Source organism: Anomalospiza imberbis, chromosome 1, assembly GCF_031753505.1.
Source record: "Anomalospiza imberbis isolate Cuckoo-Finch-1a 21T00152 chromosome 1, ASM3175350v1, whole genome shotgun sequence".
In the NCBI taxonomy this organism is placed as follows: Eukaryota; Metazoa; Chordata; class Aves; order Passeriformes; family Viduidae; genus Anomalospiza; species Anomalospiza imberbis.
Window position 1 is genome coordinate 93,553,227 of NC_089681.1, and position 288,358 is coordinate 93,841,584.

Sequence of the window (288,358 nt, forward strand, 5' to 3'; positions counted from 1 at the left end):
AAACACACACGGTCACGGGGAAGCGCACAGGCACAGAGACACTTTTTCTTGAAACGACGTGGCCCTCTCGCCAGAACCCAACCGGTCACAGCTGATTTCTAAGAAGTGCCCATAAACCCCAGGCAGCGCGGCGTCCCCCGCCTACTCCCCCGGCACTGCACCGCCCTCACAGCCCTGCGTGACCGAACCCTGGATCCGCCGAAGGCCGGCTCTTCCTGCGGCGCCGCGCGTTATTCATGGCGCGGGGCGGGCCGGCGACCGCGGCACTATATAGGGCGTAAGGACGGCATAGGGGACAGCTGGGTGCGGAGTAGGGCAGCATGGGGAATAAAACGAAGGGAACTTCGCTTTTTCTTTCGCCCCATCTCTATTTTTCCCTACTCGGTACTATCTCTTTTTCTGAAATGTTTTTGGACTAAGTTTTCTTCTGACCGTCGGGGCTTGGCTTTTTTTTTTTTTTTTTTTTTTTTTTTAATTTAAGTTTTGCAAAGTTTTTTTTTTTTTCTTTTTTCTTTTTTTTTTTTTTTTTCTGAGTGTTGTGTGTGGCAAAAAAAGAGAAAAGTTACTGTCGAGCCAAGTAATTCAGGCGCTCTGCAGGGAGGAGGGGGGAAAAGAAAAGGAAAAAGTTGCTTTTGTTGCTAGCGAGCTTTTGCTGCCTTGATGTGACTACGGGCAAGCGACTGCAGAGAGGGCCGGCGTGCGAGTGCCAGCAGCACGGCTTCCCGCCTCCTCACGCCGGCAGGCTTGCGAGCGGCCGGCGGCGCCTAGCCCCGCGGCTCGGGCTTCGCCGCTCTGCTCCCTCCGCCCGCAGCAGCGTGTGAGCGTCCGCGGGACGCTGCCCGTCCTGGGCCCGCCCGGGCTGCGCGGGGGCGGCTCCCGGCGGCCCCCTCCGCCGGTTGCCATGGTGCCACGGCCCGGCGTGCTGTGGGCAGTGGCGGCGGCGGCGCTGGTGCTGCTGGTCCGGCGGGCGGCGGCGGCGCTGGCTGGGCCGGTGGTTCGCTGCGAGCCTTGCGACGCGCGGGCGCTGCAGCAGTGCAAGTCCCTACAGCCCGACTGCGCCGAACGGGTGCGGGAGCCGGGCTGCGGCTGCTGCCTCACCTGCGCCCTGCGCTCGGGGCAGCCCTGCGGCATCTACACGGAACGCTGCAGCGCGGGGCTCAGCTGCCAGCCGCGACAGGAAGAGGCGCGGCCGCTGCAGGCGCTGCTCGAGGGCCGCGGGCTCTGCACCAACGCTACGGCGGGCAGCAAGCTGCGGGCCTTCCTGCTGCCGGGATCGCATGCTGCAGGTAAGGGGCTGCGGCTGGGGTGGGAAGAGAAGGGGTGGCTTTCCTGCGCGCCGCTCTCCCTCTTAGCTACTTTCTTGTTGGGCTGTTTTTTTCTTTTGTTTGTGCGCTTTTGTTTTGTTTTGGTGTTGTTTTTTGTTTTGTGTGTGTCGCTTTCTTTTGTTTTAAGTTACAAAGGGAGCAGCACGAGCGGGGAGGCGTAGGCGAGCTCGCGGCAGAGCTCTGTCTCCGGAAACGGCCCTCGCTCGCTGCCTGCCTGATGCTGGCCCGTGGGCGGGGGGCTCTGCCGGTAGCCACGTAGCCAAGCTTGGATCGTTTTGAAGGAGGCGTGCTTTGGCCGAAGGAAAGGACAATTTGCCTCTTCAACCTTATTTATGTATATACTGGTTTTCTTTAACACCAATGCTGATAAGTAGGTCCTCGCAAAAGAGGCAGAGCTACTACTTTTTTTTTTTTTTTTTTTTTTTTTTTTAAGAGAAAAAAAAGAGGGGAGGAGGGTTTGTATGTGGCTTCTGCGGGTGCATGGGACTGGTAGGCTACAGAGCCTGGATGGAGAGAGAGAGGTTGTAATCTTCGCCGTTTGTCCCCGGTGTACCTGGAAACAGAGTGAGCCAAAAACTCGAGAGATTGGGGTCTAACTGCTGCAGTGCAGCGTGGGTAAGTCAGGAAAGTCTTAAGCACAGAGAGGAAAAGACAAAAAAGCAAAAGAAAAATTTAAATATCCCTTTGTCCTGGAAAAGTGGTTATTCAGAACAAAGCGTTTGCACAACAGTGTTTAAGAGCACGTTGTTTCTTTGTCTGTACTGCAAATAAATCCTTGGTCAAACGAAGATTTCCTGTACCTTTTCCATGTCTTGTAAGTGCGGTGTTCACAGAATGGGTTTTGTTTGAAAAGGAAGGGATGGTTGGAAAAAGTTCTGTTAGCATGCACATTTTGTAACGGGGAAACTTGGGATTCAGATCGAGAGAGCACAGTCCCTCTATGCACGCATTTAATTAAACTCTTTGCTAACCAACAGCAAGTATGTTAACATTTATTTAATAGAAAAGTGTGTCAAAAGGCTTTCCACTGTTTGCATTTTTAAAAAGCCAGAAGATTTTCTGCCAGGTTGTAGGGACTCTTTGGCTAGCCATTCCTTAGCTGAGAAAATGGCACCAATGCTCCAGTTAAACTGCCTGTTAAAATAATAGATGCCTTATTATAATTTATGTGCTGCTTCCAAGCTGTGATAATTTGAGTGAGAGTTTGGATGTATTAACTGAAATTTTTAATCTCCTTGGAACATCTAGTTCATCATATGAGCTTGGCTTATTCTGTTCATCATTGGAGTAACACTGGAAACAAGAAGCGTCTCCTTGGTACTTAGGAGTTGGTGGCATTTAATCTAGGGATAGTGCTTTCAACAGTGACTGTTAGAGAAGGAGAAAGGGAAAGACAGAGTTGTACTTAGCTGAAAATCTTTCCATTTTCAGCTGAATTCTTACTTCTGTGTTCTTGGCTGAGGGAGAACTGTGATTTTGAAATCAGTAGAAACTTTTGATTCCTTAAAAAGTGCATAGTAGGACCCTTACAGTTCACATTCAAGGAGTGAAGCTTGCATACCTGGTGTGCAAGCAGGAAGAAGTACCCAGAACCTATATGACACATAGTACCTACTTCCTCATGAGGATCACTCAAGTCCCAGCTCTCAAGCCAACACTCCCTGGTATACACCTCTCTGAGCAGGATCACATAATTTCCTTTACATGCAGCTAGGTCCTGCATCACATGCTATTCTGCTGGTCCATCCTAGTTCACAGAAATTGCTAGAAGTTGGTATGAGATAGAGTATATTACAGTAACACTATAACAAAAACTGTAGTAGGCCACTGACTCTCTAGTTGTTTTTTTTTTGGACACAAAAGTGTTAAATAGTAGTGTGCATTTGCAACCCTTTTAATATCTTAAAAATAAAAAGAGAATGAGTAACTTTCATGGCAGTTCTGTTTCTCTTATGAGGATGTAAAGCTAGCATGGCACCAAGTTTTGTGAAACTGAGTTAATAAAATATGCTTTACAATTTGAAATGTCAAATTGTAATGTGTCAATTATGACCATTTTAATCTGAAGTGTAAGAAGTACTGTTGAACTATGGTGGCCTCTCTGAACTGATCATACATGGTCATGGATGATCAATATGACCATTTTAATCTGAAGTGTCAATATGACCATTTTAATCTGAAGTGTAAGAAGTACTGTTGAACTATGGTGGCCTCTCTGAACTGATCATACATGGTCATGGATACTCAATGCATGTTAAATATTTTCTACTTATTTTTGGTAGAAGAGAAAAACTAATGAACTGATTAGGACTGACTGCAGAAAACCTAGATTCAGGTTTATAATATTTTAGTGGCTCATTTCTTGCAAATTTCATTGAGAATGTGGGGGGGAAATGCTACTGTTTCAGAACAGGACACTAAACCACCAAAAATATGTTCAAATACCACTGAGAGTCTGAGTTAAACCCACGAAAGCCAGCAAATTTGGACTTAGGACTTAAATTTCCTTAATCCATTTGCACTATGATTTGGATTTTCCTGGTCAATTATGTCCATTGCCAACTGTGGCTGCACTAAAACCACCAGTACCAAAATATTAACTCAGAACTCTCTTCCTATGTTCCTTCTCCCATTCCTGTGTATTGGCAGTGCCACTGTGCTCCCTGTGTAGAAATATTTAGCATCAACAAACTATGTGAACATGGACTTTTAGCACTGAATTTTTCAGGTTTATTTTTTTTTAGTGAGTCATCAAGTATAATTTTAGTATAATTTATAATTTTATTGGATGTTATCATTGTGCACTCCCAATAGGATTTCCTTAAAAAAAAAAAAAAAGGTGGTCAGCAGCTAAGACAGCAACTAGTGGGGTACAGCTATTACTTAGCTGTTAGGAATAACTTAACTGGAAAAATTCTCTGGAGGAAATGCAAATAGTTACAGTTGCCCTACAGGAGTCTCCTAACAGACAGAAATGCAACATAAAAAAATACCTTAGAAGGTACAGGAACGCTGAACTTATGGAGTATGTTAGAAAAATGTGTTTCTCCTGACTTTTTGTGGATGGTAGCTTAAAGAGAAAATATTTTTGAAGCTGAAGATAAAAACAGTGCTTGTCCTTGGAACCACTACAGAATAAATGGCGGTTTTTGTCCATTACCTTTAAAATGTGTTTTGTACACCAAGATTTTTTTAAATTTTAATAGCAGAGAAATGAAAGTGTGCTGTTCTTTTTCTTCCCTGTTCTGTGTGTTGAATAAAGTAAGGAAAAAAAAAGGCTAATTAGAACCAAGAAACTCGGCGGGCTAGAGTTGAGAGTATTAACGTTTAAAAAAAAACCAAAAAAACCAACCAACCAAACAAAAAAATTACGGCTCTGGGACAGGCAGAGCCACAATGCAGCCCATAAGTGCCCGAAGCCGGCCGCGTTTATCTGGAGTTGATGAAGTCAACAGCAGCGGAGGCGAGGGATCCCCGCCCCGGCGCCGCTGGGGTTGCGGCGGGCTTCGCTCCTGCGGTGCTGGCTTGCCCCCTTGCCGCCGGAGAGCGGCAGTGCAGCGGCAGTCAGGGTCCAGTGGCGGCCAGTGGCCGTGGCTGGTTTCCCGGTCTTGGGTACAGCCTGCACAGGCGGTGCAGCTGGGTACTTTGCAAGACCGCGCTGAGCACGGGAATGCTTCAGTTAGAAAACTCATTGCATGTCAACAAAGGTGCTGACACATGCGGAATGCTACATAGTTCATCTTTTCTGTATATTGCTATTTTGTAAAAAGGAAAATTAAACACATAGCCTAATCTAGTGGCTTGTTGATTGACGAGAGACCTCATTGTGCTCTACAGCTTCCTTACAAGAGGAAGCAGAAAGGGCAAGCACTAATCTCTTCTTGCTTGTGACCAGTGATAGGATCTGAGGAAATGGCATGATGCTGTGTCAGGAGAGGTAAAGGTTAGATATTAAGAACAGGTTCTTCACTCAGAGGGTGGGTGGGCTCTGCAGGGAAGTGGTCTCACCAGCAAGACTGACAGCATTCAAGAAACATTTGGACAATACTGTCAGGCACATGGTTTGATTCATGGTGCTGTCCTTTGCAGGGCCAGGAATTGGACTTGAGGAGCCTTGTGGGTCTCTTCCAACTCAGGATATTCTGTGATTCTATGTTTCTATGCCCTTGCAGACACAGCTGGCAGCCAAGTAACATTGTTTCTTCTGCATTTGTTCTTTTTGAAGGACATTTCAGTGATTCAGAAGAAGACAGGAGTGCCAGCAGCGTTGAAAATCAGGCCATTCTAAACTCTCACAGTGTGTCAGATTCCAAGTCACATCCACCACACATCAAAATAGATATCATCAAGAAAGTGCAAGCCAAAGATATACAACGCTATAAAGTCAAATATGATTCACAGAGTACAGATACATTGAATTTCTCTTCTGAATCCAAACAAGAGACTGAATATGTAAGTATTTTTTATAAATTGGAGGGCATTTGCCAGCCTGTGAATGTGTGTGTGTGTGTATACATATGCATATTGTGCATATGAAAAGATAAATAATTACACTAATTAGCTAAAGAGTGGTAATTGTTGCAGCCTTGTAGGACATTCTGGCATTTTAACTGGTAAATCTATTGACTCTGCAAATGCATACACAATCAGCAGGCCAAGAAGATTGTTCTCAGGAAACACGTAGGACTAATGTAATGATCAATACAAGCATGACTTCCACTAAAGTTTCTTAGAGGCCAGAAGTTCTTGTTCCTTCCTGTAATTTTCACATATTTGTGTGAGTGGACTTGGAGTGCCATCATTAAACTTGGTTGCAAACAGTATAATTGAATTGCAATAATGGAAAAAAGACGTTTCACGTTGAGTGTAGTGGCACTGTGTTCATACATTGCCTGGTGCAAATCAAGGGAGATAAATTTAGGCTGAGCTGAGGATTAGGGTCTTCACTAGTCAGTCACTGTATGTCATGCTGAGCATCACCTCCACTTGCAGTTGCTGTAGGTGCTACTGTCTAAATGCAAAGTCTCGTGGTCACATGAGCTGCCATTGCTTCCTACTGACTGTGCCCAGTGAATTTGCAGGGCAGTCGGAGTGTGGTTAATCTGAGGACAAGAATAATTCTCTTCCTGGACATCCAACCGATAACCTGTGCCTTAGGCCAGATAGCTTGAAAAATGCATCTGAGTATACTTTGGCATTTTAACAAAACATGCATGGTAAAAGCAGATGTGGCTTCTCATCTTCAAAAGAAGGTTTTGAAACTTGTATGAGGTGAAAAGCTCTGCCTGAAGAGAGTGTGGCTTCCAAGAATAGCTTCATTTTAAGTTTGTCGCTGATATCCAGCCATCTAGTTATATTACTTCAGTATCTGCCTTCCAGTGTGTCCTCCTCCCAAAAATGTGAAGTAAAAGTACCATCACTAAAAGAATGAAAGTTGGTTGCCTGAGGAAATAGATTCATAACTAGGATGAGTAGTGATAGTTGGGTCCATGAGCAAAGATATACCAGTTTACCAAGGCTGCTGGTGTCTTTAAGAACTTGAAATCAGTCCATCAGGGACAGTTGCCTTTGTCAGGAAATGCTCTTCTAGCTGTGTTTGCATGTTAGCTTTTGATACTGGTCTGGCTGACTTTGGAAGCTTGCTTCAAAATAAAAATTTTTTAAATCTGTTGATTTTTTTTGTAGGCCTAATTTGGGATCAAATCTCTGAATGTCTGTCACTTGCAGTCAGTGCATTTGAGCAGTAAGAGAAGCCATTTAAAGCCCATGCTTAGAACTTGTGAGACCAGTTCAGAAAGAAAATGTGGAGGCAACAAGGAAGGTTTTTACTGACGAAAAAACTCCATTTTAATCTCCAACAGTACTATGGAAATTGTATGCTTTCAGACACTCACATTAAAAGGTCTTTTACATGAAGAAGCTATTAATACTACCACTTGAAAGTATGAATGTCATTACTTCGCTAATTAAAAACAGCACCAAATGAGTTTTTGTGTCTATGTAGCAACTTAAATATTTTTAAACCATGAAACCATGCACAGAAATTTTTTCATGTCTGTGTTGAAGAAGTGGGCTGGTGGTGCAAGTCAGTGATAAACCCAGATAGGAGTGTAGCTAAGCACAGAGTTTGTAGGCTGTGACTCTTGAATCCTGATCCCACTGCTGACATGCTGACACTGACTGCCTTCTTGGCCTCTGGCAAAATGTGAAGCCCTCTGCTCTTGATTTTCTGACTTCAAAGTGGGGCTCATCATGCTTTACTCCCTACCCTGGAGGGCTGCCATGAGATAAAACTAGTTGGTGTTTGAGACATTCTTTTAGAAGTGCTTCTGGAAGCTCTTTTTGGCTCATTGTCCTAGAGCTAATCCTCACTACCTTGTCAGCCTTTTGCAGATGAAGAAAGAGAGGAAAAAAAGTTACATACTTAATTTAATGAGACTTCTGTGTGCAACTGGTCCTCTGAGTGACTGCATCTATTTGATTCAGTTTAAATTGGGAATTGTTGTCCAAGTTGGGGTATTTTATATATACATTTTGCCAAACCACTTATTTTCAATTTAATCAGTTTAATTTAAGATTTCAAATCCAGCAGAATCACATAAAATCAAATATCACTGGGGAAGGCCTATCCCGTAATGTATTTCCAGTGGCCTACTTTCTTCTTTTCCCATGTGGTGCAAGGCAAGCTTTTCCAAACTTAAGCTGTGTTTTATGTGACTGATTTACATACTGGTTAAGCCTTCCCAAAGGCTATTTGTGACTGCGATTTCAACTGGAAATGCCAATATGTGCCTCAACATAGCATAAGGCCTTCAATCTTTAAAAATCAATTTATCTTGAATAGAGCAGAAAGTCAGAAGTTTTGTTGGTGAATGATCTGCTTTTGATATATTCAGCCATATCTTTGTTTTAGTGGATTTGTGCTTTCTTTGTGCTTTCTTTGTGCTTTCTTTGTGCTTTCTTTGCGCTTTCTTTGCGCTTTCTTTGCGCTTTCTTTTGTCCTTTAAAGATTTATTAACTCTTGAGTGAAAGATGGAATTTGGGCGTGAAGTTTCATCTGTGTTTTCTAAAACATGCTTGTTAACAGGGTCCATGTCGTAGAGAAATGGAAGACACTTTAAACCACCTAAAGATAATGAATGTCTTGAGTCCCAGGGGCTTTCATATTCCAAATTGTGACAAGAAGGGATTTTACAAGAAAAAGCAAGTAAGTACAGAGTTTTTATCATTTTAATGAATGCATATCACCTTTTCTGCATCTTTGTTGAAGGATTTTGCCAGAAAGATGCATTATGTATAATTTTGCAGAGGAACTAGTTAATTTTCAGTTTTAGGACCTGATCCGATAGTGCTGAACCTTGTCAAGTGGGGATAATATTTTTATTTTTTGTTGATCATGACAACAGATTAATTTGAGAAATTGCATACCTAATCACACATGGGTTGACTGGTGTCCTAGATACTAATGCCCTTTGGTTTAAAAAAAGCAGTGCCTCTACAATAACCCACAGAGCTAATGTTGCAGTCACCATATGACTCCAATAGATCAATGCTTTGAATTGTAAATAGCTGCTTGAGAGTTCCTAGAAGACCTACACTGGATCATATTACATAAAGCAACTTGAGAAAGGTATGTATCTGTCCTTTATGTGCTGCACAGATTGCTTCCAAAATCCAAGTCATGCTATCGTGAAAATGATACTTCTAGTAGTTACTCTGCAGCAAGGATGGCTTGTCAGCCCTTTCTGGTTCTGGGGTTGTGACCTTTCTTGACAAATGCCAACCAAAACTGTGGGTATTTATGCTTTAGTTGTGTTGGACTGAGCTATGGCAGCATACTCCATTCAGTGCTGCTGCCATTGAAGCTCATTCAGAACTTGGGGAGATGCAAGATGTGTCAGGTTCTTTGTTTAGTGTGCACATCCCATCTAATTTCAGTGTTTAGTTAGTGGCCTGCCTCCAAATATATATTTCTTGGTATAATTCCAGAATTTCCTGAATTCAAAGGTTTCTTTAAGACTTTTCTCAAGGACAGATTTTGTTTGTGGACCATCATGTCTTTCCCTTCAGGTTTACACAAATCAGCCTCTCTATCTCTGGTAACCAAAGGAATGATTGACTCTGATGCTAACTAATGCAGTTCATTGGTTGGAAGTGAGAGGTCAACTTCTGACTAGGCAACCTTATTTTAGGAATGTTATTTCTCCATTTTTTGGCTTTCAGCTTTCTTAGAAACAGTCTTTCCCTTTCTAGTATTACGTGGAGCTCTGCAATGAGCTGTCAGTCTCAGGTGGGGCATTTATAACAGGGGTGAGATTTCCAGCCTTCCTTTTTGCCATCAGTCCAGCATTGACAGTGCTGTTTGACCTTTGGTACATGCTGCTGAGCTTTTCTATGCTTCCCAGCTTTTCCTGAGCAGGTGGTGGCAACTCCCAAGCAGGGGAAGTTTCTTTTTGTTGCCTGGAGCTTTGAGAAGTCTGCATCAACTGTGTTGTGTAAACTAGCAGAGGGCAATGCTCACATCTCAAGCTGCTTGTTTTCAGAAAATACATTGGGCTTCTATGCAGAGTGAAACTAGGACTGTGTTTTGTGCCTGTGTCATAAAAGTATTTTCTTAGCTGCTTTAGAACAGCAAATCATTTGACTGTATTCAAGGCACTCAAGTGTGCCGTAGCCCTTTTCCTTCTCTATGTATTATAGAAGACTGCAGAAGACTGTATTTACTTTTTTCAGTAGATCTTCCTTTCATCTTTCTTCAGACTCTAAGGTTTTTGCTGTGTCTGCAAAAATGTGGTGGTTTGCAAAAATGTGGTGGTTTGCAAGTAATCTCTGGCATTGTGTGTAGTAAATCAGATCCACAGTAAGCACGTATTAAAGTAGCTTACTTGAAAGGAGGACTGTACTTTAAAGTACAGTCATAGTTCTATCACCAAGGCAAAAAAAAGCAATACAAAAAAAAATAGGAAAGACAGATAAAAATCTTAGCTAGGATTTGTTCCTAGAAGCTGATTTATGGGAATAATGTGTTCGTACAAAGCAAATAGACACTTCTGTCCTCTGTGTATTGTCTGTGCTGCCTGGAAACTTAAAATTTCTTTAGGAAATATTCCTGCACTATATGCCATAGCCCATCCAGTCAGCATACATAGAGAATGAAGGGACACTTTCATGCCTAGCCAGCCTTGTCAAGCACTGTGCCAATTTACACAGGTCCAGTAGTTTCAGTGGTACTTTGAGATGACTCAGGGTCTTACAGGAGATGCCCACAAAGTGAGTTCATGTGACTAACATTCTACATGAAATTCACTTGCGTTGCTGATTCTGTAAATGAACCTTGATCAATCCTGGGAGCAAGCCCTCAGAGATGGGACTTACAGAGGCAGCCTGCTTCTCTCACCAACAAAATACAAACCAAAACTAATAGTTGCCCTCATGAAATTAACTCCTAGGAAAAAAAAAATCAGTTTGCAAAGTGTGTGAGTCCTGTCCAGATCAAATTAACTGGTCCGCAAGGAATTGTGACAATTGTGTTTGGGGTTTTTTTTTTGAAGCATCACCGTGTAGGTCTGATATTTTAGATACTGTGAGCAGGTGTCTAATCTTATTAACAGAATGCTATGCTGTTTTATTAATTCCCTTCATGCAATTATTAGCTATGTTCAATCTGTAATTGAATTATATTCTATTGTCACAAAATTCAGAATAGTAGGGTAAGGAGTAGACAGTAAATCCATTAAAAAATAACTGTAAGCTAGGCATTTTGAATTCTAGAAACAGTCGCCAAAACCACTGTCTAGGATGAGAATTTAGTAGGTTTGGGATTGCAGGAATCTGATAAATTATGATCATGCTGGCACCATTAAAACTCATTCAGGAGGCACTCATATTCTGCCTTCCAGGTCATCTGGTCTTCCAGCCAAGTTGAAAGGACTTATTTTTCATGACATTTGTAGAAATTGACTTTTCAGGAACAACCATGAAGAATAATTTGCATCTGTGAAACACTTTTAATAACATAAATTTGTGTCAGGGTATAATATGAAAAATATTTCATACCTTTTTTTTTTATATATAAATTTTAAAATCAGACCTGTTAAAATTTATAATTCTTTTTCTTAATCACACGTGTAAGGTTGTAGTATTCAATTGTGCTGTATAGGTATATTTATGCATAATGAGTTGATACAGGCACATTCCTACCCCAAGCAGGTGAAAAAAGGTTTTGATTAAATTAGAATTATTATATGTGGCAATTACTAGAATTGCCCCATGTTTGTTTACTGGAGCCAGATACTCACCTAAATGTGAGCTGGCATTATTTCACTGAAAACAGGGCTGTGCTTGCCAGGAGCCAAAACAGCCTGAGGTATATGTCAATGTTGTCTGCAGTCTGTTCCTGAAGACCATGGTTGTAGCTGCATGAAGCCCTCTGGACTGACCAGGAATTCAGTGGGATACCATATGCTTTACTGTGCCCCATAAATGCCTCTGTGGTATTTCTTTGTGGAAAAGAAAGGCGCAGGTGGCATGGAAGATGGCAGCTGGTGTTTCTATCAGAAGTAATTAGTCTCTACTGCTTGGGCAGTTTTCCAACTTTTTAAACTTATGAAGTCATACAGAATAGCTAGGCAGAGCCTAGAAATGTATGTGGATTACAAAATCCGTAAGAGCAAATATTTAGATATGTATGTTTTTTCATATGACCTGTTTACCATTTCTGTACAGTGTTGGCTGTTTCAGGATAAAAGCATCACTTTTTAATCAGAAGTGCTTTACTATTGGCAGCATAGCTGAGTGGGTAGGAAAAAAACACTTGGGAGAGGTAAGTTGTTTTCTCATAGAGGGTTATTTCAGCTGTATAATAATCTAAGGATTTTGCTTTTCAAATGCATTGTCTAGAGGAAGTAAAAAAAATATTAGCAGGGAAGGTGTTTCTGCAGATTAACTTCATGTAGTAATTACTTCCGAAATTGATTGTGCAACTGTTAAAAGCAATCAAAGCATCCAACAACATGAGAACTTTATTTGATCATTTGTTTTGAGAGTGATGCAATCCTACGAATCAGTGAGAGTTGTGTAATATACTTCATATAGTACTTCTAAAAGGGGAGGCTATGTTACTGTTATTAGCAGAAATGTAGTTTCATTGCCAGAGTACCAGCCTGGCAGCCAGAAGCCCTATGCTCTTTGGGCTTCATCTGTGCCTACTTTGTTGGGAAAACAACTCTAGATATGCTGGCTCTGTTTCCTTTTTGTAAAATTAAATTATGCAAATGCTGTTATTAATTCCTCTGTTTTGAGCATGAAGAATTTAAGTCATTAAATGTTAATAATACTTAAGTTACAATCCAGTCTATTCACCACCAAAATTGAAGAAAAATTTCCATTGACATCAGTGGACATTGAGCAGTCATCCATGGAAATCCTGGAGAATACATGTAAATTCTAGTCAGGCTTTTGAGACAATAAATATAAATTTTAGGACTTATGTTTAAAGATGTAGTATTAGATAAGAACTGAAGTGCAGGTAACCATTTAGTTCAGTGAATTATTAATGTAGCTGTTCTCTCAGTAGGTTTGAACTTCTTTACCCTCTTCTAAAACTAAGCTGATATATATGTTAAGCTGGACCTTGTCATCCTGCTGCTGTCCATTTTCGAAAGGGCTAATGCAGAAAGACTGCAGATTTGTAGAAAATAAGACATTGCATTATTTCTGCATTGGGCTTTTTACTCAATAATATATCAGAAGGGTGGATTATTTTGCAGTAATGCTGAATAACATTACTTAATTTACAGTAAAATAAAATAAACAAGATAGTGACTTGTTTGAAAAATTTGTACCTAATGTGTGAGATGCTTCCATCTCTCTTTTGCAAGGTTTTAGTGAAGACTGTCTACCCTACTCCATGCTGCCACAAATTAGTTGGCTCATGGGCCAGTGTGCTGGTGCAGGCTGTCCCAAAGTGTTGTGTATTCCAGAACTCTCCAATTCTGTCCAAGATAGCACTCTCACCTGAGATACTAAACTAGACATGGAAAGGGTCAGTCACTATGAGCAGCATGTGAAACCCAACACTTGCTTCGTGTTTTCTTGTGTACCTGCACATGGAAAAGGCACTTATGTGAGCCACTGCCATAGCCTTCTAAGATATTGGGCCATGCCTATGAGCCTCTGGAGAGCAAGAAGTAGAGGGATAGTGGTGAAGTTTACCAGATTGTACCAGCCTGAACTTCTGAAAACTTTAATTACTCTGAATGTGATCTCTGTTTGAAAAATAGACTTGACAGTGTTGAGGGACATAAGTAGCACCAGTCCAGCCAATCTTCCTTCATATTGGCAATGCAACAGACAAAACCACAGGAAATTGGGTGTGTTTGTGTCACTGCCTCTTTTGTGAGTACGTTCTGAGTAAACAGCCACCTTTGTTTGCATTTGAAGCAAATTCTGTATCGCCAGATCTCAAAACATGAGCTGACAGGGAGGCTGTGTCTTGACAGTAAGGCTGACCATTGCAAACCTAGTGAGATTCTCGATATATCTTATGAATGGGTAAAACCCTTGCAAGGACTTAGAGGTTCATGGTAATGTAACTGTGTCCAGGGTCACATACTGAATGCAGCCTGCAGCATGTTCTCTCCTTTAGTCTAGTTTTTTGCCATTCTTAGTTCCTTGGGAGGATCATTACTTACTTAGTGTGTAGTAGACTTTATAATGCATATTTACTGCATTGCTGCTTCTAAAGAGGTTCAGTGTTATTGCCTGTGATAGTTTCAGGTTGGTCAGCATGGCTGGCAAATTCCAATAGTTAACTTAAAGCTAACATGTTATAGACTAGTAGATACACAATTTTTTTTAATAGGAAAATACACATGTAAAGTTCTAGTCCACCTAGCAGGTTTTGCAATATCTACACTATTAGAAGGATTATGTATCTGTTAATGTGTCAGCTACACTTTTGAATTTCTTTCAGTAAACAGATGCAAACCAAGTGTGCTTCTTGCTGCAATGGTTGTCTTTGCCAGACCTGTGCTTTAGTGTAGAACATGTCTGCTAATTTTTTTTTCTAAAGATGGGTCCCAGTCACTAGCCCATACTGTTGCATGGTATTCAGAGGAGGCAGCTGTGCTGCCAGATATGATAGGGAGTAATTTTCTGGTAGTTCTTTATTTTCTGGTAGTTCTCAGTATTCTCAGTTCTTTATTATAAAGTAGTTAGACCCAGAGGGATTGATGGGAAGAGAAGGTAGGTTTTTATTGAAATACTTTGTAGTGGTTACAAATATTCTGTTTGATTCTGTCATATATGGTCAGGATATTGAAGTGCAGGTATCAAAGGAGCAGAAATCCCTGTTGTCTAATACTACAAGTGGAGAAAACAAAATTCATGCTAACTGGGTCTTTCATTATGTTTCAGTGTCGCCCATCTAAAGGCCAAAAAAGAGGTTATTGCTGGTGTGTGGATAAATATGGACAGCCACTTCCTGGGTATGATGGGAAGGGAAAAGGAGATGTCCACTGCTATAACTTGGAAAGCAAATGAAGGCTGGGCGCCAGCTCTTCTGGCATCTGTGCATGGCCACTGGACCTCACAGAGACCTTGGAGGAGCTGGGCAAACACTGTGGGACTGCATTGTGTGTGGAGTAACAAGCTCTGCCTCCTGCAGCAGATGGGGAGTTGCAGCCGCTGTGGATGCTGCTGCAGTTGCACCCTGCCACCGACACCCATCGAGCTTCCTATGGGATGTATAGGGAGCTCTGAATTCCCATGTAAACCTGCACTATTGATACCCAGAGAGAGAAAAACAAAAGACACTTCAGAATGGAATCAGGGAGTCTCCACTGACTTTTTAAAGAATGGCCTGTGACCAATTTGATCCCAAAAGATACTGGGTTTTTTATTTTAAAGAATTTATAGATGTTAAGCTTGTAAAAGTGTTAAAAAGACAAACAAAACCAAAAAACACACAAGGATTTAAAGGTAAAGCTTTTTTACAGGTCTGATGGGAAACTTGTCTTCACAGGTAAAAAGTTTAATAAAAATCTCAAAGAACTTTTTAAAGAAATGTATTCCTAAGATAAATACATGGCTATTTTTTCTGTAAAATATATTATTAATATTCTGTTAGTCTGTATTTAATATAATTGTTTTTTAATAAACTTTATTTAAATGTGACATGTGAATCCCAAATATTACACAGTAATTCTAGTGTATACATGTGTATGCAAAGAGAAAGTAAGGCTATGGAATGATTTACAAATATGTTTAAGTCTATGCATACACACTGACCTGTTCCAGGTAAGAGAAAAGAATTTTTGGAGCAAAGGAAGTGTTTCCAGAAGGGATTGAGTTTTATTATTTGATATAACTACAAATGCCAAGATAATATTTTCTTTAAATTATTTTATTGATAATTCTAATGTGCCCATCACTGAATTATGCCACTGGAAAGGATAACAATCGCACTGAAGCTCTTGGTAAAGCTTTAATCTGTCTGTATGTTGCTTGCTTCAGTTTGTGCAACAGGGCTTACATTTCCTCCATTTACTGCTCACACTAATATGGAATATTCATGGACAAAAAATTGCCATTACAGTACTACTCTTTGTATTTGCTTATTTATTTTGAAAAGGTGTATCTATTCTGTGTTGTCTTGGTACATTCTACCAAAGCACTTACTCTGTATGAGGAACTCCTGTTGAAAACAATGTCAACAAGATGGGGGGATTGTGGACCCTGGGTGTTGAGACCCATGTGTTTCATTTATGCGACACACAATTGTTGCTTGCTTTGACTATGGTAGAAATCACTTGCCTGAATCTAAGCAGAGAAAAAGAACCATTGGGTTTAAATAGTTAAATTCACTGTCTACCATGGGGTTATATGTCTTTTTAATTGGAAGAGAAGTGATTTGGTTTTGTTGTGGTATGTGATACTTTCACATAAGGAAGGCTTTGGCAACATTTTTTGAGGCTGATTGTTTAATATACTTTGTGAAAAATTCTGTATGACAATGAAATCTGGATAAGGAAAGGTGGCCTGTGAAATGTATCATCTCTGAAAAATAATGCCATACTTTGTGTATGTATTTATTTATATGTTTTATATAAATATTTTATATATTTATATAAATATATATTCTTATATGTCTCATTATAAATGTTTGATGTCACTGTAGAAAAAAGAAGCCATCAACACTGTAATTTCTTGTTGGGTTGGGAACTCCATGAAGACTATGTACATTGGGTTTTCACCTGCTGGTGCTAGGCATTGTGTTGATGGAGGAGAGGCTGTGGTGCTGAGGAGCCCATTCCTCTCCCACTGCATGAATTACAACCATCCTTGTTCCTGCCAGCAAAGGCAAATGTCTAAAAACTTTGACGTGGAAGGATTTGGACATGCAGCTTGCCAGGATTTCAGCAGCGCATCACCATAACTCAGATGTTTAAAGCCTTACCCTGAAATGTATTAGCTGAACAGCACTATGAGTGTTCTCCACATCTTTCCAATTTGTGTCTAATGAAATAAGTTCATATCATCATTAAAACTGAAATTTTATAATCTCATGGTAAGGAAAAAATTGTGCAGGAAATGATGTTTACTCCAGGCTAATACAAGTTTCCTGACATATTTTTACAGAAAGCTTTGTGAGGTGAAGATTTATTGCAATATTTTTATTGCTAAAGCAGATCTAATGCCTGCAAAGATTTGTTGGCAAAATAATAAATGCTAGGCTTTTATTTTTTTTAAGAGTTTTAAACCAGTTCTTTTCAAATAATGTCACAGAGAGAGAAGAAAGTTGTATATACACCCATATTTGGACATATAATCATAGATAAGAAAATAAGAGTTTGATTCATTGAAGTAAGTTATTATTTTGCCTCTATTTTTAAAAATAACTATATGGTGAGCCTTCTGAAAACAGAAATCAGTTTCTTGTCAAAAGTGATAGATGTTTTGCAAGGCACATTTTGCAAGTATGTAAGGTGTTTTAACAGCCTGCGAGAGGCTTGATGATTCGGGTATTTTGTCAAGTATTTTAGTTTTTTATGTTTTATCCTACAATTAAAAACACATAAATAGAGAAGAAGCTGGCTAGTAGAGGTCATTAAGTCATATATTATGAAAAAACCCCAAACAAGCTACATCTCAAGGAGCTAAACCTGATTTAAGCATGCAATTTGTGACATGAATATACAAAAAAATGGCATTCAGCTCCTTTATTAGTACTAACAGTCTTTAGTTATGTAACAAAAGAAATATACAGCCATAAGGGGAAAGAAAAAAGATGTGTGTAAATCAGTTTTATTTTGCTTCCAACAGATGTCTTTAAAAGAAATTTTTTTTTTAAATAGCCCCAAAATAAAGTCTCACCTGTCACTTAAAGCTGCATCCTTTTCAGAAGTTGCCTTTTAAATATTTTTTAAAAGCTCAGTTGTTGCACTAGTACTGGATACTTGCCATTGTCAATCTGATGTCCCTGTCAGCTGACACTGGTATGAAATGCAAAATAATATTATTATATTTCTCCAAATGATAACTTTTTTAAAATGAAAGAATCAGTGGTGGCTTTTTACTTTTTTCTTTTTTTTTTTTTTTAGCATACCTATTTCTGTGAAGACAAAGGTCCAATTCAATAGACAAGAGTACTTGTCATTCAAAGATTTTTCTCATGGCTAAGGGCTGCAATTCAAACAAATATATGTATTTGTGCTCCACACCCAAGCAGCAGAATGTGGGCAGCACAAAGTAAATGTATGGGTCAGTATCAGTTCAGAGGAAGATAAGTTACCTCCAGGTACAGGTTAGAAATTATTCCTGCTAAGCCCTGCAGTGAGTGGAGAACTTTGGATTTGGTGACAGAAATTAAACCAATGCATCAGAAAAATCCCTTATGTCTTGGTGCCTTCACTGTCTTCAGCTTCAGTATTTTATTAAGTGAACATCAGTTTTCTTCCAGTTTTTAACAAGGTCTTTCAAGAAACTAAGGTGGTCTGAGATAATATTAAGTCTCAGAAAAAAAATTTATAACATTAGTTGCACCTCAAATATTTGCATGGCAAGGCATTATAAAATATAAAAATATGTATTGCAAAACTTGCTGATTTCTTCTTGAGCATGTTTTGTCTCTAGATAGTACATGGGTACCATATGTAGCCCAGATTAATGTTGTAAGTATTTATTTTAGCAAATGTGATAAATAGTTGCATAAATCCCTATAATTGACCAGAATACAAAGCTGCCTGCAGAGGGCTCTATTATCTCACAAACTCTCAGAAAGTTCCCTTTTTTAATAGATCTACTGTGCTATAGTTTTTGTAGCCCAGAATATTCTTTTCCACCTCTTTGATATGCCTGCCTTTCAGGGCATAACATTAGCTATTTGTGCATGAGGGAAGGAGGCTTCAATGAATACCAAAACCACGGAACTGATTAATTTTTCGTACAATTAATTTTTGACTAAATTCCATAGAAATACTACACAGCATAATTCCTTATTGAACTGAGCCCTAAATTTAAGTAGTGGTTTTTCAAATTATTTGGGACATCATCTTTGTATATCTATCGTCACTCTAAAACTGTGTAAGCAAGGATGGCTCCATAGAGATTTCACATATTAGCAATAGGAATTTTATTTAAAGCATGAAAAGTACTGAGCAATTTTCTTTGATATGAAAGCATGTTAGTATACAAAATGAAATGTTTATATATATAGCTGTTTTGTCTATGGTCCTGCTGTGCCTTTAGAAATCCTTCAATTCTATTAATTTCTACCAGAAGAATATGCTTGCTTCCTCATTACAAAGGATTCCTTTTTTTTCCCCAACTCCCAGTATTTTGGTTTTTTTTCTGAGAGATCCAAAAATAAGATCCAAAAAGTATTACCAGAATATTTCAAGGACAAGATTTCTGTGATCAGTATCAGTAATGGCTTAATCTGCAAGCATGAAAAATAGGTTCAAGCCTTTAAAAGAGAAGTCTTTTGGTATGTCCAGTGGACCTGGGTATCTTGGAGTCTCCATCCTTGGAGATACTCAAAAGCCATCTGGACACAGTCCCAGGCAACCATTCCTTGGTGGTCCTGCTTTAGCAGGGAGTGGTTCACCAGGTCACTTCCAAAGATACCTTCCAACCTCAACCATCCTTTGAGCCTATGGGCCTAAGAGCCTATCAGTAGCAGTTTGGTGTCCCAAGTTCCAGCACGATTGTTGACATTATGCAATGTATTGATTGAGAACATGTTACAACATTTTTTGCCCAAAAGAAAATTTTCTGGTAAAATGACAAGTAGTACAAATTTGTTGTTCATCAGAACCAGCTTTAGTTTTAAAACTCTTCATTTTATTTACTTCTTCCAGTTCAGATTTTGCAGAAGTAGAAGCATATATACCAGCCTTAGAGAAAATCCCATTGAAAAAAACTTTCTTTTTGCTTTTACCCTGTACATATGTTAAAAAATGCAAATGACTTCAAGGCAGAATGTTGCTGCTGAAAAAAAATGGAAACCAGATATTAGCAAAAGCAGAGAGTAATGCTGCAAATCTCAGTTTATCCTTGCAGAATTCATGTCCAGCTGCTGTATGCGTCCTGGCTTTCCACTTCTGCTGACCTATCCAAATTCTTTAAGAGCCTTTCTCTGTCAAGGCTAATTTTACGCCACTGCTCTCTCCATGAGTGGGGATGGAAAGAAAGGTAACAAAATTATCTCTGCAGAACAAAGCTGAGGTTTCATGCAGAAAAATTGCTTAATCTGAAAAGCTCCTAAGAAAATGTCACTGAGAAGGACTGCTTCCCATAGCCATTTGTGGTAATACCTTCCAAAAGTGGAAGGACTTGCTTACAAGAGCCAGGTTGAGAGTGCATTTCCCTCACTTCTTACAACTGGAGAGCAGAGGCTATTTTTGCCTGCTTATGCCATATCGAGAATATTCAAGGTGAAACTTGTTTCCTATGTCTGCTATGTATTATGTAATTTGCATTAAATAAAAAAGACCTAACTGAGCTTGTAAAGTTCATTATTGTTTTATCACAGGGGTGCTGCACACAACCTTCAGCCTTCAGATCCTGCCATACATTTCTACAGCTGCTATTACCAAACTACCAGTAGTATGTTGCTGATCCTCTTTTTCTGTTCCTTTGCTGGGGCTAAATGGTAATACCTTAGCTGCCAAAGCAGCAATAAGCAGAAACTGCAGGCAAAGAAAAATTATGAAAGATGATGACTCTTTTAGCCACCATTTGCTCTAGGCCTCCACAGACATCCAGCGCTAAGATGCTGTTCCAAAGAACCTCAGCATCTCCACATCAGCCTGGTGAACTACAAAGCACTGTCAGTGAGAGAGAAAAAAATCACCTGTCACCATTTGCATAATTATGCAATTAACAGCTTCAGTATAGGCACAAATAGGCTGCCTTTTGTTAGCTTATGTCTAGGTTGGAGGAGACTGAGAGCAAGAGGAAGACTGCCTATGCTGTACTCAGTATAGCAGAACTGTAGCATAAAGCCTCTGCTAGAAGAGCTGTGTCTGTTGGTCAGGCACTCCCCCTGATGCAAAATGTGGCTAGTAAGGAAGCAGCAAGGAGTCAAGCATGTGCACAGCCTGTGCCTTCTTTTGCGTACCCTTGTCTCTGCTGGGCTGCCCATGCTGCCTCTTAGATTTGATAATCCAAGAGGGAGTCTGAAAAGATGAACAGAAACTCTTTCAAAATAAAACAGCTGTGATCTGGAATGGACCCAATTTAAATTTATTAATTTAACCTTACTGCAACATCCAAGACCACCCTTGCTCCCACATCTTTCTCGTGGAATGCTACCCCTCTCCCTGCACTCTCACAGTAGCTTCCTTGCATGAACTTTGCTCTATGGGGGTGGTCATAAGCCAAGGGAGGAGAAAAGGAGGGAAAATAAAGCCTTTGTCTGTTGGCAGAGCTATCATCAGAGCTATTTTCATTACTCAGAGTGCAAGTGCTGGTATATTTGGGCTCCTGCTCCACTGCTGGTTTTTTGGTACTTACTGGTAATACAGAACAAAGTGGTTGTATTCCCAACAGATCCTCTCCTTCATTGTTCCCTCCCACCTTTAACTTAAAAATGGCTAGGTAATACAGGGTTGTATGTCAATAGAAGAAACCTTCCACTCACACCAACTCTGCTACTGTTTCTCAATATATACCATCTACCTGAATCTCAGAGTCAAATAAACACAATTAGGTGTTTGTTAAGATGCTCATACTCCACTTTCCTGTGCAGTCTGGCTACCTGCCCAATTCTCAATGCAATGTACTGCAACAATTGGGCCATAAATGTGAAATGTGTTGGCAAACAAAAAACATGAGACCTGTCTTCAGTGCAGCCTGGGGAGACGGTTTAGGCTAGTGGTTTATCAGTGGAGTGATAGCTGAGGAAAAGTAGACCAACTTCAAAAGTGTTGTCTAAAGATACATATAGAACTTGACCACTCAATTTGCAGCATGATCAGAGAGTTTAGCTTGGAGTGGAGGTTTGGATATTTTTTTTTCAAAGGCATTTTTCTTTATTATTTTATTTTTAGTGTATTATTAATAATAATTATTATGGGTTGAGAAGGGGTTAGACATCGTTGCTGTTCTGCAATAGCAAAGAAATGATGTGTGTAGAAACCTAATTCTGAAAAGTCAGTGCTGCTAAACTGCTGGTAAAGAACAAGCATCTTTACTTCTGACTTTGCAGAAAAAAACCTGCTCTGTTTTAGCTTTTTTTTAGTGGTCCCTTGTAGTAGCTAGTGCTATGGGAGCTGAGTGCTTTCCAGAAAGGCAATAAATCCTGCGACAAGTCTCTGCCATGTGCCATTCCTTTTCATCCCACTTTTCTTCTCCCTGAGGAAAGAAAGCTATATATGACACATTTTTAGTTTACCTTTTAATTTTTTTCTGTGTTTAAGACTCACATTAGCAAGTGCAAGATCAAAGGAATATGTTTGTAAAGTAAAAGGCTACATTTTCATGTGCTTAATATCTTAATATGCATTTTGGACTGGGTCTGCAGGAAGTTGTTCCCTAAGTGTTTCTTTTCCAAAACATGTGTTCTTATGGTAGAGAAGTGACAGAGATGCTGATGAGCTTTCAGTGTTACGGTTGGCTACCCTTCACCACCATTTCTCTACTCCTTTTTCTCCCCTCTCTTCCTGCCAGCTCTAGCTGATACAAATGTGTCTCTGCTGTACACCAAAGCAATGAGCATAACTGACTCAGTATAAGCAGAGCCAAATGCCAGGTGATTTTTTGTTGTCTTTGGACAGCTTTAGGGGAAATGATGAAGTAGAAATAAAGTGCAGAGGGCAGTGACCTCATTTCTGTGCTATGAGCATTTTGCAGCTGGCAGTAGGCCATGGGTAGGAGGAGGCATGGCTGGAAAAAGCCCTGCCACAGCAAACCTGAAGGTTTTGGCAGGAAAAAGTACAAACTTGGTAGGTAGAGTTCTCAGATGACATGAACCAAACATCACAGATGCTCATCTAAGACCCTCCCACCAGCTAATTTCTTTTTAGGTAGAGTAGGATGAATGTAAGTGAATATGAAGGGAGGGAGCTGAAATAACAAGGATCAGTACATCTCCTTTACACATCCAGTTACACACCAGGCGACCCAAGCTGATGAGTATCCTGTAGCACCTCCCTTGTTTACCCACTCATTCCCACCAGGCTTGGCTTGCCAGCACAGGAGGAACCATTGCAGCAGGCACACACTGAAGCCAGCACTGCCAGCTGACACATGGAAAAGTGAGAAGAGAAGAGAAGAGAAGAGAAGAGAAGAGAAGAGAAGAGAAGAGAAGAGAAGAGAAGAGAAGAGAAGAAGTCAAAGAAAACAGCAAGAATAAAACAATACCAAAACCAAACAAGCAACCACAAAAACAACAAAACCAAAGTGCTCCACAAACAGAAATAATAAAACAAAGAAAAACTGAAGACCTTTGATTTTTTACCCTGATATTTGAGGCTGATCATAAAAATTAAGACAAAGTAAGATGTGTGTCATCTATCGTGTAAATGTAGTCTAAGCTCCCGGCAACATTTTTATAGGGAAGATAAAATTTACCTGCTTTCTCTCCTTGCATTAGTCCTAATCCCAGTATATGGAAGAGTCTGATCCTAGTCTGACAGCTCATCCCAGAGCAGCTGAGCAGATGTCTGTTCTGGTGAGTCCTGGCAAGATGTCATAGGAGGCCAGATTGCAGATTAGGAGGCACTCTTCCCCTGCCACTTTCAGTAAGAAGTAAGGGGCTAAACACTTCTAAGAAACTGGCCTATCATTCCTGAATGTTGTGCAAAGTAACTTCAGCTTTTGGTACTTAACAATTAAAGGAAAGAGTATGTCCTAAACCCGTCCCCACTGAAAACTCCAATTTCTTATAGCTAGGATGGGAACTTTCCACCCTGAAAAACATTGGAAGTAGCTGTCCACTGGATTGCTATTCTGCAAATAGACTATTACTACATAATGTTTCCCCTATATAAATATATAATTATCCCAACAAAAAGAATCAATTTCTGCTCTTTAGAGATAAACCTTTACACAAGGTCTGTGGGGAGAGAGCAGTCAGAGTTCTCTTAAGAGTGTGCTGTAGCTGTGAGACTATGATTTCCCCTCCTTTCTTCACTATTTTCCCTTGGCAATACCATGACGATTGTTCAGTGCTGAGTAGACTACCTGAAAAGGACTCCAAAACTTGCTGCTTCTTCATTATTTTGATACAGAGACTGCCAAGCATTTGGACATAGTGAATGTGGTGTTGTAACACAGTTTTAGCCAGGTCGCATAGTAGCTCATTACAGGGATGTTAGACATTAGTTACTTACAATACCAATACAATTGACTGCTTTTTTGTAGTGCTTTCCTTGGGAATATCTCAAAAGACTTCACAAAGGAGGTCAGTAGTAAATACATACTTTTAAATCTAGAGCAGTTAATAGACACCCATTGGATTGGCAGACACTGGCATGCAGATACAACACAGTCAGCAAACACAATGTATGAAGCCACAGAAATGTGACAGGGAGAGCAGAGGTCTTCATGCTTTCGCTTTGCTGTTTCAACAAGCAGCTTCCCTCTCCCATTTAAAACACAGAGTTTGTGCCAGTAAATGGCAGGAGAATTTTTGGCTTTCAATTCTGCCAGACTCTTAGAAAATATTATCACTGTCCTCCCCGGCTGTTTTCATAGGAAGGGTTGGTGCAGACTGCTTTCACCTGTGGGACTTGCTTACTCCCACACCCGTTCCTCCGTGGACAAAATCAACTTGAAGCCAGAATTGCAGTCACTTGCATTCTCATTTTCTCTGCAATCACCAAGGCAAAAGAACATGTAGGGGAGGCAAATGGACTATATCCCAAGCCAGGAGTACCCTCTTCTCTGCTTTCAGAAAAAAAAGTGAAAGGCTGTTTTTTTCCCAGCCTCCTTTTTATAACCTCTGTCTTTCTGTGCAGGAAATGGCCCTTTCTAGTCTTGATGTTATCTTGTAAATGTACTAATACTGCTGCCTTGGGATCTTGAGTGGAGAAAGGCATCCAGATTTCCTATCCAGAAAATCTTTTAATAACTTCCCTTGGAGGCTGCTGTTTTGCTCAACGCAGAGGCTTGCATGGCACAGCTGGGACTGGAGAGGACAGGACTAGGGGAATGGGGCAGGGAGAAAAAAAGAAGGAAACTCATTGAAGCTAAAAGGAGCATGGCATTCAGGAGGCAGATTTGCAAGACTTGTGGCTGTTTTCCTGCTGAGGTCAGACTGTTGAAGGGAAATAAGCAGAAAACAAGAGACAAGGGCAGAGTAGAAGACTTTTAATAGCTGATTTTAAATAAAATTATCAACATTGTGAACGACTTACACTTGTCAAAGGTGGTGCAGAATATCATTTTGTTTTGCCATTTATCCAGGGCATATGTTTAAAAAATATACAAATACTGTCCCATCAGGAGCTTCAGTATATAGTATTTCTTTTTTAAGAAACAGACTGGCATTGAAACAGAGGTGCAAAAGTAACACAAAACATTCACAAAACATGTTTTAAATAAATTTCTAATCTTGCTTTCTACTGAAATCTATTTTTAAAAAATCAGTTTTACATCTGTAAATATGTAGTACAAAAATGCAAGTTTACAAGCCATTTTTTCCAATAGCTATGCCATTTGAGGGCTTAAGTTGCAGCATTCCTCCAACATGATGTCTATATTTAAGTGGAATAATATTAAGTATTTAAATATAAAGTTATGAAGTTTGAGAATATAAATTAGTAACAACAAATAGAGACAAAAATACATGCATTGTGAAATAAATAATTCATCAGCTTTATATATGAGGGTATGTATAATATTATACAAACAATATATACAAGATTATAGGATTTGATCTTACAGTAGCAATCTCAGTGCAGTAAAAATCCTACTTTGTGGGGTTACTCATACACTCAAAATCAGGTGCACAAGACTACCTTAGTGAAATGGCTGCTGATTGGAATGGTTCCTGACTATAACAGGCCTCACAGAAAACTTGGTGTGAAAAACCTTGGGGTTTAGTTTTATTCTTGTGAGCTGAGATACTGCTGGCATTCTGGGTCTCCTTTAATTTCTGGAGATCCAGGAATTCTTCTGCCATTATTTGGAAAGACACACCAGCATTCAGCAGATTCTCCACCCAGCAAAGTTTCATACTAGAATATTATAAGCAAAAAAAAAAAAAAAAAAAAAAAAAAAAAAAAAAAAAAAAAATCAAAATAAGTAACTATAAGATTACCTGTGAGGTACTGCCAATAGAGGTGTTGGACACAATTAGGATCAGAAGGTGGGGACCTGCTATGCACAGGCTTATTTTGAATGTAGTGGTCTGCAGAGCCTCTAAACAACACACTTGGTTAGGGAATCAAGACCTAAGCTCAGCCATCACAACAGCAACTTCAGATTTAAAACTGTCCAGTCCTTGGTAAACAGCAGTAGAAAACAGCAATATCTTCCAATGCCAGTGTGAGAAATGGAAGGATGGCAGAATATAAATCTCATAGGGTGAGAGCAGTGATTGAATTTTCTGTCTCTTCACACAAGGAGACAAATAAGGTAGTATGTTTGGGGTTTTTTTCTTGGGGAGGGGCTTAAACAAGTTTCTGTTTGTGCTTGATTAGATCTCAGGTCACAGTGTTCGTGAGTTGCATTGTGATGCCGTGCCCAAAACCAAGGAGTTTTGGTGTCACAGAATTAGGCAGACCTATTAATTTGTGTGCATGACCTGTGGTTATAGAGTGTGGCTTGAGGTTTAGAGCTTTAGCTAGCTTGGCAGATTACTCTCACTGTAACTTTAACTTCCAATAGATTTTTTTGAGGGCATAATGGAAATGAGCAAATAACCTAATCCACAGGCAGCACAAATTAGTATTTTTGTTAGGCTTTCAGAAGGTTAATTTTGCTCTAAAGAGTTTTTTTTCACTGCCTATGAGCTGAGAGCCATCTTTTTACATAGTGATTATTACATATTCAATGGGTTTTGGCAGGTAGTATGGCGGATATTATGAATTAATGTCAACTGAATGAATGCTTACAAATCAAGCACATGGGAGCAGATAGGGTTAAAATATTTTGGAAAAGGCTTTGAATGCACCTGTTTTGTGAAGGGAAAAGACTTCTGCCTCTATTGCTGACAGCCACCAGCATGCAGCTCACCTTGAAGAGAAGGACAAGCCATCTGCTCTAAGTATTCCTGTTTTCACAACCTGCTGCAATCTTGTGAGTTTGGGAGCAGAGGGCTGTGAAAGGGTTGGCTGTATCAGGCTAGTTGCAGCACTGCTGTGAGTAGAGAGGGGGGGAAAGGCACGCACCTGTTTGCTGTGGTAAAATCCATTCTTGTTGCAGTTGGCCAAGTAAAATTTTAAATCTCCCCTCTGCTTCTCTGCTGAGCCTTCACCAATTTATACAGGGCTCTGTAGAGCTCCTTCTGACAAGGACCCTGCAAGAATACCAGGGTAATGAATACCAAAATCACAAGTAAATCAGCTACACAAAAAGTGATCAGAATATAGACAGTAACGAGCTGAAAATACTTATTAAGCATAAAGTCTACAAAAGACTGTTTTGCGTGTAGTTTTTCTTCTTTCAGTTTGAGCACAGACAGAAAACTCTGGTATTGCATTCAGACCTTTGTTTTTATTCTTTGAAGTTTCTTCTGTTCTCATAAACATGAGGATTTTAGTCCTTAAATTGCCACTCAAGAAAATTTAACCCATACTAAGTAAACACATTACTGCTTAGAGGATAAAATCTCTCCTCTTATGGGGAGGTGGAAGTTAGAAAACTGGTACATGAGATTGGTCACGTTTTCCAGGTTGCCAAGGCCTTGTGCTCTGTTGATATATGGAGGATAGTTGCAAGACATATATAGATGGTGCAAGAAAAAACATCTGAATGTTTGTTATCTTTTGGAGAGGACAAAACCATTGCCAAAGCAACACGGAGCCATTATGTAGCTCTGGGATCAAACCCCAAAGTTCTTGGAACTGGGAATGAAGAACTGTTTCCAATAGTCACTGTTTTCACAATTTGCTGGCTCTCTTTTTCAGAGTCACAATTTCTGTACATCATTAGTATCTAACACATTTGAATCAGTACAAGAAAGGAAAAGTAACTGAACAAATATTTCTACTTTTGAGTGAAAACATAACCTCTGTTTTTGCAAAACCTCCCCATGTTAGCCCCTCATATAAGCTGTCATATTCCAGTCTGTGGTTTTATCTGTGGCTCTGAGTGAGAAAAGCAAAAGCCCTAAAAATCAGAACTGCAGCTAACAGCACATGTACATAACAGTTCAAACTAAATCAGTGATTAAGTCCTGCTCTGGATATGGAATGAGGCTTCCTAAGGTAGGGTGGTGATTAGTATATTTTTTCTTTTTCTTTTCCATTTTGTCAGTGACCATTAAGAACCTATGCTTCTATTCTGCCCGACTAACCCAGGACCATAATGCAGGGGTGCTGCTGCCGCCTGGGACCGGTCTAACAGTGGTTCTCTGGTGCCCTCAAGTGGAATATAAACCTGCTGGCAAAGGCCGTACATTCTCATTACCCACTAAGATTTTGCAGTGTCGAGCCCCACTTTATTGTTGAAGTTTTTTTCTTCCTACATGAATATACTTAATAGTGTTTTCTTGTGATTAGAGAGAATTACATTTTGTTTTGCATTGGTGTTTCATCAGTAACTACATGGAAGGACTCAGTTTTATTTTGCTGTGTGTTGGACCAGTGAAAAATGCCTTTTCTTAACTAAAACTAAAAAGGAGTCTAAGAATTTAATATAGATTCCTGTAAATTAAGGGGGCAGGTTATAATCCGGTCATAAATATGGTGAAATATTCAGCCTCTGCATGAAGTCTGTTTAGGACATACCTGATGCACGCCTGTTATTATGGCTCCAGGCATTTTGTCTGTTCCTCAAGCATCTGATGAGCTGGTTTGCCAGCTACCCAAAATATTGATATTTCAATGTTGCTGCTAGAATTTTTTTGCAAGGCTCTACTGAAATGGTCTCTGAAAGTTTAACAAAGAAAACCCACCTGCTCTTTCCATTTCTTGAGTTCAGATATTCTCTTCACTTTCATGTTTTCACACACAGTGATGGAATTCCAGGGAATGGATTTATCCTGGCCTGTGGGAAGTATCAACTGATAGTTCAGCAGCTGATCCTGTGTTATTTCAGTGCTTTCCAGAGGCATATCATCAGGTTCTATAGAATCTGGAAGTGAATGATATTAAGATAAACATCTTCAGTGAAATTTGGCATTTATTTCTTAAAGTTTAAAAAGGTGAAGAGAAAGATCAACCAAAAGAAAAGAAAAAGTAGTATCTAAGACATCCATTATAGTAGATCCTGTAGGAATAAATTACATGTGCAGCATGGCAAATTATACTTTGATAGTAAATTCATAGAAGGGCTCAGCAGCTATTCTCTAACAAATTGCTTATTTTATGATCTTTCAAAATTACTTGAGTCCCAAAGATGAAGTTGCAGCTGGTCTGCTAGAAGTGAAAAAAACCTTCTTGACTACAGTGGGTTGTAGAAATATGGCTAAATGAGAAAAGACTGAAGTTAAACTTGTAATGAATTTAGATTTTTGTCAGCATGATATATTTCTGGTTTTAATTATGAGAGGAAATGGTCAAGACCTCATCCCATGGTATCCTGTACTTTGCTCTTGCCTCATAAATAAGAAAGGGTAGCAATTCACAGGAGCCCGAAGTAGCTCCTGCTGACCTGCAGTAGACCAAATAACAAAGAACTGGCAGAAAATATTTGTTTCTGCCTGATCATGGCCTTCATACCAGTGCCTAAATTAGCATGTGTGAACTCTTCCACTGAAAGCAAGAGAAGCTCTTTCCAATTGCAGGTGATTCATCATAGAATAAAATTTTTTTTGTGTCTAAATTACTTGCTGGATCAAGGCTGTACAGTGTTCAAGAAAAAATGAAGATGAGAAATTGAGGATCAACAGGAAGGAAGGAAGGAAGGAAGGAAGGAAGGAAGGAAGGAAGGAAGCTAGCTCTGGAAAAATCAAACAAAATTTAATGCAGGTAGCTTAAATACTACAGTTTTGTCACTTTGGTCAATGATATCTGCCTTCCCCACCCCCTCAACTACAAGAGAAACTCCACTTACTTCTGCTAATGGCTATTGTTATTTTGAGTTAATGATGTTTATTTTTGTAATGCTACCAAGTTACCTTAATCACTACTTCACAGACATAGCAGTAGTGATGATGAAAATAGTAATAATAATCATCATAATCATAATCATAATAAATTGAAAAAGAACAAAATAACACTGAAGAAGTTCCTGCCCATCATACAGTCTAAGATACTTGAGATGCCTTTTTGCCTCAAGATAATTTGGCTAGCACTCCACTGCTCCACGTACATTTTATTCCCAGGCACAAAGCCTTTTCATTCTCCATCATGACTTTTAGAGATGGACATAACCAAAGCCTATAAAACATCTGTCCTACTCCAGCTACTGTGTGCTACTAAAAAAAAAACTTTCTGCAGCCTCCCAGATACTTTATTGTAGATATTCTGCATTGTCCCATCACTATGCTTTAGGGTTTTCATGCTTTCAGACTGTAGCATACTAGCTTGTTGTGAACATCTTAGGCCCGGCACCAGGATGCACCTCACCTCGAACAGGTCAGAGTACGTTTCTTTGGAAAGTGCATTTCAGCCTCCGTATATTTCAGACACCTGCCTAACTTCGCTCATTGTTCCCAGCTTCTGGCTCCCACAGCTTGCGTCGCGCCTGCCAATCCCTCCGGCTGCTCTTGGCGACGGCTGTGCCGCAGCGCCCGGCGCGCAGCTCCCGACCTGGCCCGTGAGGCGGCATGGAGCGGGGACGCAATGGCGCGGTACCTGCCAGCTCTTCTGTGCGCAACCCTCCGACCTCGCTGGCGTGTTGTAGATGTCAGCGAACCCAATGGGAAGAATGATGATGTCTGACTTATTTCAGAAGGCTGAATGAATTCTTTATTATAATTATGCTATGATACATTAATATACTATATAAAAGAGGATACTAAAAACTACATGATACCCTCTCTAACTATCCTATCTAACTCACCTCACAACTCATGACCCTGTTCTCCAGAGTCCAGACACAGGTGGATCTCATTGGCCATCAGGCCTGTTATAAATGACAAATGATCCAGCCAAATTAAAAAAATAAAAAGAATTTATTTTAGCAATAGAGATCTAACTTAGCCAGCCACGAGGAAAAGGACAGTGCCGAGCCCGGGATCGGTGCTGGGTGCAAGACACAGAGATCAGCCTCAGCAGAGGTTTCACTCTATGCTCCCACACCACCATCCTGGTACAAGCGATTTTTATAGGGAAAATTTTGCCTGAAGCCAGGATTTCGGCATTCAGTCCTTTGTTTCATTCAAAGTCCCATAAGTTGATGAGATTTCCTTCTAGGTGGCAAGGCAGAACAATTCGAAGTCCGGTGTCGTTGAAACTCTTGATGAAATTTACGGGAACAGAGTATTCACATGTAGCGGCCCGGGGGGATGTTCCTGATGTCCATCTCAGGGCGTTCACGCGATGATCAGCGCCTGGGTGTCTCCATATCGGCCTCAGATAAGGCCCATCTCCTGGCGAGCCACATCCCCTTGCTTGTAAATCAGGTTTCAACACACACCTGGTTTTGCCTGAGAAGGGGGGCTTCTAATGCCAAACGGTACATTCTAACAACTATTTAATATTATATATATATCATGCAAAAAAAGGTGCAAATTATACCTGTTACATATAACAATACCCCACCTTTTATATTAACCCATTAATTCGCGCCCTACTTATTATTTCTACTAGTTTCTATAGTTTTTTATTTTATCTTACGGTTACAGAGCCTACAACGAATTTGATATATATATTCTTTCCTTACTTCCCCATGTTCAAGTCCTCTCCCGGAATTTCATGGTAGTATTTGTGTATCTATTCTCCTCTCTTTATTTGTTTTTCGAATCTGGCTAGGGCTTCAGCTGCCCTGCTATGTGGTGTCTCCTCTTGTAGTGTCATCAGTTTTGATACCTGGTTCGTTTTTCCTAGAGCGGATTCTGGATCTGTGGGTAATGCTGTCATCTGCATCCCCTGTACTACTGAGTGTATGAGCCTTATGAAACACGGGATGAGACAGGGTAGGAATATGACCCCTGCCACCGAGCATGAAATGAAGAAAATTACCTTTTTCCACCAGGCCCTGTCGAACAAATGGTCCCACCACAATGACTGGAGCAGGGAGTTCCACTTTTGTACCGGGACGTGGGCTACTCGTTTAATCTCTGTGGCCAGGTCTCTAATAGTCTCCCTGTAATTGCCTATCTCCACACAACACTGAGATTTGTTAAATTTCCCACAGACACCCCCTTCCTTGGCTAGTAAGTAATCGAGGGCTATCCTATTTTGGTATACAAAGGCCCTCATCTGAGTGTGTTGCTTGGATAATAATTCGAGGGCATCTGAGGTATGATTAGATACAATCTCTACCACAGCCTGCAGTTTTATTAAGCGGTTCGGCAAATAGATGGGGGTCTTATATCCCCATGACCCATCCTGTGCTCACGTTGCTGGATCATAGTATTCAATAATTTTTTCAGCGGGCCATTCGACTTCCCCCCAGGTTTTTCCCCCACCAATGAGAGGGAATTTTTCCTTTAAGCTTCTCCTCTCCCGATTTAGAGATTCATACAAGGGGGCCCCCAGTGAGTTGCTTTCTGACCTGTGTAAAGTGAAGAAAACAGATCAGATTAGTCTACTGTGCAGGATCCCTTCCAGCGTTGAGGTAACTCGCTGTAGGCCTTTTTCCCACAGATCCAGTACAACCCATTTGGTGCTTTCCATCTATTCCTTATGTTCTCCGGTTCATCCCAGTACTTACTTAACTCATTGATTGACCGGTATGGGTTGGCTCTGGGGCTTTTGTTCCAGCAAAGCCCGATTTTATCACTCCATTCGCACTTATCCTTTTTCTCCTGGCTCCAATACCGAGTAGGGTTTTCGGGCTGCCAGGCCTTAATTTTGCTGGTAGAGTTAATGGTTAAAGTGGATATGCACAGAGTGTAGCCTACAACTTCTGAGTATTCTCTACCTTCTCTGCTGAGACAGAAAGTTCCAATTACCTGTTTATCCAACACCCACCCCTCTGGTCTTTGAATTATTTTGGGGGTCCAGTCGGTCTTCCACTTCAGTAGTTGTTCAGGAGTCAAACCCTCACCCTTCCAAGGCTATTTCTCAGCAGATTTTAGCCCCCCACAGATCTAGCAATTCAACAACCCTGGTTCAGTGGCAATTTCCTGCATCAGATCCACAAATAGATTCTGATCTGAAGCAGGTAATCCCCATTTTGTGTATTGTTTTTCCAATTGGTCATAACGCTCACTTAGAGTTTTCAATGTTTCCTGTTCCACCCTCTTTTTTCTCATTTCAGCCTCCTGTCTTTTTACCTCTTGCATTACCTGTTTCATCCTGTCTTCTGGGTCCATTCCCTCTTTGTCCTTTGTGAAGCAGAATATCTTGTCATACTGTAAACAAACCCTGTTGTCCTGGTCCTCTAAAAGGTCCAGGATAATTGGCTCAGTTTTTAGAGGTATCCTATTTTCATACTTCAGGTTATTTCTCACCCAGTAGGTTTCTCCCCCCATCACACACATACCTAGTTCATTGGGGTTATAACACAGTGAATTACCTTGAAAGTAAGCAACAAAAACTGACTCTTGCTTCCCATCAATCCATACAGTACGATTACATTTGCTACAGGCTGGGATGGAAATTTCCCCTGGGCTCTTTCGGTGCAATTTATGTGCTGACTGTCCACTTTCGAGGTATTTTAATTTTTCCTTGAATTTATATGCCCCCTGTTGGGTGTTAATTTTAGAACAAGGTTTATTAGGCTTACCCTTACTGCAGTTCCATGGGGTCAGGGGCACTGGGCCTCCTGGGTACCTGCCACCGGATTCCCCTGTTTCAGGGTTAGGAAGGTTACTGAGGCATGTGGCTAGACTCAGGCTCATCAGGATTACTCCCTCTGCTAGGATTCCTCTGCCGTTCCCTGCGCCCACGGGGGTGCCTCCAGCGGCGGGGTAGACTATCTTCTTGGCAGCAGGAATCTTCGTCAGTGGTTTCGTACCAAGACTGAGCTGCATACCTTCGCTTAAAGGTGCCCCACCAGCATAATTCAACAGGATCTGCACTGCAGGGTACCTTGTTTAACCTTGGGCACTCAACAGTAATGATTTTAGCTTTTGTTTGTAATTTCCCCCTCAATCCGTTCTGATATAGACGAAACCAAATTATTGAATCCAATTGAATCAGTCTCAGCCTGGTGGCCAATACCAGAAAATGGCTAGTCAGGTTTTGTTCTTGTTTAAAGCACTTTGCACACAGCCCACTAGGTCTTATTCCTCTCTGACAGTGAACAACCCACTTCTTATAACAGTATTTGCAAATGAAATATGCAAAGGGGTAACAGTTACAATCTGGTACAGTGTTGGGGAAGATGAAATAGGAAAACCTTATAAATGTGATTGCCTGGCAAAAGATTTGGAAAATACAGACATTGAGATGAGAACTAGATTTGAAATAACAAACCTTGACTACTGAATAACTAGAAAACAATAGTATAGCCAGGCTGAAAGCAATCCCCCTTTCTGATTAAACAATGCCCTTTACCTGCAGATAGGTCCAAAGGTCAAATGGAATGCTCTGTCTCACCCCCAATGTATGGTTCATCCCACACCTGTAACCCTCCCCTGAAGTATCAGGTATCTGTGACCCCATTGGCCCAAGTCCTGTTCCAGCCCACCTTGAAGCCCCCTGATAAGGTGTGCCCGAGGGACCGGACACTCTCTTGGACCTTCCCCTGGGACCCTCACCTGGAACCCTTGCTCCCTCTCTCTCTTTCTCCCTCTCTCCCTGGGCCTGCCACGAGTTGTGCCTGGCAACTCCAAGCAGGGCCTTTCCCCCTTTTAATAAACCACATTTTCTAAGACCTGACTTCAGAGATCTCTCATCTATCCAAATCATCCTGGAGACCTGCGCTCGTTACAGTACAGAACATCTGACCAAGTTACTCTCGGTCATTTACTAGGCCGGCGCAAAGTTATTTTCAAATCTCCAGGGGAGGAGGTGACTTTCCACTCCAGGGCTCGGTCCTGAAGGTCAATTTTCTTCACCCTTGACACGTGTGTCCACCCCTTCTCTGCAGTGCGTATAGCAGTGTCTGTAGTTAGAAGAACAATATAGGGTCCCTCCCAATGAGGATAGTGGAACTTCCTTCCATGTTTTTATGAGAACCCTGTCCCCAGGCTGTATCTTATGTATTGAGAAGCCAAGGGGGCTGTGCTGCATGATTACACCCTGCTTTCGCAGTTCCTCGAGATTCTTATTTAATGTTATCAGGTATGGTTGTATTTGCCCATCCTCTAATTTTGGATACTCTACAGGCATACTATGAGTATAAGGCATCCCATTTAACATTTCAAAAGGTGAAAGCCCCGTTTCAGAATGAGGCATAGTTCTTATGTTTAATAAGGCCAATGGGAGACATTTTATCCATGACATTTTTGTGTCTAACATTAGTTTGGCTAGTTGGGTCTTTAATGTTTGATTCATCCTTTCCACTTGCCCAGAACTCTGAGGGTGCCACGGGGTGTGATAATCCCATCTGATACTTAAGGTATCTGCCAATTGTTTAATAATTTTTGAAGTAAAATGTGTTCCTTGGTCCGAATCAATGTAGCTTGCTAACCCGTATCGAGGTATAATTTCCTCCAATAAGAACCTTGATACTGTCTGGGCTGTAGCCCTGGAGCTTGGAAAAGCCTCCACCCAGTGGGTTAGTTTGTCTACTATGACTAGTAAAAATTTGTATCTCCCGACCTTAGGTAGATCAGTGAAATCTACCTGGATGCTTTCAAAAGGTCGGTAAGCTGCTGGGCGACTCCCCAGTGTTAGTTTCCGGGAGTTTGCCCTATTTATTTTTTTGCAGATTATGCACCCCTGTACCTCTTGCTTAGCCAGTTCATATGTTCCTTTACAGCCAAAGAATCTCAGGAACTGCTCGGCTAGTGCTTGGGCCCCCTAGTGTGTTTGTTGGTGCAATCTCCTTAGAATCTTCCTAGTGTATTCTTTTGATAATAATTCCCTCCCATCTGGCAATAACCACTTACTTCCTTCCAGATGCCCCCCAATCTTCTGATAATCTTCTGTCTCCTTTTTGGAGGGTTGGTGGGGCGGTTCCTGGGTTTCCTCCCTTTCAACCTCTGGGATACTTACCTTTAACAAAGCTGCACTTTTTGCCTCTTTGTCGGCTAAGTTGTTCCCCTGAGTTTGGAAGTGCATCCCGGCTTGGTGTCCTTTTACATGGACTACAGCAACTGCCTTTGGCCCTCTGATAGCTTTTAATATTTGTTTAATTATTTCTTCATGAATTAGCCCCTTTGCCCGGGTATTTAGCAGTCCCCTTTCTTCCCAAACTTTCCCAAAGGTACTACCCCAAATGTGTATTTGGAATCAGTGAAAATCGTCCCAAATACTACCCCAAATTTTCCCAAAGGTACTACCCCAAATTTTCCCAAAGGTACTACCCCAAATGAGTATTTGGAATCAGTGAAAATCATCCCCTTTTTCCCTTCAAGTACCAGCAATGACCTGTATACGGCATATAGCTCACAGGCTTGAGCCGACCATCCTGCATTCAGGGGTCCGGACTCTATCACTTTTCCCGTTTGCCCATCAATGACCGCATATCCTGACTTTCTTTTGCCTTCTATTAACCTTGCAGAACTGTCCACAAACCATTTTTCCCCTTCCTCGAGCTCTTTTTCTTCTAAATCTGGTCTTATTTTGGTTTGTAGCTCCACCATCTCAACACAATCATGAGACAGGTCTCCTGGAACGTCCCCAAATAGGAATTGGGCCGGGTTTTGTGCTGGGGTGGTTTTTAGCTCCAAGTCGTGGGAATGAATTAAAATGGCTTCAGAAGCCTAGTGTCTGTCAGCCACTTGTCAGCTTTTTGCTTTAAAATGCTCCTTACATTGTGGGGGGAGTAGATGGTCAATGAAGGCCCGAACATTACCTTTTTGGCTTCTTCTACCAATATTGCCATGGCCACAATTGCTTGTAAGCAAGTGGGCCACCCCCTGCTGACAGGATCCAGGAGCTTGGATAGATATCCGACTGGTTTCTTGGCCCCTGCCCAGTCCTGAGTTAGAACTCCATGGGCATTATGATTGCTAACATCTACAAAAAGCTGAAAGGGCCTTTTTATATCAGAGAGACTCAATACAGGGGCTGCCATAAGGGTCTCTTTTAATTCCCTGAAGCCTTTTTCATCTTGTTCGGTCCATTTGAGCCTATCCGTGGTAAGTTTGTCATAGAGAAACCTTACCTTTTCACTGTATCCTTCAATCCATTGCCTACAGTAACCCAAAAGTCCCAGCAACTGCCTAACCTCCCTTTTTGTTTTCGAGGGAGGCAGTGCAATTATTTTGGCCATCCGGTCTGGATCTAATTTCTTTTTCCCTTTTGTTAACCAGTGCCCAAAGTATTTCACTTCGGGCTCTGTGAATTGTAATTTGGACTTTGATACCTTCAACCCCCATTTTCCCAGGAAATTCAATAAAGCTATAGTTCCCATTCGTACCTCCTCTTCATTAGAACCAGCTACCAATAAATCATCTACATATTGTAACAGTTTGGTCCCAGGAATTGGCACAAATTCACTAAGCAGTCTTTCAAGGGCTTGACCAAAAAGATTAGGTGAATCCACAAACCCTTGAGGGAGGGAAGTCCACCTCAATTGCTGTTTTCTTTGTGTGTCTGGGTCCTCCCACTGGAAGGCAAAGAAGTCCCGGCTCCCCTCGGCTAGGGGGCAAGTCCAGAAGGCGTCTTTCAAGTCAATCACATTATACCATATATCTTCCGGGGAGATATTATTCAATAAAGTATATGGATTAGAGACCATGGGAAATAGGGTTTTTGTTCTTAGATTTACTGCTCTTAAATCTTGTACCAATCGGTAACTACCATCCGGTTTCTGAACTGCCAGGATAGGTGTATTATGTCTTGACATGCAAGGTTCTAATGTGCCTCTCTTTATTAAATCCTCAATTATTGGTTTCAATCCCTTTCTTCCCTCTAAAGGGATGCGATATTGTTTGATCCTTATGGGATCTTCTGGTGTCTCAATTTTGATGTGGATTGGTCCCATGTTTAATTTTCCAGCTTCCCCCGGAGTGTGCCAAACCCTGGGATCAATCTCTTCCTCATCCCCGGTGGTCAGCTTATATAAACTTACCATGAGTCTTGAGTCCTTCGTAATTATGCTTATTCCTAGCTTTACAATCAGGTCTCTTCCCAGTAAATTGTAATCTGTTTCTTCTACTAATAAAATGTCCCCCACACAGATTTTATTCTCAGATTCTATTTCTACATCCCTCAAGACAGGGACTTGAAAGGGTTCCCCTTTTGCCCCAGTTACGGTCATAGAATCCTTACTTTTTGTGCACCCGGGAGGCAGTTGCTGGACTGTGGTTCTTTCTGCTCCTGCTTTTGGGGTCCAACCTTTAATTTTATCAAGGGCTCTCCAGATGTTCGTGACCCCAAATTATAGAGCCCCTGACACCTCTAATCCTCCTGAAAAATCATTTCCTTTGGAGACTGCTCCCCGGATACTATGTTTCTTGGTCTGATCATTTTGGCCCAATCCTCCTCCGCCTGAGCGTTCTATGATGGTCTTTGTTCTGGCCACTTCTCTGCCCCGCTCCCTCCCTGGGGGTTTCTGAATTCCCAATCCTTGATGGCAGCCTGCCTTATCATATCTCGTTCCTCTGCATTAAACAAGGATCTTAATATGGCTGAGATATCATCATATGAGTATACACTATTTCCCAAGAATTCATCCAACCTCTCTGCCACCCCCAACGGGTCATCCATTAGTTTCCCCATCTCCTTTTTAAAAGCCCTTACATCCCCCGTATTGATGGGAACGTTTACAAATCCGATGACTCCGGGGGCGGTTGGGACTTCCCTTAAAGTGTATAGATTAGGTCTGTCCCTTTCATCATCACTATCCTCCGTATTCTCTCCTTGCTTTATGCCGAGTTCTACTGGCAGGAGGAGATGAGTTTTCCCCAGTGTGAAGCGGCTCTGTGTGTGTGTCCCCGTGTTGTGTGGGGAGAGGGTGTTGAGAAGGTCCCGGTGCGTCTGCAGCCAGTATTTGGGCATTAGGTGGCGATGCAGACTGAGGTGGAGGTGCTGTTGGTGGGGTGGCCAGGACCCGCGTCTGTGATGGAGGAACCCGGCATGGGGGTGGCAGGTCTTCCAGAGGCTCCCAAGTTCCACCCAAACCCACCTTGCTGCCGGAGGTGTCAATAGGGAACAGCCGCGCGCCAGCACACTCCCACAGCCTGGCACACCCCCGCTCCCCATCATCCCACTCCCCCTTTGTACAAGTGCTCAGAGAGTGCTTGGCAAAACCCACCCTCAAAGGTACCAAAAATGGGCCAGTATAGGAATCCTCTAACTTCCCTGTTTCCCCATACCTCCACACAGTAGTGCATCATCTCCTCTCTGGACCTCCCCCGCCCCAAGGAGCAGCCCTCCCAGTGCTCCAACATCCAGCCCAGGGGACCCTCCCTTGGAACCTCGGGCAACCCGTCCTTTTTCCCTCCTCCTGATTTATTTTTCCCTGATTTTAAATTCTTACCTTTTCTGGATTTAGAACTCTTCTCTTGAGTTCTCCCCTGGATTTTAATGTTCCTTTGTCCCATATTTGAAGCTTTTTTTTACCATGTTTCAGAGTCGGTGTCCGCAAGCCGTTCCAAGAAGTCAGTTACTCGCGTGCTAAATGTATACTCCAGTCCTGTCCCGGACCGAGTCTTAACTCTAGTCCTGTCCCAGACCGAGTCTTACCAAATGTTTAAACTGGTCTGTCCCCGACCAAGCCTTGCCAACTTAGTAGCCGCACAGTGAACCGTTCTGTGGGTTTTCAGTTGGAAAAAGGGTGAGCTCTCTTTTACCTGTTTCCCTGGACTCCCCGAGTCCAGAAGTCAGTGAGGTTTACCAATTTCTCGAACCCACGAGAATATACCTTCCCTCCCCCGACCTGTCCGTGAGTGGATCCCCGTAACTCCCCCGAGTTTCAGGTCATATGCGTGTTGTGAGTGTACCCGAGTTCTTTCACTTCCCCCGTAGCCGACCACTTCCCTCGCGGGATAGTGAAACTGCGGTTTATTGGGGTCTGCTCTCGCCCCGTGATGAGGTCACACACACACCCACTCACGCCTCACTCAACCACGCGATACTTACGGCTCCTTTTCCCGCGTGGATTCTTCGTGCACATTGATTTTATGAGTGAAAAAATTTCTGCTGCAGCCTCGGAGACTTAGGCTCCAAATTCCGAGAGCTCTGTGCCCACCTTTTTTTCTCCTTACCGTGGCTTTTGCGGCTTTTCGTAATCCGGTTGGTTCCGTGGGATTCCTCCTCCCCGTCAGGCCGCTGAACTCAGCAAGGCGCCACCCGGATCGAGGATAGGGAACCCCCTGGATGCCCCAAACTGGATCACGTCGGGGTCACCAAGATTGTTATAAATGAAAAATGATCCAGCCAAATTAAAAAAATAAAAAGAATTTATTTTAGCAATAGAGATCTAACTTAGCCAGCCACGAGGAAAAGGACAGTGCCGAGCCCGGGATCGGTGCTGGGTGCAAGACACAGAGATCAGCCTCAGCAGAGGTTTCACTCTATGCTCCCACACCACCATCCTGGTACAAGCGATTTTTATAGGGAAAATTTTGCCTGAAGCCAGGATTTCGGCATTCAGTCCTTTGTTTCATTCAAAGTCCCATAAGTTGATGAGATTTCCTTCTAGGTGGCAAGGCAGAACAATTCGAAGTCCGGTGTCGTTGAAACTCTTGATGAAATTTACGGGAACAGAGTATTCACATGTAGCAGCCCGGGGGGATGTTCCTGATGTCCATCTCGGGTCGTTCACGCGATGATCAGCGCCTGGGTGTCTCCATATCGGCCTCAGATAAGGCCCATCTCCTGGCGAGCCACATCCCCTTGCTTGTAAATCAGGTTTCAACACACACCTGGTTTTGCCTGAGAAGGGGGGCTTCTAATGCCAAACGGTACATTCTAACAACTATTTAATATTATATATATATATCATGCAAAAAAATGGCGCAAATTATACCTGTTGCATATAACAAGGCCCAAACAATCCACCGTGATCCAACCAGGCATTCGCTCTAGGTAAACAATTCTCCAAACACTTCCCACAAGAGAAAAACAAGGAGCAGAAATAGAAATTGTTTTCTCTTTCACTTCTCTCTGTGCACCTTTATAAAAATTCTGAGACAGAGAGAAACGTGCTTGCTACACTGGCGGGCAAGCACGTCCCGTGACCCTGGATGAGGGCGGAGAGGGGCTGGGACTCCCCGGTGGAGATGTGGCAGCGGAGCCCCAGGCGGCAGCGGGCGGTGAGACCCCACAGGGCTGCCCCTGCCCGAGGGCGCAGATCTGACAGCAGCCGCAGCCTGGCTGCCAGGCAGCCTTCGGGCAGTTAGGCGGGACGGGCGGGCACAGAGCGAGCCTCTCCGGGGTGCAGGGGGCGCAGAGCACTGGCTGCGCGCCGTGGGCGATGGGGGTGGCCGGCAGCGCCGGCAGCGGCAGTAGCGCCGGGAGCAGCAGCGCCGGGAGCAAGCCGCGGCACAGCGCGCACCGCGGGCCACTCATGCCGCTAAGCAGGGGCCGGGGGAGGGCAGCTTGGCGGCCTGGGGAGGAGGAGACACCTCACACACATTCGGCTTGTCCGGGCCATTTATACAGTGCTTTGCCTGAGTATTAATCTTTAACCCCAAGTTAACTATTTTCTGAACAGGAAGGCTGGAGAAGTGTCGTTTCACTGGCAGTTCAAGTCCCTGGCCCATGTTCCCCTCCCCTTTCACTTTCCTCCTTTATCTATTTTCTTTCCTCCAGACATGCAGGAATGCTTTTATTCCCACACTCCCACCTCTTTGCCCCAACACAGTTAACGAGGAAAAATGTGGTGGGGGCTGGAGAAAAAATTGGCAGAAGGGAATGGATGAGTGGAGGCTGTCCCCTCCCTTTTTGCTTGTCACAAATGTCTCCTGTTCTTGACTTTTCATAAAAATGTAAAAGTTAAAAAAACAAGGGAGGAGGAGGGAAATCCCATTGAAACTGAAGCAACTGAATTCATATTCCATAGCAACAAATGCAACAAACCCTTGTTTAATTTTCATCATGTGGCTGCAGGTTAGGAGTACACTGCCATACCGAAGAGGAGGCCTCAAGGGTAATAAAGCCATCAGGATCTTGTAACTACCGCACACATGCACATAGGAGTCCTTGCATTAACCTCCAGGGGTGGCTGCGCAGCTGAAGCAGGATCTCATGTGCCTCTGCTCAGTTTTGCTCCTGGGGTGAGAGAAGGATCAGTCCTCAAAACATGGACTTCAGGGAAACCAGTATTTTGTCAGATAGTTCAAAAATAAACGAGATATCTGCTTTTCTGTCTGTCCTTTTAACACTCTCCATCTCCTCATGTATCATCTAGAGGAGGTGTAAGTGGGAAATCTCCTTTTCTGCTTTGCCTGCAACAGTTGTCATTCTAGCATGAGAAAATGTACTCAAACTTCACTGTGCTGAACAGATTATTTTATCCTGGTATTCACAGTATGCACCAAGCTTGAAATAGCACATTCCACTGCAAAGTCATGTAATGCATCATGATTTTTCATTTAGTTAGTTGGGTTTTTTTTGTTTTTTTTTTTTTACATTTATATTCTTTTGTAATTACATTATTTATATGAAAGAAAGTGAAGCAGAACTGCTTCACTCTGTTCTCTGATATTGATGCCAAAGGTTTTATTTATAATGTAGTGATTTCTTACCCCTCTATATTCATAAGTTAGTTCTCAAAAGCATTCTTATTGATTACAGACTTGAAATATTTACACATAGATACTTTTTTTTTTTTTAATTCAGATACTTTCGGGCATCTCTATCTAGATACACCAAAGTTGAAACTCATTAACAATTTAAAGTACTTTAAAGAAACCTAAATTTACAGATTTTAAAATAATTCTGTGGACTTCGCATGTCTGACTGGGAGTAAATTTTGGCTGAAAATGTAGGGCACAACAATTGCAATTAGACTTTTCAAACTCTTTTCCCACTTTCATTTCTACTTTTTCTTGTGCATCTATCTTGGAAAACTACAACTCTCCTACCATTCAAAATTAAGTGAAAAATATACAGGAATGTGTCTATTTCCTCTCCCAAAGAGAAAAAGGAAACAATGCAAAACAAAATCTCTTTCATGAAGAAACATGAAAGAAAAAAAAAAAAAGAAAGTAGGCCAAGTTGTAAAATGACAAAGACCCAAAGAACACATATGCATTAGTATATGTGTATGTGTATATTCATTCACTTATCTATGGATTTTGCTGTTTAGACAGCTTTTTATGAACTGAATTGAGAATCATTGACTGACTGCTTAACATAAGCTACTGGCATCTGAAATTATTGTACTACAGCCTGCCACTGTCCTGCCTGCACTTTTTCTGTCTAAAAAAAAAACTGAGGTGGACTGAGAGTGAACAGATTTTAATTATAAAAGTGAAATTATTTTTAAAAAGGATTTTTTAACTCATCACCATAATTTTTAAATAACGAGATAAAGACACAATGCAAGAAGAGCATGCTTGTCTCTTGTCTAATGTACAGGTCTACATAAAAAACTACCATTTGTTTCAAAAAAATCTCATTCTTCCCATGCACCATCATGTTTTCAGGTCTTTGGCAAGTTTTTCCTTGCTGTCAGGCAGCTAGCAGTACCTGAACTGCTCAGGCAATTCCTAAGAACTTGCAGCCTTTTACAAGTCAGATTTTTTTCAGTGTACCCAGTAGGAGAAACAAAAGATAAATAACACTCCTCCCCACAAAGTGAAAAGTTTTTTTGGTCTGTTTCCTTTATGGTTCCAGGTGCACTTGAAATCATGGCCCAGCCCTTTTTTCACTTGCTATTTTTTGTGAAATCAAATTGAGGAAACCTAAAAGACTGCTAAAGCAGGTTTTGTGAGATGTTCTTCTGTACAAAAGGTAGAGCCATAAAAATCAGTCCCTTCATATTTCATTTATGTAAATGTAATGAACATATGTTAGGTTATGATAACTTAGGGCAGTATCAATCAACCAGACAATGCTTTCATATAGGCCATGGGACACCAATGAAGTGAAAGTAGTGTATGTGTTTATGTAGACTCTGTTTGATGTAATACAACAACTCCTCTACCAATCTACCAGTCTCTGACCCTGACATTTCTTTAAAGAACACAAACAGATAAGAGCCTGGAGGTTAAAAACATAAATGATGTAAAGTTGTGTTTACTGAAGACTTGATGGTAATTTTTAGGTTTTCCAACTTTTGACTCTTAACTTGAACCACTTGTCGAAAGACACCACATGAATCTCAGGCAAGGATTACTTTTTCTGCAAGATTTTCCCTTTGGTTTCTCAATAATTCTTAGTCAATGACCTCACTTTGAATGATAAATAAAATTTGGGATTTTAAAATTCTTTTTCTTTAAAGTCATATGGAGTGACTCACAGAATGTAAAGTTCTACATACATTTGGGTACAAGTCATTTTTACCCACTAATTACCAAAAATTCAAGTAACTTGCCAAATAATTTCCTGCTTTTATGGATATGATTTAAAAAACTCCAAATAAACAGTGGAATATCCTCATTATCTTTATTTAGGTAAGAAACGAATTCTAAATTTTAAGCTTAATATCTGTAGTGGTTTTGTTTCACTAATTTGAGATTTCTTGGCTAATGTACTAATTAGTGTGGGTTCAGTCCTGGCACTCACTAGTCCTAGTGTACTCACTAGAATGTACTTACTTATTTCTTGCTGTGAGATAGGATTAGGAGAAAGGCAAAGCAGGCTCAAAACTTTAAAAGGGTATAAAGCAAAATTTATTAATAGTAACTAAAAGAAAGAGTAATAAGAATCAGAACACAACCTTCAGAACACTTCTCCTCCCCCTACAACCTTTTCTTTCCCATTGATAATGTAAAGAAACAAAACCTAAAATTTCCAGTGAGTTTACCACCTCTAGAATAGTCTTTCTTTAGTTCACTTAGGGAGAGAAGTCCCTCTTGTTAATGTCATGGAGACTTCTCCACAAGAAAATAGCTCTTCCATGGCTTTTAATTTCCACAAATAAGAGCAACCTGGGGAAATCTGCAATCGTGAAATCCCTCCTGTTTTCACAGCGTCTCCTACAGCTGTGTTTATGGGCCATGTCAGCTTATGGGGTACTGTTTTAAAGACGAATTGTTCAAAAGCAAAGGTTCTCATTATCAATCTCTGAAATCATCTTCACCTCTAGGAACAGAGATCTTCTCTTCCTCAGGGCACAGGATCTTCATCACTCTTCTCTCCTTCTCTGTTTGAACTTCTCATAAGATCACAGCTACTTTAACATCTGCTTACTTTAGCGTGGAGGCCTTTGCTCACTATCTACAATTTAAACACTTTCATCTCCCCATACCTTCATGCGTTACAGGGAAAAAAAAGTCCTACTCCATAGCTTTACAAGAGGATTTCAGCCTAAAACTAAAGGCTTATCCCTCCTATCTGGGACTTGACTTCTTCTTCACTGACCTCGGTGTTTTCATGTTGTTTCTTTATGTGTCTGCACTTCTGAAATGTTCTCTCACTCAAGGGAGGATTGAAGCACTGAAAGAGTTAATATCTTGCCTGGGGCCTGTAGATGGTCATGTGACCCCAGCTGGACTCAGTAGCTGGTGGCAGGAACTGTGGCGGGGGGTGTAGGAGCTAGGATCTCAGCAGACAGCACAGCGGGGCTGATGACTTCTCCTCCCCCCTGCTCAGCAGCCAATTGAAGGGTCCGGCAGGCATCCTGCGGCAGTGGCTGCCTGGCCCTGCCTGGCCGAGACAGGGCCAGGGCTGGCTGTGTTACCTCTTTGCAAGCTGGAAGGGAAAAGAAAAGAGTTTCTGGGTTTCTTTCGTGTTTAACACGTATTTTTCATAGAAGCGTGTATAGCTTTTCAATGGTTTAACAGATTATCGATTCTCAAAACCAACTACTGATTGGTTTCCTATCAGACACGGAAGAAACTTCTAACAGTCTCTCCCAAAACATCACTTCTGTGATGCAAAACTAACACAATGTCCAAAACCACTATAATGCACACACACATATACCACACACAAATGGCATCAAGCATATGAAGAGAAACAGCAATGATACAAATGTAAACCCCCTAGTTTCTTCTCTGAATTTATTCCATATAAAAGATTGCTTTATTTTAGCTGTGTGGGTTATCAGGAATTCCAGTCAATTGATTGTGCTTAGCTTCTTGATGAATAATTTGATTCACACATTTGTTGATTGTTGGTCATTTTGTAACAATGACAGATAAGCCATTTGGTCTTATTTATCTATTCTGATCTGGTAAATATGACTTTCAGCATTAAATTCTGGATGCAGAGAAGGACATGTTCCAAGTTTGTGTTGCACTTTTAGAAGCAGACTGACTTTTGCTATTTTGCCCCAGCAATTAATTTGGCCAAAATGTGGGAAATAACTTATAAATACTTAAAACTAAATCTGCAGAAACTCTATTGAGAAGCTGTCTCATGGTGAGTCTAGCTAGAAAAGGCTTCTATGGACTTTCTGCATTAAATCATGGGTCATGAAAAAAAGAGAAAAATGTAGTTTATCTCCTTGATGGCACCCAAAGTGTCTGGGCATTTAGTAAAACACCTTGTTTGCAATGTTGTGCATACATAGACCAGCCAGAAAACTATTTTCTACAAACTGTTGCACTCTTCTGGCAAGAGAGGTTAAAGTCCTTTAGTCATCCTACCATGGACCAACTGCTTTCTCAGTTTGCCTAGCTGGAAAAATAGTACAGAAACATTTTGACTTACTGTGGTATGACAAAGCTGAAAGCATGTTACAGAGTATGAGTTCCTGTGTGGACAGTTAATATAAAAAAACCCCTTCTGCTTCACTGCTTCTGCTATAGTCAGCATTACTAAACCCAGGTTGGGGTATTTCTATCACCAGCCACAGAAATAAAGGCTTTTCAGTGCCTACTACAGTGAGCTATAGCTTAGAAGGGACTTTCAAAAATGTGAATTACCCCCTTAGCGCTGGCTCCAGGGATCTAAACCAGGATAAGCTGTTTAAATATCTTTGTATTTTTCAGTCGCTGTGTCTTTCCAGGCCCAGAAACAGAAAAGAACACCACTAACCATGCATGATATGCCCTTTACTGCAGACCCTGAAGGCTGTAGGTGCTGATAGAGAGAGACTCCAGCCCTCACCACCATTAGGTTTACCTGCTGAAGTTGTTGATACCTTATGCCAATGAAAAAAAGGCAAATTACCAAGAGATTTACTTGTAAAACAATTTAAACATGATAGCACTTTCAAATACATATTCAAGCATCTCATGTGAAGTTTGAGACAGTAACAAAAGACTACCACTTACTTTAATGTTTGGGTCTGTCACACAGGTTAAATGCCAGGATTCACATGAAACTCCCCTGTGTCCCTGAACTAATACATGGCTTTCCAGGCACAAGCATTTCTACAGGTAGTAGGGAGAAAAGTAGACAGTACTGATGGAGAAAAAGGGAGATCCGGACCCAGACCAGGGACATCATAGTCACAGCCAGTTGCACAACTTAGAGGAAAAGTGCCTGGAGGACAACAGCCAGCAATAATTAATGTGTATTGTTTTCTGCCTTATCAAGTGATACAATGGATATTCTCTTTGACAGTAGATAGACTGGATATTGAAAGAAACTGCTAATCCAAAGCTGGAGGAGCCCCTGATGTTTCAAATTCCTGATCTTTTCTTCTGAGGTTTTATTGAGACTTGTGGGAATTCAGGACATCCCTCTGGCTGCCCTGGCTGTCTCGAGACCCTGGCAGAGGGCTTGGAGACCTTGGCATGAAGTCAAAAACACATCTGGCTTCAATTTTAGCCCATGGAAAAAACTGCCAACTTTGTGTTAGGAATTACAAGCCACAAGTGTTTGAGTAGTGTGGTAGTTGAATTAACACAGGGTGAAAAAGTAGAATTTTAGGGTTTTCAAAGAAGGGATTCAAGGGGACAAGATGAAGAGATTTGGGCATGTCCTTACCTTCTTCTCCTTCTTGCCCTCCATGTCTTGCTGTGTTGGTGACACTTTTCTATTGGTTTAAGGTAGAGACACACTGTCCAACATAAATGATAGATATTGGCATGTTATTGTAAACATAGTACACGTAGTTTTTAGTATAAAATGGTAACACTACCCCAAGGGGGTGGGAGTCTGTTGCAGACTGACCTGCTAGACAGACTGCAGCCCCTTGAGAAAGCATGTTATAAAGAAGAGAAAATAAACAACCTTGAGAAGCCAACCCTATGCATTCCGACTTTTCTTTGGCTGTGCAGGCTGGGAAGCAAGGCCTTTTGCATTCTCGGGGTCACCTCAGCCTCCAGACCCCCGAGATTTTGGCATCCCTGGGTGGGCACTGGCTCACCAACTGGGCTGAACATCTGGCATCGAATCCCAGCCAAAGAAAAAGAACCCTTCCTGAGAAGGACAGCCTAACACCCCTGCAGAGAACAAGCCGCTTCAAACTTGACACAGAATGGAGAGGATCTGTGGGCCCTGGATGTTCTCCACCTGAGAGCTGCTGGCCAGCGACCAGGGAAACTTCCGGACTGATTTTGCAGACAGCACAGCTATTGGTAAGACCAGTCAAAAATAAGAACATGGGAGGGGCTTACTCTCAGGAGCAACTTAACATCATGTCCACTCTCCAAAGCGTGACAGCCACTTATCCAGTGATCATACCAGAGAAGGAGCTCAAAGATCTTTTGCTATGGGTCCGTTGTAATTACCCACACACTGAATCCCATGTGCTACTTGAGCCAGGATTTTGGCAGGAAATTAATAGGCATCTTTATCATTTAGCAACAAAAAAAGATAAAATGGCCATAAAGCTTTTGGCTCCAGACAGAGGGATGTCCTGGGTTCCCACAGAGACTTTTAACCTCTGTGAATATATTTGGCTTTTAGTACTTCAGTCTTAAGTGCCATTCTTTCATCTTCCATTCTTTAAAAAATGCTAATAAAAATAGTAAGAGTCATAGGACCCAGACCAGAGTAAGTCAAGAGGTCCCTTTTCTCTGGTCAACTGTCCCTTAAAGTGGGAGGCCAAAACTGGGGGCAAACACGCCAGAACTGTTCTTGCTAAAGGAACAGGGCCTGGGCTGTAGGCAGAGCAGAAGACAGCAGCCTAGAATTCTTAGCAAGAGAGCAAGAGGGCTGTTACTGACAGCAAAGTGATAAATGCTGTTAAAACAGGAGGACACATTTCTCTCTATCAATTAAAATGTTTTTCATATTTAGGCTATTCACTTCTGGTTCTCACAAAAATAAAACCGTTTGCCCAGCTGCTTTTTTCAGGAAATCTGTCCTTGCCTTTTGTCCTGGGGCATTTCTGATTGTAATACCAAAAGTACTTTTTTCAGGTTTCAGAGCCTCTACTATTTCCTTAGATGTCAAGAGACAGGACTCTGAGACTTCAGTCAGTTCTAGAGAGCCTAAGTCTTGCACAGAGAACTGAAAACAGGTAAGCCGCTGCTGGGAATCAGGTTTGCCTAAGCTTTAGTATCTGATAGTGTCGGGTTTCACACTGGCCAAATGCCAGGCACCTGCTAAAGTCACTCACTCACCCTCCCATGCCACAGCTGGGCAGAGGAGAGCAAAAATTAAAGAAGGGCTCATGAGTTGAGATAAGGACCAAGAGAAAATACTCCAAGGGCAAAACAGGCTCAACTTAAAGGTATAAAGTGAATTTATTACTAACAAAATCAGAGAAGGATAATAAGAAGTAAAATAAGTCCTTAACAACACCATTTCTTCCCCCGCCCCTCCCTCCTTCCCACTGACTACACAGGAAGACAGATGGTGGGGTTTTTGTAGGTTTGTCCCCTGAGATCGTCTTCCACTGCTCAGGGAGAGGGGCCCTTTCCCTGTGACACTGTGGGGTCCGTCTCACAGGAGACTGCTCTTCATGAACTTCAATGTGGGTCCACTCTCAGGAGAAGCAGCCTACTGCACATGCTGCAACGTGAGTCCCTCCCACAGGCAAACAGTCCTCCCAAAACTCCTGCGGTGTGGGTCAGTCTTCCACGGGGTGCAGTCCTCCAAGGACAGGCTATTCCAGCCTGGAAGCAGGGACCTCCTCTCTCCACCAGGTCTCCCACTGGATCACAGCCTCCTCCAGGCATCCACCTGCTCCAGGGTGGGCATCTCCCCCACGGGCCATGAATGAATCTCTGCATCCCCTGTGGATCCCCATGGACTACAGGGGCACAGCTGCTTCACCATGGTCATCAATCACCATGGCCTGCAGAGGATTCTTGGCTCCAGTGCTTGGAGTACCTCCTCCCCCTCCTTCTCCACTAACCTTGGGGTTGCCATGTTGTTTCCCTCACATGTTCTCACCTCCTCCTCTTCTCTGACTAGAAGAAAAACCTGTGACTTTGTTTTGATGTTATTCTTAAATACGTTATCAGAGAGGCATTAGCAACCTCTTTGATTGGCCCAGTTTTGGCCAGCAGCATGTCCATCTTCAGAGCCATCAGAGATTGGCTCTGCCAGACATGGTGGAAGCTTTCAGCAGCTTCCCACAAGAGCCACTTCTGTGGCTCCTGTGCAACAGAAAACCAGGCCGTGCAAAACCAATACAAGGGATTAATACAAATTGTTATTATATCAAAATCACACTGGAGATTAGACTGAATGTCACATGACATTTTGCCTACCCACTCTATAAATAATTTCTGCCATCAAACACAAAGATCATGCAGAGTTACTGGATTAAAAAAATCAATTTAATTAATGTATAAAGAAACAAAGCAAAAAGCTGAGATTAGATTGTTTAAGCATTTTGTTACAAATGAAAGCAGAGTGCCTCTCTTTAGAAATAAGATTTGACTACCTTTGGTAAATTATTTTGATTTTGCCTTCTATAACAAAATCACATGGAAAAGAATCAAACTCCTAGTGACCTATACTTTGGTGATGATGGGGCAGTTGTAAAAACTAAGACACAGAGTAGAATTATTAGATGTGGCAAAAGATTTTTCTCTTGAGGAATCTGATTAATCAACTTGTTGTAGAAATGCTTATATGGATAACTATAAAAGTAGGACTTAAATTTTATTTTTGTTGCTGCTGTAATTACAATCAGAGACTGCTTGACCATGAAACGGTCAACACAACAAAAATAAACAACCACCTCAGCACCTTCTTCCTTTTAATGTAATTTTCTACATTGTCATGTATAATACATTTCCCTATGAGCTGATACTTTTCTCAGAGATAACTATCTTGTGAAAAAAACTTTTACAGACTAATTTAGTATATGCAAAAAAGGATATAACCTGATATTTTAAAATATCAAGTTCAAGACTTATTTTCCTTTAACTCACTGATTTTGCAGTGACTCACTGATTCTGAGAAACTATACTAGCCAACAGACCTTTGTGGTGTCATGAGTCTGCTATAGTGTTTTTGCTTCTCTTTATTCATCTCTTCTTCAAATGTGATTATCTTTCCCTTTTGCTGGTCTTACACAAGGAATTTGCTCCGTGATTTGTTTTCTTTTATCAATTTTTATCATCTCCCAGCTGTGGCTAAAAAAATCTTCCACCGAATATACTACTAAAGGTCAGGATGCACTGTTGATTTGCATGCTTGCATCATAACCTTTGTGGTATAATTGCCAATCCTACAGTCTTAGTGAACTTTTTCTCAGCTACCCAGAGGTATTCAGGATGCCATACAGCACTTCTTTCTCCACTATTCCAGTTCCACCCTTCTTTCTTCTTTCTAGCACAGTTACAATTATAACACATATCAACAGTTTATTTACAACATATTTTTTGGAAATTAAGTTTTTGTTTGCAATTGCAAGCCTTCTTTCCTATTGCAATGTCTTCCCTCTCATGGTGGCAAAGCTTCTTGCTGTTGCTGAGCTATGGTTTGCGCAGGTTATGTGCGTTTGTGTGATTTTTTTTCTTCTAGAGGAGTAACAAATGTTAAAGCATCCATGACCTTTGTATGAATACTCTTCGCACAACACCAGTTTGATTTAAGTGCATGTCATAAGATGTAATGAATTGCTTTTGCTCTCTTGGCTGGCTACTTTGAAACCCATTTTACCCGGACATCTTGTAAGTGCTTTTTTTTGGATCCAGTTCCTCTCCAAGTTTGTCAGCAATCCTGCGCATACTTTCTTTCCTATATTTGAATTTGCATCAGCTTTCCATACTATAAAATTGAATTATTCCATTTCTAGGAAGAGAATCTTCCTTTTCCTATCTTAGAGGGGTGAGATATTTATTTCCCCCCTATCATTGCTGGCACCTCCTCTTTAGGAGAAGATGTAAGCTTTAGGAGGATTAGAGTATCTGCTTGTAGAAGAATGTCACTACAAAGGACAAACCTGCAACGACATGAAGAGCTGAAAGCAGAAGACAGTTACAGTAGGACATGTGGAGCTAGGAGAGGCCAAAAGTATGAAGTGAAGGACAACAAAAGGGATCAAAATGGCAGCAACAGTAAGAAGCAGAAAAAATATGAAGGTTATTTTTCCCCTTTCTTCTTTCCATTTCTGCTATAAAAATGAGGAAAAACAGGAAAAAAAAAAAACCTCACAAAGAAATCCACAAAGAAATAAAAAAACACACATGTGGGACAGTGAGTGACAGAACAATGATGCAAGTTCAATCTTATTTTAAATAAACACTTAGGCAAAGTAGAACTACTTTTACAGGTAACACATAAAAGCACTTACTTCACAGTAAGGCTAGAAAAAATGGTTACTGCCTTGTGAGCCAGTACATTTGGTTTTAAGCTCCTATCTCACATGAGAAGGGGATTTGAAATGCAATCTGTACTTCCAGAGTTTTGTACTGTGGGCTGCTGGAATTGAAATCAGATAGATAGAACTCCTATCTCACTGCTGTCTGCTATGCATCTCCATGCACATGTACCATTTCATGATGGAGGGGTGGGGCTGCTGTAAGTGCTGCAAAGCCACGCATATGAGTATACCCAGGAGACTGGCAACTGTCACGCTCTACAGGTTTCACATGCCTATTGGGACGGGCTGCACTGCTAAGCACCATTTAATTGCATAGAAGCATTAGGTAGCTACATAGTAATAGAAAGCCTGAGGAAGGTTTGGTCAGGGTGAGGGTGAGCAGCTGAGGTCCTCATCCTAAAGGAAGTGGTAAGATCTGTGCCGAGTTCTAGTTTTAGCAATATTTGAATATGTTACACAATTGCTTCTACTGGTCTAACTTTTCTAAGTGCTGGTAGGCTCAGTGTTTGTTAATTTGTTTCTAGTAAGATGGAAATATTGAGGAGGGAGCTGTTTTAGTAGGCATGGTGGGGTGCTTCAACAAATGGGGCTAAGGGAGACCTGTGTGTTTGTATGTCTTACAGAACAAAACACAACCAAGTACAAGTCAGTGACACTGTTGTGTGATTTATTACTCAGGCTTTTGTCCATAGCAGGAATCTAACTATATTGTAACTTAGAGGGAAAAAAAAAATCTGTTTTTATTTAAAAGTTTTCCACTTTTCCTAGTTGTTTTAAAATTGTTCAGCTGTGATGAGCAAAGGAAGGACTTAGTTTCCTTTTGTCTGTTACATAAATCTAAAATATGTTAAATACATATGCTAAACATTTTTCTCTTCAAATTGGCCTCCTACAGAAGCACCACAGCTGGGCAGAGCACTCCCAGCTCTGTCAATAGGAATATTACCATTCCTTCAGTGGGAACAAGGCCAAGTTTATAAATCCAGGGTGAAGACATTTCTGTCTCTTCCCTCTGTTCTTGGTAATGTTTTTGTTCTTCTGCCTCTAACATCAAGCTTAGCCACCATCAGCAGGTAGGTTGTGTAATACCTATTCAGGGACAAGTGTACCGAAAACAGCTCCATAGGTCAAGGTCATAGCTTCACTCTAAAAGGAAAAGTACTGCCCTAAAAGAACGCTCTCAATGAGAAGGCTGTTCCGAACTTACAGCTGTGTCCATGTTACATTTGAAAGTCAGGACAACACCAAAGTTCAAGAGCATGTTGCAACTCTGATTCACATTCATTCGTGCAGGAAAAGGGCTTTTTATTTTACAGAACAGGATGTCTTGGGGATTCTCTTCTCATAAGGATCTGGTGTCTGTAGCTGCTAGCCTGTTTCAGCCTCAGCACCAGAAATCCATACTTCAGGTCTGTAATAATTAGGAAGACTTCTTTTTTAGAGGTGTTGCATTTTACAGCTCCCTTTAAGAGTTTTTTTTGCACTGTGATGATATTGTAATATAAATATTCATAAAGGAACTTCATGCATGAAGAGAAGCACTAACCAAAGAGTAATTTGCCATTGTTGCCACTAGAGGATGGACATTAAAAAAACTGCATACTAGTAGTGCTCCTTCCAAAGTCTATTACATTCAAAGTATACATACATAGTATGACAGAGAACTAGCCATGCCATTTAGACTTAAAAATTTAATTCCAGTAGGTTTGTGAGTCTACTGGAGAAATGAAAGGAAGTTCAGGCTCTGTAAACAAATAAAGAAAAAGAAGAATAAAGAAATTCTAGTTGTTTGTTTTTTTTTTTTTTTTAATTTATTTTTGCCCTATGGATATTCTTACATGTGAAGTATACTTATAGCAGTATAGTTTTGTAAGTGCGATTTGATACATTTAGTTTCACATTTTCCAGCATCCTGATTTTATAAATTAGACACAAAACTTTCTCTGAGAGCACCATTCACTAAGGTCTGTACTATATAGGGCTGGTTGAGGTTGCTTGGGATTGTTACATGCAATTAAGCATTGATACTGTGGTTGCAGAACGTCAGACATGTGTTGGAAAATCCCTGAATGACCAGTTGATTGTATTAATATTCTCATTAAATACTATAAGCAGTTTTATAACTTTTGCAAACTCATTAACACCTAAATTATTCCAAAACAAATATTATATAGTATTTTCTATTTATTTTTAAACATTCTACAGAGGAAATAGAAGTAGTTTCCAAAGTTATGAGACCCCTTGGTTTTTTGCATCTGTCTGCCTGATAGAGCTTGAAAACTTGGAAGGACCCAAAGTCAGTTCTGTGTTATGATTCGGTACAATTTGTTTTCCTCCAATGAGTAAATCTTTGGGATTTTATTGGCACCAACTAGTTCCATGAACCTGACAGGGTGGCAGCCTTGCTCCTTGAAAAACACATCATTACTGTGTTCTGAATTTCAGAAGTTTTGCATTGCCCTTGGAATGAAGCCAAAGATATCTTAGACATTAAGTAGCCATATTCCCTGGATTCATTTTGCATTTAATGTAGCATTTAATGTAGAAGGAATTTTGGAGCAACTACACCCCAGCCTCCTAAGGTTTGGAACTTGTCCCACATGACCTTTCCACTTGGCCTAACATCATGGAGGGCATCAACCTAAGTAGACAAAGGCACTTTGGGGTGTGACAACAGAGTCTGAGTCTTGGCAGAAGACCAGTATCAGATATCAGAGGGTATCAGATGGGCAAGGAATCCAGCAGTGAAGAGCAGGCACTAAAGACAAAAGATATCTGTGTCTTATAAGGAATGAAAGAGCTAGAGACCAGATTGGAGAAGACATTAATTGAAGACATTTGAAGACCAAGAAACTGGATGGGCAGGAGCCAAGGGTGACTTTGAGGGCCAACAGTGTGAAAGAAAAGCAGAAGCAGTATCAAGACTTCCTGAGACGAGGATGAGAAACCTGAAGAAGGAACAACTGGAACTGACTATCTGGGAAGGTACAAATAAACAAGAGGCAGAACTGGGTCATTTGGATTAAGCATTGGGTCATGTAGCCAGACTAATCTGTGCTTTTCCCAGGGGTAGAGGAGGGTTTTACGCTAATCTTGCACTTGCCTGATCTCAGTTCAGTCCCTGGCACAAATCACAGATACTGATGAAATGCCTGCAGGCTCAGGGGGAATAGCAGTACATCTGCAACCATGCCTATTTTATCTCAAAAACAGCTTGGGATCTACACCAGCCAGGAGCTCTCCGGTTGCCAGAGGAACCTGTGGAGGCCAGACAAGCGGCCAGGGTAACACACACAAACAAATTCCAGAACATTAACTAAACTTGAAACCAAGTGAGCGTGGCTTGGCTCATGAACTGAAGGACAGCATCACCCCACTGCCTGACTACACAGAAAGTCTGGTCTGAGGATAAGGTTGTTCTCCTGAGAAACTCTGAAGAATTTCATTTCAAGAATCATTAACAAAACCACCATAATTCCTTTTAAATCCTGAGAGAGATTGTAAAACCAGAAATCCACTCTAACATTTTGGAGTGTAACACAGATGCTATCGATTGGCCTGTCTCATAATGTTGGCAATGGACATACTTCTCCTTCTCTGCCATAGAGAATTGGATGTGAGATATTACAAGTTACAGTTTGTGGAAAGGAAATGCAAAAGCGCCCCTTGTGTACATTCTTAATTGGCGGCTTCTTTTAAATGGGACCTCTTCCCTTTAGGGTAATTAGTGCCTGGAATGGCTGCAAAACCAGTGTAAACCAGGAAAGTGCACATGCTAGAGCCACACAATTGCAGAAATATGTGTATATAGGTGGTAAATCTGTTCTGGATTCCTGCTGTTGCCACCCGATAGATAACTTAGAAACTATAAACTCTGCCTGTATAATCTAAAGATTAAATAACAGACAGCAGTAGAAATGAACATGAATGTTGTGCTTTTTGCATCAATTCTTGACTGATGCTTCAGAAAGTTCCTTTGAGTTAAATTACTATTTTGACAATACAGCTATCAGGTAAGACACCCTTCTTTACCTCCATGCAGCAGCTCCAGAGGAAAAAAAAAAAAAAACAAAAACCAGAAACCCCATTCTCCCTCAAAACACACAACCAAGGATTAAGTATCTCCAATACAACAGTGAGTTGCATTTACAATCTAAGGCTGGGACAAACTGATTTTGAACCAAAACTTAAAAATAAGCTGTCATTAATTAGTAATCTCTAAAGAATGGCCTTCATCCTTGGTGCCTCAGTATTTCCTCATCTCACCAGGTAGCAGCAAAAACATTCCAGATTGCATCAGCTTTGAAAGAGATTCTCCTTTGGCTAACCAGGATTACACTCTATGTGGCTACTAGGACTTTGTCTAGTGACTTCTTGTTAAGAAAGATCAACAACCCTATAAGATTTAATTGCTACACGAAAGATTAAGGCCAGGGAGGGCTGTGGCAGGATGAAGAATGATTCTTAAACATTAAGTTCTTCCTCCCTTCTTTGTTCTAGGGCTTTCAGCCATTATAAATTAACATTAACTCTCCTTAGAAAAGAGAGTCTCTTCTTCATCATAATTTATGCTTGGCTACTCCTGGATTTAAGAAGAAAGAATGACAAAACAAATAAGCAACAGCAAAAGATCATTTTGGAAGGAAAGAGGAAGTCTAACAGGCACTATAATGAAGAGTGTGATTTATTTGAACTCACCATTCCCACAAGACAGATGTGCTAGCACTTATTCCACAGGTAGCCCAATCAAGCTTCTTCAATTGTCAGTTCATGTTTGGTTGCCTCCTCAATGTTTTTAAGTTGACGAAGCAGCCACTCTCTTTCTTTCTTTCTCTGTTACAGAAGAAAAAAATATTATTTAATCAACCTAATCTATTCAGATACCACCTGCTTTCTGTATTTCAGATACCAGCTACACAAAGGACTTATGACCCAACTCAATTTTGGCTGGAGTTTTCAATTTGTTTTAAGCAAAGAAGCATTTACTCTCAAAGCTGGCAAGTTTTCTTGAGTTTTCAACACACTCAAGAACAAGATGGTACAGAGAAAAAAACAAAGCAGAGCAGAATTTGATGGCTTCACACTGACACGACAACCTTCAGAGTCTAACTCTGCTGCCTTCCTATCCTTTCTATGGGCTTTCCACAGGCCCTTAGAAAATTATTAAAGTTTCAGAAAATGGATTTCTTGTGCACCACAGACAACCAACACCTGCAGAGCATCTATTAATCTAAGCTTTCCCCAGGAAACCCTACATTAGTCAAAAGGACTGCTCACAAGAACCCATTTGCAATGACTGCAATTCTTTTTATAAAGCACTACAGTTTGGATTTAACAGAAAAAGTTATTGTTCCTCAAGTTTGATCTGACTTGCTAACATTAAGAAACTTTAGAATTTCAATTACTGATTTCTTCCTATTCTTAAGTATCTTCTAAAGAAAGATATATTAAAAAAATATACTTTCCCACTTGGGTACACAATGAATCATACCAGCTCACAAGCTGAAACAAATGCTAGTTTGGAAGTTTGCATGGCATCCTGTCTGTGATTAGGAATAGTATCACAGTGTTTACCAGGTTATGATGCAATTCATAAAGAGATGTCCTCACTGCTAAAGTTTGGACGTGTTCCTGTAGTAAACTATACCCACTTTACTAGAAATATCTGTATATATTCTGTGTTAGTAGAAGGTTGTGTAACTTAACTATTGAATAACTAAATGAAAGCCTTTACCTGAAGAGTTTTATTAATTTTCTTCTTTCTGGATTTTGCTACCAGGGGATCTTTTATCCCTGGTATTCCAGAAACAAGCCATGAGGGTCTGCTCTTAGGAGTTCCTGCATCATCCATAAATGCTCTGGTGCTAGCTTGAGTTTCTGTGTTTGGGACAATCTTGTGAGCTGGCTCTTGATTTGATTCATCAGAAGCCAACACAGTGGAAAGCCTCCTTCTAGAAAATACAATCCGAGAGCTTTGGCTTTTCTCTTTATTTAGTTCTTGCAAATCAAATGCCGTTGAAAGCTTTTTTGGGGACATAGGAGGAATGTGTGCATCAACATGTACTAATGATACTTGAGATAATGTTCTACTTAGATTTGATTTTGGCATTGGAGAGCCATAAACTTTCTTTGTGGCATCTTGGTCCTTGATTGACTGATTTGTCAGATCTGTAAAAGATGGAATTGTTCTTGAAAGCATTGAGTCCACTGGGGTGCTGTGTTTCACCATTCTCTTTTTCAGAGATCTTTTAACATTCAGAAAATAATCATCTTCCTTTGATATCTTGAAGTCACGTTTATTGCCTTAAGAAAATAAGATTGTGTCATTGTTCACACTACAAAAGATGCAATACAAGCTGCTTTTTAGCAGCAAGCTGTTAAATCAAATCTGAAGTGTTACTATTTTCATACCTATATTCTGTCTTTACATGGAATTTATCCTTTATATAGATCAGTGTTCAAGCAATTAGAAGAGACATGTTGAAAACAGAACACAAGAACACAGTTGGTCACACATCCAACACTTACTTCTCTCTCAGCCTTTGGCATAAGGAGATCCAAGTGTGCTAGAATTTTAAAAGATTTTTCATTAACTGCAACATCATTAAGATAGGGTTTCCTCTTCCAAGTATATAAATAATATACTTTTGGGGTTTCAGCTGCTAACACTCTTTATGCTCTGTAGCTCAAAAGTATTAGATAGCAGAGGGACTGCTGTTGTGCAGCAAGAAATCAAGTGCCCCAAAGAGATGGGCAGAGAATTTCTGGATTCACCAATGATCTCTTAATCAAATTTCCATTCCCTTAATTCCTTGAAAGGGGGCTCACAAACCTCGAACTCCCTTCTATTTACTTGACATTTGCCTTACTTCAGCTGACGCTAAGCTTTGATTCTAAAAAATATATGTTCTGTGCAAGCCTGTTTTCAACTGAATTCACAATGGCAAGCTTGCTTTTGCGTGTAGCATTATTCCTATCCATTTGCAAACCCCCAGTAAAAAAACTTTCTTTGGACACTTTCTGTGTCCTTTTCCATGGAATCTCACAGTGCTGCAAGTGCTGTCTGTAGCTGCATCATCTTTATGTCTACCTTCCATGGCCTTTTCTGCAAGACTCTTAAAAAACATTCCCCTTTTCTAAAAAACCTTTTCTTTCTGTTTTTTGCTACTTTTGGGGCAGAAAAGCCCAAGATAAAGATATATGACTTGAGATATATTTAAGATCAATACTGAAATCAGGTGAGCAGTTAAGTACTCCAAGTAAATGTTGAACTCTTTGCTTTCATGAGGTTGTTCAGATATTTCATGCAGGGTGATTGTGCCATATTCTAAGCTGTATATAGACTGCAGCCTTGGAGGGGAAAAACAGGACTACCATGAAGTAGGGCACAAGAAGACAGGGAAAATATATTTGCTGAAGTAAAAGGTATTAGTTCTCCATTCCTTGTCAGTGTTTTGCATCTGTGCAGCATCTAAGTTTTCTAGTAGAGTTTCACATCCACTTTGTGTTTCTAAACACAGAGGCAGGCAAGAGATAGAGCACTGACTCTTCGATCAGCAGAAGTCAGGTGTTTTGTGGTTGTTTTTTTTCCCTTACAAAGAGGGAGGTGTACTCCACAGTAATTTTTGTTTGGATACCCATTTCTTCTCTCACTTCTTAGCAGTGCTGGCTTGTGTGACACGTTGGAAGCACTCTCCTTTCCTGTTTAGTTAGATTGACTTGCTTTAGTCTTTATCACAGAGCCTTCCTTGATTAAGCTTAGAAAGGGAATAAGGAGGACATTGCAGCTACCACTCCTCCCACAAACCTATCCTCAGCTATATATTTTAATACTTTCCCCTTCATCATTAAGTGGTCAATTAAGAGCTATTTCTTTCTTAAATTAGTTTTTAACAATTTTTTTCTACCAAAGCTTTTGTGGAAAACAACAATGATTTTTTTTATTTCACATTTCTCTGTTTTAGAAAGATAAATATGCATAAGCAACAGGTTTTTCTGGTCTAACACCACTATAGATAAAGGAGAGAAGACTAAAAACAACAGAGAAATTTAATATAATATTTAGAAATATATTTGAGAATATCAAAGTGTATCACAGATAATTCATTTTGCAGGAAATTTGACAAAATATAGCAGGCTTACCAGACCTACCAGGTTCTATCTGATATCTTCCTTCCTTCCTTTTTTTAAGTAATTTAGCTTCAGCTGCTACTTTTCTTCTTATAAACCTGTTTACCCTGGCCATCCTTTGCTACAGACACTCCCTAATTAACACATTTAGCTTTTTTTTGGAGTATCAGCATTCCTTCTAAATGAAAAAATACCCAAATAGAAATCTGGGATTAATTAATCATAGGAAAATGTGATACCTAACTTATCTATATTCTATATATTTATTGCTATTTAATCTCTGCTGTATGCTGCCTATTTCAATCACAAAAATACTCTAGTGGTTAATTGGCTTCACATGGCTACTTAAGGCACATTAAGGATCTGCTGCAAGATAGATGTATGTTGATGGAGTATATTGCCATCCTGATTATATTTTCTCACTGCTTTTCTTGTTCAAAAAATAAATGGGAAATTAATGTTAAATCTGCCATGAAAAAGCTCTTCTTTTAGGAAAAAAGGAAGCTGTAATAAACTGAAAAACTGTAAATTTCAGTGTGAATGTCATGGTGTTTGCAGCTAACAGCTAATGACAGCATTTTATATTGAAGCATGTTTTCAAAGTATCAGCTCTTAGATTAGAATTCCATTGGATTGAAATGGTATGTGGAAGACTGTAATTTTTATCAAATGAAAAGCAGCTGGACTATACCAGTCCTGAATTGCAAGTCAGCTCTGTGGTAGCTAGCAGTAAACAGCTGTTATCACAATGCTGTAGAGCAAGAGCAGGTGTGAGGGAGCATGTGCACAAATAGTGGGGTAGCCCCTTTTGACAAAGTATGACCTGTGGACCTTTAAGCTGATGAGACAGACCTAATTTCACGGCTTTATGTGGATGACCTGGACCTGGGGTTGTAGAGTGCATCTAGCACAGACAGAGGGGCAAAAACACTGATCTCACAGGAATTTGAACTTTTGGTTCCAGGGAGTCTGGGTATTTCAAACCTAATCATAAACCACTCTCTTTTGCCACATTAATAGTTTTACTATGAATAGAGAATTGGAGCTACCAGTTCAAAATTTAGAAGTAACAGCCTGTCAATATATGGATAAAGTTGCTAGGCTTAAGTTATGTGCCCCTAAGGAGCTGAAAGAGAGCTTGAGAAATGAAGGCACATTGTAATCACATGGATTGCATGAGTAAACATATTGGAAATAAATAGTCTGTCCAGAATAAACTATTTATTTCCTAAACTCCCAGAGGAAGTTCCTACAGTAATATTTTGAGAATTAAACAAAAACTATTTTGAGATACTTGTGGCTGGGAAAAAAAAAGTCTCAGCCCTTTATAAAAACAGACCAATCTTTACCTTATTTTGAATATTTGTAGTTAGTTTTCATACCTTGTGGCTTGGTGAACAAACCCACCAGGTCAGCCATTCTGTGCCTTGCGGACCCAGCAAGCCAGTTCCTTATATAGTACAGAGCACAGTGATGTCTTGACATGGTGTCACAATGTTTGTGCTGTCCTGCTGTAACGTGGCACATAATATCACCTCTCCCAGCAGGGCAATGATGCAAACAACACTGAGCAGCATGAACCTGCATGAGAAGCTTTTTGGAGTGCTAAGAACTGACATAATTTCACTGGACCCCTTCAAAACCTCATGGCCTTGCCTCCCAGCTGGTGCTTGGCACTCCTTGCTGTGCTTCTCCTCACGTTTTGTGTCCTTTTCCATGGAATCTCACAGTGCTGCAAGTGCTGTCTGTAGCTGCATCATCTTTACGTCTACCTTCCATGGCCTTTTCTGCAATACTCTTAAAAAACAACTTTCCCCTTTTCTAAAAAGCCTTCTGTTTTATCTAGAACCTTGCTAAATAGTCTCATTAGACAAATTAAGACATTTGTAAATTGTTCTTGCTGCTAATAATGGTTTATCTTATGTCCCACAGATCCGTATCTTTATCAAGTGGTGGCAGGATGTTACAGTGAATAGGAAAGACATAACTGTACAGAGATAAGACAGAAAAGAGTCCAATATTAATTTAAGAATCAGATCTCAGTAGAACATCTGTAGTGATGATATTCCCTGGTCTCAGTGTATCCATGTTATATATCTGAACAAATATCCAAACTGTGACTTGAGTGACACCTTGAAAGCTTCTTGCATCTTTCAAAGAATGACACATACTGTGTCCTGCACTCAGACCTATTTATTATAAATAATTCCTTCACTAAATTTGCATTCATTGGAATGATCATCTTTATCTTCAACATTGTCTACTTGGTATTTTGAACAATAACTTCAAAGGTTTGTATACAGCCTTTTGGCCTATATTTACACAAAACTCCTCTCATTTGTTGCATAATGCAAGATGGCACTCAATTCTAGCAATTCTAGCAATATTATTACATATCTTCATATATATTATATCAAACTCCCACTGCTTTAGGTTTATGTCTTGAAAGATTCTTTTGTTGATCTCATTTTAGGAGAAATTTAATCTTCTTTCTAAATTTACTCCAAAAATGCAAAACCTACTTAGGTTACTGCATTCTCTTAAACATTAATTCTTCTTTATTTTTTTTACTTCCAAACCCAACAAAAGTGGGAATAGAATAACAGCACAGTGTTTTGTTTAATTTCAGCTCCTTCATTCCAGTTCACATACATGAATTCACTTCAAAGACATGGAATTTTGGGGAGGCTTCATCTGGAAAAGGGAAATACTGGAATTATTTTTCAATTTACCAAGGGATAATATACACAGAGGGACAAAAATGGACACCTTTCTCTCTTTGTCTTCTGATTTGTTTTGAGAGACTGCAATTTCTCAATTGCTGCTCTTTTAATTTCTTACTTTTCTAGTCTGACAATGTTGCCAAACAGTTCTCCTGAAGGGAACTTGTATTCTGAACCCATCCTTAGCTCATATGCTTCCCTAACATATTTTCTTGAAGTGGATGTGCAATTCTAGTTTATAAAGTCACAAATCTTGCATAAGTCTCCAAGCTAGGTGCTCTCCAAGGGCTAGGTGCAGTCTTTACTGGGCAGAACATTAAGAGGCCCTCTCCCTGCACTTGCAACTACTCTGATGTTTTTAGGCATTGAGGGTGATTCCAAGTATGTAATAAGAAATTGGAGCTGTTAATTAGAGCTTAGCATTCTACTCTGATGAGCTGTGGTGGAATGACCCTCAAAGCCTTATAAGGAAGAAGGAAGAGCTAGAGGAATCATGGAAATGGTGGTGAGGAACAAAAGGAGAGTGAAAAGAAGAAATTAAGATAGGGACACAAATGTGAAAACGTTTTCCTAAATTTAGACTCATATAGAAAGAATAAATTAGAAGAAAGATAAAAGGAGTGCACAAAACAAACAAAAAATAAAAAGAAAGGAAATGAAATAGTTTCCTAAGTGATTTAGAAGACTTGGGCCCAAATTACAAGCTGTTTATGGATGAAACTCCATAAAAATACAAATCTGATTCAAATTCACATAAACTATTCTTCCTGTGTCTGTGTTTTGTATATAGGCAAGTCAATCAGGAGTGCTCTAAGAGTTGCTGATCAGGCCGAGCTCCTTAGTGAAAATAGGAATGAAACATTTTATTTGTTAATGTGAAGTCTAAAATAAGCAGGGAGCCTCACAATGAACTAACCTCTGCAGAATATTGCCTCCTTTGAAACTGGAAAGCATTATGGTACAGTGGGCAAATGGAGAAGTGATTCTGTCCCAGTAAGCTCCTTGGGCAGCCACAGACATTGAAATGGAAACACTGCAACACATTCTGTGGACTTAATCTCTTCAAATGTATAAAGCTGCACAGAGGGAGCCAGTGGAACTTTGCAAATTTTACAAAAGCACCTCAGCACTATTTCAACTTATTTCAGTAGGAATTACATGTCTGGACACCACTGAGAATCCTGAGTTTTGTGATAGGGTAAATAGAGGGGACAGGCATTTTATATATGTGTTTGGAAGACACTTTAAAGTAGAATAAAAAATAACAAATTATAATAGAAAGGAATAGAATATTTCAGTTGGAAGGGATCTTTAATATTCGTCCAGTCCAACTGCCTGACACTTTAGACTGACTGAAGATAAAGGATCTAATTACAGGTGAATGATTCTGAATAACTCTTAAACACTGACAGGCAAAGAGAATCAACCACCTGTCCAGGAAGCCTTTTCCAGTGTGTTACCACCCTCTTGGTAAATAAATGTTTCCTAATGTCCAATCTAAACCTCCCCCAAGGAACATGGCTTTGAGCCATTCCCCCATGCCCTGACACTGGGTACCGAGGAAAACAGATTGGCACCTCCGTCTCCCCTTCCCCTCCTCAGGAATCTGTCAGGAGTAGTGAGATCACCTCTCAACCTCCTTTTCTCCAACCTAGACAAAACCAGTATCCTCAGCCTAGCATGTCTGCCAGCCCCTTCACCAGCAAAACCTTTGCTGAAAGGTTCTGAAGGTTTCAGATTTGCTGAAACCTTCAGAAACCAAGGACAATATGAATCCTTTGTAGTCTGTAAAACAAAGTTTTCAGTGCCTGAAAAGCATTATGTACAATCTTGTTCTTCAGTAATTTTAAAGTTTTTGCCTTTTGGAACACTTTCTTCACATATTATTTATGTTATAGTGGTAATGTGAAAGTGGTGCCTTTACAAGTGTTGGAGGTTTCCATTTTTCAGTGTGGCAATGACTTTTTCCTGGCCAGAGGCAAGATCAATGTCCTTCTACAGTGTCCTGGAACAGACTTATGTATAGCATAATTTTCATTCAATCTGATCATAGGAGCACCTCATAAGGAGCCTGAGAGGAAGGCTTTAGAGAATCCTGGATAAATGGGTGTAGCGATTTCATAATCTTTCAGTAAAAAACTGGCTTTGAGCTAGCAATACACTGAGTTATGATGTGTGCTTCAGGTTATATATTTCTACAGTTTTGGTTATGACTGTTATGACTGGACCTGTCCAACTAGACAACAAATCCAATTTTGTGCATTCAAAACCATGATCTTGAGCTACTTACTGGGTTTCATGTCTGCTCAGAAGGTCAAACCCTTATTTAAATGGCTTAATTATCTTCCATATTATTCATTTCAATAAGAGTTTAAGGAATAATGAGACTTGGCTCTTTGTCCCTGAACCATTTCAAATATGGGTGTCAATATAAATTTTTCACCGAGGTCCACGAGTTGCAGGCAATTGGAAGTGGTATTCTAATAGCCAGGTTTTTTTTCTGCTTTAATGTAATAGTAGGACTGAAGAAACAAGTTCCTTAAGGAACATACCTTTACATCTCATAGAAAAGTTCAGTGCCATCCTCAGTTCAGTCCGCCCTCAGTTTAGACTAGTTCTGCCCTCGGAGTCCTTGGTGTCTATGTGAAAGGAAGATTAGTTTGTACATGTAAAAAGATGCTGCAATATTATGATCAATTATGAAAGCTTAAAGCATTAAAAATTGTTGTCTCTCTTTGTTAAACAAGGTTATAATACACAAGTAGCCAGTCTAAAACCATTGTGAGGCATGTAAAATTGAAAAAAAATCAACTTTTTTATGTAGAAGTCTGGAGAATCCAAAAAATCTAATTACCTCTGTAGTAAGAAGTCAGGTATACTTTAATAGAAGAAGAGGTCATTGACCTTGATAAAATCAATGTCTTAACACTGCCTTTGTAATTGCATCTTCGTTACACTCTTGTCTTACCAGAATGCCATTATGTGTTGTCTGCATGTTGTTTATTCCCTAGTCACTGTCCTATACACTTCCTTTGTGTTTCTACACCCCACAAGTCAATGAGTTAATATTCAACTGAGACTTTTCCTCAGTAACTTGCTGTGTCTTTTCTGATACAACTGCTCCTTTTTAATTATGTTGGTAGAGCTGCTGAGGAGCACATAACAGTATTGCCAAAGTTCAATAAACATACAGAGTAACTATAGAGTTTGGGGGAAAATAGTCTGTGCTGCTTTCATGACCTCTGGCAATAGTATGAGCCCAGTTTGGCCAAAGAAACGTTTCGCTTCAAATCTCTCAGCAACCAGAAAATGATGGATTTGTTTTACTTTATTACATCCAATAATAAACTAAAAGTGCTGTGTTTGTGCAGTGCAGTAGCATGGCCAGACTGAGTATAGTGCTGTGCAGGAAGTAAGACCAGGTGAATATAAATGGCTCTGTCTTGCGGCATTAAAATTGTGCAGATGAATCCCCTGGTAGTCTAAGCTGGGGAAAAGCTAATTAATTAATCAGAGTCCCACTGACTTAGTGAAGCAGAGCACTTCTGATAGCACATCTGCTTTGTCTGTGATGGTGTAGTAATTTATATGTTACACTGTCTCTATGAAAGACATCATTGGCATCTTCAGAGTGTGCCTTGTAAATGAAAAGGTTCTTGATAATAATGACTACTTCATCACTAGCTTCTTCCTTTCTAGCTCTTTGTGGCTCAATCTAATAACAGTTAACAAATGCCTGGTTATAAATACAGGAATAGTGTAATCCTGGGAGACTCATATTAATGTAATATCAAAAACCAGTATCTATTCTCTGCGCTTTGAACCTGGAAACCTATGCAAACTACTGCTGAAGTTGACAGCAGAAATAATCTGCACAAGTCTGGATATTAGGATCAGACCAGGATTCCTGAGCAGCCTGACTACACCTCAAGACCCCCATTCTAAATGCTCTCTTGACAGTTCAGAGGGTTTCATGAGAGCCAAAAATGTCACAGACAATCTCTAATACATGGCTCACTTTACAACTATGACTCTTTTTTTATCCATCATAATGGCCCATACAAGAATATGGTCCATGATTTGATACCTGTATAATTGTTTCCTTCCATTTCCTTCCATGTTCTGCCAGCAGAAATGGCATTAGGTGACCCACTGCTCTAGGGAATGGCTGCAGAACTGGAAGACTTTGGCACAGATACAATGGCAATGCACCAAGGTACACAATGGACAATGTACACAATGTTCTCATTTTCTATTCTCCCCTTCTGCCTGTTTGAAATTGACAATATCCTCTGGTAATATTTTTGGACAAGAAGCTCAGTTTCAGTCCTGGGTGGTTTATGCTATGGAAATGCTGTCTGGAATTTCTCATGTCCAAAAGTGTTACCAGATGGGTAACAATCTAATACTAATCCTGCCTCGTTCTTTAAGGAAAAACAATTCTCATACTGTCTCTGAAGTGATTTGCCTGTGTAATGGGACATGGCAGAAAAAAGTCTCCACGTAATGACCTGAGTCATTAACCCAGAACATATACTTTTGTTAACATATGTATCTGTGAGTGTACATATTTCATACACAGGTATAAATTGCTCTGTGTGTATTCATGTACATAGAATTCCCCGAAACAACACTCAAAGGGTTACACAGTATTAAGAGAAAGCCTTAAAATACCAATGTGGTAGAATAGGTACAATGAAAGGTGAAGGACAGATTTTCAGTTTATTTATGTTCTTTTGACTTTAGTGAAGTCATTCTGATTTACACTTAGGGAGGTCTGGCATGTTATCTTTCAGAAGGGAAGGACAAGGCAAAAAATGGCTACATAAGGCCTTAAACACTTCTCACTAATGTAAGGGCAAACCAAGAACAGTTCCATCACACTCCCACACAGCCCTGCAATTCTGTACAACTCACACTGTGCTCTCTAACCTGCAAGAAAAGAAGCTGGGGAGATTCTGTCTAGCATTTGGATTAAAACCCTTTGCATCTGAGCCCAGGCTGTTATACATCACAGGGGACCCTACATTTCCAAGGTATCTCAGGGCATATCTTCATGGACAGGAATGAGGCATCTCTGCTTCTGCTCTGAGCTGGCCAGATGGGAGTCTGCTGTCATTTGGAAGTGGTACAATCAAATTACTTTGAACTGCCCAAATTTAGCAACTCTCTTGCGAGGCATATTACCTCATAAAACCGTATCAGTTTTAAAATCAATTTTAAGTTAACCTATGCAATTTTGCTCTCAGGTTGGCTCTGTATCTTGCATAATATAAAATGCCTACAAAATCTACACTTGGCCTAAATTAACCATTTCTGCTTTGTGAAAAGGGAGAGATAAGCTTCCCCTCACTGTCTTCTGGTCTGTGTGGCTGGTATTTTACTGGTCATTGCATATTTACTTTCCTCTTCTTGCACAGTGAATGGTAGTCCTGGCCTAAGCTGACTTACACTGTGGACAATGCAGAAAATCAATGAAACTCATAAGGGAGCTGAATTTTTTTCATGAGATTCTTTAGCTCAAAGCAATTCTGAAAGCAGAATTGCAGCATTTCTGCAGGCATGTTCATAGCCTGACTGAGAAGCTGTGGCTGCACCCTCTGAAAAGCAGCTTGGTATATAGTAATGAATGCAACTTGATTTAAAAAACAAACATAAAAAATCCCAAACAACCTCCCCCCATAAAGCCAAACCAAAACCAAAACAACAATCTCATACAGCTGTTTATTCGAGCCATTTTTTCCTTTATTTTTAATTTGATTCCAGAAATTATAATAGTGCAAACACTCAGTATAAAAGTTGCAATAAGAAATTTACATTCACATTTAACATTTCAGTCCATTCACTTTTTAACAAAAAATAGGACAAATATTCAATTGCTCTTCTCAATTTAACAATCCTGAAAAAGACTGGAAGATACTCTACAATGATATATTTACATAAAAATAGACCCGTATTATTAATGACAATTTATCATTAGAAGTTACCCAGTGTTAAGTTATTGTATTGTAGTATATACATACATATACATATATATAGAGTGTATAGCTATAAAGATAAAAAGATTATTTTTAGGTTCAGTGGGCTATAGAAGTTGGAATAATGACATCTTGATTTACTTGTTCACTTCTTAAAGTTAGGACTACCCATTTTACCTATGTAGATGTTACTTTTGTGATAGAGTAGGCCTCCTTCTGGTCCTTTTGAAGACACTGGTCACACCCCATCTGACATGGCAGAGGAATAGACACTAGAATAAGGCTTAATCTAAAAATCGTTGAAGTTAATATTTTCATTAATTTTACTGGGCTGTAAATGAGATTAAGAGTTCTACTGAAAACTTTTATAACAATAAATACAGAGAAGAATACATTGGTTTTCCCATATGTCTACCTGATGCAAATAATGCTTTTTCCCACAAAGTCTAAGCAAATATTCAAGTTAGTCCAGAAGCAATGCAGAATTTGCTGCAAACATCTGCAGATTAAGTCGATTAAGATTCCTCTTGCACAGTCTTGTTATTGAATGTTCCAATTCAACCAGCCTTATAATACTCCAAGTCTGTATCTTTCCTCTAGTATTTTAGTAAAGAGTGGTATCCAGACACAGACAACATGACTGCTCTTGAAATGAGTTTGCATGTTCTTGTTAAACTACTAGGGAACATGAATTAGGCTACACCACTCTTTCTTATCTGTGTCTCTTCTTCAGGCCCTTGAGCAGAGATGCTGCCCTGCTTGCTGATGGCAGATTGAAGCCTTTTTGCCCAGCTTGCTGCCAGCTGCTGGTGCCTGCACTCCCACCACATAGTATGTTTATATGCCCTTTCAGGTTTGTTGTCACATGTACTGCTTCCTATTTTTTTCTCCCTAAACATCTATTATATATAAAAAATAAACTTTCTGAAAAAATATTTTCTTTTTGAAAAAGAAGTTTGACAACCATGTGACAGATGACCTACAGAGGCAGATGGTAAAGCTGGCCTGAGTATGCAGTAAATACCTCAACAAAAATATGATGGCATTGAGCAACTGAGGGTAAGGGTAGAAAGGGTACCAGTTTCTGAAGAGGCACTATTTTATGAGCTGTAGGTCATATTTTAAATCCAAAGAAGACTTATGTGGTGCTAAGAGGCAGGCAGGTATACCTAACTTCATCTCCTCTTGTTGCTATATTTATTACATTTAAATATTTCCAGGATGCTTAAAATTATGGATAAGCCTATAATGGACTCTGTCATCATGCGCAGGCAGACTAATTTTGTTTATAGAACACAAGCTCTGTGTAGTCTTTTGCTTCCTACCTTAGGCTGCTGAATATTATGAAACATTTTTACATCTTTTCAATTAACAGATTGGAAATATGCTGAGCATCTTATTTCCAAGCAGAACTTATGTACATATACCAGCAGGGCAGAAGTTAACCTCCAGACAGCAGAGAGTACAAGGACTTAGCAACAGGATACAATTCAGACAGATGTCACTTGCAACACAAGTTTTAAAGACAGGGATTTTAAGAGATGGGTCAAATTTGACTGAATCTGCTTGAAACTGTGAAATGTGTGTCAGAATTTAACCTCTGTCAGAATTTCAAAGAAAATAATATCACTGTTCTAAGATTCTCTGTATTGAGTTAATTATACTAGAAAGGGTAGCTGTTCTTGGATTCTAGTTTTTAGACAAGTAAACATTGCTTTCATTCTTACTGTATTCTCTAATATTTTTCAAAGCTACTTCTCTGCAATAACCAGGTGTTTGAATGTAGAAAAGCAACTCTGCTTTGTCTAAGTTCAGTTTTGTACAGACAATTATACCTGTAAATGGGAGCAAGTTATGAAATCTCTTTTCTTCTTTGTTTTTCCTTAATGAGCCCTAGTAATGTTACTGTAAAGAAAGCAGAAATTCTAAGTGATGAATCTCTACCATAGCAATTAAAAATATAATTATCATGAAGCAATTTTGATGGCACAGACAATTAATTTTCATTTACATTTCACTGAAAATTCTTGATATATTGCTTGAATGACATGTGAAATCTGTCTGAAACAGACAACCTTTGCACCCATATGCACTAAGGAGCAAAATAAATCACCTAAGTAACTTCAATGTGCCAGCTGAAGGTATTCATAACTGATGCCACTACAGACAGGTCTAGGATTAAAGCAGAAGGTCAGGCACTTAAAAGTAAGACATGATAGTGTGCATAACCACAGTAATTAAACCCCACTTTAGCCCACAGCAACAACTGTGGCTAACCTACACCTAGCAAATCTGACAATGCAGTTACAAGGTGTTCTGTAAAGGAGAGCAGCCAGCTTTCTAAAAGGCGTCCCAAACTATCTGAAAATATTTTCTGCAGAATTCAGCTCACTAAGTGTGAGCTCACATGTGCTGAGCTTTCTAGGAAACCTATTCTTCTTCAGCTTAGACCCACATATGCCTGTGTATGGCCTCCCTCCACAAACAAATGGAGCACTCCTTGCATCCACATAGCTGTACTGGTAGTAAACCAAAGTAGGAAAGGAATTAATAAAAAATCTCAGTGATGCAGCATATTTTTTTCCTTGAGTTTTATACAGGTGTGTCATGTCTGATGCCACAGAAGGCATAAAATGGGGATCCTAATATAAAGAAATAGATCCTCCAGCATGCAGTAAGGCACAAGCAAAACCAAGTCCTTTCAGGACTTACATAATGTATGTTAACCAATGCTAATTCAAATTTCAAGGTGCTTCCTAACAATCAAAAAAGAGACATTAAAGGTGACAATCCCCAACTATTTCTAATAATTCCTTCTGAAATTCTGGAAGTGGTTCACAAGGACATCTTGAATATTTTTGTAAATGTGAACTAACACAAAACCTCAGAAACTGATTTGACCATGCAATTAAACGCAAGCCTTATTTTTGTTGCACTATGAATCTGGTTAAGTACTGCCAGATCAGATACTTCAGACTCATCCCATGTCACTGAGTTTTATTGCTGACTTCAGAAGAGTATTGGCTTTTCACCTTTTCCTTTCAGCAATTGCTATCTCACAGGCTACTTTTTTTGACTTTTTGTACTCTTGCTAACTTTGCCCATTTTTTTTTTCTTCTTTTCTTCTTTTTATCCTTGCACCAATCAGATTGTAAATCACATCAGGCCACCCAAGCAGTGTGATATTTTGAAGAGGAATTAAAGAGCAACAGGCAGCCACTCCCTTATGTGTACTTTTCCCATTATTTACCTTAATATATTTATTAATTATTTAGATTTGGCCAGAGAGCTCAGTGAGAGATGAGATTAAAATGAACAATGATCTAAAAATTGCCTATACAGTGTTCTAGAAAGTGGCAATCATAAACAGGGTGAGGTACAGGAGCAGTGTCCATATTGTCATTATTCACAACAATTACACCACATTGAGATGTAAAACCCACTGAATTTGAGATGAGTTAGTTTATGACTATTAGAAACCCATAACTACTATAATGAAGACAATTGTCAATACAAGGTAGTGTTTTTTCTATGCAGGCAACAAGGATATATTGTATGAACCTGCCTCTTAACTTGGGATAACAAAAGTACTTGCAGAAGCTGTATTGCTTAGTTAACCCTACAGTCACCTTGATTAAACAAATAAATGAACAGATTTCTGAGCTCTATTATAACACTAGCTCAAATTGTAAAATGCAAATCCTTATCCAAAGCAGAAAGTATTCACAGTCCACACCCTTTTCCCTTTGCCACAAGACTCAGTGTTATGCTCCTCAAATCCTCCTTACTTGTCATATAGCAATTATATAAATAATTTGAGAAGTAATCCTGAGTTGTAGTGACATGGCTATAACAACTTTAAAAATGAAGTGCGCAAAATACCTTCAGAATTTTAAGTTTTGCTTCAGAATTTTGTTTTATTCATCAGCTTTATGGTAAAAATCAGATAGAGGACTGGAAATTGATTTCTTATTCCAATGTAACTAGCTGACATCAACCTCAAGCTGTGGGTTAGGCTGTGATGCCTAAAGGAGGCATCTGTGGAAGCATGGAATCAGCAGAGAACCCAGATGGCTCAAAGCCAGATAAACCCCATGAACTTTCAATAGTTTTGTTAAATACTTTCTGCTTAGCAATATAAACTATTTGGAAAATAAGTAAAAAAATCTGACAGAAATAAGGCAACAAAATTTATAATAAATAAATAAATAAATATGCACACACACATACATATATATATATATGTATGTATGAATCCAGGAAAACCACCTATTTGAATTGTGTACTTTTCATATACAATAACTTATTATCGCATTAGAAATATTCTCTGGGTAACATTAATGGGCCAAGTTCACCTTCTTTGCCTTCCATAGTGTTGCACCTGCATACAGCAAAGATGGATTTGACACCTGGTCCTTCTTGATGACAATACTACATCAATTGCAGTATCAGAGAATAACTACTGAATGTCAGGTACTACATCATTTTGAACTAGCATATTGGTTTGCTTTTTATATTACAGAAAGTAGTTTATTGCTTCTAATGACCAGAAGGTACGTTATGAAGACAGCTTAGAGATAACACTATGAACCTTGAAACACTGAGGTTGGCAGATCACAATCATGAAGTTATTTTTCTTCTTAATTTGCTGTTTGTATTTTGGTTTGCTGAATGCACATGCAACTAGTGATTTAATTGTGCCAAAAGTGATATGTCAAAAACATTTAGGAAAACTTACTGTTTTGTTTTACTGAAGTCAGGCATGAATGGCATGCAGTAGATTGCAAGGAAAACCAAAAAAGACATCCATTTTAAAATGATATATAATCTCCATGCACATGTAAAATGCCTCTTAAAAAATCAATAATCTTTGTTAAAAGTGTGCCTTTTTGCTTCTTTTTATACAAGTGTACATGCAACTACCTGTCCAAGCTAAAACTATTTACAAAATTTCATAGTACAATACATCTTTTAAAGTGAATAATACATGAAAGGCCAATGTTTTCTGTTGCTTTGTAACACTGTACAAGATTAAAAATAAGGCATTATAATACAGGTTTATCACAAATTAAAATAATGTTGGTTTTCACTGTAATACAAAATTCTAACTTGGAAGAATATTATGGCTAAATAGTCCTCCTGCCTGGGCAGAACACATACAGAATCTGGACTTGCTGATGTAAAGAAAATGCATTCTTTCTGCCATAAGCATGAATCCAACACAGGAAAATGATTCACACTACTTATTAATGTGTCCAGACTCTTCAAAGCACTGAAATGTCACAGGTCGTATACTGTTTCCATTCAAACAGTGACACCCAACTACTTTATTTTGCCTGACAGATAAATTACAGGCAAAAGTGTGAAAGAGATTTTGGTGCATGACCTACTCTTGTTTACAGTGTTGTAAAATATTCAGTTCAGTATTGACATGAGACACTGCTATAACCCAAGGCAGAGCTTGGCCTACAGAAGCTGAACTCCTGACCTTTACAAACATACTGAACTGGTGATTGCTGCAGGCCTTGCAGATACATAAGGGGATGCAGATTCAGCTCTAACAAGCTGAAGCTTTTGGCTCTCAGTCTCACCTAGGGAAAGCAAGGGAAAATTGTGTTTGTTTGGTGAAGATAAGAGAGTGTCACTAACCACAGTGCAAAGCAGCTACAAAAAACTATGCATTTCACAGGCTGGGTAAAGTAGATTTCTAGTCAATGTAAATGGAATATGTTTGGAAATATCTAGCCAGTAATCCAATGTAATGCCAGTTTGCAATCTCAGCAGAGAATACTAATTAAAAAACCATTTGAAGATAAAGGTAGTATAGGAATACTTAGAAATTAGCTCTCAAGACTAAAGATCTCTGACAATTATATGTTTATATAAAGAATGAAAGACTTCAATTATTACTATTATCTGAAAGAGAAAACATGCAAACTGATGTGAAATATTGTGCTTGCTATTGATAGACATTGACATGCTGAAATGGCATCACTTTTTTGTAGCACTTGTATCTGTTAATTGTTTCAAGCTAACAGCTGCACAAAACAGTGAACAGAAGTACAGGAGGCTATTCTGCCCACAAATCAACAAGTTACTATCCTCAGATGAACACTGGGGACTTTTGGTTGCTGTGGGGCAGACTCCTTGACAGGGGTACAGCAAGGTTACCTAGGCAAAAGTTACAGCACTTGACCAGAAAATTAATATATGCAAGACAGGAAATACAACGGCATGCAATAAGATGGACACAACACAAATCCCACAGAAATCCAGGGAAATCCTTCTGATGATTTTCAGGGATATTGGAGTGGGCCGTATACCATCTTAGGACAATTGCCAATAAAACTTTTGCTTACAGCCTTCTCTAATTTGGCAGAAAATGTGCATTTATGAGGTTTTCAGAAGTATTACTTCCATTTATATTTCCCCTCTTTCCATGTATAAAACTTATTAAACATGTCAAAGAATGCAGAAGAGCTGAGAGATTAAATATGTCATTTAAAGCTGTCACACAAGAGCTGAAATTAAACAAATGTAGACAGAACAGGAAAATGGGGAAAACTGTATGAGTAGGGAAGGAAAGCATAAAGATAAGAGCACAGCTTCATTATATCATGATTTCAATGGGCACTTAGCTTTCATTGTTGAAATGGTTGCGGAACCCTGTCTATCATTTTTACATTGTATTTGACTAATTTGTGCCTTAGCTGAACTTTCTTCATAAATTTATACTGCTGAGTCCAGGACTACAAAGTAATATATCATTTTCCCCATCATAAAACCAGCAACAACATAATAAAAATACAAAAAACATTAATGACAGGATAATGATGTTAATGATAATGAATTTAATGAGAGTGATGTTAACCTGGTCTATTGGTAGGTGTCCCTGCCTATGGCAACAGGGTTGGAACTAGATGATCTTTAAGGTCCATTCCAACCCAAAGCATTCTATAAATCTATGACTTGAAGTCTAGAAACCAACTCCAAATGTGCCCTTATTGATTCTGTAAGCTAGGACATACACATCAGCTTGCCTGCAGTACCAAGAAGCCATCCTGGCCCACTCAACTGCTCTGGGAGGCAGAGACCTCCTCCAAAAGCGCAGAATGAGAAGTTAACGATGGACTGTGCCTGTCTGGTCCTTTCCATTCAACATGGAAAACATTCTCACAAAAGTCACATGCCTTATTTGGCTGTTGGAAAAGAGGATCAGGCATTGAAAATCTGTGGACCAATTCTAATTAATTATCACCTGCTAATAATTTAAAATGTTAACATGAATAATCTAAATTTACCTTGCTACATGATCTCCCATTGATATTACCAAACTGGGAATAGGTCTGGGAAAGGGAACAGTCACAAAAATATCAGCAGAGGGGACAATTCACTGTCCACTTAGTAAAAGATCAAAGAATCAATGGCGAAATGCCTATATCTTGAACCTAACAAAAAGAATAACAAATAAGTAATTTCACTGAAAGCTTTTGGGTGGGCCAATGGGTGTGTTTGGTCGATGTGTTCACATACCACCAGATCTACTTCTAGGATCAGAAGATGCTTTTATTTCATTATTATCATTATTATGCTTTTATTTCATTATTAATTGTACCAAATTCAGTGAATTCAAAAATTGTGTAGCATGGGCTCTCTGAGAGAGGAACTGAGTGATTAATGCTATTGCACATAATGCTTTCCAACTTGGTTAAATATTTAACTTACCCATGTGATTATTTAGTTCTTATAAATCTGTTAGAGAACATAACTGTGCAGTGTGCTTTACATGAATACCACTTACTCAGTTTATTTATGTAAATATTTGTTCTCTTAAACCTGTATTCTCTACATGTATATTTTTAAAATTATTTGAAAATCTCAAAACCAGAAATAAATTGTTCTAGAAGAATATCTGTGAACTGGGTAGCTCCTAGGGAGATAAAGGAATGCAATGACTTTCTTCAGCTCAATCAGGGTGCATATTACCTGTACAGTACGATTAAGAAGCAGGTCTCAGGTTTTTATAGTCACTTTAATCATAAGACTAAATTTGCCAGCTTTGTAATGAAGCACCCAGCAGTCAGGGTACATAAAAATTAATTTAAAACCCTGCTGAAAAACACTGGACTCCCACAGTATCCTGAGTGGAGAACAGAAATTCTTGCAACATTTCTTTAACCATTTGCATCTACTGACATAGTGCTGTCATATACTTTTAACACAAAAAATTACTGCTCCAAAGCAAAAGCTGATAAGAGGAGACTCAGAACCTTCTTTTCACTGAAATCTGTAACAAAATAGGCCCACCAAAGGGAAGTGTGGAACCTAGTACATGAAAATTTTCTATTAAAATCTGTACAACTTCTGCATTCTGGAGTGATTGGAGTGAGATTTTTAGTTTTGTGGGTTGTTTTTGTGGGTTTTTGTTGGGTTTTTTTGGCTTTTGCTATTGTTGTTGGTTTTTTTGAACTTTTTTTTTTTTTTTTTTTTTGCGGTGGTTGGAGAGGGTAGATTGTTTTTCTTGTTAACAGGAAGTTTTGCATGTTTTTAAACAATGTAAAGTTCTACTTCTCTTTCGGAAAGCAGCTGGGGTTAGTTAGCCTGTGAATCCCTGTCAGGACACTATGGCACTTGTCCATGCACTGCATGTCCCTCAGCAGGATGACCTTCAACTGCCCCCATGTTGACTATGGAGTTGCACTCCACATTTCACATCTGGATCATCACTTCAGTATGAAACCATAAACAATATGATGTGGGCAGCAGTAGAGAAAAAAGCAGCCACAATACTTTCCATTTTATGCAGATTAAGAGTAGGCCTCACTCTCCTGGCACATTTATCAGTGCTCCTCATTTGGCAAAGTTTGACTGTGCTTGTTTCTCAGAATTATAGCTTTCTGTGATTGTACAGCTTTGAAGAGTGAGTCTGGATAGAATCAAGGTATAATAAAACTGTGGCAAAATTTAAAAATCAGTTAATATATAAAACTATGTTGTCAATCATACAAATGTCACAAAACTAGCAGCAGCATGTTTGCCACCAGTATAGGATTGTTCCTTGAGCTGTTTAGAATGGTAAATCCTGGACTTGAGCCACAGGACTTGTGCTATTTCTAAAAGCCTGAAATAATACCATCCTTCTTCTCCTCAGTAAAATCAGCACTGTATATACAGGAATGTTTCTGTATTGCAGAAGCATATTGCTGTGCTTGCAGGGTGGCTCCTCTGTCTTGCACAGAGTCAAATGACCTACAAAGAGGCAACAAATTCTTTGCTCTACCACTCATGTATTTTTTTTAATGGAAAGAATATATATTGTTCTTTTGCCTAAATTTTAAGCTCTGTGATTTATCTACTTTATATCTTAGTGTAATGGTTTGATTGAAAGTTTCTGGAAGTTTTTGGAGCATGCAAGGAGAACTTAAACAATGTAGGGTTCTGTAATTAGCTAAATCCAGTCTTCATTAATCTGCCATGGATAGCACAATAAGCACTGTTCTCATTGCATTAATTCATAGACTAGGAGCATAGTTTCTCAAAGTCTTGCTGTAGCCCTGGAGAGTCTCCAGGCATTCCACATTCCATGGTTAATGCAGCTTTGCTAATCCCAGGCCCAACAATTCTGGCTATGACAGAAAGAGAAATCTCTTTGCTATATCTCTGCAGGTGGATGTGTAAATAAATACATATTTTTGTGTTCATCTCTATAAATCTCTATTAAGTCTACACAGAATTATTTGTATGTGTGCATATATGGATTAAAACACATATATACACACACACACATAAATAATTGCTTGTACATTTATCTATTTTTTTCATTTACAGTTTAAAAATGCCAAGAAAATATGCCTAATTTCCAGAAAATCCCATTTTGACTTTTCCTAACAGAACTGCTAGCCCTTATATGTTCCATCCCAAGAGTTCATTACACAGTCCCCAAGTTCTCTTTGGTTGGGTTGTAGTGGTCCTTGGTTAATGACATGGCCAATGACTTCTGACTTTTTAGTAAAAATTCAGGCAACCATTGCTCTCCAAGTTCACTGCAAGTGGCACAACCAAATCTCCTGTGTTCTATGTCTCCTTCACAGCTGGCACAGAAGGAAGATAATGCAGTGTTTGGTTTGTGTGAGTGGCAGATGCCTGACCTGCTCCAAGACCAGGTTTTACAGTAAAGCTAGCAACTGAGGACACCAATGGACAGCTGGTGCCCAATTTTGTTTGAATGTTTGCTCTCCCATAAGGGCACATTTTCCGCTCTAAGTTTAATGACCGTGTTTGGGAATTATTTCCATCAGTCTTTCCTTCCAGGAAATAGGTCAACATTTCACCTTTTCCCTTTACACTAACTTTACCCCTGCACACGAATTCATAACTGCATCTTTTTAATATCCGCTGAACTTCTTCTGTCACCTGAAGACAGAAAAAAAACAACAAACCTGTTACTTTTTTCTGTTCATGTAATTGCCCACCCCTCTCCATTTTACTTCTTAATCATGAAATATCCATTAATAGAATGGGTTATCACCTACAACTGCTCTCAAGCTCACTTAGAATTTTCTTTGTGAAGTAAAAGATCACTGACAAAACTGGAATCTGAGAAGCAGAATTTCTGGTCTTGAGTTAAATAAATACACAGATTAAGTTTCATCCAACAGAAATATGTAACCAAATTGTAAGCTGTATCAGTTTTAGTTATGTTAATTTATTGCAGAAGACCTTTTTGTCCCTGGAGATTAGACAGATATTTCAGATAAGTTACTGCAGGTGTTTATTGAGCTTTTGAGAGGAGCACCATAGGTTCTAGTAGTAGAACAACAGTGTTCTCTGTCTGCATCACCTCTCTAAACCAAGGTATCCAAGCAATTTTTAGAGCTACATAAAATGTAGTAAGATGTAAATGAGCATAGATCCTTTCCTTGAAGGTCTTATTTAGGCAAAAGTTCTACAGCACAAAGACCAGCAGTTTTAACATTCCCAGGCTTACCTTCAACTGTGTGTAATGAAGCAAAGAACTCTTGTTTCTTTTGATGGGAAATTATATATTTGAGGATTTCATTGTCTCTAAGGAGTGAAGTGTATAAGATGGTAAACAACTATACCTCTGATGGTGAGTCATCTGGAGAGTGTTGCCCTCTCCATAAAACAAAATGAGGCTGTTTTTTTAGTGTTCTTGAAAATGTAGCCACATATAAAACAGGAAGTATGTAAAGTTTGCAAAATTGTCTTAGAATGCACTCACCTGAATCTTTCCCTGCACTCCAGTACTATCCATCCGGCTGGCAACATTCACAGTGTTCCCCCAGATATCATACTGTGGTCTTCTGGCTCCAATGACTCCTGCCACTACCGGCCCAACATTAATACCTAAAATTAAACAATGAGTTTGGTTTTCACGATTATCCAAAGGAAACATGAATCCTGCAAAACACATGAATCCTGCAAAACAGATTTGATGCAAGTGTCTTAGGTTTGTTTTTTCTTGTAATACAGTAATATATGTTAACATCATAAAGCTGAGTCAAGTGAAGTTTAGGTTAGGTGTCAGAATTCAAGAAGCATTTGGACAATGCTTTCAGGCACATGGTGTGACTTTTGGGCTGCCCTGTGCAGGGCCAGGAGTTGGGCTTGATGATCCTGATGGCTCCCTTACATACTTGAAGATCCCTTAGCATATTCATGATTCTATGACTAAATTATTGCCAAGTGGACTTCTGCCTTTGTAAAAGTCTTAGAAACACATTAAAGACATTCCTTGAGATATCTTATTGGAAATCTAATGTGATCGACAACATAAAAAATTGATTCTTCTGTGGATTTTTAAAAAATCCAATGTTTGTTTAAAGAAAAGAAGAAAAACAGTCGTAGTGCAGAGTTTAGCTGAAAATGGGACAAACTGTTAAAGATCTTTAATTGTTCCCTGTAACTTCCACTGCAGTTGCATATATAAAGCCTTTTAATGGAGGTTTTCCAAGTGGAACAGAAATAATGGTCTGGAATACACAAAGATTGGGGTAAGGGAAGTGTGTCAGGTTGGTTGTTAGTACTAGACAACTCAGATCCCAGAGACAGTAAAAGAAGACAAAAGTATGTGAAAATGGCTCAAACATATTGTTTTGGAAACTGCAGAGCTCAATTCTACATTTCTGACTGACTTCAGTATCTTGTTTGGAAGATAAAAGAGGATGTTCCTTCTGAGTGCCCTGAAGAGTTGCAGATACTAAACCCTGCATGAGATTCTGTGCAAGGGCTTTTCTAGGCAATTTATGCAGCAGAATGAGGGTTAGATATTTGATCCTTTGTGGAGCTGGAAAGACAAATTATAACAGAGTTCAAAGAGAATTTCTGGTTTATAATTATTAGGATGTACAGGAGGTCCAAGTTGATATAACTCTGCTATTACTGCCTTTTATGTCTTTGGTCATTTTCAGTCTTCTGCTGCTAGCAACCTCAGTTTTCCTGTAGTCCAGCTCATTCTCACAAGTCATGAAAATATACAGAGAAAGAAGCTGGAGAAAACTATCAGTGTTAGAATATGCCATAAAATGAGAACAGCAGTAGAAGTACCACTGGAGAGGAGCAGGATGCATGAAGAAAGGGAAGCAGAGAACTTAATCTCTAAGAAGGCTGAGAGAAATGAGTGGTAAGACATAACATGTCAAGGATTGCATGGGAAGGGTTGTGTTGTGCTGACCAGAGGATTTGATTTGTTGGAGAAAACAGGACTGGTTAAGGTGATTTGGTATCTGTGGAGAAAAACTCCCATTGCACTTTAAATGCCAACAAAGCTTTTGCAGATACAACTTAACGTAATACAGTGTGACCCAATTTTCAGCAGCTTAGCAATGCAAAGCAGTGTAAGTCACAAGAATGGGTACACTCATAATATTGTATAAAATTAATGGTGCACTTTCCTTTTAGGGGTGCATAGATTAAGTACACACACTGGAATTGGAGGGAATTACAATTCCTTAATACTAATGCACACCATCCAGACTGCTGACCTTTTACATGGATGTGACTCTCTCACTAACGGAGAATTTTTATGAGTGCAGGATAGGTAATCCTTTGCTGACAGCACAGGAAAAGCCAATGAAAAAAATCTTCTGCTTGTATGATAATTGTAGAATCATGACTTACCAACTCGCAGGACAAAGTCATTGTAAGACTGATAGTTGATTTCATCAAGAACATCAAACATCTCTATTGCAAAATCTGCCAGTGTACTCAGATGGGAATAAATAGATTTTTTAGCCTAGAAACAAAATAGTGTTGTACATTAGATTTGTATGGTACTGAGATGCAGGTTAAATACTAAAGTGAAAAATAATGAGAAGCTCAAACAGATGTCTTAGGAAAAGAGTCTAACCAATTCTTTTGTTTGTGAAGGGAAACTTTTGGCGGTAGCTGTAGCACATGCATTCTTTTTTTCTGCTATTTGTTTTTTCTTCTCTCTCTCCTTCTGATTTCTGGGAAGAGTGGAAAGCAAAGTTCCCGTGGTAAAGTGGTTATGTTGCTAGAGAGCTGCAGATGTTTGTTTTGAGTGTGGCTGGGAATATAACCTGCTTTCTTGCAAAACTACCTTACCTGATGATTATTAACTACAGTTTCTGCCTTCTTCTCCCTTTGGGGCTGTTGCTAACTTCCAGCTTCCATGGGGTGCATGCTGTTCCCATTGACACAATTCCTGTTAGGTTTAATCCTGTGAGGTGCAGAACACCCCTATGTTTTTTCTTTCCAGGCAAGTTGAATGGAGCTGTTATCAAATGTATTAAATGAACTAAAGTTTTTTGCCCAAAAGGGATCAAATGAAATGGTGAAGTATTAACTTGTAAATAAAACTCCAAACATAATAAAATAATTTTTACAAATTCAGTCTTATTAAATTGTGCAACTAATTTTCGGAGGATATTGTCGATTCCAAAACTTATCAAGCTTCTAACATAATTCTCAAGCTCATGAAAGAAATATTTGCTACAAAGTAATAAAAATCTAAGCAGCATATTATTAGAAAGTGGAAAAGAGAGCTTTGCATATTTGTTTTGTAGCTCATGCTCTCCCCCCAGGATCTAACCTCGGTTAGTTAAAGACAGGTTACCAGAATAAACCTTTGACTCATTTCAGTATGACTTCTCTTATGTTCTGCTCTTATCTGAATAAGAAATATGAATTTTAAAAACAAATTTCAAAAGTGAAAGTAGGCTAAAGGTAGGATATTGTGAAAGAAATGCAGGGTCAGTGGCAGCTTCAGTAGGGTGTTACACAACAGGACTGTGCAAGCTGGCATGAGATGAAAGCTTGATGAGTTTTTGCCATGATAGTGAGATTTTATAAATGCAGTGCTAAAAAATGGCTGAAAAAACTGAGAAACAGGTTGCTATTTCCTTCATTCATCTTAGTTTGAAAAGGTTGCTTTATGTGGCTAGGAAATTTACAAAAAATTATGAAAGTCATCCTTGTGCCAGTCCCAACTTTTGGGAAGGATATTTTTATTTACTTGCCTGGATGTCTGGCATTCTGTTTCTTTCAATGTGAACTAGCTAGTTCTACTCTTTTCAGAATCACCAAAACAAAGGAAGAACAAGAATTAAGCTTAAAGAGCTAATAGATACATTTCCAACAGAGAAGGATAAAATATTTAATGTATGGAATAGGGAGAGAGCAGTGAATAGTTTTACTTGATTTTTAATCTTTATGTTTCCTCTCTTCCATTTATTTGATGTCTGATGAATGTTCTGTTTATCTGCAATGCCCTTCAGGGTTGCAGGAGAAAGGACTGGTGACAAATACTGAGTGCACTGCAGATGTCAGATGCCTCTCAATATGATTAGGGCAAACTCTTGAACCTGCACTGAAGAACACAAAGTTAGGACCCTGGTGAAGTCAGGATCCTGGTGAAAAAGAGATAAAATGAGTTTATATTGTGAAAAAGATCTACAAAGAGTTTGGTTTGTGTGCTGCCCTGTTGATAGAACAAGCAATTATTTATTAAACATCAGAGTAGTTACTGGAAAGACTGCCCAGAGCATCACAGCAAAGTCACTGCAATAGAGGCAGTGAGCATTTACTATAGTCACCTACTGAAATCAAGGTGCAGAAACAGGAGTCCAGTAAAATAAGGGATTTAAATATTTAACTTCATCAGGGTACTGAGCCCTTAAGTGTATAAATATTCTCAGTTAAGAGCACAATTAACCCCATCCACTGCTTTCTGTTCCAAGTCCAAATTCTAGTATAAAATTAGTGATTCAAAATCAGAGGTTGTGCCAGATTTTCTGTTGAACCTGGAACACTCCTGGCAGAGGGAAGACCAGAGGCACTTGAGTGTCTTACGGCTCCTCATTGACACATATGACTCCATGGGACAGACCAGGGACTGTGTGAAGCTGGCAGTGATTGTCTGTGCATGACAGGTCAGACAAGATTATCAGACTTCTAATATACAGGTGTATGCTGAAGAACTACTGGGAGACTGGCAAGAGGATGTGAGTAATTTCCATTCATTTGCATCACATGAACAGTAAGGAGAGATCACAGAAGAGATGAAACCCTAAGTCAAAGTAAAAATTATTGTCTGTTTCATATGACAGACAATTTTTCTGCAATACAGAATTTTTAATAAATTCTACATATATAGAAAAAAATCAATATTTGCTCCAAGATTTAAAAGGAAGACAGAGTTCTGTACAAGATCTTCTGCAGTGATTTGAAATGCATTACTATCATAAGCTCAGTACAGTATTTTCAGTACTGTACTAATTCAGCTGACCCTTCATTCAACAACTATAAAATACAAGAGATATACATGTTTTGGTTATGGAACATATGCTGCCAAAGTTACCCAATAACATAGTTGCTTTGAGTATTATAGTTCAAAGAGCATTTATAGCAGACACAAAAGTATGCCACTGCCTGTTTGCCTCAGATCACACACTGAAAAAATTCTAAAGATCAGTGTTTTTTGGTTGTCTCAGAACCCATGAGTCAAACATTTTAGGATAAACAGATTTATAAAAATACATTCTTTTTTTGGTAATGTATAGATTTCTAGGAATGATACAAAGGAGGCATCAGCTGGAAATACTTTGCAGACCAGAAGGTTAATTGTGTGATATACTCCAACATGATTCTAACCATTGATTTAAATGTGGTCTTGTTTTTCATTTATTTAGCAGGGATAGTTGTTGCTAAAAAGTCCACAGGGCATCTTCTGTTTTTTTTTTTTTTTGCTTTTGCCTTCTAATTTTGAATTATTTTGCAATGCTAAACCATATGCACTAATGTATTCAACATATATCTACAACACATGTACATGTATATCAGAACAAGGGAGAAGTGTCTGGAAACTCTGGGCAGATGAGGTGAATGGATTGCTTTAATTTTCATACTATTCTTTTATAATATTTTAATGATTTAGTTTTATTAGTGTCATTACTAATGTGCATAGTACTCTGTATATTATGCACTTAATATAATGCCCACAGGTTTTTCTGACTTTCCAGATCTGCTTGGAAATCTAGGAAATCTCTGTTACAAGACAGTGACTTTAGGTAAGAATAATATTCAGGGGTAGTGATGAGGATACAGAAGAATGGTGACACAGACTTGAAATGGGTTTGAAACGGGTTTGACTTTTTTTATTGCTGAGTAATTAAAGCAGTAAATAGAATGCTAATGGTAGAGACAAAGAAGAGCTGATTTGGAGGGACCAGGTACAGTGCAGCACTGTACCTAGCACAAAGTTCCTGTCCATGATGGGGGTTGGGAGAGGATGTTTATTTTAGTTGTAGGTTACATTCAGATTTCAATATTAAAAATATATGTAAAAACTGCCTTTTAATTGTCTTCTGCTAGTTTTGCAGCAATTCACTATGCCTAGAGTCTCCCTTTCCCTGCATCTTACAAGGACATCTAAGATACCAGGTTTAAAACACTGCCACTGATTTAGAGGCTTTTAGACACCAATTTGCAGGGAATTCAAAGCTGCAGACAATGAAATCACAAGAGAAGCCACATAAGCAAGTGTGGCTCCAGCTGTTCTTTGAATTTCAGGTTCAAAATGTTGTAAAAGTCATAAAAATTATCAATAATCTCACAGAATTAGTTGTGTTTCTGATGTTCCTCTGGAAATTGAAGGAAAAAGGTTCCTTCGCATGAAGACTGTTATGTAAAATCTTCTTACCTTAGTTCCTGAAGTAGGTACGAGTCCCACAGCTGCCATATAAGTACTTCCAATTGTCTTGATCTTTTCAATATCCTTATAATATTCTTTGTCCATAAGCTTTGTTTAAAACATAAAACTGTTAAATATTACATAATATTTTAGACAAGAAACCACAGTTATGAGACAATATGTGCAAGTTCATTAAACCATATCATATTTGCTAAGTTGAGTCTTGTCCACTTTGAGGTCAATGAAAAAACTGCCATTAACTTCCATTTTTGATACTCTTCCTATATAAGAGAAATTTTAGGTCAGAGTCATGTGCCTAAAAGTACAAACATGGCACTTTAGAGAAGCCCAGTGGACACCAACTATGATTAAATAGGATGCTAATAGTACTGTTTTATTAAAAAAGATACACTGGTTTACTTCAGATAATCTCATTGATAGTTATTTAGTAGAACTGATATGGTCAAAAGACAAAGTGTTTAGACCTTACCTCATCAAAATCAGCAATAATTTCATTTAACAGGCGTAAACATTCCACTCCCATGTTATTGCCATCCAATTCGATATAGAAATCATTGAAATTTGGGATGGAAGCAAACATCACTCCCACTTGTGAATATGACTGGTAATAAAGGTCCTGTATTTAATAAACAGATGTAATGTTTATTTTAAAAGATTAATCTAAACTAAACATCATTATTACAATATTTATTCTACTGCTAAGCAATAGCTAGGACAAAGGCCATCCATTTTTCTAGAGACAAAACCAGACTTCTTAAAATAATGTTGAAAGATATCTTCACTCAAGACCACAATAGAAAATCAGCACCTAAGGTATTAAACCAGTTTAAAACAACTTAGGGTTTTTTTTTTCTGTTTTGACATAGAAGCAGTGAGACAAAATTTGGACAGAGTTTTAACAGTTATAGAACTTCTATTGTACGAGAAAAATAATTTCATTTTCTCAATCTTGTTGTGTAAGTAAAATAAGAGATGGACCAATTTTATCCTGTGGTACATAACTGGTCTCACTCTTTCAAGTCTTTCCATGTGTTGTGGAGTCCAATATAATATAATGCTCTTCTGTATGGTAATGTTTCTGCTTTAAAATTTGGAAGGCTCAAAGAAAGCAAAATCACTCTTCTGTGGTTCAAATACTTAGACCCAAACTCTCAAGAACAGTATCATGGACATTACAGCTACTCCAGTGCTGATGGTTTTCAGATGACCAGAAGGACTCTCATAAAGCCTTCTTGAACCAACTTATTTATTCACTCAGCCTTTTATGTTAATTTGTGTCTTCCTTAAGTATGTACTTACTCTGTTTTTAACTTTAAATAGATGGTTTTGGTAATGGTAGCATACTTTCCAGAACTAGAGCGGTTAATACATAAATGTCTGGTAATTCATACACTTCACCATTCAGAACCAAACTGAACTCAGGCAACACTGTGATAAATTCCAATATTCTACATTGATTGGAAAATGGAAAAAAAAGTGATTTACATGCAAGTACTTGGTTACATTGATGCTGAATGACAACCTTCCCTTATCCTGAAGTTTATTAAAATTCTTCAGAGAAGGAGGACCATACAGCAAAAGGAATAATCTCAAACTAATTATTGAACAGAAATTTTTATAAAGCTGCTATTTTTACATGAGCAAAGCTTTTTTGCAAGCCTTTCTTGAAAACATACAGGTGTAAGGTGGCCCAATCAACACAGGCCCATACAGCATGTATTTAAATTTTATCTTGGTTTACCATATTTCTTGGATTAGACATAAGAAAATGCTGTGCAACGTGGGCTGGCAACAGGTTGAAAAGAATTCTTTTATTATCCAGCTTGACTCTCTCCATATCATCTCTCTCTTCTTCTGCCTGTTGGAATAGAGGAAAAGAAAAACCATTCCAAAAAACAAAAACTTAGCTGAGCCTATCAAATAGCTTATATTAATTCATCCTTTGGAATTAAAATTAGCAAAATGTAGAGTAGCAATGTAGACTGAGAACAGTTCTCCTGTACCATGCTTCTACATTAGGCAAACACCCTTTAAATCATTAGTAATTCAAATTAAAGTCTCTCAGCTGTTTTCAGGGTTTGATCAGCTAAGTGTATTGGTATCTTCTGTAGTTGTCTGTTCTTTTAAATAGAAACTTGATATGTTTACAGAGTAAGCCAGCTTACTGGCACACTTGATGTGTTTACAGAGTAAGCCAGAATAATCCCACTTAAATCACATTGGCCTTGGAGGCCAATTACTTCCCAGGTAGTTCAATACAGTGACAGCAGTATTTGATCATCTTTCAGACAAAAGAAGCCAGTGAGAATCTCCAGTGTTTAAAGCAAACCTGTGTACTTTGCAGTAAAATTGAAACAAATCTGATAAGACTATAGATTCAACAGAGAAAAAGATTTTAAAATAGAGCATCCTTAAGAATGATGTACAATTTCAAAAAATGATATAAAAATAGTCAACATTTCTAGAGATTGTTTTAATTATGTGGGTGTTTGTCATGAAAATATATATAGTTCCTTCACAGCAGAAATTCTGTTATTGATATGAATGACAGCATTCAGAAAGACTGCTTAGGAGTTAACACATCTGAGGTCCCTAACCCAAGATACTGGCATCTTATTACAAGTGCTTGACTCACAGAGTTAGTGTGAGTCATATAGTAGGAAACTATTTTAAAAATCCCTTATTTGAAAAATATTGAATATCTAGGAATCTCATTTGGGACTCCTAGGTTTGCAAATTCCAGACTAGTTGTTTGTAGATTCATGTGCAAAATTACTTCTCTGGAATTTGCTCCTTGTTCTTAGAGTGACTTTTGGCCTCGCACTGATTTCAATTAGAAAACATTTGATGAGTATCATATTCATGTCACAGAAATCACAGCTTATTCTTTATTCTTCAATCACACATACAAATAATCTACTGTGATCTCAATGTGATTTTTTTTATCTAATTACAGTCAGTAGAAGACTGGAAAGCCAAATTCCCAGGCATTGTTGAGAAATCTCGGTCACATAAATCATTGATTAACCTGTTCTAATCTTTCTTGGGGTCCCATTTATATCTGAAATTTGGTATCCTGATCTAATATAAAGTCCACATAATTTCTCAGTATCCATTCCTATCTAAGTAGGAGAAAACCAGTCACCTCTTGCTTTTGTATAGTCTAACAATATTATTTCATATGATTTTTTTTCCCGGGTAGCTAAGTTTTGTTTTCCATGACAAAACTTCGGAAACAACGTTTTTATTCAGGTTACACAGTCTATTTGGCCTGCAGTTTATTCTGTATTTTATAATTTCTTTACAAGTAGAAATAATTCTGAAAGAGAACTGATTTCATAAACATAAATTCTTCAGGAATTGTTGCCTTTTTAAATAGGGGTGGGGTGGGGTGGGGTGGGGTGGTGTGGGGTGGGATGGGATGGGGTGGAGTGGAGTGGAGTGGAGTGGAGTGGAGTGGAGTGGAGTGGAGTGGAGTGGGTGGAGTGGAGACACTGCAACCAGGCTCTGTTGAAACCCTTGCAGAAGAGGGTACTTGTTGGTACTTTTTAGTTGATAAGCCATGCAACCGCTGGAAGCATAGGGAGATGAAAGAACATGTCCTGCTATTGAATCAGAAGCTAAGGCAAAATTGCCCTCCTTGAACTGACACGTATCCCCATCCCAAGGTTATCTCAGATATTACACTGATGTCAAATGCCTCCAAGGCACGACCACCCCTCACTGAGTAATATGTATGACTAATGTCACTCAAGCTTTGCATAAATGTAAAGAAGAATTAAGAAAGGAGAGAAGACTCCATCATAACTTCTGGGATTAGCTGGTATGCTGAACCTCTCTTCTTCCCCATATGGACACCTGTGGGTAAGAAGTGTACTCTATGAATGCTGAATGATTATCTCTACCAAGCTCTCACTGGGGATTACAGCTTGTCTGTACATTGCTTTGAATACATTTTTGCAGTCAGATACTATCACCAGCAATCCTAAAACCTTAAGTTCTTGCTACTGTTTTTTTATTAATAAAGAGTCTTATCTGCAAACTATTAATGTGGATTCTTCAAGGGCGCTAGCAGTCAATGGCAGTGAGTTAAGGTGTAGAGACCCATGTCTCTCTTTTGGCATGTGACCCTGAACAAATCAGTTGAACTGCACTCCGATCTAGCAGACTACTCCGTGAAGGGTCCCCATAGCCAGCGGTGCTGGCAGACTGCTTAAGCAATAGGATCTCAGCTTTCCCGAGTCATGGTCAGACAAATCAAACACTAAGGGTTGGAGAAAATCTTCATTTTCACATGAAAAGCCCCTAACATAATGGAAAGTCCTTGAATAATATCATGGTGATTCTGGTGATTCTGTGATTCATGGTGGGTAATAATAGGAAACCCAAAATAGGGGCAAAATATGCAAACAGAAGAACAAGGGGAGTGCTCTTACTTTTTTCTTCCCTGAACTATTTGAGGCCAAACACCTCCTAGCTAACAGAGAGGGAGGAGTGCACTCTCTCCATGTGTTCTGGGAGAAATTTGTGCTGATAATACCCAGGTGGGGCAATGCAGTGCCCTGAAAACTAAGCTGTGTTAGCTCTGCCTGACCTATTCCCAGAACTAGAAGCAAAACATTCATGGAATTAGCATAGCATTCCTTCTGAGTTACTTTCTCATGCTGAAAAGCAAAGGCATATTATCTTAGACAACACAATGGGTTAATACTGCTGTATTGTTCATGGTACCTGACATGGAGTCTCTGCATGGACTGCACTTAAACCATGCCATCCTGCTTTATTATTGAAGCAATCTGTTAGGAATATGATCGGAAGTGTACCTCCTCTGCTACTACTGCACAGAGCTTGAGTATCTATCCTCTTGCCTTGCACTGCCCAAGACAGCTCTCATTTATTCAGTTCCTCAGGAGCTGCCTGGGGAAAGAGGAAATGTCTCCTTGCATCTCTCACAAGGGAAGATAAAGGAGGGAAGGTGAAGTAAACAAAGACTTGGTCATGTCCTTAGTGAGGACTCTAAAACTATCCCATCATAGAGATAATATAGGGAAGGGAAGTAAGGGAATTACTGCTATTTTCTGGAACTTTTTCCAGCTTCCTGCTTTCTGCCTTTCAGGGAAGTGCAATGAAAACTGTCCTTCCTCCTTGTGACTCATGAGCTTCTAATGCCTACTCTTGAGCAGCTGAGATTAGGCATCATTCTTTCTCAGGAAAAACAGACTCTGGAAACAGAGAAGGCGTACTTGGGGCAGAAAGATTAAAACAGCACAGATCACAGGTACTTATATTCCTGGTGGGAATATTATCCAAACAGCTCAATGGCGTTTAAACCTTCATCTGTTTGACCCTATTCCCATTGGTTAAATAAGGAAAGCTGCCAGCATGATATTTATGCAATAGCTACTAGCTTAATAAAAGACAGATTATTGTGAAAATAAACAAGAAAGAAAGTGCATTGGCATGACGAATGTAATTTTTCACATTCTGCTGTTTGCTTAAACCTGTTTGGTATATGTGGCAGCTAGGTCATCTCGTGGAACCCAACTATATTGCAGAGCTGTAGTACTTAAAAGCAGGCTTTATTTTTGCATTGGACATGGTGACAAAATTTAAAATGTTTTTAGTACTATGACTTTTTTTATCAATCTAACTAACACCTACTGCATTTTACATAGTTACACATGATCCTACAGTTTTTACAATGTTGGCAAGTGGTTACACATCCTCTGTCTGGGAAGTGGTCTTAATAGTTGTATCATCTGACAGTTTAATAAGCCTAAAAATGCTGTAGAATAGTCACTGACTAAATAGACACCACATGAGAATACAGTTTCAAGATTCATTTAAAAAGCAGCTGGGCACCAGTGCCATGGGAATCTCATTTTTTGCACCTGAAGATGGCACTACATCCACAGGGAGCAAACACATCACATTGCTTTTGTAGTGCCAGGTTTTTGAGAGGAAGTGCTAAGACACCTGGCAAGTCTTGCCTGTAGGTTGTAAAATTCGTATTTCTTACGAGTGTAATGGGCTAGAAAACACAGCAGAATGATATTCTAGTATTCCCTAAAGAATGCACCATTTGAATGCATCAAATTAAGTAATATAATCGTATTATTCTCGTTTTCCTCCTGTGGCAAATTGTGGGTGAGTGAGCAACTACATTTTTTGGTAGTTTTAGGATCTTCATGAATTTAGCACTTTTTTTTTTCTCCCAATTCTGTTAAATAATTTGCATAATCAAAAGTGATTATCAGTCACAAATAAGTAAAATCTTGCTATTCATAGTTATTGTCATATGAGGAACACAGAGTTACACAATAATGTTATGCAGAAAATGAAATTCTCCTCCCACTGCTTATTAAAAAAATCAAGAAAACAACCAATATGTATTTTCTGAAAATACTGGGATATTCAGAAAAGTTAAATCTGGCGCAGAAATAAAACCATAACAAATCAACAAGAGCCTGTAACACCACTGATTTGTGAACAGAAGGTACAAATATAAATGTTTTAACAACATATCATCCATAATAAAGTATTTTTCCATGCAATGTACATAACTTCTACTGTATTATCACTGTTCTGGACATGCAACCTAGATGAATGGTAGTTGGATTAACTTGTCTTGAAACTGTGTAATTTTTCTTAATCAGTTTTTCTTGTTTGAAACTGCTCTTCTTCAAAGTACTCTTTTCCCCACAATGGCGTGAAAAAAAATGTGTGGAATTATGTTTTCTTCAGACCTTAGCACAGACCACTGAATATATATCTATGTATTCCTACTGATTAGTTTCAGGATACTTTCATGGTTTAAAGTATAATTTAGTAGTACTGGACTATTGTTCATGATGAAATAAAAGAAGTTATTAAATCCTTTTTATTGCAGCTTATGCCACAAATGCTTGTATTCATCTGAGAACATTTTTACAGTAACATGAATGTTACTAAAAGTATGCAATCAAATTGCTTGAAGCTTCCAGAATAGCCCTGGGGTCTGAAATTCCTCCAGATGTAAGCCAGCAATTGAAAAGCCTCCTAAAATGACAAGCTGATCCATGTTGGAATATCTTCACACACCAAGGACTGGCTACTGGGAGATGCAAATCTACATTTAGCATTTGGTTCATGCAATTCATTGTTTGCACAAAGAATCAGCACACTCACTTTGCAAAATAGAAAATCTCCATAGATCCTGTGCACTAAGTCAATGGTCTTTCTAAAACTTCTGTTACCAGAAATATAACCAAATTAAGCCAACATGGTTTAATGGTAAGTAGTACTATGGCTGTACAGAAACATGACCAAGACTGCTTTTAGCTTTATAGAGGACTACTGCAGTCCAGCAGTTACAGAAAACTGGCTCTTATTTGTTGCCTCTTAAAGGCTGCTGGACAATTAGTAGCCTGGAGTTTGCTAACTACTCAAAGGCAGCTTTAACATGTAGGTATTGCCAATAAACAGTGTTTCCGGAGCCTTTAATACTCAGATTTTTACTGTGCTGTAGAACCTAGCAAGTTCAAAGACCATGTGGGGTTTTCTTTGTTTTGTTTTGGTTTAGTTTGGTTGGTTTTTTTTTTTTGCATATTCATTTGAATAGGTAAGCAAAACAACTACTTCTGTAACATCCATCATGGACAGTACTCCTGGTTGTTACGTTAATTAGTCCTTAGACTCAATATCATTTACAACCAATACACAGAGTGGAAAGCAGAACAACATTTCTTTTAACATGTTATCCACTATTACTTACTGTACAGGGAATAGATCTTCCACTTGGAATTGAGAAGATGAAAGGCATATGCGCAGATAATCTAAGAGGCCAAGAACATAATCACTGAAATCATAATCATTTGAAATCAGCATACTGATTTCAAAGAATGCTAGTTATGTTGATCCCTAAATTCTGAATTTTATACCTAAACTGTTTTTTTTTTCGTTTCTCGTTATTATCACTCAAACCTCTCACACAAGGTGGCACGACATATGTCTCTGATTTACAATTGAAAAAATCTGAAAATGGCATTTGGTTTTCTCAGATGAGAAGCACTTTTTGAAATGGTACCTGAAAATGCCAGTGGACAATATTGAAATTTCACATCTTATCTCTCTTACTGTCCCTTGGAGAAAGTGCACAATGGTTTTAACAATAGTGATGATGACTAGGTCTTTTTATATAACTTGTCTCCAAGAAAACAGAAAAAGTCCATATTTCGTCTTTTACCACTGTCCAAGTCCAGGTCTGGTCTTTCATTAGAAAAGCATGCCATACTCCTGTACTCCAATTTTTTAAACCGATTAATTGCTAATTAAAAGCTAACTTAAAACTAAGAATCTTTGAGTACTTCCATTAGCAATGTACAATTTGCCATGCAAGTTGCAGTTGCTGGAATAATGAAAAGTGTTTAAGATGCTGAAACTCACTCTTGGTCCACTGAACGGTCACAGGATAGCAAAACTGGTACATTACTGCTACTCTATTTCAGGGCTAGGAATAACATACAGAAGGTTTTGTATTAATGTATAGCATGGCACTCACATACTTCCACTGTGTGCCAACCCATAAAAAATTAGTGACTATCCAACAAGGAAGATGCTGCACTGAATTTCAAAATCAGGCAATCTTTTTTTTCCATCTGAAAATTGTATTTGGCACCACAGCAAAGAGAAGCTAGTATCAGTTTATCCAAAACAACTTTCTGAGGCTGGCAGTCACAGCAGTTATCAATACTGCAGGTCATAAGACAAAAATTAAATTAAATTATCACACTCAGTTGAACTGTACAGAGTTAATGGAAATTATAGAACAAAAAAATCTTAAAGCATAAAAGAAGGGAACACAGTCTTGGACATCAAGTCAAACAAGAAACCCCCACACAGCTTAACTGCTAGATAGAAAAGCTTTTCAAGCAGAAAATAATAGAACTAAGTCATAACTGATTTCTCCATTTTATGTAATGCAGTGGAGCCAGGGATGTGTTCCAGTGAACCAGTAACCTATGTGTTCCAGTCTTTATGTTATGTGTAAAAGCAAGCACTATAATTATTTAAATGGTCATCTTGACAAAATAGTTAACAGGGTGCAGGTGAGAACAGGTGTGTAAGTTTGGATAACTTCCAAATTCCACCAAATAAACTTACATATTCAACTTTCTCCTTCCCTTGGGGGTCAGGGTTAAACACTTTAGAGGTGGGAATTATACTGCTGAGAGGTGTGACAGGAGGCAGACATATCCTGATGCCCGAGTTATGGCTAATATAATTTCTATAGGTTTTTGCTGTGGCTATGACAGTTAGGAAATATATTTTCAAAAATGGTCCCTGCACTTGGTATCTAAACAAATTTCTGATCTTCCTCTGGGAGAGAGTTCCATAGTTTCTTTGTATAACATAGGTTTAAATATTTCCTTTTATAAGTTTTACCTGCTTGTTTTTGATTTACCTGAATATTGATTTACTTTCACTCCTTTTTGTAATATAAGATAAAAACTCCCATGAATTTAATTTTTGAATCTCAAATTTATATTGTTAACAGTTTATTCAGAATGCATCTTAGATATAAATATATTATTTGATTAATGATATACTGGAGTAACTGCAAAGAAACAAAAGAAATCACCTCTCCAGAAAAAATGAATTGTAAAGGTCTGTGGAAAGAAAGCTCTAAAATAATCTTTCTCTGTGAACCCCAAGAGACATGAAAAAATTTGAGTGTCTGAGTCCAAGTAATTTGTCCTGAAAGTATTTGAAAACCAATTCAAAAGGTCAGATATCATTTTGTGTGCATTGATACTATGAAGTCCAATGATTTACCTGCACTGCCCAGAGGTAGTCCAGACGCAGTTTCAAGTCCACCTGTCTTGAATGCAGTGCTAAAGCACAAGAAAATAGCAAAATAGCTAGTATAGGTTCACAGCCACGCATGTAAAAGGAGCTGCCCCTTAAAAATAAGAAGAAAATAAATGGGTTATTCCAGGTCTAATACCTAACACTGCACATTTAATATCAGATCCTTAGTTTAGAACACATAGGTACCTCCTAATCACTAGCTTTTCCTGAAGAGGCTCATCTGGGCAGGGAGATGGGTGATAGTACATCTGATTGCTGCATCACATGAACATACCATTCTCGAGGATTTTTAGATGCTAAGCATTATTGTGATGTGTGTGCACGTTTTTAATTAGGAAATATAAAAACATTGAAAAGTTCAAAAGCTTTATTGAAATTAGGTTTGATTGAGGGCTGCTGAAATATGGCAATTAAGTTTTTAACTGTGTTTTTCTATTCCATACCATATCTAGACTGCAGTGTGTTCAGCTGGGGTACATTAACATGAAACTACAGAACCATGTGGCAACAGTTGCCACCTCCTAAAAGCTGCTTTCCTGTTGATGGATGTTATTAGATCCTACAATTGCTGGGGAGAGGATGACTGATGTATTTCTTATGCTCTACACCTAAGCAACACTGAACACTAGAGGACAATTCAGAAAAAAGCAGTCAATGTGTGACTGTCTATAGAAAATTACCCATTGCTTAATTTTGCAAGATACCTACCCCAATGCTTTTCTGTAACCACTGAGTTCCAGAATAACTATGTACAAAATTGTAACAAAAAGCAGGAGAATAATTTTTGGCAAGGAAGATACACGTAGAAATATTGCCAAGGTGAGAGTCCCCACTACACAGGAAAGGAAAGCATAATGGGCTGTGTCACATGGAAGTTCATTCATTGTTTTATTTGTTCCACCAGGAGAAATTATAATTATTGAGCTGCTGGAATTGGTATTCCAAACCCAAGGCATGCAGCCAACCTAGAAAAGACAGGAGAGGTGAGAAGGGGAGAAAGTTAAATATTAAATAAACAGAAATGTAGTTGCGATGGAGGTTGACTGTAGTTCATTGATAATTGGAAAAAATATGGCTGTGGAGTTCCCACTCAGCTCAATGCTGTATTAAAATCTCCTTTTCCTGCAATGCTCCACTAAGTTTTAGGGGAGAGACACAATTTGTTAATTAGATGCCAATAAGGGCAAACAATTGAAGTGTGGGCTTAGTTGAATAGTTTCCCTCTCAGTGCTTAAACCTAAGAGATTCTCAAGCCAGGATATTCCTGCAAAATTAAGGAACTTCAGTTAACATTTTATTTGGCCATGCAGGTGAAAAAGGTTCTTTTCCAGAGCACAGAAATAAAATATTGTTTTACTGACTATGTAAATCACGTAAACTTCAATTACTTAACTACAAAATAAAACATTTTATTTCAGTGAAAAACGAAACATCTTTTTCCATCTCACAGATACTTCTGCTCTCACATATGTTTCAAATACAAGGACTCATCTTTAAATACCCCTGTCATTTCAGCTATCCAAGGAGTTCCATTTCCTTCTTAGACTGGGAAATAAATTTTTTTCATGTATTTCTTATGGGAAATTTGGGGAAATTTAACCTGCTTTTTCTAAAGACAATGTCATGTACATATCTCAGAGCTGTTACCCAAGGAAGAGAGGAATTTCTGGCAAATAGTGCAAGTCCCTAGAGCTCCAGTTTTAACTGCAGTCCAACCTTCACCCCTTACAAAGGAAAAGGATAAGAGTTAGTATAAGTAGGGGAGAGTGGTAGTGTGGTAGCATGGTAGAGAGTGTAGTGTGAAATTGTTTTAACAGGCACCGTCACATAAACCCTGCCCTGTACTTAAACATCTCTTTTGAAGTGCATTATAAGAACTTTTTATTTCATCCCAACCACTGACAATGAAATTTTATAGCATGCTGTAAACTAACTTCAGACATCCTGAAGGGTGATTAAACCATGTATTTTAGAAGGAGTTGTATTAACTTGGAAAGATGAGATAAAATAAGTTATAAAAGTGAATTAAACTCATAATGGGTAACACTATGAAATGAGATTGGGAAAGTGAAATGAAAAATCCCCTTTAATGGGATTTTGTTCAATATCCTTAAAAATGGTTTCATATTAAACTTATCCAAAAACATAGACATGCATGAGGGCTTCATCAGTGATCTGGAATCCATCCAGGAAAATATCATCTCCTATACAACCAGCAGTGGAACGTCAACACCTAGCTCTTCTGACGGATGAGAATTCTAGAGGCATTACTTTGCAGGAACTAATAATTTCTACTGATTAGAATTCTACTTCTGAATTCTAATATGTCTTCCACTGTTGTTCAGCCTTGCGTTAGGGCTTACGATGTCTGTTTCTCATTCTCACGATGTTTAAGTGGCAACAATGGTGCTTGTTTCGTTTGGTCAAGTATGGGTCAGATCTGTGGAGGCTGATTCACAAAGGTTTTAGCTGTCATAACTTTAATCTCAATTCCAAAGTCAGATACACAGAATTTGCTGAGAAGCTAGCCTGGAATCACTGCAAAGCTCTATGCATTTTGTGCTTATGTCCACGTGAGGATCCATATATACATCTTTGTGCTATTAGAGCAGTGTGTTACTCACACAGATGATGTTCAGGAATTCCCAGAAATGTCCAACATCAGCAATTCATGGTTCCTCTCAAGACATTGGAATCCACAGAAAAGGGATCCTCTGCCCCATCAGTTCATGGGGATAAGCTAGTTATTATGTTCTCAGGGCAGGTCCAGGGATGAGTGAATACACAAAATACAAAATATGGGGCTCGGCATCTCAGCACTGAGAATTGCTCATGTCTTCTTAATGGGCAGAATTTATTGTCAAATTCCTGCAGAGAAGCATGATTTGAAACATCTGCCTTCTCAGCATTTCCAATTGTGTTTCATGTGCTATTTTTATGTGGATTCTTTCCTTTAAATACCCTAACATGTTTTATTCATTAGCATTAGCAGCCAAAATGCTAAAGATGACCGCTAGGAATTTGTCAAGGCAACTGACTGACAAATACTTAGGTGGAAGTTTGAATACCATTTGAATTCAAATCGACCATGTTGAACTCTCTGCTAATCTACAGTAAAGGAAACTCAATTTTCAGAAGTATTGAGCACATTCACTTCATATAACAGAAGCTTTTTAGACATTAGATGTGAATGCATCATATGAGTAGCACAGTGTAAGCACCTCTTCTTGTTACACAAAACTGTCAATATTTTAAAATCTCTCTATCTTTTCTGATCTGCCTGGACTAAAAATATCCCCAGAACAGAAGTATGTTCTATAAGTTGCCACATAGAAATAGTAATCTTGTTTTGACACCATGCCTTGTCTGTCACAAAATATTAGCCATTGAACTAGTAAGCAAGTTGAACATTTAAAAATGGTTTTCCCATAAAGTATATGACACCAGCAGTCTACATGATGGTAAGGTTTGAAATACAAATTTATATTGGTTTTGAATAGGTATTATCTGTGTAATTTGCTAATGGCTTTGCCATTCCTAATTCAATACACTGTCTCAGGCCAATGAAAGTTCCAATTGAAGCAAAGGGGTTTAATTTCAAAGAAGCATGCTCTGCAAGTATGAAAAAATAAAATAAGTAGGAATTCATCAGATGAGAATATCGTATGTGTTTAAGGGATCTGCACAAGCGTGTTCTTAAAATACAATACTAACTTAAGTGAAACTTGATTCAAATACTCACCACACAGCCTTGAGCCACAGAGTATATTAAGATCACAATAGAAATACACAAAATGGTACGAATTTGTATTGTCAGGCACCCTGGAAAACACTAAAAAAGAAAAAAAAAGGATTTATATATAAAATATTTGAAGTATTATTAAAGTGGGGTTGTTATTTTTTAATAGTCTATAAATAGAAGCGAATAAGGGATACAGAAATTTCACCTGTACTGCAAATTATGAAATTGCAGTAATTGTTGTATAGTAACTGTTATTCACTTGTTAGTGTGTAGGTGCATTTTAATGGTAACTGCAGTTTTGGGGATAATAAATGTGAAATTACTATTACTATATATTATTTCTCACTATAATTAAAACTCTTAGAAATTTTTAGTTGTATGTCTACTCTTGATGTAAATTTTATTTTAGGATGGCATTTGATTTTGCTCTCATGGGGAAAATACCCAAAGCAACTTTTACCGCGCAAATTTTCAGCTCCTTTGCCTTGCAAATTGTGATCCAAGAGAACATACTGTGATAGCATAGAATTTTGGAGTGATATATGTGTCTTCTGCTATAATAGGCAAGTTAAATGCCAGGGTAGTTTTAATTATTGTGACTCATAAAAACATTGAATTTTTCATAAACAGCAGTAGACAACAAAAATATCTGGTGAAATTGAGCCTTGTGAACATTTTGTTTGTCTCCACTTTAACCCTGATTCCATTTGTCACACTATTAAGTTCTTGCTGCTGGGAAGCCTGTGGCAGAATGTGAGATAGGAAGGGTAACTCTGTCAGGCTGTGTACTTAGGCCTGTTCCAGTCATTCTGATCAACTCTGCTTCCAGGTAAAGCTGCTTTCCTTCCTTTCCCCTTACACTAAGAATGTTTGGGGCATCTATTATCTACTAGATGTATCTTTCAGACTACAGGACTTCTTCTAATGACTTCAAGGGTCAAGAATCCAATCCAAGAAACGGTCAGATTTAAAGTGGAGGCTAGTCTGTGTCCTTTAAAACGAGGAAGCTCAGATTTATCAAGGCTGAATTTCACTTAAGGTTAAATGGAGCAAGGAAACACCTGATTTTTGGATGAAAGTCAACAGTTTTGAAGAAAAGCTGTTAAATTCATGGGTATCATGCCTCAAAAGCATAGCTTCCAGCAGGTAGCAAAGTAGTCAGAGAGAGGCTACTGTAGCCTTCAGAATACAGCAATTAGAGAAAAAAAAAGTAAGCATGAATCTACAAATATATTCTGGCTTCAATATAGGTTAAGTCCATGTAAATGTAGGTGTGCAGTAATCAATATAATATTAGTAGTAGATTGTATTATGGATTTGAGTTAATTTTCTTACCAGTGTAAGTACTAGCATCAATAAAATAGATTGGGATACCTGAGGTATATCACCTTTAATGAAACGGAGCATATTGAAGAAAAATAGCTCAGATTATAGGAATCTGAGTTTGAAAAGCTGTGTCTCAAGGGAGATAGAGCAATGTCCAAAATTACATTATGAAAAAAGACTATTTCTGCATTCGTTCATCACTATCACACAGTTCTGATTGGAAGGGACCTCATGGAGGCTCAAAAGTACTGTCTGTCTTGACCCCCAGAGTCTCAGGGCCATTTTTGCAGAGTTGGTTACTCCTCCTGTGTCATTGCATGGTATTATTTCTTCTCAGGGCCTGGACTTTGCATTACAGTCTATATTTATAATATATTTATATATTTTATAAATACATTCTATATTTATAAGATTCCTGTTTGCCCATTCCGTCAACCTATCTAGGACCCTCTCAATAGTCATCCTGCCAGCTGTTCTCACAAAACTGTAGTCATCTGAAAACTTGACATGAGTATTTGCTATGTCCTTCTCCAGGCTGTTGATAAAAATGTCTGACAAGACAGGATCCAGGATAAACTCCTGTAGTATCCCACTTATTACTGGTTTCAAGGTAAAGTATAACCATAAAGTGCTATGCTCTGAATGTGATTATCCCCATAGTATTTTAACCATCAAACTGTCCACTTAACTAGACCAGAATCCTATATACAAGTGAGGTGGAACATATGTGGTTTTATCCATATAAATAAAATACAAAATAATTTTGCTTGAAGAAAAAATATATATTCCACTAATTAAGTTTGCAACCAAACAAGCTATCTACTGCTTATTAAAGAGATAATACCCATGGTTTGAAGATAATGCTGGATGGTTAAGAGGGACAAAGCAAAATATGGATTCAAAGATCACATGTCCTAACACATTGCACAGACAATTTTTTTGGTCTGTATAGTACATATATGTTTTAAATGTTGACATGCTAGGCTACTGGGTTAAAATGGAAAACAAACCTTTAAAAGATAAGGTATGACACATGTCTGAATTAAAATTCTGATACAATATTTAGATTTATACTTCTGACTTTAAGTCATTCTAAGATTGTATCTGCATTTTTATGATAGCATAGAATTTTGGGCTTAATTTTCTTTTTTTTTTTTTTTATTTGTGGAATTTTTAGTAACTAGATAAGTAGTGTCAAATTACCAAAATTATAGGTAACTGGTACAGTAAAATATTATTACAGTAGTTTTACGAGTGAGGTATTTAATGCTAAAGCATGGAGAAGCTGAGTCACTCGTGCAGTGTGAAAGAGCAAGAAAGTGCCATAAGACTGATTACAATAGGGGAATGACTATTTTACAGTTGTATATCCATTATCCATATTAATTTTAATATTAATCATATTAATTTTAATTATTATAAGACTTTTTTTTGCCACGAAGTTTTAAATTGTGATATTCTAAGGTTTTATATTTCTTTATTTTTCTAATGCTGGATTTGATCCTGTTTGGTATTGAATCTCTGGAGGAACCTGGAATAAATACAAATTTTCTTGACTGACAAAACTGATGGAATACTTCTTATGTTTGCACTAGCCCCAGGGAAATGGTATAAAGAGAAGTAACTTGCTACAAACTTAGTCTGCATTTCTACAATCTATACAGAGAAGAACAGATGATAAACTACTCTGCCCTAATAAAAAAAAGAGATCATCAAAGTTATTCCCAAATAATTTTGTCAGTTCATAAATAAGGTTCTTTTCAGTACCTGGTACTCTGCTAATATACTATTTATGTTCCCATGAAAACACATGCTTTTCTTATGCCAAAGGGTAGAAGAAGGGTTTTTTTAAAACTAAAATTAGTGTGTCCTAATTAGAAAAGCTGATTAACTGAGTAGGTGTTTTTTCCTGATATTTTTCTGAAAATACTAAATTTATATTAATCCAATAGAGATTTCTTTCATCAGAAAATTAGCCTGTAGATGCTTTATTCTGATCTGGCAAACCTATTTCTCCCCTAAAACAACCAAATGTCCTTCTGCATCATTACCATTGTGAAAATATAATGCAGGAGAATTAATCAGTACTGAAGGTTTTGAAAAGGCCAAGGATTGTGTGTGCAAAATATTGTGCTTCACCATCAAAACAGCTGCTGTTTTGGAAGGAAAATTTTTGAAAACAGAGGGGATGTTAGCAGGACTTTACACCCAGAGCAGCTGAAATGAAAGGAAGAACTATTGTGCTCTGTAGTCAGAAAGCAGTAAAAGTCAGGTTAAAGCAGTTTATCTAAATACAATATTTAGTGGTAGGTGTTCAGGGAAGATTTAGCAAAAAAACAAAGTGTAGAATTAATGGTACTGAAGGCCACACTGCTGTAATGATTACTCACATAAAAAGCCTGCTTTCAGATGATTGATCTTTGGTTTTGAAGTATCTAATACATTACTAAGGAACTTTAAATGCATAAATTTCAGACTCTGTGAATCTGTGAAGCATACACTGATGGCTTCATATTCCAAAGGACAAACATATCATGGACACCAAAGGGAAGAATAGTCACAAAATCTTAAATCACTTACTTGTACTCGTGTGACATGTAGGTACATAATACAAGCCACTAGGAAGCATATGCAGAACACCAGGAGAACAAGAACTACGGTAGTCCTAGAATCAAAACACAATAGAAGTAATGCGTGGATATTCTCAGTTCAGTCAGAGAGAAAAAGAGAGGTTTTCTAACCAGGTGAGAGCCTGGGAGACAGTTGGGAAAGAATGTAAATAATTCTCTAATCTATCTTGTTGTTCACATTGTTTATAGATATGTTCTGCCACCGTGCGTCATTCACTGCACAGCAATAGTGTGAGATGTTTTACTCTAAGACCAATGAAATTAATCCGCACGATGTTCTCTATATATAGAGTGGTGCATTTGAAATAAAGAAGAGGAGTTCATTTTCTTGCCTTTGACTTGGAGTCATTTTCGTTCCCATCCTGCTCTACGGCGACAGTAATGCAGTGCAACTCAGTAATAGATGAGAACAAACTACAGTAGGGGTCCTTCTGAAATAGTATTTTATAAATGGTGGAGGATGTCCTCCTCAACCTTTCTCTTATATTAACCATCACAATGCAAATTTAGCAGTGATGTCCACTTCTCTCAAGACTATGAAATTAGTAAATGCTCTTGTGAATGGTCTCTACTCTGATGTCAGAAAGGAGATCAAAATTCAAATGTATAGTAGTCAGGAGAGACACTTTCTAATTGTAGGCTAGTGCAGAATATTCAGCATGATGAGTCTTGTAAGGGGAGTGTGTAACTCAATTACTTGGCCTTGGCAGTGGTGTTAACAGTTACCAGATGATTTTTCTGTCTCATTTCTCTTTCTCAAAGACTCAGAATTCAACGGCCATTCAATTTAGACACTTAGCAAGTCAAATAAAATCAGAAAAAACTGTCTTCTAATGAAACAGAAAAACTCCCTGTTTTGAGTCTTCCTTAATGGTTAGTCAAATTTTAAGTTTCACAAAGATGATGTAATAATTCTTAAATTCTTAATCTTCCCACTTCTGAGCTATCAAAATATGCTTGTTCTTAATGGGAAGAAGGGTACAAACCAAGAACTTTCTCCAGAAAACTTCTCTTGGAAAAGTACCTTATGGATATAAGCAAGCTAACAAAAATTAGTCCACCAGTGTGGGTGCATTTGATTTCTGCTCAGGGACAGCCTGGCCCCATGGCAGACATGGAATCAGGGCTGTATGACAGCAGTATAACATGATCTTCACACCTTCTTTTCTAACTTGTGAGAACAAACCAGTCAGTCCAGAAGCCATGTGAGCAATGGATTCAGGCATTTATGCATCGGTGCCCTTGACAATTACTGGAAAAAAGATTGTTTATACAGGATTTCTAACAGCAGAAGTGTGCAATTCTCCTGTATAGTTTCTAACTATTTGACTTTGATTTCAAATTCAGGTATCAGTTTATACTGATACAGGAACTGTGAGAATTCTGTGGTGTAGTATGTGTACACAGAATGAGAAAATGATTCTGGGTGCTGTTAGTGTGGATTCTGAATACAAGTATTAATCAAGGCAGGATCTCATGCCTTTAGAGAATTCACTTGTATTCAAGATGGTAGCATGCTAGAAAAGAATGCAGTGGACATGTCTGCAACATCTTATAATGCAGCAATAGCTGACAGTAGTGCTGTCAGTAGTGCTGAGTGGGACCTTGACAGGCATTTGAGTTGGCATCTAAAAAGGGCTACACTGCTTTTTTTGAAAGTAAAGACAGAATCAGACATTAGAAGGGTCCATAGTCAGGGCTTTTAGCAGCTACACTGTGTATGTGCCTCCATAATTGGACAGCTTAGGTTGACAGGAACATAGCCTTACTTTGACCACCTCCATCTGGGAATATAAAATGTGTCTTTAGTTGAGAAGTTGTTTTGCTCAAAAGATGTTAAGAATTGTGAGAACAGCAAGCCCATTGATTTCTGTATATCTATGCAGTAATTGACTTTCCTATGACATTTTCTTGTCTAGATGATCAACCTCCTCCTTGAAATATTATGATATATAAATTCTCCCAATAGGGTAATATATTACAAGCCTTGTCTTGGCTTTTGCATTCTCTTGCCATATGTATAACTACTTTGGCAATCTAAATAGCAGCTTAAAGCTCCAAACTCTGGAAAGAGGGGAAATTTTCCTATACTTCCAAAATTTTAATTTTGCTTATGTTTGCATCTGTGTCACAGCAAGGGAAGAGCCCAAGAAGAATTTGGCTATAAGCCACCACTCAGCCACTGGAAGAAAGAACTTGGGAGCATTCAGCAGGTAGCTTTTTTAACTAACCCAGTCCATCTTCATTACCTTCTCTGGTGATATTCTTCTGGAGCTTGTGTGTCTGTCACATAACTACTTAAACTGAATCTCTGCCCTTCTGTTATTAAGTGACAGTAGTTTTTCAAAAGGCTATTATATGATTCTTGGAAATTCATTCTAGTTTCAACTACACTAATACACTAATGTTTCTCCTTGTTCAAAACTGCTATGTACTGCAGCTGTGGCTTATTGAAGAAGGAGAAAGATTTCTTAATCATGCTCCAATTAGTCAGCAAAGTCATTAGTCTGGAAATGAGGTAAATGATGATTGAGTTACTTTGAATTCTTTAGATGAAAGGTGCTATATTACAAATTAGTGTCTCTATTTTATTAATATGAATAAACTGTTTTTCAATCTTTCAACTAGAAATTATAGATTATAGAAGTATTATTCTAACTGGGGATTTGTGAATAGAAAAGGCCATAATTTAAATGGAATTTTCAAAAGCATTATCCTGTGGCCTGTTCTATTCACACTGAAGTAGTTATAAAAGTGAATAAAGTTTATTTGTAATGTTTTGATATTTTAATCTGAAAAAAGTTCATTATTCATAATTTTTAGACCTTATACACAATTCTATCAATCTCTAGATTTGAAAGTGGTCTAATTATTTTTTATTTAGCAAGCACTAACATAGAACTGACAAAATCTGAGGTAATCACTAACTAATCACGCAACAATACTTATAGGACACTTCCCAAACACATCATTTGGTTATGTGTACTTAAGTGCAGTCAATGTTGGACTGCAAGTTATATATGCATAGCCAAAATACACACTAGGCAGTTTATGCAGGGATAGTGTTGATACAAAAAACTTCAATGAATACTATAAATGCAAGCCTCAATGCAGTTGGATGGGTACTTTCAGTACTTTGTTCCCATTAAACTCTGCAGGGTTTTATCTCTGTTGCTATAAATACCTGAAGTACTTAACCCAAAGGAAGTAGTAACAACTTTGTTTGTAATGCAGAAATGCTTTAAATAAGTTAAAAATAACCACCGAAACTTTAAATAATCACTGAAATGTATTTTTTTCCTTTAAGTGCATACTACTACAAAACAAAAAAAAAAAATATATAGTGAAAAGTATCTCCTGTGGACAAATGAAAGAGATAACAATTAGACTGAGGGCTATACTAACAGAGAATCTCCCATTTGAGAAGATACTGACTTAGGTCCCCATTCCTGTTCCAAAGACTTTAAATTTTGACCTGTGCAGGATGTCTGAGGATGTTCCACTTTGAGTTATGATGGCAAAAGACAGAAACTTACTGTGGTATTATTAGAAGGTAGACAAGGCCAAATAAGGCAGCTAGAATTAGTGAGAGAACTACAGCACTGGTGAAGTACTCATCCTGAAGCTGGTGGTACTGTTAAAGAAAGGAAGAAGTGAAGATAGTAAATATTTCATACATACCTAGACACCCACACTTGTCCATTCTCAGTAAGAAAGAACTGTATCCTAAAATAAAACAAGCCCCTACTTAGTTAAAAACATGATGGTTTAATTTGCACTGAAAAAACAGATGAGGGAAGTCTACACAAGATTTTCCTTGACAGACTTCTCTTTTACCTTGTAACTGGTTTAGGCTCAGATATAAGTTTATCTTTTTGAGAAAAAAAAAGTCAGCCATTTTGAATCAGAAGGGGGTGGCCATCCCTCTGTTTACTCATCATGATAAAAGGCCATAGACTCCCTAGTGCTGCTTTCAAGCAGTCCTGTCACCTCAGCTGCCCATGACAGGACACTAAGGAGTGGACTTGGAGGCAGCTGCTAATGAGATACATGGGCTCAGTCTGGAGCAGCTACTGTCCCTAATTCCACTAAGCTACAGTATTAATGAGAGGAAGCTTTCTAGGGGTCGAAACACTAAAGTGTTTTCTCAGAAAGATCCAAAGTTCAATATCATTCACCCCAGAAGACTTTATTTTGAAAGAAAAACATCACAGCCTAATAATAAGTTACTTTGGAAACGTGAACCCAAAATTTATGCTTAAAACCTTAAAAAATTGGATCCAATATGGCACACATCCTTCTAACTTGAAACAGTAGTGACATGAAATCTTAGACTATAAAGTGACTTACAGTGGAAAAATAAGTGCTACTGCCAAATTAATTCAAAACCATATACCACTTTTGTATTTCCAAACACATAAAGGCTGTAAATACAAAAAATTAGTTTTCACAAAAAATGCCCCTACAAGGTAGGAACAATTGTTAACTGATATGCATGCTTGTACGGTCTGAGTAAATCCCCTGCTTTCAGCACTGCCGCACTGGTATAATATTGCAGCCTTGTCCAGAGATTGAAATTTTTAAAAAAATTATTTTCTAGAATTTCTGGATCAATACTTATCTTGGTATCCAGATTTCTGGATACAATCTTATCATCTGGATCAATACTTACTTACCACACTTAGCCTGCATAGGCTACCTATGCATCTTCTTGTGAATAACACTTCTCCAAAGCAGATGAGTGAGTAGGCAGACACATTGCAATGAGACAGCATTAAACAAGTGACTCAGACTGTTTGGAGAAGCAAATGAAAGACCAAGACACGGGATATATAACACAGGGTAGGATTCTGACAAGTAGGACAATACCAATCTTTCTTTTTATCCCCTTCAAGCATTTCCATAGAAGGTAGAGATAATGTCACCCTCTTAACAGAGAGACAGTCCAGTGGAGTATTTAAAGATAGTGAGTAGAATTTAAGCATTGTATGAAACCTAAACAAAAACCCCAATGCTAGTTGGCTTATGGTCAGTGAAATCAGTAAAAATAATTTTAAACTCCCTTACTTTATTTTCACGCTCAATTTGCTTATACTTCAGGGTAATGAAATTCAAGTCAGCCATCTCAGACTCAGTTTGCCGGGCCTCTATCAAGCGGCTGATGTATCTGTTCACTCGAGTTCCCGGAGTGTTGTGTACAATATTGTTAGAGAAAGAGGAGCGATTCCTGAGTTTTTCAGAGGCTGTCCTTAATGCTCTCCTCTGTAATATGGACGAAGAAAGAAGCATAGAATTTATTAGCACTGAGATTTTGCACTGCTGTTCATATTACTTCAAGCTCACAAAGAGGATGTGGAATTCATTAAGCAGAGCAACTACAAAAGACAGAGTTCTTATCTCTGTGCGAATGTCACCTTTTTAAAATTCCTTACCTGAAATCCTAATATCATTCAAATCAAAGAGAAAACTCCCACTTCATTCCAAGATTTTCATCCAGAAATTCTTTTCACATATGGCCCTGACACTCCTCTGCCACTGAGGAAATAATCAGTTTGTACCCAGTAGGATTATTTTACCTTGCAAAATGGTTTTATATTGGTTTGTTTTCTTAACAGAAGACGTGGAGCTCTGGAAATCTTGAAGACAAGATAACCAGGCTCTTCATGATACTAAAAGGTTTCTAAAATCATGGGAGTTCGGGGAGTTGAACTTGGTAGGACCTGGGGAAAAGTTATGGGTAGGCCCTGGGAAAATGTTAGGCCTTGTCCTTGTTAGATCATGTGAAACTGCACTGCACCTGTGTAATCATTATATGAAAAATGATATGATTGTTAGAAGTAATGCTTGTTTTGTAATTAGATATAATTATTGTTTGATTGTAACAAGAATCATGAGAACTATGTTCAGGGGGTTTGGGGGGATCACAAGAAATCCATACTTGGATGAGATCAATGTATACAATAGAACAATAAAAGCTTAATAACTAATATGTAGTTATGTAATGATAGAATATAAAACATGTTCAGCTTGAAACCATGTCAGAGTCAGATTTGGGTCTGAAACCCCTGACTCCCAGAGCTCTTCAAATAAAAGCACCTGCATATAATCATATCCCATGATTATGTGTTCCTGAATGCTAACACTCATAACACAAGAAAAGTCCTACTGTCTAGGTAACAATACATATTTCAAAAAGACAGTTTACCTTAAAGTCTTGGACAATGACCACCTGTGGCTAAACAAGTTCTGAAATCTCAAGTCTTGCTATCTTTAACTCACCCAATTGGCTCTCCTGTTAAGACCTCTTGAGTATGCCTCAAGTGCACTTGCACAGATGGATCTATCCAACAAATTATCAGAACTAACCTGTGCCTAACTGACTCCTCCAAGGCTGAGATAGCACTGCTATAAGATGATTACTCATAGTCCTTTCCAGTGGAAAAGATTTATCACAGAGCATACCTGAAAGGCATTTTAAACAGGCTGTCTCATTTTTTCACAGAGAGCATTCAGGAGACACTGAGCAGCATCTCAGCCACACTGGTATCAACCTCCAGTTGAGGGCACTTTAATCTAAACCATTATGGTTCTGTGACTTGACAGGGGTCAAGCCTACTTTCCAGAAGAGTTTTGACAACAAAGCTCAGGCAAGTTCTACTATTTCTGTAAAGTTAAAGGAATATTTTTTATCTAGCATCTGCGGAGTTCAAGATAGTTCAAAACATTATGAAACAACAAGTCTACTCAGGATATAATAAGTAGAATCTGTCAGAAAGATGTTAAAGAAGAAAACAAAATTTATCTCTTCAGAACAGTCAATTCTAAATATCCACTCTAGAGGCTATACAACAACATATCCTTTTAATCCAGATGGTTAAAAAGATGGTGATCACTATCTAAGTAATCTTGCAGGAATATCAGCTTTTTTTATTTCATAAGAAATTCTTAGGAGTACCTCATCAGTGAACAAACTGTGAATTCTTGCAGTTCACTAGCTTACATAGCTTATGATTATTATTATTATATTATATCTAAATCCTTATAAGTAGTAAGAGGGCTTATCTACTGACTGATATATTAGTTTTCTGTTTGTGAAGAAAAATGGATCCTAGCAAAGATTAAGTAACTTTTCAACTCTTGCTTTGCTGTCTTTATATGTGGAGAGGAGGTTACACTAGCAGCAAACAATTATAAGGTTACATTTTTCTTCAAGCTATCAGATCCCATTACCTGGTCTTTGGTGAAAGAGCTAATTGTTTCAACTTGAAGCTAATCTTAGGGACATACATTGATTAGAGAGCTTAAATCGCTGGCCAAACAACTATTTTCAGTGTTTCTAAACCAAGAGAAATTTGTTTTCTTGAAGAAACATTTGTATCAGTAATTTGTAGGGAAATTGAGTGGTTTTAGGAAAATGATGGAAATTTCTGTGTAAGAAATACACAATTTTGCTCTCAATAAACTATAATTAGTTAGCATATGTATTGCAGTAATTGCAGCAGAAATACATCTTCAAGGACTTTTTACAATTCAAATTTAAGCCTATACTGTAACAACAGGGGGGACGAAAACAGTATTTAAATAAATGTTTCTTTGCATTAAAGCCTGAAATGAGGGTAGATGAATATGAGTGTTATTCTGATATATGGAATAAATTATATTATCTATTCTGCCATTTTAAAACAGAGTTAAAGTTTTTATTCTTAATCAAAAAGCTGTTTCTTAAATATAATTATTTCCTCTAAGTCTCTTATTTGTATCTCTATTATTTTGCACAATAGACTTACATCATGCCTTCCATATGATCAAGATCCAGTATTTATGTTTCTCAGAAATGCACTGGCTTCAAAGCCTTTAAAGACCCCATGTATTTTACTTTATTTACATTATTTGAGTGCTGAAAACTCTAAAGAAGCCTTATATTGTAACACAGTGTATTTATATTAGCATCATATAATAAAAATCCATGATGTGTTACATAAAAGTTACAAAAGCCCAGAACAGTTTCTGTTCCTGATAGCATTGTAGAACTTCACTGTGAATGTTCTGGCATGAAAAAAAAATTCATCAGGTCACTAAAAAGTCCACATGGGTATTTTCTGTGTATATTACCACATTTACACATACACGTAGACAAGACACAATGTAAAGTATTGCATATCCTCCAAAGAATGTGTGGGTTGTTTTTTAAAATACTCAAAGATAACACTAAATACCGACTGGAAGGCCTTGTACATGGCCAAAATCAAATCTGGAGTTTCTGAAAGTCTTCACTGAAACTGTTTTTAAAAAGAACAAATTGTCTTTTCTCCCCCTTTTCTGCAGAGGAAACACAAGCACATATAAAAATCAAAATATTAAAGTTTGAATACTTTCTGAAAGTAAGATTTAGACTGAGTCTTCAGTAAATGAAAAAAAATTTAAAAAAAATGTGAAGCAATCAGTCAAGCTAAATTACTGATCCCAGGGCTCATGTGCCACCACTCAGTGGTGGAGTGACCTGTGTAATATTGCCACCTGCTGTCAAAAAAAATGGAACAAGCAACTCTCACGGTATGTATCCATAAATTTACAGGTAGATTCATATAAAGAAAATAAGCAAACCAGGCTACTAGTATGTAAAGAGTTTTGATTTATGGAATTACCAAGCATCCAAGAAAGTGGAATTTATATTTGTCTTAGGGACTTTTATGTTTAGGATTTGTATTATGGACAAAGAGGAGTTTTGGCTAATTAATTGTCTTTCATATTTCAGATAACCATCTAGAGAAACAAAATTATTCTGTTGGTTTGCATTTGTCACCGTCAACTTCCGATAAGGATGGACAAAAGATGCAAAAGAATATATGTTTAAAAGAATGGAAACAGCCTCAGAAATTCCAGTTCCTGTGAAAAAAGCCCTTAACAGAAGCCACATAGGATACCTATGCTGGCTTTTCTAAGAGCAGCTCCAAATTTGAGGGCTTTTATAATTAAATTTGGTTTTTACTGTGGGAATTAGATTTATCTAGCTCCAGCAGGAACACCATAAATGTTTTTATCTGTTTGTAACATCATCCGCTATGTTCTCAAAGATGGTCTGCCTGATGCAGTCCTGGAATTGATGCCCAGAGAGTGCACTTGGCCCACATGGACTACCTTATCATCATCCTCACATGTCATGACGTTGGAGAAAGGGATCTCTGCTTTGAACATCTTGCGACAATGCATGAGCTGAACAAGGAGGTAACAGACTGTCTTGAACTTCATTCTTTTGGCAGGCTTAATGTCTGAGAGAATCAGTCCAGGAAATATCTGTTGGTCAGAAAAATAATATTTATAACCAAGATATTGCATTCCCATGCAGACATACACACTTGCAGGCATTTGCACCCCCTCATGGTCAGAACAAAATAACGCTCTAGTCAAGAAGCAATGCTTTTTGCTAAACATCTCACATTTGCAAATGGAAATTACTTCATCTTTCTTCAACATGAGATGTAAAGAATCTATTGAATAGACTTTATGTAAACTCATACTTAACATTTTGGAAACTGTTCTTTTCTTAGAAGTGTGAATTATAAAAAAAGTGCATTAATGACAGACTCATAAAAGAGGTAATATTTGTATTTCTTTAACATTAAAATAAATATCTGAAAATACAGGGAAAATAAGGTGGCAATTAGCATTTTTATTAATTGACGTTAAAAAATATAATTTCAGTCTTCTTTGTTCTTTATTTTGTTACTTCAGCCATAGGAAGTTTATTAAAATGTGACGAGAATAACTTTTGCTTTAAAGATATCTATATATATGCCTTAAAGGGAGCGTGTGAGGCATTGAGGTTATAAGTCACATCTTATTTCTACAAAGCAAGAAGTATTATACCACAAAGAAATACTCTCAAAGAGTTAAGCATAATCTATTCCTTTTACCATGTTGATCTTGATTCAGCAAGGACATATATTTCCTTGGTTAACTCTTAAGCATGTATTTAACTACTACTGACTTCAGTAAAGCCCAAGCACATGCTCAGATGCTTTTTCAGATCAAGATATTATATCCTCAATATTTATACCAAACTTATTCATCCTTCTGGCATGTGGAAAGTGTTAATGAGAAACATGGCAGGACTCCATGCCTCCTCAGTATGGGAATTCAAGCTTGTAAAATTAATTTCTTCTGGATCAACAAAATAAAGAAGTAAAGAGGATATGGTCCTTAGTTTTCCTAGGTACAAAAGACAGAGCAAATTACTTCCAAAAACTTTATTCAAATGCTATTAAAGTCCACAAATGACAATGAGAATTTGCTGTGCATTATTCACAATACTGTGATTTACTGGAGAAGTTTACATCATCATGTCAAGGATCAAAGAATGAAGAAAAAAACTGAAAACATTTGTTTAAAGTATGTTTTCTTGGACAATTAAATTTAGATGGGCAGGGGAAATGACACTGATTATATTCTGAATGGCATCTCAAATATTGGCTTGTTGTTACGTTTAATACATACAGCCATGCACTTGCATTTTCTGGAAAATCAAGGTTATACATTACTGAACTTTCAATACCTTGTTTAGTCAATTACACACTGGCTATGAAGCACAATAATGACCACAATATTGCACTTGTTATTTTTTTTCCTAGCAGCCATGTTCTCAACATGTGTCGGGCTTCAAATGTACAAAGGTGCTTAGGTGCTCTATTGTACACTGGAAGACTGGCTGAAGCCAATTAGCATCACTGCACTGCACTGCACTCCACTGCTCAGTCAGCAGCTGAAATCTGAAAGGACATTTGTATATCTAGTGCATAGTCACTTGTATAAGTGGTAGTTTAACAATAGCCTGCATGAAGAGATTCCCAATATGAACACTTTCTTTCAAGGGCTTTCTGGCAGAAGACTTACCACTGAATTGCATACAAGATACTCTACAGGGACTTTCACATACTAATATCCTTTAGGTATTCCTAAGGACACCAAGTAGATAGTTGTTAGGCTTGAGTATGGCTGATTTTTGAGCTACAATTCCCGACAGCTAAAACATACTTTTTGGAGAAGTATTCCACTTACATATCTTCCTAATATAGCCCTAATTCCTCTAGAAGTTCTACATATTTTACAAAGTCTTTCTATCAACATTTTGATACAACAAAAATGAGCAACTTTCTTGAAACTCCCTCCCTCCCGTTTTGCATTTAATTTCATTTTCAGAAATTTACATGTGAACCTTATCTCAAGAGATCATTAGCTCTTTGCTCAAACCTTTCACAGTGGACATTGCATTAATTAAGTCAACAATTTTGATGATTTTAAATAAATGATGATTTTAAATAAATTCAGAGACCCACAAAAGCTTTTTGACAACATTCATTGTGGAAATGCCACAGTATAGATGCACGAGTGGCAAAGAATAGGTAGAGCATCTTACTAGCAAAAGATCCAAGAAGACATGATTGTGAAAGGTGATCATATGTGCATGCCTATATCCTCCTACAAGAATTTTAAGTCCTATTAATAAAGAATTTAGACTTTCCTCCAAGCAACTTTCTTATAGCAGATGTGTTTCTGAGAACAACCTGCAACTTGAAAACTTGGACTGGATTCCAAACTGTAGCCCTGCCGCATGACTTTTCTCCAACCACATGTTTTTATTCAGTTTCCTGACTTTATCTTCAAATTGATATGTAGAACAGTTTCAGCTCTTACCATCAACTGGTTTCTTTTAGCTTAGAAATCTTACAAGCAGATAATACATCAACAGTATACAGCCTATATGTGTTGGAAATACAGAGAATTTTTTCAGTTGTTTCAGACTTAAATAGAAATTTCAGCTCAGGTCACTGAAAAAAATGGAGTAATGTGAGATCCCCCATCAAAGAAAAACAATGACAAACTAGAGTGAGTTAAGCAAAGGTTCACCAAAACAATTAGCGTTTTCAAGGGTATGGAACCTGAGGGAATTTAGCTCATTTAGCTCGGAGAAGGCTAAGGAGGGATCTACTTGCTGTCTTTAAACACTTAAGTAGTAGCTACAGAGAAGTCAGAGACAGAATAATCCTGAATATTATTCAGAAAAAAGAACAAGATGCAATTAATAGAGTCTGTAGCAAGGGAAATTCCAATTTGATACAAAGAAGTTTAGCTGTGAAGATGATCATGCCTCAAGAGGCTTCCAGTCAGGGAAACACTCAGCACTTACTCAAAGGTGGATCTAACTACAAAGCCAGCCCTGCTTTGAACAAGGAGGCTGACCACTTGACCTCCAAAGGCCCCATCCAAATTCAGCTGGTGTGCAATGTTAGGAATATTTTGAACACACCTACTGTTTAGCTACTGTACTTCATGGTTGGCTAAGAACACAGCCACTCAAAGGACAATGCATACACACAATTTGGACACACTGATAATTCTCAGCAGTTCCATATAATTTTATTTCTAATGTTGGTTGATTGGTTGAGGTGTTTTTTAGTTGGTTTGTTCTTTGTTTTTTTAATCTAGTTGTTCCAGGACATGTAAATTCTGCACCGGGACTGAGGATTTTTCATTCTACTACTATACATACACAATATCTGAAATACAAAGGAATTCTCTCTCACCTTCATCTCACAAATCATATCCTTTTTTTATTCTTGCTTTTACAGCAGAACAACACTTTTGACACAGTCAACTCAAGTGAAATATTTAAGTAATCTCAACTTCTGCTCTAAGTCTATGATAAAATCAGGAAATGCAAAACAGTCTGTTAAAACAGACTTTAAAAAAAACCCTCCAAATGGAAAACCCAACCCCAGTGTCTTTCACTCTGCTTTTCCTCTGATCTTGCTCTAAGCTAGCTTTACAGGAAAGCTGGACTGCAGCATTCCCATTCCAGCTCATTTTGTTAACGCATTTTACTTTCTCATGTCTCTTTGATCCTTGGCATCATCTCTAATTATGTTCACTGTTCATTTAGCTCATAATTTTAGGAAAGGTTAATTGTTTGCTGCAACACAGCTGACAAATAATGTTGAGAGCTGGACTTTTCTAGCAGAGCACTCTGAAAACAGCCAGGACTATATACAGCTTTGTGAATGCAGAAAACAAATGAGCAGTGATGCAAATCCTGATAAAAAACCCCCAATATTTGAATGTCATGGAATATTCTGATAAGTACTTAACTAGTGCTCATCTGAGATTCTTAGAAATGTCAGCAGACTCTTACTTCCCTGAGTATATTCAATCTCAGTGCATAAAGTGGCAAGGAAAAGAAGGTACTAATGTCATTCAAAACACATATACAGAAACCATAAATTCTGTAGCACTGTCTCTGTCTGTGTTTTCTATCTTCAGGCAAGCAGGACCATGTCTCTTGGTATTAGTATTTGTTCCATTTTTATCTTCAAGACATTTTGTCCTAAGATAGATGAGCACATTTTTTTTTCCCCATCTTCCTGTAGTTAAAATCATGACATATTTTTTCTACTGCCCTTATGATACATTTTACTTATCACACATCAGCTATCCAGGAAGAAAGTGTATTAGGGATTTTACCAGAAAATATAGCTTTGTAAGACTAAATTTTAAAATTCAGATAGTATAACCACTTTCTTGACACAGATGTAGAAAAAGTTTTTAGCAGTTGTAAAGACTAAACCAATGTCTAGGAGATCAACAACAGAAAAATCTTCTACCAGTGCCCTACATCTTTCCTTGTACAGATTCCACATTTATGGAGGAAGAAAAACAGAGAATGATACTAGAGCACACAACTAATTCTATCACTGACAGCCCAAACTGCAGGCTTTCACACTGATGATGATGCACTAGCAGCTTCATAGCTACAGCAGGAGCAATCCTGAGGATGTAGAGCAATACACTCTGCAGCACAAGACATTGTTCTTCTGTTTGTGTTTTCTGGGTAGTAATACAAGCAATATATCTCCAGTGTTTAGGTTTGTTTATTCCAACAACTTGGGCAATGCAAAGTCTCAGGCACAGAACAGCCTCTGTCCAGATACAAGATAGAGCTTCCATTAAAAGGCTGTGTGCCTATCTGTTAAATCGGGTCTGCTAAGGTATATCTAGGGTGTTAAAATCTGAAACACCCAAATTATACATTCAGATCTCTAGTTAAATTCCTTGGAAGAAGCTGTGACCCATTCAGCAGAAGGACCACCTCTGGACTCTCACAGTCATGGTAGCAGTGGCAGCTGCAGGTAGCTGTCAGTTTGAAACAAGAAATCTTAAGTTTGTGCCCAGATATGGACTCAGATGCCTGATGTGCAGCATTTCAAATTAGAAAAAATTTGTCAAATGTGTTTTTGCTTGCAATGTGCTAACAAAGGAGAGAGTTTTTATGAGTAGTGAGTAAAGTTTTTATATCCCCTGCATTATGTGGGAAGCTCTCTTTTTCTGTCACTACTTACATTTTAAGAGTCAGAGCTCTAGCACTCCATAAGAACTGGTAAGCATATAGTCACTTAAGTAAAAATATCATCAGAATCTATTTGTCCAGAAAATTCACAACTTACATGATCTATAAAAAATTCCATGAAACAAAGTAAACTGAATATTTTTGGTACAGTCAGATGCCAAAAAAAAATCTTAGGGATCTGTTAGACATACAGGTGAATTTACTGGGACATAAGTTCTCTGTAGAAAAAACAAATTTTATATGATTGGAAAAAGAAGACAATATGAGAGCAGAGTAGTATGTTCCCTCAGACATAACCAGAATGATTAAATCAAATTAATTTTGCAGGGAAAGAAATTTCCCACAAATACAGATGGAACTTAATTTTGAATGGAAATAATAAATCAAAACTATTAGGTGCAGCAATTTTAGACCTATCATATCACTCAATTACTTCCTTCTATAGCCTTTTTTTTCTTATTTTAATCAGGTCAGACAAAATCCAACAAATTTCTATTAAAAATTCCTAGTAATACTAGGATACTAATGGATTATAGGCATAAAATTCTTTCATTGTTAAAATCTTAATTAGAGTATTATTAAGACATCATGGAAAGCATCCCAAAAGCAGTTCTCCTTGTGAAACATTCCAGTTGCTAACAGTAAATTAACAATAAAGTCAAAAGACAAGCACAGGTGGTTACTATGTATTTCATCTATACAAAGCAAAAACATCATCATGAATCTATGTTGCTTTCTCTCTGTTATATTGCATAATGTTCATTCCATGCTGGGGAGAAAAGAATCAAATAATCCTCAGTAAAGACATAAGCAGACAAAACCTGTTGGCTGGTGATGGGGAGATATAGACCCTAGTAATTTATTATAATATAGAAGGCAAATAATCTGCTTCATGCAACAAAACTATATTGATTATCAACAAAGAAGGATGTACTCCAAGACAAAAGTACTGCCTTTTAAAGAAGACAGATGAAAAATTTGTTTGTTTTCCTGTTACTCCGTGGTGTAAGGACTGCAATACAGGATGCTTACAATCTCATCAGTTTACGCTAGATGAAACAACAAAATATTAAAATAACGTGACAGCCACTTTTCTTGCAGCTGTGGCATGAAAGTTAGAACAAATACAGAAAGGGTGATTGAGCATTGGAATGGGCTGCCCAGAGAAGTGGTGGAGTCACCAGCCCTCAAAGTGTTTAAAAGACTAGATGTGGCACTCAGTGGTCTAGTTGAGAGGATGTTGCTTGGTCATAGCTTGGACTTGATGATTTCAAAAGTCTTTTCCAGCCTAGTTGATTCTATGTGTTTCTGTGTGATTCTGTGTGAAATCTCAAGTTGCTTAATTTCTCCTTATTTAGTCATGAGTCAGAGAAATTGTGATCAACCTTCTGAGCTGTAAATCCATCTGCAGTTGACAATAAATTATGCCACAGGTGTGTACTGTAGATAATTCCTCCAGAGAATTCTGACATTTCAAAGGTTTTTACATTTTAAATAGAATTTTCCAAAGGATGCTCCTAAGCTGCATTTACTTATTAAGAGTCGTCAATCTTTCAGGTAATTTTTCTTTAAATTTGAAAGATTGAAAATAGTAATTTCCTCTTCCTGAAACATTGCTTTAATTACCCTTTTTAAATAGACTACTGTTTTGGAGGTTTTTTCTGCTATGATTAGTTTTTGGGCAAAAATAAAACTGTGGTTTTAGCTGTCTGAATTGGAATGTTTAGGGCATGATTCAACACAGCAAACCAGACAGGACACAGAGCACCATACTTCTAACTAGCATCCACTTCCCTCTGTCTGGATAACTAAATAAGGATTCAGGAAAAAAAAGTGATATTCACCTGGATTTTCAGAGTGGTCACAGTATTGCTCAGAGACTTCAGATAAGAAAGCAGGGCTATCCAAGCTACAGAAAGAATTTACTGAGACTGCTTGGCATGATTTTGTATGTAAGTGGTGAGGTAGGAAAGAAAAGTGTCAATCTCTTCAGAGAAAAATCTAGTTTCCAAAGGGCAAACAGATATAGTACTCACTTTCATGGATTTTTCATGACTGTCCATCTTTCCATGCTATTCAAATAATAAGTGCAGATAGCATGTGATTTAAGCCACAAACAAAAGACAACTAATATATTTGAATACCCCATTGGTGAATAACTCACTAGTGCATTAAAAGAAATTTTGCAGATGGTGATTTGCAATCTATTGGAAGATAATTATTGATTATGTGTGAGGTAGACTGTAAAATCCAAGATACATTTATGAATATACAGGAATAATTTGTAAATTGTATCAATAGTGCTTCCCTAAGATTTTTGCATGACCTCCATGACCTCCATTCCTGGACATAGCTCTATTGCTGTTAATGGTACACTATGGGGAGGCAGCTGGGCAGTGGAGCAGAGAGTAGTATGGAGATGGTGGATGGTGTGGACATCTTGGTCTTTGTAGGCCAGAAACCGTGGGAACATTAAATGGAAATGTAAAGGAGGAAGCGAAAAGGAATATGGTACTTTGTTTTAAGGTAGTCATGTAAGACTGCACCTCTAAGATTGTGGTTAAGCAATATTGCTAAGGAACATTAATAATGTGATTATTGCTTGGCAGTGGAAAATTTTATTCAAAGCTGTTAGAGTATATAAACTGAGCTTTAGGTACAATAGATGACTTCATGACTTCACGACTTCACAATGAACGACTTCTTGCTTGCACCCGAGTGAAGCCCATCTCTCAATCGCTGACAGTACACTGCATTATTTGTCTTTGCCATGTTGCTGGAACCAGCAAAGTTTCATGAAGCAGGTTCCCTTAAAGCTGGCAATGGATAACAGTGATGACAGGCCAACTTCTGTAAAGGCAAAAACTAACACATTCCGAGAAATTTTTACCTTAATGAAAACTTGATTGCTTCTCACTGCTTGGCTATCTGTAGAAGTACCTTTAGGAATTTTACTTAATTGGCTGTGTGGGGCTGTTTTCTCAGCTTTTGAAATACTGAGACATTTCAAAACTAGAGAAGTGCCACCACGGAGTGAATTGCTGCAATAAATACGAAGAAGTGAGGCCAAGTAAAAAACCACTCAGATATCACTGAGGCTGGACAGCAACAGTTAGAGGTATTTTACTGCAGGAGAATGAGACTTTCTAGAGCACCAAAGAAATGAAGCACAGTCCAGCTAAGCCCCCTACCTCTGCTGTGCTTCTGGGAGTCAGCTACGCCAGTAGGAAAACTGAGGCAAAGATACTTTGACTAATGTCAGTGCTGACAATGAAAGAACAAAGGATTCTGATGAAAGCCAGACACAGTCTGTTAAAAAAAAATTAAATTAAAATAGATTAAATTTTAGGCAAACAGTTTGAGAGTCATAACAGGATTAGTCAGGTGGGTTGCCAAGAAATCATTAGTAGAAAAAGTTATTTAGCTGGTCTAAGCAGAGTTATAAAGTTCTTGTAAGGGGCTCTGAGATTAAGCAGTATGGCCTAGATTTTTTTTTCTTGAAATAAAATCCAAATAAAGTAATATTTACTATACTTCACAAAGTTAGAATTTTTTGAAACTAAGAGAATAATCATGTTTCTAAAGCATGGAGTATGAATTTTGTGAATATCTAATATATTCAGTTCTATATATTAAATAGAAATATATGTGTTTTTCTATCTGGATCAAATCTCCTTTAAAAGCCCAAGGCATTCATGTGTATGGTCAGATTTGTGTCTACTTACATAAATCAAAATTTTCAAATTTTCTCTCAATTCAGTATTTTGGTCAGATGACTGTAAGTATTAATATCAATATAAAATATCAAGAAGACATAATCAAACATTATGTAAGAGAAATGTGATGGCTTCTAAAAAGCTAGTAACTTTGTCAGGGTATATATCAGGGAACACATATGAAAAAAGCACATTTGCATAAGTTTTTAACTATGAAAGTCAGCAGAAAAGATTCTTTTAATTAGAAAAATTCTGTAGAAATCAGAATTTAATTTAATTTTAATTTAATTTAAAAAATGTCTGTAGAAATCAGATTCATTATATAAATGTGTTTAGGAGCTGAATGTAATCCAGTCAATTATGCATAAATATTACTTAATAATAACAATAATAATAGAATCATAAAATGGTTTGGGTTGGAAGGGACCTTAACGATCATCTAGTTCCAAAGCCCCATCCAAACTGGCCTTGACCACTCTCAGGGTTGGGGCATGCACAGATTCTTTGGGCAAACTGTTCCACCCTCATAGTAAAGAATTTCTTTCTAACAATTAACCAACTCTCTTTCAGTTGGAAGCCATTACTCCTTGTCCTATCACTACAGCTCCTGCTGAAGAGTCTCTCTCTGACCTGCCTGTAGGCCCCCTTCAGATACTGAAAATTGTTATGATGTCTCCACACAACATTCTCTTCTCTAGGCTGAAGAGCCCAAATTTTCTCAACCTGTCTTTGTGGAAGAGGTACTCGAGTCCGCTTGTCAACTTTATGGTCCTCCTTTGGACTTGCTCCAACAGTTCCTTGTACCTATGGTGGGGTTACCAAAACAGTACTCAAGGTGGGGTCTTACAGAGCAGAGCAGAGAGGTAGAATCATCTCCTTCGACTTGCTAGCTGCTCTCCTTTTGAGGCAGCCCAGGACACTGTTGGCTTTCTGAGCTGTGAGCACACACTGCCAGCTCATGTTGAGTTTTCATCAGCCATGACTCTCAAACTCTTATCCATAGGGTATTCTCATTCATTCTCACAAACCTGTAGGTGTACCTAAGATAGCCCTGACCCAGCTGTCACTGGCTTTATTGAGCTTCATGAGGTTCACACAGCCTCACCTCTCAAGCCTGCCCAGTTCCCTCTAGATGGCATCCCTTCCTTCCAGCATGTTGACTGCATTACACAGCTTGGTGTCATCAGCAAACTTGCTGGGGGTGCACTTTCCATATCATTGACAAGGATACTGAACAGTATTGGCCTCACCACTGACCCCTGTGGGACACCACTTTTCACTGGTCTACAGGTGGACAATTAGCTGTTGACTGCATAGACTAATAGATAATAATAGACTAATATATTCTCTACAAAAAAAAACCCCAACCTGTAACAAAACAAAAAGAAATTTATTCCTTCAGTGGCTACTTAGCAGTGCTCTCCCATTTAACCAGCAAGCAGATAAGATCACAAAAATTAGCTGATTCAACGGAAGATTATAATATGGGAATAATTTATAATGTGTTCATATTTAAAATGTAACTGATACATGAATAAGTCATCTTACACTGTAACTATCATTCTTGGCTAGAGTGACAGTGATGAAATATTTTCCTGTCAGACCAAATATGGAAGAATATGGAGCATATGTCTTCTAAAGAAATAATGTTTAACAAAACTCCAAGTGGTCTTATTTTTGCTTCAAATTCAACATATTCTTGGTCATCTGTTGCTCATAACATTGATTTTCATTCCACTTGGTATCATACCTGCCTGAGTCAGCTCATGTTAATGTCAGAAATGATATATAAAGAATAAAACTGCATTTCAGCTGCTGAGGTTCAAGAGGAAGGAATGCAGTATTAAACCAGAAGATACCTGAATTCTCCAGGTGAAACCGTCTTGTCTGTGCTTCATGGGTAGCCTTCTATTTTTATGTCATTAAAGAGGCAATGAATGAATTGGGCTAGGAGGGAACAGCAGGTGTTTAGAAGGCAAATATGCTATTATGTAGCTTGTGGTCAGTGATCAGTATGCAAGTATACAAAGACTGGGGATGGCTGTGATGGACTGTGACAAACAGCAAAGTGGCATGCTGATTGACCTTCCAGGTGAGTAGAGAAACCAGTCAACACCAGTAAAATTCATGAAGTGTTTCTTTCTTGGCTGACACACCATTGATGCATGCTGGAGAGCTACTGTTAGTTAAGCTGTGGAACAGCATCTGCCATTTCCATAGACTCATCAGTGACACCCATGGGTAAGATGGCATCTGGGTTTATGTAGCTGATGACAAACCTAGCAGTCCTTTCTCAGCAATCACCAGCAGTTTCTCAGCAATCTTGCAAAGACAAAGAAATGTGTGTTCTCACAGCAGTACACTCTCATTCTTGCACATTAAACATGAATTGACCTGGCTTCCTTCCGTGTGTGATTGTCAAGTTTCTGTTCCTCAGTCACTGTTTTTTGTAGCAGAATTGACACAATACAGTTTCTCTATGTAAAAGTCACATTAATTCCCTTTTGTCTCTCCTTGTCTTTTTGGACCAACCTATGCAACAACTTCCTGAAATTCCACTATTTATTTCCTCAATATGAAATGAAACCTGATACATTATAACATAAAAATAAAATTATACATAATGCTGAAGGAGTGAAAACAACAGAAAACCAAGACAAACCATCTAGCAGTAATAACCAACACACCTACCTTGAAAAAACTCTCCCTTGCATTTTCTTCCTTATTGGGATTGATTAATTTAGGAAATACTGATTTCCTAAAAATTGCTAGATTTCAAGAAAAATGCTGATTTCAAGAAAGCCACCAAAAACCACTCTCACTGACTGCCAAAACAAAATTTAACCCACTTTTTCCCATCTGTTTTCTTTTGTATTATCTAAAACTGAATTTAATCATATATACCAGAGGAACAAAATGTGAAATTGCATGATTTTTCACAGTGCATGAGAAAACTCCATCTCTCTAATAAGAAGATGCTTTAGAGGAAGTGCATAAAATCACTCTTGCAGCAGCCTTTCCAGAATAAAACAATGGGATTTTCAATCCCAGAATGAAATTACCCTGGTGACTGGACTCCCAACATTTTCATAAAAACTCACAGAGCCATTAAATTAAGACCAAAAAATTGATCAGACATAAGAAATTCAAGATGACCTGTTTCTTTGTGGTTATGTTTTTCTCAGACACTTGATGGTTAAAGCCCTCAAATATGGAGTTTTGACAGCTTTAAAACCTGGTGTGTATAAACACGTCACTTTAAAACCTAACCAATACTTTCAGAATTGGGTACTATAATCTTCCCCTTGAAGGGTGAAAACCCTGAATTAAACTTATTTGCACAGAGTTTCAGAAGATAAGGGTGCAAAAATCTGTATCCCAAATTCTCTGGCTGACATAAAAGGCAAATAAAGTTTCTCTTGGCCTGTTATCATGTTATGATAGATAAATTCAAAGATAAGCCTTATGTGATGTGGAAAAAGTTTACCAAATTGAAAGTGTTTAAACAACAGTTATGGACTTTCAAGACTTCTATTGAGGTCACAAGAAACATTTTTCAGTAGAACAGAAGGCTGTGTTCAGTAACTCATTGAGGAGGAAAAGTGTGACTATAGTAGCACCTGTTGGACAACCACTGTCACCACCTCACCACATGCTGAGACTCAAAATGTTACCATGGCACTGCTGGGCCTTCAAGAGTATTTGAAGAGCTTTCAAGGAAAAAAAAATCCAACAAAACAACCTAGCATTTTATGTGCTTTCAGAATAGCACAGAACAGTTCTTAAATTATGAAAATGTATCACTGAATAAGCATACCTTCCTACGATGGGATGGCACAATAAAATATGTTTCAATATTATGCTTCTTCAAGAAACTATTCCTTTCATGACCATATCCTGGTTCTACCTCGTAGTCCCCATTTAGGCACTCTAAGGTGGTCTTTGTAATGTGAACTTTCCTGGAGAGAAAATCAGACATTACTGTTTAAAGCAAAGATACATTATGAGTTACTTGCTACCAAAATACACTCCTGTACAGAAGTTCATAAAGAGGTCAACAGGTCAATTTACATGCAAGAACATAGGTGTGATGTTAAAAAAAAAAAGTTATGTTTTTTACTTTTACCCAAATTGAACATAGAAAAAAAAATCTATTACATGCATTTTCTAAACTTAGGCAAAGTGAACAGAAAGATAACAGTTGACTATCCAAACACTTGCAGATTTGCTTTTTTGTAGAAAGTGAGTGTCTGCACATGATCTTCTACATTGTGTGGCTTTCTTAAGTTTTTACCTCAACGGCTGCTTGGAAAAACATCCTGCTGTTTGAAACTTGTGACATCACACTCCAAACCTCTTTTGTGCATAAAGCAGAAACTTCTTTTTCTGTTTCACTTCACATCTCTGACTCATATCATTTATCTACTCTGTTTTGTAGGCAGCTTTCTGACTCGTTTTGGCAATACACCAATCTTTAATATTGAGTTTTCTTATCCTGAAAAAGTTTTCACATTTTCTCCTGGAAGATCCCGTATATTTGAAATGTATTCAGAAAAGGTTTTTGAAAAAAAATTACTGCTTTCCTCTATAAACATGTGTTAAGATTTTTTCCACTGGGTAACTTTAAGATAATCAACACATAAAATACACTGCCAAAATTATCTAAAGTGGATGTATGCAATAAGTAAAAATTCATCATTACCACAAAAAATTAATTGGTTCCTTTGTCTTCTGTACAGCAATCAAGATCTCACAAAAATCAAAAAAGAGTATGGGAGGTCCTAGTCCAAATGTGAGCTACACACAGAACACCCATGAACCTTTGCAAATGTTCACTGTGTGTATTTAAGTTGTGTCCAAGGCTGTGCAATGAGTACTTAAAGCTCCAGGACATGCCCCATGGGTTGGCTGCAGGTTTATGTGCTACTGTATCATTTGCAAATGTCATTAATATCTGAGTTCATTAACAGGTATGTCTTTTCTATACCACACAACTAGTGTTGGAAATCTGGTCATGTAAAAGGAGCAAGGCATTCTTACAGTCTAGCAATCTTATATTCCTAGTATCGTCTCATTCCTACGTTTTATATTTGGCAACTTGTAAAAACGATTTTGTTTGAAAATGTTTTACTTCTAATCTAACCTATTACTTATAGAAATATCAAGATCATTTTGAAAATTCCACAGGATAAATCACATAATACATTGATTGCTCTTGCCAAACACAATGGTTTTCATCAATAGCAATTATGCTGCAAATGCCTTAAAAATGGAAGAATCTCTTCATCCATAGAATTTTTTGGTTTTTTTTTTTTTTGTTGTTTTCTTTTCTTTTTTTTTTTTTTTTTTGGTATGTGTTTTTTTTCAGACTTACCCAGGTAGTCCTCCAGCTTCCATTACATTAGCTAATGTCACATCATTTGACCAGACATCATATTGCCATTTTCGGAGACCCAGGACCCCACAAAGCACCCTGCCTGTATGCAATCCAACTCTCATGTTCAGATCAACCTCTGTGGCTTCTGCAACAGATCTGTAATGGACAGCATCAGAATATTAATATTTAGACAATGAGTGCTTTTCATTTTCTCTCCTCCCAAAATTAACACATATGTTTATACATGACTGAATAGAAAAGGTCTTATAAAACCTGAAATGGTATATTCAGGTACTGTTCTCACACCTTCACTAGTTTCAAAGCCCTAACTGAAATTCCAAAAAAAGATTTTTATTGGTTATATTTTAATTACTGTTGAACCAATATTATGTTGAACCAAAATATATTTCTAAATTTCTTGACCATTTCTGTGAGAAAAGAAGCACTAATTGAGATTGTCAATGTATAAATAATTATTCCCAATCTACTATGTTCTAATTGATTCAAGTACCCAGTTACTAGAGTACAGGACAAAGAAAATGACAAAAGTAATAAATCATTGCAAGAACAGCAGAGACTAAACACTAATATTGTCCCTAAGCTTCTGTAAGAGTGGCACCAAAACAACTTGTGACTAGTCTTGCACCTGTAAATTAAATCTAATGTTCAGAGATTTTTACTGCCTAGCTGGTAAAGGATGAATTTATCTGCAAAATTGTTATTAAAATAATATTTTTTGTTGCCACAATAAGTTAAGATTCTTAATTTCTGTGAATGAAGGGCATGCTATGACTTGCACTCTGCACAAAGTTGTGCACACTCAAAAAGGCACCTTGAAACTAACAGTCTTAAATATTACATGTTATTTAATAACACTCTACATCGATTTTTTTCAGCTCTTTCTGTTAGAGAAACACCTGTCATTCCACAGTCCAGTTACTATCCAAAAAGTGATATTATCTCTGAATAAAGGAAACAGACTATCACTGTAAGAATTTATTTTCACTTGATTTTCCTAATTTGAATTTTCCAATTTCCTAATTTGAATTTTCCAATGCATTTAATAGAAGAAGACTTTAAAATGGGACTTTAGCTATGATTTTCCCTTGGCCTTCATTGACCAAATTTTTTTTCAAGTGTCATCTATTTACACTGGATTTTGCAGAGATGCCTTTAGAAAGACTTTTCAACTATTTCAGAACTTGTACTTATTTAAATACAATTAACAGAAAGGTCAGCATAGATCAAGATGTGGGATGTGCAGCAAAGATACCTGGCCTCAATTTAAACAACAAACTCTTCACCTATGAAGGTACGTTCCATGTCAGCAATCACTAATGTCAGTAAGATGGAGATCTCTTTTGTCTCACAGGGAATCTTGGCATAACACATTTTTCAGTCATATTCTATGCAACAGCACAGAAAAGCTTATGCACAGCTTTCTGAAAGATTAAATATTTCCTTGTCCTATTCCTACTCACTGCATGTCAGCTCTCCCTTACTCAGTATCTGTTCCCAGTCAAGCCTTGAATATGACTTCAAGGAGTCCTAAAAGGATTCTAGTGTAACAAAGCTTTGTTGTGCACACGGTTTGACAGATCTTTGAGGAAATGAAAGACCCTAATACCATAAGCCACCCAACAATAAACGACCACACTTTTTATCTTCACTTGAGCATGTGTATTGTGTCATTAATAGATTGACCTTACTTGAAGCCCACACCTTGCAAGCCAAAGCCCTTGAGGATAACACCTTGTCTGCCTATGTTCTCCTGCATAATTAATAACCTATGTAATAATCTTAATTAATGAACACAAAAAAGTTTGGGTTTCTCTGCTCACAAATGAGTGTGGGTTTTTTTGTTGGTTCCCTCTCTCCTCCTCAATTTAAAAAAGTATATAAAACCTGCGACTAAATGTATGTGGAAAGACAGTGAAATCCAGACACTGATAAAGTTCACTCAAGTCTTTGACATTGCTTTATCTGACTGGGATAAATTTACTCTCCTTTTAGAAATGTTAATAGAATAACAAAAAGTAAATGAAAAAAGATGAGCAGAGAAATACAACATGGCTGACCATACTCCTTGTTAAATAAGCCGAACTGTATAATGCATCAATGAACCATTAAAGCAGAATCTGAAAACACTTTATGTTTTGAACAAAAACTTTCCATAAATAGTCACTTAGTCAAAAATCTAAACTGAGAATACATTTCTACATCTTCCCCAGAAGGTACAATGTGTTTCAGAGATGTTTTTATCATTATTAAATTTGAGTAGGAAAAAGCTCATGAGAAGTTCATTACATTTTTTGATTTTCTCTTGTAGACCTTTGTGCTCTTTATGCAGATAATTTCCATAAATAAACCCCAGTGAACTATCAAAAATGAGGAATATTAGGTAATATATAAAGAAGAGGTTTCAAATTTAAATTCAGAGCAGTACAATGATCATGTTCCTAAACAACATCAACATCTCTACAATAAAATATCACAAAAATGTCCAGTGAGGTATTTTAAATTATAAATACATTTCTGAGAAAATATCAGCACTTCACAAACAAGACAGGAAGAGGAAAAAGGAGTTTCTCAAATAAATTATTCATTATAACTTATTCTCTCATAGGTTCCTATACTTAAATTTTCCAAATATTGACACAAAAGTAGGCCCAGAAACAAATGGAAAATAATAAAGCATTTTCTTTTTAAACAATTGTGTTCAGAATCTAAGGAACTGACTAATAAGAAAAGCATCTACCCTGACAGCTCAAGTATCCTACAAAGCCTTTAAATTTTAGTTCCCTCCTTAACTACAAGTATTTTATGTGCTGCTACAAGCCATGAAAGTAATTTAGGTCACCTGTAGAACAGCTCCAGGCCTGTGCTCCTGAGCATTCGAGGAGGGAAACAAAAAAAACTCTGCATGCCATTTCTTCTAATTACTTATTACTTATTAGAAGTAATTATTCTAATTACTTCTTCTAATTTCCTTAGGTCTAAAAGTATCTGCAGAAATGAATGTTTCCTGCTTAAAGGCATAGATATGATTTTTGGTTCAATTACATAGACTTCCCCAGAGTATTGCTCAGCTGCAGCAGAGCACTAGGACAGAGAGACAGGGCTGTTGAAGGGCTGCTGGGTTGCTCTGGCACAGGCGCGAGCTCATGAAGCTCTTACCATTGGTAGACAGCTTCTTAAAAATGCAGCTGCTGGTTCTCTAAAAACTTGACATCAATTCACTCCTGCCTGTTCAAACATTTCCAGGCCCTGGACTTTCGGATGACCGGGGGAAAGCATCAAGGGTGTTGACATTAGGGAAGTTAATGCTTCTGTCTAGTTCCACAGGCAAAAATTACACAGGAAAACTTAATATTTCCATTGGACTTATGCAAATGGGCTGCTGTAGTTTTTCTCCCTTTCCTGGTGCTTTTGATCAGCCAGTGACGAAACCCATTGAAAGGAGACAGTTCAAGCATCAACCTTTCCTGTGCAAAAACCTCCTCAGGTGCAAATAAGCCCAGCTTCCATCTCTGAGGTTTTATGTGATAACTGGTGGAGTCATTCAGATTAGGTGGAGTGATCCATTCAGGATAAAATCACCTATGTGGCACAGAAAATAGCTGATAAACCCTACTGTGTTGCCCAGTTCTCAAGAAGTAAAGGTTCATGGACCTCAGTTTCCTTCAGACCTCTTCAAAGCCCATATGCAGCAGCAACATTCAATCAGAAGGTCAGATGAGACTTATTCTAAAGTAACCCTTCCCCTCCTCACTACAGTATGTGTAGGTTGAACTAAAACAGTGTGCAGTAGTTGCTGTGATCCACAGATATGCTCCTACTGTGCCATGCTCCCTGCTACTACACACAGTCAGTGATGCAGCTAGTGATGCAATTCCCACTGAGTCAGTACTAAAATGACATCCTAGTAATGTCCTAACAGAAGAAGCATCATGAAAATGTACTGTTGGTGTTCAGACAGAAATTATTATGGATTCCATTAAAGTTTTGAAAAGTTTATGAATGTTGAGTATTTTGACCCAGTCCAAAATGTAGTATTTATATACTTCTCATTCAGAATCTCTCTTTATTTCCAGTTGGAAACATTACAGATTATCTCTTGCTCTGCAGCATTACTGAATGCAGGTAGATAAGTGTGTCAGTTCACCACATTTCATATCCTAAGAGGAGTTGCTGTACTGAGCCAAAGAATTGTTTAATACGATTTGTATCCACTGATGAAGTGCTGTCCAGGGAAAGACAAAACTAGTAAGAATGTATAAAACTTCCCCCATATAACACTTGCTTAAAACAGAACTCTGGATGGCTTTTGGAGGAGAGAGGGAGGGAAGAGCTTTGTTAGCTGGGCATAACTTTTCTACATGGCAGTCAGAAAATAAATATATCTATTTAGAAGGTAAAACATTGAAGTACAGGAGAATGAAAATTTCAAATGTGGCAATCAATTTAAGTAAAGTGAAGAGAGTACTTGGCCTGACACAATGTTCATAACCAAGGTGGAAACATCGGCCTCATTAGAAAAATACATATATTAGAGGCACTAATGAATATTATAATTTAAATTATATTACTAACAAAAGCATGACAGTCAAAACTCATATGGTAGGAGCAACATTGATGGTATTGAACACTGTGGCACTTTAAGTGACTCTAAAGTAGAACAAACACCTGGCCTGTACTGAGGCACTGACACAATGGCTGCAGAAGTTCTTTTGGAACAGAATCAGAATATAACACTATCTGTTTTGTCAGTTTTTAAGAATAAAAAGCCATAATTACTTTGATTCTGTTCCCTTTAAGAAAACACTTTGTGGAAGGTGGATGAAATTGTGAAAATTATAATTATTATGATTAAATTATAATTATTATAACTATTTTATGATACTTTGAAATTATGTTCTCAGATGATACATTCAGCACCATATTGAAAGATACTTAAGTAACAGTTACGTATAAAATGAAGAGAATGGAATGTATCAGTTTATGTGAACACATTCAACTCCAATCACAGAACTAACAATCAGCCATGGAAGTTTCTATTCCTTGATTTTCCAGGAAAAAGAAAACAGCTCTTGTTAGTACATATCTCTGGGATGGACACTTTTGATGGATCCATCCCATGAATCATAGTTCAAGTGATTTTATTTATTTATTTATTTATTTATTTGTCCCAGGTAACACAACAAATTTATCACTAGGGATGACAAATTCCAAGCATAAATTTACAGTGTCAAGACCTGAATTTTACAGTAAAGTGAATACACTTTAAAAAGATTACCAGATGGCATCCACCTATGCATGAAAGGGGGAAGTTTAAAAAATATGACTTAGTTTCTCATGGAACTGATAAACAAAGTTCAATAATCATACCAATACAATATAAAATGCTGCATTCTGACTTCACTGTCAGAAGCTCCTGATTTCTCCTTTTCATTTACTAAACACATTTTAAAACAAATTAGTCTGGGGAATCTCTCTTCTAACTTTAGTTTCTGTGAAGGAGAGAGACTAATTGTGCTAATGCACGAAGAATGCAGAATATATCCCTAGCTATCAAACAACCTTAAGTAGATCTGGCATTGTCTTAAAACCTTGCCTCTTACACTCTTGCTCTCTCATCATGCTCTGACCACTAACTACATAAAAGACCTAGAATTTATGAATTCTTAAAAAATTTAAATCCTGAAATGGCCAGTTATCTTTTATTATAACCTGTGACTAAACATGCCTAGATAACATACTACAGCTCATCCACATAAAATTGCAAAGTTGCTGAAGCTTCCAAGGGGCCTCTGGAAATAATCTAGACCAATATACTTGCTTCAGAAAACAGCCAGCTACAGAAGTTTGTCCAGAACTGTGCCCAGTTGGGTTTAAATCTCTCCAAGGGCAGAAATGCTACAACTTTTCACTGAAACTTCTCAAGTATCTGACTACTTGCACAGTAAAAAATAGTTTTTCTTCTATTGAAATTGAATTTCTTACATTTCAGTTTGTGCCCATTTCCTCTTGTGCTGGTGCTGGATGCCACCGAGAAAAGTTTGGCTTTGTCCTCTTTACTCCCTCTCTCTAGGTATTTGTCTGCATTGGTAAGAATCCCTCTAAACCTTCTCTTCTGCAGGCTGAACAGGCCCAGTTCATTATTTTCTAATTCAACTCATTTTCCAAGTTTACATTATCATGTCAGTAGCCAATAAAATATACCCTAAAAAGGGAACATGTTCATTTCTAATAGTAAAACTGAAACATTCTAAAGTGGAAAGTTCCAGCATCTATACTAATACCTTATTTGTATACATGAAATACAGCACAACTAACAAATTAAAGATCAGTGCTAGTTTTGAAAGAGGATGAGAGCATCATCTATTGCTTTCCAGGGATTTAAAAAAACCCCAAACAAACCAAAAGGCTTTTTCAAAATGTGTAAAAGACCTGTACATCTAATTATGTTTTGAAAGGTCAGGGCTTCCTTATAAATGGAGAATCCATATACTGCTGAAAGAATTCACATATTCTTTTACGCTTTTATATTATCATAGACTATCATAAATTATAGATTAAGAGATTACAAAGTATTTTATCAATTTAACAATGCTTACAAATGTGATGAACTTGCATTGAATAAGGGAGAAAATGAATTAATTTACCCAACTTTTCATGCTCTGAGAGATTTTGTAGTATGTTTAGCAAATAAAAAGGAGAAGTGGGCAATACAGTAGTGAAGAAATTTTCCATCTTTATCCTTTCCCTCCTATGTAATGAAATAGATCTCCAGCTTCAGCTAAAAGCTCATTCACAGCTCTCTCACACCCATATTTTTTGCGTTGGCAAAATAATGATCAATGTAGACCTCTCAAGCATAAACAAAAATCTGAGCAGCAAAGTAAATTTCGCGTTACATTTCTGAAAAGCAGCAAAAATGAAAGGTTTAAACATTACATTAAAATAGAATAATCAAGAGGCTATGATTCTGAGACTGCAAGCGCATATACAACAGGCATACATCAGGACTGGTTTTGAGTTTACATACTGGTATGCAAAATGAGCAGTGTTTATCACTGCAAAGCAAGACACTTGACTCCTTTCATTGTGGCAATAGGCAATAGGGTATATTTTCTTATTTCCCATTATCTTTCTGCCACCTATTCAGTACATGTATGTGCCTCTACATACTCAATTTGCACACTTACTTACAGTGATTAAATGGAGTGGAAAAACAATGTCTAGAGTGGCCATTCCTGCAATCAGGGTCCTGTGGCCTGAATGCAAGAGAGTGACTTGCCAGGTGAGTAGTGCTAGCAGACATTGATGTTTTTCTAAGACCACACTTCCTGAACACTACATAGGAGCTTTTGCAGCACTCCTGTCTGGGTTCACCATGCATGGTACTTACGTGATGGTGTCAATCATATCCAGTCCCATTTCAACACAGCAATGGGCATGATCTGTTTTGGGCTGGGTCAATCCTGATACACAGTAGTAACAGTCCCCTAGGATTTTTATTCTTCTGCAATGATTTTCCTTTTATAAAAACAGAATGGGAAAAGTTTTACTATTTATATAAATATTCCAATATTAACAGGGTAAAAATATTCTCCAATACTATGCAATAATTCAGGGAATCTTTTTGTGATCAAATTAGGTAATTTACAGTTTGTGAAGTCTGGGTTCCCCATACACAACAGCTGACAGACACATTTGTTTATTTATTTGTAAATAGACACATATATTGGCACACTGGCACACTGGACGTCAGCCCTGCATTGTTCAACACACATGGGCTAACACTGCTTAAAGATATGGTTCTGAACAAGTGTTATTGCCTTGCCCTAATGCTAGATTAATATGAATTCAAGATTTACAAGGAGTCTTCATATCTGTATGAACTCAAACCAAAGGACTGAGGCCAAACCACTGCTGAATATTGGGAAATGCTTGCATTCTGAGAAGCTTTTGTTACAAATTCAGTTCAAACTCACCAAGAAATATTATTTATTTAAATGTTAAGGTACACACATTTTTGCATTACCTATTCATAAACCATAGTTTACAATACAGCATAATCAGTATGATAGACTTGCAGATGAGAAGTTAGTCAGTTTGCATTGCAATCAAATTCATCTCCTATTTGCATGAAGTTTAATTTCTAAAGCCAAAGAACTCTGGTAAAAACTGTCCCATTAAAAAAAAAAAACACCAAAAATTATGGCATGTGATATTTGCTACATCCATCTGAGCAGAAAGTTCATTTCTAAACAGAGAGCACATAACAAAATGCCTTTAAAAGAGCAGTACCTTTAACTAATAAACTATGAGGAGGCACGAAGAGATTATGGTATCTTTTAAAACTAGACTGTGGCAACTTCTACCCATTTAGAGTTTGGCACAGAGAAGTAACGAACCTGATTAAATGAATCCAACTTACAAAGCTTGGATTATTCCAGTAAGCACCATGAAAAATTAACTGTTGTGAATATGATGGGAGCAGATCCACAAAAGTCTGATTCTTTTCCCAGCATGCTCTGACCACTATAGAATTAGTGTGCAATATAAAATTCAGCAACACAGGAAGGGGAAAAAATAGAGAGGGCAGTGATGATGGAATTTAAAATTTCTGGGAAGAAAATACCTAATCATAGAATCATACTCATTCAGCTCCTCATGCAGACATATATTTTCATCCAGTCTCCTGCCAACAAGAATTAAAGCCTTCCTGAATTGACCACATCATTACCTACATTCCAGCTCAGAAGCAATAATTATGCCTACAGTGATCTTTTTCTCTCTGACATGTCACCGTGTACAGCATTTGGGGCTTCTTGCTACACACGCTTCCTGCTGCAGGCATTCCCACACCTCTCTACTTTGTAAATGGTACTCAGTATTGAACAAGTACTATAAATAAGAACTATTCATGCATGGAAGAAGGTACAGTTTGGTAATGTTGGCTTGTCTACTTCTTTTTAAAAATTAAACAGCAAATTCAGACCTCAAATCAAAGAGGAGACCTGTCTTTTTGGGTATGCTTAAGTAGTAGAAAATGCTTTTCCAGTTTTAACTACTTGACATTTGCTCTTCTGTACATCAGGATTTTATATCATTGCTAATATAAATCATCATTGCTAATATATATTCTAATGAATACAAGCATAACTCTTTTAGAAGAATTATCACCATGGCCCTAACAGTATTCCTGCAGCCTACAGCCAAAAATGCTGCACCAATTTTGCTCAGACTTTTTTGAAATCCTTTGCTAAATGCTATTATATAAATAAAAATATTGATGCGCAAAAAGTAATATGCAGATCCCAAAATCTTCATTGATATAGAACAATCCTTTTAATTCAAGGTTTTTGGACACTAATCACTACATTTTTTAATGGAAACCACCAAGTTTTTTACTAGATTCCACTAGACTATACTCTCAAAAAAAGGCTTCCCCCATCCCCCCTCAATTTTGGGCAGATCTTGAAGCACTAGAGTATGCTCAGTAGTTAAAGCTGAAGCCTGCTTTCCAAAATAAATTCACTTTTGGCCCATACTTCAAAATCTTCTATAAGGCCGTTTTCATCTTCCAATTTGGTGTGCATGATTTGTGGCCAGGCAATGGCTATTTGACCCTTAGGAAAGCTATTCAGAAAAGCCATTTCAGTAATCTGGGTGAACAACACATAAATGTTAATCAATCAATCTCTTCTCTTAGTGTCTACCTCACAAGTGGCTCATTTCAAATGACTTGGTAACAGCCTGGTAGACAAAGAAATAAAATTAAAAAAAATCAAAATATTGATTAAGAACACTTTCCTTTAAGAAAATTTACCTCCTTAGGTCACTCCAGGAGACATCTCCAGATGTCTGTTCAGAACTGGATTTAAACTTATGTGGTGATTTGCCTCAGTGGGATCCTGTGTCTGTGCTGACTTTCATGGGAAACTGAAGAGACAAGTCTCCTTAAAATTAGCATTTATAAATATCCTGTCCCTCAGTGCCCAGAAATTTTCACAAAGAAGGGTTACATGCTTTAAGTTTATACTTATCCTTTCCAGCATGAATTTTCCCATCTTAAACAGTGCACAAAACTTTGTTTATTTTGTATTTTAAAAATGCATCATAATTATCTTAATATAAACTAAAAGCACTCTATAGATGTAATATAAACAATTTTTTAGAGTGATTACTTCTGGGAAAATCTAGTTCAATGCTCAGCAAAGAACTAACTGTTCTTGACACAGTTAAAAAACACACAAGCTGATTAAAAATACTATCTACTGATTCTTTGCCCAAGGCACAGAAACAATCTTTTTCAGTTCAGTATGTTTGAGCTTGAACTGGTAGAAAGAGACACTTCAGTAATGTTGAAATATGTGAAGTAAAAATTGTTAAATGCTAAGAAGACAATCAGGGAAGGATACTAAATTAAAATGGAAAGAAATAAAAAAAAGACTCAGTCTGACAAAGCCTGGAGGTATACATAAGTGTAAATGGAAAGAACAAGGAAGTGATATCAGTCTACCTAATAGATGAGATACCAAAAGTGGCATGAAAAAATAAGAAATCTCATTCAGAATATTATAACCCTCTTCTAGTGATGTCCTTTGAAAAGCACCAAAAATTCTTTTATTCCTGTCAGCTTGTAAATGAAAAGTCTTAGAATTCCAAGAGGCAGAAAGATGGATGCTGAAAGGGAAATATCTGAATCTCTAAAGACAAATAATTAATTCTCCATGTAGATTAGATGTCAGAAGTATGTGAAAAAAATATAGCAAAGAAAAAAGCAATTAAAGAAAATATAAACTTCTCTAAAAATCAAACCTTTTTCATTAAAATTCAGGATGCTGTAGAACTGCCTCCTCTTTTCTATTAAGATGACATATTACAAGTAAAATATTTGGGACATGTCTAAACTGCATCAAAACAGAACTTTGACCATGACAGCATAATGCAATTGATTATATCTCATAAATATTTGTCCCTCTTATAAGTAAACTGAAGAATGACGAACTGAAAGCTAGCTATAGTACCAAAGGTTGATTGCACGGCCTCTGAAGACCTAATTGAAAGATCAGTTGCTTGAAGCATTTATTGATAATTTGTAATGCAGGATGACCATCAGCAGGGCCAAATCTGAGACTGCACAAAGCTACTCTTGTTTAATGGGAGGAAACCAAAAACCTTCAGAGTAACAGCCAGAACTAAGTAAACTAAGCCTGAGCAGCAGATAAAATCCAAGAGAAATCAATCCTTTAGAGTTGAACTTAAGAGAATTTTCATCAACTCTATGTTCAGGAAGGTACCTTGTTTTTGTTATGTCCCAAGGGAATCGTTGCACGGACAAACTTACCCAAAATGTTTGTATCAGAATGCCTAAAGATAGTCACATTACAAAACTTCATTAACCAGATACACATGAACCCCGAGGCATTCATAACAGCACCTTCCCATGTGGATTCTCTGATGTCAGTCTAGGATGAAGTCACACTCCTGCAAGGATACTAATATAATGACACTCATTTTTTTTATGTTCTTGAGACTCACATTCCTTCAAAGTGATTGAAGTTGGTGTTAGGACTCAAAAGTTACTGAGGAGACCACAAATCCTATATGAAATATGATTACCTAAGACTGTTTCTTTAAGAAACCTAACAGTGCTATGGTGAAAAAGAAAACAAAAAGTCATGCCATCATTTTCAGGGAGCATCTAGCCAATGCTCTTCATCATATGGTTTAGTTTTAGGTAGTAGTGCAAGGAGCCGGGCTTTTGATTCGATGATACCTATGGATTCATGCCAACTCAAGTTATTTTATGATTTTATGATTTTAAGTACTGCATTCTGATCATCTCTTCCCTAGCACTCAAAGACTCAGTGATCTTCAAGGTAAAATAATGTGTGCAAGACAATAGCTCAAAAAAACATACTTTCTCTAGAAGTGAATAGACATGAAAGGACATGATAAAAGTACAAATGAATTCTAGGAGGGAGTAGTAAGATCAGGATTTTTTTCCCCTCTCTACTAAACAGAATGGTAAAGTACATTTTCAAAGGAATTGAATGACTTTATATTGAAACCTAAGGTTCGCTTTCAGAACTCCCTATCATGAGTTGTAACTATATCTGAAGTTATTGTGATTAAAAAAAAAAAGGTAGCATTTAAAAGAGAGCAAAACTATGTGTCTTACAAAAAAATAAACCCCAAAAACTACAAACTAAAAAACATCCAGAGAATTAGCATATGGAATGAGAGAAATAACTAATATAAAAAGCATAAACCAGCTTCTAAATGTGAGAAAGACAAATTTTAGCAGAACTATCAAAACAGAACTGTCAAAAAGCAAAGACTCACTATTTCTACAATGTGTCCATGTGTCAAAATGTCAACAGCCATCTTGAGGCTCCCAGCAAATATATGCTGTCTTATTATACTTTCCACAGTGGTAATGGGGATTCTTTTAAAACATTTTATTTTTAAGACAGGGCAATTGTTTCAAGAAAGGTAGTCATAAACTTCACCTTCCAGCTGGCATTGCTTTCTAAGAAACAGCAGCACACAAACAGCAGCACACAACAGGCACACTCACAGATTGCACTTTAGTAATCACCGGGACCCTACCTGTCACTGTTACACTCTTCTTTAAAGTCTCTGCAATTTATTCCTTAATCATTGTGAATACTCAAGCACAGCATAGTTTTAAAATCAGCCCAGTCCTCTCTTTTGACCTAATAATGAATACTTGGAAACTGCTTTAACCAAGGGATTAGAATACTTTTGAAAAACTGTATTTCTCAGCACATTTCTCTGACTGCAGAAGACACAATTGCAAGTCTCCCTTAATCACATCATAAGGTACTAAGAAAAGCTTGTATGTCTGTCAACCACACCTCAGTGAAGCACAGGCTGAACTAGAAGTACTCCTAAGTAGCAAATCTTCCTCACATAGCTGAAAGAAACCATGAGATTTTTTTCTGTAAATCTGAAAAAGAATCCTTGCAGGCTGAAAAGAAAAACTATGGCTTTTTTGCTCTTCTGCGATCTCCAAACTGCTTCCTTCATGACCAACAACCAACCTTGCACAAAAGACTGGCATCTGCCTGGTACTTGCCTTCTGGTGTCACTGACACCTTCAGCTGGCAGCACACAGCCATGGAGAAGCATGGTAGGGCAGCCATTTCCCTGGCTTCAGGGCCATGACACATCATAGGCTTATGTATTTCTGTGTGCACACATGTGATCTTGTGTTATATGACAGTAATTCCCTTTTGTTACATGGTTCTGTATTTCATGGCTATAAAGACTGCACAAATGACAGCATTGTAAGTTTTAAACGAGCTTATTAGATATCTGGTTGACATATAATTAAATCAGAGTAAGGAGGATATTTGAACTTCTTAAGCCATTTAAGCTCTTGCAAATCACTATCTAAATGGAAGTTCATTTTTATTTCTAAGGCATAATCTATTAAGTCCTCTGGGCTGCAGACCTGTGCTCTCTATGAGATACTGCCAGTAGTTGCAGTAATGAATTGGTTACAAAAATTCATGCCTAAATCCCCTAGAATTCCATCACATCTCTACTAGGCATCTAAGTTAATCTTCTGCTTTTCTTGGAAAAAGGGGAACACACAAGTTTTTTTCTGTTATGACTTGAACATCTAGTGCAAATCAGAACATAGCGCTCCATCAAAGGATAACCCACTTAACTAAGAATAGGTCTTTCTCAACCCTAGGACCTTGTGGAGCAGAAGATTTCTTTCTCTTTGGGGTTCTTGAGAGCTGTTTGTCAAGAGGGAGATTTAAATGCAAAATGTCCACATGCTTTAGATCTCTCATGTGGAAGTCTGCATCAAGGAGAAGTGAGTCTGGACTGAAAAAATGTGGATGCTATTTATGTCGAGGACCTAAACAAATATTTTCTTCAGGTTGTGGCACTTAGTCTGAAGACAAAATAGCTGGACAGCATAATTTATGTGGAAGAGCTTCTTCTCAGCAGTGAAGGTTTTAAGGACAGCTGGCAAATAAGGTATTTTTGATGAAGTTCTACTTTGTTCAGGGGAAGACACTATTTCAACATCTTGTTAAATGTAATTTAAAACAAGATGTGTGACTTTTTCTGGCACAGCAAATTCTCTCATTTCCTCTCATTTGTCAAATGAGAGGACAGCAAATCCTCTCATTTGTCAAATTAGACTGCTTGGAGTTATTGGCAAGGAACATTTCTCTCATTTTCTCTTCCTTGGGGAATCTAGCACAATATAAGTGCAACAACAAAAACATAGGTATCAATTTATTATACGGATCCTATTTTGCCTACAATAACCTCTCTGAAAAGCTACCATAATTTATGTTTTAAGAAGTGCTCTTTGTGAAGAATGAGTTTTACCCTCTAGCTTCCTATTATCACAGAAAGTTTTATGCCATACTGCCAATATTCATGTTTCCATTGTTCTAATTTTTTTGGACGAAGGATAAAAATATAAATATTAAAAAAAATTCCCTGTTTTGTACAAACAAAATGAAGAACACTGATGGACTGCATTAAAAGGGGAAGAAAAGTATGTTTAAAAACAGCATTTACACGTTTTTCCTAAACCATTAAAAGAGATTGTTTTTTTTCTAGAATATTAAAAAAAGATTGAAGCTTTAGAAATTCATGACATGTAGAGCTAAATCAGTCTATTACAGATTTCTAACATGTATAACTCATGAATCATTTTTCAGAAGGAAACATAAATTAAATTGAAATAACATATTTGTACTTACTGTAGCTAATTCATCAAATTTTCCAAAAAGCTCATTCAGCAGTTTCACTAGCTCTTGGGCAGTACACTGTGATGCCAAACTAGTGAACCCCACAATGTCTGCAAATAAAATACTGTAAAGAAGTAGAGAGACACAGATAAATTAGTAGAGATCTTCACATTCTTGTTACTCTCTTTCATAGCACAAATGCAACCCAAAGCACAAACTCAAGTAAGTCCTGAAATATTATCAACAAAGTGCTAGGTGTAAAAAAAATGGAAAATATTCAGAATAATAGGCATTATTCTGATGCTGTCAACTGTTGTAGAGAACTCTTATTTAGACATTTGCAATTGCTACGTACCTACCTGGCAGATAAGACAAAGCACCTCATTCATAGAGTGACCAATGAATACTCTAGGAGCATGGTGAACAATTTATTCTCTTTGCAGCTAGGATCTCCTCAGCTAAATTTGTTGCAGAGACAGTTTTGCACTGCTAGAGTTCCACAGTCAAACAGATAAACCTTGCATGAGGTTTACTATGTACTGAAAGACAGGGGTTAATAACTTCGGTGCAGTAGCTCTGTGATGTGGTCTTGTGGTCGTGATGATGCAGTAGCTTCCTGAGAGGAGCTAGAATCCACAATGTCAAGCCAGCATTCTCTGCACTGTGCTGCCTGGCTCAGGTAAGTGTCCAGCTTTAATCAGTATTAGCAAGGTTTTAATGTCCAACAGTTTAATATGCTTTAACAATCCCTGCTAGTCAGTGTTGATCAAGGGAGATATTTGAAATAAGTGCAGGTACCATTGTGATTCAGAGAATAAAAATTCTTGTGTAAATCACAAGACTCAAGAGAGTATGGTGCTGTGATCCTTTCAAATCTTTAGATTCCTACTGTTGGTAGAAGCACAGGATCAGCTGCAGGAACACACTGCATTTATCTCCAACACCCACTAGAAATGTCAAATAATTTATGAAAGCACTAATAAACCATCCCATGATTTATAGCCTAGGTATAACTGATGTAGCGTAAAACTTAGTTTGCTAACTGTAAATTGAATTAAACATTATGTACACCCATTTACCTCAGCAAAGCTTCTCTCTTTAGATAAAAAAGCAATACTAGAAAAGCAGGCCTAGTAAGTCTACTGTTTTCCATTTTTCATAAGCAAGTCTCAACACTCCTAATATGTTACAAAAAATGGCAAATACAAGTCCTGACTCAGACCCTACATCTACAGTTTCATTTAACCCAGTTGTTTAAATCCCTTGTCCACCACAGCATTTAAGTAGCATATCCCAGCACAAAACCAACTCATCCAAAGTCCAATGACTTTGGTCTACAAAGTCTTTACATTGTCATTTTAATCCTTGGGGCAGTGTCTCCACTCAGTACTCCTTGGAGAATGCATTATGAGAACATTGTTCAAGATGGCCCTGGTTCAAAAAAAAAAACAGTTGTTCCATTCCCATGCTGTTTAAACATAACAAAAAGGCTTCTTACAATAAAAAAGTCAGCATTTATTTAATTTTACTGATTCATGTCTCTGCTATCATAAAAATGAACCCGTCAAGTGATGGGTAAAGCAAAATGCATTAACGGAGTTCAATAACACCTGCATATTTGGCCTGAAATATCTACTTTTTCTCTTAATTCTTTATTGATGTCCTTGTTGTTTGATGGCCCTAGGTCTTTCTGGAAATTCAGATTTACCTAAATTCCTTGAAGATTATCAAAAGCACTTACATGTGCATCAATGTCTTTCATATATGTTGCTTTATGGCTGTTTTTCTTTACGGCCTAAATTCACATCAGAACTTACACAGTTTAAAAAGGTACAGAGGAAAAACCAACAACTACAATTGTTGCAATCCAATATGTCATCTAGTTTCCTGGTTTTAATTCAATACACTCAGTATGAAGGCAGAGTGTGGATGTTAGTTTATAATAATAGCTTCTGATAGCCTCTCTGTCATTTTACATCTCATCTATTCTAACATTTTACATTTTGATTGGTTTTATTTTTCTATTTCCATTTAAAATATGGTGGTTTACTTTTTTTCACTGTCTAACTACACATACAGTAACAGTAATATTTCCAGCACCACCAACAACATCCATTTGCAAAAAAAAACCCCATGGGGTTGGGAGGGGGTTAGGCCTTTAAGGTAATAACAATGTTATCTCATTACCAAGGGCTTAGCAATGAGGAACATCTATATACATACAAACCAGAGATGTTCTGTGTTTGTGAAAACTATGTCTTTACAGGTAAGAGAGCAACCATTACAACGCTGACAGGTACACCATATCAAAACCTCTCTATTAGTGAAACACAGAGAATAGGAAACAGGTCCCTACATAATCATTCAGTTAAGAAGAAAGTTGTTTTACATATGGGTACCTTAGTAGGTCAGTATGAGATCCTTCCTAATTCTTTAAACATTCAATGGGAACACGGCAGGGGCGGACACGGGGCTTTTGGGGTGAGTGGGACCGCGAGAACGGGGAGACAGGCATGGAAACCGCAGGAGTAGGGGAAAACCCGGGGGATGCAAGAGGGTACAGAGAACTGGAAAACTAACAAAGAAAAAACCCATAATTTGAACCCAAACCCAGGATGCAACAGAAAACAAAGAACAAATGTTACTTTTGCTCACTCAACAGCATAGTTCACATGTGATTCAAGCACTACTCTTCCTTACAAGCGATGTGAAGGTGTTGGTTAGGATGGCTAGGTAGCTCTTACAGCGCTGCGGCTGGTGTGTCCTCACAGCCCAGGGCTCAGCAATGCTCCACAATCTTGCATGGCACATACTGATTAGACTATAAGTCTCCATATTTTCTGCTTTCCTCTTTCTAAAAATCAGGGTTATGTTTCCCTATTTCCAGTCATTAGGGACTCACTCAATTCACCTCACTGCCATGACTTTTCAAATATGATAGATAATGAATTAGCCACTATCTGCCAGCTCCCTCAGAGCTGACAGATGAATCTACTCAGGTTCCATGGACTTGTGCACATTCAGGCTCCTCAGATGGTCTTGAACCTAATCCTCTCCTGCGATGGGTTCAAGGTGTTCATTCTCTCAGTCCCTGAATTTGTCTTTTTTTTATCAGGGTGCCATGGCTGAGGCACATGCTGTTGAAGAATGAGGTGTAGAAGTTGTTGAGAACCTCAGCCTAGCTGAGAAAAAGAGAACATTGTCCAGGGTAGCCAGGTCTCCTATTTCCTACTGGAGAGAGTCCAAGTCATCCCTAGTCTTTCTTTACCTTGCAACATATCTACAGAAGCCCTTTCTGTTGTCCTCAATATCCATGGCCAGACTCAATTCTATCTGGGCCTTGGCTTCCCCAGCCTTGTCCCTAACTTCCTGTACAATTCCTCTGTTTCCTTCCCAGGCCACCTGTACTTGCTTCCACTTCCTGAAAGCTTCTTTTTTTGCTCTGGGTTTGATCAGCAGCTTCTGATCCATCCATGATGGCCTCCTGATTTTTGCCTGATTTCCTCCTTGTTGGATATGTTCTTCCTGAGCTTGGAAGAGGTGATCCTTGAAATTCAGCCAGCATTCTTGGGACCCTTTACCATCCAGGGCTCTATCCCATGGGGCTGTACTGATCAGGTCCTTGAAGAGGCGAAAGTCTGCCAGGGAAGTTGCAATGTGCCTGTCCCTCTGATCTTATGATACTTAATGAAATGCATCTACATTTCTGAAAACAAAACTTTTAAAAAAATACTGTAATGACAGTTCTTTCAAGTAAAGTGTTACAAGGAATCATATCTACAGTTACCAATGAATGGCTCCTTCTAAACACTACACACAGAAAACACATATAAACTAACTAAAACATAAACTTAACTAAAATTGGCATAAATTTTGTATGACTGCATTCCCCACAGGCTACTGCAACAAAGCACATATGATAGATAATATATAAATATAGATTTGTAAGCACTGAAATGCAGTGTTTTTCTTTTGACTGTTCATTCCACTCCTTATTTGCTAACGACACAGACAGGGAGTTAGTACACCATCTACAAGTTCATGAATGACACCTAGCTATGTGGTGTGGTTGACAACACTGGAGGGCAGGGATGTCATCCAAAGGGATTGGATGGGCTAGAGAGGTGGGCCTGTGTGAGCCCCATGAAGTTCAACAAGGCCATGTGCAAGGTCCTGAACTTAGGCTGGGGCAATCCCAAACATGGATACAAATTGAGGCATTAGTAGATTAAGACCAGCACTGCTAAGGAGGGCTTGGGGGTACTGGTGGATGAAATATTGGACATGTCCCAGCACTCTATGCTTGTGGCCCAAAAAGCCAAATGTATCCTGTTACACATAAAAGGAAATGTGGCCAGCAGGTGGTGATTCTATTCTCTCATGAGACCCCACCTGAATTTTCAGCACAGGAAGCACATGGAGTGGTTAGAATGTGGTTGTTCAGCCTGAAGAAGAGTGGGCTCCAGGGAGACATAGTAGCCTCCCAGAGCCTAAAGGGGGTATACAACAGAGCTGGAAATGGACTTTTTATCAGGGTCTCTACTGATAAGACAAGTGGGAATGGTTTTAAACTAAAATTGGGTAGGTTTAGATTAGATGTAAGAAAGAAATTCTTCACTATGAGGGTGGAGTAGATTTCATAGAGAAGCTGCAGATAACCCATCTCTGTAAATATTCAAGCTCAGGCCTGTCAGGCTTTTGAGCAACCTTATGTAGTGAAAGATGAACCTGACTCAGACACAGAGACTGGACTAGATGATCGTTAAAGGCTCCATCCTACTCAAACCATTCTATGGTTTCATGATTCCAAAGTTTAATGGATGTTTCCTGAAGACTTCTTTTTTAAAGCTACCTGGATTATTTAGTTTGAAACACCAACAGCTCTTTCTAACCGGTTCTATTATATAAATTCTGAACAAAAGCCAAGCAGCAGTACAGTGAGCAAGTTCAGAAAAGGAAACAGTATAAACAGACACTTCTCTCATTTCTCTCTTCTGTCACAGAGACAAATTGGTTCAGCAATGGCGTACAAGTTACATACATCATTATCCCATACTCCTTGAACAATCTGAAACATATCTGTGTTAACAAGCCCAGAGTTATCACTCCAGGACCTTCCTGTTTTCTCCCACCATGATCCCTGCAGGCAGGCACAGCCAGCACCTGAACAGTGACTGCAGCCCTCCTGCACCACAGCAGGAAGCAGCTACACCTGCTAGAACTGAATGCAGAAAGCCTGTGGCTTGGTTTAAGAGATTTAAGCTGCTTCTCAAGTGTGAGTACTGACAGAACAACTCTTTTGTATGTCACTCTATGGGGCATTCAGAAGGAGAAGTCCTGCCAAATTACACAAGAGATTTAACAGCTTGTAGGTAGTAAATGTTTAGTTTTAACAGTACTCATTCATGTGCTTTGTGCACTTGGATAGTCCTGCTGTTTTCAATGGAGCCACTTGTATAAACAAGTGCTCTGCAAAATGAGGAGGGGTTGTATGCCCTCTTTTTTATTTTCATTTGGGCCATGCGTTTAATTAAAGTACAACTTACAGTAAAAATGTTATTTTAATGGCACATGGCGCCTCAGAAAGTAACCTGTAGGACTCATTTTACCTCAAAGGTGAAACATAAATTAATAATTTTATGTGTGACTCACTTCAATGTTTAAGAAAAAAGTGCTCTCTAAAATTAAAGAGAGCTGTTAAAAGTAAAACAAAGGGAGACTGTGTTTTTTACATAATAATAATTTACAAAAACTAGTTCACTCTGAAGTCTTACAAGTTCAGAAAGACTAGATACAGAAATCTGTCCATAGGCATCACAATCACAGCTTTTTAAAATGTTGGAATGGTTAAGTTAAATTTAAAAATAATTTAAGGTCTGATGTTTTCTGAAAGACAGGACAGATGAGAAATATTTGCTCATAAATGTCTGCAGATTGTGTTCTGGCTTCAGATTGAGTCTCAAGAACACCTAAAATGCCACAAGGAATCTTTTTATTAGTAGCTTTGAAATCAGGTAGTGTGTTTCCGAAAATTAATATCTCTTCTTACAAAGCATCCAGTTCTATTTCACACTTGTAAAAATAAGGCTAAATGAAACTGCTGTACCTGAGGCCCAAGAAATGTTTAGCTGTTCAATGTTCAATTTTTTTTATGTCTTCAACATTGTTTGAGTCATAGAATGAAGCAAGAAGTTGTGTGTTAATATAGGAAGCCAGCCATATCCTTATTCATCCATGAGTTGAAACAATTTCATGAATATCTAACGTCCATTCCAAAAGACAAACAACAAAATATATTCAGGTTTCCATACAGAGCATATATTTGAGCTGAAACTCAATATGAAATTTTCATAATTGAACTATGGGTCCATGGAGAGATTCAGTCAGGACTAGTGAGTTTTCACAATGGATGCTGTACATATGTGATCTGTAAATTTCTCAGCCCTGTATGAATAAGGAAAGAAGGAAATATTAATCTTAAATTTCTTAACCTAATCTTAGAAAAAACATGTCTTCATGTTACAAAACATATTTCTGAGCACCACTGAAGAGCTGGTCTGTTGGGCAGCCTTTACATGTAACTTGACATCTGGTTCCCACATATTTCATGGTGTCCTTGTCTGGGACTACCCCAGTAAAAAAAAAAACAAACCACTTGTACTGTAGCTTGTGTACTGTAACAGCTTGTAGACTGTATACAGATTATTTCCTTCTAATAAACCACAGATATTTTATTAGTTGTAATTATTTTAGTTTTCTGATTGTTGAATTTATTGTCCTCACTGGGATAATGCTATATTGGATGTGTATTTGCATATCTTGTTTTGCATACTGCATTTGCATTAGGTTATTTTTCTCCATTTAAAACACTTGCCCTCATTTCTTACTGCACAGCAATTCTGTTCAAAAACTTTACAAGGTAGCAGATGTACTACAGATCTGGGAAGAGCTGATCAAAGCATGACACATTCCCCTCTAGGGCACAGTGAGTTGCAGGCAGTCATTCAACAGCTATTGATTGGGTAGCTGTTAAAATATTCACCAACTAATTTATAAAGCAGGGCAGTTGCCATGGTTATCTGAAATATTCCAGTACTTTTCCCCAGTCCATCATTCACTTCTTACAGAAGTATGTGTATCTCCACTGTAACGTGCTTTTCTGGAATGAGGTAAAGAAATAGCTGTATGAATGTCTTTTTTTCACATGTAAGATTAAATATTCTTTGCCCTTTTTTCAGGCAGCTATTTAGAAGACTGAAACAGATGGTTTCTGATACTTATGAGGGTTTTTTTGCTGTTGGTTTTTCGACAGGTAAGGAATGGAAAAATCATGTAATCTACTAATTGCATGCCTGCTTCCTTCAGACTATCTTTTCTGAAGAATAATGCTCTGATACTTCCAGGTATTTGCAGGGAAAAAAAGAAAACATTGCAAAAGGAAAAGTGCAGCTCATTTTCTATTTTCCACTGTGTAGCTTTGGAGTTAAAAAACCCTGGAATATAGAATTATAGAGGGGCTTTTTGTTGGTTTGTTTTAATAGCAGCACTTTATAGAACGCTTGATGTGAAGAGGAAAATTCACAAGAATATAGGAATGATCTCTTAGGTTGACCTGTTATAGTGCTGAACTGCCACTACCCAGAAGAAAAAAAAAAGTTGTTTTCATTTCCTTAAGAAAATAAAACAAGCACTTATTATTGGCACTGACCATCAGCAGCCCTACCAAAGGGATGCTGTAGTGCTGTTCTTCATGCTGGTGTCAGGGTGGCACCTGCTGGGAGTTCCCCTTCATCCTTCAGATCTACACAGTCACAAAACTTCTTGGGTGAAACTCTGGCCTACTGGGACATGCTAGCCACAGACTGCTGGGTATTTACTGGACACTATTTCACCACAATTTTTTAATCATTATTATAATTATAGAGTAGTTGCATTACTGAAGTAAGAAGCAATAGAGTTTCTTATAAGTACAGATGGTGAAGGGAGGTCTGCTATTTTCAGTTCTCTTCCCTGAAGATCTTACCTGTGACATTAAAATGACCTCATCTTACTTGGGCTTTATTTGCCCCAAAAGTACCTTCTTAATGTCAGAGAATGAATTCACCTCTCCAGACAGGGTGTTTTGATTCAAAAACTTTTATGAACTCCACATCAAAGCAGTGAATAAGCCACAAAAGTTTTAATAGTTATGTTAAAAAAACATCATGTAGGGAAAAAGACTACTCCTGAGGTTACATTTCAAAAAGATCTTAGCAAAAGAGAGGACTCAGAAGCACTATAATCAACTGCAAATAAATGCTTTCTAAGATGACTCTAAACAGTATAATGAATGCAGAGACTTGTGACACATACAAGATATAAATATAAATAATGATATAATTATCAGTCTTACCTTAACCCTGAATATAAGGGCTAACAACAGTAGCATACATGTGTTTCATAGCACTGTGAGGAGATAATTTTTTGACACAATTTTTTATAAGTATATTAAGGAATGTGATCACCAAAGGGTCAAAGTAGAAGACACCCAAGCATCAAAACCTGGCATATCTGAGACTTGATTAGAAAAACTGACTGCAAATAGACAGACAGGTTATCATTCAAAGATGGAAGACTGGCTAGAAAAATAAAAAAAGTGCAAATGGTGTTGGTGAGGAGTGCAACAGAATAAAACCATGTGACATAAACAAGGGAAAGTGAAGGAGTAAGACAGCTCACTTAGATTTTCAATGTGTCCTTCAGGAGCTCTCAAGTCAGACTTGGACAATTGAGAACCATCAGATACTATAAACAACATCATCATTTTCAGCATCAGCTTTGGGGTAGTGTGCACTTAGAACCAATTTTAAACTGATTGTTAAAGAACAAGTTTTGTAAGCAAACTGATGAGATTAATATTATGCAAGATTAAACCATTAACATGAAGTAAACTACTAATTTTTAATTCAGTAATGTTAAACTTCACAGCGTAAAACTGACCTAATTTGACAGTCTTCTGAACACTCCCATCACAGACATCTCTGATTCCCTTAGTGACAGAAATGCTTTTAGCTGCAACAACTTAGTCACTAGGAAGTGGTCCTTGCATATATTAAAGCCAGCTCAATGGGAGGTAGACTAAATCTTGAAAGAAGAAACTTAGCAGTGGAATAGAGAGAGAAGGAGGTGCTGAAGTTTACTCCTTTGCTATGTGAATACACCATGCAAATTAAGGCAGCTCTGTAGCGTCATTTACTAACACTGCACCTTGTTTAGTAAAAGGTGACACCAACTCAATTTCTTTGATTCTGTTTTTGATGTGGAAGCAAGGCACTTAGCAGTAGTGTGATAAAACACAGACAAGTACTTTAAGGAATTTGTTCTGGAGGCAAAGAAGAATAACAAATAAGAATGCACTTCAAGAAAAAGCAGTATAAATGACAGCACTTGCACACAGTCAACTACTGAACAAGAGCAAGAAGTAGAACTGAGCCTCAGTCAATAATCTCTGGGGGGGTAATGCTCGTGTGATGTGGACAACTACACATTTCTTTACCTTTACATCACAGTTTCTTTGTGTGTTTCCATGCTATTACCTGGAAAAACTCTATTAATTTAGAAATAGTTAATCTTACTATCAAAAAAATAGATGTGCAAAAACTACCTTGCAGAATAAATACTCCTGTTCACCCAAAACATAATACAGTAAAAAAACAATAACTAGTCATTTGGAAAAAGCTGTCAGTCTCCCACCACTACTATTCTAAGACATTTATTGATTCAGGCTTCTCTCCTGAGAAGATTATTAAATCTTTCTAGTGCACCCATTCTTCTACCCTGTATAAATTATAAATCTTCACTATATTGTTTGTTTTTTTTTCTCTGAAACCTGAGTGCAATTATAAATCACTGTCCTTGTACTAAATATTCTTAGTTCTTTAGTTTATTTCATGGGCTGCATCAATCCTACCTAACATTGTCATGCCTTTGAATGTAAATCTTATGGAAAATCCTTTCAGGAGGCTTCAAGAAGTCTTCCTTCATTTCCATTGCAACATTCCTGGGCAAAAGGCTCATCAAGAGACGTTCCTAAAAGAAAACATAAGCAACATCAGTTTTGTGGTATAGTGTGTGACCATTTTTCAAAAGTTTTAAACTAACAAACTAGACAATTTTCTCTTAATCTGCTTCCTTAAAATGTCTGCTGCAAAAATAATATGAACTATTTCCCTCAAACTCCTGCAAACTGCGTGGGTATCTTTTTTAAAGTTTTCTGCACTAAAATAAAATTAAAAAAAAACAAACTAAAAAACCACAACAACAACAACAAAAAACCAAATCCCAAAACAAACCAGAAAAAACAAACTGAAAAAGCCAGTTTAATGAGCATATAATTGTCCATATTTCTGATTAACATTACAGTTCTAATAATAGCAACTTACTTTATTCTTAGCAGCATTTATCTGTCTGAGAAAGATTTCCCAGGATCATTTGCTATCCTTTTGTGTGTTCTATTTCTTCCTGGATATAATGAAAGTATTACATTACAAGGACTATGACAGCTGGTTATTAAGTAGTGAGAGTGGATGACGGATTTATCCACTGTCAAATTCAGTAGAACAGTAAGCACAGTTTTAATGGCATCTTAGCCAGTGTGGCAATGTCTTTAATGAACTACATCAGTACAAAACCCTGGCTAAACATGTCTTCTTGCTATACTCACAGAGAAATTTTTAGCATGGGTCACTGACCTGCATAAAAAGAGTCTGTAGTATTATGGATCTTGTCAGTATTGACTATAAAGGCCCATGTAGTTTTTCCACATATTCTGGCCCATTCTCAGGTACCATCTGGAAAATCTGCAGCTGTTCTTAGGTGTTGTTAGGTGTCCTTAGATACCTACTCAAGTTGTGTTTTCACCCAGAAAATGCTTGCCATTTAAAATGCATTTCCAAGTTTATCTATCAGACCTGCTAGTTTCAGCCATGGCAACAGTCTGACAAATTCACATAACCACATCCGATGTGATTCAGGAATCTTAGGTTCCAGACAACAATGGATGAGGCTAGGAGCAAGGAAGTTGTACCCTCGGTGGAAGAGAATTAGGTCAGGGAATAATTAAGCAAACTGGATAGATGTGAGTCCATGGGCCCTGACAGGACACATTCACAAGCTCACTGAGTGAGCTGTCAGATGCTACTGTAAGAACACTCCTAACAGTCAAACATGGTGACTGGGAGAAGTGGTGCAAGACTGCAGAAAGAAAATGTCACTTCTCTAGCCAAGAAGGGCAAAAAGGAGGACACAGGGAACTGCAGGCTAGTCAGTTTCACCTTGGGTCCTGAAACTGATGAAGGATCTCATTCTGGAAACCAAGATGGTTAGACCAGATGACTTCCAGAGTGCCCTTCCTGCCACAACTATTCTGTGATTCTGTTATCTGACAGTCAAGACCCACTGTAACGGTAGCTGCAAGATGTCACACAAGCGCATATTTTGGCCCAACCTCATTGTTGGGGTTTTTACCTCACTGAGTGAGCTGTCAGATGCTACTGTAAGAACACTCCTAACAGTCAAACATGGTGACTGGGAGAAGTGGTGCAAGACTGCAGAAAGAAAATGTCACTTCTCTAGCCAAGAAGGGCAAAAAGGAGGACACAGGGAACTGCAGGCTAGTCAGTTTCACCTTGGGTCCTGAAACTGATGAAGGATCTCATTCTGGAAACCAAGATGGTTAGACCAGATGACTTCCAGAGTGCCCTTCCTGCCACAACTATTCTGTGATTCTGTTATCTGACAGTCAAGACCCACTGTAACGGTAGCTGCAAGATGTCACACAAGCGCATATTTTGGCCCAACCTCATTGTTCTTTTCTTTAATCAATATTAAATAAATAAGGAGCAAAAATTAACACTGAGAAGAGGGTATCTGCAAGTGCTATTATGTTGCTAACATGCACACATTCACCAGGCAAAGCCATTAAATAAAAAAGGATTTTTTTAATCTTAACAATTTCTTCTGGAAGACACATTGAAAGAAATAACAAGTTAAACTTTGCAGAACTGCCCTGATGAATTTTAGACTAAAGTTCTGTCATGTGTTTGTGGTGGTCACATTGTCTTGAGACTAAGGATTGTTAGCTAACTCTATTTTCTATGCTTCTTATATATATGTAGCAGAACATTCCCTCCTGCCACAGAAGAGCTTATCTGCTATGTCCATCAGCTGGTGCATAGCTCCAGACATTCTCCCTCTCACAAGAATTGGTGAGATAACCCAGGCTGAACAGATGTTGAGCAGTGAGTTATCTCTGGCACCAGGGAGGTAAGATCCCCAATTGACAATAAATATCTCACCTTGAGAGTGAGATGTAGATAAGCTAGGAATTCCTGACTGTGAGACACATTACTGTACTAACTATAAAATCTATACAAATTTTCGCAGAGGTAGAAGCATCTTATACACACCAGGGAAATGTGCAGGACTTCTCCCACAAGCTTGGATGCAAGTTCTGCAGTTACTCTCCTGGGAATTGAGAAGAAGGATCCTATGTGTGCCCCATCAGCAATTGGATGGTAAACTACATGGAATCCTAATCCATACTATTTCTTCACTTGCTGTAATAACAGGTACCTCAGTTGTGCACTGTCTGTTATCTGGTAGGAGTGTTTCTTTTGTTTATCTTTTGTAGTATGTAATCTATTAAAGTCCTATGTCTGTTAAATTTGTGTTAGTTAAATAAATAATTCATTTTGTAATAGACCTAATCAACCATTATTAAGAACCTGTGAGTGAGAGTGATCTGGGCTGCAGGCTACCCCCAACAGAGCTACTGCCAGAAATCTGAGTCAAAGGCATGACTTACTTAAGCTCTCCTCTACATTTGTTACAATGTACACCAAGAATATTGCAAAGAATACTATGGACTTCAATACTTGTTGACACTTTACACATATAGCAATTTCCAATTAACCAAAGGATCTCACATGATAGATGAGGACATACATCTTCATTCACACCATTTTACATTCCCAGTCCTGTTCTGGGATTTCAAATGCCAAATTTAGCTGCCTCTGCCAATGGTATAATCTTGATTAATAATGATTACTGGTCTACTAATAAAGACGGCTATTTTTGAAAAGGACAGTCAATTTAGAAAAACATTCAAATTTCTCTCTCCAGCAATAGAGCATCACTAGAAAACAGAGGAGAAGGAAACATTCATTTTGACCCCAAGGCAAGTCAAAATGTGCATACCAAACTAATTAGGAATTGCTCAGTGTTACCTTGGCCCTATTCAACCACTAGTACCATTATGCATTTGACAAAGAAGGAAAATATGCCAAGGCAGAGAAATGGACAAGAAAAAAGTGTTACCCATTGTTAATGGACAAAAAGACCCTATGTTACTGCTTGGAACATCCTCAACCCTATTTACAAGTACATAACCCTGGACTGCAACTTTCTTTTCACGTTAGACCTAAGAAAAAACTTTAGTAGTTATTCAAGACTTGACTAGACAAAGCCACAGTTGACCAGACCCAGTGTCACTGGCAGTCCTGCTTTGAGGGAATGGCTGGGCTTGATGACGTCCAGAGGTCCGCTTTGACCATTGTGCATCAAGTTGTCTCCCTTGGTACATGAGGACCAGGAGGATACCTGAAGCTTCCTGGGGAGCCCTGAAGCCATTTTGCTATCTCACCACACACAAATGGGTCTTCTAAAACAGAAGAGGAGCTCAAGGCTCAACATCCTCTAGGAGTTGTGTGATTTCTCATTTCTGAGAAGGGAGAGGAAAGAAGCAAGCAGACACTATTGAAGAAAAAAACCCCCATCATCTGCATGCTCTATTCTGCTCCAACACTCTCTTCAGCTTTCTCCAATTTGGAGGCTTCTCACCATAATTCCCTCTTCTATCCCCACCCCTGCCCTGGACAATGCCTCTCCCACAAGCATCCCGGCTCTGCTTTTATGGGAGTCCCCAGTGCATATTCCTAATATAATTATCGTGCCTGCCTCCAAAAGAAGATGCCTGTCCCCTTCCCATTTTGAAAATACTTTTCTCATTTTACTTCTCATTCCAAACACTTATAAGTTATTCAAACTCCTTTAAAATTTTCACCTTGATTTAGAATCATTCCATGTAGTTGTCCAAATATTATGCAGTTATTCCTATTGTACAAAATTATTTGTTTTGACATCTGTATGGGAGATGACTCTGATACATTTTCAAATTCTTTCAGCAAGCTGTAAATGAATCCATACGCCCTTCATCAGAAAACAAGGCTCAAAAACACATTAATATCTTAAATATTCCTAGCCAGCATCCTCACAAATTTCTATCCAAAAACTTGCTGTGCTTCCTCATGCTAAGTTATATTCCTGTAGTTTATCATATGAGATATAAAGAAAACAAAATGGAAATACTATTTATAGTCTGAGTAGACTACTTTATCAAAGGAAACAGCTGTCATTTTTTTCTGAGATAAGCAACCAAGCTGAGGGAAGCAACCAAGGGAACTGTAGCATTGCCTCAGAGCTGCAGGCTGTTGTGTTTCTCTGGTTTCTTGAATCTCATTGCTCATTGTCCTCTCATCCTACTGTACATGCACATCTGCTGGAATTCATCTTGAGAATGCAGTTACAGTCTGGAAGGGCCATGTAGAAAACTATACTTCTTTGCATGTTTTTCAATCCCATGAAAGCAGGGCTGTAATAGATACAGCTCCATCTCTTTCAGCCATCTTCATTAAATTCCTCCTGAACTGCTCTTTCCAGCCAGCATGTTGGCACTGCCTTCACCCATCAGGGAGTCTGGGCCCCATAACTGGATGGCAGAGAGCTCTGTCTTATGGAACTTGCTCTAAATGGGACTTGGAGGTTTCCAATTTCATGCTGGGGAAAGCAATAATTCCGCATGGCACTCCAGATCCTGGTCCTTTCTCACCCTCCCTAGCACTGAACCACATTATTTAGGATAGACTTCATGCCCATGTTGCCTTGTTTTTTGCATTTTCATAGCAACTCTAGGAAGGAAGAAAGTAAAAAGAAATTAACATGTGACAAAACGAGGTTTAACATATTTGTTTCTTGGCTGATAAAACATGAATATTTTTGGGTTTTATAGTAACAGTACAACAATGATGACAAATAGGAAAAGGAGCTCAGAAAAGGAGATTTTGATCATCTACTCTACAAAATTCCTTTACAATATGGAACATGAAATCTAACCCAACAATTTTTGCAGTCTATCACATATCTTTTTTGTTATTGTTATACTTAAGAGGAAAGTGTCACCATATTTTAAAACAAATTTTTCTCCCTAGAGAAAACAAGCACCAGACATGCATGTAAAACATTAATAAGACTGTTTCAGAGTCAACTCAACGATATAATTTTGAGATTCAGTTTCTAGTTAGTCAGCAGGGACTCCAAAGTACATCCTAAATATTACTGCCCGCTACCTAATATTACCATGATACCATGCTCAATTTTGTATAATTTTAAAAGCTACATCTTAGTGAGTTCACAATCTCTGTCACCTTTATATTACACTTCACAGCCATTTTAATTCCCTCTAAGGAAAAACAAAAAAAAAAAAAAAAGGAGAATGAAAAGAAGCTTAATGCAATGCATAGAAGAACAATTTTGTGTACGACTATTAAGATTCATTTATACATTTTGTAAGCTGGAAAACAAAGGCAGCAGATTTCATTTGTGAATTATTGGAAATTCAACTATGTTATGCCCTTTCTTCCACCTAAGTACATGAAATAACACTGTTAAAGATGGTGATCCTCCAGAAGCCACAAGGTGGCAATGTTTCAGAACAGTCCTGAGATTTGGAAAATTCTGTTTATCATCAAGTCTTTACTCACTAACAGCATCAGCTTTACCAATGCTACCCCTTCCACGGTAAATGGAAGAGCAGACAGATTTTTACTGGCTTACCCATGGTGTACTAAAGTTCCTCTACAGTTACAACAGCACATCTTTCCATTCCACAGCCAACAGAACAAATGTCTGTTACATTTGTTCCACCAATGTAACATTGAATATCTTGATTAGGCAAGGATGTATTCCTCAGGAAGGGAATGTCAGAGAGCTCAACCTTCAGCAACATGAACACATTCCCCCTCTTCTGCCCTCATTAATGCTCCAGCCCCCAACTAGTGGAATTTTTCTTGATCAACATGCTACATGTTACAGCTCAAGTTGGTTCTGGGTCTGTGTCATTCTCTGATCTTCCTCCATCCCATGAATGTTGCATATAGGTAAAGCCTTATAAAATAAGAACCTTGTTACCCTTGTAAAATCGTGGCTCAGGTCTTCTACTTCGGCTAAGTACAGCTAAAAGCTAACCTAAAACGTTCCCGTGAGAAAGGAATATGCACCTGTAAAAATAGAGTATTCTAACTGTGAGAATGATTCTGTACCCCCGAAGAAAGAATGTAAACATCATTAGAAAGGAAAGTTTTGACAGACACGTACACTAACAACTACTAACCAATGAACTGAATTGCCGTGAGTAACTAACCAATTAGAATTAAACACAATGCCTTTAGAAAATTACATAAATATGAGCTGAGAAGAATAAAGATTGGCTGTTGTGAATGACTTGTGGGTCTCTACTGTGACACGAGTTATGACATTCTCCCTCCCCACACTTCTTCTTCAAAACCCACATATCTCCACCAACTCTACATAGATATGTGGCAAATCTCTGTGGTCTCCTCTGGCACCTGGTTGAGAAATGGAGCCAACATAGGGAAGCAGCGAGAGAAAGGCCACTAACATCTTCAGTCTTCTGTTCTTGCTGCTGGACCCAACACAATCTGCAGCTGAGAGTCCAGAATCAGTGGAACTTTGAGGACACAGTGCTGTGCTAGTACCAGTGCTTCACACCACTGCTACTGTCTGATACAGCATCACACATTTTCATTTAGAGTTGTGGTAGCAACTCAGTATCAGCACATGCTCTTTTTTAGTACAGATCTGTGCTGGTGGCAGAAAAAGCATGAAATCTTCAGTAAAGATAAGCTTTTTGATTGCTATTGATAGATACTGAGCCCACTAGTGAGTGTAAGCAAACTAAGGAATGAAAAAACCCCAGGAACCTGAAGTCAATAAAAGTAATTTTAGAACCTAAGAAAGACATATTCAGTAGCAAGTAGTTAGCATTTCCTTTTTCAAAGACCATAAATGCCTTTAGTATAGCAATAGGAAAGAAAATCATAGCATAAAACAGCAAAATTGAATAGATGTCTGAATCTCCAAAGACTAAGATACAAATATGGTTTGCTTTGAAAAATCTAGATGTTTTTCTAATTTAGATTAGAGAAACCTAAAAGTTTTTGTCCTTTGCCTCATTTTGTCTCTTTACAGGACAGGGAAGTGAGCCTAACACATAGGAGAAAATCTCATTGCCTTCCAGCATAGAAGAACAAGGACCAATCAGTAATATGCTAAGGAAGCAAAGATTGTATTCATCCACTTAAAACAGCAAGTGTGACTCAGATTTAGTTCATTATTTCCTTGTCAAACTGGGAAATTCCTAATCAAATATGAACGAAGGGGAGCTAAACTCCAAATGAAATAAGTTTGTATTGAAGAGGTAATGGGGAACAGAAACCTTGGAAAGAATTTAAATCACACGACACAGAGAAGTTCATTTAGAATGGCAAGCCTGACAAAAATACTACCTTAGAATGTATTTCGTTTGCCAGTTAATGGGGTGTAGTCTAGCTCTTTTCCTCCATAGACAGTTGGCCAAAGGAAACAGGCAAAAAATCCGTGAGAACACGTGTGCCAGCAGCATATACTTTCATATATTGGAATGAAAGTAAAGTGCCCAGCTCAGTATTCTGTTCAAGGAGATAATTTGTGCTTAAGTGTGTGGCAGTGCCAGCTGCTGTGACATGAAACATGTGACACCTATGTGACAAAACAGTTTATGGTCTGTGGTGGAACCACCCTGTGTTTGAAGACTGGCACAGGAAAAATGCCAAACGTGTGAAACATATCAGCTAACTTTTTTACTAGGGTCAAGACTGTTCTAAAACTGAAAACAATTTTGTGAACAACAATAAAAATACATGTAAGAGGAGTTTTCTAATGACATTTTAAAGCTTTCTATGAATTCCTGCTGGTGAGGGAAGAAAATTGGTATTCATTATTGAAGTTGCTTTACTTCACACTGTGGCATCCTACTAAAATGTATTAGTGTTCACACCACAGTTCTGTCACAGATATTACCCTAAATTTAGAAATCAACTCTAAGAAACTCTTTTGAATTATTTGTCTTGCAATTGAACTTCAGAAACTGATGCACTATAGCCAGTGTGCCTAATTATGATAATTTGCCTTGGCAACTATCATCCATGATGTTATCTGCTGAAAACTGTTATCTCCTTAAGACTGTATTGTTGTATGTCTTTAGTCATCTAATAAGGACAGGTTTGTATAAACCTGTTCACCCCTCCTCCTTCATTCTCTCTAACTGAAGCTACACAATGCAAGTAGGAAAAATAAACTGAAAAATTCAGAGTCAAACACTAACATATTTGATTGACAGTTGCTTGAAAGAGAACATATTATAAATTTTCCATTATTGATTCCAAAACTCCTAACACCTGAAGTATTAACAGGTTTAGAATTATATAACCACCAATTTTTAAGTTATCAATATATTGCAGAATCATCTAGATTGGAAAAGGCCTCTGAGATCAAGTCCAACCTCTGGCCAGACATCCTCTTGTCAACAAGATCATGGCACTGACTGCCATGTACAATTGGTTTGTTTGAACACATCCAATGACAGAGACTCCACCTCCTTCCTGGGCAGCCCATTCCTATGCTTGACAGCCCTTTCCATGTAGAAATTCTTCCTAAGGTCCAACCTGAACCTCCCTTGGTGTAGTTTGAGGCCATGTTCTCTCATCACTTGTTACCTGGGAGAAGAGAATGACCCCCACCTGGGTACAACCTCCTTTCATGCAGTTGTAGAGATCAATAAGATCCCCCGAACCTCATTTTCTCCAGGATAAACAACCCCAGCTCTCTCAACACCTCCTCACAGGACTTACTCTCCAGACCCTTCCCCAGCTCAACTGCCCCTCTCTGGACACGCTCCAGTCCCTCAATATCTTTCTTGTAGTGAGGGGCCCAAAACTGAACACAGGATTCAAAATGTGGCCTGACAAGTGCCCAGTACCTGGGGACAATCACTTCCCCAGTCCTGCGGGCCACACTTTTGCTGATAGAGGCCAGAATGCCACTGCCGTTTTTGGCCTCATGGGCACAATCTGGCCCATGTTCAGCTGCTGACCAGCAAGCCTGGGTCATTTTCACCAGACAGCTTTTCAACCACTCTCTTCCAAGTCTATAGCACTACAAGGTTAGGTCCTGGCACTTGGCCTTGTTGAACTTTAATCAATGCAGCCTGTCTAGATCCTTCCTATTCTCTAGCAGGTCAATACTCCCACCCAAAAGTTTATCTATTCTACTCAAAGTAAGCTAGCATACATTACATGTAAGAGCTTAACATGGGTGTCATGACTGTCTAACATGCATACATATGTGAAAAAAAAAAACCAAACTGCAACAAACAACAGTCCAAGACATCTTCCTGCTTAGCCTGAGCATGAGTAGTGGAAAACAAAGTTAATGCACCCTCTTTTTACCTTTATAAATCTATAATAAATCTTTATAAAGAGGTATTTAAATTTATAAATCTATAAATTTTTGATATCTTATGACATAAGATTGAATAGCTGATAACCAATTTAATTTACATATTTAATTTCCTTTTTTTTTTTTACACAGAATTAATAGAGTTAATTTTCTTCACAGTGGCTAATAGGGTGCTGTGTTTTGGATTTGTGCTGAAAACAGTGCTGATAACACAGGGATGTTTCAATTATTGCTGATCAGAGTTTACTCAGAGCCAAGGGATTTTCTGCCTCTCACACCATCCTGCCAGTGAGGAGGCTTTATGTGTGCAAGAATCTGGGAGGGGACAGAGCCGGGACACGTGATCCCAACTAACCAAAGGGATTTTCCATAACATATGGTGTCATGCTCAGCATATAATCTGGTGGAAAAAAAGAGGAAGGGGGATGATAATATTCAGAGTCTAGGAATTTGCCTTCTCAAGTGATCTTCACATGTGATGAAACTCTGCTTTCCCACGAATGGCTGAACACCAACCTACCAATGGGAAGCAGTGACTTAATTTCTTGTTTTGTTTCACTTGCATGCACAGCTTTTGCTTTAGCTATTAAAGTGTCTTTATCTCAACCCATGAGTTTTCTCACCTTTGTTCTTTCTATTCGTTCTCCCATCCCACCACGGAGGGAGAGAGGTAGGGAGGAGCTATGTGGTGCTTAGCTGTGCTTAGGGTTAAACCACAACATTTACTAACATCAGAAAACTTTCAGGGGATGAAATGAAGTTCAACCAAATAGTTATAGTAATGATCTAGCCTGTTCTTACGTGTGGCTTTTTAAATGTTTTTATAGACTTATGTTAAGTTTAATTTTATAAAAGAAAGGCATGCAGCTAGAGTAAAACAATTACAAGGCAACTAAAATATATGAACTTTATATGATTTACAATTGTGTATTTTTATTGTATGTTACCCATTTTACTATATGTTTCTACACTTTGGAATTGCAAGTCTAGTAGCAAGGTGCTAGAGATCTCAGCTTATTCTACAGCTGTGCAGCCCTAAATTGAGGTGTTTTCTTGTAACTGCTCCCAAAATAAAATGTCATCTTGTGTTTAACAAAGAGTTTAGGATGGAAGGGTTGGTCTACTCTTGGATGTGCCTGTTACTATTAGGGATTACTGCCCGTAGGTTAAAGGGTTAGATTACAAACCTCACTTTTACTTGGCCAAAGTCAGGTAAGAAGAGTCCTGGTGGTATGCCAAGCAGTGTAGCATCTTGCACTAACTGGATTCAGATGAGATGTTTATTCTGCAAACCAAGAAGCGCAATAGATCTCTAAAATTAAAACATATTTATTTTTTTGCTATACCTTTCCTTGCAGGAGGTTACAAGCAACTACTAATGACTTCAGGTTGAAGATGAAGCCTTCCACTTGGAGGTTTTAATTTCATCTGAGTAGCCCTCAGTTTTATTTTTTGCTCTATGAAGGATAGACACATGCATGATTATTGCAGGACTGGAGACTAACAGGTGCTGGTCAGTAGAAAGCTTCTGGGCAACTATTGCTGTGTGGGAGAGAGAAATGTGCCTCCATATCTCTTTTTACCTGAGAAGGGTGGAAGATGGACCAGAGATGCCATGCATTTTTTTTCTGTGTAAGGATCTAAGCAGCCAAATGGGGCAAACAAAGCAGACACCAAGACAATTTCTAATCTCTGATTTGGCTAAGAGATACTGGTGGTCAGCCTGCACAAATGGGCCTGAAGTCCAGTAGTTCAAACTGACAGCCTGAAATTGCAACACTCCTTATTTCCTGTTTTGCCTGATCCTAGTAAAGAACAAATAGATTTTTGAAGATAGAATTTTCATTGTAAGACTGTAATTTGATGATGGAATAAATACAATTTTAAGCTGCCCTGTAACATAGAACATAGTGGTAATATTGTACAGGCTCACGCTGCTAGCTAAATTTAGTCCATCTATGTTTTTAAAAGATCACACTGGCTAGCTTTTGCAGAGGATCAAGTATCATCATACACTTTACACTTTGTGCAAAATCAGTATCACTTCCCTGCTGCACACTAGATAATTTGACAAAAATATAGTTTTGCATCCACACATGATCCATGTGAAATTTTTGCTGCAGGGCGATTCACTAATGCATTCTTCCAGTATGAACGGTTATGGAGACAAGGCCTGCATTAATGATAAATTACATATATTCTTCTGCACTGAAAAAAAAGATGCAAGATTCTGAGAATAAAAAGTATGGGAAACATAAGAAGAACCTGATAAGCATGTTGTCAGGCAGTCTAGAAATTACTTCTGCCTGGGGCTGTGCAAATAACTAATTCCATAGTTTGGTTGCTGAATTGAAAGGCTAAAATCCTCAGCAAACTGTTATCCACTACCAAAACAAAATCCAACATGATTTGCTTTATTCAAAGTTAATGTAATTTTTCCCCTTTCTTCATAAGGGCTTGAAATTAAACACAACAGACAAAACCACTGGAGGGTTTCTGTAGGAGTAATCTTTTTACTCAAATATAAAGAGGCAGTACACACATCCAAAATGCGAAATGTCTAGATCAAATTGTTTTAAAGGGGAATCTGAATGCAGCAGAGAATTTGAAAGCAATACACACTAAGCAGTAGTTCAAAGTATTGTGCAGTGAGAGTCATAGTATCTTTTGTTGATACCTTTTCCATTTCTATGAATAGTTATTAATCAAATTTCTGACTTAGTAGTGTCCCAGTTACTACATGCGACATTAAGGACATTGCCCTAAATTACAGAAGACACTTGGAATGCAGACACATTGGAATGCAGACACATTGGACACATTGGACACATTGGACACATTGGAATGCAGACACATTGGAATGCAGACACATTGGAATGCAGAAGACACACATGCAGACACAGCATGCAGATATTTGCACACACAATTCAGCATTGCATAAAGAAAATTTAGCTAGCTGCACATTGTCTGGTGAACATGTATGGAGGAACTGCAGACCATCACCAAAGCTCTAGCCTGTCTCCCAGAACCAGCATTACTGCAGTAGCATGGTTTTGAACAATACTTCAGCAAATCTGGTTAGTCTAGCTGGAGAGGCAGTCTTTTGGTCCTGAAGCTAGACAAAGAGCTGGCTGTCTCAGCCCCATGCTTCCTAATTCCCAGTCATTTTTAAGTGCTTCTTTCAGTTTCTTATATTAAATTGATAAACATTTCATGCATTGTAGTGAATTACACAACTATTTCTTGAAAGACAGGTGCCACCAATAAATACATTTCTCCCGTCCTAAAGGTTTGAAAAACTAGATTTGATTTCACAATTAGTTTTTAAGATAACAATTCTCCCATTCTGGATACTTTGCTATTTTCCAGTTGATTTTCCATTGTCAATTCTAATTGTGAGGAAGTACAAAAGTAATTTTTAGGAGGGAAGGAAAGATCTAAACAAATGGCTTGAAAGAAAGCTATATTTTGCAAACATGCTTGCATGTACTTATGAAATTAAATAATATAGGTAGTTTTGTGGGCTTTGAGGGTTTTCATGAAGTCAAATGTTTTCCTGGCCTGCCTTATATGAAAACAGCAGGCACTTTCCATATCAACCTGTGCTACAACAAGAGCATTTCACCATGGAAAATTATGTGTTTTATCCCCAAATTTAGTGCATGAATATGCACAAAATTATTCTTGGCAGGGCAAGAAAAGGAGGGAATGTGATTAAGATTCATTACAAGATTGGCAAGACTGGAATAGGATATAGCTTCCATACACCAAGAGACCAAAGAGACAACAGGTCTTCAGCTTGGAAAGAGACGAGTAGGGTTATAAAAGTCTACAGGGTTGTGAGTGGCATGGAACAGGTTACTGTAGGATGATTACCAATGTCACAAAAGAAGAGCTGAAAAGCACAAAATCAGTTCATTAGACAATAAGTCTATGAGAAATAAAAGGAAGTTGTTTCACACAGCGCATACGTAGAATATTAATTAGTACCTACTTAGAGTGATGACCACAAAACTGTGGGGACAACAAAACGATAACGATGCTGAAAGAGACACTTGGAAAATGAGAGTCTGCAGGTCTTTAAAGACAGTGGTCCAGTTGCTTTTCAAATTAAGATGGCCTCAGAAGAACAGATGTGGGAGGCGGTCCCGGGGAACATCCACCAGGGATGCCCTGGGAAAATACAGTGGTGTGAGGAAAAGCATCGCCCGAGGGTTTCTGCTTTTCCCCATGTCTATCATTAGTTGTACCCTCCCTTGTCAGTGTCCATCAACCAGTTGTGCCATCCTCAGTTCTGGAAAGTTCCTTGTTCTATGTACTGTTACTGGTTCTCTCATAGAAACCATTCCTTCCCCTCTCTCCCATTGGTTTTCCCTAGATCACCCCATCCTATCCCATTGGTCCTTCTACACCCTGACCCCGCCTTTCCTCCCCCGGTTATAATCCCTGACCCCTCCTCTGGAGGGGGCTCCCAGAGTCAGCTCCCTTCTCAGGGGGTTGCCTCCCTGTGCCTTTCCTGCCCCCTCCTGCTTCCTCCTTCCCCTACCGCACCTTCAATAAACCCCCAAGAACAACAGCGCTCTGGGTGTCCTCCCGTCATTTGGTGGATTGGATTTCTATGCTATCTGGGCTCCTGTCGACTGACCAGCAGTGGGCTTCCATACAGGACAAAAGTCCAGGGCAACCTACAAACAATCGTTATCTCTTCCTTGGAGCACAGCTCCACTTCAGGAGCTACTACACCTGCAATTAATACATGGTAAGCCACATCTTCCTTACTTTAATCCCCTTTTAGTCGATAACAATCAGTTCCATCAGCAGCAGACTCCTTTTTCTGTGTTGAATACATCCCCCATTCCCCATCCCTACTTGCTCCTTTCTTTCTTACTTGAGAAGGGGTGAAGTACTGCTGGGAGAACAGTTGGGGTGTCTTAAGACCAGGAGTCCTTCAGGGAGCTGGGTGACAATGCTTTTTTTGCTGTACAGGCAAAGGATGATCTGGAATTAAGGAAGTGGACACAGAGAGATGGTACAGTGGGAGTGAGGGGAAGTGCTCACATGCTGTTACTGAGCATGAATAGAAAAAACAGAATTCCAGGAAAGGAACCCACCTCACAATAATTAATTATTCTTAGCTGTTTGCTCTGCAGAGGATGGCTTGCTGCTGAGATTTATAGATAACAAGAGAAAAAGTTTATCCCAAGTGGATGATTGTAACTATTTGCTCATTATCTAAAACTTGGTTCTTGGCCTTCAGTTTTGGTGGAATTGCAATCTAACACTCAGCAACAACAAATGGATGATTCTGCCATGAGGGCCAGTTATTCATTGTGACCACACATAATAGATAAGAGAGTGAGCATTACACTGAATTTTAAAATAATCAGAATCTGTCTGCTCCCTTTCTCCCCAGCAACACTTTCAAGGCTGTTTACATGAATCCAAAAATGTGCCAACAGAAGATATTTACTCTTGCTCACAAAAATAGTTTTATCAAAATTATCCTGTAGGGCTATTACTACAAAGACATCCCATAAGTAGGACACAGAGGAAGAAATCTCACTTACAGTTTCATCTGTGGTGTCTGTCTCATACAGTCAACACTTTAACTGCAGAAAGCTGTGTCTGTTCAAAAGTCAAGACCATGTTCTTTCCTTTCCAGTAAGAGACTTGCACAGAAATATCAGAGAATAATTTTACCATTTTGGGTTACAATTCTCAGTGTTAAAGGGCTATGTTTTTTAGGGAAGAGCATTTGGATGAGACAAGAAAGTCTGATGAAAACATTCAGTCCTTTTTAACATGTAACGTTGATACTTCAGAGAACAAAAATATAGAACTGATCATAAAAAATTAACTAGGTCAGCAGCATTTCTTCTCCTCTCAAAAGAGTCTTCAGCGCTGCCAGCTGGAAACTCAGAGTGTGTTAAGCCACAACAACTGCAGAATAATTTTATAGCCTGTAATTGTGTCTTAATTTTCACTCTGGTTCTAGAGCTATGCTAATGTAGTGTGAGAACAGCCACAGAGAAAGTATTTTGGTGGTACTTGTGACAGCTAATTATCATATTTCACAACTGCACTGAGTTTTACACTGCAATGCATTAAATTCATTTCACAAGTGTAAGAGAAAAGTTTATTATCTTCCCTGACCTGTACACTGTGTTGGAAAAACATTTGCAGGATTATTTAGGTATACTATCAACAATAATGGCATTTATGTGTAATGTTATTGTTTTTGTTGTGTTTCTATATACATGGATAAGAAATAAAATAAGACAGGTTGCTAATGTGTTAACAAGAGAAACACAAAAAATCCATTTTGTCCTCATGCTGGATCCCAGAAGTAGGTTTTCAAAGACAGAAATGGCAGGCTTGTTTGAATTCCATGGAAATTCACTTATGACACCTTTATGCCTTTAAAAAATCTGCAGCTTTGGATTACAAAATACCAGAATTAAATCTAAAGGCTTTGATCCTAATACCATTTTTACACAGCCAGCAAAGACATGCAGTGTTAAAAGAGATGTCTACTTATTACAGAGTACGTTCAGCTCACAAACAACATATTCACTTAATTCATAACAGAAAATACTTATGGACCTGTGTTGCTCCACACATAAGAATATACTTGCTAAAGAAATTGTAAATGAGAGGCAGTAAAATTGTGTGAGGTACACAAGATTTGAGGACCCTGCCATCTTGTTTGGTGTAAGAAACCACCACGCCACAGAGGTATTCCAGTGTCACTCTCTGTTATCACCTATACAGAAAGAAAAAGCTAGTCTAAACCTTACACACCAACAGATCATAGCAGGTTTAAGCTATAAAGGACAAAGATTGTTGTCTTTTTCCCAACCTGGAAATGGAACTTGAAATAATTTTAGTAAGGAGGTAATATAAAAGGGGAACTTTATTTGAAGGCCTTCAGAAGCAGTTATGGAAAGATGTCCACAAAAGCCCATCCCTCCCCAGGGGTAAGTACATTTTTATAGGTTCAGAAAATTAGCATAATTGAAAAAAAAACACCAATTAGGAGGACAGGTGGGGATGCAATTCCCCCCGCTACTCCAAGCCCCTTCTCTGGAGCGGCCCCTTCAGCACTAGTTGTACTTTGTCCATGTGATGTATCTCAAAGAGTTGTTCTGAGCCTTGGTTCCTAGGAAGAACCAAGATAGCATGGAGCCTTGTATTCCCAGGGCTTGGAGCTCTGAAATTTTTTTTGTCTTTCTGCTTAGGGAAAGGCCATGGAAAAATACTGGGAAAACTAGCTTCTAATACAAGAGGTGACAGAGCTACAAATGTATGTGTGAAGAATACAAAGAACATATAGAGGGAAAAAAAAGGGAAAACCCAAATCGCATCAAGATCTGTGAGTAACAACAGTAAGGTCTGCAATAAAGCATTTTCTTTGTCTATTGTTTCTGAATATGCTTGGAAGGCTGACTGATAAAATTGTATGAAATAAACTATCAAATAACTGAGGTGATTTTTGAGAAGAGCTACTGATTGCTATCACAGTTATTATTAGTTGTACAAAAATATAATATATTCATTCTTGTTATCAATTATACTTATTCACTTACCAGTACAGCTCCTTGTGCCCAAAATGTTGACTGTTTTTATCAGTGTCATGAAGGCAAATAGGTTATAGAACACTCAGCGAGAAGAAAAGTATTTACAGCGCATCTAACACGCACCCAAAAACATCCATACAGATAAATAAACACAATCTTATATTGCAAAAGTATGTTGGCTTTGACTCAGCCCTAAAACAGATCCCTTTTGGCACTGGAGCTGACAGTAGCTGTGGAGTTAGCCTGTGCCTTCTCTGAGCTCTGCAGATGAAGAGTGAAGAGTGTGCAACCTCTGAGGAGGAAGACCTGAAGCAGATGGGGGAAGGCAGCACTTCCTGTGTAATGGAAATGCACACGTGCCCCAGCATATATTCAGAAACAATGTCCTAACCTGTGGTTCAGATAACTACAGCCATCTCAGGAGAAACAGAGACAAATAAATACGGCTTAGAAACTGACCTGTTTTTCATTTTCATCCTCCAGTTTCAGCCTGTCCTCAATGCAGTTCCTGGCCTGAAGGAATGCCTTCCTCTGAGCCCTTTCTGTCAAAATCCTCACAAAGACCCCATACAAATTTACACTGACAAAAAGGATTGCATTGGCCACAAGCTGTAAGAAAGAAAGAAAAAAAAAATGAGTATTTTAAAATAGAGATTTTTATTTTACATTTCTGCTCATCAAAGATATATTAAAAAAACTTGTTGAAAACTGTGCCTTGCTAGCCACATCACTGATACCCCTTCCTGCAGTGAAATAATTACAGCAGCTATCACCAATCTGGACAAGCAATATTGCATAATACAGAATCTTGCATCTGCTGGAGTTAATTTCTTTTAGCTTGTTATCTTCATTCATTCTTTCATCAGCCCATTGACAGATCTGTCCATCTAATAAGGAGAGCAATATCATCAGTATTTGTTCAAATATACCCTGAAAACTAAAATTGAGTTTTCCTATGCCTTTGTAAAGTAAAGATATTATTGTCCCTTTTTTAATAGTGGAGAAGACAGGGACTAATGAACCTGTGACTGCAAAAAACATGTGCCTAGGTACCCAAAGCTTTGATATTGTGTAGTTTGCATTTGGAAATTCTGTTTCTCTTCCCCTATCCGCTGTTAGCAACAATATTGTACTATTTGAGAAATCATCCAAAATATCATTGATGGTATCCTGCAGCAGATCTCTCAGAATGTATTGAGTTCTTTCAGATGATGGTCCTCAGCACAACCCAAGGCCCACCACTATGCAATAATCAGCAACCACAAATTACTTTGGAAATACTTCCATAAACAGTGTTTTTGTGAAGGACACAAAAATTACTCAGCTGCCTTTTTGGGTTTTTAAATGTTTTAACAATATGTGATAAAGTTACTTAACTAACATAAATAACTGAACAGTGGTTTGTACACAACCTCCCTATCAAAAGCAATTCTGTCCAAGTTTCTCACCACATCTCTGAAACATGTCTTCAGATTATAATTTCTGCAATGCGATATGTATTTAGTTAAGAGGAAGTAATGCCTTTTAATCCAGTGTCTTTTCAGTCCCAGTATCCTTATATACCTAAGAGCCTACAACATCATGATAAGGATTCATGGGACTCACAAATTCCCAAAAATCAGAAATAAGCTGGCATTTAAATTGGCCAAGAATGAGCAAAATCAGGGCAAAGGAAGACATTATAGCAAGTAATACAATTCATGTTAAGTTCCTATGCACCTAAAATAGTTGAAAAAGACTGTATAACTGACATTTGTTTCCTAATTCCAGGTATACTTTTCAAGGTAATGCACCTCTACTGTTGCATGATCTACCAGCGTAAATTGGAGAGGAGACCATTTCTTGTTTGCACAGTAGACCATTTCTTTTGTTTGCACAGTATAATGAGTCAAAGTGTGCCAACAATATAATCAAATTTTAAGAAAAATAAAACCACTGATATTGTTGTAGAGAATGCTTCCTAACACGACAAGGGTTGAAGGCTTTATGGTAAGCCAATATGGTAAACAAAGATCCAAAATGACATCCCTGATGTTTTTGGAGAGACTTTGGGAAATGTTCCACTCTGCAAAAATAAGCAGGAAATTTCTGATTTGCAGAAAGAAAGGTAATAAACATCCTTCCTACCATCTGAATAGTGGGAAGAATTGAAAGACTCATTCTGGGTCAGTTTTATAGACCTTCATAGATTCACAAGTCCTCTAATTTTTACCTTCAGACCTGGTTGTTATTGGTTAACAGGACATCAATAACAAATTCCCTGCGAATATTTTCACTGACACAAAATCCAAAGATAACCTGTCACAATAAAAGGAGCTGTGCCTAACATTAGTGCTACTTTTCCCCTCGGTTATCAAAAAAGAAACAATTACCTCACAAGAGCTAAAAGCCGTGAAGAATGGTGTTATAGCTTCCTCCCAAGAAAGGCAAAATGCAGGTTCATCTGCATTCAGATGAATTTTAACCTCAGAATCTCATATACCACTTACTTATATGCTACTTCAGATGACAATACAGATAATAAAACTGAAGATGAAATGCAGTACATGAGCATATTATTTCATAATACAGGCTGAGCATAAACAGTCTGCAATTCCCATTCTGAATTATTTTGATCACAGAGAACTGTTTGAGGTATATAATTTTTTTATCACAAGTTAACACCTACTAAAATTAAATGACTGTAGAAATTCCAATGGAATTCTATTTTTGGAGACATGAATATGACCACACTCACCTTATCCTTGCATTTTATCATATTAAAGTGTTGTGACAACAGTGTATTGTAAACCTAATTCTTCAAGTGCAATGGTGGAAAAATAGAAAGGATTTTTAAAGGTTGTATTCAAATACAGTGAAGAGAGCCCACATAATGAACAGAGCTGACAGTTACAGACAGAGCAACTACTTGACACTGGTGATATACAAAACAACTGATAATAACACAGGGTGAAGAGCTATCTTTTTGTGCTGATATCAGAATGGCTCAAGACATAAATTATTAGCTCTACAGACAATACAAAAAAAAATCAACTCTGTTTCTGGATTTCAACTGGAAGCAGTAAAAGACCATATATTGTAACAATCTGCCAATTGTTCTGGAACTATCATTATGATTTCACTCAAGTAACAGTGATCACCTGGTCTAGGGGTAACCAGTAGGTGGGTTCCTGCTACTTTCAGGCTCAGCAAAGTAAGAAATTTTCTGAAATGTTTTGAAAATTTTAAGATAAAACAGAGGCTTAGCTGTCAACTCTGGCCTGCAGGGAATCAGGAAAGTGATAAAGCCAGTCAAAGATTCATAGATTTTAAAATGTGAGAAAAGAAAGTAGGGCAGATTGTCTCCTGAGGTTCCTTTCCTCCACAACCTGTTTCTACTTAATTACTATTTTTCCCCCAATTGCAACAAAATATTAGTATTTTTCTCTAGGTTTCTCAAATGTGTGCCATTTTCCAGTCCTTTCATTTTAATATGTACCTCTTTACCTACACATATATATACATATATATTATATATATATCTGTATAATACACATGTTCCATAATTCCAGATTGAAATCTGGAAAGATTGTGAGACTTGCTGTTAAAACTAAGGAACATTGAAAAGGTACTAAGGCATTCAGAACTGCTGAAATATCAAGAATTTTCATTTTAGGTCATTCCTACATTATTTACCATACTACTGCTTAGTGCACTTCAGGTTTCACCATCACTTTCTATTTATAGAACTGCCAAAAAACTATTTTACTTGATGCAACACAAAATGGTTCAAAGCTAATTTTATGCTGCAAACTTTAAAACAATGTTATTCTTTCAATCCATAATGAGATTACAGGTCAGCCGGAATACAAAAAGTTTATCAAGCTCATGAAAGCATGTTTCCAAAATTATTTTTTGTCACTGTCAATGAATCTTGTATCATGCATTCTACCTATTGCAGTATTTCAGTATCAACATTCTGAGCTTTAAGATTCTCTAGTCCTTAGTCGGTTACACTCCCTGCCAGCAGATGAATTCTGGCATGGTTACTTGTGTGAGGGTGTCATCAAAGGCAGACTTCCAATATAGCTAATCTTTATGGGCTGCCTAGAGGCTGGAATCTCCAGCAGCTGTTACAACTAAATGTCTGTCTCTCTCTCCTATTTATTTCTCCAGTGCATTTTTTGGGTCTCAATTTACTTTTGGAAGGCAACTTGAACTGTGCAATACAGCAACACCCATCAAGGTGTAAGCAAATAATTCTAGCAGTAGACATATACAACACGCATATGCATACACAGAGTTTGAGGAGTTTAATTAAATACCTCCTTTTTATTCCCCAGATTCATGTCCCTCTTCTTGAGTCTCCCACAGAATTAGCTGCGAGACTCTTTGAAGAGACTTTTGAAACTTTTTTTCCCTATTCCAGATAGGATTTATTCTCTCCTTTTTCTTTCAAAGCAAGAACTCTCATGTGTGCTTTCATGGGTGCACTTGCTCTTTCTCAAATAAATGGTGAAAAATTCTTCTACATATTGTTATTTTCCTTTTGGGAGGACTCTGTTTACTCAGCAGACATTCTGTTCTCAGGTTAAGAGTTGCATAGTAGATGGTTCAAAATTAAAGTTGGTTTTCACTGTGGAGCAGCTTTCTGTTCGTACTACAAAATTATCTCAGAAAAATTTGGCTGTTTCAAAAAGATGTAAATGACTTCTCGATCACAGAAAACCTTTTTACAAAGTGGTATTCATATGGATGGTTACTGAAGTGCCCAAATAATCATAGGCTAAATAATAAAAAAAGGAAACTTTAAGAGACTTCCCTCAGAAATTCATTGCGCTTTTTAAAAGGTGGACTTGTGGTGTAAGTAGGATTTCAATAGTTACCACTCCCAGAATTATAATTTAGTACCTCATATCAATATTTCATTTATTCTCAGAAGCATGAGTTCTCATGACAACTCATGAAGTAGAGTGGAACATGTAGGAGATATAGCCAGCATTTCCATATGAAAATCAAAATTTGCTGGAAAAGAAAGATCTGTGCAATTTCTGTATATCTAATCCTTATGATAGTAAAAGGGTTTAAAATCATGGGGATTTGAGGAGTTAGAAGGAAAACTAAGCTTAGTAGGCCCTGGGAAAATACCCTGGGAAAGTATAGGCCATGTACATGCTAGAACTACACCTGTGTAGCTAGTATATGATAAATGATGGAATTGTTAGATGTTATGATTGTTTAGTAATTAAACATAATTACTGTTTAATCGTAAGAATAATCATGGGAAACTGTGGTCAGGAGCTTGAGAAAGATACGAGAAATTCATGCTTGGATAAAGTCGATGTATACAATAGAACAATATAAGATTAATAATATGTAAGTTATATAATGATAGAATATAAAATACGTTCAGCTTGAAAGCCATGTCGGAGTCAGATTTGGGTCTGTACCCCTGATTCCCAGAGCTCTGCAATAAAAGCACCTGCATATAATCATATCCCGTGATTATGTGTGTTCCTGAACACTAATATTTTGGCGACCCCCAGATGGGACCCTGCAAGTGCTGCTGAGGACCCCGCGACCTGATCACGCTCCAGCCGGCACCGAGGGATTCTCGGGGAGCCCAACGGCGCCGCGACCCTCCGCTGCTCACAACATCCCCTGGAGAGAGGTTAGGTGCTTTTACTCTGGTCTGGTACCTGCCGATAAGATGCAGCGAAAGCTACACTCAGTTGGGTTAAAGGAATTTCTGTGGTATTGCCTAGGCACCGTCCGTTAGACATCACGAAAGCATTGCAGGTTCGGCATTCTGTGGTGTCTTGTAGATGTAATATGGAGAAGCTTAAAGGTCTTTTTTGGGTGGTAATGCCCCCATACCGTGTACTTCTCCTTTGGGGTTCTTATTAGCACATTGGAAACAGGGTAATTTTGGGCAAGACTTACGTAGGGGTAAGTTAATTGATTACTGTAATACATGGTGGCCAGAATATGTCTTGTAGGGTGGTGAAAAGTGGCCAATGAATGGGACTTTGCAACATAACACTATTTTACAATTGATGTTGTTTTGTAAGTATGAAGGAAAATGGGATGAGGTTCCGTACATTGATTTGTTTTTCTATTTATGAGATAAGCCAGAATGGCAGGTTGAATGTGGATTGATGGTGGTTAGGGCATCTGCAAGTGATAAGTGTGGGGTTTGTGTGAAGGAGAAACATTGTTTAGAATATCTTGCGCTGAAAGAAAGTCTGAGTCGGAGGAATGATACAGATGTTGATTTACAGGTAGCCCTGCAAGACCAAGAGAACCTGACCCTATCCTGCCTGCCCCTGCCCCTACTTCATCACCTGCTTCACCCAATCCTATTTTGCCTAGTCCTATTTCACCCACTCAACCCTTCTCTCCCTATCCTCCTCTCCCACCATCACCTGACCCCTCTTCCCCGGGAGATGATCCAAATTTAACTGTGATACAAAGAAGGGGGGAGGACGGAAGTGAAGGAGATAGCGATAATGGAGATGAAAGTGAATCTGCGATACAGGTATCTCATAGGACTCGGAGCTGGTCAAATCCCAACCCGGTTTTGGCCAGAAAAGATGTGGGTAGACAGAAGCGGACTGTGACTGCCCCCTTATGACAGGGAATAGGAGCGGAGGGGCCAGTGTTTGTAAAAGTACCTTTTTCTCCTGCAGATTTAGTAATTTGGAAACAATCGGCTGGAACTTATAGGGAAAATCCTGATAAAGTGGCAAGGGTGGTAAAAATGGTTATGAAAACTCAGAATCCAGATTGGGATGATATGCAAGTAATATTAGCTACCCTGATGGATTCTACAGAGAAAGAGATGGTACTTAAAGCAGCCAAGGAAAGGGCAAGGGAGGATATCAGAAACAGGTTTGTAATGGGAACTCTAGATGATAATTTTCCAACTGAGGATCCAGGATGGGATCCTAATGCACCTGGGCATGTGTGGAGGCTGAAGAAATATCAAGAGTGGGACCAGATTGGGGTTCAGAATGCTGTGCCTAAGACTATAAATTGGTCTAAATTGTATGAGATAAGGCAGGAGAAGAAAGAATCCCTACTGCGTTTTTGGAAAGGCTTAAGGAAGCAGCGAGAAAATACATAGATCTCCAAACAGATGCACCACAAGCGAAGATTCAGCTCGCTCTCATTTTCCTGGGGCAGTCACAGGATGATATTAGGAGGAAATTACAAAAACTAGAAGGGGAGGAATTAAGAAATCTGGATAAATTGCTCAAAGTAGCCTGGAAGGTATACAATAACAGGGAAAAAGAGACCAGTAAAAGGCAACAGCAAAATCTCCTGGCATTAATACAAGGGAAAGGAAACCCAGGCATCAGAGGGAGGGGTAGGGGTGGCCGTGGACTGGGGAGGGGAGGTGGGCTTGGCAGGGGACACGGGGGAACTGTTGTGCCAAGATTGGGATTTAACCAGTGTGCTTATTGCAAACAAGAAGGTCACTGGAAGAACGAGTGCCCGAACCGGTTTTACCAGGGCAACCAGCCAAGCCAGGATCAGGATATTTCAAAATTAATGGTGCTGGGGGAATACAGTAGCTGACTAGGAACGGGATATACAAAGGAACCTTTAGTGGCCATACAGCTAGGTGATAGAGCAGTAAAATTCCTGGTGGATACAGGGACCATGTATTCTGTACTAAATGATTTGCAAGGACAAATTGGGGACAAACAAACAACAATAGTTGGGGCCACAGGGAAGGAGGAGAATCGGCCATTCCTACAACCCTAGATTTGTGTTTTGGAAATAAAGTCTTAATGCAAGAATTCTTATAATATGCCTGAGTGTCCAGTTCCCCTTTTAGGGAGAGATTTCATGGCAAAACTTGATGTGGTAATAACCTTTGAGAATGGGGAGCTTTTGGTGAAAATACCTGAATCAAAGACGGGACAAATTTTAATGATTAAAGAAAAACCAGTTCCCTCTATTCCTAGGGAAGTGGAAGATGCAGTAATTCCTTCAGTATGGGAAACAGATATACCTGGAAAATCTAAATTAACACAACCAATACATGTTGAATTAAAGGAAGGGGCAAAAGCAGTACAGGTCAAACAGTATCCTATAAAATCAGAAGCACAGCAGGGAATAGTAAAAATTATTGATAAATTCTTGAAATACCATATTTTAGAAAAATATTGTCCTGGCTTGTAAGATAAGCATGTATTCTATTTGCCATCTGTTGGAGGTGGGCAGTTTTCTTATCTCTTCCAAGAACAATGCCTCCCTCTGGGGAGATACCGTTTGTTAATGGGCCATTGAATGACTCACTGCATGACTGATGGGGTTACATCATCCCGTTGTGAGATGCTCCACCCAGAGGGAAGAGCCAAGCATCCCTACCTGCATAAAATCAGCATTTTTGAGACTTGAAGGGAGCCTCTTCGCTGAATTCCCAAAGGAGCAGCTTCTTGTCTGCTGGATTCCCAGAGGATGACCAGGCCCATCTACTCTATCACTGACCTTCAGCGAAAACTACACCCTTCTACAGGACCACTGCTTCAGCAGCATTTCATCTGCCACTCTAGGAGGAGCAGCCACCACTTAACTGGACTATCACCAACACTCTGACTCCTCAGGGTGTCAGGTTTCTGACTCCCTAAGTAGTTTTGTTTGTACTAATTACTTTTTTTTAAACTATTATTATTATTTAGTTTTTTTTCCTAGTAAAGAACTGTTATTCCCATTCCCATATCTTTGCCTGAGAGCCTTTTTATTTTGACATTGTGGTATTTCGGAGGGAGGGGAGTTTACCTTTTCCATTTCATGGGAGATTCTAGCCTTCCTTCAGAGACTCCTGTCTTTTCAAACCAAGACAAATATATAAATGGTTTAATGTAATTGATCTAAAAGATGCATTTTTCTGTATACCCCTTGACAAAGAAAGTAGGAACCTGTTTGCCTTTGAGTAAGAAAATCCAGGGAATGGAAGAAAAACACAGCTCCCCTGGACATGGCTCCCACAAGGATTCAAGAACAGTCCGACCCTATTTGGAAACCAACTGGCGAAGGAGCTGGAGATCTGGACTGCAAATGGGCAAGTACCGAGAGAACAATACCTGCTGCTGCAGTATGTTGATGATATACTGATAGCCACAGAGGAAAAAACAACCTGCATAAAGGTAATAGTCGAGATTTTAAATTCACTGGGAATGGGAGGATATAAGGTGTCTAATAAAAAAAGTACAAATTGCCCAACAGACTGTGATTTACCTGGGATATGAAATCTCACAAGGGCAGCGAAAACTGGGTACTAACCGTATTCAAGCTATTTGTGCCATTCCAGAGCCCCAGAATCTACACGAGCTGTGAGTCTTCCTTGGGATGACAGGGTGGTGCCACCTGTGGATCATGCACTATGGACTAATTGCAAAACCCCTGTATGAGGCCCAGAAGACACCCCTATTTACCTGGGGCAAACCATAGAAGGAGGCTTTCCTCAGACTAAAGGAAGCCTTGACAACTGCTCCTGCATTGAGGTTACCTGATTTGTCCAAAGATTTTCAACTCTTTGTACATGAAAGGCTGCGCCTGGCATTGGGAGTCCTAACCCAACGTTTGGGAGGCTGGAAAAGGCCAGTGGGCTACTTTTCCAAACAATTTGACAACGTCAGTGCCGGATGGCCTTCATGTCTGCGGGCAGTCACAGCCACTGTGATCCTGATACAAGAAGCCAGGAAGCTCACCATGGGAAGGCACACAGATGTCTATGTACCGCACGTGGTAACCACTGTTTTGGAGCAGAAGGGGGGCCATTGGCTATCCCCGAGCCGGATGATGAAATTCCAGGTAATCTTAATGGAGCAAGATGATGTAACATGAAAAACAACTAACCTTTTGAACCCAGCCTTGTTCCTAGGTACAACATCTGAAGAAAGCCCATTGGAACACAATTGCGTGGAAGTAATAGAACATACCTGTGCGGCTAGAGCAGATCTGAAAGATGTCCCCCTAGAACAGCCAGACTGGGAGTTGTTCACAGATGGAAGCAGTTTCATGGAGAACAGAATCAGATACGCTGGATATGTGGTAGCAACAAACAGTACAGTGGTAGAGGCAAAAGCATTACCACCAAATACATCCACCCAGATGGCAGAACTGGTTGCTTTAACCAGAGCACTAGACTTAAGTGAAGGGGGAAAGGTAAACATATGGACTGAGTCAAAATATGCTTTTGGAGTGGTGCATGTGCACGGGGCCCTATGGAAAGAACGGGGCCTGCTTTCGTCTCAAGGGCTGCACATTAAACATCAAGATGCGGTTCTGCAGCTGATAAGAGCAGTACAAAAACCTGACCAAGTGGCAATTATGCACTGTAAAGCGCATCAATCAGGAAGCTCCAAAATTTGTGAGGGAAATCGAAAGGCAGACTGGACAGCCCGACAGGCTGCTCGGAAGGTGCAAACAGCAATGGCATCGGTACCTTTAAAACTTAATGTATCTCAATTCAGTTTACCTCCACAACCAAAATATTCAGCAGAAGATGAGAAATTGGGACATTTGCTGAATGCACGGAAGAATCCAGAAGGGTGGTACGTAACCGCACACGGACAGATAGTGGTACCCCCCTTGGTAATGAGAGAGTTTCTACAAATTAAACATAATGAATGTCATTGGGGTGCAGAGGCATTGGTAAAGTTTCTAAAATGCAATTTGGTCTCAGTACGAATGTTAACAGTGGTAAAATCAATAATGTCAAAATGTGAGATCTGCTTGAAAAATGACCCAGTGGCTAGACGACAGGCACAACTAGGAAGGGTTTGGGTAGGGATAGAACCAGGAGATTATTGGCAGGAAGATTTTGTAGAATTACCAAGAACTCGAGGGTACAAATATCTGTTAGTAGGGGTTGACACATTTTCTGGATGGCCAGAAGACCTTCCCTGTCGCACAAACCAAGCAAAAGAAACAGTTAAGTGGTTACTACAAGAAATCATTCCCAGATTCGGGGTGCCTCTAGGGATATCATCAGATAGGGGACCACATTTCATAGCCACGGTGGTAAAAAGAAGTAACTAGATTGCTGGGAATGACTTGGGACCTCCATACACCATGGAGACCCCAGTCAAGTAGACAGGTAGAGAGGATGAATCAGACACTAAAAAGGCAAATCAGTAAAATATGTCAAGAAGCCAAACTGCAGTGGCCACAGGCTTTGCCAATAGCACTGCTCAGAATTTGGATAAAGTCTAGGAGTGGGATCTCAGTCAGTCCTTATGAGATATTGTATGGGGAACCACACGAATCTCCTGGACCCAATCCAAATGTACATGTCATGGGGAAACAGGAAGTATGTAACTATGTTCTATCTTTCGGGAAACCTTTAGCACGGCTTCGGAGCATCCTCATGTGGAATAGGCCATTGATTCTGGAGAATCCAGTTTGTGACATACATCCGGGAGACGAGGTGTACATTAAGAATTGGAATGAAGAACCATTAAAAGAGAAGTGGAATGGACCCCATCAGGTACTATTGACCACCTTTACAGCAGTCAAAGTAGCTGGAGTGGACCCCTGGATACACTACACTCGAATGAAAAAAGCCCATCCTGGACTGCGGACTGTGTAAACTGTGGGACCAACAGAGCTGCAGATAAGATGTGTTTAATTGTTTCAAGAGCGTTACTAGGAATTGTACCAATGCTCATTTCATGGTCTGTGGGATGTGGAATACAAAAAGTTCAATTAACCACTCTTAATTCTAGAATAAGGAGGGAGGTACAGACAAAAATACCGGTGATAAAGGTTTCCAATGCAATATGGGCTGAGAACGTAATGATTGGATTAAAAGATTTTGCCAAAATGCAGAACACTAGCAAAATAACTGCCTGTCTGCCAATACCAAAGGCAACGGGAGACCCAATAAATTGGGGAATCATAACAACAAAACTGCCTGAAATACAAAAGAACAAAACAATTACATGTAAACAGGTACCAGAATCAAGACAGGTAATCAAGGTAACCTGGAAAGTAATAGGACAATGGCTGCATCCTTTGAGTCAACAAGACTGTCTTCACAATAATGGCACAATAGGATATCCTATAGGATGGTTGGGGGGCATCCCAAATAAATGGCAATTCTACTTATCACATTATAAAAAGATTACAGAAAATGTTGCAGAAACCACTCTGGTGTGGAAGTGTGAGGCAAACGATCACAAAGGCCAAATAGAGCCTTGGGACAGTGCATGGTCTCTCAGTGTACTTCAAAAATTCCAGTACATGGCAACCACCCCTTGGTGCATTAAATGGGAGGGTTCAGAAAATGATACAGATCCAGCAGTAACAAACACTGCCACTAGCAGTAGAATAAAGGCAGACAAAGTAAGTTAGTGGGCATGTAATAAAACTTATGTTTGCACTTCTGATGATATAGAGATAAAACGAATGCCACCACTGGTAGTAGCCTTACAAATTGGTTGTGTCTGCCGAGGCATCAAACACAAACAGGGTAAAGTGAATTACAAAATATTTGTAGGATGTACCAAAAGTACAATCCAAAGTCCAGGACAATTTTTATGGGCGACAAGTGATGGTACCTGGACCACACATCTACCTGTAGATGGGAAAGTAAAAGAAATCACTTTAGGCCTCCCTACTTTATGTCCAATTTTGAAAAAGTCCCCATTTAAGGGAAAACACGAACTTCTGCAGAAAAGAACAAGACACGAAGTCCCACATGATGAAAATCAAGATGACATTTGGCAAGAACCCTCTAGTGGAGTGAAATTTGGGTGGGCCCTAGAGTCTTTGCTTGGTCCTATAGCAAATTATCAGAATAAAGAAATGTTGTACAAACTTACAGGTCAGATAGATAGACTGGCAAGAGTCACTAGGGAAGGATTTAAAGAACTAAACGTACAATTACAAGCCACCACAAAAATGACTTTGCAAAATCGATTGGCCTTAGAGTGTTAATTCTGAAAGAGCATGGAGTATGTGGATTTTTAAAGGGACAGATTGATCATTGTTGCATCCACATCCCAAATGTAACTGCAGATGTAGAATATGACATCAGTCAGTTAAAACAAATAGAGCATGAAGCACAAGAAGAGCAAAAAGATTTGACTACGAGCTGGTTAGACAAAGTCTTCAAAGAGTTAGGGTGGAATGTGAGTTCATGGATTAAGTCTATCATCGAGAGTGTGATAATCCTGTTAATTGTGTTCTTAGTAATTTTGTTAGTCTACAGTGTCCTAAAAGGAGAGATACAGAAGAGGACATCCTGGAACCGAAAAATAATAAAGGCACTGACACGGGATCCACACCCATCATCCTCTGATCCTCCAGTTCGTGACAGTATCCGTGACAAGGTTTACGTCAATCCTGGATTTGAAGAACATCACGTATAAACTCAGAAACCAAAGACTGTATCAAGTGAAAGCATTTGCACTTATAGTGAAGTGAAAATACTTTCAGAGGGGGGAAAATGATAGTAAAAGGGTTTAAAATCATGGGGATTTGGGGAGTTAGAAGGAAAACTAAGCTTAGTAGGCCCTGGGAAAATACCCAGGGAAAGTATAGGCCTTGTACTTGCTAGAACTGCACCTGTGTAGCTAGTATATGATAAATGATGGAATTGTTAGATGTTATGATTGTTTAGTAATTAAACATAATTACTGTTTAATCGTAAGAATAATCATGGGAAACTGTGGTCAGGGGTTTGAGAAAGATCACGAGAAATTCATGCTTGGATAAAGTTGATGTATACAATAGAACAATATAAGTTTAATAATTAATATGTAAGTTATATAACGATAGAATATAAAATACGTTCAGCTTGAAAGCCATGTCGGAGTCAGATTTGGGTCTGTACCCCTGATTCCCAGAGCTCTGCAATAAAAGCACCTGCATATAATCATATCCCGTGATTATGTGTGTTCCTGAATGCTAACACTTAGACACTTGATGAGAGGTATCTAAACTCCACTTCCAGTTTTCTCCATTAATTGAATTTTACTGCAAGTGATTTCTGTGCCGCTGTTTTTGGTCCTGTTAGGCTAATATAATATTTACTCATTCTGTCAAAATACTTTGACAATGTAACATTTACTCATACTGTCAAAATACTTTGAGATACAGCAATGCAATGCATTACTTTAAAATATGAATGTCTGTTGTGAGGAATGTCTCTAAAGAAGGAGTCATGAACAGCTTACAAAAATGAGTTACTACTTCTATCACTAAAAGCCTTGAAAAGCAAGAAAAGACTGTGCTCTTTATGAAAATTGTTGGTATCATGAACAAGAGTTTAAACAAAAATAGTTTCTTCTGTTATAGAAAATACTACCACTAGAGCAGTGCTTTATTTAGTGTACAGTGCTAGACTGTACAGAGGAGAATGCATAACCAGTTCTTGATTCTGACATGGTGTTGTTAAGTTTAGAAATTCATTTAGTCAACTCACTTTGAAACATTTTGAGCATGTTTAATTACTAAATCTGCTCCCTCTGATTGCTGAGGTAGTGTAAGAGAGGAAAGAGAACTTCTTGGTTCGTGACAGTTTCCAAGAAAGAACACCCTCCTACCAGAGGAGGTAGCTAAACAATTTTTCTCCAAATAAATGTATTCCTATTTGGAATAAACATCCCCCTATTATTTTGGTAAAGTTTTGGTTCCAGCTGGCTTATGTCATATGCTAAGGAAATGCTGTTCTACTGTGCTATTCACTTGGTTTCTGCTTTCATTTGTAACCTCCTGAATCTACAGCATACTCTAAAAGGAGATTAGTGAACAGTTCTTTCAGTGACAATGAGTGCAGGCGTCACTGTTGAGGAAAAGACAGTAGCACTGGGATGTCTATAACCATACAAGTAAAGAGAAATTATTATGATATCAAGGATGCTAAGTACACTAACCACAGCCAGTTTTTCTGAAGTGTACACACACCATGTGTAATTGCAGAAATCCACTTTGTGTCTCCCTCTTTGTTTGCACACCTGTTTGACCAAAGTAAAAGACACAATTAAAAAAATCATTTAAAGTACCTGCCATACACTTTTGTAAAAAAGTTCCCTCTACAAAAGCAGAGTCACTGAGAGCCATCAAACTCACCAGTCTTAAAAATTTCACTTGTTCCAACGTTCTCCAAAGGATATGCCCTTTTAGCTTGGAAGCATGCTCTGGGAGAAAAGTTAGTGCCCCTCCCTCCCACATTATAGACTGTTGGCTGTTTATCTTGCCAACACATTTACCTCTGAGATTAGGTAGCAGAGACTTATGATGGAATAGCAGAACTAGAGCTGATTGAATAATAAATTTTGAATCTTAAACCTTATGCAGCACTGAAACTTAAAAAAAATCTGATAAATGTAACCATGATTACATATATTTATTTTGATGAAGTTGCAAAATGGCAGCCTTCTCCTCATCAATACCCTCACTAAAGTATACGACACGAATCTATGACATTAATTTTAGCTCCTCTTTTGAGATTCTTAAATTCTGTGCCTTTCTTAGTGAATTTCTGAAAGGAACTCACAATTCCACCATTTATACTTTTCCCAATAGCAATAAATGAAATCTTTATTTTGATGTATCAAGATTTCTGGGTTTGGGTTGGGGTTTTTTTTGTTGTTTGTTTTTTGTTGGTTTGGGGTTTTTTTGTTTGTTTTCATTTGGTTGGGTTTTTGTTTATTTTTTGGGTTTTTTTTTGTGGCTTGCTGTTTTTTGGGGGGTTGTTTTGTTATTATTTTGTTAGAAAGACAGAAAGAAGAACTTATGCACAAGAACTTTTATTCTTTTCTGCTTTTTTTAATGAAGAAAGAAAGCTGATTTTTAGGGAATTTGAAAAATACTATACAGAAGACTTACAGGTAACCTATAACAGAGCCCTAATATATGAAATTTTAGATAAAAGAGATAAAGAACTGGATGGAAAATACAGGCTGAAATACCTTTAAGCATAACTTCTAAATTACTTCAAACTTTTCCAAATAATTAATGATTTCATAAAAGCTGTACTTCAGGGGAAAAAATAGACCAAAGCACACAGCAATATTCTTTTACAAATGGCTGGCAAAATTGCAATGGTACTGTTTGAAACTTCCCAATGGTAAGCACTGGGCTGTTGCACTTCAGATATTAAAAAAAAATTAAATGGTATTATTTGTCTCCACTTGATCCCTGTTTTTTATATATAATGAGTGCCTACTGATACATGTGTGTGTTGTTTACATCATGTGAACAATATTAGTTATTTCTCTTGGTCTCATATTTGTATGCACAAACCCAACTGATGTTAATATGAACAATCTTACCATATATCAAACTAGAACTTCAGATGGATAACTGGAGGTTACTTCTAGATAAAGAAAAAACTCTCTCCAAAGCCCACTGAAGTGGGGCTATTCAGAAGAGAAAATCTGAAGAACATTACCTCTGAGGGAAAAATAATTTCCTAGTCATCCATATTGTTTTCTGGGTATACAGGAGAACTGGCATTCCACAGTTTTTCAGCATATGAGAGGCTATGAATGCCTCTCAGAGAAGATATGACAGATGTGATACCTCAGCTATAGCTTTTTCTTGCTCTTATTGTATACTGCACTCCAGAGTGTGTAACAAGTTCACGGAACAACACATACCTTAAACACAATAATATGGTCTCAGTCACTTCCATCTGTGGAAAGTTGACACAATGAGCTACCCAAAAAAAAGCCAAAATATTCTTGCTAATGCCTTATGTGTCACATCCCATGTACTTCTCAGTTCTGGGAAGATACAGGCAAATATTACTGAAATGGTTTAGGAATGGTATTCCTCAATTTAGTGCTCTTGCTGAAACACTCCAAACCATGTAAAAATACTCCAAGCCATGTGCAAGCTCTCTCACTCCCTCCTTCCCCTCTCTGTCCTCCTGCAGCAGCTGGAGAGGAGAATTGGAGGGGCAAAAACAAAGATCATTGGTGGAGACAAGAACAATTTACCAGAAACAGCAATGAAATAAGCAAGGTAATAGCAGCAATATCACTGACAGAGTGTACAGGAGAGGCAATTGATTCACACACAATTGTTCACCACCAGCAATACCCTGAGCATGGGAATACTCCTGCCCCTGGAAATGATGGCAGGTGGTATAGGATAACCTCTGAGTCCCAGCCATGCCTCTTATGGCTACTGCCAACGTTAACCCTTTCCTATCTGGAACCAGGGCAGTTACATATATTTCTTTCCTGATTTAGCTGTTGCATTCTTTTGCAGTGTATTTTAAGATATCATACAACAAATAAGCCCTCAGCTCTTCAGTATAGTGGAAGTGTACTAATATACACTTCCGTACACTGGGAAGTTTGCTATGGGTTTGGGGTTTTTGGACATTGCAATTGCTCCCAAGCATGATGAATAGCTGCTATCTATCACAAAATATTTAGAATATGTTGCCAAAGCCATTTAAAATAATTTCTATAGAAATTGTGGCCAATATTTTTATTTATTTATGTATGCTATTAACTTCACAGAGTCCAGGTCATCAGCCTCTGAAGTTATTTTATATCAACCCAAATTCTCACGTTTCTCCACTTTTCTTGTTAGCTAGTATAATGCTATATTTTGCTATTAGAGCATAGTGCAGCAGCCTGTTGTCCAAAATTTATTTGCATTTGCTATACGGAATACATGGTTCCTTTCCCCCACAAGAATTGATCTATCAATTTTTTTAAGCTGCAGTAACTAAATACATCAAGATTGTGGGGGTATACAATCCAAGCGAGATTGAAACCTTTAGTGGTACCATAGTTGCTAGGTGACTGGAACTTCAGTGAAGTTTTTTTTCATTTGAGTCCTGTGCATGATCAAGAAATAGAAGGTAGTGGCCTCATTTTGGTGTCTAGCTGCTGCAGACAGGAAGCATTTCTTATCTAGAGTACAGCTCTTAGACTATAGATGTAGAATTGAGGCCATGGTTTCAGTTCAGCAAGGGCAGACACATTTTCAGATTGCGCCTGTAACAACCCAGAGTGGAAGACTGCCCAGTCTTAGTGGGACAGCCTCTTTCCAGGCCTCCTTGCCATGCCCTCTGCGCAGCCCATTCTGTGCCACACTTGGAGTGAGCTCACTGTCGCCTCATGCTGCTGTGGCGTGATCTGATTACACATATAAAATATACTCCACAATGTCCCCCTTGCAGGGCCTGGCTGTCTGAAGAGTGACAGTTATGTCTTGAGCCCCTGTATGTTCTGACACCTGGAACACACTTCCAGCTTTTCACTTAGGCCCTCTCAGTCAGCAGCTTTAGTTCAGTTTTCAAAGCATTTTCTATGAAAACTCAAAAGTGCTATATGAAGTTTTGCCAATAAACGTTGCTGGGGCAGAGGGCTATTCTGCCAGCTAGTAATAGAGCTGATTACAAAACATGGGTTTTCTGAGTCTGAGCTCTGTTCTCTTAGTGTTCAAGCTTGGATTTTTCAAGCCTAGGAACTGTGCTGCTGGGGATGAAATACTATCCCCAGGCTTACTCTGTGTGCTGCACAGGCACTGAACCATCTATCTGGTACTGCAGTGGTGTTCTGTGCTGTACACAGGCTATTTCCAAAGAGGACTTGAATTTTGCAACTGGAAAGTTGGGCGCATAAAACCTGGGAAATGCAACATCAATCCTTAAAACCTCTAAGTGCCTTTTTTGAATTTAGCTTCATGGTACTTTTTCAAGGTCCAGGAGACAGCCTTGGATACAATCAGGTTCCCAAGTCAGTGTGTGTCAGTTAGGTATGATTACAGATGTATCACAAATGAGAAAATAAACACAGATTTATCTCAAGAAGCTGTCCAAACACTACACTGTAATGAAGTCATCATCAGGAAATCATGCTGAAATGCATTACTTAAGATCCTATATAACAAATTTAAGTAATTTTTGGTGACCCAAACAATGTCAGGTACACAGTTCCATATCAAGTATGGAACTTCACATTTATTTCATGCTGCTAAAAAAAAGTTTGCTCCCAAAATGTCCAGAAATATACAGAAGTCTTCTAACAAATTGCCTCTAAATTGAATTGAATTACTAAACTGTGAAGACTTGGTTCTCTCTCACTGGTGAAACACCTGGTCCTTTACCAGATGAATGAAGCCAGATGGAGGTAAAGTGAGGGAAAAGTGCATGTCCTGTTGCCCTGGCTGTCTGTGCACTGTTAAAATGAAAACATGACTGCATCAGTACTAAACTGATCTCAGTCAGTTTCCCCTCGCACCAAAAAGATTGTCTGCTAGACCTGACAACTGTCCTCTTGTCTCACATTTTTTTGGTCTCCATGCAGACATTTGATGCAGCTGGTGAATGATGTCACTTCTGGTCAACTGTCCTGAAAAGATGAAAGTGTTTGCCTTGAGGAAATCATGTTCTATTACACAGAGCCCAGTTACTTTTCTCCCCATTGTGCTTTACAACTTGCAAGAGCTGTCTTTACATATAATAAGATTTTCACTCTGCAGGGTCATTTAAGCTACAGTATCTTCTGTTAGTGTTGGCATTTGAGAGCTTTAATACTGTCAGAGTTGTACAGGAGAAGCTTAAGAAGAGATGGAGAATGTTAACCATTTTATTGTTCAACTTTGAAAATTATTTCTGTGATGAGATGCCAGCTATAAAATATGTCACTAAGAAACTGATTAAACAAGAGATTGATAGGAGATTTAACAAAACAAATTATGGTCACACTTGCACTTGATGGACAGATTGATTAGGACCACAAGAGAATATACCTCTGTTTAATTATTGTAATTAACAATTTAATAAATCAGTAATTTTTTTTAGAGAGAAGCCAAATAAATTCTAAATATTTAGGATCAAAGGACCAAATCCTACTGATTTTCAGTTACTGATCCTAGAAAACAATTTATTGCTGGAACCTCTGTATAGTAATGATTAAAAATAGTCTGTGTATGCTAAAAAATGGAGGCATGATTCCATGGTTGGGAGTTCAGGCAACATTCCAAAGTGATTCATACAGACCTCATTGCTGGATCAGGACCTTAGAAATAGTCTGCCAATTTTGTGAGCAACAGAGTGTTTTAAAAGACCTATCATAAGGGCACAAGACTAATAAATTCTTGCATTAAATGATTGTCTTGTGTGTACATTTTCTGGTTCTGTTTTAATGTAACATCATTTAAATGCAAAAAAAAAAAATATTTTGGGAAGAAGTCAGAATATTGTGAATTCCAGTCATATAAAAACACAGAGTTGAACTGTGGAAATAAATTAAAGTATTTACTCAAAAACTTGAAGGTGCAACAGGATATATATCAAGGGTTTTTTGGGAGAAAGGAGGATTAAATGGCAGAAAAGGCAAAATATAAAAGAAAAAAGTAAAACAATGAAGTGGAACTGAATCATGCCTTCTCTGAACAGAAGAGTAGAAGAATAATAAGGGGGCTAAAATTAGAGATATGATGCCAAATTAGTACAGTTGTTAAGACTGTGATATTTTTTCTTTTTTTTTGATGTAGGTTATTTTCCTATTTTAATTTTCTTTTTTTTGCGAAGGTCATATTTTGGTCTGCTTTGTAAGAGAGAGCTTTGGGCTATCTTTTGTTTAAATGAAAGAGACAAGTAAAGATCATAGAATCTCTTCTTTGAATTCTGAACAAGATGACTTTCTGGTTTGTTTTTCTTGGGCTTCTATAGCTATCAAAATACTCAGAAACTCACCCCAACTTTCATTTCATTTCCTCCTGCTTAAAAACTCTCTGGTGGGTCTCTTTTCTGCTTTGAATATCTTTTCAGTTCTGGTTAGCTTAAAGTTGTCCATCAAATTAAGATTGTAGGATCTTAAGAGAAATGGTTCTATTTCCATGTACATATTACAAAAGATTGCAAACAGCAGAATTTTATGCCCTGGAAAAGACAAGAGTGGCATTTAACTGCCTTACTGAGTATTCTGAATATTTCTTTTTCTGCTCCAAAACCAGTGAGAAAGGAGAGATAATATGTTAAGCCCCGAAGCAAGATGTTCACTGGTAACAAAATAGTAAAAGTCAATTGCAACTACTGTAATATGTCATATTATGTCATATTATATCTTCCTTAACTGTATACAAATCCCCTCTTGCTGATTGCTCTCTTTATTGCACAAATAAAGAAATAATACCTTTAGAATAAGACATGTACTTTAAAGTGCTGCTGTACTTTTGCCTTCTTTTGGTACCAGGTTTGCTTGCTGTCTGACCTCAGAGCTGCAGAATAAATCCAGGACTGCATTTGGCTATGTTTACAACAGCAAGCAAAATGCCCAACAGGTGTGCAGTTGGAAAGAGGAGGTGCTCATGATGCCCACAACAGGTGCATTTTGGAAGACGTTTAGTTTGGACCAGCTCTAGTTTGCCCAGTTTCCACTGCAGTCTCTGCTCGTAAAGACACAAGATGCATTATCAGAATACAGACAAGAGATTAGGCTTTTTCTTCACCCTCACCCCGTTCCCAATACAGCAAAAAGCAGAGACCACTTTTTAAAAGATCCACTGCCCTATAAGTCTCAAAGGACTTGTAGCATAAAGACTGCACAGGGAGAGAAAAAATGACACATTGCAAAGCTATGTGCTGAATCATTCTAATGTAAATGTGTTTAAGAGAAGTTCATATTAAAAGCAAATATAGTACCGTTGGCTATACTATGTGTGTATGAAAAACCTACAATATACAGAAGAGCCTGAGAGCTGTTAATTACTCCATGACAAAACTTTGATGCCAAAAGGAAGATTAAAATACTTCTTACTTAGACATTCAAAAACTCGTCAACCATTTTAATATTTTCTAATGTCTGCTGATAACAGTAGACTCCTGAAATAAGTAGTTCCTAAAGCATTATATGATAACACCAGAAACAATCCTGGAAATTAAAAGTATGCAAGAGGGGATTTAGAAAAGGTATGTGATACTGAAGTAAAGCTTCATAATAATTGTGCAGGCATTTAGACCAGAAATGTAAATAAGTAAATATTATTTTACAGTAAATAAGAGACTCTCAATTTTTAATTTGTTTCCTTTCTGTATTTAAGAATAAAAATATATGTGAATCATACATTCTTGCAGCAACTGCATATTAGTTACTTTATTTGTTATGACACTGAAAAGAATTGTATTATTCTAATGAAGACTCTGCTTTACTGTTATCATTAATAGACTGTTCCTATGTATATTTTGAAGTGTAATTAAACATAATTTAAAAAATGGTTTGTGTCAAAACCTTCAAAATTTTTCTTGTGTGATTGTCGCAATGGTCTGACAAAGTATCCACTTTAACAGTCCATGAACCCTTCTGAGAGAGATTCCAATTTACACAGATTCATTAGTGATAGTACTCCTGCCTTCAGAACTAAATACCAGTGATCTGATCCTAATTTCCTCAATGAAGTCACCTGAAGTACTTAGTAAAAGAGCATAAAACATTGAATCATGTAGTACCTGAAAGTTGAGGAGATAGTGTAAGTTCGGTGAAGACCCTTAAAAATTGGAAGTGTTGAGTTGTTGGAACCCAGAATGTCCCTTGGACACTCTTGGATGTTCCAGGCCCAGGTCAGAAGCATTTGAGATCCTGGAATGCAGCCGCAGACCCCTGTGGCTTTGAACCTGATCCATGGAACAATTTACCAACTTTGCAGGAAGAACAAGAAATCACAAAAGTTTAGATATTATAGTAGAAGTAGTCACAAAGTGAAAGGAAGAATCTTTGAGTGCTGTACAGGGCGGGGTTTAGGCCTTGTACAGAGGGGTCTGAGTTTTGTACATGTGGGTCAGAAGTTCTAAGATGGAGGGACTTGGGTGTGCCTGTCCTCTTTCCTTCTTCTTCCTAACCTCCATGTTCTTGGTGATGTTGGCACTCACAGATTGGTTTAGAGTAGAAAGTCACTGTTCAGTATAGGTGATGGGCATTGGGGAAAAACTATAAACATCTAATACGTAATATATGATACAAAAGAGGGCACCAGCCCCCTGGGCGTCAGAGTGTGCCCTTGCCCGACTGCTGAATGGACCGCAGCAGCTCAGGGAGAAATCTTTTAGATAACATACAATAAACTACCTTGAGACCGGACGGCTGAAGACTACTGAGTCTTTCTTTGGAGACACGGGTTGGAGGAGAGACTTTTCCAGCTTTATGGGCTCACCCCAACCAGGGGTGAGTTCTGACACTGAGTTAGTGATTTTGAAACAGGATGAGTTTTTGCAAACAGGATGAACCTCAAAGAAATAAAAGATGAGTGAAAACAAAACAAAAGAAACGGGGAATTTTGACAAGGTGGAAGACTACACAGCTCAAGATTACACATCCTTAGCAGATGAAGTAACAACAGATTTACTTAGAGTAAGAATAGTTGCAGGGAGAAACAGTGAAGCAAATGAAACAATAAAACCAATAGCTTGAACCAGTTAAGGTCCATCTAAACAGTGTAGAAAGTAGGTAGTCAGACCAAATGGGTGTATGCTTGTATGCCAATACAGAATGGGGAATTGGAATGAATTAAAACCAACTAAGAACATATTAGAAGGTAGAAGTGGCTATTATTATTGGTTTTATATAGGAAAAAGTGACAAAAAACTGTGAAGAACATCTGAATCTGTAGGAAAAGCACAGTGAGGGAAAAGGCAATGCAATGCTTAAAGGAAAGTTGTGTCTGTGAACATGAAGTCTGTCTCTGTAGTATTTATATTTAAAAATTAATCTGAAATAACACTAGTGCAAATCACAGGGTCACTAGTTCTGTTCACTTTTAGGCATCTCCAGCAACTTCTAGCTCCAGCTAGAAGTTGGAGTGTCTTTCATTAAGTCCAAATGCCAGCTAAAACACTAGTCAGAGATGAAATCCATAATGTTCACACAAAGTTCTGTCAATTTTAGAGATATAACCCTACACTTTATATTACATAAATAACATTTTCCCCAGTGCAATTACTTTTACTAAGACACCAAATGCACAGTCTATAATCAACTAAATAGTCTATAATAAACTAAATTTTGACAGTAGTCACTTCACATGATCTGGTTCACTTTTGTATCTACATGAAAGTCAGAATGATAGCAGGCTTTCTGCTTTAATAGTTTAGGTTTCCACACTGTGTTCTAAAGATTTAGTTATTATAGCTATGTTATTATTGCCAGGCTATCTACATGTCTCTATCTACATTTTGATAATTATTTTAAATTCTGGCTGATATTATGTTGCATTTGTTATGTTGCCTTGCTTTGGCATGTTGAAAAGAACCCCCAAACACATTTATTTAAAAGAGGCAAATTTTTATATTGAGTAATTTAATGGGTCTATTTTGATATAATTAACTAAGCACAAGAACTAAGATTCAAGTTTTAAAGAGAACTCTAAATAACTTTATTCATATTAATATGTCTGTAATTGTATTCAGATTACATAAATTATGTACAATTCCACCTTTAAAGACCTGTGCTAATAGGGACATTGAGTGAAATATATTTCCATGGTAAGACATTGTGTAATGAATTCAGTGTAAAATTACACCAAGTAAATACTATTTTGCCTGCCTAAATTTACCCTGTAGGTTCAGTGGATTGTAGGAATCTGCCAGATGGTAAGCAGCTACTGTGTTTCACCTCAAGTAGCAGCTTTTCATCAATGCACTCGGCAAAATAATTTCTCTAAATCTGTAAAGCCTCAATGCTATCAAAGGGACCAATACATCTAATTCATCACCTGCATAATTGCACAATTAATGAAACCTAGTGGTTGCTGCCTCCAGTAATACATTATGCAGTACCAACTTGCAACTGCCATCCTTTGAGGTAGAGAACATCACCAGTTCTCTGGGGGTTTTTTAGTAAGCAGGGAATGCACAATGTGGCATAGTATTTTGAGTAATCAAGACAAGACTACTGAAAGAAGTAGGATGCAAGTATAAGTGGAATAATAATTTGATCTAGCAAAGAAACATTTTAGCAAAAATGAATCAGTTTATTTAGGGACTTAGGACTTTGCACAGTCAAGAGAGACAGTCATCATGCCTTCAAAGATGCATGTCAAAAGGTTGAACACTGCTTGTATGTCTCCTGAGGATAGCACAGTGCTACAAAGACAATACCCTCTGAGCTCTGAAAAACTTTTTTTCCACGGAAATGTAGTTTCTCTGCCCAAGAGACTTGAAATTTTCTCTTATGCAAGATTATCCTTCCAGGTACTGTGCTGTGCTCATACTGTTTCTGGTTTCAGTGTTTGAACAGATTCTTGAAGCTGTGTGCTACATCCCTATTATTACTGCTATGAACACATGAAATGGGGAGTGAGTGGAGAGAGGCACAAGGAAAATGTGAACCACCTGAAGCAGAGACTGCCCTGATGGTACTTTCTGCTGACTGTTGTTCCTGTCCTCATTCTCTTCAAGAGAATAGTCCAGAGTATCTTGAATCAATAATAAACCTGGCAGGGATTTCTTAGACATGTGGTTCCCTAACCGCACAGCTCTCATCCATGCTGACCAAGCAGGAAAAGGTATGGCAGGTAAATACCTCCAGTCTCCAAAGAGGCACCAATTATGGACTAAATACAGTAACTGTCTTCTGCTACTATGTTGTCTATTGACTAGGAAAGTTTTGGATCAGCTGTACTGGATCTACATTCTGAAAAGTTCTAAAGGCTCTCCAGAAAGATCGTAATATGCCAGAATCACAGACTCACAGAATGGAAAATAATTAACTACAAAGAGAATTAACAATTTGTATCAGAGGTGGAGTCTAAATGCTACAGTAGAAAGCTTTGGGAAATGACACGAAACTAAGGGTACAAAGGAGAAAAACTTAGATTTCCCTATAAAAATGTAGATGTTTCTGGGAAGGAAGCTCTGAGAAGAATGTTAAGTTTTCCAAGTTTCTTTTGGTTTTTTTTTTTTTCCTTTTATCCCTAGCTGAAAGCTAAGGGAATTTTATTACTGGATTTCAACAGAGAATACAGTTGGGCCCAAAGTATTAAAGTATTTGAAAGCTCCAGAGACTACCATCAAGTCTGCAGTTATGAAGCCACAAGTGAAAAAGTAAAAGAGATGGTTATAAACAAAAAATGTTTCTGTCCATGCTCTAAGCATAGGTAGACAAGCAATAGACAGCCTGCCCACTCCTAAGACCTAAAGACAGGTGGACAAGAGTGATACTGACAGTTAACAGTGTTCATTTGAAAAAAAAAAACCAAAAAAACCCAATCAGGTAACTAAAATCCAAAACCCATAAATCAACCATCCAATGTAGATGATGGAAACAGTATTAATATGAGCCAGCTATGAAACAGGGCAAGCCAGCCACCCTTTCTAAGACTGACAGAACTGAGTAGAAGACCAGCTAACTGCAGTACATTTTGACAGACACTTAATCACTGCAGAAATCCCACAAAGAGTTAAGAAGTGAAACAGTCAAACACGCAGTTCCCAGATGGAGTAATTCTTCACAAAAGATCAAATCTCAAAATCAATGATTTTAGCAGTTGCTGAAGGTTATGAGTATCATGCAGCATTTTGATGACATTTTTCTATTTAAATAAGCACCCCAAGAGAAGAGCACAAAAAATCAAATGTCTCTTGCAAAAATATGTCACACAGTTCCAATTCAGCAATATTTAATTCAACTCCTGCAAAACTCCTGCAAAACCTTTATTAAAAAAAAAATCCTCACTTTTTTCCACATCACCAGCTTTTTTCATCAAACAGCAGTTTGCTCTGAAAATTTTTACCATGCAGTGGCATTCTGGCAAACCTTGTGAGGAATTCAGATGTGTTGTGAAATAGAGTGTGGCTTGGAACTAATTAAGAATGCTAATGTCAGGTCCATCAACTGTGGCATTAAAGCTGTAGCACAGGCTGTTGGTTGATCTGGTGGTGCAAGTAGTGGCTGATGCACACTGGTAGCTGAATACATCCAGCCTGTGTTTCACTGCACAGAGAGATGTGGTGCACTACCTCTGAAAAAACAAGTGTGGTTTCACAGTGTTTTGTACAGCCAACCTGATGTTTTAATATGTAGAAATATATGACAGAATCCTGAAATGCCACTGTGAGACACTATATGGGAAATTACCGAGACCAAAACCAAAAAGAGATCAGGGAGAAATAAATTAAGCGAGCCCTGCAACCATGTCAAGAGATTTGAAATAGTACAGTAGGAAATCCATAGCAGTGCAAATCCCTTTCATCCCATGCAGTTATCCCTTATTACATAGTTGGTTTTGGCTATCGCCTTTCAAGCTGTGAAGGCCTAGACACTTCTGTGAAGAAATTAGAAGTTTGCCTGGGTATAATATGTGAATTAATAATTCTGAGTTATCTAAAATGGAAATTAGACTGCCAGATATGTTCCACCAATGATCCTTTTAAAGTCAGAACAGCATTTTCAGAAATTTTTTTTCCTCACAAATAAAGGTCAGCCACTGTATTTCACTGATCAGATAACTGAAATATCTTAACCTACTTAAAGGAGTTAAAATTTAAACTTACTTCCAAAGTCATCCATTGCAAAGTGATATGCCTCCGTGTGACTTTGTTCTATGTTATACATAAATGTATGTTTTATATATGCATATATATACCTATATATTAGTAACTCCAGTTTAGCATGACATTCCAAATATTATCATAAAATCAAAACATATAAAATATAAACCATCAGTGCAATAGCCCTTGATTACTTCAAGTTACTTTTAATTAGAATTCAACCCACATTTTCATGCTGCCCTGCCATATTGCCCAATATTTTACAGATTTGCAAGTGAGCGAGAAATGCTAATGCATTCATCTACAATACATCCTGACATGCTTTATTTGGTTTTCTATTTAAGTGCTTAACCAATCCATGCAGCAACAGGAACACATGTAATATGTTAATGTGAGTGTACATCATGATTCTCTACTCCTGCAATTGATTCTCACTTTCCTGGAAATATACATGCTATGCTCCTAAATGGAGTTGCCATAATCAGAAAGGATTGAAATTTTATAACAGGCATTTACCATTTTTGTCAACATACTTCTTTGTTTAGTATTAAATTAAAATAGGCAAAATAAGGGCAGACTAGAAATAGAAGAAATGTAAATCTACAATTTTTATACAATTCTGCTTTAAACACTTACTCAAAAATATACCCATTTCCAAGGGATTTATGATGCACTCACCATTAAACAAAGTCCAATTTTTATATAGCAACCATTTACTCATTCTAATGAACCATGACTCTTAAATTCTACCCTTGTTTCTAACATAGGAAAACAGAGAATGTCTAGTCAGGGTGAAGAGAGTAGTATTGAAGAATTGTCTACAGCATACTATCCAGTTTGAGGTTGTTGCATGTGGTGTTGGTCCTTCTAAGAACTTCTGAACTAGAACAGAATACAATTCACAGTGCAAAAACCTAAGTTCACAGAATATTGACAATATGAGCTCGTTTGGTAGTCCTTGAAGCTGAACCACTACAGGACACAGACAGTATCTAACTCACCACTGACCTCCCATCTCAGAGGCAGTAATGACGGTGGTAAGCAATGTGGCACCATGGGTCTAATCATAGAATCACAGAATCATGGAATCACAGAATTACAGAATGGCTTGGGTTGGAAGGGATGTTTAACATCTACTTCCAGCCACTGCAGTGGACAGGGAGACCTTTCACTAGACCAGGTTGCTCAGAATCCCATCAAAACTGGATTTGAACACTTCTTGGAATTGTCCTAGTTTTGTTCAATACAGGGTTATTTTTTTCCAGTAGTTGGGAGCGGGCATGGCTGAGGGGGCATGGCCAGAACCTAGATGTTATTTGAAACCACCTCCTGTCATTGCCAGGGGCAAGGGAAAGGGACTCTTTGGAGTCAGAGGAGAAAGGCATTCCTTGTGGTGGGAAAAAAATATGGCAGGTGAAAACAGTTCAGTAATGTTGTATTTTGCAATAAATTATTTCTTTGTCTTATGCATTTTACTACTAATACTGTTGCTGCTCATTTTCTTACCTCACTGCTGTTTCCAGTAAGTTGTTCTTTGCTCAACTTGTGATCTTTGCTTTGTGTGCCTCACATTAGAGGGAGGGGAAAGAGGAGCAATGTGTGGTCTTTTTAGTGGGAGTACTAAATTGGAGAGTACCATTCCTAAACCACGACAGACATCTACAGCTTCTTTAGCCATCTTGTTCCAGTCTTACCACCCTCACAGTAAAGAATTTCTTCCTAACATCTAATCTAAACCTGCCTTTCTTCAGTTCAAAGCCATTGCCCCTTGTTCTATCACTACATGCCCTTGCAAAAAGTTTCTCCCAATCTTTCTTGTGGGCTCTGTTTAGGAACTGGACGGTTGAATTTAGCTCAGCCAGAAGCCTTCTCTTCTCCAATCCCAACTTTCTTAGCCTTTGCATGGGAGACGTGCTCTATCCTTCTAATCATCTTGGTGGCCTCCTCCCTTGAATGCTGATGTCCTTCCTATGCTGGAGACTCCAGAGACAGATGCTGTTCTGTAGGTGAAGTTTCACCAGAGCAGAGCAGAGAGGCAGAATCACCTCCCTTGACATACTGGACACACTGCTTTTGATGCAGCCAAGGATAGTCCTGCTCTGCCCTGCTCACCCTGCCACTACCAGCACCAGTGTGGCCAGTCAGCAAGGGGAATGACAGTTCATTTTAATTACTGAACTTTATGGCCAGCACACACAGTCATAAAAACATACAGAACACATGGTCACTTGGTGATGATTATGGGCAAGATTATCACTAAACCTGTAATTTCTTGCTATTAAATATGCAGAACCATAACTGCATCTAGTTTTTGCTGCTGTGGTAAATCAAAGTTAAGATTTGCCACAGCCTGACATAATTCCAAGGACCTGAATGAATTTCATTGACAGTTCATCCCACTATGATGTAGAGAGAAGAGGAAAAGAGAAACAAAGGAAGGGAGTGGGAAGGAATTTCCAAAACCTGCTGCCAAGAGTATGAATATCAGTAAAATACCTAGGAAAAAGCTCTATCGAAAACAACACTAAACGTGTTCAAAAACGTGTTTAAAAAAGATTGGATGTGGCTCTCAATGCCATGATTTAGTTGAGGTGTTAGTGCATGGGTTGGACTCAATGATCTTAAAGGTTTCTTCCAGCCTAGTGATTCTTTGATTCTGGGATTCTGTGATTCACCCAATACTAAGCATGGTGAAGCAAGCACAAAATTGTGAGTGGGTAATAGGCCATAAAATAATAGTTTCTTTGATAGTTAAATGCGCCATATTCTTGACCATAATCTCCATGACAGTAACTGTGATATGAAATTCTAGATATCCAAACACATATCCAAAGAATACTGACACACAGAGAAAGTACAGCTTCCTGTTCTCTAAGACATGCGTAAAGATCTCCCTCAGCTGTTGCATGCAGTTTAAATACCTGAGGTGAGGTTCACTTAATTCCAAACAGAAAAAAAAAAGAGCACTGCAGTTGTCTCCTAAATCAGCTGGTTTAATGGATGCTTCCCTTACATCACTCAGTTTGAGATCAGCCTTCCTTCTTTTCGCTACAGTCCTTCTACACTATTTGGCCTCACTTTCTGCTCCATAAATCTTTGTACTTAGGCAGCTGTAACCATTCCTTGAGCCACAAAGAGAAGCTCTTTTCCTGGAACAGATCAGTGCCAGAGAGATACACATGCAGCAAACCCTTTAGCAAAACTATCAGTGCTCTGATAGTTTTGGTAGTCTCACTACTGTCTTTGGTAGTGCTCACTACCAAAAGCATACCTTCAGAGGAAGGTGAGGGACATGGTGTCATGGTGACTGATAAAAAAACTAAAAAAGAATTATTTCCAAAAGACACAGGAAGCTTTTAATTAGATAGAACAGTTCCTTCCTTCTGTGAAATCAGTTACATTCTACATGTACATACATTTACCTTAAGGAAACATGGATTCATTAATGATAAAAATACCATGATAATTTGTTATCCTACTTCAGTGCCTTAATAATTACTGTTTACCACCAAGCACAAGAATAAGACATTTATCTGTGAGGAGGCAGAGATATCTAGGAAGAGTGAAGGACCATCTTTCTGGTTTTCACCAACACACCACCCAGTTCAACAAAATTCTGAGGCACATCTTTGCTGGGAAATTTTAAAATTTATTTTGGTAAATTTAGTTTTTTGGGCAACAGTACTGAAGAGGTATCAAAATAAGGAGAGTAGAAGGTTTTTGTGGGGATTGTTCTTTCTATCTGCTTAAGGCCTGTCTGACCCTCTCTTCCCCTTTTATTTTTCTTCCTGGAATTTATTTGCATAGGGGTTACTAAATAAGGGGTGGTGCTATATACAGTCAAGAGGGACACAACTAAGGAACAGCCTCTATTTATTTTAAAATAATCTACAGTCCATGTTGTCTTTCCTCTATCATAGTCTGAGAAACCTTCTCCTTTCAGGAGCATACAGACTCCAATGCTGCTTCCAAGTGGAGCCAAATAAAATTTTAGAATAAATTTTTCTCTTTTTTTAAAGGGAAAACATCTTCATGCCAACTTAAGTCATCCAGACCTTCAGTTCCCACCATAGCGTCTGACTTTATAGCACAAAAACTTAGCATGTACTTCTCATATGCTCTGTCTTCTGTCCATTGTTAATACTCTGGAAATCCCTGGCCCTGATGCTGTATTGCCTGTGCTCATCGGTGTGATTAAGAACAAAAGAATAAGCTGTGCAGTTGCAACTACATGATAGCCCTGTCACAACCCCTCCTGGCAGAAAAGATAGTGTGATTCTGTTTGATAAAATATTTCTTTCCTCTCTGTATGACCTCATCAGAAAAAAATTTATTATTCCTGCTACTTTGCATATATCCAGAAAAGAAAGTCTTTAAAAATATTTTCAGTGTACTAATTCAGTGTATTCTGGGGATATTTGATAACTAGTTACAATCAAACATGGAGCTAAAGTCGCTTGAACTATGGTGGTAAGTGTACTCTGGATCAGGGAATAAAGGTAAATGCCTCATTATGGAATCCATAATACCTTTCTCTCCTGTTTCAATAGGGTCTCATAATTGATGAAGCAGCTATCACTGTTTTTACTATCGCTGCCTGAGCAAACATTTGCACACTTATGCTGGTACCATTTCAGTATACACCTCTGATTGTTTGATACCAGGGTTCCCTGTCTTGATCTTTGAAACACAACATCTTACTATAGCCTAATAATTAACAAAGGCCAATCACAAACTCAGTAGTTCCACAGTGCACAGCTGGCGTTCATGTTCACATTGAGGGAATCAACAGCCTGTGGTGCTTATGGAGACACCTGTGGGGACTGCAGTGTGACCCAAATGGCAATGTAGCAGGAACTCAGTCCCATGAAGCTGCCATGAACTTCCTATGCAAAACAAGAGTTCAGGCTCATAAAGCTCTTTCTGAACATTTAAATCCAATTTCAAAAATTGATGCTTAGAGTTAAAGGCTTAATTCTACTGAAGTAATGGGGAGTTGCAGGATGAGGTATCTTTTGGATATTTTGGCCAAATTGAATTCCACAGATAAGACATCTTCAGTGTGCAGTCCTGAAAGGCGCTCCTGGCACAGCTGGAGCATTATTGTAACACAGCTTCTGTGGCACAAGTGATCCAAAGGTGCAAGTAGGAACCCCAACTTTCTTTTTGGCATGGAACAGGTAGAGTTGGACCTCCTTCCACAGTGGAAAAGCAATTAAATCCATTTGTCAGAGTTTAACCACCTTTGCTTTGCTGTGCCCATTATATGCCCTCCATAATGGGACATTGGATCACTTCTATCTTCATCCATTAGTACTACACAGCTTTTATGTGTCCCTTCTGATGTGGCGTCTGAGAAATAGCAAGTGATTCCTGAGCTGACATTTATCAAATTATTAAAAAAAAGTGATTTCCTGCCTATTCTTGGCATTTGCTTCCATGTGAACCAGTTTCCATCATTAGGCAAAGTTTTCTAATTGTCTGCTAGTAAAGACTTGATTATGGGGAAGTTGTATGAACCAGCTGAAAGCAGTCAGCCATGTGCTGACTTGGGTGCCAAACCACAGATGCCATTGGGTGCCTAAGTGTCTCAAGATCGTGTAGGAGCCTTAACCTGTGCCTTGCAGTCTAAGTCTCACTGAATATATGAATAATGCAGTATTCAATATATGATATAGTCAGTCTCATGTCTTGAATTATTTCTAAAGGGATATTTAGCCTTCATACGAATGAGTAGAAGATACTTTTACAAATTTATGCTTAAATGTTTTTACATTTACTGACTAGTTTGGTGATAAAACCTGATCAGGGGTCTGCCTCTCTGTGAGAAAAGAATCGAATAATTTGTTTCAAGACTCAGAAATTAAAATACTTTAATCCATGAAACACTGCAAGCAGCCAGAAGAGCAATTATTGAAATCTGTACTTTACTTTTCCTTAGGCTTTTCTAGTCAAAATCCATGACACAGAAAACAGTCCTACAGAAGGTCACAGAGTCTAGCCCTGTACAATTTTCTACAGATTTTCCAATGTGCTAATCTTGTGTTAATCATCATCTGAGCAGTGTGTATTGTTATGAGCAAAGTTTCTAGGTGTTCCCCAGAGAGGCGGGCAGGGCCTTCCTAGTTCCCATGGCAACACTGGAATGACTGCTGGCTACCGATATTGAAATGTTAATTAGTTAATTGCTCTGTTTGTTTTCTCTAAACTACCCAAAAGAAACTTGCCTTCTCCCCCACCACACTGACATTCTGGGACTAAAATGCAAATAAGAAAACCCCCTGGGATCATGGGAGTATTTTTGGGGGGTAAAGACACCCCTAAATAAAAAACTAAACACAGTAGAGGGGGATAGACAAATGCCCTAGCCGAGGAAGAGGGAAACACAACCCATAATCAACTTTTGTCTGCCACCATAACCTAAAGCGACTAGACCGGGGTGGGTTGGGGCAAGTGGAGACACAAGAGACAAAGAGCCCTGGTGCTGCCACCAGGGAAGAAATGGGGATAGCTGTTTTGGTCCTCAGCAACAGACTCTGCACTCCTCAACTGTTGGCCACCGGTTGTGCCACAGGGTAGAAGAAGGGACAGCTGCTGCTCTGGACTTCAGTGACAGACCCTGCATGCCTCCTTCCTTTCGGCCACCTGGAAGAGCTACAACAACAGGGGTGAGCTCTGCTTGGGACCCTTGCCCAGCTGATCATTTTAATAAAAGAGCTGAACATTAATAAAGGCATAAGTCCTGTTCATTTCATGTATGAACAGAGTGAAGTCAACATTTGTACTGAGGGAAGAAAATAAATTAAGCTAAGACAGTAGCTAATGGGTTTTTCTCTTTCTCCAATCACTATGCGGGGTAAGGAGAGGAGAGGAGATAAATATGGAAAGGGGGAATCAAAGCAAGAAAAGTGAGGAGGGACAAAGAGTAAAAAACAAACAAACAAAAACCTAAAGAAAGCAAGAAATAGATAGACAATTCTCACCTCACTTAAACTTAACAAAGAGATTAACGAGTATACATAATTAAAATGACCTTCTAATCTAGGTCATTGTTTTGTATAGTGCTCGGATATGCATGAATGCATTTGGTGCAGAAATCAGGAAGAGTTATGCAAATATAGCTGAGGACAAGATCTGCTTCATTTCCCAAAATTACTGTGCCTAAAAGACCTCTTCAGTTGCACAAGAAAAATAATAATAAAATTAGAATAGTTTTTACCATGTTCTCTAAATCTTACCAAGACTAATCACACTGCAAGTACTGGAAATACATTACCCAAAGCACAATTGGAAAGTCACTCAAATAGAGTGTTTTATCTCTCTTTTGGTCTTGACTTTTAATCTATCATATTTTAGTCTATCTTTAAAGTCCAGTTGAGTAAATTAATATGCTGCTCATATGCTACATTGAGTGCAACATATAAGAAGGTTAGAATTTACACACACTCTGTTGGTGCTGTAGTAATATTTAATTAGCCATGCAAAAGCCAAGCTTATAATGCTGTTATCACATGGAATAGTATGTCACAAAAAGGTGGAACAACAACAAAGAATTCAGAGCCCAAAGGTTGAAAATGCTGCTGCTTATCTCAAACAACTGAATTGTTCAAAGAGGATGTTAGTCAAGTGGTGTATGAGTGCACATGAAGATTGTGAAAAAAGGTCATTAACACAATCACCTATTTCTCACAGAAAGTATACATGTTGAATTCAATAACAAAGCATACACTTTTTCATAGCCAAAGCCCAAATACATTCTGTTAACCAAAGAAATCCCCCTTCCATAACTGAATGGCAATCAAAAGTTGATGTGAGATTCAGCAGTGATCTCCCAACAGACAGGAGTGTCAAAGCACACTGCTCTGAGAAGGAGCTGTGTGTCAGTCCCTGGCTGGGTGATAAAGGAAGGCTACTGCTGCAGCACACAAGGTCTCTTATATCACACCAGTCATATTTACAGCCCAAACCTCACTTACAATTGCAGTTGTAGCATAAATTTCCATGCCTTACTTTCAAATAGTCCAGATCTGAATGAAGATGATAGTGGTATGTTTTCATGGCAGTAATATGATTTTGAAATTAACATGCTTAAGTATGAAATAATCTTCCAGCAGACAGACAAATGTTTCTGCTTGAGAGAACAGTGTTTATGAAACAGCAGGCCCTTTGATTGTCCTGTAAACTATATTTATAAAGGGCTGTAACTTATATTGTCCTGGAGGCTTTTAACACTTGCATTAAAGCTTCAGAGGCCAAGAACTGTCAGAGAGTATTTATTCAGAAAAACCCAAACTTCACTTAAAAAATGTTGAGTGATCTATTTTTTTTTCCTAGCAATTGAAAAATGATCTTTCAAGAAGCAAACAAAGAAACCTCAAGAAGTTTGATATGTTTGCAGAAAGTCACAAGTAACAAACTTAGGATATTACAGCTGCTAGTCAGGGTTACACAGAGAACTTAAAACCAAATAGAAGGCAAAAAGAATTCAAAGAAGGAATAACAAGAGTTTAAATATTTTCAGCATTTTATGCTTCCTGCTTTTCAGTAATGACCCTCAGGTTGCATCCAGAAACCTCCATCAGATTAGGATATACTCTGTAATCACAGATTTGAGAAGATCACCTTAGAAAAAAAGTAAGATGCAGAACATTAAAATTAAATATTTTATTTCAAATATTTAGTGACAAAATGGTCTTTGTTTTAGGCCCAGAAGTGCTTTTTATTTTCCAAGAACTGTGAAAAAACCCTAGTCTTTCAGCTATTATCAGAGCCTCACAAACTTACATTGTACAAAACACCTTACAGAAAGTGCCAGAACATTTCCTATTGTTTTCTGACCTTAAAAACAGTTTATAAGGGAGTCTTGATGCTTATATTTAAGCAAACCCACCGCTGAAATTACTGGGTGAAATGCTTATTGCAGAATGAAGCAGAACAGTCAGAAAGATACTATTTGATTTTTCTCATTTCTGCATCAATTTCTTTTCTTGAAAAATGTAAGGAATGGAAGCTGCCCCAAGATGAATCCTCTTTTGAGGGTCTTGCACAAGCAGGAGTTGAGGACAACATGGAGAAATTTATATTTATGACTTGCATAATAAAAACTCCAAAAATATATCAAAAAGAGAGACTTTTCCCTGGTCATAAAAATGCTTAAGAGATGAGTTGAGGGAAAATTTCTATGAAGTCTGTGCAAGAACACTAACAAGGAAAAGAGACTGACACAATGAGAAACTGAGAGTCCTCTGACACATTTCCTTTGGGAGAGAAAACCTGAATGAGGAAAAAGAGAAAATAAAAAACAGGCAGGATACTTCTTTCGATAACTTTCAGAATAAATATGCTTAGTCTTTGTGTAGGTGATTGTGCACTACAGACCATTTGCAATATTTAAATGTATAATTCAAATAGCAAAAAGCAAGCACAGTGAAATTTTTACAAATGAAATCAGACAAAGAGAGGAAAATTGTATTTTTAAAATAATATTTTATAAAGCAAAGTCACTTATATTTCTTGCATCATAAACTTTTTATATATTTTTGATCATTTTGATTTTTGTGCTAAAGTATGCTTCAACCATGTGCTGCCAAGCATACTGACAAAGGTAAAGGTCTACAATGTACATGGTAGATTTCTAACTCACAAGATTTGTGAAGCTGCTCCTGGGAATTATATTCTGTTAAGAATGGGCTACAGAGCAGTCTGCCTCTTCTTTTTTGTTTGACTAACCAGTGACTCTCTCAAGCTTCCTCTCAAGTACACCCATTTTATATTCACCTCTTATATGTTGTGGAACAAAATGAAGCCCAAATTCTCTGCAGACAAACCAGTGTACTGCCTCCAAAAAAGCCTGCTAATAAAAAGCAGCCTCCAAAAAGCCTGCTAATAATTCCTTAGAAATGGCAAACAGAAAATAAAATAATGAGCATTTAAGGGCCATTTGAATTTTTCAGATTTTCCATTGCTTAGTGTAAGTTTCTTACCATTATCATAATTAAACTACAATATGCTCTGGCATAATGCCATTCATCTTCATCACTCTCTATCTTGTACAGAATTATAATAAGTAACCATTAAAATGTACAAATTATGGATGTTTTGTTCTAAAACCAAGATGAAAATTTATTCAAAAACATATTTGTAATTTCCAAGGGAGAAAAAATGAAATTAAGCAAATTCTATTGTTTTTGGAAAATATATAGATGAATAGCTCTTCTTACTTGTGTAAAATCATGTCATTGCTTTCGGTAAACAAATTCAACCTTTCATTTACATCTTCTGCAGTTAAGAACAAAATCACTGAAGCAAATACATTGGAAAAAAAAAAAAGATTAAGTGGCTCATAAACATGCTCCATTTAACTGTAACATGAAACTCCTCACTCTTTTATGAACATCCTGCCCCAAGTCATGCAGACCAGAGGAAAAGCTTCATCTCAGAGTAACTGAAAAGAAAACATGACAGTATAGCTTAGCCCAGAGGAAATATTTTAAACTATTCCTTGGGTCATTATGATGCTTAAGATGAAGTCATTACTTAATTAATTGTTGTCCCAGTCAACTGCAGCTGAAGACAGGACACTTCCAATCTAATCTGATTGACCTCTGAATTTTGGAAAATCATCTCACTTCTCTTTCTCTTAGCCTTCTTCCTGTTCTTTGCTATGTTTAGCAGAGCAAAATGAATTGCCTGTGCACTTGGACAGCAAGTAGTGAGTTGAGAAGCTCATCAGAATATCTACACTTGTATATATTACCATAACATCAATTATTAAATAGTAATAATACATAGTGATTTTCAGCCTAGAATTTGATATGTAAGGTTTGTGAGCAATCCCGTGTTTGCTTTGTGTTAGTGTTTTCTCAGCTGCAATGAGAAAACAGTCATTGGGAAAGAAGAGACTTAAGCAAGTAGATCTTTCCTGAAACACAACTGCAAAGACTAGTTGCAGGATATAGTACTAGTGTATTTTGTAGCACTGCATCACTTATTTTCAGCAAGCACCCTTTTGTGCTTTCAATGAATTTACTGCCAGAAATCTTTATTTGAACATATTCAACAACATTATTATGCAAGACTGCTTCCTGAAACACATTGCAAGACAAATTTAAATAGATTGTAAATCTTCAGCTCCTGATGTGACTGGATGCAACAGTGCTGAAAAGCCTAGATTTTTACAGGGTATCACCTTGCTATCAAAATTAAGGCCTTCTTTGAGCGTCTGCTTTGTAACTCAGGTATTGAGAAAGAAATATAGCCAAAGCAACAGTATAAGATAGAATCTACCTATTTTGTATGGGGAGAAGATAGTTTCTGTCCATTCTGAAAGAAACAACATATTAACATAACATTTCCAAGCTAACATGCAAAACCTATTGATTTCCTGTATCAAAATTCCATATAGTATCTTTGGTACTCGATACCAGGCGCATTACCTGCTCCAGAACTAATGCATTCCATGACTCATTCATTGAGGCCAACATGCTGGTTATAAATGATCCACTTCTTTATGGACACTGATGAAATTTTTGAAGTTTTGAGGCATTTAAATAATATCTAATAGGAATCCAAATTGCTTAAAGAATTTTATTTACTTCTAACCATTTTTAAATGTAACTTCTTTTTTTCAGTATAATTTATCAAATTAGTTCCTCTATGTCCTGGCGTGACACTCTATATACATGGTTTCAGGGGGAATCCTCGAATTACTTTTCAAGTGTTTTTGAAATGTAAGAAAATAGGATTTTTGGTCCTTAACAGTAATTTATGTTTTCAGATTGCTTAATAAGGTTTGGAACCTAAGCTCAGAGCTGTTCCAGGATCCATCAAAGAAAGTCATTGTTTTAACACCTAAGCTAAATCAACCAACCTTTAGCTATAACATCAGTTTTAAATATTTTCCAAAAATCTGTATCTAAATTAAGGCACATATGGTTAGGTATAAAGTGAAAAGTTAGGCTGCATTTACAGAAGATGTAATCAGGCCAACACTATTCCTGCTGAAGTTCATGCAGCAGTAAATACAACATGGCTGCTGTTACATGCAGACCTAAACTGACAGAACAGCAAAAAAACATTTCTGGATCTTTCTTTTTTCACTGGTTGCTCATTCCTATTCCCAGTCTCTTCACACCAGCACAGAAGTCCACGCAGGTGTGATGACAGCTTTGGAAAGCATCCATCTGAAAGCCCATCCTACCTGGCTGGTTATAATTCACATTAGCAGCTTCCCACTCCACTCAGTGCAGGAATTCAGCTGTTACTGGTGAATAAGGGGGTGTACCCACATGCATGAGACTACTTTTTTTTGTGGTAATGATGATTTGAAATATCAATTCATAGTAAAATTAGGCTGTTAAAAGCTGGTTTCTGGAAACCCATAAAGAAACAGATGGCTTTTAACTATTGTTTAACCCAAATCATTCACCTATAAGACTTCCTTCCTACTAGACCCTAGATATCTGATATTCCTGGAGTCTGGGCAAAGTCTAGACATTGTTTTTCTCTGCTAGAGATTTCTGATTCCTATTCAGAGGACATTACTTGGGCACCACATGTCATCACACCTACTAATGGTTTTCCAAGTTTACTATTCAGGACATAAACAGCAGATGTGATGACTTCACCAGTTACCACCAGGCTTCATGACCTCTTCTTTTACCTGATTATGTATGTTAACACTTTAATGCCACTTTATCATCCACACAGAGATGAGATTGCAACACAGAAGGCTATATTGACAAACACCCGGCTGTGTTACAGAGTTTCAAAACTCACATGACTAAGCTTGACTGACACTTTCCCAAAAACATGCCTTAGGTGGGGCAGTACAGAGTGCTACCCACACTTAGGAAAGGCACAGGCACAACTGACCTAGAATAGGAATGACTCCACAGTGCAGAAAGCGAATGCACCAAGGTCTATCACCGGGTCTCTCCTCTTCTGAATGTAAAGAATTGTGTTGCAGTTTTCTTGAGTCAGATGAGAAAATGTATTACCTGGCATTCCTGTTACATTTGCATACACTATAAAACTGACACATTTTGTACATGGACCACCCAAGACTGCAACTGTGTGCTTCAGATACTGAAAGCATCATCAACAGGCTGGTGCAAAATGCAGTTTTGTTTCTTGTCTTTAGCATTATGTTTTACTGACACTGACATTTCAATGTGTCCAAGGACTAAATTAATCCTCAAAATGGATAGTGGAACCAAGACTGATGTTTACTAATTGTTAAATGGACATCTACTCTCCATTTACATATCAATAATTTTGTCTTGATAAGAATTTTCTCCATACTTTGTGTACCAGACTAGAAATTCATTCATTTAGTCACGGTAGGAGAGGCGTAAGAAATGAAGCATTCTATCTGCTGGACAAAGACTGAGAAAGCTAACTAGATCCTATTTTTCTTATGGTACTCCTTTGTCACCTGAAACTCCCCAGAGTTTAACCCAGAAACTGCTCCAACTGATAATACCAATCAGCATCTACAATTGTTAATATTGCAATAGCTATGTGATACAGTGATATAGTATTATGTCCAGCCCACCAGTAGACCTCTGACATCTACACCAATCCTAAGAATGTTTTCAACTGGAGATATTTTAACTGTGAAAACAACTGAGAGATTTTCAGATGTTACAGAGAGAAATATTTATCTTGAGGATTAGTAATCTGGCCCCTAATGGCTTTCCCTTCTTCTTCTACTCCCCTACAGCCTGCCTTGTGACAGCTTTTGAAATACTATACCTTCTTGTTTTCAGATAGCTTAAGCATTCGTTGAATAAAAAACCCACACCCACTAAATACTCTGCATTTATTGCCATGTTACACAGAATTAGCTCATACTGTACCCAGTGTCTTCTTATATGTCGCACTGCTGGCATTTGCTGGCAAATCAAAGCCCGTGAGTTTCCTAGGGATTGATTTAGGGTCAATGTGGCTTTGCTACTGTAAGAATAATGATATTTACCCATCATGTTAAGAATCAAATATGGCAGCAGACTCTATAATGCCCTGAAAGTAGGATTGCCTCGCTTTCTGTTGTTATACATGCTAATTGTAGGTGCAGAGGCCCTGTGAACTTCCATTACAATTCCACATAAGACATACATATTACCTCATAAGCAGTCTTAGCAAAACAACATTCATGTTTGCCCACAGACCAAGGAAACAACTTTAAGTTTGCTAGGTTTGATGAGTTACTAACAGTGATGGTATATAAATAACTCACATTCTCATATCAGAAACTGGACTAGTGGCATCAATCTTTCTTACACATTTTGGTAGATCATCAAAATATCTTTAAATACTAAAGAAACTTGAACTTTAAAAACCTAAATCTGAAATATGGCTCTAAAGAAGAAAAGACTTTTCCCTCATATGTCTCCACTCTTGTACCCCTTATTTGCAATAAGGAAGAAAAAATCTCTTTTCCAAGGTTTGTACCATTGAATAGAGCCATCTCCTTTTAGGATTGTGCACAGTAAGATCACTGTAACCCAGCAGTATATAAGCTTCAGAAATGCATTTTTTAAAAATTACAACTTCAGAAAAAGGTTTTCAGCTGTACAAAGTAGCTGCAAATCTTTCATTTTTCAGTTTTTTTCTATTTTTATGAGTGGAATGCCAGCAACTATCATACACAAGGGAAAAGGAGCTGATATAGCTGATATATCCCTGTGAAGATAATTTCTTTGAGAATGTTAGGTAATGGTTTATTTATATGTCAAATCCTTATGTTTAAAGAGGACCAGAAACTCTAAGTGAACTTCAAAGACATCTTCAGGGGCATGTAAGACATTTCATAGGAAAGACAATTTCTCCTACTTTAGGTATTACATCTTCATCCCATGAGAATGAAGAATCTTTATGATCAGTAGCTAATCTCAGTTTTTCAGTATACAATTGTGCTGAAGAAATGGGACTTTTGCAAATGATGACAAAGAGATTTGGAACAAAGGTGCATGACTGCAGACTCGCTAATAGACAAGAGAGACAAGGTCTTGAGGATGAATATCTTGTACCCTTAGGGCAATTAGGAAAGATCATCCTCCTTTCTGCAGTAATCTCCCTCCCAGAAGAATGTTCTGTTTTGCATCTTGATGCTCCTTTTTGAGGGAAATTCAGTAGAGACTACTGCACCAAGAACTGCAGTAATAAGCAAAAACCAGATAGGGACTGGTTGCACAAAAGCATCAGCAGGAAAAGAAAAGAAGCAAGCAAGCAAAAAAAAATTAACTTATTACATCCTCTGATGATACATTAGAACTGCTACAAAAATATCAGTTAGAGATTAATTTATAGCTTTACAAGTGGAAATTGCCCATTTCAGTGCTTCTGTTCATCCTAACTGTAAAATACAAACTGTTAATTTTTTCAGAGTATCCTTCAAAAACTCGAGAGTAAGAAAAGCACATTTTTCATTGCCAATAGGCAAGCTAAGAAAATCCAGAAAATGATGCCCACTCTTTCCTCTTAAACATCACTATCCTTTTCAGTGATGGATACTCCAGAAGCTATTATAAGAAGAATATGCAGTCTCAGGTAGAAGATCACACTGCTCTCCCACCAAAGCCATTTCAACCACTGTGTTAACATTAATCGGTATTCTGAATTGCAGTTTACAATATGAAACCCCTCTTCAGGCTGTGATCTCTTCAAAGGCAAAACCCAGACTAATGTTTTTAATAGTGCAAGCAAGAAGAAATGCATTATTGATAATGTAATTTATTTTGATTAACAGATAAGGCAAATTAACTCAGCTGCAACCTCCTCAATCTTCTGCTGCCTAAAATAGAGAGAGCTGCATGAAGAAGGCCAAATAAGCTGCTCTAATCTTTCCATCTGAGGGAACTCAAGCAGCTATCATTCACCACTGTCATTTACATAACTGGTAGAGGAAAGAGGAAACTCACATGCTGAATATGGAGATAGTGCTCAGTTTGTTTCTCTGTTTTGAAAATAATAATTATTCCTTATATTTCAAAGCATATAGGAATGACAGAGCATTCATCATAGCTAATCCAACTATGGACTTAAAACAGGGTTCAACTCCCAGAACCCCTGCAGTGACAGCTGATTTACACTAAATTGGCATGGATCAGCAGAGAGATCAGGACAACAGCTTGCAGGGTGTGGTACCAGGAATCACACAGGACATTCATGAGGGGTAATCCTCACTTTCCAGAGCATAGTACTACAGCTCTGGGATCCGTAATACCAGGGCAGGTTAGCACTCAAATCTTTGACAGCCATAACAACAGTGACCAGGCGTCTGCAGAGCAGACTCCAGAGACAGCCTGCAACAGTGGAAATTTGATCCTGGTAGAGCTTCTGTCTTTTGCATGCTTGTTTGGTCAGAACTTTACACTGCCTTTATTACTTCCATGTCATTTCACAAACAAGCAGGTATTGACTTTCTATATAGTTCCCATTAAATTATGTACTTGTTTAGTTAAAACATCCTGGGAAGAAATTATTACAGGCAAGAACAATTTTTGACACATCAGATGAATCTCCCAGAAGTGAGATGGTTTTTGACATTTAAAAGTGAAACGAGGTTCAGTCCAACATCCTCCACCTTTGAATGAACAGTGATAAATTTACCTCAAAATTAGTCTTGCTACATTGTACTTTATACCAATTAAAAAGAAAGAAAGAAAGAAAGAAAGAAAGAAAGAAAGAGAGAAAGAAAGAGAGAAAGAAAGAAAGAGAGAAAGAAAGAAAGAAAGAAAGAAAGAAAGAAAGAAAGAAAGAAAGAAAGAAAGAAAAGAAAAGAACGTCCTTAGAAGGCATAGGCCTCTTTTCAACTTCTTGTGAACAAATTTCTTAAGTCCTGCTCAAGCAAAATATTCTTTTTCAGCCTGATGATACTCAAATTAAGGATATATTTTATGTATATATCTTTTTAAAACTGTGTTTATTAGTGTTATTTCATTTTCTAATTTTGTGTGCATAGATAATTGCTTTCATCTTCTAAGAGGTAATCATAAGCAGATTTATGACAACTGACAAACATTTCTACATTGTAGTGTTTGAATGAGTAACCTATGAAAAAAAATCCACAACAGCCAAGTTAAGCACTCCCTAATTTTATGTGCTAACCACTGTAAAAAGTTAATTATGTTTACGTCTATGAAGTTGTACCGGAGTATGCACAAACATTTGAACCCAATAATTAACATCTTGCTCCGGAACAAATATATGAAAGGTGAAATATTGCTCTATAACATTTTTCATACTAGCCACACATATTGCAACACACATCTCTGGATGAAAAAGGATTTCTGTAGTTCCTGAACCACAGCTAAAGAAGGAACCATCTTTCTTGTGGTTCTTTTTTTTTTTTTTTTTTTTTTTTGCACTTTATTGCTCACCTTAGAGCCACACACTAGATCCACATTTCTGGGATTTTTCATTATTTCAAATATTGAAGGACAAAACAGCTTCTCTGTATATATAAAGTGCTTGGTGATTTTATTTCTGGAATCAGCACATGTGGTAAATTCATGCAGAATATAAAGAGCTGATCAAAGGAGTAACTATATCGTTTCCTCATATTCCTCTAGACATGTATCTTAAAAACTTGAAGCAAAGCAAATTTCTTCCATGAAAAGGTTTCTCAGAGGAAGAAAGTAAGAAAGAAAATCACATTATTTTGGAAATTTTGAAAAAAAAAAAAAAAGATTCCATTCTACTCATTGATAGTCGCTCACACCCATCCATCATAGTCCACCAAAGATAAAGCTCAGCTCAAAAACTTGAATCAGTCTCTTCTGCTTGCACTCTTTCCTCGCCTTCCCAAAAGCAAGGGTCTTATAGGAGTTAATACTGCCTGAGTTCTTCCTGTCATAAAACACAAACATTTCAAGTCCTAGACAAAATTTTCTTATAACATTATGAATTAATCAGAACATGAATTGTGTGTGAAGCTATGCCTTTTCCACACTCATAATAGACTTTCTTTCTAACAATTATTCCCTCTTGATTATTCCCTCTTGACACCACCAAGAGCTTACAAGGACAAGAAGCAATGCTTTTCTGGCTCATCTCTGGTTTTCCATACATGTAGCCTGCATTTAATTATGTTTGTATCGCTTTATGGTAACACAGAGAAGAGATGTAAAGCCAGGAATATATGGCATTTTGCATCTGAGAAAGTTAAAGACAGTAACGAACTGTGATAGACAGAAAACATTATTTTATGCTAGCTAATGTTTTCTGGAATGGCAAGAGAAGGAATGCACTGCATCTAAACTGACAGAAAGAGATAGGATGCTAGAAAGAACATTTCTGTTCTAGTTTGTAAGGCCCATGTACAGACAAGCACACATTCAGGGCTGTGCTTGAAGGAGATGAAAATAAATTGAAATCTGCACTACCTAGTAGTTATATTACACTGGCTCTGTCTAGCAAAGCATTGCACTATGAAAATAACTGAGGAAAATAAAATGGGGAAAATATTTAGAAGCCTGAATGGCAGAACATATCAAGAGCAACTACTCCCTACAATTAACATTTTCTCATAGGGGTTTAGCTTTGAATATATTCAAAATTACATGTTCATAAAAAAAAAGAAATTAAGGAAGAAAGGAGTAGAAACCCTTGATAACTTATCCCATAGAACCACCAAAAATCTTTAACCCCAAATTGGCAGGCCCTGAGCTCAGAGCTGCATAAACACTGAACACTTTGTGAAAACTACTTTTCCACACAGTAAGCATGTAAATTAAATACAGTCCATAATTGCTAATATTACATGCAATGTTTTGCTATAAACTAGGGTCTAAGCAACAACATTTTACCATTTTGAAATGAAAACACCCTTGGGCTTACTTTAATAACATTAAAATAATAGCAGTAGCAATACATGTGAAGACAGTCTAAACCACACATGTTAAAAAGGAATGCAACCATATAGACCTGTAATACTGTATTGCCATTGCTCTTACTGTATTGCTACTGCTATATAAAAGTTAGAGTAAGTTATGCAGTAACTTTGCAAGGCCTCCAGACTGAGACATAGCAGACTTCTTCTGGGTTAAAAGTTTAGCTTTTCAGGCTGAATTTTTTTAACTTCTGTGCACATTGTTTTACCTGGTTTATACATTTTTCCCTAATTGACCAGATCTCTCTAGTTCATTTTTGTTACTTTTGATTATCTTTGTATGTCAGCACAACAGTTTTATGACTAAAACATAGCACTGCACTATGCAGAAATGTAGGCTTATGGAAACACAGTACAGACCTTGAGAAGGGGACACACAGGAGATGGTGTAGAGTACAAGCATGGGATTACAAAAGGTGCAGCACAGACTTAGTACTGAAGATAACACCCATAGCTATAAAAAAGACTCCCCAGTGGTCAGTTAAAGAAATGTGAACATGGAGATAACCAGATCTGGTATTAGTTGTAACCAAGGGAACAAAGAACAAGTATTTAACATACATTAAAAAAACTATTTTAAAAATTTGGATGAAACATGGTACTGTGGAACAACAAAGGAAGAGAAATGAATATATCAACGTTAGCATGAACATCCCCTTCCTTCCTGTGAAAGACTCCAGATGCTGCCAATGTAAGCAACGCTACCAGCAGAATTAAAGACACCACTCTTAGAACTTGGAGAAGCAGGAGAAGGGAGAGCCTAACATCAAAGAAAGTGGGTAGAGACTGAGTGTATAACAGTATTAGCTTGTTTTTTAATTATTATTTTTGAATACATTTTTTAATAGAAGCCCTCTTTTTCTTCAGTAATAATGGGATCTTGCCTATTAATAACAACTAAACTTCTCAGATAAACTGTTATTGACTATGTTTCCAAGTCACATGATTCTTGACAGTTTCTCAAAGGCTTCTTGTTTCTCAAGCATGCAGAACCACCAGCATGCTGTTAATTTTTGGAAACCCACAAAGATTAGCAGTGTCAGCAATCTGCAGACTCAGGAAACCAAGAGCATAATAATCTCTATGTGAAAAAAAATCCTGAACTCTACATTCTGTAGAAAATCCTACACTTCAGCCCCTAGATAAAATGACTGTGGTCAAGACCTGGCAAAGCCTATGCCACAAATTAAGAAACTGCTTTGATTAGAAAGGAATAAAAACCCTGAACCCCCCAAATTTTTAACAATCCTTCAATATGGACTAAATATGAAATGAAAATTAGAATTACACACAGATATTGAGAAACTCTAAAAACAGTGTTCCCCATCTTTGGAAAGGGAGGAAAATAGTGAATTCAAACAGATTATTAATGGAGAGATATGTCTGAATTCTAGAGAATATTATAGAGAATAGAATTCTAGAGATATTCTTGATACTAGTATTTGAAAAGCATCACAAAGAATGAACTAGTAGACTCCCTCACCATATTTTATATGCATGAAGGAGAAAAACAGAATTTTGCACTGAATAATAATGGCAATGTAGCTGAGCTGTCTTTGATTTACAAGCCCTTTTATTAGGCTACTATACTCTGCCTACGTGAGAGACAAAGGTGTGGAGATTAACAGTTCTGTCAGTGATGTGTTCATTAATTTTCTTTTAAATGCTAGCAGAAATAAGATTAACTTTGGCATAACAATTCCTAGTGATATTCTATAATATTATCACACTAACCTGCAAATAGTTAAGATTATAAAATAAAGTTTTAAGTAATTAATTATTTAAAATAAATTATACCAATTTTCCCCCATTATCCTTTACACAGTCTTTCTAATCCCAACTAAAATTTCTGGTACTTGCTGAATCCATAAAAGTGCTATCATACATATAAATAAATATATATGTAAAATCAGTTTTAAATGAAGACAAAACAAAACAAAACAAAAAAAACCAAAAAACCACAAATCAAACAAACTAACTGAAACCTATATTTGTTTCACCACACTTCTGAAAAAAAAATTGTGCTAGTTTATGAGAGCACTATTCTTTCTTCTGCTCTTTGTTACTCATGCTGTAATTCTAGTTTTTTTTCTGAAAGATTTGCTCTTTCATAAAGACTTCTGTGATATGTTTGGGTACTTTGGTGGTGTATGATTTAGTTTTTAATTTTCTGGAAATAAGAAGATATTTTTTAAAAAAGGGAACTAAAATATTTAGAGGGTCAAAAAAAGTTATTTAAGACATGAAACAGTGCATATGCCACCCCTGACTAATTTCTATGAGCAGCCTTTGCCTTCCTTACCCCATCTGGTCCTCATGTCTCTAACACTCACTCACTGCATTACAATAAAAATTATATTAAGATCCTTTGGGTAGGATTCTGTATTTCTGTAATGGCTCTGAAGTACCTAACATATATCTGGAATCTGTAGAGGGAAAAAAAAAAAAAAAGAAAGACAAAAGGAGACAAAAGTCCAAGATTTTAAAACTTCATTTGTAGGTTCAGCCATCTGTGGATACATTGTTACCTTATATGGCAGCAGCATTTTTTTCCATGATTCCGAAAGAAAGGAGGAGTCCAACTAACATGATCAATATGCTATTGGTTATATATACCACTTAGATCCTTATCACAATGTCAGATAAGGCATGTAATATCAGCTGTGAAGTCAGCATGTCTTTGACATGACCTCAAATGGGATCAAGATTGTTCCCAAGTACTTTGCATATTTTTTAGATTGGACTTTTATATAAATATATATATATATATATATATATATATATATATATATATATATATATATATATATAACCTATTACTATATTTCTATTTAGAAATGAGCAGGACATATTAGTACATTGGAACCTTTCATTTAATGAATAAAACACTTACTGAGTGGCAAGTTCTGTCACATTACTCCCCTTACTCTCATTACCTCCCTGTACTTGCTTTCCCGCTCTCCTTTTGCCTTTATACATAACTATGCCTCACGCATGGCATGGCATGGCATGGCATGGCATGGCATGGCATGGCATAGCATGGCATGGCATGGCATGGCATAGCATGGCACAGCACGGCATGATCTCCACAGACAATACTGTGCTGTCAGAAAACTATCACTTGCAAATTAAATGTGCTTTACTCAATAGAAGTCATGACAAACTTCTGCCAAAATAAGAATTGGTTTTACTATGTAGAGAATTTGTACATTTAAAATTATGCAAGTCTTAAGCATGCTATGGGGCACACTCAGTTTCTGACCTGGCACTATTGCATTTAGTGAGGCTTTTGGCATTCAAAGATTTGCAAATGGATATTTCTCAGACTTTGTGAAATAGAAGATGTGAATCTAAACGCTCACTTTGGAAAAAAATCCTTAACTTAGCTATGCCTGTTTTTTAATGGTTGAACTTGAAACAAAATGAACTATTTGGTCGTGCTGACCAATTTCCAGTTTAACGTCAATGGAAGTTACTAGATCTGCAGTCTCCTAAAGCTCAGGCTAAACAAAAATAAAATTTATTCCCAAGTTGGTCCCCTGCCTGAATCACAAAAAAATCAAAGAGGTCTTTAACAGAATACCAATCTCAGTGATTGGTGCAGGCTTTTCTGCAATTTTGGATACTTCAGATATCTGTTCAAAAATTTAAATTCATCCATTTGCTTGGGGCTAGTGAGCAAGGGGTTGGGAAACAGAGCAGAGCCTTTCACGCTACTACAGCTCTGCACAGAGCAGTCCTGCTTCCCTGACATATCAACTGCATTCTGTGTGTACAAGCACGGGGGCCATCATGATAATATCCGGTGTCTGAGAAGCAGATCCCAGTCACAAGGAAAAGTTCACTCTAGCCCTTAATAAAAAGGCTCAGCTACTCTCAGGCCAAGCAAATAAAATTCAGATGATGCAGCCTTTACGTATCTTTAAACTTCCAACCATTGCAAAGTTGTTCTTTGGAAAAGCAAAAAACTTCTTTGTAAGGGAGAAGTCCCTTCCATACATGGATATGGTCTTCAAATCAGAAGACTTATTCCTTGCCAATATGCCACAAATCAGTGTGCATTTCTGTGTGATACACGTTCACAGACCAGTTTTTATTGCCTGACTCTGAGCTGGTTTCTGCCTCCTGTTATCAGTAAAGTATACTGCTTTGGAGACTGCATACAAACCACTGAAATTACTCTGATTGGGGGAGATGGTGATGAAGAAGAAACACAGATGTTATATCAGAGGTTAGTCAATGATTTCTATGCATTTCCAAGCCAGTTTCTTGCCTGATGAATAACTGAGTTAAACTAGTGTGAAGGGAGAGAGACAGAAGATTATTTCTCTTCAAGATGTTTTACATTCATGACCTTGCTAAAATAATTTATTGAGCAGACATTATTGACATCTTCTTTATGTTGCTCATCTAGAAGAGCAGATGCCACACTGAGCTGCAGCTTGGCATCAAGGAAAGTCTGCCTGTGTGTCAGGGTAGCCAGTATAGCCTGGACTCCCATAAGGACTAATTGGTACTCCAATAAAAAGAGCTATCTTTAGCCATTCAAAAAGAATATTCTAGTGTTTTTGACATCCTCCGAGATGCTTTTTAGGGCAGGTCCTCAGAGAGCTCCTGCATTTTATCAGCTTTCCCTCTCATGGAAACTCTAAATCGCATATTTAAAAATAGACCATCAGATAATCTGGGTAAATCATAAAGCTCAGCTTATCTCTCTCTTCCCCTTCAAAATATACAATTTATTTTGTCTACCAGCTCAGTAGCGTGAAGCCATCAATATGAATCCTGTTTGTCTCAGTAACCCCACTCAGTGACTGTCCCTATGTGTCTCTATTCTGTGCATGCATATCACCCCGAGGTGTGTGTGTCTGTGTAGGCACTGAAGAAGAAGGATCCAGGAATTCACAGTTCTGGGCACAAAGGTGTACAATCCTGTATTTATGCCCATCACAACTCTTATGGAGAATAATACTAGCATTTTGCAGAAGTAATATACTAAGTACTTCAATTATGCATTAAATTGTTGTTTAACACCAATCTGGACAACAGAAGCCGCATGCTTCTCCTGAGGACAGGCATAATCAATGCGTGCAAGGAAGGACACAAAAATTTTTCAATTCCTCTTTCCCAGTGGTTCACACGAACCACATAATACAGCCTTCACTGGCAAACCCCGACTGCCAGCCCACACTTTTCCTATACGCGCATCTCCTCATCCTCCTCCCCCTGCCAGTGCGGCCGATCAAGCCACGAGAATCGGAGAAAGCCCTGCAGGGATATAAATAGCTCCTCGGGGGAGGAGGGGAGAGTGCAGCAGCATGTTTCTAAAGATGCTTGCTGCAAAGGGAGGTTTTGATGGATTAATCCAGAGGGGAAAGGGAATCGCTAGGAAGTTCACTGCCACAGCAGGTAATGTCTGTGGAAAGAGGGCAGCAGCTGCCCTGGTGAAGCTGAAGGGGGAATGCTCCGCTTTCTGGGAAAGCAGCGAGGTGGGGTTCGTATTTTGAGTGTCCCACCTATTTCAAATCGTTTCCTCAGAGTCCCCCCGCAGATGGGCTGTGTATAGGCAGGAACGGCCCACGGCTGAGACAGCGAGGATACGAACCAAGTTGGTGGAGGTGTTATTACCTCACGCAGCTTATTGTCTGTGCCAAGTTTGAACAGAGCCAGGTGATGTTACTGGTGCGCTCTGTATTGTACTGACTGTGCATGAGGTGCTCTTGAACTTGCCCCCATGAGCGGGGCACGGTAGCGCTGGCTTCCCTGCCCTGTCCCCGGTTTTCCTTGGAGTGACAAAGCCGAGAGGTTCCGTCTCCCCAGAGCTGCTTTATCCCCCCTTGCCTCCCGGAAACTTTCGGGAGCAACAGACACAGACGCCTGAAGCACAGTTACGCGCTCGCCCCTTCCCCTCAGCCGGAGCACTCCTCAGCCACCGCCCAGGGCCGCTCCGCGCCTCTCCGATCTCCCTCCCCCGGCGGGCCGGCACCGCGCGGCTCTGCGGTTCTGCAGCGCCCGGCCCGGCCCGGCCTCTCTCACCGTCCTCCAGAGCCTCTGCCGCTTGGCACTGACGGAAGTGGCGGTGACGATGAGGTGGGAGACGGACACCACCAGCCCAAAGACGATGGCCAGCAGCGTCCGGACGGGAAGCAGCGAGTAGGAAACGAAGGTTACCAGCATGAGCTGCCACATGCCCTGCTCGGGAGTGCTGGGCGGCTCCATGCCGTAGGCGCCGAGAGAGAAGGGGCAGCAGAGGAAGGAGAAGGTGAAGCTGAAAAGCAAAGTGAGCTTGACGATCTGCTGCAGCTGGGTAACCTGCAGGTACTTGACATTGGTGACGATGAAAAGGGAGAGGAAGATGATGCAGTGCACCGGGTGCGAACCTTTGGAGATGGTCAGGCTGGGGCCGGAGAGCAGCTCCACCAGGGCTAGGCTGGCGGTGAGCACGATGAGGACGGCCAGTGCCTTGAGGGTGGACGTCTGCTCTAGCTTCAGGTTGTAGCTCTGGAAGAGAGCCTCCAGCTCCTTGCAGTCAAACTCGTCCTCGCAGGCGATGGCATCCAGCAGCAAGGGAGGGGGGTCCCCTAACCCGGCTCCCGCTCCCGACGCCGCGGCAGCCGGCGGGGAGCAGCAGCAGTGGCAGCACTTCTTCCTCTTGGTCTTGACTTTCTGAAACGGTATTTCCTCCATGTCAGTGCCATTCATAAACCCGGAGAAGAAATGATCCTCCAGCTGTCCCCCGCTGCCGCTTTGCCACTTCGCTGCTCATAGAAGAGAGGGGGCTGCGCGCAGGAGCCGCGCCACTCGTCCGCCGGCAGCCCCCGCCGCTCCGCGGGCGCGGGTCCCGGCCCCACCCGCCAGCCGCCCTCCACAACCCGCGCCGGCAGCCGCCCCCTCCGCTGCCACCCAGGAGCCGGGGGTGGTTGGGACGACGGGAGGAGAGTCTCACTCGCGTTAACGTGCCAACCTTCCTGCCTGCAGTCTCACTTTCCCCTCCACCCTCCTCCTACTCCTCCTCCCCTGGTGCTCCAGGGATGTTAATCTCCTAATGACACCAAAACACCATCCAAAGGTTTGGAATCAAACACGGGGAGACGTAGGGGCAAAGGGTGGGTGGAAGACAGAAAAGGGGAGACGGGGATAATCAACAAGCGGCTTTCCCTTCAGATAACCCTATTTTGGGGAGCGGGAGCTACAGAGGAAAGCAAACGGGCTCCCGTGAGGTGGAAAATATTAAAAAATAAAATAGCAACTAGGGGAGAAAAAAAATTAATCCGAGCCAGGGGTGTGGAGGAAAAGTGCTGCAGAGGGGCTGGAAAGAAAGCAGGAGGGAGGGAATGGCAGGGCAATCCACTTCCCAGGTCCGAGATCATCTCACCGGAGCTGGGGGTTGAGAGGCGCCTGCGCGCCGATAGCTTGGGAAGCTGGACACGTCACCACCAGGGCTCCGCATCTCGGGAGCGGCGGGATGACCCGCCGCCCCACAAAACGCCCGGCGTTTACTCTGCCGGGCGCCCGGGGCTCGCTGGCCGATGGCTGACAGCCCCGTGCTGCCCGCCTGCCCTGGCAGCTATTCATATATATATAGATGCATAGGTACATATATATAGAGATACACACACACATGCATACATACATATATACAAATATATGTGTGTGTGTATGCGTGTGTGTGTATATAAAAATATAAAAAATCTACATATAAAGACATAGAAGTACATGTAAATATAAATACATTTGAAATATGTAGATATATATATATGTGTGTGCATTTATATAGATTAATCCGGCTTCCTTTCAGAAATAAAGTCGTATCTGACTGAATAAATATTCTGATGTTACTTGTTTTTGCCTAGCTTTGAAGCAGTGGGAGAAAGTGTAGTGAATGAGAAAATTTTCAAGAAAACACACTTCTGTGAGCACTTCTGCCTGTCTGGTAGTACAAATCAGTCAGTGGCTGTGGAAGATTACTCTTATGACAGGAGTTGAATATCACCCCACTCATAATTGTACTTCGTGCCTCATCAAGAACTTGGAAGTGTTTTAGAAAAAAAGCCTCTAGATCTGCCTATAATGCTGCTATCAGATACTATTACCAAGTTGCCACAAAAGAATACACTGCAATGTGCTTTTTGTAATCATTGCATCTAATTTTGGGATTATAAAACTGATTTCAAACTCACCAAAGAGTGTGGAGAGGACACCAGTGTTTCTTTTTGGTTTGGGTCGAGGATTTGTAAGATTCAAGTCTAGGAAAATGTCAAAATAGAAGACTAAGGTTATTAACACTTGGCTTTTCAAAGGCAGGGCAGGGATACTTACCAGAATCAAAGTAAAATCCTACTATCATGCATAGGTTGAAGAACTAATCACTGATTTTTGCATCAGTGATGTCAGATTCTGGTCCCAGATTTGGGCTGAAGAGTGATCAACAGTAGGTAGGGATTCTTCAAGATTTGTTATGGCTGTTAATTATGTTGGCACTTCACTTCTGGATAGTAAAGTAGCATTAAAAAATTCTCAGATACATAATCTAAGGCAACATATTTTTATATTAATATTTTAATATTTGATGTTAGTCAATGCCCTACAGACTGAGCATGCAGTCATTCTTTTGAATCTGGACAGACCTCATCAGGAAAAGAGAATTAATTGACATTGCTGGAGTTTGTGTATTACAGATTCAAAATATTCCACACTTGAGACAATGACTGTTACTTACTCTGTGTTCATGGGAAGCAACTCATGGTGGTTTCTTAGACTGTGACTTAGACCCTCAAACACTGCAGTACTGTAAACGCAGCTGATATTTAGACTTCCTTAACATCCTTCCAAAGGTAAGTAAAGGGTTTGGATTTGCTGGCCTGAGTACTGGAAACAGGAAGAGATGTTTAGCTGAAATGAAATTAAACCTGACAAACAAAAAGAGGCTTCCCACTCAGTTCCTTCTCCTCCAATCTATTTTTATTTACTTTGTGCTTGTAGATTCCCCACTCAATAATTATTTTTCATTGTAATCTTATTTTACTTTACTGAACTCAGTACTTGCTTTTTGTATCTCATCTTCTGTAACAGTTTCAAGTATTCACTACCTGGTGCATTAGATGGAGATCATCTTTAAAAGCAATACCTTTCATAAAACTGGAGCTCTTCAGATTCAGGACAATTTTAGAATTAGGCATAACAAAATTTTGCATAGATAGATTTTCCTCGTGTAATTTTTGTCTGAGTAAAGATTGCAAGGATTTTCATCTTTTATCCATATTTAGCATTGCTCATCTGTAACAGAATGCCATTCTCCATGATCGGAGACAGGGACAGAAATCTCTTTTTCTTCTCACTGTCTCTGACAGTAAGACTAAAGACTCTGCATAAAGCCATTGAGAAATTTCTGCAGACTCATTCTAGCAGGCATAGATTGTTAATGCCACCACAGAAATCTATCTAGTGAGAGAAAAGCAGTGATATGGTCGGGACAGAAAAGGCCCAGCACAAAATACTAGGAATGGCCAAGTTTAAATATAAAAATTGGACAGTGTTTTCCTCCTCTCATGGATCTCTGAAATAGATTCCAAACTTCTTCTAGATTTTGGGGAAAGATTTGAAAAAGTATCTTTTTCCAAATCATGCACAGATTTCATTTGAAATCAATCTGGGGACTCCATTCACAGTCTTATTTCAAGAAACATAGAATGGATTTCTGTGAGGCTGCTGAAAAAATTGTCTGAACAGGTCTCATAAGCATTATAATGACTGTTCTTTAATATTTGTGATTTTAAAATTTGACTTATGGTGCATGCATTTTGATGGAGAAGAAATGAAAGAGACCGTTCTGATGCATTACCTTTTCCACAGTTAAACTATCTGCATGTTTGAATTCACCTAACCAGAGCACTTCTGCTACAGAGCTGAAATAAACTTTGCCCACCTTCAGTAAGTGAAAACCTCACAACACCTACAAGTTCAGTCACTAGGAGACATTGGCACTAGTCTCAACAGTGTTGTCCACAATTACTTTTTGGTTTTATCTTTTTCTTTGTGCTTCTTCATACAAGAACCAGTTTTAAGAAAATAGAGATGAGTCTTTCAAGGGTAAATGTAGGCTGCAATACTAATCACCCAGGGAAAAACCTGTGCCTTAGCTTCTGCTCAGGTCTAACAATAGCAGTTTTGTTCAGTTTCCGTTGGACTGCACAGCGCTTTTTCACTCAGATTATTTTAATTACTATTCTATCTGTATAGAAATCTATCTAATTGTGTAATCTACTGGAGAGAAAAAAAAATATGAGAAAAAAATTACATTAAGGCCTTGACCTCAAGTCACTTGTCAGACAAGACTGATGCTGAAGCAATTAGGACATTTGAAAGAAAAACAATATGGCTAAAATGGCTAGTTTGCCAGCAGAGAAAAGGGATGGATTTTCTCCAGACCTCTGCTGAGCAGGGAGTACCAGCATTAAGAGAATTTTAATCCTTTACCTGTCTCTTCTATTTTAAGTCTTCCAGGAGAACATGAGAATTCTGTGATCTACTGAACTTCTGTATTAATACTCATGAATATCTTCAGTGAGCAAGCAATGTGCTTTCCAAACAGAATGTATGCATAGCAAGCAGGTCAGCCAGACCCTTCCAGCTTTTGACCATTCATTTTCTCCATCAATACTGTATCAACTCTCATTTATTTATTCTTCTCCTAAAGTTAGTGCCATCTAATGTCTATCATAAATGCAAAATTTCAGGAAAGAAGGTCGATGCATTTTTCTCTAGTAAGCAAGCCACAGTTCTCAGGATCTCTCCCAAATACCATACCCCATCTGGCCCCGCTTCTGTCTCACCTCTTCCTACTTTATCCTCCCTGTTAAATCAGAGAAATGTCAGGATTTTTCCTTCATGAGCCTGTGGATGGTAGGAGGGTGGAAATGACACAGGAAATGTTTCAAAGCTTCTTTAAAACAGTTTGTTGTGTACTTTGCCAAGGGGTATACAACAGTGACATATATTGATAAAAAACATCAGCAAAACAAGAAATCACAAAACAGCTGCAAAACCTACACAGCACTTGTAGCACCTGCTTTTGTTACTTCATTTTAGATGTGTTAGTTAGAGCGTACTCTTTTTCAGCAGAGAATGCCATAGTGCAAGATACTATAGTGTAGCCATGGATGTTCTGGTACACCCTCATGGTACCATGGAACTCCACAAAGAGAGGTGCCAGCTCAGTTACTGACACCCATGTTGCCAACCCATTACACTTGTATCAGAGCTTGCCAGCTCAGGCTTCATACTATATTTACATGTTTGTGCAATAACCAGGTCTGGAGTCAGGTTGTTCAGGGCTGCCACAGGATCTCTGCAGTCTGGAGACTAGAAATATCATGTTAGCCTTCAACAGCTGACAACCTTTTCCCTCGTTTCCTTTCAGTAAGGTGGATCTTTCAATACATCAGTTATCTTCAGAATCACAATCCCATCCCAGGCTAAGAAATCACCCAAGAAGTTGTGTGGGTTTTGTCTAGTAAGGCTATTATTTTATCTTTCCCAGTCAGCTTGGTTAACAGACTTTTTCTGAGCCAGCTTTACAGTCAATATATTAAAAAAACCCAAACAACAAAACCCAGCCCCCAAAATTACATAAAGCTGGATCAGTTCTCAGGCAAAATACAAATGTTGAGTTCCCACAGACTTCCTTTTGCAAATCCTTTCAGAAAAACCAAGAAAAGAAAGCAAAACTGAACCCTTCTTCCCCCACATCTTAGTACTTGTCCCTGCAGTTGACCAATGAAAATTTCCCAAACCAGTTATCAGATTTGGCAGAAATTTCTGTTATGCAGGTGATCTGATTGACCAAAGCTTTCTTAAAAGTCCTTTAGCTGTCAAACAAACTCAGTAAAATTCAGACCAAGGTCAAACAGTCTATTCTCGTTTTAGGAGTTCTGTAAATGTCTAGCATCAAGGAGCTGGCAGTGCTGGAATGTGCTGGCAGTGCTGGAATGAATCTGATCCTGTTCCATGAAATCAAAGGAAGTTTTGATATTCACTTCAGCTATATTAGTTCTGGTATTATAACTGTGCTTATTTCCGAAGGAAGTTTTCTGTTCCTCTCTATATTAATTCTGCGGTTGCCTAAGGTAAGAGCATAGCTCTGTTCAGACCTTATATTATTCTTGTTTGCCTAATGAAATGTAGTTAAGATGTATTTCAGAATGTGTATAAGGACAGGCATTTTGGTTAGTGTAATCCCTTGAATCTCTTGAAAGAGAAAGACAAAATGTACACAAAAATAAAGACAGAAATTACAGTTGTTTATAATACACAGTTCACTCGTAGCCATATTTCTGATACATCAATTTAAAAAAAATATTAAATAGTAATTCATATTCAGCAGAGATGTTTTCCACCTATTTTACTTATCTCTAGGTTATATAGCACACATATTCTTGAATCACTTATGCTAAAACATGGTATTATAATTTATGAACTGAACGTTTAGTAAACAAATCTTTTTTTTCTTTTTCTTTCTTTTTCTTTCTTTTTCTTTCTTTTTCTTTTTCTTTCTTTTTCTTTCTTTTTCTTTCTTTTTCTTTCTTTTTCTTTCTTTTTCTTTCTTTTTCTTTCCTTCTTTTTATTTTAATGAAGCCTATCAGTTGCTCAAGATTTTTTTAATCCCATGTATATTTTCATTATGTCAAGTTTTCACTATTGGTAATATTCAGAATGTGCTCTGCTATGACTTTTCATCACAGTTCACTCATTAGTAGTTCTGTAATAGCTGCCTCAAGTGCCTCAAGTGCCAGACATTAGGCCCCCTTCTGGACTTTGGATTTGGGCAGAACTTCACACCAGTTTAATTTGGGAGTTTTTCTTGAGTAAGTGTTCTAGAAGCCTGCATATTTTCATCCTTTGCGGAGCTTCCTGTCAAAGAGTGAAAAGTAAATTGACTATATGAATTTTACAATAACAGAAGAAATAAATATATTTGTAGTCACTTCCTACTGGAGAAAGTAATTGCTCCTCTATACTAATTTTATTGTTTTCTGATGATAACTATAAAGCTAACAATAATTTCAAGATATTACAGACAACCAGAGTGTTCTCTGCCAGTTAATACTTGTACTTCATCACTGAATGGAATAAAAATATAGCCCTTTGCTGTTTTTTATAAACCCAAGGAAACTATCCCCAAATCCAGTGGAATTAATAATGAAAAAAACCTTAATGATGCTTTTCAAACAGAAAGATAAGCTTGTTACAGAAGGCTAAGTCGCAGAAAATACTTATTAGAGATTCACCTCCTCTAACACCCTCTTGCAAAGAACAGAGTATCCCAAAACAGCAGGTATCAGACATTAAACTGCTGTTCCTGATGATCTCCACCAAGGGCCAAGATTCCTTCTATGTTATTTCTAATCTATGTAATGGGATTCTTCATGTAAATCCTGCAACTAGCAGCAACTAATTAGGTCAAATTAACAGGACATATGTTACTGGATCTATTTTGAGTTTAAATCCTCAAGACGGAGCTACCCTCCTCTTTAAGGTAACAACTACTGGGTGTTAAAAGTGAAAAGACAACTTTATATTGTGGTGTGTTTACTATTCCTTTAGTCAGAGCCTTGCTCAACATTAAGCCAGATTTCTGGTGGACTTCAAAGCTATATTTATTTTCTTATCACCTGTGCTCCCCCTTCATCCTAAACAATTTGCATAAGCCTGCATAATGCTTCTTAGCTTATGCCTCATTGCTACTATATATAGATGAACTGGAAATTCAGCTTAGTAAAGCAACTTAATTATTTTCTTGTTCCCTTCTATCTTCCTGCCTACACACTGTGCATGTGTTTTTGTGCATGAAGGTGTGAAAGAGAGATCATGTACTTAAAAGGAATTTTAAGCGCTAAGTGTTATTGTTCTTATTAATTATTGGGGGAAACAAAATTTTCTAAATTGATGCAAAATTAGGAGCCATAAGAACAATCCCAAATATCACAGGAATTCCAGTGTATATGTGTACACCTCTGTGTGTTCATGTGAGTGGGTGTGTTTGTAAATGAGAAGCAAGATTTTTTCATTTTTTCAAAAAAAAAAGACAAAAAATATTTTACATTTTCTTTGTGACACACATTGAGGGTTATATAGTCAAGTCAGGTGCTGATATTATTAATAGTACATCTCATACATTTCATACAGGCTTCTTTTCATTTTCTGTGTTATTATTTGCTTAACAATCTGTTTGCTTTCAAGTTTATATTTGCAAATTAGGTTATTTCTTTAAAAACCTAGACATGAAATTAAAAATATCATTGAATATGGAATATCTCTAGTTGGATAGGACTCATAAGGAAATAAAAACAAAACTTATATTTTAGTTAAAAGTAGACATTTTTCTCACAACTTTTGTTTGCAAAAATCATTAAAAATTGCAGCAGTTTAAATATAGATCTGCTTACCTAAAAAAATTAATTTTGTATTTAATGAAGCAAATTTTGTAGCACCTTAGCAGTTAATCCCTGAGAAGCTTCCTCTCCTCAGCTCTGATAGCCCTTTAAATCAGAAAGAGGCATTACTCTAAGGAAAGTTTACCAGTGTTTTTAACTCTAGACTGAGTAGTACAAGCTTGACTACATTCACTATAGATTGGGTCTTATTCTCTTGTCTGAAAAATACCTCACTTCACTAAACAAGGTTAAATGCTATTTTTCTTCCCCTGATCCTGTTTATCAAGTTAATGGGTAGTCTGGACAGTTTTAAGTATTCCAGTTAAGTGGGAGAAAGGTCACTGCAAGACTACTTAAAACATATCAGGGGGTGCTAAAGGATGCTAATGATGCTAAAGTGTTGTGGGTTGGGTTGGTTTAGTCAGGGATTTTATTAATGTTAGTTAGACATGTTCCTTGTACCCCTATCTTTCCCTCACAGGGGTTTGATCCAGGTTGCTCCCACACAGATCCACAGCTACCTGTCAATCATCTCACTCCTCCCAGGGTTTCTCCTTACATGGTTCTGTCAATCAGGGGTTGTCACTCCCTGTTGGGGTGTCAACCTTGTAACCACTCCCTGCTTCTTCATGAAAGTTCTATGTCAATCACCTCACCTTTGCATTTCTATTTGTCCCAGAATGCTGTACCCACCTCTGTTATGTTACCATTGGTTGTGAAACCCTACCTCAGTTTAACCCCATAGGGCGAGACAGGTTTCCACCCTGTCCGCCCACTCCCTATTTAATCTGATGTAATCTATTGTTCATCGCCATTTTGCCTTAGAACGATCTGAGAGTGATTCTCTTAGACCACGCACGGGGAAATAAAAGTTCTCAGTTTTGCGGGCAAAGTGTCCTTCTCTCTTCCCTTCGTTTCCTCTCCGCGTCCAGCCACCAAAGCTGCTAACCCCCGCCGGGATACTCCGCACTCCCGGAGTCCCCGTAAACGTAGCGGCGACGACCTCACAAAGAAGTGCTAGCTGGAGCTTTAGCTGCTTGAGGTCTTAATGAGCAGAAACGCTGCACTAAAGGATGCAGTTTTCCAAAGGATTTCCTAAAGGTTTTCCAAAGGGTTTTAGGGAAGGCAAGTCAATACTAACATTAAAATAAAAATCTCTAGGAATTTCCAACTACCACTGCAGTGATAAAACTTGTGTTTATTTTTGCAAGTACATTTTACAGTTTTTTCCCAGCACTGACATACTCCCTTGGCCTTGCACCAAACTCACCGAAGCTGAAAGCTGACGGGGAACTTTGACTTCCTTTAGCCCCTTGTGCTGCTCCTCAGTGCCCAGTGATGAAGGGCCTCAAGGTGGCTAGCTCTGCTCATTGCACTGCCTAAGAAAAATTTCCCTGACTTCAGTGGTAACTTATCCTACAAGGCTGAATCCAGAGGTTAAGGAAGCTGACTTGATATTTTCCATCAAGTCTATGGAAAAAACTCGTTACAGTTTTATGCCTAGTTTGTAAGTTTTGGGCCTTTGCATTCAATGTATATTTGTGACTGATGGACCTCTTCAGTGATATTTGCCCCTGCAGTTAGCAAGGTGCTTGCAGAGGTCTGTGTGTCCAAAGACAGATTTACCTGTTGAGTAACTAAAATTCTCACCTGCAGATTTTGGGGGTTTTTCTGCAAGAGCACCAGGGGAATTTTTCCAAGGACCCGATGGGGAGAAGTAGCAGCAATAATTCAAAAAGTGATGATAGCACTTTCTGAGGATAACTCAAGTACCATCCCTGATGGTACAGAGATTTCATGCACCATCTCACAAACAATACATGCTGGGGACTCCCCTGCTGGAAAGGAGTTTGGCAGTAATGGACCCAGGAGTCCCATTGGACACCAAGTTTTCCATAAGCAAATTATACGAGTTTATGGCAAAGGTGACTAACAGTATCCTGGGCTGTACTGGAAAAACTCTGTCAGCAGTTCAAGGGAGGTGATCCTTTGCCTCTTCTCAGCACTGGCGAGGTCTCATCTGGACACTTGTATCCAGTTCTGGGCTTTGCAGTACAAGAGACATGGATGTACAGAAGAGAGTCCAGTGAAGGACCACACATATGCTTAAGGGACTGTGAGGAAAGGCTGAGAGACCTGTACTGCTCAGACTTGAGAAGGCTCCAGGGGTATCTTATCAATGTCTATAAATACCTGAAGGGAGGTGCAAAGAGAGAGCCAAGCTCTTTCCAGTGGAAAGTCCACTGACAGGACTAGAGTCAATAGACAGAGAGTGAAACAGATCAGGTTCCCTCTGAATAGCAGGAAACACTTTTTTTACTGTAAATGTGACTGACCACAGGCACATACTGCCCAGGGAGATGGTGACATCTCTGTCCTTGGAGATATTCAAAAGCAACATGGACACAGTCCTGGGTAACTGGCTCTAGGTGGCCCTGCTTGACAAGCAGGTTGGATTATATGACCTCCAAAATTCTCTTCCCATCTCAACCTTCTGTGATGCTGCAATTCTGTGACATATATGGGGAAGGGACTGTTAATCACTCTGGTCCAGGCCCATTCCAAGGTAGGTTATAAGTGTCTCCTGCATTTTCTACACCATGTTAAAAAGAAAAACTAAAATAAATCAGTCTGTCAAAGAAAAAGCAGACTTGAAAATCCACAATCTCCCCTAAAAACATAACTAATTATTGCAAAATATAGAAGTACAGCTGCATTTTCTAATACACCTGATTCTGCAGGGTTATCTGTATTACAAGCTTCTCAGGAGATTAAAGAACAACTAAAGGACCAATTACTTTAAAGTTGCTAGCCATTCATATTCATAGCTTCAGTGAAGAAAAATCCTCAACTCTGTCAAAACTGGTTTTCTCAGAACTGGTAGTTCTGAGAAAACAGGTGAAAACCCCTGGCCCCAAGAAAATAAGCCAGAAGAAAAGAGGTATGGAAATATTTTAGCACTCCAAGTTCGCACATCAGTTGAATGTAAGATTTAAAGACTGTAACTGGTGTTTAGGTTAACTTGGTTGTCAAATTGCTCATGGGATCTGACTTAGAGTGTGAAAATTTGTGTTCATAACCAAAGAAATAATCAAACTGAGCACTATCAAGCTAACCTTCACAAATTCTGAAATATCCTGCCTGGAAATTGTTCTGTAGCACAGCTTTCAGAAGTTTTAATGTGTAATGATCTGCTTTTGTAGCCTTTGCACTTTACAGAGAAGTATTATTTCTCTTTTAAATATATTCTGATATATGGCACTTGAAGATTTTCATATGATATGGCATTTGTAGCATTTCAGTATTTCTTCTCCCCTCATATTTATTCATCCTCATGATAAAACTAGCAAAACAAATAAAAGAAATGAAATGTGAACAATATTAGGTATATTCCCTCACCATGACTGAAAAACATTTGTTTTGGTTCAGTAGCATCCTTGGTTTTACCTCATATTACTATGTTCCTATGATATCATTGAAATTTTTCAGAGACTCCTTTATATTTAATGTTTCTTTTCACCTTTTATAGTATTTCAGTTATACACAGTAGATGAAATGCCCTTCTAAAATTTCAGTACTTGAAATGTGTGGCTTTTCAACAGATTTGGAAAACCTAATTATCATCAAGGAGAACTTTTTTTAACTTCAAGAGTTTTATGCATATATTTATAGTAATGAGTACAAGGTATTATGCTGGTCATAATACAAAGCAGATCAGCTGGTATTATTTTCATAAATATTTAAAAATTAGCACACCTACAGTGTAGGCAAGGAGTATTGCGACATTCGGTTTTTCTTCGCCCTGGTCCTGGGCAGCTGGGGGTACCCATCTAGTGGCGCTGCTCTCGGTGAGACCGGGGCCACCACGTGGGTGCAGAGCTCTAGGGCTGAGCCTCCGCGTGGGTCTGCTGCTTCCGTGGCCAGACGCTTAGGCGAGACAAAGGGTGAGAGAAGGCGCAGTCTGCCCACGTGGCTGAGAACTCTTTATTCCTGCATGGCTGCAGTGGTGGACAATGCAGCTGTTCATGAGCCTGCATGGGCAAAATGGCAATTGGGACAAAGGGAACATGGGATTAAATAGGGGGGCAGGCCAACAGGGGTGGAAGCCCCCCTCACCCAATGAGGACAGATGACAGGGGAGTGACGCGGAACACAGTAACCAACGGGAACATAACAGGGGTGTGTACAGCGTTCCGGGACAAATGGGATTACAGCGGTGGGGTGATTGATACAGAACTTTCTGTGGGAAAGAAGGGAGTGGTTACAAGATTGACAGGTTAAAGCTCCTATAGCAGACAGCCTGGAGTGAACCATTTTAAGGGGAAAATAGGGGTACATGGAACCGATCTAACTGACATTTATTAAAACCCCTAACTGAACCCACCCAGGATGCAACAGAGTATTATATTAGAGTCACTCAAAAAGGGAAAATCTATGTGATTTTCATTTAAATAAATTTATTTAAAGTAGAAGTGGACATGACACACCTGGGCTTTATTTTGCATTAGCAAGTTAAACTCAGATTTAAAGATCATTAGAATAAAAACTTGCTACTTTTTTCTTCTCTGCCTTTTAAACATAATTTAACTAGATCATATTAGTGACTTTCGGTTTGGAACAACTTCCTCTGATACAGTGTAGACACAATTTATGTGAGGATTCATATTTACTACATGTCCCAGGAGACTGCAATCAAGGTGCAGTCTTGGACATAGCTTTTATCAACCTGATCTGCTGAGTATGTCCCTGCCCATGTCAGGGGGGTAGATTATCTTTAAAATTCCCTCCCAGCCCAAACTATTTTATGACTTCTTAATTTTATGTTCCAGCTGATGATTCTAAGGAGTACAGACAGTATCAAACTTGGTCTCCTGTATCCAAATGTGAGAACAACAGATATAACTGGGATTCTGGACCATGGCAGAATAATGTGAAGGGAAATCTGATAGATCAGGCTGCTCTAAGTCCCACCCAAGCTGAATGTTTCAAGGGGTGGGAGATCTATCAACTCCAGGGGAAACCTGTTCCTGTGTTTCACCACTCTCATTGTAAAAAAAATGTCTACCGTAAGCACGTTTATACAATCTTTTTTTAAATCCTAAATTTAATCTTGTTTTCAGTCTATTTAACCACACATTTTCACCTCTTGTACTTTCACTTGGTAACGAATAGCATCCTGGAAGACTGCACATACAATGACTAAGGGCTTGTTGTGAAGCCATCCAGTCTTGATTTATCAGAAGTACAAATTGATGAAATAGCTATATCACAGTTGAAAGAGATAATGACTGAGTTAGTAGTTACATAAAGCTTTCCTGCTTATTGCACTGGGTAAGGTTACATCTCATCTAAAAGCATTACTTTTCAAATAAACATAAAGAAAGAAGTATAGCAATGTATGTAGCACCAACACTGCACTTAGTACTGAAGCAGTATGGTGGATCCCCAAAGCAAATATTTTCAAGGCTACATAAACAAAACTGAATAACAGGATTTTTGAAAGTGGTCTGATTTAACCTTTTTCTGTTCCTGCTTAGCCCTCACCAAGACTAACCTTTCCCTTCAGTGAAGATTTATTTGCAATATATGCTAAAATTGCTTATCTCTTCTACTTTAACCCCCATCTATTTACCTTCTTCTATTTCCAGTTTATCAGAACTACTTTGAGAAAGGTTCTTGTCTGTTGACACAGCTGGTACACATCTAGAAGCTTTATTTGAGATCAACATTTCAGTTGCTTTTGAACTGAGAGACTGCTAGCGTTATTGGCATAACCACATGGACAGAAATAGTTGTGCTAACACCCACATCAGAATAGCATCCACTGAATTTTTCTTTTTCAACTGAACATAAATCCCCGTGTCTGAGGTTTATATCTGTTTTTCTGCCATTTTGATACAGAATAATTTATTTGTAAAAGTCTGCTTATCTTAAGAGAGAAGAGAAAGATCCTCATCCTTAGAGCAACAAGTGGCTTGCTAAGAAATAATAAAAAAACTTCTCAATATCTGTAATACTAAGCAAACCAGCAACTAACACAGCCCAAAACACAGGTGGACAACCTTCAAGGCATAAAACATGCATAATTTATGCGAAACTCGAATTTCCATGAAACTGTAAAGACATCAGGAAGAACAGGAAGACTTCTTCAGAAATGTTTTTGGTAGTTTGGAAAGATCTGTACAAAGATCTAAAGAAATTAATGTATGAATGTGTGTGTTACACCTTTAAAATTACTGGGTTTGAACATTGAAGGAGTAGGAAACACTGGAACTGCAAAGGTAGCAAACACAGAAAACAACCAGGAAGGGTGTCATGAATAACCAAAATGTTAGGCCATATGTGCTAAAAGAAGAAAACAAGCTTAAACTGTGATAAAGGAATATGAGTCTCCCAACTAGTAAAGAAAAACATTAATGCATATTGTCTGAGACACCTGTGTTTCCGAAAGGCATTTCCTTTCAGGAAAGAGTGTCATAGATAGAAATTAGCAGATATAAATCATAATGACGTCCATTGAGTTTTCCCTGGATTTGAGGTGGTGGTTTCTGACCAAGGCCCTAGTGATACCAACTTTACTTTTCTTTGTAGGATTTTGAACTACAAAATAATAGACTATAAAGGAAAAAACCCAAAGACAAAAACCATCAATATGCTGTTTGTGTTATAGCTGGTTAAACAATGCTCCAGAGCCTAATGGCAGCAGACAAGGTCTATAAATCTTGTCACATATAATGAAAAGCAAGACTATAGAGATGTGAGCAAATGGTTTGAGTAAACTTAGGTCATACATACTTCATTGTACTTTAAATAATGCTATCTAAATGTTCTTACACTATCTCCTCCTTAAGTTGCCCCTTATCAGTTTGCAGCAGCTAATAATTGTCCAAAGGTACTTTCTGCTAAAGCATGGATTTTGTAAAAAAAAAAACAAAAAAAAACCAAAAAAAAAAAAAAACCAAAAAAAAAAAAAACAGGAAAAGAAAGGGATTTTAAATAATCTGCCTTCCTTTTTATCATGTCTATGCTGTTTAGAGTCAAGTACTGATTGTAAAATTAATGAAAACCATGGGCTAGAATTACTAAATAAGTGGGAGGTTTGCCATAAACATACTGAAATAAATCATCCTCTCAAGTCTGGTCTCATTGTGGTCAACTGCTATGTGAATAAGGAAAGACTTAAGAGTTTATGGTTTTTTTCTAATACTGAAGGAACAGAACTATGGGGAGTGAAAACCAAAGCATCAGTTTTTAAAAACACTGTCAATACCGTTACTTTGCTATCTTTTCTTCTGATTGAAGAATTTTTGATGGTATATTCTTATAATTGCAATGATTTTGCACTTTATTCCTTAGAAACTCTGCTTAAGAAGACAAGAACAAACTGAAAAATATCTATCATGCTTTTAAGAATTCAGTGTTCTGAAAGGTAAACAAATCTTGTCCTAATATGGATAAACTAAAACACTGGGAAGAGCAATGGCTTTCTCAATATCACCTCTTAAGTGCTGGAAAACTTGCAAATAAAAGAAATCTTAGAATCCTGTCTACCAAGTCACCTTATAAAGGGAAAATCTTTATTTGATTTATACCAAGGAAATAATTTACTTCAACTTAAGTTTTAGATATAGGGAAATGCTTTTTAAAATTCATCCATGATTTCAGAGGTAGTAGCAGTCTTGATCTTTCTCTACATTCCCACAATATAAAATCTGTTAATTTTCAGACTACACAACAATCGTTCAGCCCATTATCTCAGCTTGCATATCTAGTTCAATGTCACTTCCCTGGTTTCCAAAAATGCTTCCTGTTTTTATTAATTTATATGGATCCATACCTATACAAGAGGCAGTGGTCTAAAAATTATGTTTTTAGGTAGGGCATTACAGAGAAAGGAATATATATCTGTGCTGGAGTGGGTCACGGACAAGAAGAATAATGTGCAACATGATTTATGCCACTTTTACTGTGTGCTTTCATAAATGTGCTACAAGTTATTCAGTGAAAGGAAGGAAAAATTAGAGTTAATTCATCTTTGGACAGCTGTTTGATATAGTGACAATTCTTGAAAAGCACTCACTAACATTTATTATCAGCAATAAAAAGATGGCTTTGCTTTTTTTTGGTATGTGCATATATTACATGAAAATTATCAGAGAGATGTGTCCGTGCCTATTAAGCTCACATTAAAAAAATTCAGATAATAAAGCAGTGTCTCTTTAAAGCAGAAGGTTTTTTTTCCTTTGGCAGAGATTTCATTATGCTATTATTTTATCTATAATTAGATGTATCATCTTATTAAGAGCTGACATATTGTTTGGATTGTTTTTTATTAATTTATCACAATACAAAATACTGACAGTTTTCACATATATGTCTGCTAGCAAAGACAACAAAGAGATCCGCATTTATTCCTCTCTAAAACTTCTTTTCTCCTCTATTTTCGATGCTTTTTAAGATCAGCCTTGTTTAGCAATCCCCAAACATGTCTTTTCTTCCATGTTCCTTTCATTCCCGCTACTACACACATTGGATCCTGCATTGAAGAATGAAACCTTCTTTCCTCTGCTCACAACTATTTACTTTTGACAATGCTTTGAAGGTTTGTCTGCTCAAAGTACAACAACTGGAGTTTTGTCCTGGTCTTGCTAAAGACAAGGAGACTTTGGCCCCTACCCAAGACAACATTTTGCACCCATGTCTTGTTTTGAGACAATATAAAAGGTAGACACCCTGTAATGTATTGCCTGCTTCTATGGTATTAACCAATTCCTTACCACCAAAAAGGATGGAAACATAAATGAAAAAATAAGTTTACTGACAAGCAAAAGAGAAACAGGCAAACATAGCAGTAAACAATTACTAGACAAAAATTTCCCAATTGCACAAACCTCACGGGAACAAAGAGACCTGGAAAGGTGGGATAATCCTTTCCCCATAAAAGATGGTACTCTGCAGCCTAAAGCATGGCGTGAAAGACCAAGGAAAAGATGGAGTCTGCCTCCTTCCCCCCTGCACTTACCTCTCCAGCAGCTGGAGCTCTCACTGGTATTGTCCAGATCAAGGGGCTAGAACTTATGGCAGAAGACAATGGAAGCAGTTGGCTGGACCATCTCAGACACAGTGCTTTTCGTGCTTTGTCTGGGACTTGTTTTTGGAATGAAGCAACTTGGACTGGAGCAGGCCCACCCCATCCTCCCTGATGTTGCAGTCCCTGAGGGCAAGCACTGTAAAATTCACTCCAAAACAGTCCAAAACACAAGGGAGGAATAAAAGAGAAGGGGAAAAAAACCCGAGGTAGAGTTTCTCCCTTGAGCAAAGACCACCAGGCAAGACAGAAAGTTCAGTTCCAGTGCTTCTACCTTTTAAAGGGTCTGTGGTAACGCCTCATTTGCGCCAAGATCCCACCTACCCCAAGAGACAGTAACAATTTTGGGCATACATTGATATGGAATACAATAACATTTTGGATTATCCACATCAACCCACAATCTTCTTAGAAACTTCCTTTGAGATGCTAGGGCCAAACCAGAAAAAAAGCACTTAATTGGCTGATATAATAACATGTAGTAAACTGGACAAATGAGACTTCATTAAAACTGAATCTCAAATGTGTTAAATCTCAGTCTGTCTGACAAAGTAACATTACAATCAGAAGCAAGCTTTGTTGCCAGAAGAAAATCAATACACTAACTTGTCCACATTACTGAAAGTAACTTCCTAAGGTGCATTTTTCAGGGCTACAGCATATATATAAAAAAATTACTAGTCAATGGCAATTTTGACTCACTATATTTGCACTGGCTGGCACATATCCACATTAAAAATCTGGCACATGATTCTAAAAAGAATCAGTAAAATGGAGTCTCATTCAGAATGTTATGATCTCTATAATTTTAATAGTTTACCTTGAAAATGGACCTTTAAATTGTTGTCCTGGTTCAGGGCAAATTTGGGAGAGAACCCCCAAAGGGGTTCCTCTAGGAAGCAGGTTCAATCAGCCCCTCCCCCAAATGGTTTGGGAAAAATACCTCCTTGGAGAAAAGTGGAAAAAACCGTTTATTAAACAAGAAAACCTAAACAATATTAAACAATAAAATTTCTTGCCACTCCAAAAGAGAGACAAACTCAGTAAAGTCCCCTCCCTGGGATGCAGCTTAGCTCACTCACTCTCTTATCAGTCCCTCCAGTGCTAGAAATGCCGTGGCCCAGGCCGGGTCCAGTGGGCCACAGGTGCGAGCTGCCAGTGCTCTTCTGGGAGTTCAGTCTAGAGCAGGTTTGAGCAGGTCCAATGAAAAGGAAAAGGCACAGTTCAGGGAACTTCTTTGCCTCAGCTAGCTAAACCTAACTAAAAGTAAAGGAGAGCTCTGTCTCACTGTCTGTCTGTCCACAGACAACACAGTCCAGGAGCAGGAATGTGGAGGAGTGAGTGCCGTTTCTGAAAACAAACTGTGTGCTTCTTCTCCCCCTGCTTCTCTCCTGGAAAAAGTCTTAAAGGTGCAAAACTTATTATTCAGCATAAACAGAACAGACGATTGGGGATAAAAGCGTCATATAGTCAACCCAGCATCATATAGTCTATGACATCAGGAAACAGCAGAATTAGCATAGTCCAAATTTGCATGTCAAAACTGTAATATTTGCTTCTTTCGTCATTTTCACAAATGAAAACTGCAAGTTCTAAATCTTAAAAAGGTTCCCATTTTGCCAAACCAATCTTATTGGAGAAGAGACACACGTCTTGTTCCATATCAGACTGAAGCAACAACAGAAAACTCAGCAAAGGGTTCAATTAATTGACTACTAACACAGCTACAAGTGTTGATGGTGTCTCTAATGAGATGGAGCAACAACAACTAATCTGATGATGCAGAGTTGAGCACCAGGAAGAGACCAATAAAATATTCTACAGCTTATGTCTGAAAAGGATGATGAGAAAATCACAAGGTATCAAGGTCAAAATTGAGTTTTCTGATGGCAACTGATGTTTTCCTTCCAATACAGATTCGCAGTGCTTCCTTTTCTTTCAGACTCATTTGTGCTGAAGAATATTTCATTTTCTATGCCTTGAAATGGTGAGACAGATGAAGTTCCTTTGGGAAATTTCATGACCATGAGAGGCAGTGCAGTTTGCATAAAAAAAAGAGAGCAGCGGTTGCAATTACACCACTGATTTTCTCTTTATGCTTATGAGTTTAAAATCCTTCTGTGTTCAGTGTATGGATAATTTCTCATGTGGGCTGTACCTAAAACCTTTTCTATAGGCCATGCCTATGCTGTTCTCTTCTTGTGTACACACTGTTGTAAATACAAGGAGTCTGTGGACAGGCTAGCTGTGGGTGTTTGTAGACAAATAAGGACAAAGTTTGCTCAGGTTATAGGGTTGCTACTGTAAATCTTGGGAAAGAATTACTACAAAGCAATTCAAGCTCAGGCATCCACATGTTGGAATCAGGCTGATTAACCAAGGGTGAGAAAGTTTTCTGGTGATGGAAGTGAAGATTCCAATCAGTTTCTTCCTTATCATACTTACTTCTAGATTTCCAGAGCTTTCCTACCTGCTCCAATATCTCTTGACTAAGCCTTTCTTTAATTTTCTCAATCAACTCCTTTGATATCTTTTCTCTCTCATACCTCCATTTATATTGCTGTTTGTTCTCCATTATGATCCAAGGACAGAAATCTGTTAGAATACATCTTGTCAATATTATTAGAGGGTATTTTGTAAATGTGCCTGTTTTTTTGCAATTTTATTTTGTTGGGGACATAAGGCTACACGCTTGCTTTATTTCTAAGGACATAAAAAACTTGCCTCTTGTTGGTTAATAGAACAGATGTAATTTTCGCAAACACTGATTAGCAGCAGTCATGGCATTCTGCATAATCCAAGGCACTGTAAAATCTCTTTGACCTTGGGCTTTATTCTTCATAGCAGAGGTGCAGTTTAGTGGGGGTTGTATTGGGGGTTGTATCCCTGGGAAGAAGGGGCTGTATATGTGTTGTATTTTTTTTTTTTACATCTTTGTAACAGTTCTGTAATGGTTTGCCCCTTCAGCCTCAATTTTTTCCCAATGGTTCCACCCTCAGCTCTCCTGCCCCTCCTCCAATGCCACCCCTTCCTGGTGCCTTGTCCATCACACAGCTCCTAATCCTACCCCCCCCCAAAATCTTCCACCTTGGCCATCGAGTGAGTGGACAAAGGTCAGGGGTCCCTCCCTTAACCTTCCCCCATTGGCTTGTGTTTTTGTCTGTCCTTCTGCCTTCCACTCCCCCGAATTTCCCCGTTGGGGAATTCCTTCCCCCTTGTCTCTGCCCTGGTACTTAAGGTGATTACGAAAGCCAAGTGACTCAATTTTGGCCGTTGGGACATGGAATTCCAAGCTCCTCGGAGCTTACGATAAACCTGAGACTTTTCCCCAGCTGTGAGTCTACTCCCTTCACCACCTTCTTGGATGCCGCCTCTCCTCCATACAAGGCAGACAGCGAAGCGCTCGAGGAGAGATACCGCTCCCCAAATCTGCTCCAAGAAACAGGGGAGTGTCCCCTGCTGCTGACCATGCCTCTGCCGGGCAGGCGAAGCCAGGGGGCTTCAGAGGGAGCACAGCAGTATGTCTGATTTTGATTTGCCCTGGAACATTAAAACTTTGTGTTTCCTGCTGAGTACAATGTGATGGCTTGCAACATCAAGGCTATAGATCTTGTCTTCACTGACATAGTGGAGATATGAACCCAGATTGAAATGGTATCTGTAAGAAATGGCATGCAGCTATTGACCAGATAGTTAGCATTTCAGTTGGAGACAACAGAAATCAACAATAAGAATTTGGTCTAATGTCTACTGTGGTCAAAAGTACCAGAGTGGAAGCTATAGTAACTGTTTAACTCAACCAAAGACATGGTCAGGAGTTATAGAATCATAGAACGGCTTGAGGTGGAAGAGACCTTAAAGATCATCTAGTTCCAAGCCCCCTGCCTTGGGCAGCATACTAGTTTGAAAGCAAACCAGTGAGAGATTCCAAGTCAGAACAACAATTTAATAGGAAAATTAAAATAAAGGCAGAAAAGACTGGTTTAAACTGACAGAGTCAGGATACAATCTGACACCCTGTTGGTCAGGGTGGTGGTAGCAGTCTGATTAAATGGTGGCTGCAGTCCTGTTGGAGTGACAGATGTGGTTCTGTTGAAAAGGTGATTGCATAGAAGGGTCTGATCTTCCTCTGAAGGTCCAGTGATGGTTATGGAGCTCTTGTCCTCTGGGAATTTAGTAGGTACAGTGCTCATAGGAATACTTTGCTCCTCTTCCTCGGCTGAGCATTTGACAATGGGATGATGTAATCAGTCATGCAGTGAGGCTTGATAACCCATTAGCAGAAGATAGCTCCCAGAGGGAATTATCAAGGATGAGTCATGGAGGAGATAAAGAGCACCGCCCCACCTGTTTTTAACAGCTTATGAAGATGTTAATAGAATACATACTTTTGGATACATCTTACATTGTAGCCTAAGACAGGCAGGGACACCTTTCATTAAACCAGGTTGGTCAAAGCCCCATCCAATGTGGCCTTGAACAATTCCAGGGATGGGACATGGACAGTTTCTCTTGGCAACTTGTTGCAGTGCCCCACCAAACTCACCAGGGAAGAATTTCCTCCTAATATCTAATCTAAACCTACTCTCATTTCGAATAATTCTCCCTTGACCTGTCACTACATGCTCTTGCAAACAGCCTCTCTCCATCTTTCTTGCAGGCTTCCTTCAGGTATTGGAAAACCCTAATTAGGTCAATCAAAAGCCTTCTCTTCTCCAGACTGAACAATCTTAATTCTCTCAGCCTTTCCTCTGGAGAGGTACTTCCTCCCTCTAATCATCCTGGTGGTCCTCCCATGGAATTGCTCCAACAGTTTGATGTCCTTCTTGTTCTGGGGGCCTCAGGCCTGGATGCAGCACTGCAGATGGCATCTCACCAGAGCAGAGTGAGTGAATCACCTCTCTCAACCTGTGCCCATGCTGATTTGGATGCAGCCCAGGACATATGTGGCTTTCTGAGCTGCAAGTGTATGTTGTCAGCTCATATTCAATATTTCATCCACTAGCAGCCCCCAGTCCATCTCAGGAGGGCTGCTCTTGATATGCTTATCCCCTAGACTATGCTGATAGCAGGGGTTGCCCCAAACCAGGCGCAAAACCTTGCACTTGGTCTTGTTAAACCTCATGCGATTCCTATGGGCCCACTTCTCAAACTTGTCCAGGTCTCTCTCGATAGCATTGCATCCTTCAGGTGTGACAGCTGCACTACTCATCTTGGTGTCATCTTCAAACTTGCTGAAGGTACACTGGATTCCTTTGCCTATATTATCAATGAAGATATTAAATAACACTGGTCCCAATACAGGGTTGACATGGTTTAACACTGGCCAAAAGCCAGGCACCCACTAAAGTCACTCACTCAACCTCCCCTGCTACAGCTGGGCAGAGGAAAGAAAAAGATTAACAAAGGGTTCATGAGTTGAGATAGGGACTAGGAGAAAACACTCCAAGGGCAAAACAGGCTCAACTTAAAATGAGTTTATTAAACAAAATGAGTTTATTACTAACAAAATCAGAGGAGGATATTGAGATGCAAAATAAGCCCTAAAAACACCTCTTCTTCCCCCAGCCCCTCCCCCCTCCTTCTCCCTGACAGTGCAGGGAGACAGCAGGGTGGGGGTTTTGGTCAGTTCATCACCTGAGATTTTCTTCCACTGTTCAGGGAGACGAGTGAGACTGTGAGACTGTGGGGTGCCTCCGACAGGAGATGGTTCTCTGTGAACTTCTCCAGCATGGGTCCACTCTCACAAGCAGGAGTCCTTCCAAAACCACTGCAATGTGAGTCCCTCCCACAGACAAACATTCCTCCCAAAACTGTTGTGGCATGGGTCGCTTTTCCAGGGGTGCAGTCCTCCAAGGACAGGCTGTGCCAGCCTGGAAGTAGGGTCCATCTCTCCACCGGATCTCTCTGGATCACAGCCTTCTCCAGGTATCCACCCACTCCAGCATGAGCACCTCTCCCATGGGCTGGGGATCTCTGCATCCCCTGTAGATCCCCATGGACTGCAGGGGCACAGCTGCTTCACCATGGTAATCTGTCACCATGGCCTGCAGAGGATTCTCAGCTCCAGTGCCTGGAGCACCTCCTCCCCCTCCTTCTTCACTGGCCTTGGTGTCTCCATGTTGTCTCCTTCACATGACCTCACCTCTTCTCTGACTAGAAAAAAACCTGCACCACCACCTTTGTTTTGATTTCTTCTTAAATATGTTATCATAGAGGTGTTACCAACCTCTCTAATTGGCCCAGGCTTGGCCAGTGGCATGTCCATCTTCAGACCCATCAGGGACTGGCTCTTTGGACATGGTGGGAGCTTCTAGCAGCTTCTCACAGAAGCCACCTTTGTGGCTCGCCTGCTACCAAAAACCAGGCCATGCAAAACCAACACAAGGCCCCAGAGGGACATCACTTGTCACTGATGTCCATCAAGATTCTCATCACTAACCTCTGGATGTGTCCATTCAAAAAACTTATCCATCTAACAGTCTACTATTCAAATCCATCTCTATCCAATTCAGAGAGGAATATTGTGGGGGACTATGTCAAAGGCTTTACAGAAGTCCATATAAATGATACCTGTAACCTTTTGTCCTGGGTACAGAGAAATGGGTGTGGAGTGTTTAGTGATGTTTATACAATTCCATCTTACATCACAGCCATGGGAGTGGTTTCAGCAGGGAGAATGCCATGTCCAGAAATGGAAGGGGGGCCATTTTGTCTGGCATACTTCAGCAGAGGGATCTGTGGACATAGCATCCCACACCTAGCCATTGTTTTTTCCCCACTTTTCATCCCTCTAAGATGTTTTTGCGGGACAAGAGGCACAGTTTTACAGTTGCTGGATGGACCATTTTGCCACATCCCAGTGCGACAAGGACATGGAGCAACAGTGCCAGTACTAACCAGCTGAGCCAAAAACCAGTCCAGCAGGGTGGCACTGAATTCCACAGGTAGAGACACACCTATCACCACTGTCACGAGATCACTTCCACAGAGAGGGAGCAGGAAAACCACCACCACAGGCAAGCAGCTGCTCCAGCAGCGCGAGCACCTCCCATCTGCCATCAGCATCATCCCATAAGCCCCTGCCATCCCATTTTCGTTCTGGGGGGGCGCCACATGGCCTGTCCAGGGTGGCAGCCATCTTGTCTTTTGTTCCAAGGGGATAATGTGATAACTTACTTGCTGTCATTCCCTCTTTCTTACGTTTTTCTTTTGATTGCTGTTTATTGATTTTTTTTGTTTTTAGTAGAATTGTGGCTATAATATTTTTTAATCTTTCATAGCTTTGTTTTTGTTCTTTTCTTTTCCCTTCTGCTGCTGTGACGGAGCGAAGGAGGAAGGGATTCATGCCACCTTGGCCTTTTGCTCACTGTAAAACCATCACAGTGTTCCCTTGTCAACTGATGTAGTCACTCTATTATAGACAGCCACTAGTTTGGTCAGGCAGGACTTGTCCATGGTGAAGTTGTTCTGTCTGTTCTATGTCACCTCATTGTTTTCCATCTGCCTTAGCATGGCTTCTAGGAGGATCTCTTCCAACACGTTTCCAGGCACAGAGTTGAGGCTGACAGGCCAGTAGTTCCCAGGGTTGTTCTTTCTACACTTTTAAAGATATACAATATATCCCCTTTTTCCAGTCACCTGGGACTTCACCTGACTGCCACGACTTTTCAAATATCACGGAGAGTGGCTTGGCAACAGCATCAGCCAATTCCCTCAGGACTCTGGGATGCATTTCATCAACTCTTGGCTGCACCTTGTCAAGAGTACATAATTCTCATAAGAGTAGACATCATCAAGAATATGTATTTGAGAATATTGGAAACACTAAGGAAGCAGATTTGTCAGCAGCTAGAGATCTTTTTTCCTGGAAGAGCTCAGCTTGGTTACACTCTGTTTAAGCATCAGAAACACTCCATTCACACTTGAAGTGCTTGGAATGAGTTTAGTAGGTTTATGATCCTTATGGGAAGGGGGGCACTTTTCCTTTAGAAAAAAAATTGACTTTGAAAATAAATCACAGTACTAAGAAAAGTTTTAATCTAAATTCTTAGTCAAGATACCATATCATGCTTGTTTCTTTAGATTCATGCTACTTAACAGTCTATCCCAGAGAAAACATGGAGCGATGTTTCCAAATATGAAGAATGTTTTGTCTTATGACAAGAGCCATGAAGACAGCAATATTCTTCAGTGAGACCTAGTGAAAAATGATACATGCGACAGAATAGGAAATCCCAATCTTTCTCATTACTTCCTTTGGAGAGTAAGGAAAAAGATTTGAAAAAGTAAAAAAATAAGGAAAGCATTTCACTTACAGATTAACAGTGGTGAAAAGAACAGTTACCCAAAGCCAAAATAATAAAGCTCAAGGATAAGCATGATTCAAAGTGAAAGTGTGGCTAGGACAAAGTGTCAAAACACTGAAAGCCTGGCTCTCAGTTAGGGAAGGGGAGCTAAGTATAAGGGAAGGTCTAAGGATGTTTAGCCCTGAGGCTTCCTTTTAGATATAAGCTGTTAAAAATTGTGAGATGTTTTACTAGTCATGCAGAAGCTGCACAGAAGCTTCTGCATAATGGCCAGAATAAAAAACCAGATAGTTTCTGTGTCGTTGAAAATTTCCTTAATAACTGTCCCTTATTGGCAAAGTTTCCCTTTCCATCAATTCCCCATCTTTAAAAGCAGACTCTCCACTGCACCTCAGCTGACTCCCCAGCATTCTAATTCCTTCTTTAGTGCTCTAAATTTGGAGTAACTACATATAATTTTACTCAGTTTGGAGTTGAACCTGGTGCATCCTCCACATCCCACCCGCTCCTCGAGGAGACAATTCCTGCATTGTAGCAGGCAGAGGCCCTGCAAGGCCTCCTTGGCGGTCGCTCGCTTAAGATAAGAAATGCATAGTCATGATGACTGGACCAAAGTAGCCCCTCTTCCACCCTCGGATCCTTGTTATCTCTCTGTAAGGCTATAGGTCGTATTCTCCTCAACCCTGGCCATTGGACAATTTCCAACACCCCAGAACCCTACATAAACCCCCATCTCTGCCCAATTCGGCAGAAGAGCTGTCACTGGAAACCTTCGCAGGAGCTGCCAATAAAAACACCACTGCGGAACTCCATACAGACTTCTCCTCTCTCTATCCCTGCGTCTGCCAAGGCACTTGCGAGCAAAGAGTGAAATCACTTATGAGCTGAACTCACAGAGCTGAAATCACTCCAGAGTTGCTCGCTAAGTTGCCTGTGGCTGGGAGCTAGCCCAAGGGAACCAGAAAGGCTAAGCTGATTAGCACAGCGCTATCCGGGACACCTACAGCAGCGGCTGCCTGGGGGGCTGGACGGACCCCTGGAGCCCCAGGCCGCCATACTGCATCCTTGTATTCAGCGTGTATTTCAGTAGAAGGAAAAAACCAACAAGTCTAGTTCATTGACATCAGTAATCTACTGTGACAGCACAAGCCAAGCAGACATTGGCAATATCTATTCACTCAGAAAACACTGAGAAAAAGGGTTTTGGAGAGAGGAAGAGAATTTATGAAGGGAAATTCTGTCTAATATAGTATTAAGTACTTGTCCTCCTTTTTTGCAAAGCACGGTCAAAAGAGTTAACATATCACTAAAATATGTTTCCTTTTGAATAATAAATAACTTTCTGTCAGCTTCTGGCCTGGAAAACTGGGTTCATTATACACAAAGCATTTTTGCAGTGACTGGCACCTGCATAATGCATTCCAGCGTGTCTGTTTGGTGCAGGGATGACTGTCACTAGTGACTCACATGAAGAAATCCACTAGGACCCTGCCAACACTAATACATTAACTGCTGATCATCAGCAGTGTTTCACAGGTTGGCTACATTTGGGTTCTACAGAGCAGTATTGTCTGCTAATAAAATATACCTAGGAGCCATGTGAAAACACAGGTTATGGAGAATTCCAGGAAATGGTGGACCAAATGCTGCCCATTTCTCTCTGATTCATCTGCTTTAAAGATGAAATAACAAAAAATAGGCATAAACTTGGTTTTCCTAACTACATTTGATTAACAGAAGAAAGTTTCCTAAAAACCAATACTCCCTGTTCTGTGCTGTACTCAGTGCCATGCAGCATGGACAGTTTAACAGGTAAAGACAGCGTAAACTTTGAATCCCAGCTATTTCTGGATAGCAGAATAAGTTTGAACTTATGTAAATTAGAACACTATATTTCTTTCAATTTATAGAAAAGACTATGATAATTCAAAAGAGAAAACAAGAACCTTCAGAGTCAGCTGTGATCTTCTCGTTACTTTCTACAAACATACACCGAGCTTTTGTCACATGCATAAAGCATGTCACAGATGCTCGTTTGATAGCACAATGTAGAATGATGGCATAGACCTGAATAAAAGATTGAAAAACAATAAAGATATGCACATATGTATATGCATCAAAACTTTTGTTTGTTTCATGGGCACTTGAAGCAGCTTCAATGACATTACTATTTTTTAAAGCTTTCTGTCTCTTTTTTTTTTTTTTTTTTTTTTTTTTTTTTTTTTTTTTTTGCATTAGTTTATTCTTTTTCAGTACCAAACCATATTACTAGGTCGGTGCCTTTTCTTTTTTGGGTGAATCTGATGGTGTAAACCTCTGGAAGAACTACAGTGGTGTAAAGGTGTTCCTTTGTTATAAGTAATCAAACTTAAAACTGAAGGTGAAAGAACCAAAAATCTCTCCTATTCTTGTAGTCAGTGTGCATGTGCAGTCATGACATCTGCACTTTCAAATATTAAACTGTGACAAACCTCATGTGAATTTGCAACCTCCACCTGATTGGCAACTGAAGTCTCATCAGTCAAGCCCTGGCCACAACTTGAATAGCAGTATCACATACATGAATGGATGCATGTGCCTGTTGGATCTTCAGTTGCACCTGTTAGTAGTACCAGAGATAGTCCACCATGTAAGGCAAAGACATACATCTGAAAATGGTAGCCGAAGAGGACAAAAATTATCTCTGGCATATAAAGGTTATATGGCTGGCTACCGCTATATCTATTCCATTTGTTATCCTGCATCTCATTCAGGTATGGGTACCATTTGGTATTTTCATTTGTCCTATTTTTTAGTTTCTCAGTATGTTTATTTAGTATTAATTTTAATTTTTCTAACATGGCTTTGGGAACAAGGCATCTGTCTCACTCTGGTTTTCATCTGCCTCTGTGTGCACAACCTGTAGTAATTTTGGAACACTAAACCATTTTTAATGCTCTCTGGAGTAAAAGGCTCTAACTTTATGAATTCTGTAGCTTTGGGGGAGAAAGGCTCCCTGGTGTAAAAAAAGACAGTTTGTTTAAAATGTTTATTTGAGAGAAAAAGCCTAAATATGAGCCCACATTTTAGTAGACATCAAAGAATACACAAAAGAGAGAAGAAACTCAGGCAGCATGTACATCTTCTTAGATGTACAAACTTCACTACTACTTCTAGAAGTACTCAGAGTCAGCACTATGTTCTGAACTTATCATTCAAACATTTATTAAAGTCTGCCTGTAGATGCCTTTATTAACCAAACAGTTGTAAGAATGAAATAAGGTTTCTTTGAGACCTGTGTTCCATAGAATTATGTGCTGGTTTCAGCTACAGTCTGATCCCTTAATTCTTCATCAAATTACTCCCATATCTGCTTTTCAAATTTTGCCTGAACTCTTGACAAGGTTTAATTAATTTTATAATTTTTCTGCCCTTTTTTTAGCATAATCACAGCTGTAGCTCTTTTCCAGTCTTCCAGAATTTACCAATTAATTTAAGATTTATGAAAGTATTGAAGTAGTCCCTCAAGAGGGTACAGCTTGCATGAAAATCAGAGGGATTAAGTCACACATCATTCCCAAATGCCCATCGTGGACAAGCATTTTGCATCTTCTGAAACTACAAAATTATCAGAACAATGTATGTCTTCCTTACAGGCCAAAACCACATCATCCTGCACATCAAAAAGATGTCTTATGTTTTCTTCATCACTGGATGACGGATGTCCATTGTTGATAATACATCAAATACCCCTACCCCCCAAATTATTATGAGCTGCTTATGCCCATATAATCAGTGCTGCCAATTATAAATTCTTGCCCTTTGCCTCCAATCTGCTTCCCACTTGCTTTGTGTTCTTGGTAAGTTATTCATAGTCTGCCTCTTAACCAAACTGAAATGCTCCATTTCCTGATGCAGTATTCTGAAAGGGTTGCACTGTCACAACTAGCACAAACTCTTCATCCCTCTCAGCTCACCTTTGACAAGAGGGCGCTGAGCTCAAGAAAAACACTTATGTTAACACTGACTAAAGTGCAATTGGTTGCAGTACAGCATGAAAGTTTTGCATTGTGCTAACTTCACTGTACCAATCTGTAAACATGCTCCTTGTGTTTTCTTGCACTTTAAAAGAATGCTGCTACAATATGTTTAAGAGCACAGTGTGTTCCCTGAAGGCAACTCTTCCTTATTTTTAAAATTTTGTCCAAATTTACTCAACTACTGATAGTACAGAGTTAAAAGAAAATATCCATACATAGAAAAGTTCACAGTAGGTGTTTTCTGGTTGCCTTCTCCAAAACCCATTTCTTGCTTTTTTTATAGAAAGAAAAGTCTGTGATGCTGTCTGTAACAGAAAAAAAAAAATAGGAGCTTGGTCACAACTATCTGTTGCTTACAGCAACCTCTCTGTTTAAGGATTCTCTTACAGTATAAGTGTCTGTGACAGTGGTCACCTACTGAATTGGAACAAAACAACAGAATATGGGTATCAACTACTTTATTGCATAGCCCAGCACACTTACTGCATAGACTTGGAAAAGATGCCAGAAAAAAAGCAACAAGAATATTCTTTTTCCCTGTGTGTTCTTTCTTTGGTTCCTCGGTATGATAAAATTGAGATCTGGAGCAAAGACTGTAAATGCAACTCTGATTTTATTTGTAACATGAATGTTCTACCTCAACCTACAATCAGTCACAGAAATTAAAGATGGAAGAAAAAGGTTTTCTTTAAAAGCACATAATCTCTATGAAATTGCTTACACTATGCTAGATATTGAATGGAATAGATTTATGAAAGGTAAAGTTCCCTTGCTTATTCATCTGCATCACTTTCTGTGTTCCAGCTGATAATAAAATATGTTGTGGAGGAAACTTAAAACAGTACTTGCTGGCTGATCCAAGAAGTTGTGCAAAAGAGAAAACTGTTGACAGGATTATAGTGTTATCTGTATATTACTAATTACAGAGCTTTAAGGATTTGCCTTTCAGTTTGGACTACCTGCTATGAAAAGAGAGAAAACACAAAGGCAAAAAAATTGCTTATTCCCCCTTTTAAGTTTTTATAGCCAGTGTGCTATGAATCTTAAAGCTACAGTTCCTGGAGTTCAGGGACTGCATAAAAATCTTTACATTAGGGTTTATTCAAAAACAACAAAAAAATCTAGCCTTTGTAGTGTCAAAGGAAGTTTGCAAGCCTGCCCTTAATTCTCTGCAAATTGAAGTAGGGAAATGGCAATCAAATAAACAACTATAACAGAAAAAAGAAATCACTTATTTGAGTACAATTTTATTATTGAAATTTTCCAGGCTGGAAATACCTGTAAATATCTCTTTCAGCTTTCTTATATGCAAGCACATGACAAGTAGTCTTTTCCTCCTTCAAGCCTGCAACCAAGTTGCAGACTTCGTTCAAGTCACAGTTCAGTCCTGATTCTCCTGATGGTGAGTGAGATATAGCCAGAGGCTCTGGTGTGCTGTGCAGCTCCTCATCCATCTCTCCTTCATGGGCCAAATGCCATGATGGCTGGTGTTAGTGAGAGGCTTCAATGTGCTGGCTGACATCCTCTCCCAAGCATCCCAGCCTATACTTCTACTCTGGTTTTCTTTCTTTAGCTAATCATGGGGATCAACTACTTTGTTCTTCATCTAGACATATATACAAAATGGGTGTTCCATGTCAGACACCAATTCAGCTTCCAGGGTTAGCAGACAATCAGTCACCAGAAATACCAGCTGATCTGCTCCTACTGCCTGAGAACCTGCAGAACACCAATTCAAACCAAATGACAGAGACCAGTGAATGTATTTAGTGCTGGCAGAGCCCTCAACAATCTAAGCAAAGGGCAGGGAAAAATACCCACTTTCAAGAAGTCTCCTACACAAAGGAGGACTTAGCTAGCTCTCTTTGGATAACTACAGACTTTTCTTGAAAGTACGCTTATGCGCTGTAACAGCAGAAGTGCAGTTTAGGTGTCTTGTTCTTTCCTGTGAACATCCAAGAATCACTGCTGATTTGCATACAATGAAACAATGTTTTACTAGCAGTTCTATAGTGGGACCTATCCTTTTCTCAGGGCAAGAAGTGGAAAAGCTGCAGACACAACCAAAGTCAGGAAAGGAATACAAAAAAAATGTCCAAATTCTGATACTTAAGTATAATTACATATATTAATACAATTATGCAATTATTTTCATAGGAGCAAAAAATCCTCGTGTTCATATTAAGTGTCATCAATTAGTTTAAGTTAGCATTATATTTTGGAGATTAGTCTTCTGAGTCATTGGTCTTATTGGAAACAAACAATAGTCACAATAATGGGAACACAGGACTTTGTTCAGAAATTGTCTACTTCAGTTTGCATCTACTACATACTTTCATCCCTTACTGTCCAAAAAGGTTTTGTGGAATATAAAGGTTCGGATATGAGAGATATAGTATACAAATTAATAAAAATTAAAATTTACTCAAAGGGTAGCTTGATTAAAAAAAGATACCTTGTGTCTGTTGCAAATATCTTTGTTGTTATTCTGAATTGAGTACCTAATGCTTTCCAGTATTCTTGACCTCTTCTAATTCTCATTCAGGTCTCAGAATCCTCAGGCATGTTTTCTAGCAAAAAAAAAAAAAAAAAAAAAGCATACTAATTATGAGCAGTCTCATGAGTTATTTCTGAAATATGGGCACTAGAAATGTGACCGTAAAGACCTGATCTGGAAATTTTTATGCCATTACTCAAGAACAGCTGAACTTGGAAAATTTCAGGTTTAGGAAATTATCTGGGCCTGCTTTTTTTCTTGTTCACCTTATTTCCTTGACTGTTCAGCAAGCTGGTGGGTTTTGTAGCAATTTATATGACTAGATGGATTTTGCAAGGTTTCTGAAGAGGGACATTAGGCATAACAAATGGCCAGTATTTCACCATTGTCACTAAGGGTCAAAGCAATCCATCGGCTGTTGGCATCTCTTCTGTGAAAGCTTTTTATCAGCTCTGTTCCTAAAGGCAATTTACCAGCAAGCCACAAAAATATACCAGATAGCTTCAGTCAAGATCTTGAAGGAAAAATCTCCCTATGTTCCCTACCATAGAACTAGCTCCATTATACCATAATAAGACATCAGAAACCATCTCCTAGAATAATACTTATATCTCAGCTGGTTCTTTCACTAGAATAGAAGAAATAAAGAGAGAAAGAAAAATAATTAAAACAAACAGAAAATATAAACCAAATGAGCTACACTGTAATGGATCTCCAAACAGACTGGAAGTACGTCTTATTTTCTCTTCATTGCAGCAGATCACATTTACTGATGAAATGTCACACAACTGACAAATTCAAGCTCAAAATACCTTTTTGGCTTTTCCTTTCCCTATAAATACATCATGTCACAGCCCACAGAGGTACAAAAGTCATGCTGGGATTCCATCTCTTAATCTTAATTTGTTGGTAACACTGTGTGGGGAAGGAGATTTTTGTTTTGTCTATTTTTTCTGCTAAGTTGCAGTGGAGATGATGCCTGTACTGTTGTTTCAGAAGCTGCCACAGACATATATTCAGCCATTACAAGTCCAGCATGTTTCCAGAAGCCTACATCTTGTTTCCCTCCTTTTTTGTTTTCCTCCTCCTCCAACAAACACTGTATTGTGAAGGTACAAAGCAAAAGATCTGAGTTAGTACATTGTTATGCTGCAGACATGTTTCAGTGCTGGCAGAAAAAACAGGACATTTGGGAGCCCAGCAGTAAGTACCGTTTTGTCTTGAGATATCCAGTGAATGTGCAGGCCAAGACATTTTTCGGAGATAGGCAAGGTTTTTTCTTTAGTGCTGGATGTCTTCATATGTATTACTTGCCTAATGGGTGAGCTTAAGTTTCTGGGTCCTATTAATCAATGCTTCATCTGCATGCCACTAGTTACATGCAGCTGGGTAAAGTGGTTAACCCCTCTGCATTTATCAGTACACCAGTAACTTTGCTCAGCACAGCCAGTGGGCCATTTTCTATTTTCCTCTGTTGAGCATAACCTGATACAACCAGAAAACTTTGTGGTTAAAATAATCAAACAAACAAACAAAGTTATATATGGTTTAAGAGTACAATGAGTGTCTTGATCTTCCCTTTTCCCATTCTTTCTGACCAATGTTATTAAAGGAATTATTTTCTTTTTTTATCCTCTATTTGCACAAAAACACACACAAAAATAGAACAGCCCAGACTAGAAAATTCCAGGTTAGTTTTGAGACTAGGATCTTGAAAGACCATCTGGACGAGGCTTTAATTCAAAGTAACTCATGGGCATTATAGCTTAATCATTAATTAGTACTTTAGAATGGGGATATCAATTTTAGGTCATGCTGGAAGCCTAATAAAAGACACCTTAAATTTTTGGTTATAATGAGTTAAGAGTAGCTGAAAGATCTACTGAACCCACTTTTTCCCCCCACCCTTCTTGCTTGTACACTGTACTGCTTGCTGCTCACAAAGAATTGTGTAAAATTTTTTTTCCTACTAAACTCTACCACTGTCAGATGAAACATTTGCAGTGCAAAATTATCATGGAATGGATATCCTTGTTTAGATCCATGCTCATAACAGTTCATTAGTATTTTTAATTGAAATTATGTAATATTTAAGCTCTTCACTTTCTCAGTATTATCGTAAATTGTGGTTACTGTGAATCTCCAGCTATATAAACACAGGATGAGTCTAGGATGTAGTTTTGCCAAAAAAAGCAGACAGGGTTTACAGTGGAACAGAAGTCCAACATGAATTAATATTCCTAGATTTCCACCAAGTCTCCTCCCAGAGACTGAGATTATAAACCACAGTTTTACAACTGAGATATTTCTGGCCTATTTCAGCTAAAATCGCATCTACTTTGGGAAAACACATTTTTAAGGAAGATGTATGAGAAGAGAAGAAGGCAGAGGAAGAAACTCAAAGGCCTAATGAAGTGGCACATACACAAAACCAAAAAAAAAAAAGAATATGAAGACAAAAGAAGAGAAATCAGTGTCTCTGTGAGTACTTCAGAGGGGGAAGGGAATAAGCCTCATTCAAATTAATGACAACGGGCCAAGAAATAACAGAACTTAATAAATTTATTTTAATAGTATTCAGGGACTAGTATTATTAAACCAAGAATAGACACCTAACCAGAGTTAGGAGCTATACAAAATGACAATTCCTATTCTACATAGCTTACTTCCAGTTATAATCTGACATGAGGGGTATGAGTTAGGAGAGAAAGTTATGCATGGGTACTGTACTTAAATGCTCTACATATTTTCAAAAAACCCACTCAACATGTTTTTATGATTCAAAAGTATACATAGCACCAGCTCTTCCACTAAAGGAGCAACTAATTTTCAGAATGGTCTGAGAGGCATCCAGATTCCCTTCTTGCAAAATTCAGTTGTATGAAAGTTCCTAATCAACTTGTTCAATGTGACTTTTAAAAGGACTTACAAAGGTTTATGTAATCTGAGTTGGATACAGAGAAGAAATACTGACAAGATATTCTCAAGAAGTCAAAATAACACAAAAGTTTACTGGGAAACTAGAAAAATCACAGAAGTTTGGCAAAAGGTTTAGTACAAGATCCAATCAACATAAAGCTCTTCTCACAGCATTAACGTGGCCCATTCAACTTAGCAAACTTTAAACCTATTTGATGTTAAGTTTCTCTAAGTATTCCAAGTAGAAGGAATTAGAAGAAGGAGAAAGAAAGAGAGAAAAGATATAGAAAAGGAGCCATATATCTACCAACTCTTGGCTTCCAGCAGTGTCCAGATACAAACCCCCAGAGGAAGGTAGGGCCTAGAGAAACATGATGTCCTTGTGTTTGACCCCTTGGCCTTCCTGGGCCCTTCCCCCAGTTCCAGTCATTTGGCCACTAAGAAGCGGGGTAAGGGGAGAGTAGAGAATCACCTCCAATGTTTCATGATAGGCAGACACTACCGGGCTCTAGGTCTAGGGGGTGTAGGGCAGTTCACTGCCTCTCTAGGGCAAGGCCCGACCTGCCCTTGTCCCAGAGAGAAATTACTTGGCCTCCCTGGTTCGACAGTCCTCATTTGTCCCACCTCTCACACATTATACTGCTAAAAATGTATCAGCTGCAGTAAAATTACTCCCTTCCTTATTTTCTTTCATTTCCTTTTGAACTGGTAAATGACACTGGAAATTAGACTCTGTTGTCTTGATTTTCTGCAACCCAAAATGAACTCTGTGTAGAGTAGAAAGTAGAAAGTTCAGATGCTGTGATGGAATATGTCCATAGATATTCAGGTATTTCATCAGAATGCTGCTTTCAAATTTGAGCTGTCCCAAATGGTGATCACAACACAGAGACATTGTGGCACAAGAATGTAGATAGCGGTACATGAGGTTTACTTACAAGACAAATGAAAAAAAGATCTTTCTTCAGTAAAAGCTATAAGACAGCTTTTTTCAAGCTGTTTTTCCTAGCAAAATTTATGCACATGCATCAACTTCACATGCAAGTTTTTAGAGAGGCAACGAAAGCTAGCAGATTTGTCAACCTGTGATCATGTTTTCTGGTTGATAGTTAGATTTGGAATCTCTATGATATTAGCATTTCTGCCTAGACTTGAGGAACAAAAGGCCAAAATTCTCCTGTGAATGAGGAATCAATTCCCAGAGTTTTCTAAAGGAAGCACAGTTTTTTTAAGAAAATAAACTATTAGAGTTGGAATCAGCCCAGCTTGCTCATCTGAAGCTGAACTAAATCTTTCTGGTACCTCATCAGGTTTTTATGAGGTACAGAATCAACCTCAAACCTGAACAGTTACAGTGAGGGGGGCAGCTTTCCCCCTACCCCTGTGCCAAGGTGTAGTATTTGATCAAGTTCAGGAAGCTTTATTTGTTTCTCTGTATTCAGCAGCCTGAACAAACTGGACAGAATTAGGATGCATCTCTGTATGCATTTATCTTCCAGTAGGTACTTATTGCTCGCCCAAAAAATTCCCAACTTAAATGAAAATTCAACTGATATAACCAAATCAAGACATTCAAGAGATGAGGCTGAGTCTCAGTTATTTTGTAGTGTATTTTGCCCATAGAACACCTTTAAGCGAGTCAAAATATAATTATTTTGTTAGTACTAAGCTGTCCTTTTAGAGCTTAAATGAAAGAACACTAAGATGGATTTAACTGGAACAAGGCCCAAGAAATACTGACCCTCAGAAGCTTCCCTCTAAATAGTTGCTGTTACTGGAATGGGAATTTAATCCATCTCCATCTTTTACAGTCATAGACACCAACTAAATGGAAGGGTTTCAGAGCTGTGCATGTCACCTATTGCACATCTCTGCAAGCCTCTTCTCTTCTGCATCTTCCTGGAATTAGGGTTGTAACTTCCAGCACAAAAGCATAGATTATCACTCAATAGGAAAACTATCAGGTCTCTGATTTACTAGTGCCTCACTACCTTGCTTTCAGAGTTTTCAAGTATGTATTCCTGTTGGTATGTATACTTGAAAAAAAAAAAAGGAATGTAAGAGAGGTTTTTTCTCACTATCTGGGTTTAACACAATTTTTAAAGGTGGATACTCTAAAATGAGTTACCTCCTCTTAGTTTTAACCAATCCCTTTCCATCAATAAGGAGAAATTAAATACAAGTAGATATGAGTGAAAAAATAAGTTTTCTGACAAGCAAAACATCAACAGAAAAAAAAAATAACAGTACACAATAAGTAGATACAAAATTGCTAAATCTCACAAACTCCCTGAGAAAAAAGAGACATCCAAAGTGGAGCAAATACCCTTTCCATGATGGTGCCCACCACAAGCGACCTCAGCAGGGAGACAAAGAGAAAATGACATCTGACCCTTCCCCCAGGACTGCGCCCTCTATGCAATCACACAGTCTGGGAGACAAAGGGAAAGGATGGTGGCAAACACTCCTGGGAAAGTAAGAGCTTACACAGCAGTTCTAGAGGCAGATGAGAATTGCCAGCATGTGTGGTGTCACTGCCACCACCCTTCACTTCTTCCTGCCACCCGCTGGACCCCAACAGGGCTGGTGCTGTTGTTTTTGAGCCATGGGTGTGTCGGTGTAGGGGAAAAAACAGTGTGTCGGCACCCTACCCCAAAATTCTGGTTCTAGGCATGGCTCCAGGTCTTAAAGAGACAGTATCAATGTGGGTGTGGGGGCCACAGATAGATATGGAATGCAATAATATTTTGGGTTACCCATGACACTCACTTATATCAATGTTAAATAGAAACATAACGCAAGAGAGGTGGGGTGATCATGAAATTAGGTTGAGGGATGCTTACAGGTCTTATTTGAAGATAATGAATGTGAGCAGAGTGACATTATATGGAAGTAAGATCCCAGGTTTTTTTAGCTATCAGATGCAATATTTACTGTGGTGACTAGAGATGAAAAATAATTCAAATTTTACCATGATAAAAGTCACTAACATAATTGTAAGATCTTGACAATGTCTTTTCCTACCTTCTTATAATTTGTTATAAAATAACAGCAAGTGTCTGGAAGCCTTCCCCTGGGTATCATACAAGACTTTTTGATAGAAGTCTTTGGCGTTCCATACAAGTGGAATGGAAGATTTTATAAAATTTTCTGGGATTAAACTAGTTACAAGCAAACATATAGCATGGAGTCTATTAAAGTAGTCCCTGCTCTGCAACACTGCTTAATGTTAAGAGAAACATGAGGAAGAAAGGACAATGAAACAGCCTTGTGCAATAAAAGGGATGAAGGAAATAGGAAGGACAATAACAGACACAGGGGAAGGAGGGTCTACAAACCAGAAGAAAAATGCTAATGCAATGCTTTTGTGCTCTCTGTATTAGGTTAGCAGAGCCAATCTGCAAGCTATCACTGCCCATACCTACTTGATAGAAGGGACATGAAAAAAACCCAGTCTATGACTTTTTATTTCCTCCTTTCATCTTTAGAGATAACTTCTTATGCTCTTTAAAGATGCCTGTGGTTCACTAGCAGTTTAAGGAAAAACAAGTGCTTTCTTAATTATTCCCAGGCATTCTTTCAGGGGAGGGATATCAAACTCCCAGTCTGCAAGTTGCAGCTGTGGAAGGGTGTCTTTCAGCTCCCAGACTTCTTGCCACACTTTGGTTACATCTTTGCCATACTGGACAAAGTCATGTTAAGACCCCAGTAAGCAACAGTGCAAAGTACAGTGCTTATATAGCAACAAATGTTGCTCGGGAACACTCTTCAGGTATATCTAGAAACAAGACTAACACAGTGACTTATTTCTTTGCTAGAGATTTCTCTTTTAGTCTCTTAGACACAGAGAAAACAATCAAGGAGATAAAAAGCACAAAGGGAAAGGAGGTTTTAGATCAAATTCTTTAAAACAAAATGGGGAATAGACGATTTCACTACCTGCAAAGATCACTGATTGGGATCAAGTTGTGAGAAGCATATCAAGACATGAAGGAAAGAGCACTTATTCTTGTTCAAACATGAGCAGTTTCATTCTGTCTCTCATTACCCTTTGGCGAGCCCAGCACTTGTACTTGCAGCTCAAGTTCTTTCTGTAGAGCAGGGCATGCATTGCAGAACCTCACAAGCACCTTCATATCACATTAAAAGTCCATGTCATGGCTCAGTACTCTTTCCACAAAAGAGAATTGTTGAGTTACTTTCTCATCAGGCTGTGGATCACATATTTGCTTCTGTGCTAACTGATCATTATTCTCATTTCCTTCAAGTACCTATAATCAGCTGCTTTAATATTGTGCCAGGAAGACAGCTGCATAAGAACGGATTCATTTCTTTTCATACCTTAACTTCAACTAATGACAAGCTATCACACAAATGTCACTGAATTAAACATCAAAAAAATCCTGTTAAATTCCTCAGGAGAGGAAATTGGGTCACAGAAGACTCTTTGCATTGGCCAAGGTAATCCATTTGAACTTTGGCAGAAGACAGAAACAGATGTTCACACTGCCACCACATCAGACATCATCTCCCTCATGCAGGACCTAGCTCTTCTCCACTTCATATAGGCAGGGATACTTTGTACAGGAGTTTTGTTTTTCCAACATCTGGAAAAGATAGGGAAAGAGGGAGAAGAGGAGGAGAAAGAAGGCTGGAGTGGAGAATCTTCAAAAGAAAATATTTTATTTTTTGGAACATAAGCAACAAGCTCTGGTGCAGCGGACATGGGAATATGAGTAAGAAGGCCTGGAATCCATTCACAGCTTCTGTCCTGTCTGTGTCTGCATGGCTTTGAACAAACTAGGTTAGTATTGTAAAATGCAGGTGAACCCAATGGGAAGAAATGATGATGTCCAACGTCAGTTCAGAAGGCTGAATGATTTCTTTATTATAACTATGCTATAATACATTAATATATTATATAAAGGAAGATACTAAAACTACATACCTACTTTTCTAACTACCATATCTAACTAACTAACAACTCATGACCCTGTTTTCAAGAGCCCAGACACAGGTGGAGCTGATTGGCCATCAGGCTCAAACAATCCTCACCAGAATCCAATCAAGCAATCACCCCAAGTAAACAATTCTCCAAACACACTCCACATAGGAAAAACAAGGAGCAAAATAGAAATTGTTTTCTTTTTTTCTCTCTGTGCACCTCTATGAAAAATCCTGAGAGAGAGAGACATGTGCTTACCACAGGTTAGCGTTCTGTTTCTTTTGCATCTTAACCTGGGTTACCCAGAGGTGGCTTAACCTGGAGATTAAAAATCATGAAAGCACAGTCTGGGGGAGAAGGAAATGACGCCATTCAGCATCAAATGAAGACAGGCACGGTACCTCTGCACATGATGCTCCTGGCCTTGGTGCTGCCACTGGCAGGAGGACACAGAAGAGATCCCTCATCTCCCAATTGCAGGAGGCTGGGAGGCAGTGGCAGCAATTTTAAAGGTTGTTTGATGAAGTGGCAGTCAGAAAGCACATTTCAGATGACTGCCTCACTGTATTAAAGGCTTATTTTAATCCATCCATATAAGTTCAAGGATATTTCTCCTGCAGTTGTGGAGCTCTCTGCTAGCTCTTTGCCCCAAATTATTAGAAGAGAAGACTTAGCTTCCTTCTTACAGGCAAGTGCAGCAAAGATTAAAAAAAAAAAGGATTTAGAATGGGTAGCATATGTTTTTTTCAAGAACAGATGCCTAGAGGAATGGTACCTTCTATTCAATCACCCCTGATAAAGGCCATACCAAAGTGGCCATTGGCAACACAATAAAAGACTGCTTCACACCTGCCTCTTCTGTCATTCAGGCTACAGTGCCTTGGAGAGCGGAGGACTAGAGACAAGTCTAGAATACAGTACAGGCCGCAAGTAATCTTGTATTCTTGCCAAAGGACTTTGACAGGCACTCTTCATAAAGCCAATCCTCTACACCCAAGGCTGCAGTAGTTTGGATGGAGAAGCCTGGTGTTCAGAGAAAGCATTATAAGTACCTGAGACCTACACACAGACTGTCTTCCTGAACTCATACATTATGTCTGTCCTAGTAGTTGGATGAATAAGTTCTTTGAAGCATTCTTTAAATGCTCCAAAAATAATATGGGAAAATATCTACTTAGTTTGATGTTTTTAATGTGCAACTCCCTCAGCTTTTCCTTTCTGCAGTTTTAAAGTCTGCATTAATGCTTAAATGTGGATCACTGTTTTCTTTTTGAAAGGGGTCTGATGTAGAGGTAGGCTATGCAAAAGCCAGATAGTTCCTCTTTTCTTTTTCCTCCTTAACTTTCATACTCTCCTTGACTCTGATTTCTCTCTTAGAGTCTCCAGAAAAGTGTTCCTTATAGTTCATATTTCCTGTTTTGGCTTTGTAATTTAATGTCACACAAAGACTAGACATTTCCATGAACAGCAATGGCCTTGCCTCATGCTGTGAAATATTAGTACCAGTAAGGCCTCTAATATATTTTCAAGACAGCACCTTTAAAAGTGCTCAGCAGAAGCCTTGATAAAAATTAGCTCTTTATGCCAGGTGTGTGCCAAGCCATCTCAAGCTACACCCAGCAAGGTAACTTTACAACATGTATAAAATAAGACACTTATAATATTTTACTTAGCTGGATATTGACACATGGAGCTATGGAGCTGGCACATTGAAAGAGCAAAAGGACATAGAGCACGTCACCTTTCTTTTTTAAAGGTCATGCTTGTTAAAGATCACTGTCTTAGTTTTGAAGCAGAAAATAGTTGAGTTTTTTTACTTGAATGATGTCAGTGCCAGCTTTTGTCACTGTAGACATATATGAGCATCACAAACCAGAAACAATCGGCCTGAACAATATATCCTCTAATCTACATATAGACAGGAAGGAACAGAATTTTAAAAAGAATAATGACTGAATGGGCATGAAAAGTAATGTGTGAATGTATTTATTTCATCTTGGACAGAGAGAAGGTGGATCTCCAGACATTCACATCAACAAAATAATCTACTTTCCTGTATGTTAGTAGGAATGAGCACAGAGATAGATTGTAACCCCCCCCCCAAAATAGGGGCAAAAGGTAGTATGATCTCAAGTCAGAGGTCATACACTTCTGTGGTTAGTGATGAGAGGAAAAATTCTTCACTAAATGAGGGAAAGATGGTAATCCTATAGGAAAGACCGCATGTCCTTCATAATTTTATGCAAAATATAATTTTTAAACCATCCAAGTCAAGATTCATTTTCCCTAAGGAGAATACAGTGGGAATGAATGCACAGATGATGTCAGAAAAGGTGCTGTATCAATCACACACTTTTTCTTAAGCATGAGATTCCAAATGTGCCTCATTCCCTTGGCATGGACATGAAAACAGGTTGAAAAGGTGAAATGAAAGTCACTGAGCAGCTTTCAACCTCCATAAATATCTATGTCTTGTTGAAGACATGAACAAGAATTCTTCTGTATGATTTGCTCATCATCCAAATTATGCTTATGCAGCATTTTTTAATGGGGAAGCACTAAGGGAGACATGTTCTCAAGCACCAATTTATGCAGTCATCTGCTGCTAATTATCTCTTCTGTTTCTGGGGTACTTTCCACGGGAAAGAGTCCAGGTACCTTATAGACATAATTGAATTAAATTTTACAGTAGTTCTGTTAAGTAATGAACGCGGCATCACGAGGTGTTTTCCTGGTCCCCGGGCAGCTCCGGCATCTAGAGCGATACCGCCTCTCTCTGGGACCCAGAATCGCCGTGTGTTTCCAGTCTCGGCTCCATGATGCAGTCCGGGCGGGGTTGGCTGCGGATTCTTGCCACCGCAAGCAAGAGACACCAGCAAAGGGTTGAAGGAACGTCCGAATTCCCCATGCATGGAAGGCTGAAAGTCCTTTATTGCCACAGGGATCTGCGCAGAGGTGCCGCATCCCGCTTCCAGCTGGCGCGTGAGGAAAATGGCAGTGGGCACTCCAAGGCACGATATTATATCGGGAGCGGGGTGAGGAGAGCAGGGGCCCTCCCGCCCAATGGGGGCAGGCGCCGTGGCGATGACGTGGACCACAGCACCCAATGGGGACACGACCAGGGCGGACCTCAGGCTCTGGGCAGGACGGGGAGTGGTCACAGGAGTGACAGCGGAAGCTCCAATAGTCAGGGACCTGGAGTGAACTGCCACGGGGAGGGGAAGAAACACAGGGGGTGCGTGGGGGTACACAGAACATGGCAAGCTAACAGATCAGAACCCCTAACCTAAACCCCAAACCAAGATGCAACAAATGAAGCACTAGCTCTTCCAGCTGAAATAACCAGTAATGAAAGTTCGAGTTATTTGTCCAGACCTGACAAATTTTTACACAGTTCACCCCATCTGGTCTGTTGAATTAGTCTCAGTCTATTTTCAACCTGTTGCCACTACACTAAACCCAGGAGCTTTGTGCTGATAAAAAAAAAGGTGGCAGTCTCTATCTGAGTATATCTAACAGAGAATCCATCAGTTCTTTCAACATTTCTTGTTCTGACTAAAGACTACCATTGTTAAAAAAAAATATGTGCTATCTTTCCTTTTGAATTTGTGAACCTTCAGGTTCCTTTTCCTGACAGACCCAAGAGGCCTTTGGCAATGACATCTCCCTGTGGAAACACAACTGGTTTCTTGGAGACAAGGTGGCCTAGTTCACACAGTGATCTCCTTAAAAAACTTTCTTTAACAAATTAATTTCCCAATAATCCTGCTTCCTGTGTGAGGAATGTTATTTTACAGGAAGGACTTTACATTCTTCCTTCTTCCACCCGCTCAAACTTGATCTGAAGTGTCCAGAAATGATCCCTCATTTTAACTCTGTACTTCAGTTACAGAGTTACTTTATTAGTATTGACTCTACTCTTGAATGCAGGAATTTAATCCTGTCACTGTATCTTCTCCAGATTACATTTTTCAAGTATTTCTTCTTAAGCTAGTATTTTCTTCAAACCTCAAATCATATTAATATATTTTCATCATTTGCTGCAACATTTCAGTAAGTTTTTCTCAAATGCTAGCATAGGGATTTTATAGGTTAACTCAATATTTCAGTCAATGCCTTTTCAACTGTGTATGCAGCAATAAAAAGTGTCTTTGCTCTCCTGTTTATTCATGAAAAAAGCTCAGCCCAAGCATTACAGTGGAAGTTAAGGACACAGAAAAATAAATTCCATCTATAGCTGTTTAACCATGTTACATCAAATTCTTTGAAATTTTTGTACTGCAAATCATATTTTACTCATATTAACTGTCCTATTTAAATTACTAGATCTACCCACTGAAGAAAGAACAACTTATTTGACAAAGAATTATAGAGATAGCCCTGATAGAAACAATATGACAACATACTTCCTCCTTTTTTACATGATTGTAACTAAAGGTGTTTATTTTAACAGTAGCTTCCTGGCTACAAATAGAAAACTCTCTTGATTTCCAACCTATTTGTATCCTGTCCTTTAAGTTTATGCTGTCCATATCATATTGCACTAGAACCAGTTCTGATTCCCAACAACAGCCCTTTTATATTGGTTTATATACACATATATACGTATTTCACCCAACTTCTTGATTATAGAAAAAAAAATATAGAGGATGCCAGATAGAAAAAAATACAAGATAATTTAGTATCTAAAACATTTAGATACCCCAAATCCTATTCTTGAATAGGTGGAAAGGTTACTTTTGAGCACATTTTTACATCTAATACATATATGGAAGACCTAAAAAATATTTCTATCTGAAGAGACATTTTTCATGACCTCTTCTAACTACTAAAAGCTAAAGAAAATTGTTACAGAAAACATGAATCCTGAACTTTCAAAGAAAAGAGGCATCAAAATAAAAAGTTGAAGTACAAACCACAAGAACATTATTTAATTGAGATATATAGAAGGAAATGTACTTATTCTTTTGCCTTTTTTGGAGCTACAAACACAACAGTTCAATAAGGACTTTTTTACTCTTGCCTAGAACTGTACTGGAAAGGGTGAGAAGGTGTGGGCACCAGTCTGAGAGAGATAATGCACAGTATCACCCCATAAGCACACATTGCTTTCTATCTGCTGGGATATGAATATTTTGCATTTCCATGGATAATTCTAATCCATATGAGCTCCCTACTCTTCTGTTGGCACTTGTGCAAGATTTTGTGAAAGCTTGAGAATAGAAAAAGGAGAGACAGAAAGACAGACGTGTTCCCCTCTGTTCATCTGCTTAGAATCACTGTAATAAGGTCAAAGCCCTGTGACTGCCCACAGATCTCTAGTTCATTGTGATTTCCCATATTCCATGTGCTGGTGTACAGGTACTCCATAAAAGTATTTGATTATGTCAACCCCAGTAGGAGTGCATAGGGATGCTCTTGTCTTGTGGTTATGTCTTTGGCTGCTTGAGCTTGATCAAGGTATTCCCTCTTAAGCCTTCTTTTATTTCTTGGGTGGTCACTATAGTCCTCCCTGTAGCAGGCTCTGTCAAGTCTGGCTATGTCCCCAGCTTCCTTCAAATATAGTTTAAAGCTCTCTCAATGAGCCCTGCTAAGTCAATAGCTATGCTCCTTTGCCCCTTTGAGATAGGTGGATTCCATTTGTTGCTAGCAGGCTCAGCATATAAAACCAATTAATGACCAAAACTCCCCAAATTCTGCTGGTAACACCAGTCTCAAAGCCAGGTATTCATCTGCATTATTTACCTGTTTCTTGCACCATCATTCCCTGCAACTAGCAGGACAGGAGAGAATTTGGAGACATTTCTTTACTGGACTTACTAATATTATTCTTTACTGAATTTGGTTTCATTTCTTTACTGGACTTATTAATATTATACAGTTCAAATATTTTACAGTATGTCAATCATCCTCAGTAAAAGATATATATGATTAATTAATTTAATTGGTCTTCTAAATTATTGTTTTGGGAAAAGAGGTACATGTGAGGCAACTTATAAGGAGTTCCATAGCAACATGTATAGAATGATAGAAAGTGTTGAAGTAGAAGGGACCTTGAAGATTACTTGGTCCCAGCTCCTCTACTTTGGATCACCTTCTATCAGATCAGTTTGCTCAAAGGCCCATCCATCCTAGCCTTGAACACTTCCAGAGATGAGACAAGTTCTCTGGGCAACATGTTCCAGTGCCTCACCATCCTCACAGTAAAGAATTTTTTGCTAATATCTAATCTAAACCTACCCTCGACCCTCTTTCAGTTTAAAGCCATTACCCTTTGTCCTATCACTACATGCATTTGTAAGAAGTCCCTCTCCAGCAATCCTGTAGGCTCCTTTAGGTACCAAAATGTTGCTATAAGGCCTCCTCAGAGCCTTCCATTCTCTGAGATGAACAATCCCAATCCTTTCAGCCTTTCCACAGAAGTGTTCTATCTCTCTAATAATTTTTGTAGTCCTCCTCTGGACTCAGTCCAACAGATCTATGTCCATGTGCTGGAACCAGGTGCTCTAGGTGGGGTCTCATGAGAGTGAAGTGGCATAATCAGCTCCCTCCACCTGCTCGCCACCCTGCTTTTGTTACAGCCCAGAATACGTTTGTCCTTCTGTGCTGTGAGCTCACATATTGAGCTTCTTGTCAACCAACATCTTCAAATGCTTCTCCTCTGGGCTCCTGTCAACCCAGTCTCTGCCTAGCCTGTATTGGCACCAGGGAGTGTCCTGAGCCAGGTGCACTTGGGCTCTTTGCAGTTTAAGCCCAGCTGGAAGTGAAGCTTCACCTAGCTGCTCCCCTCCTCCCAGCCCCTCTAGTGAGAGAGACAAAAGGCAGAGATCACAGGTTGAGATAAGTACTATTTACAGGAAACAATGATAAGAAAATTAATAGTAACAGAAACAATATTAATAACAAAGATATAAAAAAGAGGGTGATTTGCATACAAAAAGTACTCACTGACTGATCAACCCAACCTGCACCACACAGCTCCCCAAGACAAAAAACAAAATGGCCCCTGTACCCTCTGCACACACATTTTTTCCCCAAGCCCAAGACAATGAAAAACAATGGTGGAAATTCCCTCCAGTTGGGATCAGTTCTACCCCACCACTCCATTTGCTGCTTGCATCGCTGGAAAACCAACAAAATGGCAGAGGACCCTCCACAGAGTATCTGTTTCCTCCATCTGAGTCCAGGCCCACCTTCTTCTTGGAAGTGAGAATCCCTTATCTCAGTCCCCTGGGAATGAAGTAAGTGCAATAGAATAACTACATAGACATGGCCACACAGCCCCAGGGTCTGCACCACTGTGAAAAATTATCTCTGTCCTTGCCTGAAACCAGGATATTTTGTTAAATTTCATAAGATTCACACAAACCCACCTCTCAAGCCTTTCAAAGACCCCCTGAATGAGAAGCTGACTGCAGCATACAGCTTGGTGCTGTAGACAAGCTTGCTGAGGCTGAGATCAACCCCATGACTTCTCACATATGGTGGATAGCAGCTTAACCACTTCCTTGGCCCATTCCCTCAGGACCCGTAGATGCATCTCATAAGGTCCCATGGACTTACTCTTCTTCAGATTCCTTGGTCTGACCTGATCTTCTCCTGTGGCAGGAGGTTCTACATTCTCCCATTTCCTTCCTTTCCCTTATGTGACTTGGGAGGAGCACAATTACTGAAAGTAAAAATGCCTTTGTAAAAAAAAAAAAAAAGCTTCACTTATTGAAGAGAAATCAAACAAATGGCCTTATTGACTGCTAAATAAGCTTGTTCTGTTCACATCTGGTGGGAGAAAGAGGAAAACAAAAAAAATCAAGATTTTAAATACAAAGAAATACAAACATTTTTAAATACAAATACTGAGAAGTGATATCATGCGTTTACATTTATATAGTGTTATCAAGAAAATATTATTTGCAAATAATCTTAAAGGATTTTTTATAAAACCTCCTTCAAACTAAAGAAAGACACAAATCCTAAGACAAGCATTTTGTCCAAGTAAATCAGTAATATAGTTTAACAAATAAAACTATATGTGCTACAACCTTTCTCTCTCTCAATTTCTCACCATTTCAACTACAGAGACTCAGGTTACTCAGATAAGCAGATGTCTCACATTGTGAGAAGAAGAGCGTGTACAGCATATTCTAGAAACACCATGCACTGTACTCTGGTTTCTTTTTTGTTGCTATTTGGATAGTGAGACAATGTTACACTGATCCTGAGGGCTGTCTTTCCCTCTCATGTAGCTCTCTGAACTTTGCTAAAACGTCCTGAAAAGTTTGTTCTGTCTTTATTAAGAACTTTCCATGTGAGCAGACTGGCATTAACTGTTCTTCACACTCTTTCTCTAATTTTCCTCACACTCTTTGTCTAATTTTCAGAGTGACTCTCCTTTGTATGGTGTGGCATTTGCTCATTACGACCTCATGCAGTTTTCACACCGTCTAGCACTTCTTTGTGAGACCGTAGCCACTACGTTTACAGGCACTCCAGGGTTGTGGAGTATCCTGTCATGGGTTAGCAGCCTTGGTAGCTTGACACTGAGAGGTGTTGGGGAAGATGAAATAGGAAAACCTTATAAATATGATTGCCTGGCAAAAGATTTGGAAAATACAGACAACAACTACAGACTACAACTAGATTTGAAATAACAAACCTTGACTACTGAATAACTAGAAAACAATAGTATAGCCAGGCTGAAAGCAATCCCCCTTTCTGATTAAACAATGCCCTTTACCTGCAGATAGGTCCAAAGGTCAAATGGAATGCTCTGTCTCACCCCCAATGTATGGTTCATCCCACACCTGTGACCTTCCCCTGAAGTATCAGGTATCTGTGACTCCATTGGCCCAAGTCCTGTTCCAGCCCACCTTGAAGCCCCCTGATAAGGTGTGCCCGAGGGACCGGACACTCTCTTGGACCTTCCCCTGGGACCCTCACCTGGAACCCTTGCTCCCTCTCTCTCTTTCTCCCTCTCTCCCTGGGCCTGCCACGAGTTGTGCCTGGCAACTCCAAGCAGGGCCTTTTCCCCTTTTTAATAAACCACATCTTCTAAGACCTGACTTCAGAGATCTCTCATCCATCCAAACCGTCCTGGAGACCCGCGCTCGGTACAGAGAGGAAGTGAAAGGAAGAGAGAAGGACACTTTGCCTGCCAAACTGAGAACCTTTATTCCCCCGTGTGGTCTGAGCGAATGGCTCTCAGATCGTTGTAAGGCAAAATGGCGACGAACAAAAGATTGCATCAGATTAAATAGGGGGTGGGTGGACAGGGTGGAAACCTGCCTCGCCCTATGAGGTTAAACTGAGATAGGGTTTCACAACCAATGGTAACATAACAGAGGTGGGTACAGCATTCTGGGACAAATAGAAATGCAAAGGTGAGGTGATTGACACAGAACTTTCATGAAGAAGCAGGGAGTGGTTACATGGTTGACACCCCAACAGGGAGTGACAACCCCTGATTGACAGAACCATGTAAGGAGAAACCCTGGGAGGAGTGAGAAGATTGACAGGTGAGCTCTCATGGTAAACAACCTGGAGCAAACTATTGTAAGGGAAAATAGGGGTACAAGGAACATACCTATCTGACTAAACCAACCCAACCTACAACAGTATAGAGAGAATTTATATCCACACTACTCTGTTTAATGAATGAATGAACAAATAAATAAATAAATACATATACATATGATCAAAAACACGATCTGAATAAAATTAATCATGATGTCAGGATTTGTATTGTTCAAATAATTACACACTTTATCAGTTTCCCACTTCATAGTTGATCCTGGATTTACTTTAGCATTAGACCACTGCATACTATAGAAGAATATAAATTAGAATTAGAAAAGAATTGATGTAACATCTTGCTTAGGTTTGCACTTGAACAAACAGCAGGTCCTACAGGCTTATTCTATCTAAGATTCTATTACAGCATTACATTCTTTATATCCTTTGTAACCCTTACATGAATTTTAAAAAGCAGAGTTATCAAACATCTATTGGATGGAAGCAACGAGGAAAAAGAAAAAAAAAATGTACCTGTATAAGCATGCTAGATTATATGATATCTATTTCTACTTTTCTTCTGTTGTAGAGAAAGGAATACAATTTGCTGTGCTCAAAACCTACAAATCATTTTCTGCTTGGTCAGTGAGTTGAACTAGTTCATCATAAGTCTTACTTTGTGTCCCATTGCAGATGAAATAATTTTAAACAACAGAAGTTCTAAGATAAATTGCCTATTCAAAAAAGTCATGTCTGTTTTGATTTCTGAGTAGACAGGAGCACAAAGAACTACGCTTGTCTAGAGATTGAATAAGAAAAACATTTATCTCTTCTCCATTCCTCCCCCGATTCAGTCCTTCTGTCTTGGTCACATGGCCCTATCCTAGCAAATATTTTAGTTCTCATCCTACTTGAGTCAATGAATAATGAAAACATAATTTATTTGGATTTATATATATATATATATATATATACACACATATATATAAACAGGTCTTTCCTGAGTTAGCTGACTATTGGGATAGTCTGTTGAATTGTCTGTTGAAAGGAAATGGAGACCAGTTGATTCAAGACAAGTGAAGCCCTGGTTGCTGTGGTCAGGGATTCCAGTACACATGCTCTTACAGCCCTTAGAGATATGCAAAAAGATCAAAAACACCTCCAACATTTATGCTAAGCTCATCTCATTATAGGTCAAGCCCAACAATAGGACTAGATGGCAAGCACAAGTCACAAGCTGTTGGCTCTATGGAGATACCTAACCTTGGTAACAATTTTTCTTTTGTTTGTTTGGTTTTTTTTTAAATGTATTCTCCTGTTCACTCACTCATATCTAGAAACATTGTTTGATTTTTAATCCAGACTGACTATGCTAGACAGATGCATTTCAATCTACTTTTGAATAAAATTTTTAGTTCTTTATACTCAGCAATCTTCTACTCCACAGGGGGTTGAAAGGCTATATTGGCATGCAATAAAGACTCTCAACATTTTGGCTTGCCATAAACAGTGAAATTAAACACAATAGTTGTTCTTCTTCTGTCTCATGCTGAATTTTGTTCACAAGTAAAAATCACACATGTTTATGTTTCAAAAGCCCTAAACCAAACATTTTTTGATGTGCTACAAAAAATTTCCACTATGTCAAAGATGCTTGCAAGGTATATTAACAACATTTTTTTATGGGAAATGTGAGTTTAATTGCCCAAATTTCTACCTGTGCTGCAGTGAGAGGTGGATGGAGAGGTGTCCTGGTTTAGGACAAATCAGGGGAAAATCTCCAAAGGAGCCCCTTAAAGGAAACAAACCTCCACAACTCCTCCCCCCTCCCCACCACCGGGTTCGGGAGGAATTTCCTCAGAGGAAAAGTGGAAAAAACTTGTTTATTAAGCAAGAACAAAAAAACACCCCCCAACACAAGAAAAGCAGCCCGAGATGACAACAAATGTTTTCACCAGTCCAAGAGAGGCCGAATGGCTTGGGCAGTCTGCTGAGGAGGGTGCTGAGCTTCTCTGTAATGCAGACTCCGGAGGAGTTCCTTGACATTCCCGAATCAAGGTCCGAAGCAGGTCCGATGTTTTCAGGGAAGGGGAGGAAGGAAGGAAGGGAAAAACAAAAAATAGAAAAATGGCAAAATAAGGCAAGCAAAGAAAAAACAAAAAAAAGCAAGAGAGCAGAGCAAGCAAAGCGGGCCTAAAGCTAGCAGCAGCAAGCCAGAGCAAGCAGCCGGGGGAGGGACACGGCTATAGACAAAACAAACTGAGAGCACGGGAACAGGAATAAACGATTGGGATACAAAGCATGAAAATGTCCTGTCACCCCAGGACAAGAGGTAAAGTTACTTTCTCCAAACAGAGCAGCACAGGTGTGTCTAAACACAATTCGGAGCTCAAAGCCTTTGAGGAAATTAGTGACTTACTAATAAAAGAGATAATTCGGCCTTCATCACTAGCAGATGTCTCCATTGGTAAGCATCTGTTGCAGCTCACAAGGGTATTGATTTAGGGTAACTTTTAAAGTGCTTTGTTATCAAGTGCTAAGTACCCAGGGCAATTGAAGATAAAGAGTAATATAGTTAAACTCTGATGCTGTGTCACAACACCTCTGAAATAAAAAACTTCTCCCTGAGAACTTCTATTCAAGATAGAAAAAAAGATGCCACTTAATGAATTTCATGAGAAAACCACGGTAGTCATAAGCCACAAGAGCAGACAACAAGTAAGGAATTGTGAAGAAAGGCAAGTAAAGAAATGCTGTTTTAAAGATGCAGACACAAATCTGTCAAGATAAATGCAGAAAAAGCAGGAAAATATCTGTATAAAAAGGTCGGGAAGATCAAAATGCACAACCATATATGTGTAAATCAGTGTAGTTCTACTGACTTAAAAGAAGGTTCCCAGATAACCTAGCTGAAAAGATTTGAAACTAAAAACTGTCATTACACTGAAAAAAATAACTGTATTTGTAAATGTGTGATTATTTTCAACTCCTTCAACTCCTATAAACCCTGTATCAAAACCAGCTGAAATAATTATGTTGGGTTTTAAATGATTACACATAAACCACTAATACCTCACCATAAAGTGCTTCACTCTAATGTGATATGAACTTCATACCACTTTATATATTCTCTTATTATCTGATATTAATATTTTTCTCCTTTGTTCCTGTAAATTAACCATTAAAGAGCTAGCTGGTTATAATTTAAAAGGTAGCCATACTGAGTTACCTACAGCAGCTTGGGAAATTCTGTTTTCTCAGAGTTCAAGATTTATATCTTGAGAGCCTAGTATGTATTACTATGTATTTTTTCTAGTAGTAAGTCATAGACGAGGGCAAATATACAATACCTGCATTTGAGCTACCAGAATTTCATTGTTATTTTAAGAAACTGAGTGAATAGCTACCATTTACTGGTTCTCCTTATAACTCTGTTCAGGCCTCACTGCAACAGAAGAGAGTTTAGGGGGATCTGGAAGCAGGAAAACCTTTTTCAGCAGAACATATCTGCCAGGGCAGAGATTATTTTTGTGAAAGCCAGACAAAACCAGGCAACAACCCTGCTTAAAATCTCAAGTGTCAGACTGTCTGTTTTAACAAAATACTTGGGTTCCCTCAAAACATCTTGCTACAACTTATCACATCCCAATGAACAATCCCACACTGAATCCTTTGCAGCTTTAGGCTGAATACTTCTCAGTGGCTTCTTTCACTATCTGAAAATTTTAGTGCTTTGATGCTTAAACAAGGTATAGGAAAATGACAGTTCAGTCACTTAATACTCAGATACAAGTGAATGAAAATTATAGAAAAGCAATATAAGATGCTTGAATGTGTGGGAATTCTGTGAGGAGAAAGAAAGCACTTTCTGTCCCCCTGAATGTACTACAGAAGAATAAAAAGAAAAATTGCAACTGTTATGCATGGGCAAAAAGAAGATAAATGCAAAATCCCTGGAAGTGACTAGGGAACTATTATAATAATATTATTATATAATTATATAATTCTAGTATTACAATTATATTCGCCAGTGATGCAGTGTAGCCCTGGATCTTTTTCCAGGTCTAATTACCCTTCTCAGAGCAATGCTATGGAAGACACGTACTTTGGGTGTGGAGAGGGAAGGGTTATTTAGCACTTACATATTCTGGTTGCATTCACTGAGTGGATGTTGGTGCTTGCAGGGTGTTAGGTTTCACCCCTGTCATTGTTTAACCCCAGCCGACAACTCAGTCCCACACAGCCACTCATGCACTACCTCCATGGAGGAATGGCAGAGAGGTTTGGAAAAGTAAAAGTGAGAAAGCTCATGGGTTGAGGTAAAGACAGTTCAGTAGGTAAAGCAAAAACCATACAAACAAGCAAAGCAAAATAAGGGATTAATTCACCACTTCCCATTGGCAGGCAGGTGTTCAGCCATTACCAAGAAAGCAGTGCCCCATTGCGTGTAATGATTACTTGGGAAGACAAACACCATCACGCCAAAGGTCCCCTCCTTTCTCCTTCTTCCCCCATCTTTATATGCTGAGCATGATGTCATATGGTCTGGAATAACTGTGGTCAGTTGGAGTCAGTGATCCCAGCTGTGTCCCTCCCAGATTCTTGTGCACCCCCAGCTGCTTAGCTGGTGTGAGAGGCAGAAAAGGTCTTTGCACTTCGTAAGCTCTGCTCAGGAATAATGAAAATATGACTATATTATGAATGCTGTTTTCAGAACAAATCCAAAACACAGCCCCATGCCAGCTACTATGAAAAAAAATTAATTCTATGTCTATCCCAGCCAAAACCAGCACAACCCCAAAGAAAGCCAGTGCATGTACCCAGAGGCTGCTTAATGACGTGAAAGAAAGCATGATAGGTGAGGATGATTAGAATATATATTTCAAATATCCAAATAAAGCTTAAAAACTTATGTAGAGGTACTTTGGATACCCTTGGCATTACTAGGTTTGGATTTTGTAACTAAAGCAACAAGAGTCCTTTGCTATACTAATTATAGTACTGAGAGCTTTTTAACATTATACCTTTTGGGTCAAATAATCCCCATGGCGGGAAATACACTCTGGATTTTCACCATTAAGCATAATTTAAGTGCTGTATGGCTACAAATAATAACCATTATAATATTGCTATCTGTTAGAGATGTCTGCTGAGATACTTCTCCAATATTTAGTTTAATTCCAACAAAAAGAATTAATAGTTTTCTCAATACCAGAAATAGCTATTGGGGGTGGGTGGTTAACAAAGACTACCATGACTTTCTAGTCCAGTCTGTTTTATGATAGCAGAGGCACTCTTAGGTTACTCTCTTGCTTTCCTCTTACTCTTGTGATTATCATTTTCTATTAGTGATTTTCTAAAAATGAATTTACACACCTGACAGGTAAGACCTTTTGATATTCTTAATATCCAAACATATTAAAGCAAAACATTAAAAGGCAAAATGAAATTTAAAATTCAAAGAAGACAACAATATATTACTTAAACTATTTTTAACTTTTCAAATTTTTCTTTTAAAGCTGTGAACAACATGGCATTCTATGTTTATACATTCTAATAAATGTTTCATTTCACAGTACTTCCAATATGCTAAGTGATTATTATTTAATTGCTGACAATTTAGCAGAACTGTAGCTGACATTTACCAGCTACCAGCATCTGAATTCATTGGCCAAATTTGGCACACGCACTTTGTGGCATCATTTTTACACTTTTATGCATTTGTTAGTCCTTTCCCAGCTGCTAAATTACCCCACAGAACTGAAATTGACTCAGAGTAGAGTTAATAAGGTGGCACTAGGAACAGATGAAAAGGAGATTATTTTAGAATTAGTATTGAGGTGGGCAACAAAAAAAAAAAAATTATGAGATTTCAGACAATCAGAGTGTAAATCTGGGTTATTTCTATCATCCCTTCCTATCAGTAAAGTCTAAGTTCACATTTGTGGAAGGAGCAGAAATGCTAGTTGAGTATGTTTTCAAGCATTACTCGTGCATGATTTGCATTGTCCTAAGAAAAATTAAGAGACCTGTTTTGCATAGCTAAGCATACAATAGCTTTCTTTAGTGATCTGATACAGTCTGGTGAAAATATGTGAACTTGAATGACAGTTGCATATAAAAGTCCCTGCAAGTTTGTACCCCACACTGCTACACAAGTTTACAGAGAAAATAACACAACTGTGGTGCTGAATGTGACTGCTTGAAATGCACACACTTGAAAAACTAGCTTATTTTTCTGCAAATAATAATCCAAAACAATGTCTCTGTTGTGGTTTAGAAAGGTATAAGATCTCAAATAAAAAACCCAAAATACCTCTCTAAAACAGGATTTAAAATCAGAAACGAATCAAATCGACAAAAAGAAAATAAAAATAAATGCTTCTCTAGATCATCAGGTGTATCCAACTGCATCTCTGATATGCACAAAATAACACTGAGTATTTCCTCACTGGCACACAGCAGAGCTGAGCCATTTTAGGAATATTGCCATTGTAAATACATTGGATAGTCTGATTTCTTTCTGTTTCTTCCAGCATATGAGGGCAGTAATGCAAGATAAACTGAATGCTGACAGGCAGAAAGATGGCTTGTTTTCCCCTTCTCTCCCATCAAAGCATTTTACTTTACTGGAGAGTCTGCCACAACCTTTCCTGCACAGCTACACATACTAGTATGACTGTATACATTCAGGATTGAGTGGCAGGTGGCTAAATACAGTCTCTGGCACTGCCTCATTCTCTTCTGTCTTTACTGGCTGCTATACCTGCCCTCTGAAACCCTTTATTCTCCAAGACAGGTTGGCTTAGATCTAAGACTTCATCTTGAAACCCTCCTGCTTTTCTCTCACCAGATTTGACATGGTTGAACTGATCTTTTGAGTTCAGACCATGTTTGTTGACTGGAATTTTTGTCCTGCACAGATAGCAAGCATGCTGGTGGACAGGCATCATAACAATACTCTTACTTTGCTCAGTTTTTTTTTTTTTTTTTGTACTTCTATTGTATGATTTATACTCAGAATGCAAAGATGGATATTTTTTTCCCCGAAAATGTTTGGGTACTAAGAAGGTACAAATTTTGATTGTCATCAATGCACACAATAGGGAAGAAAGAAAAATAGAATTATTGCAATCCTCAAATATCCAGTAACTATTATCTTCATACTAGTTGCACTAGTTGCACAAATATGCACAAAACTGAGGTTTGCTGTATTTATATCTGCCTGTCTGATTTCTAAATGTTAAGTTCTTGCTTGTGGGACCTACAAGAGCTGGTTTGAAATGACTGTGCATAAATATCGAACATCTGTTCTTTTGAAATCCTTGGCCTCATAAACAAATTAGAACTTCCAGCATGTTCATACACCAATATAATTCAATAAGAGTTCCTCAGAAGGAAAAAAAAAAGGCAGGTTATTTTTATTTTATTAAAATTCCCCCAGTTCTAAGAATCAGGATTTGTATGCAGACTTTACCAAAACACAGCTATTAAAAGATTTGCAGCTACAAATAGATGGAAGGAATAAGATACAGAATGTCACCAGGGTACATACATGCATCACTTTGAAAGGTCTTAGCATTTTTTGAAGATTATTCAGACTAAATTTTCTTTTCATCACAGTTAGCTCTATCAGGTGTTCATTGCAGAAAGCTACTTAGAGCCTTCTGATATAGTGCAAGTTTTATAGCTACAGGTAATCATTACCTGTGGTGAGCAAAATAATCCATGGCCAACTAACAGTAAAGGGGCTTGGCACACAATATCTAAACAAGCAGCAAGACTTAAAACTTATGAGGCTCATTTGCCACAATAGCAGTTCATACCATTTGACTGGAACCTAAAATTACCTCCTTCCTCTACACATACCCTAAGCAAAGTGTAATGTACCCGTTTTCTGGTGGGTCTTAAGTTATTCGTCCAAATATGATAATTTCAAATCCAATACCATGTGTATAAGGCATCAATGCACATTCTGCAAACGTAAATCAAGAACAATTCACATCCTACTATTGATAGTAAAAGGGTTTAAAATCATGGGGATTTGGGGAGTTAGAAGGAAAACTAAGCTTAGTAGGCCTTGGGAAAATACCCAGGGAAAGTATAGGCCTTGTACTTGCTAGAACTGCACCTGTGTAGCTAGTATATGATAAATGATGGAATTGTTAGATGTGATGATTGTTTAGTAATTAAACATAATTACTGTTTAATCGTAAGAATAATCATGAGAAACTGTGGTCAGTGGCTTGAGAAAGATCACGAGAAATTCATGCTTGGATAAAGTCAATGTATACAATAGAACAATATAAGATTAATAATATGTAAGTTATATAATGATAGAATATAAAATACGTTCAGCTTGAAAGCCATGTCGGAGTCAGATTTGGGTCTGTACCCCTGATTCCCAGAGCTCTGCAATAAAAGCACCTGCATATAATCATATCCCATGATTATGTGTGTTCCTGAACACTAATATTTTGGCGACCCCCAGATGGGACCCTGCAAGTGCTGCTGAGGACCCCGCGACCTGATCACGCTCCAGCTGGCACCAAGGGATTCTCGGGGAGCCCAACGGCGCCGTGACCCTCCACTGCTCACAAAGTCCCCTGGAGAGAGGTTAGGTGCTTTTACTCTGGTCTGGTACCTGCTGATAAGATGCAGCGAAAGCTACACTCAGTTGGGTTAAAGGAATTTCTGTGGTATTGCCTAGGCACCGTCCGTTAGACATCACGAAAGCATTGCAGGTTCGGCATTCTGTGGTGTCTTGTAGATGTAATATGGAGAAGCTTAAAGGTCTTTTTTGGGTGGTAATGCCCCCATACCGTGTACTTCTCCTTTGGGGTTCTTATTAGCACATTGGAAACAGGGTAATTTTGGGCAAGACTTACGTAGGGGTAAGTTAATTGATTACTGTAATACATGGTGGCCAGAATATGTCTTGTAGGGTGGTGAAAAGTGACCAGTGAATGGAACTTTGCAACATAACACTATTTTACATTTGATGTCGTTTTGTAAGCATGAAGGAAAATGGGATGAGGTTCCATATATTGATTTGTTTTTCTATTTATGAGATAAGCCAGAATGGCAGGTTGAATGTGGATTGATGGTGGTTAGGGCATCTGCAAGTGATAAGTGTGGGGTTTGTGTGAAGGAGAAACATTGTTTAGAATGTCTTGCGTTGAAAGAAAGTCTGAGTCGGAGGAGTGATACACATGTTGATTTACAGGTAGCCCTGCAAGACCAAGAGAACCTGACCCTATCCTGCCTGCCCCTACCCCTACTTCATCACCTGCTTCACCCAATCCTATTTTGCCTAGTCCTATTTCACCCACTCAACCCTTCTCTCCCTATCCTCCTCTCCCACCATCACCTGACCCCTCTTCCCCGGGAGATGATCCAAATTTAACTGTGATACAAAGAAGGGGGGAGGATGAAAGTGAAGGAGATAGCGATAGCGGAGATGAAAGTGAATCTGCGATACAGGTATCTCATAGGACTCGGAGCTGGTCAAATCCCACCCCGGTTTTGGCCAGAAAAGATGTGGGTAGACAGAAGCGGACTGTGACTGCCCCCTTATGACAGGGAATAGGAGCGGAGGGGCCAGTGTTTGTAAAAGTACCTTTTTCTCCTGCAGATTTAGTAATTTGGAAACAATCGGCTGGAACTTATAGGGAAAATCCTGATAAAGTGGCAAGGGTGGTAAAAATGATTATGAAAACTCAGAATCCAGATTGGGATGATATGCAAGTAATATTAGCTACCCTGATGGATTCTACAGAGAAAGAGATGGTACTTAAAGCAGCCAAGGAAAGGGCAAGGGAGGATATCAGAAACAGGTTTGTAATGGGAACTCTAGATGATAATTTTCCAACTGAGGATCCAGGGTGGGATTCTAATGCACCTGGGCATATGTGGAGGCTGAAGAAATATCAAGAGTGGGTCTAGATAGAGGTTCAGAATGCTGTGCCTAAGACTATAAATTGGTCTAAATTGTATGAGATAAGGCAGGAGAAGAAAGAATCCCCTACTGTGTTTTTGGAAAGACTTAAGGAAGCAGTGAGAAAATACATAGATCTCCAAACAGATGCACCACAAGCGAAGATTCAGCTCGCTCTCATGGGGCAGTCACAGGATGATATTAGGAGGAAATTACAAAAACTAGAAGGGGAGGAATTAAGAAATCTGGATAAATTGCTCAAAGTAGCCTGGAAGGTATACAATAACAGGGAAAAAGAGACCAGTAAAAGGCAACAGCAAAATCTCCTGGCATTAATACAAGGGAAAGGAAACCCAGGCATCAGAGGGAGGGGTAGGGGTGGCCGTGGACTGGGGAGGGGAGGTGGGCTTGGCAGGGGACACAGGGGAACTGTTGTGCCAAGACTGGGATTTAACCAGTGTGCTTATTGCAAACAAGAAGGTCACTGGAAGAACGAGTGCCCGAACCGGTTTTACCAGGGCAACCAGCCAAGCCAGGATCAGGATATTTCAAAATTAATGGTGCTGGGGGAATACAGTAGCTGACTAGGAACGGGATATACAAAGGAACCTTTAGTGGCCATACAGCTAGGTGATAGAGCAGTAAAATTCCTGGTGGATACAGGGACCATGTATTCTGTACTAAATGATTTGCAAGGACAAATTGGGGACAAACAAACAACAATAGTTGGGGCCACAGGGAAGGAGGAGAATCGGCCATTCCTACAACCCTAGATTTGTGTTTTGGAAATAAAGTCTTAATGCAAGAATTCTTATGATATGCCTGAGTGTCCAGTTCCCCTTTTAGGGAGAGATTTCATGGCAAAACTTGATGTGGTAATAACCTTTGAGAATGGGGAGCTTTTGGTGAAAATACCTGAATCAAAGACGGGACAAATTTTAATGATTAAAGAAAAACCAGTTCCCTCTATTCCTAGGGAAGTGGAAGATGCAGTAATTCCTTCAGTATGGGAAACAGATATACCTGGAAAATCTAAATTAACACAACCAATACATGTTGAATTAAAGGAAGGGGCAAAAGCAGTACAGGTCAAACAGTATCCTATAAAATCAGAAGCACAGCAGGGAATAGTAAAAATTATTGATAAATTCTTGAAATACCAAATTTTAGAAGAAAGTGAATGAAAATATAATACACCTATATTTCCAGTGAGGAAATCTAATGGTGAGTATAGACTAGTGCAGGATTTGAGAGCAATAAATGAAATAACTAAGGACATTTATCCAGTGGTTGCCAATCCCAACACATTGTTAACATCCATGAAAGAGATATATAAATGCTTTACAGTAACTGATCTAAAACATGGCTTTTTCTGCATACCCCTTGACAAAGAAAGTAGGAACCTTTTTGCCTTTGAGTAGGAAAATCCAGGGAACGGAAGAAAAACCCAGCTCACCTGGACACGGCTCCCACAAGGATTCAAGAACAATCCGACCCTATTCGGAAACCAACTGGCGAAGGAGCTGGAGATTTGGACTGCAAATGGGCAAGTACTGGGAGAACAATACCTACTGCTACAGTATGTTGATGATATACTGATAGCCACAGAGGAAAAAACAACCTGCATAAAGGTAATAGTCGAGATTTTGAATTCACTGGGAATGGGAGGATATAAGGTGTCTAATAAAAAAAGCACAAATTGCCCAACAGACTGTGATTTACCTGGGATGTGAAATCTCACAAGGGCAGGGAAAACTGGGTACTAACCGTATTCAAGCTATTTGTGCCATTCCAGAGCCCCAGAATCTATACGAGCTGTGAGTCTTCCTTGGGATGACAGGGTGGTGCTGCCTGTGGATCATGAACTATGGACTAATTGCAAAACCCCTGTATGAGGCCAAGAAGATGCAGCCATTTACCTGAGGCAAACCATAGAAGGAGGCTTTCCTCAAACTAAAGGAGGCCTTGAGAACTGCTCCTGCATTGGGGTTACCTGATTTGTCCAAAGATTTTCAACTCTTTGTACATGAAAGGCTGTACCTGGCACTGGGAGTCCTAACCCAACATTTGGGAAGCTGGAAAAGGCCAGTGGGCTACTTTTCCAAACAACTTGATAACATCAGTACTGGATGGCCTTCATGTCTGCGGGCAGTCACAGCCACTGTGATCCTGATACAAGAAGCCAGGAAGCTCACCATGGGAAGGCACACAGATGTCTATGTACCGCACGTGGTAACCACTGTTTTGGAGCAGAAGGGGGGCCATTGGCTATCCCTGAGCCGGATGATGAAATTCCAGGTAATCTTAATGGAGCAAGATGATGTAACATTAAAAACAACTAACCTTTTGAACCCTGCCTTGTTCCTAGGTACAACATCTGAAGAAAGCCCATTGGAACACAATTGCGTGGAAGTAATAGAACATACCTGTGCGGCTAGAGCAGATCTGAAAGATGTCCCCCTAGAACAGCCAGACTGGGAGTTGTTCACAGATGGAAGCAGTTTCATGGAGAACAGAATCAGATATGCTGGATATGTGGTAGCAACAAACAGTACAGTGGTAGAGGCAAAAGCATTACCACCAAATACATCCACCCAGAAGGCAGAACTGGTTGCTTTAACCAGAGCACTAGACTTAAGTGAAGGGGGAAAGGTAAACATATGGACTGAGTCAAAATATGCTTTTGGAGTGGTGCATGTGCACGGGGCCCTATGGAAAGAACGGGGCCTGCTTTCATCTCAAGGGATGCACATTAAACATCAAGATGCGGTTCTGCAGCTGATAAGAGCAGTACAAAAACCTGACCAAGTGGCAATTATGCACTGTAAAGCGCATCAATCAGGAAGCTCCAAAATTTGTGAGGGAAATCGAAAGGCAGACTGGACAGCCCGACAGGCTGCTCGGAAGGTGCAAACAGCAATGGCATCGGTACCTTTAAAACTTAATGTATCTCAATTCAGTTTACCTCCACAACCAAAATATTCAGCAGAAGATGAGAAATTGGGACATTTGCTGAATGCACGGAAGAATCCAGAAGGGTGGTACGTAACTGCACACGGACAGATAGTGGTACCCCCCTTGGTAATGAGAGAGTTTCTACAAATTAAACATAATGAATGTCATTGGGGTGCAGAGGAATTGGTAAAGTTTCTAAAATGCAATTTGGTCTCAGTACGAATGTTAACAGTGGTAAAATCAATAATGTCAAAATGTGAGATCTGCTTACAAAATGACCCAGTGGCTAGACGACAGGCACAACTAGGAAGGGTTTGGGTAGGGATAGAACCAGGAGATTATTGGCAGGTATATTTTGTAGAATTACCAAGAACTCGAGGGTACAAATATGTGTTAGTAGGGGTTGACACATTTTCTGGATGGCCAGAAGCCCTTCCCTGTCACACAAACCAAGCAAAAGAAACAGTTAAGTGGTTACTACAAGAAATCATTCCCAGATTCGGGGTGCCTCTAGGGATATCATCAGATAGGGGACCCCATTTCATAGCCATGGTGGTAAAAGAAGTAACTAGATTGCTGGGAATGACTTGGGACCTCCATACACCATGGAGACCCCAGTCAAGTAGACAGGTAGAGAGGATGAATCAGACACTAAAAAGGCAAATCAGTGAAATATGTCAAGAAGCCAAACTGCAGTGGCCACAGGCTTTGCCAATAGCATTGCTGAGAATTTGGATAAAGCCTAGGAGTGGGATCTCAGTCAGTCCTTATGAGATATTGTATGGGGAACCATACGAATCTCCTGGACCCAATCCAAATGTAACTGCAGATATAGAATATGACATCAGTCAGTTAGAACAAATATAGCATGAAGCACAAGAAGAGCAAAAAGATTTGACTATGAGCTCATTAGACGAAGTCTTTAAAGAGTTAGGGTGGAAGGTGAGTTCATGGATTATGTCTATCATCGAGAGTGTGATAATCCTATTAATTGTGTTTTTAGTAATTTTGTTAGTCTACAGTGTCCTAAAAGGAGAGATACAGAAGAGAATGTCCTGGAACCGAAAAATAATAAAGGCACTGACACAGGATCCACACCCATCATCCTCTGATCCTCCAGTTCATGACAGCATCCATGACAACATTTATGTCAATCCTGGATTTGAAGAACATCACATATAAACTCAGAAACCAGACTGTATCAAGTGAAAGCATTTTGCACTTAATAGTGAAGTGAAAATACTTTCAGAGGGGGGAAAATGATAGTAAAAGGGTTTAAAATCATGGGGATTTGGGGAGTTAGAAGGAAAACTAAGCTTAGTAGGCCTTGGGAAAATACCCAGGGAAAGTATAGGCCTTGTACTTGCTAGAACTGCACCTGTGTAGCTAGTATATGATAAATGATGGAATTGTTAGATGTGATGATTGTTTAGTAATTAAACATAATTACTGTTTAATCGTAAGAATAATCATGGGAAACTGTGGTCAGTGGCTTGAGAAAGATCACGAGAAATTCATGCTTGGATAAAGTCAATGTATACAATAGAACAATATAAGTTTAAAAATTAATATGTAAGTTATATAATGATAGAATATAAAATATGTTCAGCTTGAAAGCCATGTCGGAGTCAGATTTGGGTCTGTACCCCTGATTCCCAGAGCTCTGCAATAAAAGCACCTGCATATAATCATATCCTGTCATTATGTGTGTTCCTGAATCCTAACACTATAATATTAATATATTACTTCCTGCTTTCACTGTACACAGCATGTCATGTCTGTCTGTCTGTATGTGCAATTCATTCTAGCTCATATCCATTTACTAGAGGCTGGAATGGTGGCTGTTAGGAAATGCATTCAAGCACACATCAGTTGATAATATTTAACAGGCAGCCTATAGAATTCAGATTAACTCAGCTGTCATTAAAATACTAGACACATATATAATGCTCAGATCCACATTCTTTGCAGTGAACTGTATGGGAAAAACAACACACACAAAAAAAAAAAAAACCCAAACACTAAAGAAACCTGTGGGGGCTGGACAACCGGCCAGATAAAACCCTGCTCTGCTCTCCTGGTGCTCCAACCTCTGAACGACAACCCTTTGGTTAGGGAGAGCAAAAAGATTGCCCCCAGAGTCTTTTGCGACCGTATGTTGATTTCTTCTACCCCTTTGGCCCTTCCTCTTTGCTCCGCCCCCACACCCTCATCCCATTGGTCCCAGTGTTTTGCCCCACCCCTTGCTTTTCCTATATAAACCCCTGTTTTCTCTGCCTCCTCAGAGCTATTGTCCCTAGCTGCTGTCACAGAGGGTCCTGCTCACAATAAGAGCTTATTCTCTGTGGAACGCCATACAAGGCTCTTGTCTCTCCCTCCTGTGTCACCTGGAAGAATTGAACAGCTAGCCAGTGTGAGTGAAGGACATGCCTGTGCCCCTGAGCTGTCCTTCTTCAGGAAGGTTGCAGCACTCTTACCACCGCTCCATCCACCATGGCAGAAACCAAGAAAACTTAATAGAAAAACAACAAAAAAATTCTTTATCCGGATATTTCCATATGCTGTTTTGTTTCCCTGCTCTTTATGATTTAAAATGAAACCAAACAAGAGTGAATACATTAAAAGTCATATAACCTTTAGAGTAGCTAACTTCATATTGATTAACACATTATAAAAATGATTACAAGATGTCTCTGTTGCCCATATGGGCACATGAGAGTAAAGCTAGAGATGGATTTGATTTAGCAACTAGTAAATTTTAAATTATTATTTCCCTCTAATATATGAAACAATTTTCCTTTTCATTCCTTCTAAAAGTTCTAAGAGTTTCCAGGGAAATATAATTCCTGAAGAGAAAAAGAAAATAGTAATAATAATAATATAAAAAAAATTAAAACCTTACCAACCAACCAAAACCAACCAAGACCCAAACATTAAAATGAGAAGAGTACAGGAGATTTCTACATGTGAAAGTTCAACCACTTGCACTCTGTGCTATAACCTCTTCAAGAAAATCAAGACGTGGGAAATCAGGTTTCCCATTACACCAGCTACAGATGTTTGTACAGATACGATGTACAAACATGTCAACTTATCCCCACTGTGACCTCCAAAAAACTGAAATATTAGTTGAGAGGAGGCTGCCAGCATGACACTGAGAAAGACAGTTATTTTTCAGTATTTCTGAACATAATTCATACTTTAAAAAGTGTTTAAGAGAATTTTGGGTGAATGACAGTAAAACAATAGCAATGTTTTGTGTCGGACTTCAGCTTAGAGGGAACTAACTCTAAGGAAACAAAATTATGATTTTAGTTTTATGAATGTGTAAGTTCAGTTAATATAAAAGCAACATTTATTTTGCAAAGTTGAATTCTGTTCACAAATGGGAAAAAAAACAGTTAATAAAATATTACTAGAGTTTATTGTGTTATACAGGAAGATATTAAGATGGAAGTACTGGAAAGCTGAACTATTCTGCTGGTGCTCTGAG

General features: G+C 38.7%; 4 protein-coding genes and 1 long non-coding RNA gene across 9 annotated transcripts; 2 read left to right on the top strand and 3 right to left on the bottom strand.

Moving 5' to 3' along the window:
* The first annotated feature begins 283 nt into the window (after positions 1-283).
* On the top strand, positions 284-17,426 carry IGFBP3 (insulin like growth factor binding protein 3). The gene is made up of 4 exons (XM_068200245.1): positions 284-1,286; positions 5,551-5,777; positions 8,413-8,532; positions 14,742-17,426. The coding sequence occupies exons 1-4, from the start codon at positions 902-904 to the stop codon at positions 14,865-14,867; spliced, it is 858 nt and encodes a 285-aa protein (XP_068056346.1). The 5' UTR covers positions 284-901; the 3' UTR covers positions 14,868-17,426.
* Positions 17,427-25,746: 8,320 nt separating this feature from the next.
* Positions 25,747-41,688, bottom strand: IGFBP1 (insulin like growth factor binding protein 1). The gene is given in 7 exon segments (XM_068200259.1): positions 25,747-26,008; positions 27,164-27,216; positions 27,219-27,291; positions 28,891-29,069; positions 30,734-30,764; positions 41,259-41,365; positions 41,368-41,688. Coding segments are annotated over 7 exon segments (825 nt in total). The 5' UTR covers positions 41,618-41,688; the 3' UTR covers positions 25,747-25,876.
* Positions 41,689-57,411: 15,723 nt separating this feature from the next.
* Positions 57,412-62,463, bottom strand: CCDC201 (coiled-coil domain containing 201). Of its 3 annotated transcripts, none has more exons than XM_068200287.1 (3): positions 60,990-61,098; positions 58,573-59,141; positions 57,412-57,671 (listed from the first exon to the last, which is right to left on the bottom strand). In XM_068200287.1, exons 1-3 carry the CDS (start codon positions 61,081-61,083, stop codon positions 57,585-57,587), a joined length of 750 nt encoding a protein of 249 aa, XP_068056388.1. In that variant the 5' UTR covers positions 61,084-61,098; the 3' UTR covers positions 57,412-57,584. The 3 variants fall into 3 exon arrangements, with proteins under 3 accessions (XP_068056388.1, XP_068056379.1, XP_068056371.1); XM_068200278.1 differs by having other exon boundaries at positions 57,416-57,671; positions 60,981-61,098; XM_068200270.1 differs by lacking the exon at positions 60,990-61,098 and adding an exon at positions 62,351-62,463 and having other exon boundaries at positions 57,418-57,671.
* A 15,719-nt stretch (positions 62,464-78,182) lies between these two features.
* On the bottom strand, positions 78,183-223,298 carry ADCY1 (adenylate cyclase 1). Of its 3 annotated transcripts, none has more exons than XM_068200298.1 (20): positions 222,294-223,298; positions 170,371-170,520; positions 152,613-152,731; positions 142,676-142,787; positions 135,313-135,440; positions 127,899-128,057; positions 126,342-126,483; positions 113,549-113,704; positions 109,478-109,672; positions 107,947-108,044; positions 104,361-104,445; positions 100,455-100,544; positions 97,421-97,677; positions 96,677-96,803; positions 88,605-88,721; positions 87,333-87,479; positions 86,852-86,950; positions 82,810-82,924; positions 80,912-81,036; positions 78,183-80,082 (listed from the first exon to the last, which is right to left on the bottom strand). In XM_068200298.1, exons 1-20 carry the CDS (start codon positions 222,957-222,959, stop codon positions 79,744-79,746), a joined length of 3,426 nt encoding a protein of 1,141 aa, XP_068056399.1. In that variant the 5' UTR covers positions 222,960-223,298; the 3' UTR covers positions 78,183-79,743. The 3 variants fall into 3 exon arrangements, 2 of the variants coding, with proteins under 2 accessions (XP_068056399.1, XP_068056408.1); XM_068200307.1 differs by lacking the exon at positions 222,294-223,298 and adding an exon at positions 172,649-172,822; XR_011002487.1 differs by lacking the exons at positions 78,183-80,082; positions 80,912-81,036 and having other exon boundaries at positions 86,852-86,969; positions 222,294-222,438.
* LOC137479761 (uncharacterized) lies at positions 147,803-155,627 on the top strand. The gene is made up of 3 exons (XR_011002498.1): positions 147,803-148,031; positions 149,558-149,648; positions 154,819-155,627. It is a non-coding gene; the product is annotated as an uncharacterized lncRNA (long non-coding RNA).
* Positions 223,299-288,358: the final 65,060 nt, after the last annotated feature.

Coding starts and splice junctions, on each gene's coding strand:
- IGFBP3 (XM_068200245.1), top strand. CDS start 902: ATGGTGCCACGGCCCGGCGTGCTGTGGGCAGTGGCGGCGGCGGCGCTG. Junction 5,778..8,412: donor CCAAACAAGAGACTGAATAT/GTAAGTATTTTT, acceptor GCTTGTTAACAG/GGTCCATGTCGTAGAGAAAT. Junction 8,533..14,741: donor GATTTTACAAGAAAAAGCAA/GTAAGTACAGAG, acceptor ATTATGTTTCAG/TGTCGCCCATCTAAAGGCCA.
- CCDC201 (XM_068200278.1), bottom strand. CDS start 61,083: ATGGCCAGGGTAAACAGGTTTATAAGAAGAAAAGTAGCAGCTGAAGCT. Junction 59,142..60,980: donor GATAGAACCTGGTAGGTCTG/GTAAGCCTGCTA, acceptor TATTTTCTTAAG/GCAATAAACGTGACTTCAAG. Junction 57,672..58,572: donor AAATTAATAAAACTCTTCAG/GTAAAGGCTTTC, acceptor CTTCTGTAACAG/AGAAAGAAAGAAAGAGAGTG.
- ADCY1 (XM_068200298.1), bottom strand. CDS start 222,959: ATGAATGGCACTGACATGGAGGAAATACCGTTTCAGAAAGTCAAGACC. Junction 152,732..170,370: donor AGGATGAAAATGAAAAACAG/GTCAGTTTCTAA, acceptor GTTTTCTTTTAG/GAACGTCTCTTGATGAGCCT. Junction 82,925..86,851: donor TACCTACTTCAGGAACTAAG/GTAAGAAGATTT, acceptor TTTTGTTTCTAG/GCTAAAAAATCTATTTATTC.